Source organism: Vidua chalybeata, chromosome 2 (genome assembly GCF_026979565.1).
Source record: "Vidua chalybeata isolate OUT-0048 chromosome 2, bVidCha1 merged haplotype, whole genome shotgun sequence".
Classification (NCBI taxonomy): Eukaryota; Metazoa; Chordata; class Aves; order Passeriformes; family Viduidae; genus Vidua; species Vidua chalybeata.
This window is the reverse complement of record NC_071531.1, coordinates 108,736,862-109,025,219: the sequence shown is the minus strand read 5'-3', so window position 1 is coordinate 109,025,219 and position 288,358 is coordinate 108,736,862. Positions and strand designations below refer to the sequence as shown.

The 288,358-nt window shown below is 37.0% G+C and overlaps 1 protein-coding gene across 1 annotated transcript; it reads left to right on the top strand.

Annotated features, from left to right (window-relative positions):
• The first annotated feature begins 124,483 nt into the window (after positions 1-124,483).
• GBE1 (1,4-alpha-glucan branching enzyme 1) lies at positions 124,484-262,819 on the top strand. The gene is made up of 16 exons (XM_053935256.1): positions 124,484-124,610; positions 157,461-157,630; positions 165,230-165,342; positions 181,545-181,670; positions 183,217-183,352; positions 185,906-185,996; positions 187,119-187,328; positions 209,051-209,166; positions 209,915-210,042; positions 214,431-214,529; positions 216,696-216,806; positions 219,703-219,874; positions 243,521-243,705; positions 244,797-244,944; positions 251,328-251,455; positions 261,104-262,819. The coding sequence occupies exons 1-16, from the start codon at positions 124,519-124,521 to the stop codon at positions 261,158-261,160; spliced, it is 2,082 nt and encodes a 693-aa protein (XP_053791231.1). The 5' UTR covers positions 124,484-124,518; the 3' UTR covers positions 261,161-262,819.
• Positions 262,820-288,358: the final 25,539 nt, after the last annotated feature.

The following is a 288,358-nucleotide window of genomic DNA, read 5'->3' as shown; positions in this document are numbered from 1 at the left end:
CCCACAGTTTCAGTGGTCCAGCAATTTAGGCAAATGTAAATGTATTTCAGTCTCTCTGAACTGAAGTCTTTTAGGGAAGACCACTTTCATCCAAGCTGAGAATTCATCAGGACAGTACAGTGACTAGAACATTTTATGGTGTGAAGTTTGAAGTTCTGAGCAGAAAATAAAGAGTTTTTGCAATATACTTATCCCTGACAGGAAGTGCCTCTTCTCAGCAGTAGTTGTAGTTTGCATCACAGTTATACAGTTTTAATATTAATGTGCAAAGTAGGAAGTTATGTAAGATGTTAAATTTGCATTTCTCTCCTGCTTTGAAACCTGCTTACCATTTCCCTTAGCATTATAACAGCATGTAGTTTTGCTCCTATTTGCTACTTTCAAAGCAAGATTTCCATCTATTGATTTCTTTTCATCCTTCTTCCCCAGTATATCCACTGCCTTAAAAAAGCAGGGGTAAAACCCATCCCTCATAGAAGAAAAAAAACTAAAATAAATATGAGTACTGTAGAATCCTTTTATTTTCACTGTGGTTTGCATTTCTCCTCCTTACATATAATCTATGAAACCAGTGCTGGATCTCTTGTTGACTAGCTATAAAATTGTTCATGATAGAGCAGTGCAAAATGTTCCATGGAACATGTGAGGGTATAACCTACATCAGTCTCTTTGCCTGCAGGTGTTTTCTTTCATCTGATTAATCAAAATAAAGTTGCTTAAACTTTCTAGCTTCTCTGAAAGAGGCAAAGATTTCTCATGTTTCTTTCCTTTCTTTTCCTTTCATCAAATGTCTGCAATGCCATTCTGCAGTTTATACAGGAACACTGAACCTGATCAGATAAGTTTATAATCCCAGCATGATTTGAAAGCAAATATTACTCCGATACCCATATTTTAGTGTCTCAACTGCAGGGCATAAATGGACAATGGGTCCTATACTAGTTCCTATTTCTGAAGGTTCAATAAGAAGTTTTTATGGTAAATTAAGACTGATTGTTCACAGCAAATCTCTACAGTCTACTAGTAATTAGACGTGATTCACACAGATGCACAGTCTCTGTACTTCAATAGTGAGGCTGACCTCATTTGCCTCGTAGTCACTTTTACATATTTATAGCCTTGTCAAGAATGTTATGTTTTGGTGCATTTTAATTTTTTTTCCTTCAGATGCTGATAAGTAGATTTAGGAAGGATTTATTGTATTTAGAAGTTGAGGAGCAAGCAAGATAATATACAGCCATTTAATAAAACAAAAACAAAACACCAAAAACCAACACATAAAAAATAGAAAGGTAAATGCCAGAGGTACCACTTCAATAGTATTTCCTCAATGAGTTTATTCTAAAGCACAGGAACACCCAGGCATAATGGTGATTACAGCCTTAATGGGCTGGTTTGATTGCTTATTGAGAAAGCTCCCTGTTTTACATTAAATTCTCAAAAACTATTTAAATATTGATTGAAATCTCTCAAATGGGTGCATAGTAATCCCATTCTTTATTGTCTTCATTGGTTTCTAATGACACATTGTTTACAAAATCAAAAAGAGCAGTTTTAGCTCTATTTATTCCTTATATCTCTCTGCTAAGTATGCACTCTTAACTTGATTCTTTTTTGTTGCTGTCTCATGTTGCAAGTCAGTGTTTTAAGGATTGGGATTTAAGAGGAAATAATACCCCATTGAAATTTCATTGCCTCAGAACATATGTTCAGATATTTCTAACAGCCTTCAAACTGAAGAAGAAAATGTCCTTAAAGGAGGCACATGTCTTCAAAGTGATCATCCTGAAGTTACAACTTGCCTCTGTTTTACAGTGGGATGTTTATTTTATGTGCTTGTGGTCTCTTTGTTACCCATTTTGACCCCTGAAATGGTAATATATGAATCATTTACTATTGTATTTTTAGCTGTTACTATACCCACAAGACTTTTTATTATCAGCAAGAGTGGAGGTATTAAAGAGATTTGTGGGCCTCAGAAGGCTCAAAGCACAGTAGGGATGAAATTACAAAATTATATTGTTATAAAATATATTTCTAAAACTGTGTACAAAGGCCTGGTGTTAATGAAAGTAATTGATAGCAAATACTGATTTCTTTTTACATCACCAACAAAGCATTTTTTCTGACTAATAATGAGCCTCTTTTTAGTAACAATAGGAAAAAAATGAGTCTCATGAATCATTTATGTGGCCTCATTCATTGCTATTATTACTTCTGCCATCAAATATTTTGGGAATTCAGCCCCTTTTTCTCTCTGTCTTTACATCTTATGTAATGGCCTTTCTTGTGCTTTTCAGAAGGAAAATTGAACTTTCTTTTCCTCTAATGTACAGAAAAGTACCAGATCTTCCATTCTGATTCTGAATAAATGTTCCTGTTGGTGAGGCTTTTAGCTGAAGAAGCCATAAAAGATGAATAATTGCTAAAGGAAAAACAAGATAGGGAAAGTAAAACCCAATGTGCAGAAGGAATCAATTTTCAAAAGGTCAACATCTTCAGCACAGGATTTGCCTAAATTGGACAATTCCACAATATTTTAGCTGTCAGTTATTCCACAATATTGAAAATACTCAGAAAGTGCACTGAAAGTGGCATGCCCATGTAGTCAGTTTAATTCCAAGTAACATTTCATAATGCTTAAAGCAGGACAATGAGTGTCAATAGACTTTGATTATTTTGTACTTTTGGATCTTTCAAAAAAATTTCTTCTTCTACTCCAGTTTTGTCAGTATTCCTCTCGCCTTCACTAATTTCCAACTCAATGTGGAATTGCTGTTCCCACATTCAGGTTTTATTTCTGGTTTATATTTTCTTAGTGCCATTGTAAATCTTTATTTTGCATATTTAGTTCTTGAAAATTTAATCTAGAATCAGCTGAGATTGTTGGTTTTCTTAATGGATAAATACAGTAGAGAATATTAGGGAGCTAGAAAAGAGGCTTTTTTTAAAATGAGCCATGCTGAACTCAGTCTAGTACCCTAGAGGCCCAAAATGTAACACACATTACAAAGATAATCTCTGTGTAAATATTAATGCTAAAATTAAGGTTGGTTCAGTTTTGGTGAGGTTACACTATGACAATTGCAACTTTTAATTGTTTTTAAAATGCACATAAATTTAATTTGGAGAAAATTGTTCGTTGAAAAATGCAGGGTAAAATCTCTCTATGCCTCAACTTATCCTTTTAGAGAATTTTTATGATTTTTTTTAACGTCCTTCTTATAGTTTTGAGGGTTTTTTTTGGATGAGTGGCATTACATTCCCATCAAGTGACATGCTCACAGTTAGGTTTTTACATAAAACTTGCAGCTACAAAAAACTAGATTCTACCTCTTCTCATAAATAAAATGAGGCATCTTTCAGAAGAAATCAACTCCAATGATTATCTTTAACATAATTTTTAAGTTAAATAGCTATTTAAAACTTTAATTATTGCTTTCTTCCTAATATAAGAAGACTGATAATAACCATGGTGCTTTTGTGTGCACAATATGACAACAAAGTTGGAAGTTTTCTACTCTAAGCAGAGCCACACAGTATCCTAAGATACAACCTAAGATAAAGCAAGCTCTTTACCTCACAGTGTTTCGCTGATGATTTTTCTTGTAAACTTGTAAAATATGCACTTTTAATCTGTGATCTATTATTGAAGTGTTTTCCTAGTGGACTTAAATGAAGGAATTAACACATCTAGTAAATTACTTTTTTTATGACATAATGTCCATTATGTGGTAAATCACATGTTTCATAGCATAAGTATGACCTGAAATGGGCAAAAAAAAATCAATTTGGATTAATGAAGGAATATTATGTAAGTCTAAAAAACTGCTGAAGCTATTCAATTGCTATTTCTTTCCTTCTTTTCTAAAGAAAACCTCCTCTAGTCTTTTAAAATATGATTGCAATAAATATATCTAACATGGGAAACTTAAAATATAGTTAACACACCTATTTATGTTGAAGGAAAAAAATAACAACATACAGAGAAGTCAAATCAGTACATAGTCTCACCATTTTTCAGTCCCTTCTGTTCAATTTTTGTTTGTTTGTTTTTTATTTTATTCTTTCTTGGTCTTTTTTTTTTTTTTTCAGGCTGTAGACAATGTGTTAAGTTACTGGATTTTCATGCTCTGGAAAGCTGCCTTGCATCTCTATTCTAAAGCACGATTCCTGTTTCCAAGCAAGCAAGCAACAGAAAAAGAGATGACCTTTGCAGCTGCCATTTTGAAAAAAACTCTTCAAAGGTGGTTAAGAGAGAAGCCAGAAACCTGGGACAGCGAAGCAGAAGAAAATGAAAACCCTTAGTGCTGCAGGGAGAGGTGTTTTGCCAAAAGATGGTGGCAGCACATCCTCTACTGGATTTCTGGGGCTGTCTGGGCACAGGAGTAGCAGAAGGTCATGCTGAGATTGCTTGTGATGCTGGATGACTCACTAGAAACAAGAAGAATGACTCTAAGGCAACAGATTTCAGCATTTTCATCTTCCCACCAGTCTTCCAGAGACTCTTGCTGCCTTCAGCACTGTGTGGAAACACAGGTTTCTCTGGGGTTCTGATTTCCTTTTCCAAAACAGGCCCTCCCAGCAACTCAGCAGTGAGATGTTAAGAATTTAGAGAACAAGATGTAAATTGCTTGGAAGAGATCTGCAAGAGACATGAAATGACTGCAGCTGCCAGAGACAAAATGTGTCTGGATTGATGGGGCATCCCTGACAGGCTGCAGCATCCCACACACGGCCTCAGATCAATATTCTAGGACAGGAAAACCAGCCCAGGATTGTATAGTAAAAATCAGGGCTCTGGGAAAGGAAAACACTTCTTCAGACAGGTATTCTCAAACTGCCAGCACTTAAAATAGCAATCCTATAAACCTTAACAAGGATGACCCCATTTTATTAAGGTCAGATGGAAAATCAAAAGCCCTATTAGGAATGATAAGAGACAGCCAGAGTGAATAGCATTGGAAAGATAACAGAAGCAAAAAGCCAATATCCCAGCCAATATCCCAGCCACCTAGACTTCCCCAACACAGACCAGGGCTGGACCTGATCGTAGTTAACTGCAGGTTTGGTGCATTTCTTCCCTCTGCAAAAATAAAACCCCAAAGCCCACACAACCCTCAGTGCTCTTACAGCTCTCCTAAAGTGCACAGCCAGGTCATCTTGCAGCATTCACTTTCTCTGCCCTCCTGGAGCTGCTGCCTGAGCTCTGAAGTGAGGTTCTGCCACGTGTTAAGAACCACACAAATTAATTCTGGTTGCAGTGGCCACCTGCCTAGGGATACTTGAAGCTATTGTTATTCAAAGCGTATGTTCTATGTTGTGCCTGAGTCACCAAATTTAAATTTGTATTTCGTTGATATGAGCTTTTGTTTTCTGAGGCTTTGAGATAGCTGGTACTTTTGCCTGGGACAGAGGTCTCCAGGACAGCATAAGGGACATCTCCAGAGGGTTTTGAGCATAAAGCATATTTCTCTTTGATATAGAGGGAATTAAACCAGATAAGTTAAAAACTGTACTAGATAGTATAAATATCTAATGATTCGAACTGCCATTGTTTTATCCATAAAGAACAATATGAAAAGTAATTAAAACCAAAACCTCAACCCACACACCAAGAAAGGAATCTCAAAATTACTCTTACTCTTAACTGCTGAGCCAGCCAAACACCTATTTCCATTCCTAAGAATGTTTTACATCTCCATCCAACACCTCATACAACTGTTTGCGTCCCCTCAAAATAAATCTAGTAGCTAAGAAAGGCTATTGATTCACAGTTGTGAAAGATGTATAAATAAAGATGTCTTACAGGTAAAAGAAACATCTGTTCACTTTGCCATAATACAGTTTTCATTATGGAGTACTCCTATGGCTTTTAGGCACAGTTCAATAATGTAGGGATAAGACAGAAAGTGCATGGAGGGGTTTGACTGGTGGAATTCAAAATCTAAAGGTGGTACTCAGCCATGAGTTTCCAATGCATAGAGAAATTACAATGAGGTCTCCAATCTTTGCAAGCCAAGTGTCACAGCTTTGCTCTGACCCTACCTAAAAGCACGAGATGCTTTTGGGTTGAGGTGTGATTGTATTCTGAATTTGGGACATGAGTTACATCCACAGGATTTGCCCTAAGTATAAATTAATTAGTAGTAGTTGATCCAGGAGAGGTATCTTAATCTGGACACTCCTGACAACTTCAGCATCCCAGTCCATCCCTCTAGCTGTGCCCAGCAGGAGAATGCAGGACAGGGCACTCTGCTTACCTTCCAAGGAAGCTGAACTGGAGTAAAATATGAATTTTCTGTTACAGCCAAAGAAGGAAGGTTAAGAGCAAAAGGTACAATTGCAAGTATGACTAAGCAGGCAGATTTATGCTGAAGAAAGACCTCAGAAAAAGGGGGGTTGGGGCTTAGAAAGAATTAAGGAACAGCTGAGTGCTCCAAAAATACAGTGTTAACAATCTCTAGCAGTAGCAGTATCCGTGTGGCAGAAACTCAGCTTTCTGTTATAGGACCCAGTTGCTATAGAAACTTCCAACTGGGAGCTAAATAAAGTAATTTCTATGCTAGTGTTGGTGTCTGTAACTTCAGCACCTGATGCTAACCAAATTGTGCTCAATAAACAAATTTAAACTCTAAAAGCCTACAATGAGTTCTCAGTGTTTTCTATACAACTGATTAATCCCAATTGATCTTGGCTTAGAACTCAAGAGCTTGAGAAATCATAGAATCAGATAAAAGACTACTCAGGACAAATATGTCTCTCCCTTTATTTGTTTCTTACCTTATTTCCTCCTTCTCCTACACACCCCTTTCTCCTGTCTTTGTTATTTTTTTATTTTGAAATTACATTTTTCATGGCTAACCTCATAGTTGAGCCTGGCATCTCTGATCCTCTTTTGGCAAATTAATTTTGCATTAACCTCTGCTTGCTCTTGCATCTCTTTCATATTTCATTAAACATTTGCTTCAGGTTAAAAATTTGAGAAGAAATGTTAACATCCGAGTGCAAATCCTTCCTTCTAGAGCTCCAGTGCAGGGTTTCAGGGATAAGGCACAAGGGACAAGTTTGCAGAAGCCTACACAGTCAACTCACACCATGGGAACACTGAGAAATGCTCATCTCCCAGGGAACATGGGCATAGGTAATCCTGGTGAATCTGGATTCCAGGGCATCTAGGGTTAGAAACTTCTTCTCTTTAGAAAGGAGGAATTGTTATTATTGTAGCACTTTCTTGTACTGACTAGGAAACAAGAGATCACCCCAAGTATTTAAATATGCAGACTCTATTTCTGCATGACATTAAATACAAATAGAGTTTATTAGAATAAATAACACTGGTGCCAGGAGTAGTCATGTAGAACAGATTTAAAACTTTTCAAAATTTCTTTCTTACTGTTTTAGAAGCTGTTGGAGTAATTCTGCAACATCTGGCAAGATGACAAGGGCTGAAGCTACAAATGTCACAGAGCAATAGCAGTGACTGCCCTTCCTTTGACAGATTGGCCCTTCCTTTATGTTCTAAGTGCCCAGAGCATGTGAAGGAATGGACTAAACACCTGGGAGACATGGCATTTCGGGGAGCAAGAAAGAGGAGAGGAATGCAGCAGTGGTGGGAGGTGGAGGTTTTCACCAGTCCCAGCAAAGGTGAGCAGCAGCAGCCATTGCCTTATCCCTGAGAGAGGAACGGGGACACTGAGTGGGCAAAGTGTGTCGGGCCTGAGGGTCACTCACTCTAACCCAGCGTGCAGGGTGAGACCCAAGGGGAGGCAGAGGTGAGCAGGAATAGCTCAGCAGCTGCTGGAGGAGCAGGGCAGGTGGCAGAGCTGCTTGGAAGAGACCAGGGCTGCCACTCCACAGCGCCTGGCAGCCACATTCACTGGAACAAGAGCAGCAGCGGCTGCTGGCACAGGGTTGTCCAAGGTCTCAGGGATGGGCTGAAGTGAGGGCAGGGCTTGGGCAGCTTTGGCAGAGGAAGCTCTGGTAAGCCAGATCTTATGGCACCTCTCTGATGTGTGGGGGGTCGCTGGGCTTGGGCAGGGGGTGGCAGGCAGCCGGGGCTCCCGTGCCAGGTGGCCGGTGGCACATGGTTCCCTCATGGCCTTTGGCAGGCAGCACGGGCAGCTGGTGAGCACGGGCTGCCTGAAGGCTCCCAGGCAGCAGCAGGAGGCAGCCAGGCTGCCAGCCAAGTCTGGAGATAGCAGGCTCCTGGCCCTGACAGGAGAACAAAGTCTAGCTGGTAGAGATAATTGAAGGACCACAACAACTTGCTTGGGAAGAACTGGACTGTAAAGTAGGGAAAGTCTATCAGTGTCCATATCAGGTGTCTCTCAAAAAGTCTATCAGTGTTCAAATCAAGGCCTTATGTCTGAGGCCAAAATCTTTGATGCAAACCTGGTGTATTAGGCTAGACTTTGAAAGCTTTTGGTGGCATTTTTTCCACCCGAGTCAGTGTGATGATATCTTAACATAAAACTAGCTGGGACTTTGGAAGAAGAGCTGCACTGTTCATATCTTGTCAGAAGCAATGTGTGTGGGATGTATATGCATCCCAAATATGCATATATCTATAGCTGTGCACGTGTATACACAGGCATATACGCATATCTATGTAATCCCCTGTTCAGAGCATCAGGGGAATGGCTGCTCAGAACTGAACTGACTCCTGTTCCTCACACCATGGCCAGGCACTGAGGAGATCACTCTGAAGTAAATATGATCCAGCAAGATATAAAAGTTGTGTTTGCAACCCTGCTGACTTCAGTAGAACCTACCCACAAGCTGAAATGCTCACATATGCTCGAATGCTGTTGTTGAATAAGAATGAGCCGAAATTCACACATTAAATTAGACCATACTTAGCTGCTGCCACATGTAGGAGATGCTTCCAAGCCTTTGGATGACAAAGGAGGCTGTAAGGAGAAGACAGGGAGGTGTCATTAACTATTTACTTCCTGTAAAAAGGGACTTGCCTTGGGGGAAATGAGGAAGAGGGAAGGTGAGCATCCTAAGGGGAGGTCAGACTTGCTAGGCACAGAAATATATGCTGTTAAAAACAAGGCACAGGTAACTTTGGAGGGAGGCTCACAGCAGGGAGCTGTGAGGGGATGACCTGGAATGCCCCTATCACTGAGGGTTCTTATGGAGCCTGGGGATTTGTAGCCCCGTACTTTGGTCATGCAAAAATACATACAATTCACTTACTTCTTTGGTGAAACAGAGACAGTTTTTCTTAGTTCCAAAGGGTAAATGAGAAGAAAATGGAGAAGAATTTTTTTTTTTTTTTTCTGATTGGACTGTAAGGAAGATATACTTGAGTCTTTAAGATACCTTTGAGAGTTTTGCTTTTTGTGAAATATGATTTTAAGAATTTTCTTTATTTCAAGAACTGACACTCAGTTATGATGTCTGGTATTATTTACAGTGTCTATTCTGTTTGCACAAATTTATGGAAGACTTGATGGATACTTAAGTAAAATGATACAGATGCAAAGCTACCTGCTCTCATTGAAGTGTTGCTTTGTACCTTGCTGTTTCAAGAAGATCAAGTCCTTGTGCAATCTACATACACAGTGAGTCACAGCTGAACTTCCACACTGTTCTGCTGTGATTGCTACATGCTTTGCAAATAAGCCAAAAGGGCCACACTTCAATGCCTTTCAAAACTGGAAAACTAAGTTTGTATCTCCTTTACATTGCTTCTTTTCTCTTCCTTTTTGTTCCTTGTTGTCTCTCTCAGTCTCTCCAGTCACCATTATATCGTTCAGTGAGTGGGGAACGGTATTGTTTATTTCTTCTTTACAAAAGTTTCTGGGAAACTTTTCTTGATATTTTTCTTTGTCACATATTTTTTCTTTATAACACTATTTCTTGTTACCTGAGAGCTGTTATAGAGAATAGGCATTTTAATTTGCATTCCTGACACATAAGTTCTTCCACTAAAAGTGTTTGTGCTGCAGAGCATCACAGAATTCCCTGTGATGAATCTCCCTTCTGGCAGGATCCAAGCTTCCAAATACTCTCACGAAACCAGAAAGCTGCAAGCTGGTCTCTTGGCTGCCATATATCTCAGGATCTTGAAGCCAAGCCTTCAGGTCTTTTTCTGGTGAAGTTACAAGGAGAGACAGAACCATTTTTCTTCCAAAGGTCCTGCTCAGACTGCATGCAATGAGTTTCATGCAACGAGATCGATGTGTTTGCAGAGACTGACTGAATTTGGTGAGTTCCTGATGAAGCACAAAGGAGTTAGCCTGGAGAATTCTTTTCATGAAGAAATGGCCAGAGACACTTCTCAGTGCAGCATTTTAGCCATGATGACAACTTATTTAGAAATGGAAGAAATCTTAATAATCACTATTTGCCTAGACATTGTAGAAAGAGGCAGGCTATGCTGGTGACTCACACAATTTGTTGATTTCTCCAAGTTTCATAAAGGCCTCTCTTACCATTCTTCATTACCAATCTAAACAAAGTGACTAAAATATAAATTGTGTGGTAAAATAAATTGTGGCCTAGAACTTACTAGGATATACATGCCTACTTAATTTTATATGCACTAAGGGTCATTGCAAGGATTACTTACAGCATATTAACTTTAGCATGTGCATAATTGTTCCCAGGATCAGTGGAGAACAGGTCATCTTTCAATACACAGGAAGCTTAATGAGGGATGAAAGTTAAAGTCCTAGATCCGAATTACTCTAAAATATGGGATTTCAGAATATGTATCTCAGGGTTTGCAGGTTACCAATACTATTTTTTCTCTGTAAATTTCAGCAGAAAATTCTAGCTAACCATTTTAATACATTGGCTTACTCAGTGTCACTTTATGCAACAATCTGCTGTACCTCAGCATATTTACATTAGAGAAAGGATTGACTTTTATGAGGAGAAAAAGTTATTTGGGGACATAAAGTTATCTATAAAATAAGGTTCAGATTCTCAAGTGGGAAGATAGTAGGGAATTAATAGATCTTTATGAAAAGAATATCCTCCGGTTTTCATCTTACATAATTTTTTGTTATTTTTGCATGTCAACCCATTTTGAAGGAAAATAAAAGCTAAGACCTAGAACAGCATCAACTTTCTGTCATTTCATGAAAGAAACACCACTTCTCTGTTAATTTCTTTTATAAATTTGACCAAGTATTATTCTTCTTTTCAAATCCTGCATTCCATTTAATTTGAATGAAACTTTTAACAGCATCTGAAAAATTATAGTGAGAAAATACTTTCTTACAGAGAACTTTGTAAACACTTTATTTATACCTCTAAGGGGCAAACTGAGCTGATATTTTCCATTCCTGACATGCCTGTGATGAGATGACTGGCAGCAGCTGTTGAAGTGGGAAAGGGTTTTATCAGAGGCTGCTTCCCTCAGAGCTGCCAGGTTTCATCTGCTTCCTGGGATGCAGGAGGGTCCCGTAGCTCTGGGTGGTCAGAGTGGATTGGCAGCTGGATGGGCCAGGAAACTTGCAAGTGGAAGTAGGTGAGGTTGTCTCGGTTTGTTTTCTAGACTTATGTATTAATGAACTGTCTTTTTTTTTTCTTTCCTGATGAGGTGAACTTGTAGGCAATAATTTTGATTTTTTTTTTTTTTAAGGTTCATGAATATATTCCCTATGGAAAAGGACAGTTTGGGGCCTTTCCTTGAATTTTTCATAACCGTGGGTTTTTTGGATTTTTGGGGTTTTTTTTTTTGCTACAAGGGTAAATTACCTGCTCAACTGTTTTCTTCCTGATTTCTGTTTTGACAGACTGGTACATGTCTTCACACCCATTCACTTTTCTCCTGCATTTTGATGGCATATGTGGTTTGGAGATTTTGGAGAAGGGGCAGAAGAAGAAAGAGGTGAGAGAGGTCACACCATCATTTTCTAGAAATAAGGTATTTCTATGGTAAGGGCATGCTTTAAAACACCTAATTCTTTCAGTACAAAAATGTAATAATAGTCTCATAAAGAAATAAATGGGTAAAATTACTTTTCTAGGGCTTTAGAGAGGTAACTATTGGAACCTGCATTTGAATTCATGAGCACTGAACCAGAAACTATTCCAGCTCTACCTACGTCTAAAAATAAAGTTTACCTTGCTGAAAGTCAGTGTCCCCATTGTCCATTGACAAAGGCTATAGTATTAATTAATGATTTCATGCAGCTGAGTATGACTCTAGGAAATTCAGAGTTCTCTGAAACCTAGTGGAGGCCTCTATGCTTATATTTTGATGCAGAGCCATAGTATCTGAGGTATGGACATAGCCTACTTTCCCAAATGCAAGCTCCAGGATTTTAATGCATATGTGTTTAAGTATTTTTAACTGAATGCAGATGAATGTAATAAATGCATGTACCAGTAGCAAGGCACAACTTTTGACAGGGCTTTAACTAAAGGTAATCATCTGGAGGTTATTGTAACTGGAAAAAAAAAAAAAAAGAGAGAAATAGAAATAAAGAAGTTGCAAAGATGGTGGCAAAGGTGAAAATATTGATAAGGGATTCATTTAGTCAGAAGAAAGTATGGGAGCAAGGAGACTACTTGAGGCAACTATGCTGTAGGAGTAAATTGACAAAGGAACCTCATTTTAGGCAGATGAATGAGCAAATGTGAGAAAGGAGATTATGTGTTACAGTGAGCTCAGGCTATACCTTCCTCCCTTTTGGGGGACCCCTGTGATTGGAATCAGATAAACAGGGTCCCTTCCTTCCTGCTCCCCTGGGGTTGGCGGAGAGCCAGAAAGCCCTCCCTGTCCAGAGCCTAGATCAGGCCATGACCCTTCCTGTTTGGTCTCTCTTTTACCTTCATCACATGTATAAAACAAGCTTGGAGAACCACATCGGGAATTGGAGCCTCTTTTGTACCTGTGCCCATCTCCTGTCGTGCCTTCCCTCAAGGCTCTGTATATCTGGGCTGGCCTGGTAATTCGGGGGGCTGAGAGGGTAGGCTCGTCAATTATGGTCTTTCCATTTGATTACAAGGTCAGAAGTACCTATGGGAAGGAGTGGCTGGGTTACTTAGAGGATTAAGAAGGCAACTGTCCACAAGGTTGCCCAGGAGGCAAAGAGTGCAGTAGGACAACAAGGATATAACTGGAAGGTTGTAATGTATGGTTTTTATTATCATTCTGTTATTGATCATGATAGAATATTTCATGGAGTTAATTCAACAAACTAAGAAACATGGGACAGGAATTACTTAAATCTGGGTTTATTTTGTATGGAAAGTGGGTACAGGGGGACATATGTCGATAGAAAAAGTGAGTAAAATGAGGATTGAAGTGGCAGCATGTTTCACAATGATGCCATTGCCAAGTCTCATCAAGGAACTGTTGATGAAATCCATATTCCCAGAAGGATATAGATCAGTCAACAATAGGTGGAGCAACTGTAACAGTAAGGGCAGGACTTCATTGTGTGGGGAACACAAGCTGAGGTAGCTCTGGGTGGGAGCCTGAGACAAGAGGCTGTGAACTGCCACCCTTTGCACAGCAAAGGGCACAGGGACCTGTGGCACAGCCAGGTGAGGGACACTGAGAGACACAGCAGGAGCTGCTGGCTTGGGAGAATGAGAGAGACTGGTGTGCTTGGGCTGTGAGGGGATAAGAGCCCAGGGGTTCCTTTGCTCAGGGTCACTCCTTGGAGGCACCAGCTGAGGCTGTTTGTGCGTTACTGCACTGTGGATAAATGGCTTTATGGAATAAAACATCTGAGACTCTGCTATGGAAATCCTGGGATTGAGCTGGTGAGGAAACCTGGTCTGACTGTGAGTGGGTGTGCAGGGAGTCAGGCAGGGACCTGCCAGGTCACTGGAGCCACCCCTGTGAAGGGGTGACAGTCCCAGCAGTGACAGTCTGTGACATTGGGGGTGTGGCTGGTGGAGACTCTTGTGAATGATCTCTCTGGGAAATTTCCTTAACAATAGGAAAGAGATACCTGGTACTGAGAAGCTCTTAGAAAATCCCTGCAGACAGTCTAACTAAGATGTTAATTTTCCTTCCAAGAGCCCCAGGCTTGTCATTGACATTAGGGGAGTACTGGAGTGCAACAGCAAATGTTCAGGCAGGTTGCTGAGATTATCTGCTTTGCTAACCAAAATACAAAGAAGCAGAACAACAATTTTGTGTGTGTGTTATCACTACTCATAAGGGTTATTACAAAGCAACAAAGGAATGATAGAAAATAGAATGTACACTCTTGCTTAGGAAAAAGCAAATATCACATGAATTAAATGTGCTTAAGGAATATGAAACCAGAACTTATATGGCAACTCTTTTAGCTGGGACCTTAAACATGAAGCACGAATATGAAGCTTTCCAAGTGATCACAAATATAAGAGGGGAGGTTGTTTAATTCCCATGCACTACAGATATTGACAGACAGCACAGGAGTTCAAAGCTTAGGCTCAAAAAGTCACTTTCTCCTAGATGGATGTTACTTTATTTCTGACAGTGCTGGCAATGTTCTCTCTCCTCTTACACACTTAGAAGCTCTGTATGGCTTGTCAAGCCAATAAAGTCTCACTGAACTGAGACTGCTTTCTAATTATGGTATATGACAATACCTGTGGAAACTCATTGCCTTCAATAAAATTGCAGAGGTGGAACTGATTGGAAGTTAGTGAGAGATCTGGTAAACAATGCTCAAGAAAGAATAGGATTCAACGTTCTCACTCTTTGTTCAGTTGTTTGCACAGAGCTAATGAGAACAAAATGTAGTAAAACACTCTGTGTGATACGAATGGAGATGCAATCCTGCTGAATATAAAGATGCCATCGCCACAAAGAGAGCTTTCAGCATAGAAGTACACATTTATACAATCAAGAGAGCCTCAATGCTTCTTTAAGAATGTTTGTCTTTCTCTCCTCTTTTCAATCTAGCTTTTAATGCTGTCACATCCTCACAACAGGTGAGGCTTCAATCTATGCAATATGGAAGTCATTACTTATTGCCTCTTTTGCATTTTCATTTGAGTTTCCTGGGTTTTTTTAACTGTCTTCTGTACTTTTGCTCTCTATTTTACTTTTCTTTTGCTGTGAAGAAGGAGCTTCTCCACATTCATATATCGTTAGTCCCTGATGAAAGCTTTGCATTTTTTTACTAAAAATGCAGGGTGTTGAATGGCAGATTTTCTGTAAAGAATAACATGTCAGGGTATTGTATAGAGCAATAGATAACAGTGTATCAACAGATTTATCGAGTTTATCTGAATGCATATTTAAAAATGCCAAATGTGCTTTCAACTCACTTCTGGCGTGTCTTTTGAATCTCATTACAATGCAACCTGGAGGGAGTTTGGAATCTGAAACAGAAGTAATTAGTTCTTTCTTTTAAGGAAATTTGCCCTTGCTAACAAAATATGAGCCAAGGCCATTATGATTCTTGCAGTACTTAGTACATAGAAACTGCTGCAATTCTACGTGAAGGTCTCCTGTGTTCTAAAAGGCTCAAAATTAATGAGGATTTGCTCCTGATATAACCCTGATACCACAATGAAAACCAAATACTTCTCATTACAAATAAAATAAAACGTACAGTGACTCTTAAGGGTTTCCATCCCAACGTATTGCTTAACCCCACATGTGGGTGGGATGGACTGCTATGATCATGACACAGGGGGTGGAATTAACATAACTCAGAACATATATGATAGTCAAAGATTGAAATTGACAGATGTTTTCCAGGTTTTTCCCTTATTTCTCTTTTGCTGGTGCAAAACTAATATGTCATTCTTGATATTTAATATTCATATCAGTTTTGCATACTCATCTGAGGAGCTGGACTTTGTTGTTCACTGTAGCAAACCCCCTTTTTCTTGAGATTCTCATCTAAAAAGATGCTGAACTGACATCTGGAAATAGTGTGGGATATACTGAGGACTTCATTCTAAATGGTCATTGCCAAGCAGAAATAAACCAGAAGAAAAGCATTTGTTCCCAAGAACTTTGTGAAACTCTCTAGATCTGCATTTCTGATGGCTCAAGAGTAGCAGAAGTAGCAATTTCTCAGCCCAGCAGTATTAAACAGGATGTCACACAGCAGGTGTCAAATGGAGTGTCCTGGATCTGTGGTTTTAAAGCTGAGGGTGGTTTGGTAGAACCAGATGTGGTTATAAATTTAATATTTTACTTGTATCCATTAAATGAAAGAAAAAATTGGTGGTTTTTTTTTTACTGATTTAGCATTCTTCATTGCTATTCTTCCCTCATTTGCTTCAATAGAAGTGCTGTCAATGTTTCCAGTTCTTAAATAGGGATGTTTGATCAAACTTGGTGTCTTGGTTTTATAAGAAACCTTTTTAGAAGCAAGAAAGTACATGGGTGTGCATGCCAGGTGAAAGGTTTCATATTGATTAAAAGTGCATAAAGCAACATCTGGTGACAAAATGAAGGCAGTTCTGGACCAATTGAAAATAATCATTCAGATTTTTTTTTTTTTTTTGCCTTGCCAGTCTCAGAGTGATGCAACTGATATCTATTTTTCTTTCCCTATGGTTAGTAAAGTTTCTAATGCTTCAGTGAGGGGCATTGTGAAGTCCATGTGGATAAAGCAATTTATCTTGATTTATAAAATCAATATATTTAAAAAATTAAAAATATTTTTTTAAAATATAAAAATTTAATAAAAATATTAAATATATAAAAATTTCCTCTTTTTCTTGACTATCTGTTAGCTCACTCTTTTACTATCAGCCTGACATTTCAACTCTGACACTCCCTTTTGAAAATTTCTAAATTATAAAGTTTTAAAATTCTAATAAATGCTTAAAGGAGATTTTAAAGTGCTGAATGCAATGGCAATAGGCATTTCTTATTATTAATGCAACCTGAGGGGGAAAAAATAGTTTCTACAGTACTCTGGTTGAAATTTTGCACATCCATCTTGCTGTTTGTCCTCATGACACTTTACTGGCACATGCACCAAAACTGCTGCTGTCATTGGAAAAGTGAGCAAAGTGATTCTATCAGTGAGTGGTCACAATGGAGCAAGCGGATTATGCAGCTGTAAGAGAATCACAGAATTACAGAAAGGTTTGGGTTGGAAGGCACATTAAAGATCATCTCATTTCCATGGGAATGCATACCTTCTACTAGACCAGGTTGCTCAAAGCCCAATCCAGCCTGAACTTGAAAACTTCTAGGGATGGAGAATCTACAGTTTCTCTTGGCAGTCTGTTCTAGTGCCTCCTCTTTTAAAAATGCCTCCACAAATCTCATGTCTTACTCACTTCAGTCAGAGTTCTTCTTTTTCTTCCTTCTGCTCTAACTGCAGTTATCTCCTGCTGGACATCCCTTTTGTAAAAGTCTCACTCTGAGTAATGTTACTAGAAACCCTTTATCTTTCATCGCTGTTGATCTCACAACTTTGCAAATCTAGGATGACTTAAGTGACATTGTCTCTCTAAGGTGAATCCTTATTGGTTAAAGAAATGGTGATATCAACACAATTAACAACATTTAATTCAAAGGAATGTGAGTCACATGCCAGTTACAAGTTTTGGGTTTTTTTTTTTCCGGTCAGTCTTTTCCGAAAAGAAACAGTGCCTTCATTCATAATATTTTTATTTATACTAGTGAAATATTATGCTGTCTGATATTTTGCTATGATTGAATTACATTTAAAAAGTTAAAGGTTAACATCCTGAGATATCATGTTTTTTATGAAGTGGATTATAGTGGTTTTACAGTGTGTACTGAAGAACTGCAAAAGCAGTCTTGGGCTAGTTCCAAGGGTTTGGAATGTGTGTCCAACACACACAGAGGCATGTGTGGCAGTACCTGCTCTAGCCCAGGAAGTGTAATAACCATGCTAGAATGGCATTTCACCTGACTCTACTTCTGAGCAGGGGTCAGAATTCCTCTTTCAATTCCAAGAGCTTCTCAACCATGGAAAATTTAATTTCTGTACTGTGTGACCACTCAGATGCACAGCCTGTGCACTAAGGAGTGGTTGAGCTGTTGGACTGTTGGAATCCTTCATCTAGAAAGCTGTTGGAAATGTGCTACACAGAGGAAACATATGAGGGTGTGCTGGCAGTCACCACATTGTCAAAGAAGCCAGTGACAGGAAATTTAGGGAGTGTGATCCTCTGCTGGCAAATCCAGCAGAGGGAAATTTCATAGGCAAGTGCAAGGTTCTTCTTGAGATTGTCCTAGCAGGGAGGAAAGAAGTGTGACCCTCCTTTTCCAAGCCCATTTGCCTCCAAATTGTTATCATTCCTGCACAAAGTAATGAGGAAAATTTGCATTCATGGAAACAAGAGCAATCATATAAGTCATGGGAGTCTCAGACAGACAATAATCGTTGAGTCATGGATGCAAAGCCCATTGAAATTGTCATTGTCCATCTCATTAAGGAGTGCTGTTTCCATCATTCTTTTGTATTAGAAACTCTCAGGATTTAAGCATTTTGAAGGCTTTTTTTTTTTTTCAAATTGTCTGTCAAAACTTTGTGCTACAGTTCCTGCTTTACTGCATTTTGAGTTTTGGATGGGAAATTGGGAAGCTTGTGAAAAAATTCTCAAGGATGACCTTAATCTTTAAACCAGTATGGGGAGCAAATGTAACAGACTCAGTTCAGATATGGCACAGGAAAAGGGAGCAGGTCTGATACTCTGCAGTGTTGAGTGAGGCATAAATGGGTGATACATAGACTAATTTAGATGGGAAAGATCTTTGGAGTTGTTCTGGACCACTCCCACACTCAAAACAGACATGGTTTAGATAAATGGTTGATCATGATAATATATCCATTGCAATATATTAATACATTAATTATATCCATTACAATTTCTTAGACTGATTTAATCTTCAAGGGGCTGGAACAGTACTTAAAATGGATTTATCTCCTTGCATTTTGTACCTCCTTGATTGCATTTCAATAAATGGTGTCTTGGGGATTGTGTGCTCTGTGTTGGTTTGTCTCCTGAGGATATCCCATCAGATTGGGCCTTTTCAAGTCTTGCTATTTAAATATTGGCATAGGCAGGTGGGAACAATGGTCTTGAGATGGTGCCTCTGCTACTGAATAGGTCTTCTAGTTTGCATTGGCAGACAGATGGTGGGATCCTTCTATGACTCTATCGTCCTGCTTTTGGTTTCTTAAATTAATTGAACTCTAATTTCTGATTCCTGATTGCTTCCCTCTATGCATATAGAGTGCAGGAAGCTAATGCTGGCACCAGTCCTCTCATTTCCTGGAACAGGAAAAACATTATAGATAGCAGCCCTTTCTTTCTCATCTCCACTGACTGTTGCAGCTATGTTTTGTCAAACTGTGACTTTATTTCTGCATATTTGTGGTGATTAGTAACAATATTAAACACCTCTGACCTTTATTGACTCTCTTAAACAAATGTCTTATTCTTTACTCTTTTTACTATTATATAGCTTTAAAGTGGCTTTGTGTGTTTTAGATATTAAAGCATTACATTAGTATGAAATGTCTCAAATACAGAAATATCAGCTATATAAAACCTGGCTTGCTCTGACTTCTTAGGGAGGTGGTTCTATCTATTAAGTCTAACTTTAGTAGTGTGAAGTACAATTTACTGGAGCAGCTGTTTAAATCCTCTCATGGTATAGTGCATTTAACTTGATGTGTTATTTGTCTTGCTCTTAATGAATCGTTGATCAATTTGTACCTAGTTCACCTTTTTTTTCTGTGCTTTACTGTCCACAGGAAAAAAAGAATAGCAGGGGCTTAATTTAGAAAGGTCAAAATGGTAAACAAATTTAAAAGGGTCAATGTACTTCAGAGTGTAAAACCATGTCAGGTTGTGGAAGGATCGTTTTGGTCCTAATTCTCTGCATCACAAAAAGGTGTCGGTCCTTCTTAGAGTTCCCTGATGCTAACAAAGGCAGACAAGAGCTGGCTGGTGAGACTGGGCTTCGCTGTTGTTTTAGACTTCTACTTTTTCAGCAGAGTATTTCAGTGTGTCACAGTACACAAATAGCCCTTACAGAGCAGTAGCACAGCGTTGCATTACTTGCTACATGCACAGCAGAGCCAATTAATAGTGATGAGTCTATTTGGTGGATTTGATTTGTTAAAATGTGGATTTTGTTTTCTTTTATTTCTCACTTCCACACCTGTGGCAGGCACATGTACTCTCCACATGAGTGATATAATTCTTAATATTGGAAAACTACCGTGTGCGCCATGAAGTAAACAGTTTGCTTTTAGCAACAATTTTGGGGGCCCAAATAAATTTTTCAAAGAACTTGACTTTGGAAGATGAAAGATAGGAGTTTGCTTTTTAAAATAAAAGTGGTTTCCTTGGAGAAAAAGCTCTCAGATCCATGTTTTCAGCTAGCTTTGTAATCAGACGCATTGTTAGAATGTTTTTGGCCAACAAACAAATCCTATGATGATTTCAAGGCAGGGTCAATTAAAATAAACAAATGTTTTTGCTTTCTAGGGAAGCTTTTGTGTCAGTAATGAAACAAATTATGAAGTACTTCAAAACAAAAATAAACACAGACTACCAAGAGTTTTCATTTGGGAACAAGTAGCTCATAGAATGGCAGGGAAATGTACGGCTTATGTGCAAATCCTGTATTGCTACTGCTCTAATACCAGCACTAGTGGTCCCATTAGATTAATTACTCTTGAATTCAGAGAATCTGCTCATTTGTAAAAGTCCCCATTAGTGTGAAGCAGGCCTGTAGCAATAAACTCAAACAAGGATTAAGAGCCATAAAAGAGTAGATTGTGGTTGATTTTTATACTTTTTTTGCAATGGGTACTTTACAGACTCTGTCTACCAAGTGAGTGACAGAGTTTGCAGTGTGGTTGTTTTCTGCAATGTGACCATGTGGTTTATGCTGGAATCTATTGCTTTCATGGCACAATGGTAAAGAAAGAGTGTTTCTCTTGCAATTCTCTGTAGTCATTAATAAAAACACTCAAGACTAGATAAATAACTTTGTTAAACTATACCTGTCAAGGACATGTATTTGGGGAATCGTCGCAGTGATGTGACTTTAAAAAGGCAGAAGTCTCCCCATCTGGAGCAGCCTGAAAGACTAAGATCCAGCAGTCACCTCCAGACAACAAACTGTCATTTTTTGTTTCTTCTGTTCCCTTTGTGTGTTTAACCACTGCTATATTTGATGGGATTGTGGCCTTTTCCATGTAGTGACCCTACATACTGATGTTAAATGTCAGTGATAGCAGTGAATTAAGGGTATTATTTCTGCCTCTTAACTCATAGCCAGCTTACTACCAGCACTATTCCTACTATCATCAGTAAAGACAGGAGTAACTGCTATCAAAGTGTGCCAGTAAAAGAAAGAGGAGATTGGGAATGGCTGCTCAGCATCTGGTGGGATAAAGAGGTGGCAACATTGCCAGAATAAATTGAAGGCAACCTTACTGATAATTATCAGTAGAGCTAAGATGGCAGTGCTAAGAGTGGTATAGGAATAAACACAGGCATTGTGAAAGTTAGCCATTAATGGTTGTATTACTGGGAAATAGTTCTATCACTTTATGTTTTGCAGATATTTCTGCAACAGCTGGAGGGGGTGTAGTATTTACAGGTCTTTTTTTCTTATTTTCAAAGCATCAGTATAAAATATACCATAACTGTGTGGTTTTTTTGCCATGTGCTGATACTTTCAAGGCTGTGAGGAGAAAGCTGCTATTAATCCTGTCTGTGGGTTTTCTTTGTTGTGTTCTTTATTTCCTGAACTGTATCTATCTCCTGTTTTCCTGACTTTCCTTTGTAACTCCAGCTCTGCAAATTTGTGCCCCTTATCATGACCTAATCTAAGGAACATAAGAGCTCACACGAAGCTCCCAGCCCCAGAAGCACAAAGCTTTGCTTGGGTGAGGTCTTGTTTGAAAACAGAAATGTTACTAATGTAACAGGAGAGGAGCTGTTCATGCTATCTGTGGAATGTAAATTGGAACTGGAGTTCAGAAACATTTGCAAGATTATGACACTATCTTCAACTCGGCCTTTAGAAGCATCAGATATATTCAGTTGTTTGAGAAATAAAGCTAGACAGCAGCCCAGCCTGCAAGAGCTCAGCTTTCTTTTTTGAGACTATGATGAGGACCATGAGCACATGATGTCCCAGGTGTAAAACTCACTGAGAAAATTTCTTCAGTTCTCATAGGACAAACTATATTAGATACTGGTTTATGCACATTTTCTGGTTACTCCGTGGTCCTTGTGGAATTTTCACCTGCAGAAGAAAACTAGAATACCAGTTTAGCTATCTGCATCCACAGCCTTCTGCAAGTTATTCTTGGCTTCTAAGCAACAGCAGTGAAAGGTTTGTAAAATATCTAAGCAGGATAGCAGATTATAATATTTTGGTTGTCATAGGTAGTCCTTAGTATGTTACCCTGCCTTGTCTGGTGACAGAATGATACATTCAGCTGATTGTGTATCTGCTCCTGCTGCAGACTTGTCAAGTGTAAACTGGTAATTGTCAAGGGAAAGGAAGGGCAGAATTGGTCTGACAAGAATGGATGCTTACTGCAATATTTTTTTTACTCTTCTTGCAATATTCACTGCTAGTTTGAGTTTCTAGACAAATTGAATTGGCAGGCTTCCTACCAAATCTACAACTGGCTTTAGAGAACACTGTATTCAAGTGTGAAATAAAATTACTTTATAAAAGAAAACTGAGGATGTCATTTGGAGAGGAGAAAAAGAAAATTTAGTTTCATCCATAATTTTTAGGGAGGAAAAATTCTATATTTAAAAGAATTGCAGAAAACTCGAGATTCTTTGAGAGATAACTCATAAAGATGGAAAAATTTTGCTGTGCTTTGAAGAGCCTAACAGCAAAGATCTTTGTAATGGTCCATCTCATATACCAGCTGAACAGAGACCAAATCAGCCAAAGGCAAGAGAAACTTTGGAGGGAGAATAAGACACTAGTTTTTCATGGCATCATCAGTATAATTACGTGGATTATGTGGAATGCAGCAGATGTTTAAACATCATGCCTTGCTGTTGCTACTTTTCTCTCAAAAGAGAAGAGGTCATTTAAGGACTTGACCTATGAAGATGTTTCAACCAGCTGTGTACAGGGCTGGTAATTTGGGGACACCCTTTAAAAAGAAAAGATTCTTGGATCCATAGGATATTTTTTGTTGCTAAGATATAATAACTTGCTTATTTATTTACTTAGGAGCAGAGTCCCAGTCAGCAGAATCATTGTAGTCAAGTGGCTGCTCACTTTGCAGGGCTCTGGAGCAACGCACCATTTTTACATTTTCTTTATGCCAGAGCTCCTCTGGGCATGACATTTAAGTCTCTGGTGCCCCTAGAGTCTCTGAGGAAAATGAGGCTTCCGATTAGAAGTGCTTAACTCAAATGCACAAATCTTCCCTTCTTTTGCTGTTGCTCTCCTAATGCTGTGAGAAAATTGTGTATTAGCTTTTCCTGTTCCTCCTTCACATTCTCATCCTGACTGTTATTTGCCACCTCCTCTTTTCCAGCTGCCATCAGTCTTTTGTTCCCTCTTATCCCTCAGATCTTTTCTTCCTGCCTTCGGCATTTTCCTCATTTTTTTCTTGTCTCAGCAAAATAATTTATTGTCCTACCTGACATTCTTTTCAAGTTTTCTTTAGTCAGTAAGTGCTTGCAGAGTACTTAGCTAGAAAAAGTTTGTTGCCTATAATAGTAGTTCATAACTAATTAATGTAAATGTATAATATGGAATTGTAATTAGTGTTATAATCTGAAAGAAAACAATGAGGCCTCTCTTCCAGCTCAGGTTTTCTGTTACAAGTCAGCATGTTGCTGACTTGGAAATGGCTGGTGTTTTCCAGAGCAGCAAAAACAAAGTTGTGCTAGGTGTTCCAATGCTTTGTGTCTTGCTATTTCTTACAGAAAGGCTAACAATATAACATCCTCTTTTGAAAATGCTTTACTGCTGTATTGCATAAGATTATCTGCACAGACAAGGTCACTAAGAATTGTAACATTTGTTCTTGAAACACCAGACACAGCTATGGCAATGTGTGTAAATAGTTAATTGGGCAAGACAGGTGAATTGTAGAATGAGGGTCAGATTATGAATGTTGCTGTATGTGTAGAGGTGATGTAATGGAAAATTTTCCTTGTACTTAACAGTCTTTATGTCAGTATGAAAACGCTCTGATGCTGTTCTGTAATGGATGTTTTTAACAGCACAACACAGGAATGTAATCAGATTGAACAGTTCCCATTCTTGTTCATGGATCAGGTTGGTAACGTTACGTCCTGATTTTAAGTTATGGACAGCACAACAAGGCTTCAACAGCACACCTTGCTGCCTGAGAATTTAACTCTAGCTTGTTTTTGTTTTGTAGAGCCTTTGCTTACATTAGAAATTGTCATGAGTGCCTTTTCCAAAGGTGGTCGCTGAAAAGGAGACAGTGTACCACAATGCCATTTCTGTTTCTATTTCTGCAACTACTGCAGTCACTTGATTCTAGTGGACTTCTGCACACCTAACAGAGTATTCAGGTTTCATTGCAGTGTTTGAAGCAAAACTCTAGACACTTAAGCAGCAAAGGAAGGAAAGCCTGTGAATGCCTGTCTGAAAAATGTCAAGCAAGTCTTCTCTCAGGAATTTATATATCAATCTAATGTAAGTTCAGGGCATAAGTGCATGGTGTGCTTTCTCTGAGACTTATCCAGATCACTCAGCAGCTGTGGGTGTCCTCAAATTATATATGAGGATATCAGTAGTGAAAATATTTTCTGATCCCTCTTACATCAAAAGACCAGAGCAGCAGTGACATTGACTTTCTGTCCTGTGCTAGAAAAGATGAAGGATTCATAAGGTGGGTAAGGGCAATACCTGTCTCCAGACGAGAAATCCAAAGTGTTGCAATGGAGAAGATTAGTGATTGCATCTTTGAGTTTTGTTATGCTGAGTATACAGATCTTTCAGCCAGTGGGAGATTATATTAGTGCAAAATGAACAATTTTGAAACCAATGGTGCCAAGCAGAGCACAAATACAAAATCAGTGTCTGATCTGATCCCATGGAGTTTCAAGTAAGGTGCCAGAGGAGCAATTAAGAGGCAGGGTGTGTAGGAGCAAAGTGAGCAATGACTTTCATGTCTTGATGGTATTTTTATGGTTAGCTGTTTTTGTGCTTTTTCTGTGGATTCATGTTAGGAAAAGAGGCATTTATTTAAGAGACAAAGGGAATGTGTGTTAAAATAGAATGCTTAAGTAAAAGATTGGCATTTTCAATCTCACTGAAGTAAGGACTTGAGTAATTTTGTATTCTAGAGATACATGGAAAAAAACACCAGACAGCATTTTGGGAAAAATATTTGCTTCAAAGAGTACCAAAGGCATGGTTTCAGTCGAAGATGCAAGTTTTTTATGACTCAGGTGAAGGAGTAAATGTCAAATCAGGGCTTCTTGTTTCTCCATTTAAAACAAAATTGGATGAAAAAAGAATTTTTTTGTTCTTTTATCCCTTGATGTTCAACTTGTCCTATAATCTATCTGACATTTTTTATTTAAAAATTGCAGTCTAATCTCAGTGTAGTATTTAGCCTTCCTCTAATTCCCTGATGGGTGCAACCATTGCTTTTTGCTCAGTCTTGCTATGCAGCATCTGTTGAAACTGTTACAGGTTCCAGTTCACTAGATACACTACCAGAGTGCAAAGGGGTTGAAGAGCTGTAGGGACAAAAATGAACTCCTTCACAGAGAGGAAAGCTCTTCAGTGCACTGTTCTGATTATGGCAGAAGGAGCAGACTTTGGGACAGTCTGAGGCTCTCTCATGTTGAATTGGGAACATGAAAACCACAAGGTCAGACTACATATTATAGATGAATCTCAAAAATCTGTTTTGCTTAGCAGGGGATAGATTTGGCATCCACACCCATTCCTCTGTCCTCTCTTTTTAAGGGCCAGACACTTGCATTCAAAAGTAATGACTCCTTTAGTTCACCACTCCACTGCACCAAAGCCTTTTGGTAAAACAAGACAAAAATCTCTAGGTACACCACTCCCTTCAGTGTGCATCTCCTGAGTGCTGTGACACTTCAGCAGCATTGTCCTGAGGGTTTCCTGAATGATGCTGGCAGAGTCTGGGTGACTGCATAATCTGGGAGGGAGATGTTCCAATTAGACACCAATGATGTGTCTTCCAGCTTGAGCCCTAAATCAGAAAACTTTGTGAGAGGCACAAAGGGCTGAAATGTAATAGCTGTAACATGGCAAGTATTTCATTACATTACATTGAGTTTTGCCAGCTTTTGCTTCATATGTGCCCTCAAGAATATCTTGACTCCTTTTAATAAACTGGAATAATAGAGGTTAGGATTCATTAACTGAGGAACAGGCTGCAATTAAGTAAACTAGTAACTTTTGATGTGATATCTGAAAATTCCCCTACAAATTATGGACTAATGATTTTCTATGTGTAGAAAATACATGTTTGTATTGACAAGAAAAGGTAGTACACAAATTTATTTTGAGTATGCTAAGTTTTACAAGAACATTCTGTGAGATCAGCTTATATTCTGAATTTAGAAAATATGTTCTGGAGTTTATTGCAAGACTCAAGTAATGCTGTAAAAAATTTGTAGTGGGGAACAGCTTAAGAAACTGAAAATTATGGCTTAACTATATCAGATTACTTGGATGTCCATCTGGAATTCAGGTGTGGAATTCTCTGTGCATTATACATAAGAAGACATTGAAATATAAGAACAACTCAAAATTCAATAGGTTTGTGGAATAAGTTACTAACAGGAAAGAGTATTGTGTCTCAGAGCATTGTTTTCTCATCAAGTACACACACATCCAGCTGTTTTGTGGGGGTTTGTATTCTTTATACTTATCTGGAAGTGCAGCATTCATTACTTTCCTTTCAAGCATTTTAGCAATGTGGGTGTAGGACACAGATTTATGTCTGAACCTGACCCAAGTTGAGGACTTGACTAGAAAATGATGTTTGGAAGCTATGGGCAAACAAACAATTATGTGAAAGATGCATCAGCTCAGCACTCACGTAGATGGGAAATTAAATCTTTCCTCTGGAGCTACTCAGCAATTGTTTGTTGTTATTGTTGTTTGGGTTTGTTTGTTTTTGTTTTTTATTTGTTTTCCATCTGTATTTCTTACATGTTGGACTGCATTCTATATGTTAAGAAGTTTGGACTAGTAAGAGGTTAGTTTTTTGTTTTCTCTTTGCACTTTACCTATGAAAAAGACAATGGACAGCTTTGGAGAGAATCATGGAGTCATTTAGGTTGGACAAAGTCTCTAAGATCATCAACCTAACACTGCCAAGCCCACTATTAAACCATGCCCCCAAGAAGCACATCTTCACATCTTTCAAACACTGGGCAGCCTGTTCCAAAATCTGACCACCCTTTGGTGAATCATTTTCTTCTACTGTCCAATCTAACCTTCCCTTGCTGCAATTTGAGGCCATTTCCTCTTGTCCTGTCAGTTGTTACCTGTGAGAAGAAACTGATCCTGCCTCACTATAACCTCCTGACAGGGAGTTTAGAGAATTATAAGGTCCCCCCGAGCCTCCTTTTCTCCAGGCTAAACACCCTCAGCTGCTCATCATCAGATGTGTGCTCCAGACCCTTCCCCAGATTGCAGAAATTATGCTTGTCCCTGTCTTCTGGTTGGATTAGACAAGGCCCTAAAACGTGTTCTGTTTTTTTTTTGTTGTTGTTTTGTTTTTTGTTTTTTTGGTTTTGTTTTTTTTTTTTTTGGGAGGGGGTTTGGTTTTTTGGTTTTTTTTTTTTTTTTTTTTTTTGGCGATGTGGGTTACACACAAAACTGCTGCTCTTCTACTGTCATATAAAGCATGAAAAAAATTAATAGGTGATCCTTGGTACCAAATTTGCTATGCCAATATGACTAAACTGGCTTCTATACCATTCCATATACTTGCAGAAATATGTGCTTATTTGTACAAAGCACATGCAGTATCCTCCTTCCTTCTGGAGGAATTTATCTCAGTCCTGAAGATACCCTTCAGTTTTCTAACTTGGAAAAGGTAACTTTGGGCTGTATCTTTTCCTTCTTTTCTCCCTACTTGTACCTCTGTGTACCTGTATTTGAAAATACAGTCTAGATATATGGTGCATGACAGGAATCTGAGGCTGGTGGAATGGGGAGTGTTTGGAGTATGTCACTTGCTCACAGGACTGCATTTCTTTCTTGCCATGACCTTATTTTTTTCCCCATGAGATAAGACTTGGAACTGTATGGGATCTTGGATGGGTTTGAACAACCTGGCCTAGTCAGAGGTGTCCCTGTCTGTGGCAGGGAGGTTGGAACAGAGTGAGCTTTAAGGTCCCTTCCAACCCAAGACATTCTATGATATTTACATTCCAAAATAACACTTGTAACTCCCAGAGTTTGAGGCACAAGATATAGATGTGAGTATTAGTTGCTTTAAGAACAGTATTTTCCTGGAACATGTTTTTTTAGCTTAAATGATCCTTAGAGATACATGTGTATATGTGTGTATAATACATATGCATAGATATATTTACAGGTAAAAAATGATAGTAACATAAAAAACCTGGGATCTGAATCAGATAAATTTGATCTTTCCTTCTTTGTAAAGTCTTCTGCAAACCAATTAATCAAATATTTTTTCCCTCATCTGTGAAATAGTGTTCATACTCATCTTTAAGCAATTTTAATCTGTGTTTAAGCATTGCTATCTGGAAGCAGTGATATTAATTAGATCAGTGCAAGTTCTTCCTGGGCATAATGACAGCTATATAGGAATAAATGGCGTATCAGGTATTTTTGGCTACATGGAAAATAGAAAACCTTACAGCTTCTTTGAGTTTTGGCAGTGACTTCATAGTCTCAGTAACACTGCAGAACACTCAGGCTTTTCAAACAGTAATCCAAATGGGAAAGCAAACAAAGTGTTTCATCCTCAAATTTAATGCATGAGACAAATGACTGCATCTTGGGACTCACAGTATTGGTAGAGAGAAATTGTAACTTTTAGAAAGTGTTGCTATAAGCATTTTTAAAAATACTGAAAGACAAAGAGGAGCATACAGAAAAGCTTGCTTAGAATAATAAATGGTAAAGCTGCTAGTAATATTGTGATAATTAAAGAACAGAAATGGTATCTGGAATTAGACTGAATGAGCAGTTAATAACTATAGAAGAGCTCTAGAATTAATAATCAATATTTTGGGATACTTAGGATATTGCTACTGGTTTGATGATAATGCTTTTATCATTATGATAATAATTGTGGCTTTAAATTGTTGGTTTGTTTTTTTTTTCCTGTAAAACTACGCACCACTGCTAACACTGATCATGATGCTTACTCATGTCCAGGTGTTGCTTGAAAGTAGCTTTAAATGCCAATAATGAACAACCTTAGAGGTTCCACATCTCACCAGATATATGTAATTTTTTTTTAATCTGTTGTGGCCTCAAACTCAGACTTTTTGGGTTTTTTTTTGATCAAGGAATATAGCTTCCTTTGTCTAATATTAGTTCCTTTCCTCATGTTTTTGTGGGTTTTTTTGTGAAATCTTTGGCCTCTTTGTTGAAGAAAGAGGGGCTCTTTTTCCTGCATTATGTCATCTTAGGTAAAATCAGTGCACCTCAGAAGCTTTTATTCTCATTATGCTATAGAAGAAAAGCCTGGGAAATAATAAAACCCTTATTCAGGCAGACAGGAAGATTTTCATCTCGAGATGTGCCAGAGTACCTCATAATCGGCAAACAGCTGCACTGTCATTTCCTTTAGGTGCAATTTTGTCCTGAGCACTGAGGAGGAGGCAGTGAGAGCATCTCCTTGGGTCTGAGGGTTTGGGTACCTAAAGCAGCAGGGGCAAGGTTTCATTCAAATGGCAAAACTATTTTCTGACCTTCTGATATGCTTGGAATATTGATTTATTTGGGTTGTAGGACATTAATTTTAAAATTAATTTTTTCAAGTCAGAAATATTATAGTGCTTTGTTGAATTAAGAGAATTATTATTTTTCCTTCATCAGATGTTTGCTAACAAATGTGTCAATCGAGGCTATTTGTTATTTTGAGATGAAGCAATGTGTAATATGCATAGCACATAATCAGCTACAGATTGGTAAATAAGAGCAGATTAGGGCTCAAAATACAGAGTATTTTCTTTTCTTCCTAAAAGAACTATTTTTTCCCCTTTTTCCTGTAATATCAGTTTGGTTTTTGATGTTAAAACTGCCATTGGTTTACAAGAATTTTCCTAAGTGTACTTAGGAGTTTTCTGAAGTGTGCATCACTTATGGAAATTGGAAAATTTGGAAACAGATCTTCCAATTCAAATCCCAGACTTAAAAAAACAAACTAACCACTCAATCCCTTAAAAAAGTGTTGCAATTCTTGTGTTAGGTTATAACATTCTGAAGTATGGACTGTTTCTATGAGAGAGACAGGTATTAGAAAGAACAACAACATGTAATTCCAGAGAAAACTTGTATAAAATAATTTGCTTAGATGTGGTTTCTTCCCTTTTGTATTTGCTTTTTGCGCACAATCTGCCTTTCACTACTTAATATTTGCATGGAGAAAATATTACAAAAAAAAAAGAAAAGTATGCAAAAGAAGATAGTTTCTCAATGCTGGGACTGTAGTTTTTATTTAACTTTAAGCAACAAACAATTATATTTTTTTAATCTAACTGCACCTTGCATTGCATTCCTACCTGTGAGAGCAATGATGGTGGAGTGTGGTGCTACTGAGGTAGAGGCAGTGGCTTTTCACACAATAATGGGGAAGTTGCCCCATACACGAATGAGTTTGCCCACATCAATTCCACCTGAATGAGAGCAGAGGCTCCCTGGAGGAGCTGGGGTACACTGAGTCGTCTAAGATGGATGGGGCTTTCTTGGGACATGCAGCATCATGGAAATGCCAGTGGGAGGAAGACCTGGAAGCAAAATGGTACCAGTGCCCTTAATAACAGAGAATAACAGTGATGGCAGCTAGGACTGATCTTTCTGAAACTTCTTAAAGGTTTACTGGCAATACATCATAGAAAAATATGAGCTCAGGTGGCCCAGGGGACAACTGCATCAACAGAAATGGAAAAATTAAGCCACACAATGTCCACAGCCACCTATTGTAAAACCCCAAACCTGCTTTCCATCTTCATGTTAATTTTTCACTTCTGCTTTATCCCTACTTGAAAGTACCTCAATCCTTGCACAAATTCGGCAGCTGTAAAATAAATGCACCCACAGCATTAATTAAGGATAGAGTGTTCCTCATAATACATTCCTTGCAGATGATACCAATAGAGTCTCTGAATGCCTCAACTTAAATCCACTCCAGCTCCAAGGAGGCCTTCACAAGCTGACTCACACAGATGTACCTCTTGTTATTCTCTGGGAATCAGCAGAGCCATTGAGGAGCTGAGAAAGGCAATCAACTTTCTTTTTGTTTGAAGATGGTGGGAAGGCTTTGTCCACAACTGCAGCTGCACCTGGGCTCCAAATTGCCTCTTAGCCAGAGCTCTTTGACAAGGCCAGGCACACCTCACTCCAGTGTGACAGCATCTCCTGTGAGCCACATTTACACAAACAGGCCAAACCTGGTGTCCTCATCCAGAATAAGGTCCTGATCAGCTGGGTTTTTTTCTTCTAATTATCCAGACAAATGCCCACTAACTTTCAAAGTGATTTGAGTAAGGAAGGCATTAGTATGTCATTTGGGATTTATACTTATTTTATGAAGCATTTAAGTATTCTTCAGAAGGAATTGTATTACACACATATCAGCTACATATAGGACAGCTTGATTCAACAATGAAAAAATAAACAGGGCAATTTTATTCTTTATTACCCAGTTTTCCCCCTTCATTTTCACTTTGCTGTCTGAAATAAAATTAATAATAATACTATTTCTAGCAAGTCTGAATGTCTATTGAAATAATAAATCAAACTTCCAAGGCACAAGTGTGACTTTAACATACATAAACAATAATGATCTTCATTTTTCTCAGCTTTGTCTTTTTGTTTCTCACTTTGATAGCATATCAAGCCATGCTTAATAAACCAGATACCCAAGTTAAATTGTGTACTGCATGTAGAACAGTTTTTACCGTGCAGACACGTAAATGGGCTTGGCAACCACTTTGAAATATAAAGAGATTCATAAGCAAAATATTCACCCCCAAAATCTACAGTTCAAAACATATCCAATTAGAATTCAGAAAGCAGATGAGTTTTTAAACGCAATCTTAAGCTTGGAAGGAGAATCTATCAGGAGATAATTGATTCCACCAAACAGAAACAATCATTGAAAGTGTTCTGCCACCAGAGGATCCTAAGGGCTATAGAAATGGTAATAACTCTATACTTTTCCTTATGATATTTCTGACAGATTTCTACAAGTCTTTGTCCCAGCTCACTGAGCAGGCACCCCTTCTTCGTCACGCTACATTGCCCTGCTTTTGTCCTATTTCTTTCCTGGATGATGAAGGCAGCTGGGTTTTCACCTCCCTTTCTCCTCCAGAGCCAGAGGAGAGCCACACATTCAGGGGCTTGTGAGGACCATCCCCCTGCCTCAGCAAAGGTGTCACAGGCCAGAACAGCATCACCTTGGGCTTCTGGCACTGCTGGCATTGACAAAATCACGGGGCCTGAGGAAAGGAGAGACAGGGCCATCACCCCTCTTACCTCTTTGTAGCTCCAGTGGTGGAAGGAGCAAATATCCTGACGCTTCAAAAGCTTTCTCCTATGTTTTGGTTACCCCCTGCTCTTTCCTTCTAAACCTCCCTTTCTTGTGGGGAAAAAGCCCTATCCCAAACCTGGGCTGTGTGGTCTGGGTGTGCCACAATAAAAATTATTTTTGCCTGCCCGTATGAGAAGCCCTGGAGGAGGGACCATTGGTGTCTTTATTCCAAACAAATCATTTTGATGGAAGTTATTCAAAATAAGTTCATGTATTCAGACTTTGTGCCTTTTCCTTCCTCTCAGAAACAAATTGAGCAGATCTCTGGCTGCTTTAGGTTTACAGTTTCTAGCCTTAATTATTTCCAAAACTGCAGTGAAAGACAAATATTTTTCCTGATGTATTCAACTTTTGCTAGGTTTATCCAGTGGACAATCTGCGCCTAAACAGGAGTATGATATGTGCTTTGATTTAATATTCTATTTGTCTTTCTCTCTATCTGTACAAAGAATGTGCTTAGACAAGCCTAAAAGGAGTCTGTGGAATAATTGTGCTGGCCCATATGTAAACAAGTCGTATTTTACCTCCTGTTGACACTCAGCAATTTTACTGCTTTTTAGATTTCCTCTGTCCTCTTTTTCATCAATGACTTAATTCATTTAGAGCACTTTTAATGAAAAAATTGTTTGGTCTGTGGGAGAGGATGATTTATTGTTGGGGGCTCTGTGTGCATGAGTGTGGATATATCAAACTTCTGTTTCTTGTTTAGCAAGATTTTGTTGATCTAGAGTTGTGCTGACTGTCAGTCTTTCCTGGGAGAATGAGTTCTTGGAGCTATTCTGGTCAGTTCTAGTTAACTGGGTTTAGTTAGACTCAGCCTGAGCATGTGGACACATGCAGATCCTTAGAGTCCTTTAATGACCCTTTGCTTAGAGAGGGAAAAATATTGCCATGACTTAGGCATATGGGCTGTGGTCTTTCATGTCTCACAGACATGAAAGACTGTGATGTTTCAGGGTAAAGGAACCAACCCAGCAGGATGGGTGGGTAGGGAGACAGAATTTACAAAAGCAAGAGCAAGAGGAGTTGCTGCTAATTTAAACACCAGAGACCCTCCTGCTTTGAGGTGTAGTAAAGAAAAAATTCATTTTCCTCTCGTTCTAGTGAGATATATTTGAAACACAACTGTTATTAACTTCCTATGTGTTGTCTCTCTGTTCTGTTTGCTTTTATCAGTTCAGAGCCCCACAGTTGGGCTAATTTCAATACTAATAATTAAACTCTTTCTGCATTAGTGTTCCCCAAAACAAAGCCAAAATATTGCTTCTGACTCATCTGGCTCAGTTAAGAGATTCTGGATGATGTATTACATCTTTTTTAAGAGTTAAAAAGCTAAAGTAATAGTTATAAATAGATGTATAAAATCATGCCACTGAATCTCGGAAGCACTGCACTCAAGGAGAGCAATACAATTGACAAGCAATTTAAGCTGGAGTGTGAAAGGATGCAGAAATAACAAGATTTGCATGAAAAATATTGAGATCATGAGAACATCAAATTTAAACAAAAAACTCGTGTGCCTCATGACTAAATCATGAGAACTGGCATTGCTGTTATAGCATTCAATATGCTTGGCTTTTGAAAATAGTTTTATAATGAGGGTGGAGTGTATCTATCTGTACAGAAAATGAGCATTGTTTGTATCTAGCTAGCTCATTACTATGAGAATCAGGAATGCAAGACACTCAAATCTTAATACAGGTCAGAAGATCTCAGATGGTTCCAGCTATGGTTGAGTCCACATTGTCAGGAAGATAACACAGAGCAAAGACAGAAACTGACCCTGCTTTCAAATCAGTCAATCAATCAGTGATTAAACAGTGCCACCAAACAAGAAAAAAAAAAAAAAGAAAAATAGAGGGAATTTCAATCAGGAATTTCAATCAGGTAGCTGATTGTCTATTTATTTCATCTTATCAGTGACAATCATTTATCTTGGGACAGAATACAGTTACATCAGTGATGGTGGCAGAAGGGTCTGAAGAAGGGTCATTGCAAAGAGACTCACTCATATCCATCTGGCTTTACTCTTGCATGACTTATAACCACCAAGACAGATTTCTTTCATTTTCTTTTGCTGCTGTTGTGCTTTCTGACACACTGTATGCTCAAGAAAAAGCTAATAGCTACTCATTGTCTAAGGGAAAATACAGACTTTCTAAATCAGTTTTTGCTTTCATTGTGTACTGTATCGCTGAAAATGGGGGTGGTACTTCCAGAGGTTCTTTGTTTAATTCCATGAAGGAATTGTCATAAATTAAGGTGCTTCAGGGACATTCATATTTTCTGAATTATTTGCCAAAACTGAAGTGTCAAAAAAAAAAAAATCCTACAAAACCACTTAGCTCTGGAACTTGATATTCCTCTTTTAATTGTAGTGGTGCTCGCTGAGATTTCTTGAATACCTTACATTCTTAATATTTTAAATAAGCATGTAAGATGCCCACATGGGGATTTTTCCATTTGTTTTTAAAATAGCTATCATCCTCATGATAATGAGGAGCAGCATTTATATAGGCAATCACTTTTTTTTTTAACTGAATATAGAGGAGAGTAATTTCTGCTGTCTGTAAGTTGCTAGGCTCAGCTGCTTCATAGCATTGTACTGAATATGAAATACACCTCTGGAAAAGATTCAGACTGCTTCCCTAAAGAAGCAACTGAAATTTTCTTTTTTTTTTTTCTTTCATTTTAACTTTGCAAGTTATGAATTAATGTACACTTCACACCACTTTATTTCTAATTAAAAGCAGTTAAGCCAAACAGGACACTTGGCTCTGTGTTGTAATTGCTGGCAGAATTTTGCCATATCACTTTTCTTCATATATTTCATAGCTGATACTTTGTAACAGGAATACTTTTGTCTTGAAAAATCAAAAATACAATCACATATTCCAAAGGCTGCAGAATTTGGATCCACTTAGTCTAGATAAGAACTTCATCCTTGTTATTGGTACAGCAAAACAGAAATATGGGTCCTGCCTCAAAAATGTATGATTATTTTATTGGGTTTTGTCTTTGAGTTTTCTGAGCTTAAAGTAATGGCTGGATTGCATTTGGCATCAACAGTTCTTCAGTGTGATTGTTTAACACAGGCTTAAAATGCTGTGACAATAATGTGTCCAGTATTACAAGAATTTTGCTAATAAAACTGCAGCAAGGTAGCGGTAAAATAAACCACGAGGGAGGAAAGCTGGGTATTGATGGGCAATTTCACACTGTTCATCATGACTCTGGCAATTAGCAGTAAAAATGAGATGATTTTACCTGGAAAAGGAGTCTCTGTCCAAACTGTGCATTTTACTATTCTTGTCTGCATTGCAAGTACTCATGTGTTGGAAACACCCCAGTAAGAGCAGAGCTTTCTTCTTGCCAGAAATAATTTCTTCCTGTTGGCCCTGAGGAAGGGGAGGGAGAAGGAAATTTCTCTTGCATTGTACCCTCCTGCCTCTGCCTGCCTTCCCCTAAAATGTATATTCAGTTGAACCTCTTGTCCTTTGGGAAAGAATCCTCTTCCCTGGGCTGCAGAGCACAGCCAAGGCAAGGCAAGGATGGTCTTTAATGAATCCTCCCTTGCAAAAAAATCCCACCTGGCCAAAAATCCCTTCCTGCTGCCTTGGTCAGATCAGTCTTAGATAAGGCAATGCCATTTATTTTCTAGGAAATCTGCCAAATTCAGAAGAGATTATGAGTCTGGAATGCTTAAGCCCTGAAAAAGTGAAAATTTGGGCAGTTTTGGGGTTCTTTTGAAGAATCAGAAGTGACTAATCTTTGACATGACCTATGCAGCCAGAAAACAGATTGACTTTAATCTTTGACATTATTTATGCAGCCAGAAGACAGAATTATTCCACACTAGGGCTGAGCTGGGGAAGACAGCCCAGGAAGGGAAGTTTGGGATCTATCTTTGTGCCCCACAGTAAATTAAAATGTTTCCTGAGGAAGAGATAGACCAGAATCCATTCAAATATAGGTTAAAAGTGAGCTTTTGTTGGAAGGTTTCAGCATTAATTATTTTTTATTTACATTTATTCTACCCCCATAATATAAATTCCAGGAAAAAAAAAAAAAACCCAACAAAAAAAGCCTGAAGCTCTGCTGGATACTTTGCCAAACTTTAGTGTATTTAGAACCTCAGTAATCATTTTCTGTTTCCATGTTTGTACAATATTCAGAATAGTACTGGTTTTTTGTCATTTTTTTTCTTTGTACTTAATATTGTATATATTTTAAATGTCATTGTCTGTAATTGTCCAGGATTGAAAAAGAAGTGTAAAAATAGTTCTTAGCAAAGATTGATTTGTCTTTGGTCTTGTGTCTGTCTTACAGAGCTGAGTATAATTAACAAACTGTAATTTGGGGAAAAATCCTGTTGTGGAGAAAAAACATCTTACCTCAACTTTTCTTCTCCAGTTTGCAGAAGCAAAAATGCAAGAGAAAAAGACTTGTAAAAGATTTATAGCCTTTTAGTGCTGAAGTTTATTTAAGGGCAAGTAATTTTGAAAATAAACTGGAGAGGTTGTTTTGATTTTGTAGGTTTTGCTTTTGCTTTTACACTGTCTTTCATGTTAGAATGTCCACTAAAAAAAGCATAACATTTTCAAAGTTATATAATCATTTGTTGTTAACTGCATTAACGTTTATCAACAAAGTTAAAATGCATTAATATTCTTTATTTTTTTAGAAAATCTTTAATTTTACAAACCTTTTCACTGCAAGCAGTTTCTTTCCCTCTCCTCACTCTTTTCCCCTGGATTTCCATTTTAAAGAAACAGCTGGAAATATCTACCTTGCTCTTTTTACACCACCCCTATACCTGTATTTTTCTACTGCTGGACTTTACACATCACACAATGTGACTAAGTATCTGTCAGATGCTGTCTGTTATCTCATTGTCTCCTCAGCAGAAGTATGGGCAGTGAAGTGTTATGTTTTGATTGGGACTTAGGTTTTTTAATTCGCACACGTTGGTCTGTATTTCTCTTAGTATGTTCAAGGTCATAAAAATGTACTTTGTGCTTCAAGGGAAAAATAGTCCTTTCTTCATCCAGGATTTCTTGTCTCAGGACCTAAGAAAAGTGTGTTCAGCTCAGCCAGCAAAGCCTGTCAGCCATTGATTTGCACTCTGGAATTGGGTGGGGGGCAATTTTTCACACCTTAGGCCATTAAATGTTCAGAGCAATTATACTTTTCATCTCAATTATTTCTCATGTGGAGAGTGGAAGAGAGATTTTACTATGCGTCTTCATTAGTTAGTGGTACTGGGGAGATGAACTGCAGTTCATCAGCAGCAGTCAGAGCTTCCCAGGAGGGGATTTTTTAATAACTAAATAATAAATAAACCTACCAGCATGTTGCTGCAATGTAACCAAAAATTTGCAATTAAACAAAATGGAGGTCAAATATCCATTTTATTTTGTAAAAGTGGGACCCAGACAGTTTTTGAAAAGTGGGATACAGCAGGAAACAGTAGCTAATATAGATGACTCAGAGAACTCAGACAAATCAGAATTCATTCATGAAGTATGGAAAGAACTGAATAAATGTGGCATAGCATTCATAATGTAGGCACATAACCTGCTGAAAGATTTTCATCTGCCAAAAAGTCCTGTTTGTCTTCTGAGACTCACTTTTGAGCTTAGAACAAGTTTCAACCACTTTGCTGTCTTGGTAGAAGGTAAGGGCCTGGAAGTAGAACATGTTAAAATCCCTTCTAACCCTAAGCATTTTATAGTTCTATGTGTCAGGGAGAATATATAAACCTTTAGATGTTGTGAGCCATTGTATGGCTGCTGACTGTTTCACCGAATGGTGTTGAAAATCATTGTTAAATTAGGAATAAACATTAATTTTTCTGTGACAAAGAAAAATTCTGTGTTTTGCAGCAGATTAAATTTATCAGTCAGCACATTTAGACTGCATTCTCTTAAGAAAAACACAAAACAGTCAGATATTAATCTCAATATTTTAAGGTTTTTATTTTTTTTTTGCAGGAGAGGCTTGAGGCTTCTTATGCCTGTTTGCTGGTTTCCAGGCATAAGAATTTGAGAAATATGTTTGAATGTCTGCCCAAACGGTGACTGATACAACTACTGAATTGAAAAGGCTGTACTCCCAGGACTCAGTGAAATCACTTTCTTTTGAATTGCTTGAAATATATCAGTTAATTCTGTTAGCTAGTTGTCTTGATTGCCTATTTGGGTGCTAGAGAGAAGCAGACTGTGATTAGTCTGATTTATTTTAGATGCCTACCCTAAGTCAAGGTCAATCACATACCTCAATCTTGCAATTTCCTTTAAAGAAATTCCAGATGCAGAGCTCAAATGCACATTTCAAAAGGCTGGGGGAAAAGTGAACGCTTTATTAATTCGTAGGAAACGATTTTATGTATTTTTCTTTTGCTATAGGCTGTCATTACATTTGTATTAGTCATAATAGAACATATTGTCACTTGATTTAGATTTCTACTGTTCGGAAGACTTCTGCCAGTGTGTAAGTGTAAAGAAACCTGCCTGGTCTGGGAGGCTACCATTGATTTTTAAGAAAATGTCAAAGCGTCTGTCTGAATTCCTATCTATGCTCTTGAAGAGAGAAATACTTTTTCTAGCAGCAGTTCTTATTTCTTTGAAAAGCCTTATATCAATTTGAGGTGCAACGAGAACAGGCCTAAACCTTGGGAACTCAATCTTATTCCAGTACTTTTCTTACTGCATTGATAGAAATTTTGATGCTTTTCGCTTCTCTTCTTGCCTAATCTCGGTGCACAAGGAAAAATGCACCATTTCTTTAAGTTTAAGGTCAGGGAAGTGTGTCTCCACTGCTCTATGAAATAAGGGCATGATGGTTCTACTGATGAATGCACAACTGTTCACCCACAATGGAAACAACCACCAACAGAAAGGTAGAATTATCAAAGTCAGAAAAATGGACCTCTCATAAACTATAGGCATTATAAACAGTGGATAGTTTCACAACTACAATTAAACCTATTTGTTCTTTCAAAATGAGAAACAGCAATACAGAAGAACAACCCTAGTTTTCTACAAGTGTAATTTATAAGCATTTCTTTTGGGAATCCTGCCTCTACTGATAATGTTTTAATATGTGACATTGATCTAAACAGAGAGAGTATATCAAGTAGTAGTAGGTATTATGTAAATTTAATAATGCACATTTCATTGTAGGCATATCTTTGTGATTTCATACCATCAAGAAATATATAGTGGGCATTTTATCTTGCAAGGGGTTATCACAGACACCTTGCTGTCACAACCAATTATCATCTCTGTTAATAATAAGTAGGGGAAGATCAGGTTTATCATGAAAATGGCCTTGAAGATTCCTTAACTCAGCCCAGCAGAGAGAAGGAAATTTCACAAACCTCTTAGCAGCTGTAACGGTGTCAGGTTTTTGTTACAATGAGTCTCGCTATAAAGGGAAGAAGTTGGAGAAATGAGAATGAAAAGGACAAGTAGCAAACCAAAGACCTCAGCTAAAGGAATTTCTTGGTTAAGTTGGTATAAACTTACATTCTCACTCTCATTTGAAACAGCACGGTTTCTATCAGGACAGTTCATGCCCTTACACGTGCCTGTGAGTAGGAAAAGGGCAGCTGTGACAGCTATTTGAGACGACCTTATGTTACACCCTTGTTAAAGCTGATGGCAGTGATTTCAGCAGAGCTGGCATTTTGCTCTCCCTCCTTCGGTGTCCCCTGCTGGTGACACATCACAGGCAGGTGGCATCAGGAAAGGGTCTCAGCCCAAAGTTAGGAAAGAAGGTAATTTAAAAATGCTTGTAGTAAATGTTTCATGGTAAAGCAACGTGTAAAAACTATTTAGTGATTATTTTTTTGACAGTTCTCATGTTAAATGAGATAGCCTAGCAACCCAAAAAAATCGTAAGTTCAAAGTCTATATTTTGAAATAGTTGTTCTTTCTGAAAATGGAAATATGAAGTTGGTACCATAGGAGTTCTGTTTAGGCAGAAGGAAATAGTATCATCAGCTATGCCTGCAGTGAATAAAGTATAATAAATCTGTCATGCTTTCCTAAGCTTGCTTAAAATGGAAAACAGAAAAGGAAAGGATTGAAGAATGTTTCCAAAGTCATCCATACAAAAATACCAAGTTTACCATTTAGAAGTCATGGATATTTTTACTCTAGTGAAGCATCTTTGAGTTGCTGAATTCTCTTTTGTTAAGAAAACTATGTTACAGCGTGTCAAGCTATACTTGATGCACCTAAAATGTTTAAGATACCCTGAATTATCCATTGCAAAAAAGTCAGACACACACTCTCATGCATTCACTCTTCTCCCACTTATCGTATTGACAAGTAGAAAAGACATTAAATAGAGTATAAATGATACAGAGCCCTGTGAAGCAAGGAAACTTGACTTGATGCTCTGCTTAGCTGACAGAAAACCAAATACTTGACAGCAGTCACAGCAGTAAACATGGCTGTTAAAAGTTTTAAAGGATTGCCTAGTAGAAGCAGAAATACACTTCCAAAACTGCTCTGGGGTACACATACAGCATATGTGAAATGCACACCAAAATCTGAAAAAGAACTGTTTAATCTGCCCAAAACTAAATACTTTCATTCAGTTCAATTGTTTTCTGATGTATACAGGAGATGTTGCAAGTCTCAGACTTGTTTGGAAACAATTTCTCTGTGACTGTTGAGAAACAAATCCTAAGTCATATACTAAAGAGCTGAATGTGCTTCTCAGTGGTTATACTATTGTGTTACTTTCATGCTTCAAAAAGCATCTTAGAATTCAATAATAAAGTCAAATGAATTGATGTCTGGGTGATAGGTTATCACTTATCAAGATATTCTGAAGTAATTATTGCAGATCAGTTAGGAAGGAAACATTTCAGTAGGGAAGATAAGTGACAAGCTGCAAGGATTTTCTGCATTTCTACAGAAATGTAAAGTATTTAAAAAAAATAAAATTCATAGAGAAATCATGAAGTAAAAGCATACTGCCTCAGACAACACTATGTAGGTATTCTCTGTGTTCTGTCTTAAGATTTTTTTATATTTTCTTTTTTTTTTTTTTTTTTTTTTTTTTTTTTTTGCTTCATTTCATAATGCTATCCTGAGCTGATTTGATTAATTGTGTGGGGTAACTCCACTACTGAGATAATTTTCCTTTTCAGAATTTTTCAGGTAATGTACCTTGGTTTATCCCTGCTCCTTTCTTTGAATCCACCACAAGGATATTTCCAAAATACTTCTGACTCTTCTCTGATATGGAAGAGGAGTGGATTGAAAAGCTGATGGCACAGAGCAAATTGGAGAGGAATGAAATCTGCTCTTTAATCCCCAATTTTGTGATGCATTCTTGTTCAGGAAAGACATCCCTACAGAAGGTTGGTGCATGTGTGGTTTAGCAAAGGAGTAAGGTTGGGTCTCTTTCCAGTCTATACATCACCAATATAATTTCAAATCTATAGTATTGTGATTTGAGCAGATGTAGCCTGCTCAGACAGAGCTATGTCGTGTGCTGTTAGTAACATCTGAGATCTCTTATCAAATCTAAAAATACTTCTAGTGTTTTTTTGGTTTTGTTTTTTTTAACCTCACTTGTCAGTTCCAGAGACTGCAAGAGAAGCACTCATGAGCTTTAGAGAAATTGAATCATTTAAGTTCTTGGGTTTTTTTTTTTTTTTCTGAACCTCTAAAATGATCCAAGGAAGGGTTCTAAAGCCCCAGTGTAGCATTGATTCCACCTTTATTTTTTTTTTAATTTCTTTTAATCTTGTCAGTCTTACAGATTGTTGAAGGACAGTGATAGAGAGATGGGGAAGTTGATGCTAACCTGTGATCTTTTAAAAACGTATATAAGGGGAAATTCTGTTCATACTCTGTTCCATATTTATTTATTGAGATAATGTCTACCACAAGTTTATTGTTTGTGTTGTAAAGAGTGTAAAGCTTTAAAGTTCTTTACTGTTTCATGTACATTTCTTTGAAAGATATAGAATATCAATATGGCAGATCTGTTAGCTCCACACTTCACTGCCCATGAAACAAACTGAGGAAAAAAGAGCCCAAGGTTACCTACACATATACAACACATAGGAAATGTGTTTAATCTCCCAAGATGGGGTATAAGAGAGGACACATTCATGTATTTAGACTCATGCAAGGTGAATACTTCTTAGCTAGCAATGAAGTATGTAGCAGTCGTCATTCATTGTTCAGGGGTTGGGGTCATATTATTGAGGGTTCCTTGGTTTTTATCCAGGGCTTTTGCAAAATCATTTGCAACAGCAAAACATGAGCTTCCTGCTCTTCTGTTCCTTTATTCACACAACATACAATTTATTTACTGGGCTTTTAATGATGGTGTAGCACTTTTACATCAGAGTTTCAAGTGAAATTTGCTGCATCTTTGCATGATACTGATTTGTTTGTATGAACTGGCCCTGGAGCACCTGAGTACAACCAAAGAGATGTATCACAAGGGCAAGCAGAATCTAGACTGAGGGCGCTGGCTACTACCTTAATAGCACCAGTGATCTGTAGAGAGCATCAATTAGTCTCATACTCTACTCAGTTCACAATAACTGGTTTTGGTGACACCTTGTTATTAAGGTTTTCTGGGATTCAGTTGTTCCTGTGGCTCTAAAAATCAGACAGAGTATTTAGTAGTAGCAGGTGTTAGCAAACTATCATTACTAAGCTCCCTCAGAAACAATTTATGGTCTATTTTATAGATCCTACCATGCTCATGAATCTAAGCTTCATTCCTGATGCAATTGATCAAACTAAGCCCTGTAAAGGCAGTAACAAGGCAGAGGGAGGGGGATGGTTTTTAGAAGATTCTTTAAGCAAGTCACAAAATGAGAAGAAAGGAACAGGATGACACTATGCTGCTTAGTAAACCCAGCTGATCAATAAACTTATTATTAGCAAAGGCTAAAATGTCCCACTCTGGGAGCCTTTTGTACAAACACCATTGTAAGTGGGTGAGTATGAAAATGGGAGCTTGTGGGGATGCATAGGGGAAACAGACACAGTGTTTGGGATTTCAGGCCATTCATTATTTACAAAATGCTTGTGGCTGGCAGCGTTAATTACTTCACTTCTAAAGAAAGTGGAGGGCTTGTTCTGCTTTTCAGTTGAGGAGAAGCTCTTTACTATGCAGCATTATTTATGTGTTTGCAAGGAAGTAATCTTGTCAGTTGATTTCCTTATTTTATTTAAAAGCTGAAATCATTACAAACTGGTGAAGCAATAGTTAAGGGGGAGCTGCAGGAAAAAAACATTCAAAGCCCCTGCCACGGCCGCACTTGCCATTGGAAGGAGCTGAGGCTCCTGCTGATCCCAAGGGAATTCACACCACGGGGCAAGGAGCTGGCTGGGATCAGACCAGTTGCTTCTGCCAGAGCAAGACAAAGAGAGAAGGAGAAAGAACGTGTTGCAGTTGTTTGACAGCCTCTGGTAAATTATGCCTCTTACCTGTAAAGTCTCTAAATCCCCTTTCAGCATCTCACAAAGAACAATAATTGTTTATTGATCTAAACGTTAACAATGTATCGCTTGTTCTTCAATAAGGTCTAGAAATGTAACTCAAGGGCAATAACTGCTTTGGATAAACAACAGACTTGATGGATGTGTGCTTTTTTTTTTTCTTTTTCTAAACTATGAGCATACTGTTGAAGCATTTTGTTGTTATCTTGATGTAATCCTTGTACACACCTGTACCTGTATGGGCTTCACTCTGTCTTTCAAAGAGACATTTTTCTTAGCAGTGTTTAATACTTCCCTATAAATGGCTGTTTTAAAGCACATAAAAATGCAGAATTCTGTTTCAAATCGTTCTTTTTACCTTCCTGCAGCATCTGTGCTTTGTCAGCCGTTCAGATGTTATATAGAAAAATAAAAAGCAAAGTGATACGAGATAAAACACTTGGCAGCATAAACATCAGTGGAGGAATTTTCCTCACACTACCAGCATTGTGTATGCACTAGGTGGGCACACAGGAACAGAATGTGTTTCTCAGATAACAACCAGCCAAACTGCTAGAGGAATGTAATAAGATGGAAGTTTGTATTCGTGTATATTTAGTGGATTTGTAAATGAGTCCATTCTGCTTCATTTCAAGATAGAGTGGTTATGTTTAAAATGAAGGTGATTTGATGGCTGCCTAGCAGAACACCAGGCAGGGGTTCTTCCTGGCCTTTGATAATGACACCGACAGCAGGAGGCTCTAACCAAGTTATCATATAAAACTCTGTCTCATGCAGAATGAGTACAACAAAATTTCCAGACCCAGGGCTTTCTCCAACCTGCTAGATTTGGACAGCTGATAAACCCTAGGGTATCTCAGCAACAATTAGTTACTTATCTTCAAATCTTGAAAATGGAGGTTGAAAGTTAAGTAGCCACATAAAGCTAAACACCTCTGGGACAGGTCTTGAGTCCAAGCTAGGCAGAAATGACAGAAAATCATTGAGAACTGAAAATGTTAAAAGGTCAGAAAAAAATTGTGATCCAGCCCTGTTTGACCAGTTTATCAGTTGGTATTTTGGTCTCCTTTTAAGAATAAAACAACATTTTCCCTCCTCTGAAGCTGTTTGTGTTGGCATGAAGGATTTGCCTATGATCTAAATATGTCATCTTATTTAGATGTGTTTCATACTCAAGAAGGGTCATGTTTTTAGAGGAAACTTTGATTCAGAAAAACTTTTAGTGGAAATATCACTGATAATGTATGAAATGAGTGGCAGAGGACTGGGAACATGTGGCTGCCTGACTTAGTTACGTTACAATACATTCTGGAATTTCCTTCTTGCAGTCTGGTTAGTGAGTGAAATTCTGGCCACAAATAAGCCAAAAGTGAAACTGTTCTTGATTTCTTTGGAATATCAGATCTTTAGCCTATAGAACTTCTTTGCAATTCGGCAGATAAAGTAGGTTTCTTCTAGCAAAGACTGTAAATTAAAATCTAACTATTTTTTATGGCTGTACCTTTGAAATCATTCATATGCACACTTTTTAGATTTTGATCTTTCTGGGGAATTTCAATCACTATAATATTTCCTCTGCCCTTATCTACCATATTTAAAATTTCTCAGAAGCCAATTCTGGAAATGTGGGATTTTCCTAGAAATTTTGGGCCATTCCTATCAATTTGGAAATATGAATTCCCTTTGCTGTTATAGTCCATGAGGTTCTTGGAGTTTTTTGCTGAATCATTGGGACCTTGGAATGAATGCCTAGGTATAACAATATTTGTTTTGATATCCACATCATGGTCTGTGATCCGTGATTCCCCTTAGCTCCCATTTCCAGATCCCAAGAAGGAATTAGTCCCTAGGCTTGTTCTGCTTGCTCAGTCATGTTGCCCTTCGAGGGCCTCAACAGACTCTTATAAGAACAGATCCTTGTCTTTGCTTGTGCTAACATACTCACAGTAGAGAAGCCAAAACCCAGACTTTAGCAGAGATCAAAGCTTTCTCTGCTGCTTGAACTGAAGATAAGTTGTTGCTGTCCATTATTTGAAAGGATCTTACCCGAAAAGCTCAGTCTCCCTTCTCAGGAAAAGCTTTTTTTCCAGATGCTTCAGTTGCATTAGGTATCTAGGTGGATTTATATGGAGACAGCTGCTAGATATAAAGTAAAGTTAAGATGGATTTTTTCATCACTATTTCTTCTATTCCAACTATTTGCTGCATTTCATTGTTTATTGTGTTTTTTTTTTTTTTTTTTTTTTTTTTTTTTATTTCCTGAGGCTGAAAACTGCTTTTGGCTTCATATCTTGACTCAATTGAGATGGTGTTTCATTCTTCACAACTATAGTAGTTTGAAAAGGATTCTGACAAGAAACTTCTTTCTATGTGATTTCATTAAATTTCAAGATTATGTTGCCCTGGAAATTCTTGAACAGAAAATGATTTAAAAGAAAGGAAAGAAAAGAAAACACAAAGAATGGCTTCATTAAATGTAGTGGAAGTATCACTGGAAATCCCACGAGTGTGTTTCACAGGATACCACCCTTTCTTCTAGGTGAACAATTCCCTAATCTATGCCAGACAAAATGAATCATTGTGTTTTACTGGCAAAACAATTATTAGCAAAAGTAAGCTGAAGATAAAAAGAACAGCAAAATAGAGAAGAAAATTCAGTTGTTGGATTATTTTGTTCTGATTGATTTTAATTACTCTATTCCTGTTTCTTTAAAAATCTTAACCCTGCTTTTTGAATATATGGCTCCTTCCCTAGTGAATTACATTTTATACCTGATGAATCTGGGGGTTGCTTTGGTTGATAGGTCATGGTTCACATTAAGACATGTGCCATTGTTACTCCAGATTCTCTGAGCCACCAACAGCCTAAATATTTAATACAGAGCATTACAGAATTTAGAGGGAAATGCAGGGAGGGGGTTTAGAGGGAAATACTGTTTGGAGCAACCTAAATCTATTCTCTTTGGTTTTGTACCTCCTGAAATACATGCTGCAGTCTCTTTTAAATCATCTCCAGGAAATGTATATTTGTGCTCAATATTTTTAAGTCAGCTGGCACTAAAAGTGCAAATTCTTAAACATAGAGCTATAATTCTATCTCATCTCTTTTATTGCCTTCTAATCACAAAGGAAATTAGTGAAATTGTCTTAAAAGGCACAAACACTGCATTTGCTGTGGTTCTTTTTCTCCTTACTGCTTGCCAATGGGATTGGCTGCCATAATGGAATTTTTTACTAGCTTTGATCCATTAAGAAATTCAGTGCTTGCTGGAACCCAGTGTGGGCCAAAATCTTTGAGTATTTAGGATGGAAACTTTCTGAAGGGTAAATGTTTTGTAGGTATTCAGAAGAGAATCTGCAAATGTTTTATTAATATTATTTTTAGGTTTGGTTGGGGTTTTTTGTTTGGTTTTTTTTGTTGTTTTTGTTTTGTTTTTTGTTTGTTTTTGTTTCTCTTGTTTTTAAATCCCTGTATGTTTCTGTGTAGATAAGTTTCATGTTGACCTGGTAATGCTTGGCATTTCTATATTTACTACCTGGACAACTGTCCTATAAACCAGTTGTTGGTGATTCCGCTTTTGTACCTGAAGTCAATATGGGATTCTTTATTTCTTGTAATGGACCTTACTCTGTAGAGCTTGGTGTCAACTGGCATTCATTCTGATTTATCCCAGAATACACTTAAATACCCAAAGGTGTGAAGTGACTACAGCAAATGGGCAAAAATACCTCTTTAGTGACTGCAGGTATCTTTTATCTGCTTACTTCTGATATAAAAACAGGAAGGAGGACTCTTTTTAAGTTTACATGATTATTTTAAGGGATGATGTCTGGGATAAAATGTTTTTCTTTGTTATACTCCAGAAAATGGTTTCATTCTCTCTTCTGTGTTGCCATTGTCCCTGCTCTCACTTCTGAGAGTCTGTAGCAAAGGAGTCATCATATCTAAGAGGATTAATTTCAGGGAATATCTTTGAGCAGTATCGAAAGCTGGAGATTATCCAAATTCTAACACAGTGCTACTGTACACATGTGAACTGAGATTCTTGAAGCTGGAAACTTAGCAGAATAGGAAGATCTTCTTTCAGAGAACAATTTGAATACTCTCATATCAGGATGAAACCTTTGTCAAAATCAGTTTATTTCTTGGAAGAAGCAGAAATATGTTAAGTGACATAGGAAAGAGAAATAAAATCATTGAAGAAAAAAGTTGAGCCTTGGGGCTAAAAAGTCTTATAACTATAGTCAGCTGAAGAGAGAGTCCTGTCACAGGAAGTGACTCATAGATTCTACTTCTAGCTGCTGTTGTCAGCTCTGCTTACAATACATGTAATATATGAATGAACACTTAGTTGGTGAAGTGAACATTTTATAAGTACCCTTTTTTTTTTAAAATCTGATCATACTTCAAGGATGAAGTGTGCAAAGTAAAAGGAATATTGCAGGCCTGTGTCCTGCAATTCCTTTGGCACATGCTTCATTTTATGATAGAAGGTTACAAGCTGAATGAAGAATATTCTGTCACTGGTTTTGAGTAGCATTAACATGTTCTTGGCTGTCATTTTAGAAAGCTATTCCAAATTTTCTTTCTTTTTCCTCCTGCATTGCTGTGATACTGTTTCTTATGTTCAGCTCATCATTTGTGCACAGGTCTTTGCGGTAAAAATTAATTTAATAGTTTACTACATGTGAAGGAAGTGGGAGGAAAATTTCAAGCCAAAGGAAATTCAAAGTACCACACCTGGACAAGAGTAACTGAAACACAAATAAGAGGGCTGGCTGAATGAAAATCAGATGGTCAGAGAGGACCTGGGGTCACTGGTGAGCACCAAGTTGACCGTGTCCTGACAGTGCTCTCTTGTAGAAAAGCAGCTCTCTGGGCTGCATGAGGCAGAGCATTGCCAGAAGGTCAAGAGAGGTGATGCTTTCCCTGTGGGAAGCAAAACCCACAAACCACGGGGTAGATGCAGACACCCAGGTCTTTAGCAAAATGCCAACAGATGGCTTTGCAGCACTGCTCACTGTAGCTGGATGGATCTGTTGCTCATATTCTTCACCTGCATAGGTCTGTGTTTGGCTGGTGTCTGTTCTCAAGCAGATGGTAGGCCAAGTTCTCATCATCAAGCACAGCAAACTCACTCCAGGATACTCTTGCCAAAGACAGAAGAGTGGAGTCCCACAATCTTTTTATGAACAGAAGGCTTTTATTTCTTCTTTTTCCACCTTGTTGATATGGCAACCTGCTAGTCCCTACCACAGAGAGTAGAGGCATTTTGTTTTGTACCTCAATTATGACACCTAACAGCCCTTCTTACAGCAGAAGGGTTTTTTCAGCTGAACTTTTTCTTAGCTGGGAGCGATAAAAAGCATGAGCACTAAATTACTTTATCTCAAGGTATTTAAATAATAAGCTGCTATTCCAGAAATGAGAAAGGTGGTTCTTACCCATCTGAGATTCAAGAAGCTGAAATGCAATACATCAGGCTGTGGTGGTCAAGTGATGTAAACCTGTGAAAAGCAGAAAAGCCAAAAGATGTGGGACTGGGGCTGTCTACATACATTTGGACATGCACCCTAGGGCTGTGAAGTTACAGAGTTTAAATACACCCTTCCTTTCTAAGTCATTTTGTGCCTATGACCAGACAGCAAGGAGTGCACAGAATGTGTGACTGTGTCCAAAGGCAGAAGTAGGAATGACTTGTATAACTGTATCCATGTACAGAAAGACAGGGTTAGTTTTTTGTTGTTGTTGTTTATTTGTTTTTTGGGTTTTTTTTTAAATTTGTATCTTATTCTAATGAATCATGTAGGGTTGGAGGGTTTTTTTCAATTTTCATAAAAACTACCTATGATATCCTTGCTGATGGTTCTGTTGATGAAAACATAAGGAAAGGGGAAAGGCGAAACTGTGCTGCCAGTTTTACAGCATTGCTATTTTTTTAATTCCACTGCTCTGCTGTGAGGTAGCTGTAGAGGATCTGGCTCACAGATTAAAGTATGTTTTTTCTTGTGTCATCTTTTCGTAAGAATTCACTCCCCAAATAGCTTTACTTGTACATAAAATGTACTTAAAGAGATAATTGCAACGGCAAAAATGGGTTAGGAGCATGAAGAATAAATAAAGATTTCACCTGAGATATAATGTTAAAATGGACAAGAAAGCAATGGATTATTGAAGAACAAAGGAAGTTAAAGAGCTGGCCTTATTCCTACTCTTATTTAAGAAGTAGAAGAAATTTGCCAATTTTTATATAAGGGCTGTTAAATATGATACAGATTTGCTGTAGCAAAGGTGACAAAAGATTTTCTACACCTTCTTCTCTGATAATATGTCTTTGCCTAAAGAATTGTTGTAAATGATAGAAATGGAGATACAGAAACAAAGGGCCAAATTCAAGCAAATATTAATCCCCATCTTGCATAATTTATTTCATATCTTTCAATAAATTTGAAATTTTGATCGACTAGATCTCTGGTCAAAACTTTGAAAATACATTTTTACTTTATATTTTAATGTCAGCTCTGTCTCAAGGTTTGTTAGCTTGCAATTTATTGTTCATCCACTGGCTATCCCTGTAACTTTTCAGATGGTGGTCAATACTAAACAAGGGAGACTAAATTGGACTGCATAGAGTGGAGTCTTGATTCTTGGTGTTTTTTGGAGCAAGTTTCTTCTGCCTAAAATAAGCTGTATTCAAAACACTATAACTCTGTGCTTGCTCTTACAATTTGATTTATTTTTTTAATATTTAAAAAAGAACTATTGCAAATGACCAGCCTTTATCTGTGTGGCTGTGTATGTACCTGTATGTAGAGATAGAGAGATGTAATAAAGAGTATTAATTATAAAGCTACACGGATTATAATGAAAACTTAATTAAGTTGTCATGTAACATTCTTCCTGCAAAACCTCTATGAAATCCCATGGGCTTGCTTGGAAGTCTCTTTGGATATACATGTTCAGCTGTGCAGGTCAAATTTCTTGGCTGGAGTTATCTAATGAGATGACAGAGTTGCTTAGATAAAGTCATCTTTAGATTAAAAAAGAGAAATAAAAAACCCCAATTCCTTAGTTTTACTTTAAGTGTATGATGACTTTTCCCTTTGCATTTGAAATCTCATTATTATATTTTCACTTTTTTCTCATGTCTTCTTCTTTCTTGCCCTTTCTGGCAGTGACCACATCTGTGAGCTAGCTGCATAAGCAGCACTCGTTATTTGCTTATTCAAGTATTGCAGGATATTTAATTTCAGATTTGTGAATTAAGGAGAGACAAGATGCCTCCCAGTTCTCCAGGTGATGCTTAAGAGAGCACAGGATTTTATAGTTCACTAGTTAAGATACCTTTCTGAGGTTAAGCTAATGACATTTTATATACCTTATTAGCTATCTGATGGTGCACTAACAAAAATATATTAAACTTTATTTTAAAAAAAAAAGATAACTAATGAAATCACGTGAAACATCTGTTAATATTGAAAGCCCCAAGAAGTATTGCAGAGCTGCCCTCTAAGTTTGAATGTAATATATTGCAAAAAAAATAGAATGTTTATGATCCAGTGTTCCTGTAATTTTCTTTCTCTCTAAGTGATTTTTTTCATTTTCTTTTTCATCTGTTGCATCATGAATGGGTTAAAAAAAAGAATATGTATTCCCAGCCATGATTCCTTGTCCTCAGTGAGTAAATCAAATATACATAGGAGAAAAAAAAAAAAAAAAAAACCAAAACCACAAACCTCAAAGAATTACATCAGTTAGAAACCAACAGCCATTCTGGGGTTTCTGGAACACCAGGGAGAGCAACAGGAAAAATGATCCAAAATTTTTTCTTGTGGGATCCATCTCTGTTGATCTACTTTAGTCTGACTGCATCATTTCCCTAGCACAAATCCTAAGTGATGCAAATATCCCTTTTCTCTTGGTTAGTGGTGTCTATTTATCTTGTATTAGCACCTAAGGGTTTAAGCTTTACTGCTGTGTCATGTTCTGTACAATTATCCTACAAAAACATAGAAAGGAAAGCATGTCTGTTCTGCAGAGCTTCCAATTTAAATACCATGTGAGGTAATTGATATTTCAAAGTAAGGAAGGAAGAGTAAGTTGGGAGTTAATTCTGAAAAAAAAAAAAAAAGAAATTTAATCTGGGGCAATAGCATGTTATCTGCTTTATACCTTTGAGGTGTTCACAGGTCTAAAAAGGGTGAAAAGCAACACCTGCAGCCTCATCTTGATACTGAGCAAAACAGAAAAAGGAATAGTGAATATGGTTGTATGCATTAAAAAAAATGGTGCTGCTGATCCCCTTCATATTATTCAGATAGTCACTTTTACCATCCACCCTCCAACACTGATACTGCTGACGATAGTAGCTATAAAATGGCAAACCCATAAAATATCTTGTACTCAGAAAGGAGCTTGCTGAGATAAATGAGGGACTTGATGCCAGAAATCTACGAGCCAAAACAGTTATTTTGGCAGAAAATTTTGAACAGATAGAAGTGAAGACATATGGCATTTAGGCCACAGGGGTGGAAACTGCAGCAGCTGAGACACACAAGAATGAAGACTTGGATGAACACTCATTTTTCTTCTCATTCCGGGCAGCTCAAGTGCCTGAAGAACCTTCAAGATCTAGATTATATTGCATGAGATTATATGGATGGACAGCTAAAAAAAGATGACAAATTGTATAACTCAGTTGGAGAAAAGTTAAGGTTTTCCTGAATCTGAGCCCAGACAGAAAGATAGAACAGAAAGATATCTGGGGAAGGAAAAGTGAGAGGGCTCTGTTTGAATTGTGCTGAGGTTGGAGGAGAGATGAGCTCTCCAAGAGAGTGAGAAAATATTAGAAAATAAGGCCAAGTTAGGTATAGAGAAAAGAAGGAATTCACCTGAACTTTCCTTTAGGAAATATTGCATTAATAAAATATAAAGTGTGTGTCTACTCCATAGTTTCAAGATTTTCCCAAATGTCCCTGGTTGCCATGGAGACGAGAGCCTAAGGACTGAAAAATAGTTTGTTGAAATTTAAAATTCTACTCTGTAATACTAAACGTGGGTTTTGCCTGAAGTGTGGAGACTCTTTGGGTCAGAAGAAGAGCAGCTTTTGCTTTCAGAAAGAGTTTGACAGTGTCAGGAGAAGTATTGTCACTGCTAGTTACAAACAGCTAAATTCAGTGAATATCTTCTTTCTTCCTGAGAGGAGAAATTGTAAGAAATGAGAGTGGAGTTGGTGAGGTTCACCTCCTTTTCTCAAACTGAAATGCTCTGACACATGGAGCAGTGTCAACTAGGCAGGACAAAACACGCTTCAAGCTAATAACTGCAGCAAAATGCTCCCTCATCCGTGCGGGATCTGTTCCCGCTGGGTGCAAATTACATAATCCCGCACATCGCGGGGCTGCGAGCGGCGGGAGAAAGAAAGGGAATTGCTGAGTGAGGATAAAACCCTGCCCTCACATTTGTATGACCAGCACAAAGCCAGAAAACCTGTTTCTGAAGCTATGAGTATGCATCTTCTGGTATTTTCTAAAAATATGCCCAGAAAGCTTGCTGCTTTGAAAGAAAAGTGCAGTTCAGGAAATTTCAAAAGGGGAAAAATAATACTATTGCATTTGCTGTTACTCCTCTGTTTCCTTCATTTTCTCAATATATTACTGAAAATTGAAAACAAGCTCATGATATGTACATCAAAAGAAAACTTTCCCTGTGATGGATGATAGCAGGACAAGGTCAACAGCAGAAGTGATTTAAGCATTTACTGTTGCATTATTCCACTGCAAAATCTGCAAGGCAAAAACACACTAATAAATATTGAGCCACATTATCCTGCTTATGCCCCTCTGTTTGTAAGAAGAAATCGTTCTGGAAATTCCAAATTTGACATTCTATCCACCACTTCTGTTGGCTATGATTTCATATTTGCTTGAAAGATGTTTAAGAAGTGCTTACAGGTATTTAGGAGTAACCAAACCATTCTGTGAGCTTTGAAACAGAACAAAATGTAGATTATTAAAGCTCAGAAAAAAAATTAAAATAATCTGCATTGTATTACCTTAATACTTATATAAGAAAAATAGTATACATTTTTTCATCATTTAAAAAAAATAAATTACTCCCAAGTTGAGGAAAAAGAGTTTACATAAAACGATTGGCTGAACATATTGATAGTAACAATAACAAATACTAGCAAAGCATGCTCCCTTTGGGACAGCATCACTGTCATGAGGAGATATATAAACACGTAAAGAAGGAAGGGGAAGTGGAAGGAACAAAGGGAAAGATGTAAAATAAAAGCACATTTACACATTTCATAACTATAGCTACCTCCTCAAGTGAAGCAAAGAGGGAGAGATGGTACAAACAATATTTTCCTGATGAAATATTATGGCCAGGAAGAGAGTCTTGATGTAGCACAAGCTCCCTATAGTGTACATTTTTTATTCTACAGCCTGTATACTATAGCACAGTGCTCATCATAATTGCACTAATAGGTTTTGGTTTCCTGGAGTGACCCAACACGTCTTGGCAGGAATCACACAGGCAAGGGGGTCCAGGCAGCATCATCTGTGACCCTTCCCATGTTCCCAGAGTACAGCCTTCCCCTGGTCAGGAGTGTCCATGGGGCATAAATTGTTTGGGTCCATAGGTCTGGACCCATAACAGTTTATAGGAACCCCCTAAAAACTGTTAATTCCCTAGAAATCAAATCTGCCAACTTAGGAATTTTTTGCCCTAATGTTTCTGCAATTCAAAAATTATTGCACCATTGTGAAATTCCTTTAATAAAGATTTCATAAATATTTAATGCATATTAGGCCTTAAATAGAAAATATTTATAAGGAATAAATGGTGTTCAACTAAGACACATAATTTCTAGTAACTCCTCTTTTTTATTAATATTTAGGGAATTTCTTGTTAGCAGACCATTCTGCTTGGGGCTGCTGCTTCAATAGTGCTTCATTCTTGGCCTTGTCATTTAAGTTCCTCATTTAATTTAAATATAAAAACTTCTATCAATTTAATGTTCTAGTTTCTCATTGTTTTAAATTAAAATGAAAAAATCTATCCCTTTGTATACCACTGAATATTTGAGACATTTAAGCAGCTTTGAAGAAATCTTTTACTAAACTTTCTTTTTCTGTGTTCTTCCATAACATAAAGGGGAAAAGACAAGTAAGATGATAAACTTTCTTGAACTGATTCTTGAATCTGTAAGAAATATGATGATCAATAATAAAGTTTTGTTTTGCCAAGGCATCCCTAGGTTTTGCTTTCCTCTAAATTAACCCAGCCTACCGATTTCAGTGTTTTTTTGGGTTTTTTTAATCAGATCTCTGCTTTCACTGTTTATGGCACAGATTGCTCTTGTTACAGGGTTTAAAAGACCTTTGCTTTTTCACAGTTGTGGCTACTGCTGTTGGGTTATATGAAACTCTCCATTTCTGGCAGTAGGAGCATTGTATCTCAGCAGTGCCTGCTGCCTCCAAGTGGGAAGTCTTGGTTTAAGTCCAGTAAAAGCAAAGAAAGAGTGGTGTTAACTTCCTGCACACTCAGGTCAGAAACTGTGAGAACACCAAATCTGTTTGCCCACAGAGTGCTCAGAAATTCCTGTCATAGAGGCTGGTTGCAGTTTTTAATCTATAACCATTCAGAGCTTTAACAAATCCAGGCTGAAAGGCAGAAACTACCTCCTGTTCAAAGAAGTACTGAAATTATCAACTTTAGTCAAGTAATCTTGTACTAGATCAGAATCCCTCAAGGAAATATTTACATTTTGCCAGTTTACTCAGAGGAACAGCTCTGGGGATCTGGAGATATCCTCTGCATATATATTTTAATTTTGGGGTTATTTTTTTAACTGCAGGAAACAGTGCTGCCAGGGCTGAAGCTAGTGATTTAATCATAGGATTGCTAGAGGCTGCACTACCCTATCTGCTCAGAAATCAATATCTGTACTCTCAGTTATATTAGAGAAATGTTTACTTCTTTACCTGACCAAGATATGAATTTCTATATTCTTTGTTTCTGATTTTTTTTGAGTTAATAATTTGTGGGGAAAGTAGCCTAATTTATTTTGAAATCCTTTAATACTGCACAATTTTCCCATTATTGACTGGTTATTTTGTGTGTATATATAGCACCATTCACATGCATCAAGATGCTCTGCAAAGGATTTGGAATGCTGTGTATGTAGGAAGCGATGCTCTTTGCTAAAACACAGCCATCAGCAAGGCAGGGTGTAGTAGTAACCTTTGTGTTGCTGGTGCTACTGATTTCAGCTCAGGAGGTGAATAGGAGAACTCAGCTGGTGCATCAGGAGAATTTAAGCAGGTGAAATGCAATTAGTTGTGTTGGAATATGATCAGGATACTGGTGCTAAACCCCAGCCTGATGAAAAGCACTGTGGGATTCTTAATGGCCACGAGTCAGAGAAGGTTTTATTTCTCATCCCAAGGACAAAACCTCTATTAGCAGAGTGCCTCCTGCCACTCACTGCAATGTTGGTTTAATATGGGCCCATAGGGAACAGTGTCACCTCCTGTGGCAAGTCACCATTGCCACATCTGCTCCCTGTGCAGGGGAGAGGGACACGGCAGCAAGAGGAAAGTGCAGAGATTTGCTGGCTGTCACTCAGGACACGGGGCTGAGTGGGATGGCAGGGGCTGCTCCAGTGTGATTTTGGTAATGGCTGAACATATTTCCTGGTGGGAGCTGTCCCCGGAGGATTCCCATCCACAGGCTTCGTTTGCTTAATGAGAACAGATGAGATCGCGGCTCAAGGTGCTTGGCTACAAAAAGCACATTAAACAAGTCAGGGCAGGTGATTCTCCCACTATAAAAATTGACAGTGTGGGATTAGCTGGTGCTGCGTTGGAAATCTATTAGCATTTGAAGCAGTTTGAATTAGAAGTCTTGATGGAATTACAATTACTTTCCTTCTCTGTGAATTTTGCTGCTATCTTTGTGTACCTTGTAATGAGAATACTTATAAACCAAGGAAGATGTTTTCCAAAGTCCCATGTGGAGCCATATTTCTCTGTCAGATTTACAAGCCTGTATGGATAAGGGTCTAGGAGAAGATGGACAGAGGAAAGTAAAGCCAGTGGGTTTCTGCTTATCAAGTCTGACAGCACACACCAAAGCGTGGAAGTGGGTAAAGTGAGGAGGCATAAAGGTCGCAGCCTTGGGAACAGGCATCGGTGGTGGTCAGAACTACTCAGCGCATGGGTAAGAGTATCCTGCTTTCTGTACACTCAGTGCAGGGTGATGCACGTAGAATAATAAAGAAGTCATCATCTCAGTCAGGGAGTTGGATTCATGTAACTTTTTCTGACTGGGATTCTGTTTCCTTTTGTGTTCAAGCTGACAGACAGGAATTAACAATGTGTGCTAGTGCCAGGATATTGAGGATATGCAATGATTTCCTCATAACTGCGTCTAAAAAGTGAGAAACCTGCAATCTTCTTCACTCCTTTGGTGACTCCTAGACAATCTTATAGCAGCAAAGTAAAAAAAAAAAAAAAAAAAACAAACACTAGTGATGATTTTAACTTGATGTGAGTGGAGTGGTGCCAAAATTAGTGCAGCATGAGAGGAGGTGAAGGCAGAAAAACAGGAGGTGAAGCCAAGTGAGGCCACCTGACTGGGGAGTTTAGGATGGAAACCTGGGGAGAGTTTTGAAATACACATTGGCCTGCTGGGCAGCCACAGAAACAAAAAAGAAGAGAGAAAATAATGACTAACAATCTGGGGAAAAGAGAGTGGCCTATGTAACCCCTGAGAGAAGGAATTGTCAAAGGAGGTCATGTGGTGATCTGTAGATAAATTGTGAGCAGGAAGGAAACCAGAAGGACCTGAGAACTGGTCTCAGGATTTTAATATGGAAACAGTGAAATAAAATGCACATCATGGAAAAATGTTGCCTGTTGTATGGACACAGATGTGTTATTGCATATTTTTCCCTGGACCAGTGTTTGCTTTAAATTAATGAGGACAAAAGAGAGGTGACCATCACACATGAGCTGCAAGAAAGAGAAACACTATTAGATGATTATGCATTATTTATGAAAATAGCATTTGTTTCTCATACTGTATTTTGGATCTCTTCTAGAAACTCAGGGACATCTTAGATTTCATTATCATCAGTACTACTGTTTATTTTTTTAACTTCAGAATATTTCAGCTCAAAATGTGCAGCTATTGTTTTTGGAACTTGACATCTGTGTGTCTCAAATAACTCACATTTGGGTTTAATTTGTATCTTGATCCTTACACAGGTACAGTACCTATATGCTCAAGTACATCTCTGTTTTGAATAAGCTCTGTCTTCTGCTGATGGAAGATTTCAAAATATTCTAAATTATTTTGGAATAAATAATTTCTATGTCTCGATCTTCATCTATGAATGTGAAAATATCACTTCACATTATCTACTCACCATAATGTATTTCATTTCTTCACCTGGCACAGCCATCTTTGAGTCATGCCAGCAAAATAATCATTTTTTTATCTCAATATATAAACTCATCAGCAGACCCATTTCCATTAGGACTCTTTGTGGCCTCTGGTCAGCTTGTAGACCTTATCTCTGGCAGGCAGCATGGAATTTCATGCACTTTTCACCCCTTCTCCAGCAATGTCCAGGTTGCCTGTATTTCCTATTCCTTTAGATCCTTCAGGTAAACATTCCTGTAAAAAAAAAAAAAAAAAAAAAAAAAAGGTTCTATCAGATGCTCATTTGTGGGTGCCCACTGTATATATATCACATCTGAATTCAGTTATTTTGGTTCATATATGCAAAAAATATATTAATCCCTTTATCTAAGTAACAGTTCATCTGCTGATAATGTCTGCAGTTTTAAAGCTCTTGAAGTTCATTCCTTAAGGGTTATATTTCCTTTAGTTGATTAAGAAGAAAATAATCTATGAGATCAAAATATAGGACTAACATTTCCTGAATATAGCACAGGTATGACAGAGGAGAACTTTAAAATTTCTGAAGCTCAAATGTATCCTAATTATGAGGGGAAAAAATATAATATCATTGTTGACAGTCTATCCAAAGTGCTTAGGGAACTAATATTTACTAATGACTAACAATCTGGGTTTCCAAATATCATAGGTTTTGATTTTTTTCATCCATTAATAATTTCACTTTGATATTAGCAAAAATATAGATGGCAATCCAGTTCTGAAATCACTTTATTTCATTAAAAGCAATAATTCCATTGTATCACATGGAATTATTAAATTTATGTTGATCTTTTAATATACATTTGAATTTCTACAAGGACTAAAAAGATTTTTTATTAATTTAGGCAATGTACCATTAGAAATTTTAAAAAATGCTGTAGCCCACAAAGGTCATATTGCCAAATATCCTGTAATGTATTTTATTGTGTCTTCTAAAAGAAGTAATTAAAAGAGTTCATAAAACAGGAGCAAATCAGATAGAGACACTTCCTAAAATCTGTAATGGCAATAAGTCCACTGTTAACTCCAATACAGAACATTTGAGGAAAAATGGAAAAGAATTATGGTTCAGTTTATAATAAAATCCAGAGCAGAAAGGAAATGTCAGACAGGTATCACATTTTAAGTAACAAGTGAACAAGTCAATATTTGCATTACATAATCAAAATTGACTTAACTACCTTCTATGTACAAGTCTGGGGAAATAAATATCTCAAAATTTGGATCAAAGAAAATATTCCTCCTTCATTTTAATCATGAATGAGCTTGGAAACTAGCTGTACTTATTTAAAGAGATATTCCTTTCAATGTATCTTTTTTGGTATACAATTATTTCTAGGCTTTTTTTTCTTAATAATACTTTTAATATCGTGACTAAAAATACCTTAATAATATTGGGTAAACTAAAATAATTAGAATTTTGAGACAACTCTGTCTCCACTAGAGGTTATAAATAGATTGAATGTTTCCAAGCATGGATGAATGGAGCACATGTTTTATCAACTAGATCAATATCACTTGCTGTATGTAAAACCAGCAACATGTGAAAGGAGAGCAATATTTTCAGGCAATATTTTTTTTTTTCCCCTAAGCTTTTTTTTCCCCCTACAGTGCACCTTGCAGGCCTGTAATACTGATGTATACCAAAAAGATCCTCTACTAATTGATCTGAGCATCTGTCAGGCAATTTGCAAGCCATTTTCTATTCCTGGATTATCTTGATGCCTGCAATAGAGGGATCCCCAGAAGATGATGTGGCCCATAGACTCTGACTTGTGCAGCTCTGTCCATACAGACTGGAAGTTACACCTGGTAAACCCACTTGTAAAAATTGGATAACTCTGGTAAAAATAGAAGAACCAGGGTGCTGAAAATGAATGCACAGGTGATGCTTTGGAGGGTGTGTGGTCACTGCTCTATTACCTTTTTTCTCTCTTTTGAACTCTTTCATAATGGAATGACTGAGTTAGTCCAGAGCATCTTACAACTGCTCTTGCTTTCCTCCAATGGCTTAGTCATTTTCTCATGTTTTGGTAGCTATCTGACCTTTATGTTCCTTGATCAGTAAAAAAATCATTCTCCTGGCCAGTCTTCAAGTGAGATTGATCGTCAGGAGGCAAAAAGCCCCGATTTGCATTAATGAGGCTGAAAAGCAACACAGGTAGCAGAAAAGGAATTTATTTGCTTCCATCCATTGCCCTTGCAGCATGACAGCAGGTGTCTGCTGTTTTAGGCTATTGAGACCTTCTCTGGGCAGCTCTTTGGTCAAATGTCAGGTTGTATTTAAGGACTCTGTGGCTCAAACTTTAACTTCTGTTGCAGTCTGTGATTCTGGCCACAGGGAAATTTCATTTGCTAGTTCCTTCCCAGACAACATGAAGACATCTTGACTTTCTTGCCCTGGGAATGCAATAATTTTCACTACATATCTCAGTGAGTGAGTCCATTTCCCCCAACAATAAGATGAGCTAAGGACACTTTGTGTTACAAAGACCTATACCAACTTCATCCCATAAGAGGTTTGAGCTGAAGAAACAAAAATTATTTCCCACTCTCTCCAAAATCTTAAAGAAGGAGACAGAATTCCAGATTGCTGAGGGCCTACCTTGTATAGAGAGTTCATGAAGGAGTGGGAAAATAATGAACAGAACTGACAGAAACTTAATATATAAGAAATACTTTCTTATTCTTGTAGACTGTAATTGCAGAATACATATATATATATATATATATATATATATATATATATATATACACAGAGCATGTATCACCTAAGTACACACACATATAAATACATGATACATATAAATTAATACACATCTATGTAGATAAGCTGTATGATATGTTTTATATATCTGTAGTTATGATTACAATAAGAAATAAAGGACAGATGCTTTATAATTAATAATTTATTACTTGTGGTGCTTATCACTTTTCATGCCAAAATGTCTTACACAATATCTAAACACAGACAAAGGGTCAAATTCCTTTCCTGGCAATTGCATATTCTAGACCAATCCATATCTTCTAATTTTGGGCTAGAGCTAGGAAATTCTCTTCTTTGCTCCTGTCAATGGCAAAACTCCCACTTCAGTGGGATCAGAGCTTACACCCAAATGTTATGTGGTACATGTCACCTACCTGGTGAGACTAAGGCAGGAGCTGTAGCACTTCATTCCCTCCCCTGTTTTCATGCAATACAAAAATAACCTTGTGGCATGTCACCTTCAGGCTGAGGACTTTGCAAGCAAGGAAACATGAAGATTTCAGCCTTTTTGAGCATGAGGTTGGAGAATATGTCATGTTCTTTTCCCTCACTTTAAAGCTTGCTAAAGTGAATAACCTCCATGCTTCAAGATCTGCTGCCTTTGCTGGCAAGGAGAATGTGATGGCTTATAGCTGATGTGCAGTGTGGCTATAGCATGATTGCATACCTGGATTTAGGTGAAGAAATTAACTGTGCTCAGGAGCCACTTGACATTTTGTTTTGCCTTTTTTCTTTATCCTTGTTCAACAAATGTTTGTGTGTTCTTGCTTACCTCCCACCACCTGCCATTCCTCTTTTAGAGATTAAAATGAGGAATTTTTTGTTCTGGAAATATACTAGTTTTTGAAAGGAAGGTTATGTATGGAGGGAATTATGTATTCCAGTGTCATTTATGTGGATAATTTGGAACGTGTATTATGAAAAGGTTTGTATTTGCAGGACTTGCATTCTGAAGCTATTGAGAGGTGCCAGGAAGAATGCACTTCTCTTCCTCCCACTCTTACAGAGTCCTTGTGTGATGCTAATCAGAGCAGATTTATAGAGTGCATAGTAAATAAAGCCTGAACAAAGGGATGTATCCTCAGAAGAAGTAAAGAAAGTATTGACTAGTTGTTACTAAGAGTAAAGTGTCTATTGTGTGCTCTGAATGGCACTGGTATTGTAGGGAAAAGGAAAATCACAGGATTAAAGCCAGCCTGTAAGCACAGCCACAGCATACCTTAAAGTTTCCATTTATAGTTCCCAAGGCAACTTCAAATGGCATTTTTCTAGGTTGGTTTTGGTTTGGTGGAGCTTTTTGATTTGGGGGATCTTTTTGCTCTTTTTTTTTTTTTTTTTTTTTTTTTTTTGTTTTGTTTTTTTGTTTTGTTTGTTTGTTTTAAAGTTTGATTTTGAAACATTTATATTCTTTAAAAGGAGAATTTTTGCTTTCACTCAGTATAATTGTGTCTGTGCTGATTCATAAGTACACTTTCTGACAATAACAGCTAGCCTTACAGATCTTTAAAGAAAACTTGGCAAAGAGACCTAAGGTTAATGCCTGGTATGAAGCTGTTATTCCCAGCCTCACAGTACACACAAAATTACTGACCTGCCTGAATAAGAAAATTGCTATTTTATCATGGGTTGATTTGCTGTCTGGATAGATCTCTTTAGCTTAAGAACTTTCTGTTTAAGTAATCCTGGAGCAATTTGTTTTGTTTCTAGCTAAGCCTGAGCAGTAAATGTGTAGGATAAAAAATTTATGTGGAGAAACGAGACATTTGAAAGTCATAGTGGATCAAAAAGGGCTACCTTACTAAATTACCAGAGGCTGGGGGTTACTTTGAAAGGTTGCAAAGAGTAAGCAAGAGATACCAGAAAAAAAGTTAATTATATATGTTGAAACACTATATAAATGAAAATTGCACAATGAAGTTGTTTACTGTTAGCAATTCAGATTTGTTCACAGCTGGTGTGTAAATACAATAAAAATGTTTATACTATTTGGCTATATATATTAACAAAGAATATAATTGTTTTTCCCTCAATTTATTAGAAGATAAAGAATGAACAAGTGACCTGGAATAGGCAATGTAATCACAAAGGTTATGGAAAGACACTCTGCCTTCTTTGGTTTACTCTTTACTGTGGCAAGGTTGGCTTTCATGCCCCTGACTGTCCAGTGTCAGTCCCTGGAAATGTGGGCTAATAATGGTAGAGGACCAGGAAAGGGATAGCTTAAGGAAAATGGGAGAAGCATAAACCTATGGGACTGGAAATAGTCAAGGATGATGAGGGAACAATCTGAAGTCATTGCAAGGCTTCTTCCTGTCATCTTGGAGAGGCTGTGGCCATTTGAGAATGTCACAAATTATCAGAAAATGGCAAATCAATCTACACTCATTTAAAGCAAGGGTAAATATTCATATAATTACAGGCCAGTCAGTTCACTTTTGGCCTTGAATAAGGTTATGGAGCAAATTCTACTGATACCCACAACATGTTGGCTTATTATCTACTTTGCCTTCTCTAAGGGAAAGTTTTGTCTTACAAACCTTTGATTGCCTTTGGAGATTACACGAATGGCTTGGTGGATGAGGAGAGAGCACAGGATGTTGTTTATTCTGATGGCAGCAGAGCTTTGGGCATGGTCTTTCACAGTAGTATTTCTGCAGCCAAAGTGGTAAAAATAAGCTGGACAGATGGAAAACTTGCTAGGCTGCCAAATATGATCAGTGGTGTGGAATCCAACTGGCATGTGATTATTAGTGGCATTCCTCAGCAGCTGATACAGGGGCAAATACTGATTAATGTCTCTATTAATGAGCAGAGTGGTGGGAATGATGATAAATCCTCATCAAGTTTACAGATGACACCAGTGCTGGGACCAACAAATAAGTTGGAGAGAAGGACTGTCTTTCAGAGATAATTCAATAACCCCAAGAAATGGGCTGACAGAAATGTCATGGAGCTCAACAGTGGCAGACTGAAGAACATAAGGCTAGGGGAAGATCTAAATGTCACTTTCAACTTCTTAAAAAGGATTTATAGAGAAGATGGAGCTAGACTTCTGTCAGAGTTTCACAGCAAAAGGGCAAGAGGCAGTGAAGAGAGGCTGCAGGAAGGAAAAATGTAATTAGATCTAAGATAAAAAAATTCCTTGCTGTGAGGATGGTTGAACACCAGACCTGGTTGCCCAGAGAGTTTTGGATTCTCCATTTCCAGAGACAGCTAAATTTAAATTATCCCTACACTGAGATGGGAGCTGGATACAGACAACTCCCAAACTCTTTTTAACTTGACCCATTTAATGACAACAGGAGAACTGGTGATCACAGAATTCCAGGACTCAAGTTTATAATGTTAGAAAAGGCCTTTAGATGGTCACACCTATTATTTACTAAGGGAAAAAAAAGAGATAATTGTTTGATACAGGTACAAAGAAGGTTTTGGACACACTTTCCTGTTTGTGTCAACGTAGGACAGGAACCAGCACAATTACTGCCCTCCACAAAACCTTGTAGAAAGTCTTTAGGTCTCTGAAAGACAAACTGTAGCAAAGCAGCACACCACACATACAGCTGAGCTTTGTTTGCAGTGTAACTGAGAATGGAGCTCAGCCTAATTTATGTCCTGCTGATAAAATAGAGTCTAGACTTTTGGAAGGGCTTGGGTAGGAAGCATTAGCCACTCTTTTACTGAAAACTGCACAAGTTTATGTATGACTCCTGTGGCAGAAACTTTTCAAATTTTCCATCCTGGAACACTAGCAAGTGTTTCCAAATACTTTCTTTTAAGGGTTGCAATTATCCCTAGAGATAAACTGGAGAAACTCCAGTTTACTATACTATACAGAAACTGTATAGTAATTAACTAGTATGTAGTCCCACTGACTTAGATCAGGTAAAACCAGTTTCTTACATTTGACTAACTCTATTTTAGTTGTGACCTTTTCATGCACATTAATCTTCTAACCAGTTTAATGCTGATCTCCTACATGCTACTCACATCATTAATGCAGGTTTTCTTGTCGCAGACTGGTGTAAGAAATTCAGAGTTTTAAAATGTGTTTCAGTTGTTAGCAAAACTACAGCAAAATCCGTAGCAAAATCCTAAATAAATAAAGAGGAAATATTTAATAATTTCAAAGAATTTAGGATGTATTTGTAAGTATTCTGATAATTTTGTTTAATGCTGTAACCTACTCCCTGAGGATCATTGTAATTTTGGTATTTATGGTCATTTGCCCTTCAGCATCACTCCTTAAGGTATGTCACGAGATATGAACACCAAGGTGCACTTGCAAAATAGGTTAATTTAAAAGACATAAATTAATAATTTATTGTTTATGTCAATAAACAAGAATTATAAGTCAATCTGTATAAAATCATTGGCTGTACATTCACTAGCTTGCACAATAAAATTAAGTTAGATTTAAATATGTTCTTTTAAATTTATTTTCTTCGAGAAAGAAAAATCTATTCCTTTGAATAATTTTTGAGAAACTCAGCACAAGATGCAAATATCTGTGTCCATTTTCTTGTGACAGTACAGCCTTAAGCCTAAGGAATTCATAAATGACTTTTTTTGACCTTGATTCTGCTCACTTTGCAGAGATGAAAATCATTGGTCTAAATTTTGGGGCTGTTTTTAATTTTGGTTTTGTTCTAAAGGGATGTTTTAGCTGTGATAATCACAAAAATTACCAAAGAAGGAGAATTTATGTTGAAAGTCTCTCTTTAAAAGTCAAGCATGACTGCAGGAATCTTAATTGATCCTTCAGTCTGTGCACGTTAGATGGACATTGAAAAGAGAATCTTAATTTTCTAACATTTTGTTAGGAACATTGAGATCTATTCTTTCCAAGATGGATGCAGGACACTACATGGCTCAGGAAACTGGTAATGCAACACCAAGTCTATTATTACCCAATTCACAGCCTCAGATTCAGACATGGTGATGACTGAAAGTCATTACCATCTGACAACTGCTCCATAAATTTACGTCAAAGGCAATGATGATTCCAGTCTGGTTTGCTAAGGGCATCTGTCCCCTTAATAAAATCATCTCTGTTATTGGTTTGGACTTCAAAGACTAAACAGGCATAGAAAACAACCATTCAGACAAAAAACCCAGGAGTGCAGAGGGGTTGTGCAAATAAATACACACAGCCTGTGCTCCTCCCTGGAGCTTTCTGGAATCCTTAATTGATTCCTAGGCCTCAGCCGCTCTGGAACGATAAGCAAACTAAAGTCAGTTTGCCTGGCTGTTTTCCTTGAGAGAGTCCATGGTATTTCCTCACAAATATAAAGATGTTGCATTCAATCACTGAGCTTGGAATTGCGGATCTGTCTCTCCCAAAAGCAATAATTTTCTGATATAGAACTTAAACATTTTGTGAAGCTCATGAAGAAGTTTTTCAGTCCCACGTTCCCACTGTTGCAGTTTAATGTTTATAGGATTGCATCTTCAGTGTGAGGCAGTGATTAGCTCCCTGTTTCAGAGGAATACAAGACATCTGGCAAGCTGTCAAAGCCATATCTTTTAGTACATGTCCTATGTTCTTTTGTTCTCAAAATAAGCAGCATAAATGTGATGAATGTATGGATGTGAGCATATAAATAACTAATTCAAGCCTTCTTTCATGCAGCCTTGTTAAAGGTATGAAATTCAGGAATTTAGGTCAGCTTATTTCCATAGCTGGAAAATTATCTTCTTTTATTTAATTTTCTATAAACATCAACAAAAAAGAAGCTTTTTTTCTCATTGAGTATGCAAATTCATGGGTATTTCATAAAGTAAACTTATTTTTTGCAAAACACAGGAAGGGGTTTTATTGTAAACACGGGGTTGATTTTTTTTTTCCCTTTGCACTGCATTTCCAAGGGAGATTAAACCTCTTATAAACTGATTCTATTCAAAAGTAATTTCATGTAGCAGCTACAGGCCAGTGGCTATTCAGCATTTTTTTGAACAGGCCTGACAGGTGTGCAGGTGGTGGTTGCCCTGTTCAGTTGCATCTTCTTAAGTTAGTTTCCCTGCTGGTGTAAATCAGTGTCACTCCATGAAATTCAAAGGATATGTTTTAATTTAGTTACAGCTGCATTATATCAGAATCGCACATTCTGAGTGTGTGTTCTGGGTGTATTCAGACCATGTCATCAAAAGCTGAAGCAAGACCTAAATAAGTAAGCTGGAGTCCAGCATTTTCTTTAGTGAGGAAGAAGATAGTAAATGTATGTGGGTATTCTCAGCTCAGCCATAGAGAAAGAGAAAGGTTTTCTAACCAGGCAAGAGCCTGGGAAACAGTTGGGAAAGAATGTAAATAATTCTCTAATCTATCTTGTTATTCACATTGTTTATAGATATGTTCTGCTACTGTGCGTCATTCACTGCACACCAATGGTGTGGGATGTTTTTACTCTAAGACCAATGAAATTAGTCTTCTCAATGTTCTCTATATATAGAGTGGTACATTTGAAATAAAGAGAGAGCTCATTTTCTTAGCCTTCTGATCTGGAGTTCTTTGTTCCCGTCCTGCTCAACAGCGTCAAATGTAGAGTTCAAAAATATATATTGTGGGTTTGGGATGCTTAAGTATGAGTGTAAGAAAAGTGGAATTTTAGATTTCATTTTCCTTGCCCTTCTTCCTTCACATCCCCATTTTCCTGTTGCCATGCAGACAAACATCCTCAGTTATGTCAGGATGTCTGTTTATAGCGCTTTCCTTCAACCCAATCAGGAAATTGATTTGGGCTAATAAAAAAGGCAGTCAGGGAAGGCTTTTTATCATTTTTAAGAGAGAATCCTAATCAGAGCTGTAACACAGAGTAGCAAATGATTGTGCCAGTATAGTAGAAAGCAAAGTACACCATGAGACAGGGGAAGGAATAGTTTAAGGTGCCTTTGCCGCCAAACACTTTGCATTTGAAATGATATCTTTAGAGGAGTTCCTACAAACATGTAATATGCTAACAGCTCATCAAAAACTTCAACAAGTGTAAAAGGGTTTGCTTATCAGAGATTCAAATTAAGTGGGGAAAACTGGGCTGATAGCAGCTGTATGTCTTTACTTAGAAACTGGCTACATGGTATTTTAGAGGTGCTGTTTCTAAGCTTCAGGGTACGAGTCAAGAAATTTGACTCATAACCTGACATGAAATAAAAGGCAAAGCATGTGAGAAAGCAGCAGACCAGAGGGATCAGATTTGCTGGCTGTTACCTTGATACTTTTTTTGGCGGATGAGAAAGGTTAAAGGATAAAAGATTTTAAGCAGCCAAGAGGGTGCACAAGTGAAGCAGGGTCAATATTACAGGAGGAAATAAAAGACATGCTCTGCCCCGAAGTCTAACATATAAAATTGAATAAGCTGTCAGTTTTATGTAATATTTACTCTAGGGTGGAAATTAGTAGTTACCTTAGCAACACTAGTATCACCAGAGACATAGCCATGCTGACTCTGATTTACAGAGATGCATTTACTTTGACAATGTATTAAGTAACCTTTCTGAATGCTTTACTGTGCTTTTATGATGAACATTGCAACCAAGAAAAATGGTTTCCCCAGATTTCAAAACAGTACATGCTGGTCAGACCCTTACCTGGTGTAAATCTAAGGCTTCATTTGCCAAGGAAATAATGTTGACTTATTGCAGTGGAAGAACCAGCTCATCATTTTGAGCAGCACCATGGTTTATTACCATTCACTCTTAACTTGTCAGGTATGAGGGGGTTTGATTTTGTTATATCATGGTCATGAAAATGAGAATGGTTAACAACCTTCAGTACTGCCAGATCTACTGGGGCAATTGAAGTGTGACCTTACCTCTAAATTCAGGGTTGGCTTAGATTTCCTTCTGCCACAGAATGCTTCAAATATTAAGAACACAACAAAGAAGTCATTACTGAAAGCACAGCTTTTTATCAGTAAAGTTCTGAATTTGGTCCTATGGTACAGCATGGGTCATATTACATGCTAGTTGAATTATTTAATCCAATAAAGTTGCCAGCAGTCTGAGCTTTCTTACACACATACCACACAGCCATCTTCAAAAAATACATTAAAGTATACTGAATCTTATTATAAATACTCCAAGCAAGAGTGAGTCTGCTGTCATCCAGGTTAAATTATTAGCTCTCAATACTTGGAAACTGTACCTTATTTGGATGCTGAATTTACTAAATTTTTAGCTTCTTCAGCTCATGTATTGTGAATTCTGATACTGCAGATTTTCAGGTTACTTTAAAGTATAAGTACATACTCTGAAAAGTTTTAACATTATTTTCTCCATAGTAAACAAACCAGATTGCATTTATGGCATGACTCTGAGTTATTTTGGGGAGCTTCTTAGAGCTCTACTAAAATCTCTCCCTGAAGCATGAGCACCAAGTGGTGGTACATGTTATCCTTCTGCCACCTGTAGACACCTTGTCCCCAGAGGCAAAAACATGTTCCTAATTTTGTTTCACTTTTTTATACCTCCCAGGTCTACAGCTTATTGGCTGCAAGGAAGCTAGGTATTGATTTTCATTTTGTTTCTCCCGTTATATATTCTCTTTCCACCTGGACATCTTGTCCTGTCAATTTTGAGAACTTGTTCTTTTGGCCAGGATTTTCAGGCATGTGTCAGCCAATTCTAAATGGAGGGTTCCAGCTTTCATATGGAAGTGGGTCATAAGATGAATGCAGGAAGCCACAACAGCTACCACATGTACAGAAATATGAGGCATTTTCCACGGGAACACACTGTGCATAATAAAAAAAAAAAGATACAGAGGAATCTCATGACTAAAATGTGAAACCTGTCTATAGACTACAAATATAAAAGCCCCACTTATAAAAAGTGGTATATAGGCTGTGAGATTTCCAAACATTCATGCATTAGGCAATTCCTAAACAATACATATGTGCTGCAGTTTTGTAGTAAATTCCAAGTTAACCAATAATTATTCCATTTACCTGCATCACTGACACTAGAGCTCAAGTCAAAGTTGCTCCCTGCAAAGACTCAGCAGCCTTTCTTTGGTTGATGTTTTCTGGAGCAAACTCTGCAGCCCTGCAAGGTAAAATCTTCATTCCTTATTCTAAGTGAATTTTTTTGTATTTTGCCATATTAATACACAATGTTGCTTGAACAACATCCCCATCAGTAAATTTATACCTTTGTGTAGCAGATCTTTTTATTTTTATTATTGTTACTTACTATACTGTAACATTCACACTACCTACAGACATCACTAGGCATCACACAGACTGCTGATAAAATGACTCAGTAATTTTGGATGATAGGTTTATCCTTACTGGACATTGCTATTCATGCATTTACACTCTATAATAAATTATGTTTTTTAGAGATCTGCCAGTTATTCAACTCTCATTCCATCTATTGTGTCGTGTTAATTTTTTGTTAAAAAATCTTGCCAAGATGAAAGTAAAACAAGGTAAACACCTTTAAGAAATGTTTGCATATTCTATTGCCATATGGAATATACCAACATAGGCATGTGATCGATCATGCCCAGAAAGAGGTAACAGTCCTGTATTTTTTAATAAGACTCACATCTCACAGCTATCATTAAATTTCTGTTTTTGATATCACAGAATCTTGAGTGAATTGCCTCTTATTTGCGTGTAAAGTCTGAATCAAAGCAGTATTTGCTTTAGTACTCCATCTTATCAGAAACTTTTTCTAATATCAAAATTTGATTTTGACTTTTAAAATCCTTTAACACTTTCTCAGATTGATTCAGATCCTTGATCCAAGCCAAGGTGATGAACTGGGATAGCTGGGATGAACTCTCCATGTATTTTTTTGAAAACAACAATTTCAGCCAGGTTAAAAAATAATATTTTTAAAAAGTTATAGATTCTGATATGAATCATATTCCCTCATTATGTTAAAAATTTTCTTTTTTTTTCCCATCCCTGTATTAAATTTGCTGTTCTTGCTATAATATTTTATTTCACATGGAAATATCCTCTTACTTTGTATCAAGTATGATTGAAATCATCAGCTTTATATTTATTTACCACTGCTTCTGACTTTTCTGTCTGTGGTTGATAATGGCCTATTTCATCATCAAATATTTTTTTTCTTTTCCTACTATACAACATATATGTATTTTTCTTTCTTTCTTGTTGGTTATAATTTTTGTTTCTGATTAGTTTTGGTTTTTTTACCTAGGGTTCTAAACTTTCTTATTGTCTTCTAAAATTAGACACTTAAAATTATGTTACCATACAAAAAAAAAATTGAAATATATCTTCAAACTCATTGATTAATTTGTAGCCAATATTTATCAAACACAAAAGTTGATCAAATATTAAATATCTGTATTTTCAATGGGAATTAGAGGTTTTAAATAATTAACATTTCAATGTTAATGATAATCTGCCAAATCTGGGGTGGAGAAGTGTCTTCGTCATTTCCAAGGTTTGGATATCTTTTGGTTTCTACCCGCCTATTATTTTTGTTAATAATCTTATCAGTTTATTTTGCATATGGTGCCATCATTTGTGATGAAATCGGTGTTAGTTTCACTTTTACTTTTTCTTCACATTTCTAATAATTAATAGCTGAGTGAGATCCGTGGTCCTGTATGAAATTTCTGTGATTTGTGGATTTTTAATAGGTTCTCAAAAGATTAGTAATGGTGCAGCATAACCCTGGAGAAATTGTGGGAACATGTGAGTATCCATTCCCTTGTTTTGCTAAACATACAGAAGACAAGATTATTTAAATGTGCCTCCTTGCTCCTGGCGTTAGGGATCTGTCTTGTATTCCTTCCACCATGAGCTGTTTGAAGCCTTTGTGGAATGAACAGAGCAGTTTCCTGTACCACTGAAACACTTCTGAGATGTGTGTTTGTGGCTCTCCTTTAAGTCACTTTTTCTCTTCTGGGTGAGTGTAATCATGCTCCTCATCACTAATTTCCAGTTCAAATCCATCCTGGCTGGTATTATTCTTGTACTCTTTGTGCTTTCTACTGCACTCATTTCATCCCCAAATGAGCAATGCAAGACTTGGTATGCTATTGCTTGAACCAGATCTTAATGAAGGCCACCTATTTTCTTTCATTTCATTAAATTTAATGTGCAGAAGTCTAAACAGCTGTGCATAGAGCAGCAACTTCCCTTAAGTGAAACGTTTGGGCTGTAGAATCAGTCTTCAGGGTGCACAGCTGAATGCAGTGCTCCTGAGCTATGTGTCTTGGTTTGAAAAGACAGGTGTCTGCTAAGGAAGGCAGGAGTCTCTCTTGAAATGGAAAATGGAAACCCCCTCCCTCTGAATTGTTATAATTTTGAAATTAAAGGGATTCTCAGTCAAAGATATGGAAGCAGGAATAACAGTTCTTTATTAGGAAAAAAAAAATGCAGTAATACAGAACAACACTGACAGAGTCAGAATACAGCCTGACACCCTGTGGATAAGGGTGTTGGTGGCAGTCCCATTAAATGCTGGCTGCAGCCCTCCTGCAGTGGCAGCTGTGGTTCTGTTGAAGCAGTGATCCTGTAGAAGGGTGGAGTTTTCCTCTGAAGGTCCAGTGATGGTATAGATGGGCCTGGTCTTCCTCTGGGAATGCAGAGGAGAAGAATGCTGCTCCTCTGGGAATCCAGTGGGAAAAGGCTGCTGTGGTGTTCCAAATGTCAGATTCTCTCCAGGTAGGAATGCTTGGCTCCTCCTCCTGGGTGGAGCATCTCCCAGTGGGATGATGGAATTTGATCAGTCATGCAGTGACACTCAGTGGCCCATGAACAGAAGATATCTCCTGGAGGGAGGATTGGTTGTGGAAGCAATAAAGCAAAACTGCCCAATTAACAGAAGGTGACTGCCCCACCTCTAACAAATGACAATAGAATACATTGCCCCAGCTTCATCTTGCATTTGCAGCTTTAGGCACCATGGTTCAACCTCTTGCAGAACCAAACCTCGTTGCAGAACAGGTGAGTGCAAGACTGGACACTTGGACTCTGAGGTTTGTGTTTCTTGAGTTACTGAAATACTCTCTTTGCTAGCAAGCTACACTACAAAACAGCTGCCATGTGTTACAGGTGTCAGGAGTTAAGGAATTACTTTCTAAATCCACAATGAATATGCAAGCAAATGTTAAGGGGGGAGAAAAGGGTTCAGTTTAAGTGACAGAATAAATATGTTTTGACGTGCTTTGAGAGCTGCAGAAGTGTCTAGAGAATGGGTGATCCTGTGAATCCTAGTGCATCTAGTCCTGCAGTGCTGCAAGGGCATAATACAAGTCCATGAAATAAGGCAGATCATGGGTAAAACAGATGTATAACAGCTCTAGGGAAAAAAAAAAAAAAAAAAAAAAAAAAAAAAAAGTAGAAATATGTTTTCTGACTTGTAAACACATGGATAACAGTAACAGTGCCACTTCTGAAAGTAACAGTTAAAATCAACTCCTTAGGTGCAAAGAAAGAAAAGCAAACATTTTTTGCATACATTTCTGGATCCTGTGGATTTCTCCCATAACAGTTCCCTTGGAATTACCTCTTTCTTGATAGGAGGAACTAATTTTTATGTACAGGAGCAGTGCCTGAAGAAATCATTAGGGCAATGAATATTTCAGAAAGAGCATGGGGAGCACTTTGGGGAGAAAGGCATATCAGCAGGAAACCTGTTCTGAGGAAGTTTATGGCATTTTAAATAATTTCCTGGCCTCTTTTTTGCACGTTAGAAGATCATTATATTGGCAACATATTCATCACAATTTTGAAAGCTGGATTTTTCTCTGCTACAAGAGGAGAGGGTCAACAATAGCTGTGTAAGAAATGTATTATATTTGTTAACATATTTGCTGCAGTAGTGCTTGGATTCTGATTTTATTGTTTGTTGGTTTTTTTTTTAATAGTAGTTATGAATGACCAAAGATCATAAAAAGCTAGATCTTGTCAATCACAGGTATGCGGGGTAAGAATATGATACTGAGCACAGCAAGAGGTTGAAGTTTGTCTCTTGCTGCTGATCCTGTGCTTGACCCCTTTGCTTTTGGGGAAAAAACCACACCAGCTCCTCCTCTGACTGAGTTCCCATAGAAGTGAAATGAGCTGCTGTCACCAGAACAAATGTTTGTTTTGTCTCTGTGCAAGGTAGGGGGCTCAGTTCCTGCTGCTCATTCCTTTTGTCCTCGGGAGCAAGCCCAGTTTGTGATTCCAGTTTGTGAAGGTAACCATGGGATATAATGTTTTTTTCTTCTGCAAGCCACCACACCCCAATGACAGGAAGAAGTTGTGGCCACAGTGTCCTTTGCAGGCCTTCCCCACCCAGCCTAACACCCAGGCCCATGTCAGCACATTCACCTGCAACTTCAGGAACTTGTGCTTCTGGGTCCTCCACACTTTTAAGGCTTTTAAGACGGTTAAAGAAACGAGGAAATAAACAAACTAATCCTAAACCTCCTGGAATATCTTGGAGGATTGTGTGTGGAGAACCCATTGCAACTCAAGTCTTGTAAAAAGTCATCCCTGGATTTAGCCATTTGGGGAGGAATTGGTGAACCTTCCTGATGCTCAAATGTCTTCACAAGGGGTGACTTGATCTTGGTTGGCTGCCTGGCACACATCCAACTTCTCTCTCACTGTCCCTGCTCAGAAGAACAAGTGGAGAAAATAGAAAGAGAAAAGCTCATGTGTTTAGGTAAAGACAGGGAGATCTCTTGCTAATTATTGATACAGGCAGAACAGTTGTGGCATTACTTAACTAATGAGGAGATAAGTTAATTGTAAAAATTAATTTATTTCTAATTAAATTAGAATTGAATAGTGAGAAGCAAACATAAAAACTAAAGCATCTTTTCATCACCCCATCCCTTTCTTCCAGGCTCAACCTCACACCTTCATTCCCCACTCTATCTCTTCCCCCTTCCTAGCATTGTAGGAAGCTGGAGGGTTATGATCAATCCATAACAGCTCCTTTCTGCTTTTTCTTTCTCTTAACATCACCTATCCCCTGCTCCAGCATGGGCCCTTCCTTGAGCTGCAGTCTTTAAGGATAAACCTTCTCCAGTGTGAGCTCTTCATGGGCCATTTGGGAAATATCCATCACTCTAGCATGAAGTCTCCCACAGGCTGCAGGCTGAATATCTGTCTATTCCAGCATGATTTCTCCAAGGGCTGCAGAGGAAGCTCTTCTCCAGCATCTGAAGCACTTCCCCTCTTCTCATATCTTTTTTTGTTCCCTTTGTCTACTGTTTTCATCCTTCTCTTAACCAAGTTTTCCTTGAGACACCACCAGTTTTACTGTATCCTGTGGTAAGTCAATTTTGGAGCCACACAGGGCAGTCCCTGACCTCTTCTGCACCTGAGAGTTGCTGTCTTTTACAAAATTGTACCTTGGCTGGATGGGTTGGAGTTAATTTTCTCCATAGCAGCCACTGTGGTATTTTACTTACAAAACTGTCTTTATCTCAACCTATGGGTTTTCATCATTTGTTCTTTGATTCTTTCCCCCATCCCACTGGAGGTGTGGGAACAAGTGAGTGAGTGGTTGCAGGCTTAGCTGCTGGCCAGGATCAACCCACCACAAAGTCAGGATTTTGCCCAACAGGTAGCCTCAGGAAGACAGCAGCTCCCAGCTTCTGCTGAGCTGGAAACCTCTGCTTCATGTATAGATAATATACTTGTCACAGCTCAAGGCAACCTGTGTCACAGATCAGGAGCTCCACAGCAGAAGGGACCTCTCATTACAGAGGAAGGGGACAGGAACTGTCTTGAGATGAAACCTCTCTGAAAAGGTTTTAAAACAAATTTTAAAAATGAATAGGAATAAATTGCCAGGGCCAGATGTCATTCACCCATGAATATGAAAGTGGTGAACTGCTAACTGTGGTTTGCAATATATTCATTGTATCATCCTTAGTACCTAAGGAAAGGAAATGCTAAGTATGGCAGAAACTTCTAAGAACTCCAGAGCTATCCTAGTTAATATAAACAAGTAAATCAGATTTCCGTGAGAATAAAATTGTTAGGAGCTGTAAATTAAAGAGAATTAATTAGCAGATCCATGAATAAATATGATGCAGCAAATGAAAGTCAATAGGTTTTTTTGTAAGACGAAGTGATTTCTCCCTCTATGTGACAGACACAGGTGATACAGTGAGTGTCATTTACCTAGTTATGTAAATTAGCCCTGAAACACAGGGCTTCCTGAAAAACAGGAAATTATCATTAGGAGGTGTCTTTGTTGGATGATAAATCATTAGGAGGTTAGGCTTTATAATGGAAATTCATTATCGATGAGGCCCCAGGTCCTCTGTTTGGGATTTAGAGTGCTTAATATGCAGGCATATTTTCACCTTGGAGAAAGGGATGAATTGGAAAATTAAACATGGTGATGCCAAGCAGGCTGCAAAGATGCCTTGTGTGCTGAATAATTAGATAACACGGGGCCAGGCAGTAGATAGTCCCAGTTTTGTGTATGTCTTTTCACATAGATGCACAAGTGTATGCATTTGCAGCCCTGATGAACTCTAAATAAGCTGTCACCATGAGTGACCTGTGCTGCTGTGAAACTCTCAGTTCTCTGAGGAGTCAAAAATCCCAAATCTACACCACTCTGTGTGTTTCTAATACAACAAGAGTTTGAATGCTGTGATATTGCACTTACCCTGCCTCAGAAAAGGAGCGTTAGAGCTCAAAACAGCATGTGGAGAACAGGAAGGCAAATCTGGCTTCATGTGACAAAAGATTTAGAAGACCAGGATTATTTATCATGGAAAGCAAGTGACTGAATTAGAGGTATGGTGTAAAAATAAATTAGTGAGAGAAAAAGGGTTTAGGTATCAATATCTAATTGTTATACAGGAAGTAGGGAACATCTGTTGAAATTATTGGAAAATAAGGTTAAAGCAAGTGATTTTTTTTTTTTTTTTTTTTTTTACTAAGCATAAATTGTGGTGAACATTGTCATACATTTCCATGGGCTTTTGCATACAAATGAGTTCAAGAAGGACAAGGACACTGTCAAGTGTTATACTTTGGAGATCTGCATTTATGTGTTATCTTAGTAAATTTGTATGTTTTAGTTTGCCAGATCTGACTAAGTGATTCAGCATAAAGATCATAAGGGTGAATTTAATGCTGTTTTACCTAAACATTTCTTCCTAGTCTATAATTTTACAGTCCCTGGCATAATGAAGAAATGTAGCCTTTTTGCATTAATTAGTTCTTTTCATTTAACTTCTATTTCTATTATTTTAATGCAAACACACATTGGAACCTCTCCTAAATTCATTATCAACTTAGTGGAGAGTCATAGATGAAGGGAAGCAAATTCCCAGATTAACTAAAAGATCACTTTCCAATGAAACAATACTTCACTTTGAAAACAGAAAAAAAAAATCAGTAGTGCAAAAAACTTGATATTTACTGAATGTTAGATCAGCAAGTATTTGTTAATCAGCACCAGAAGAAGTATTCACAGAGGCTAAATTTGTCCTGTTTACATGTGTCTCCAGATTACTGGTTGGGAAAACTGGGATATGGGAAAGAATATTTTGCAATTTCCTTAAACTGTAACAATCTCTATGAGAAAAGGAAGGTTTGCCTTTAAACATTCTGCTGCAGTGTGCATGTAATCCTAATGATACCTAGTATTAATAATATATGTGTGCCATATATTATTTTGCTTTAGCATATATGCATATATTTAAAAAGACAATTTGCTTTATCTAGTGGCACCTGTATGTATTTATCTTGGAAGGAAAAGTGGGAAGAAAAAGGATGAATGTTTCCAAGTTAATATAGAGAAGGACAAGATTTCTCACCTGCAGGAAGGGATAAGGGCCAAGGCTTCTAAAGATGTAACCTAAAGAGGAGCGCCCTAGGCTGTAATTAGGCATCTGTCTGCTTTGCTGTGGTGCGAGGTGCCTACAACAAATCATGTGAGGAAGCTGGTAGCTCATCACACTTCAAGGTAAAAAAGTGCCTAAAAATTACCTTTGGTAACCCAGCTTAAGGAATGAATATTCAAGACTCTTAAATGATGCAACACCCTTTGTATAAATTTTCTATAAATGTTTGTTTATGATGGTATGTCTCATGATTTTCACTAGGGAAAAAATGTTATCTTTTGAAACATCTGAAAATTACAAGTTTACTGAAAAATCTCATTTGTAAAATTTTCATGTTATCTTTTTCTCTTCCTACCTTAGAATCACATCTCAACCTTTAAAGGACAAGTGTCCCTGCCTTTTGAAAGTGTACTCTCAGCCTTGCTCTTCAAAGTTCATATCAAGTGATGCTGCCAAGATTTATGCTTCTGTGGCAAATAATTCACAGATGCCAACTCATTGGAGAATCCAAGAGCTTTGTCTTATACCAGGGTAACTTCAGCAGTATTTTCCAGAGCTGTGGGTTAAGTTTGCTGAAGCAAAAAAATGACGATGTGTCTGATCTATTTCAACAGCACTGCCAGACGTAAAGATGATTCATCAGTGTTCCCTCTATAATGGTAACTATCTCCAGTGGGCAGTAAAGAATGACCAAACTGACTATCAGATGGCAAGGAGCAGAAGTTGGAACAGCATTTGCCTTGCTCACTTTGTACTCGATTGTGTATCCAGGCATTCCTGTCTAGACTTGCAGGGGTTGCTCGAGCATTTAATTACTTGAATCCCAATGAGCTGAAACTGCTTGGTTCAGGAGATAGCATAATAAAGGCATTCTCCTGAGGTGGCTATATCATTTTTTTAAGCTTTACTGACAAGCTAGAAAAAGTCACAGATTTTAAATGTTGCCCATGATTATATTCAAAAAGCATGGAAAATATGAGCCTACATTTTCTGCTATGCCCATGTTCCTTCAGGAGCGGCAAAAGAAGGGAATGAGGGTTTCACATGGAACTACCTAAATTCTCTGTCTGACTACACACCAGCTTTGGCCACTGGTATGAATTACACCATATAATGGTCCCAAAAGGGGACAGTCTGGTGCTAAGCCCTCTCACTCCTGCATCACTGTGTAACCACATCAAGGAATGGGAGAACTGACTTCATGTTAGCTCAGGTTTTTCAGTGCCTGAAGTACTCAGACTAGAGGTGTCTTGCCAATATCAAGGTGGCAAGATGGATCAGACTTGCTAAGAGACTCAGGGAAGAGGGAAGTGTAAAATGTTGCAAACTTGGATTCTGCATTTCACATGTATTTGAGGAAATATGGATGTCTTCCAGGATTGTGTATGAATGGTGTCACTGGAGTATCTATCTGGTATGCAGCTACCTTGTGTCAGTAATTATAAATGAGACAATTGTCTCAAATTTGCTACTTCACAATCTTTGTATTGGGTTTTCTGCTCATTTCTTTGTTAGGTTTTTTTTGTTTGGTTGGTTTTTTTTGTTGTTTTTTTTTTTTTTTTAATAGCTTTTCCCTTAGAGTTTGCACGAGAGAATGAAGGTTTCCCATGCAGTAGTAGAAAAAGTGCATGGACTTGGGATACAAATCCAACTGGAAAAAAACATTACCAAAGAAATCCAGATAGTGACTCATGTAAAATATAACTTGACATTTGGGCATGCAAGATGATTTGTGGCATGTGGCTTATACAACTCCCAATTTTTTATATCTCTTTATGGGGAACACTGCCAAATCTGGAATAGAATATATGATTTATTTTTATTTCAGGGTAGAAATTGTCTTTTTGATTTCCAGTCTGCAAAAGATGAGCACTTGCCAGTGCACATTTATACACAGCCAAAAAAAAAAAAAAAAAGAGAGCATGCTTGAGCCAAGCAGGAGCAGAATTAATTACAGATTCTGTTTTTTTCTCCACAGCATGACTTATATTGATACATTCATTGTGTTAAATGCATAACTTTGTATTTTTCACTACTTTAAGGAAGAAAAGTTCATTCTGTTGTAATCCTTATGGTTCTGGCTTAGGTAAGTAGAATAGGAATAAGAATTCTCCCCTTACAGATGAGTAATTCCCTTCAGGGTTTCACTTAATTTTGCACTATGGACTATATAATTACAACCCTTTTGCTACCTGGGAGATCATCTGAGCTCCAGTTTAACAAGCCTTATATATAGCATGGGGTTGTTTCACTTTAAATGTTTCGTAATGTTTGTTCTTAAAACAAAGCATCTTCTGAATAGGTTTGCATCTGGGAAAGAGGTAATGATAATGCTAGATTTGAAGAATGGCAAAAAATAACAACATAAGATCTAAACTTCTCTCAGAATCAGAATGCTTTCATTTCTCCTGGAGGGGGGAGGGTGGGTAGGAGAGGGCATTATAGGCCCTTGAAGCAGCAGCAAGAAATACAGAAAAAAATTGTGTTAAACCTCATATTCTTGTTATTCTTGCCTCTTAGAGTCACTTGGCTACTGATAAGGCTTGTGTGCTGCTTCTTCCTCCAAGCTCTATTTAAATTCCTATTTTAACCATACGTGCCTTCCCTCTGGTTAGCAGTGATTTGACTGTGCCTGTAGCATTATTTTACTATCATAGAAGGATACTTGGAGGTGATAATACTATTCAGTGCAACTTTGCTTTACGTACTACTTACCTGTTTCTTTAAAATATTCACTTTCACTTGTAATTCTAATTTGGAAAGACAAATGCCATAATCCATGGATAATTAAGAGTCTAGACTAATTCTGTCATGTCAGTGCTTTCTTAATCTGCCCCTAATCAGATTAAACACCTTAATTTAGACGTTATTGACATTGCAGACTGCAGAATTCCAAGGAAGCTGCTACAGTGTATCATGCAGTTGGAGTTGTTGTAAATGGAATTTACTGGCCATTTATAACCTTTAATATCTTGCAAAGAGTATAAAAATGGATTAAGGAATCCAAAAGTTTATTCTAACAGAAGGAAAAATGAAAGTATGCATCTGTCAAGATTTTAACTCTATTGTCTCACTTATCTTTTCAAGAGAGAGGTCACTAAAAGAAATTAATGATGAGGGAATTATTTTCTCAAGAACTTTTTGCAGCTAAGAGTTGCACAGTGAGTTTCACTGTATATAGTAATGTATCAACCCAAAATCAGTCCGTTAATTCGAGAAACCACGAGCTGTTTTTTTCTTTATTTCAAAATCAACTGCAATCACAAATATTTTGGTGTAATTGCTGGCAATAGCCAACATGCAGGAGGACTGGTTTAAATCTGGAATTTCAGTTTTGTAGCCAACCCTGACTCACTAACATGGTTTGCACCTATAAAAGATGTACTGTGATCCAGGCTGATTGTGTGTTGCTAATGGGATTTCATTGACTAAAACCACAAACGATACTTCAAGATATATCAGGAAAAGTCTTCTAGTGAAGATGAAGAACTTATAATTACAAATTTGCATCAGAAATTGTGACTAAGTTTTATTTTTATCTCTGTCCCAAAATATATTTGAATAATTATCATTAGCTTTCAAACACATTCTCCTTCCATGGTTTTGTTAATTCTCTTCTAACTACTTTTTCTCTTGATCAAGACAATATATTTTTAAAGCACTTGATTTGAGTGTGTGTACTTGTGATGGTGCCAGTCAGTTCTGAACACAAATTAAATTGTGACCTTGACTCTGGAAGGTTATGACTGCTTTGTACTTAGTCTTTGCTTACAGGATCAGCAGTTGGCACTCCACAGGTAGTGCCCATTCTCTTTTGAGTCTGCTTTGGCAAATGAGGTCATCACAAAGCATCTGTATTCACACCCGGAATATCCTGTCAAGAGCTGTATTTAATTTTTAAGTTAAAATAACTCTTGCTCAGATCTTAAAACAGAAGGCCAAATTTATCCTGAGTGAAATGCCTACTAAATTTATTTTACTGTGGATAAGTTTATTTCCCTGTGTCAGATTTCAGCCTAAAGCAATTGCTTCTGAAAGTTTATTTTGTGATGTCTTATATGTGTTTGCAGAAATGTTTCTCTCTGTAAATAATGCCCAAAAGCTGTTGTACAACACAGTACAATACCATTAAAATGTTGACTCTGTGAATTTGAAATATCAATGGGCAATTGATGATGGAACAGTGGAAGTTATTAATTTATCTTAAAGAATATTATGCTGTTCTTCATGTCTCTCAGACGCACACAAGGTACTAAATCAGATTTTTTTTCCATTATTGGCGCTATAAAATTTAACTGATACCTGCACAAAACATACTTGTATAACATGCATTAATCACAGATGCTGTGTTCTGAGAAATAATAGTGCTCACTTGGCTTGGAGAGGCTACCATTTGGTAAGTTGTGTTCTTTTATGTTATTTATGTACTCGGGATGTTTTTACCCTTTAGGTTTTGTTCCTAAGCTGCAAATGGGGTAAGGAATGAAAGGGACAGGAGAAAGACAAGATAGAAATTATTGTGCTCATAGCAAATGCTAGGCTAAGAAAATCTCTAAGCTAATTGTTTTTAAGATGGACTAGCTACAGGGTTGCAAACTAATTAGGATATAATTAACACCATTTGACAGAATAGTTGCTACAAAAAATTGTATCTAACCTTCATTGCCTAATGCATTCTGCACTACAGATCAAAATTAACATTTAATTTCAGCCTGCTGACTCCCCTGCCAAAAGCCCAGTTCGGTTTCCAGAACTTTGCACATTCTTATTAAAATGAGATTTCTTTAATGCTATAATTTTTCTCTTTTTCTTTGTTACACTTGTGTAATTCTCTGAACTGTTTCTCTTTCCTTTGTGTACCAATTACAGTTCTCCTACTGGTTTAGATGGGGCACAGATAGAACCCTGGTATAAACCATCCACTGGTTCTTCATGTGATTCTTCATGGCTTTTAACTTGCATGTTATCCATTCTGGTTTTCTGGGGTTTTTTTGGGTTTTTTTTCAAGTTGTGCATTCCTCTTATAGTTTATATATAAGGTAGTTCAAGTCCCCTATGCACCTAAGGCCTGAGGATCTCACCCTTATTCACCAGAAGCTGAAACCTGGACCAAGCAAGTGCTATGTGCATGCCTTGAAACCTCTCACAAGATCAGGGTGTTCCAAAGGACCAAAAACTTAATTGACAGTGGTCTAGAACTGTGGCATTACTGCCACGTCCAACTCAAATCTGACTCTTCGACCCAAAGATTAGGTAAGCATTAGAATTTGGGTTTGTAGACATACACCCTAGCAAGATGGCAGATTTAATTGCATAAAATATTAAGAGAATTAATGCTTTCAGTTCTTGTTTTAAGTTTTTTTTTTTGAGAGAGGACAAAATAGTGAAGAGACTTTTAAATTAAATGATGATTAAAAAGTCCACTTAAAAAGTATACAAATTACTGCATCTGTAAAATGATAGTTGCCATGGTAATGTTTGGTTTCCTTTTGAGTAAACAGTTTCCAAAATCCTGTTGACAATTTCAGACTGGAAAATAACCATTTTATTCTGCAGTTCTTATTACATGCATTTAGTAAATATCACCCTTTACTTGTGATATTAGAAGTGTTATTTTTTTTAATCTCTGTCCTTATTCATATTGTAAGGAGAGATCAACCAAGATTCAGAAGTAAAAATGTAATTCACACTGGGGTGACCTCTTTTTATCCTGGTGAAAACAGAAAGTCATGCAATGCTTCCAAAATGCCTGTGCTTGCACCTTGTGCTCCATCAAAACTATGCACCACATGTCACTGGATATTCTGGGCTTGGATTTTTGATCTTCCTGGTGATGATGAAGGCCTTTTCCTTACTCTTCTGTCTGATTTCAGTCAGCCCCCCTATTATTTTCTTTTTAGGCTGAAGCTGTTGTGGAAGTTGCCATACAACTGTGTTCATGTTTCACCTCTGATGTATTCAGCTTGTCTGCACTCCTTAGACTTCTAGAAAACAGTGACAATTCTTTCAATTTATTAGAAGGACCTTCCTGATGAAAGCAGTGCATTCTAGAAAAGCTCCTCACTGTTGTGGTGTTTCAGAAGAACCTGTAAAGGAGAGAGGGCATTGAAAAATGCCATTATTGTGTCAGTGTTGATCATGCTTCTGCAGCCAGAAGTATTTCAAGTTTTTGAAGGACATTTCTTAAGATCACCTTGTGCCTGATGTTGCTAGTACAGCACCTATAATTTTCTTGATAAGTAAAAAGACTTAAAGTTTATAAAAAAATATAGCTGGTATATTAATGGGTGTGCATTATTTTTGCCTTTTTTTTAACAAAATCATGTATTTCTGTTACTGATTAATGCAATCAGCAAAATGAAGGTCACTCAAAATAGGTTATGCCCATTTATGATTACTTTCTCTTGATTCCAACAATAAATAATGCGAAAGTAGCAGGGCATAAGAAGTCCTTGTTTTACTCTTTAGCTTCCTCTGCTAATTCTTGGATGCTGATCATCCCCTCTGTTCAATCAATATGATCACAAAGGACTGGGAGCATTTTGATTACACTGTCCTATCACTTCCTAATATATTTCTTCACAAAACTATTTCTCAAAAGGTGTTTTGTCTAGAAATACCTTTTGTCATAAAGATTATTTTTTTAATGCTGTAGTTTATAAAGATATTTAATATTTTTCCATTTGGGGGCTTATTTCTTGAGCTGTAAAACTCAAACTTTTTAGTTCTACTGAACAAAAGTGTATAAATAAATAATTCACATTTATGTGTCATATAGTTGGTAAGAAAAAATATGCAAACGTATGAGATATTTGTAAAATGAAGAGTGACCTCTACAGTAAGTTGAATTATCACCTTGTTAAGTGAATACTGCTGAAAATTTTCCCCAAAACAAATGCACATACACATCTATAATTTCTGTTCTCTGGTCTGCTATCTCTGCAGTTGTCAGAGTCACAAAATGAGCGCGATATCTCCAGCAATGTCATATCTCTGGCCTACATGTGGTGCAGTGTTTGACTTTGTTCTCTTCAGGATACCTGTCATCTACAAAGCAGACAGCCTGCAGCTTCCACAATCTGGCCATTTTTAGATCTTGGCAGTGCTCTGAGAGAGCTACTTATTCGCAGGACGTACTTGTCATCATCACCAATTCTTCATTTTTTGTATTTTCAGAGCATCACAGGTAACAACAGAGTGGAGTACTTGATAATCTGAAATAGACCTTAAGATACATTTGTTTGGAGGTTTTTCACACAGATCTTTCAGTATTTGTTTGTATCTAGAAAAAAAAGTCTCTACTTTCCTCTTCATCTCTGCTAGAGCTCCTCTCTTGAAGCCTTAGCATCAATTTTTGCAGCTAGCAAAAAAGATGATACTTTCAAGCCCTAAGCGAGTCGAGACCAATCGAAAAATGCAGGACAATTCTTCAAAGACCAGGATTTACTAATAAGATTCATAGAAGCCAAGGCTAGTGTCATTTGAACTAAATCCTGCAAAAAATAGAAATAGTGGGTTTTTTGAAAATATTTTGCAGTTTCACAATTAATTTCTACTGTAAGTCTGGTATGATACTATAAGGTATATATGTCTAATGCATGTATTGGAATAATTCTATAGTACCATTATGTGTAAAGTCAAACAGCTCCAGTTTTTTTCCCTGTGTGAAAGTCTTAATGATATCATAATGTTACAAAACTACAGGCCAGAATTTGGTTGACTGATCTGTAATGAAAAGGAAAACTTTTCTTGAAATCAAGGAAAATGAAACATTTGAATGAAAAGGAAACATTTTCTTTATATAAGGTGTATAAATTTATTTAAGGTGTATAATTTTTTATATAAGGTGTATTATATACACACACATGTATATGTGATGCACAGGAAAAAAGGAACACCAACTGAGATTTTCAAGGATCTTTAGCAAGTTAGATACTGTGCTCCCTTTTGCTTGATCTATTTAGTCAATTTTGGGAGAAAAAAAAAAAAAAAAAGGATCTTTTAAAGACTTAACAAAAGAAATCTATATAATTGCTGTTAATGACTACACTAATGCAGTATTTTTCTAGAGAAGCTTTTTTCCAGAGTAGGGGTAATCTAAACTACAACTCATAAAAGATTGACTTATATGGTTTAAGGACCATATTGCACTTTTGTAATCATATATCTGTTGGATTATTTTAGTAATAGAAAATATGCAATTAAAAAAAAAGTAATAGAAGAGATCATGAAAGGTAAAGGTGAGTCTGGAATTTGGACTAAATTTTTCTATACCATTGAACAAAGCAAACTGGCCTGAATATAATACTTTTATCTATAAAACAGAGGTTTTGAAAGCAAAACTGGTTTATTTCACACAGCAATTTAACTCAGTTCAAAGACATATGATTTTTTTTTTGCAGAACTCTGGTGCAACCAGGTACTGGCAGATGAAACAAGTCTTTTGATTTTTGTTTTACTACCTGCCATAGTAGTCAATTATACCTGATCATATAAAAATATATTGCCATTTTTATCAAGCCCATAATTTAATGTCAAGATGTTAACCTTTCCCCATTTTTTCTTCCTACAGTTTTCTGAGCATATGGCTCTTAACTCTTCCAGCTAAATTCCTCAAGGTTTAACTGCAGACACCCAGAATAAGCATTTCTCACAAAGATAACATTCATTCTGCCTTTTTGAAAAGCTTCTTGAACTTTAGAACTGCCCTCAGCTTTCTTCAATAGATAATTTGTTTCACTTATTTTACTACTTTCCATTTCTAATTTTCAAGGCTGCAATTAAAAATCACTTTGACATTTTACCAATCGGAAGCAAACAGGTAACTCAAAAAAAAATGTGGAGTCTAATATGTTTAGAAACTGTGCAAAACGCCTGGTATTTTCATTCTGTAGAGGAAACACAGACTTTAATAGACTAGAAGAAAGAATTACCAATACTCTTTTTGTTGTAAATTTTCACTAGAGAGATAAAGATGTTAAACAGAGTGTTAAACAGAAGGTAGAAATTTGAAACAAGTTTTCAGCAGGTTTTGTTTAAATTTGTCAAAAATAAGTTCTGCAGAAGGTATTTGGCTTGCATTTGGCAGAGTGAGAATTCAGGCACTACTTTCAGATCACATGGAGGCAATAAAGCTAAAAATGAAGGCAAAATTACATATTATATTAAGATCCAATTTGTAAATATCAAACTATCCATATGGGTTCCTTACTTGTCAGTCCTTTCATCTGTAATTTACTCCTCATTCATACTTTTGGACTATTCTGTATTTAACACTGTCAATTAGTAGAGCTTTTCAGTTTAGCAACTTAAATTAAACTTTTGATTTAACAGTTACTGCAAAGATTTTTGTTAGATGTGAGAAAGCAATTTATTTGACCAAAAGACTCCAACAGTTAAGAAAATCAGAACCTGAAAATATTTTACTATTCTGGCTACAATTCAATAGCTACCTATATAGAATATAGTCTAGCCTGTTACATAACACTTTTTATATTTTTCTTCTACATGTAATCATGATTGCTATCAGTGCATAGGCCTCACTGGTGGTGATAATCTAAATAAGGCAAAATGATTTTTTAAAATCCAAAAAGAATTGTATTTAATATTTTTATCTTCCCAAGGCTATGCCTGGAACAGAAATAAGTACGTGATATCAGACAAATTGCATTAAAGCAAATGGGATCTTGAATAAAAAAAAATATTATTTAAGTTATAAAATGTTCTACTTGAAAATATTTAATCCAAATGACTTATTTTTAGTACTGCCAAGAGCAATACACAGATATTTGCAACTTTATTATTGCATTTCTGCTTAAAGCTGAATAAAGGCAAATGCTCTACTGCTTTTATAGAGATTACATTTATATCCATACGTATGCATATACATATCTTTATGGTGTTGTCATTCTGGTGCACAGGAGTCTGTTTGTGTAGGGAGGAAGGGTAAGTGGGACTTAGATCAGTGTTTAAGAAGGTCAGAATATGCCAGTTGTTTCCAGCAGAAGGTAATAGACCAGCATGGGAATTGGGGTTGATCCAGTGATCCATAGGATCTGCAGCACACAGAGCAGCAAATATGCCAGGCACATACTAAACCCAGAAAGTTTAGTTCTTCAAACTGTCATGTAGCAAAACTTATAAGGGCTCCTTTTTATGGGTCAATATATACATTTATGAGTAATAAAATTTTGCTTAACTGATATCTCCTTTAAAACTGAGTAGCCTGCTAAAAAAATGCCAAGTTATACACCGCAAATATATACAGAAAATGACTCTTCTTTCTTAATGTGTGCAGGAGACTTGTCAGAAACTGACAAGTTGATCTTAATTTCTTTATGCTGTGACCCTTCAACACTCTGTTAAAGGGAGAGAATATGTATATGCATATATATATATATACATAATCTGTGTGATGTTTTTATGTTTAGCAATAGCTTAGGAAAAACTTCTTAATTTTTTGTACAGTAAGCTTCCCATTCAGTAAAGTACATAATTATGGTGGTTTTTATCTGGGAATCCCCCTCTCCCCAGTCTGATGTCCATGGAGCTGCCAGCTAATGTGTGCTCTTGTGTGGCTACTCTCTTTTCCCAGGCTAGAAGAGCCTTGGTTCTCAAGAAACCCAAGAGTTACACACAGCATGAAAACCCACATGAAATTGCTTTCATTTAGCCACTATAGTAGATTCTATATGGCCTCAGTGCATGCAAGGTATGAGTTTTGAAGTCAGCCTAAGCCCTTTTCTAGGGGCTAAAATAAATTACAAATAAAATTGACTGCAGTAACATATTTTTCCCTTAAAAAAAAAAAAAAAAAAGGGTTCTTTTCCCCCTCATACTACTCATGGGATTTTTTTTTCCCAAGATTGTATATAATGTTTTCACTGAGAAAAAACATTCTAGCAACTTAAAGGATTTCCACTACTCGGTGATAAAAGCAAGAGAAATAGCCTAGGTGCAGAGAATTTGACAGCTTCTTTATTTGGGTGGTTTTTGTTTGTTTGATTTTTGATTTGTTTGGGTTTTATTTTGGTTTGGAGGTTGTTTTTTTTTTTTGGTAGTAAGACATGTAAAGCTAAAACCACTAAAGCTCTGCTTTTGCCTTGTTGACACAGATAAACTTTCACTAATGCAAAGGTAGATAGGATTAGGCCAAAGCTGAGTATGCAATGAACAGGAGCAGGGCCAGTTCAAGGTTGAAATAGTGTTACCTTACAAGTTTTATCCAAAACCATTTCAAATTGGTGGCATGGTTTTTATGAAGTTGCATAAATTAAATATTGTTTCAAAAGCGGTCATTATTGAAGATTGGTATAAAAGGAAAGAATAAAATGCAAGAAACTTGCAGTAGGTTTATTTAGTATATTGCATATACATATTCTGTGCTATGCTTTTCTTATATAATCTACTGAATGTGAACCTGTGCAAAATGTGGCTGTGGTTGCATTTCCTGGGATTTGGAGCCCCATTTATGTCAGGTTATGTACATCAACATTTTTGCAGCACGTAGCCTTCTAATCTGACAGAATCCTAGTTTACACTTAGTAAATGACTATCCAAATATCTTTCCCTGAGCTGCTTCACAGAAAAATTTCAGCATTATTTTTAACTGGGCATAGTACCCAAAATAATTCTGGAAATATATGTTGAGCACTTGAGAGAAGTGGGTTTTAACTGCTAACAATACTGAGGCAATTTCAATAGCTGAATTGCATCATACATTCACTTCTATATAATTCATTTTAATTTCTTAGCATCAGTCATCTCAGTTATTTTCAAAAAAAAGTAATTATTTACACTACAAAGATTAATAAACGGAGATTACTAAATTTAGGTTGTTTAAAGATTTATAAAGAATCACAGGAAATATCTGCAACATAAATAACTTAATGGTCATAGGTGTTATAATGAAATCACTGTTTTATTGTTCAGGCATGCTGAAATACCTTTAGGACATTAAATTTCATGTATTGGTTCATGATATGTTGCCTCACTGTTCCTTTCAATTCTGTCACTGATTTTGAGACAAGATTAAAAACAGGTGAGAGGAAAGTGGCTATACATACATTGGTCACTTTGCAATCTGAAATCTACCTCTTGAAAGAATTATAAGAACAGATATACAAAATTTTCATATTGTTTTTCAGTTCAGAAATTTTATGCAGCACTTAAATTGTCTTTACTTGTTTCTACAGGTTGTGGCTTGTTCTAGTAGTGTTTTAATTGATTTAATGCACAAAATGTCCAGGGGCAGTCAAGATTTTTAACTCTAAGTTAGATGTCACAAGACAAGAACAAAGTATGAGAAACTTTTATATTCCAACCAGTTATTTGGGCAGCACAGATTGCTTGTCTCACTATTAGTTATTCTCTGATAAGTCAGAGGTCAAAATGGGAACAATTTCAAGTGAGGATCTGGATTATTTGTTCAAGACAAATTAAACAACAACTTTGATATTTTGCTTAAAATTCTACAAACATGCATTTTTTTAAGCAAAATTCTGAGGAATATGGCAGGCCTAAGTGAAAAATTGATATGGGAAGTAGTTATTGTGACTGGCTTGCATTATGTAAACTCATGAGAACAATTCTCAACAATAGAACGATAGAAAATTTTATGAGTTTCCCTTTCTTTTGCTTTATCAGGTGACCAATATTTGATGCCTTTGCAGTTCCATTGGGAAAATGCAGTATGGATTAGCTGTCTTCTGATGTAAATGAGTGTGATCTATAATAATGCAGAGGAAGCTGAAAAAACCTCGGCTTTTCTGTTGAATTGCCTGTTTGTTTAACTTGGCTGCAGTTAAGCTGGTTGTTCATTTCTGCTCTCCTTCTCTGTATTTCTGGTTGCTTCTTACAGTCATTAATGCACTTCCAGCTATCAGGATGCTGCCTTTGGTACAGCAGACTATCCCAAACTAATTCTTTTGTCCTTATTCTTATTTTCTAAGAAACAGCCTCACACAGTAGCCTTCTTGTTCCTAAAGTTATTTTCAGAACTGTAATTACCTAAGCCTACCTAATCTTTAACGATAGGCTACAGCATTGAATTTAAGTAGATCTGTGATGGAACAAATATGTACACAGAAGGAAAATCAAGGAGAAAAATCTCAATAGCATGGGAACATTCTTGGAATGAAGTTGTAACTTAGTTTTGCTTTACAATTTCAGTATTTCAAGCTATTTCAGTAGCTTGTTTTCCATTTCTCAAAATAAATGGTATAATGGTTAAACGACAGAATCCATCATTTGTGGAAAAGTGGCAAAATTTAAACTGAATCATTAAACAACTTGCTTTATTGAGTAATTTTGAACTTAAAGCAGCAATTAAAAAAATTATGCCAAATCCCATATTGTCACAACTCCTGCCTTTTCCACAGTTCCGCCAATATCTTTCTCTCAAGAACATCTCCTTTGTCATGTTTTATTATCTCTTTCTCTTGGCAATGAAACTTTGAAACAATTAATGGCTTAGAATTACTTAATTGCCAAAGAGGGATCTTGCCAAATACATTTTGAAAAAGCTGAATAGAGAGAAGGCTAATTAAATTACTTTTATAATGTCTCTAAGAATTCCTGCCTTTTTTCATGAGCTCCCTTACCTGATCCTACAGATGTCACTCTTTGGATTAATGCTGTATCTGTGTATTTTTCACACTCAGAATTTATGTAGATTTTCCAAGGTTGGAGGATTGGGGAATGGAGGTTGTGGCCCCTCCATAATCACTCCTCTCTGCCACTCCTTACTCCTCACAGTTTTCCCCAACTCCAGCGTGGGTCCTTCCCACAGGTCCCAGTCCTTGGGGATAAACCTCCAGGAAGAATCCAGTTCCTTCGGGCCACAATTGCTTCAGGTCACATCTCCCTGCTACACCACAGGGTCCTGCATGGCTGCAGTGGGGTTATCTGCTCCATAGGCTGCTTCAGCATCTGGAGCACCTCCTCTTCCTCCTCTTCCTCCTCCTCTCACCTTGGTGCTTGCAGGGCTGTTTCTCACACTGTTTTTGGTCCCTTTTCTCCCTGACCAGCATTTTCTCCCCTTCCTTAACTATGTTTTCCCAGCAGTGACCCCTGTTTGGTTTGATGTCCTGTGGCACATTCATTGTGGATTTGGCTGTGTTGAGGACAGGGCAGCTCCTGGACTTCTCTCACAGGTGTCAGGCCTGCAGACCTCTTGTTGCCAACACCTTGTCACAGACGCCCCGCACTTAAATACATCCCTCTTTTCTTTCAGGTTTTTCAGTGCTGGCTTCCCCACTTCAAATCTCATATTTACTTGCAATCCATCAATAACCTAATTTAACATTGAATCTTAGTGATTAAGCTGAAATTTTCCTCTTTGAAGCTCGTATTTGTGGGAGGTGTGGGATTTGTTTCATATGTGACAAGCTGTATGAGCTGCATAATATAATTTACTATCCCTCACTGGTAGAAGTAATTCCTTATTCTCCTTACTCCAGAAAAAAAAAAAAACCTAGGAGTTTACAAGCTTTATTATGTCCTGCAATCATCAATATTAAGAGCAATTAGGCCTTTTATTTAGTTTGTTTTTTGTTGTAAACCAGCAATCTCTGATGAACTCTTATGCTGGACATAACGGAATGAAAACGACATTGTCTTTGCAGATGCTGGATGCCATGCCCTGCTTACAGGCTCCCAGGGCAATGGTCACAGCCCAAAGCCTGCCAGTTCAAAAATGTTTGGACAAAGCTCTCAGGCACAAATTGTGACTCTTGGGGATGGTTCTGAGCAGGGCCAGGAGTTGAACTCGATGATCCTTGTGGGTCCTTTCCAACTCAGCATGTTCTGTGATGCTGTGATACTATTTAATAATTATCTTGTGCTAATAAATATGATTTAGCTCTCCATCCTAATCTATCAGATATTTATCAAACTGGACTGTGTGCTGTGAGACTTAGCTCAGTGATCTTATCTCATTTATTGGAGTAATTCTGCAGTGATGGAGAGTTACTCTGTGCTTCCCTGCTGCAGCTCCTCAGTGAATGTGCACTAGGACAGGAGGGAGACATATTAGTATTAAATGTATAAAATAGTATAAAATAGTTTTCCACTACTGTGCCCCTGGAAATAAAGATCAGTGGGAGTTCCAGCAGAGTAATGTCTCATACAGGCTTTGGAAGAAGAAGTTTGCCTTGACTGGGGTGAAAGTAGGAGGATGCAGAGGATGCACCCTCTCTCTTAAACATGAAGGAAATGGTGCCTCAGCTTTATGCAGCATATCTATTTTGTATGGAAATGCATAATGAAAGCTTCCAACTTACATGTGGGATTTTGAGTCACAGAGTAAATTATTTGTCCAAAGCCATGTAGCTGAAACAAAGAATTGCAGTTGGAGTTTTGAAAATGTGAGCCAAAATCTCTTTCTGTGTTCTATTTTTCAAAAAATAACCAAATCAAACCAAGAACAAAAATGCCATTGATATTGCAATAGAGTATTAATATTACAAACCCATCAGTTGTTGGAATTAACTTCAATGGTTATTAAACTGCACACAGATTTAGACAGTCATTCAAACATATATTTTTGTATGCATGTGTGTTTAAGTAGGAAAAAGCTCAATAGTGCTTGTTCCCTGAGGTTTGACCTGGACTTGTTTCTAATTTATGAACCCTAATATTTAGCAATTTAAAGGCTAATGTTGTTTATAGATTTTGAATACTAATAATTCTTTTATATTGTATAAATATGTATTTACATTGGAAAATCCTTATGAAGCTGAATTAAAGGCAAATGTAAATATCTGGGTTAATTTTTTTGCACATTTTCAAGCACATACCAGAAGGGAAGAGCAAAATTGGTCATTATGAGTACATAGTGATGAAAAATGGCTAGACACAATAAAGGATAATTTCTTTGGTTTCCACAGCATAATAGAGTATGAATCATATTTAAAATTAATGACTGAGAAGACAGATCATGATTTGAATGTCATCAGTAGCTATTTTACTCCTCCCTAGAGCTGCAACAAGCCTTTTATGAGAGATGAGTTCCTGCAAACAAGCCCTTCTAAGCTGTCTGGAAGCTCCTAATTTATAACACAGCTTTAGAAAATGCTTTATTTTTACTTTTTTCCATGCTTTGGGGTAAGAGTAGCAGATTGGGAACACCACCTTACTGTCCAGCAAGTAATGTGCAGTTATTTTCTTTTTGCAAGTAATTTTTTCAAACATAATTTTTTGAGGGGTGGTGTTGGCAGGACATGTCCGTGCTATTGTTTCTATTTAAATGAATATTTGAATTCTGTTACGTCTGTTTCTGTGTATGTGGGGTAGACATTAAGCAGAGATAATGAGAAAAAGGCATTCTGTTTTTTTTTATAGTGCAAGATATTGAGCAGCAATAAAGGGGAAAATTGGGGTGTTTTTTTACTTCTACATGTATGTGAAGTAATTTTTTTTTTTTCAGCATCAACAACAGTCCTGTATTGAAAGTTGAGGTCTGCTATTGGAGATCAAACTTTTACTAGAAGATGAAGCACACCTTCTGTTTCAAAGGACTGCAGGTTAGACCTCTCCTGACATTCAAACTTTGTGTTTACTGGAGCTGGTGTGTACTTTCAGTTCACAGGTTGTCCTTAAGCTGCTGGAGTTATTACAGTGGTGTATTACCTTTCATTCTACCCACCAAATCTCTCATGGCTCATTTGGCCTGCACAATGATGTTCTGCGAGATTGTTTTCATTTTTCAGTAACTTATATCACAGAGTACCTCGGATTTAGTAATAACTCTATTTTCACTGACAGGCTCCTCTCTCCTCTTCCTTTTGCAGCTGGCTCTTGAGGAGAGCACTCATAAAGCATGGACACTTAGGATCTCAGTTTAAAGAACCTGCCAAATTACACCTTCAAATAGGCATGAAGGCAAGATCACACGTTGAAAGCAGGCAGTAGAATGGTTTATTTTTACAAACAGAGATAGACCAGGAGGGTTACTTTCATGTATAATACCTAAAATAATAGTAGGACTTCTGGTTTAGTGCATCATTCTTTAATGCTGCACTGTCCTATTTACAGTCTTGTAATGTCAGAAAAACACTTTCCATTGTATTTAGGTTCTCTTATTTTATGGCAACATGTAGAAAGATACAGAAGCAATTCTGCTAAAGGTAGCTGAAATTTTGTTGAAAAATGTTCCCCTTCACATCATTACAGTATATTGTTTTGCAGGAGCTGGAATGGGTACAGTGAAAGTTGAGAACTCTGGTGATCTGTAGCTTGGCAACAACAACAGTAGCCTGAGATCTGGAAGGCACAGATATGCTCAATTTATTGCTCTGGTGAAAAAGAAATTCTGGGGATGGATATATATATATGTGTGTGTGTGTGTGTATGTGTATATGTATGTATATATATATACATGTGCATGCATATATAAATATATGTATTTTATATATGCGTGTGTGTTATAAATAACATACATACAGAAGCAGCAACAACAAAGTAAATTCATCTCCCTGCATGCAACTTTCGTACATTTCAGGGCACAGTATCCTGAGTACTACAGGGCAGGATTCTGTCATTTTAATAAATACATCCTAAAAGAAAAAAAGAAAATATTTGAATACACCTCACTCCCAATATTTTGTACCATTTTCTTGATAGGCTTGCTTCTTATTTAATTGTGATGGAAAGCTAGGTGTCAAAAATTAGAATTTAAAAAAGAAAGTGATTGCTTCTTCATCAATTATGACATCATTTTCCATTTTCACTACCAAGGAGGCTCATGAACTTATGGAATAATGCCCTCTGCTCCTGGTGACTCCTCAGTTAACAAGGCACAAGGATTAAAGGAAAGTACTCATCTTTTTCACATCTTGTAAGGGATACTAATGTTGGGAAGTTCATGGGAACATGAATAAATGGAAGTCATCCTCTGCTGTACAAAGACAACCAGTGGAAGTTATAAAACTGCTACTTCTAAAGGTATTTAGAAGTTATAAATCTGCTACTTCTCTAGGCATGTCTCTGTTGCACTTTTTATTTTGCATGAGCCACACCTGATACAGTATTATGCTGTGTAGGAGTGGTTCTGATGGCTTAGAAAGGCAACTCAAATTATGTATTAGTTCCAGTGCTCGTAGAAACACATTAGAAAAACATTACACAGGAGCAATAATTTGAGATCCCAAACACGTTTTTTTTTCTCCCCATTAATGATATTTTAAAATGCAGAAAGCACTTCTGTGAAGCATGAAGGATGGTCAGGGTTAGCTAATGAGGCTGATAGGTACAATTGCTGCATGCTTGATCTGCCTTGGACCCTAATGCTTATTTGGATATGTCTTATTATTGTGTGGGTGTTAAGTCTGTCCAAGCTCATAATCAATAGATATATGGTCAGTCACAGTGTTTATGTCTCTGTCTTGGATAGCTGGAACAAAGTGATGAGAATTTAGTTTGCTAGGTTCATACAGAAAATTTCTCATGGACAATCTGAGCAAACTAATTGCTGGCATTAACATGGGAGTGATATGAACTGTGGTAATGATACAGATAATGAACCCCCCACCTTTGGCCATCACTTTATTACCTCCAGAGTCAGTAAAGAATTTATTCAACCCTCAGTTGCACTATAATTGGCTATTTGTACCTGGGAAGATTTTGGTATTGTACAGTATCTTCAGATATCATCCATTGAATGTAAAAATGCTTTAGGAATATCAGAAAAAAGAATGGTGGGGACCCACTGTCAAAGTCTGTTGGGAAATGGAGAGTTAAAAACCCTGTAATTTTCAGTCACAGATCTTTCTGCTTTAAAGGAAACAGTCTGAACTGACAGCTTAGCAATAGCTTAGCAGATCTATAAAAACTGTATATCAACAAAATGGTGATAGCTTGATGTTGCATGAACATCCTGAACCAAGCAGGGCAGTGCTTTACTCAGTGTAGCTCTGTTTTGTTCATATGACAACTCAATCTCACAGAGACACAGCAACACTCAGGCTGCATTTCTTTGTAAGCTGTATGAAAAGCCTGGGGAGAAATTATTTTAATTTAAGCTGGTTTTGCAAAGGCTATCGACTTGGGTTTAGGCATTCTGAGTTAATTATCCCAGGCAAAGAGGCACAGGTGTCTGTCAGTGTAAGGAAGTTAAAACGATGCCCACAGCAAAGAATTCTGCCAGCATATCCAGTGTGAACTGGGACTTAGTGCTTAGTCAGACCCAGGGCCTTTTCCAAGAAGGGCTCTTGTGCAGTTGGCAGGTGCCTCTGAGCTGACAAGTGGTGCTCTTTCCTGCCATTTCACACACACAGAGGTGCTAGTTCTCAGTTTTTAAAAGCACACTCCTTCAGTCACCTGCAAAAGTTGGAAAAATGATACTAATAGCCACGAGGTGGCCAGGAAGATTTTCCTAAAGTATCCCTTATCTTGCACTACTCATTTAAACAGGGAGCTGCTTAACAGGACTGGTTCTCATCTGACAATGAGCCCAAGGAATTACTGGATTTCCACTAAGGCATTTCAGTAGTTTTGGTTAGAAGTTTTAGCTGTAGGAAAATTACTTAGAACAGACCTAAGTCTAAAATGTGATCCCAAATCTCCTGCTCACTGGCTGCCTACAGTGCTACGGCTTTTATTTGTATATTTTTAGGGATCATGGGACTACTCCTGTTTGAAACAGCTCTGCCAGTAGCTGCAGCTAAAATCAGATCACATGTCCAATAGGGTAAAAAATTCTGGATACTCAGCCCACACCCTCAAGATTAGGTAGCTGTATCTACCCTCCTCACAATTTCTCCTGGACAAATGAGAACAAAGAGATTTTTATCTTTGGAGAAAGATTCATAACAAAAGTACACATCAGTTTAGCTAAATAAGAAGTAAATTAAATCATGCTTAAGTTATTCCAAGTGTTTTTCTTAATTAAAAAAAAAGAAGAAATCAGATGGAAACCAACTACAAAAATCCCCAAACTGTCAAAAATAGTAAAGAAACTTACAAAGAAATAATGAATAAAAAATTATCTTCATTTAAATTTTACGTTTCTAATTATTTATGGCTCCAAAATTACTCCATGAGTAAAATTTAGTGAAGTAGATTCAAGTTTTTCATTTAAATAGTGGAAAGCAGTCGTAATTTTTCCCCCAATCTTGTTAAACCAGAGATTTTCAATCACTTTTTTAACATAGTAATTGGAAAAGCATTCACTTACTCTGTTTTTAATCTAGCTAGTAATGAGTTCACTCAAACTACACATTGATTTTATTATGAAAGTCTCAAGTCAACTGTGAGTTTTTAAATCAGTCTAAGAATTTGGTATTAGAAGAGTACGATTCTAAAAAAAACCACAAAGTGAAATAACTCTACAACTTTTTAGAATTAAGTATCATTTCAAAATATGATATTTAGCAGCAAAGCTTCAAGGCAAAAAATTGCTGCCACAGCATGGCATAGCAGAGGGATATCTCTGCTTAGATGAATCTCATCCAAAGATCTCTACAAACTCTCCTCATTTGGTGGATGTGGGCCATAACTTTGCTAGGACCTTGTCAAACCATACATACTGTGCTTTTTATATTCCTACAGGACATCCCATGCACACTGGGGTTTTTCTGGTTTCCCCAGGAGGAGCTGTGCCATTCCACTGTGGTTCTCCTAGGAATACAGCATCCAGCACCTGTCTGTTCTTGGCACAGAGCTGCAGCCTGCTCACTGCCTCCTCCTGGGCAGATTTTAGGGCAAGGACACAGCATTGCTATGTTGAAGGATTTGCTCTAAGGTGGAACTGATACTCCCAGGGGCTGGAACAGAAATGTAAACTCAGTGATCAGGTGATGTGGAAGAAAAGGAGAAAAAAAAAGTTGCTTCAGGTCTTCCCTACTGCCTACATACTGTTGGACCTTGTGGGAATTTTAGATTAAGTTTGCTGCCTGAATTTTTTGCTAGTAACAGGAGGGTACAGTACCAGGCAATTTTACAAGTGTGGCTGCTGCACTGAAATATTAAAAATATTTTTTTTTTCCTTGTACTTTTGACCTGTGAGACAGGAAACTCCCTGTTCTGAGAATTAAAGCAGCAATGCAGTTTAGACTTCAGCTGTGAGAAATGGAGAATTCTTGATATGACAATTGGTGGCTTAAGTATTTGTTTAAAACCAAAACCAACATAGGCAGCTAAATTGCACCATCTGGAGCAAGAGGCAGATGTAAGCATCTTTATTTAAGAATCAGTTTCTTATTATTTATAAAAGATGCATGGTATTAATTCACTCCTTTTTTTTTTTTTTTTTTCCCAGGGAGCATCATTCATGGGAAATAGCTTTGTGTAGACATCTGGAATAGAAATTTCTTAATAATTTTATATAATAAATCCAGAATAAATACTAATTATTAATAGTCAAGATTGCTTAAAGATTTCAGACTAGCTGACAGCCTGAACAAAGCACAGGCAGATGCTTTAGACAGGCTGTAAGGAAGACTGATAATTATAAGCAAAGCCAGGGAAGTGACCTTTTATTGTGGCAGGAACTGCAAGCATCACCACACTCCTCACCACCACACTGCACAAATTAGACCCATCCATTGAGTACATCTAGAGAACCTTGTTTTCCAGCTGGTGCTCTGCACCTTCCAGCTTTACGCTGGGCATTCAGAAACTGAGGCACGTAAAATCATCCGTCATCTTCCAAATTTTATAGAGAAAGTGGTATTTTCATAAGAGTGCAGTCATTTTGTTTTCACAATACTAATTTGTTGTCAATGATTAATGAAATGGTAATCAGTTTTTACAGGGTTTGTCTGGAAAAATGACTTTATTAATTCAGTGTTTACAGAAAAGGAGCATATGAGAAATAATTTATATGTGATCCTCAGAAACTTTTTAAGCTTCATCCAAGTTCATTCAAAGTGAATAGATAAATATAAAGATAAAATAAGGCAGTAATCTATGTATATTCAGCCAGAAACAGACTATGATTTAGAGCCTCTTAGGATAAAAATTAATGAATGAAGAAGACTGCTTAATTAAAACTTAACATTAGGTTGTGCTCTTTTAAAAAGGTCCATCTAATTCTGTACAATTTTTCCAGACAGAAGGCATGAAAAAGATAGATTATACTAACAACAAGGAAGAAAAAACTTCAGTGAGACCAAGGCAACCATTAATAAAGCAACCATTAGCACATTTATAGAGCTTTGACAGATGAAGATGTAGGAAAATGAAGTGTTTAAAAGAAACTGCCACCAAAGAAACATATAAACGTTTAATTTTGAATATGTGGCTATTTTTTAATCTTAAGGACTCTGATTTAGCTCCAAACATAATTCATAGTATGTACAATTAAAATGTCAGCCTAAATATAAATGTACATTATACTGCCTATCCAAAGAAAGCTACCAGCTCAATTCTTGTGGTGTAAGAATACCAAGAAAGGTCAAAATTATTTGTTCTTCAGTGGATCTTTGTCTTTAGTGAACATGTAGTCAGCATCAGGAAGCTGGATTTATCACAGTCAAAAAATTAGGCCCTGGCAATCTGCTCAGTAAAATTTAATTTAGATTTAATTAGTGATGCACTGTAGTCAAGATACATGGCTTCAAGAAGCTGTTTTTAATACTGAAGGGGTAAAAGTTGCCTCTGATTAATTGGAACTCCCACTGACAGTGATCTGAAAAGATTTGCCTTTTGGGTTGGGTGGCTGTAGCCAGCACAGGATCAAACCAGTTCCTGGGTGAGGTGAGTGCTCCTAACAGCAAAGTGACAGACATTTACATTATCAGCAGTCATTCTGAGTAGCCTGTCCTTCTGGTCTTGTGTCTAAACTTGGTTTGTTACCTAATCCAGTTGCTTTTCACATTGATTTATCATAATTATCTTCACACGTCTGAGGACAGAACCTGATTAATCTCTATCATCACTAGCTCTTTCATTTTTGTTTTATGACTAGTTATAATTTATAATGACTAAATAAGCTTCCAATTACTATTAGTCCCTTAAAAGTATCTATTGTTAAAAACCATCTCTGTATTTACCCATTGTCAGAAAAACAGCTAAAATTCCTATCGTCACTCAAAAGCAATAAAAGTGCAGAAGGAAAACCTATCAACAGGTCTAAAAAGAGACTTAATGGTCTCAAACTGCTTTCAGAACATTTTAACTTAAATTCGTGTTTTTGAAAACAGAGATGTTCAGCGTGGTATAACTTTCTTCTCAGTTGAAAAGAACAAAGTTAGAAATTGATCTTTGCCATACACATTGACACAGATCTGTCTGGTGTCCTGTAGAGAGAAGAATCCTGCAATGACACTGAAATTACTAAGGAGCATCTCTAAGCCCAATACTTTTTTCCTGTAAGACAATGATGTTAGAGGTTTGCTCTTGCAATATTGTTGCTTTCAGTGGTGTGGTAGAATTGGGATATCTGTAGGGTGCTGGTCAACAGTTCATTTCTCAATTGCAATTATACCTTTTTCATTACATTTAAGAGCTTTGCTACAGATGAGTAGCATACAGTATTGGCTAAGGAGATGAGACTTTAATGAGATATAGAATATGCCAACAAAATGCATGTTAAATTGCAATGACACGCTTGTGTTGGTAGCATGTCATGTTGTGAAATTAAATTCCTGACAAGGCAATGCAAACAAATGCACTTCAGCAAGGCTGTAGTCACCCAGCTTGTCCTCAAGTTGGTCCAGGAGACAGGGCCAACAAGTGGGAGGCTACTGGGAAAGATTGGGTTCTTTCTGCTGTACAATTTCATAAAATAATTTCATCCTTTTTCTCTGATTTTGCCCAAGGATGTGATGAGGCACAGTATTACTCCCTTGAAGTTGTAAGTATGACTGGTGTTGCAAAAGGATCTTCCAAAAGGTGCTGCATCTGTCTTAGACACGCAGATTTTCAAGCAGCTAAACAATAAAAACAATCAGCAATAGACTGTGAGTGATATGTGACTTGTCGTAACCTGGAGCCATGCACACTATTTAATTAGCACAACTGAAAATTTTCCATCTGAGAATACAAAAAACAGTCTTCTCTTCAGCTCGAGCAGTGGCTGTAGAGCCTGCAGAAGGAAACAGCAGCACCCCTGAGTATCTCTGACACTTTGCCTTCCTGCCTGGACTCCCAAATCACCCATTTTTTGTAAGGAAGACTAAAAGTAATAACACTAACAATATTGTTGTGAGTAGCTCACAAGGTTTGGAAGGGTTTGGTAACATCATTACTCTGCCTTGGGAGAGATTAAAGAAATTAAATGTTAGATTCCTAGCCAAGGAATACAGATCCAACAGACATAACCTAGGCTAGCATCACTTGATGGGTAAAATGAAGCTATAAGTGTTCCATTAAGATTGCTCCTCTTGGGTCTTTCTAACACTCTCCAAGCTTCCTCTTGCTCTCCCTCAAATGTAGAGAGATACATGTTAGAAAAAAAAAGCATGTTAGCATCTTGTTTTCCTACCGTGCCTTGGTAAAACAGCCAGTTAATTAAAAATTGCAGTGTTCATCCTCTCAGCCTTCCCAAAGCATCCTGAGTGTCATGGTGCAAATGCATTTGTTAGGAAAAAAAAATACATTTTATCTCTTTACGAAGATATAAACATTAATGTTTGTTTCACCTTGACAGAATTTGGAAAGCAAATGTAAGGAAAACTTGTAGTCCTGGTTATTAAGAAAATGCATTTGTCAGGTAGAAGAATTTTCTAGGAAATACCCCTAGATTTGAACTAGACATAATCTCAAAAACATTCAATCATTTGTGATTTTAAAAAGATCCAGATCTCTTTGTGAACTTCATAGGTTGTTTCTCATATCTATTGTAGAACTTAAACTAAAATCTAATTCTTGATGTAAGCTTACCTTTTAGAACAGTCTGAACCACAGAAAATCATTACAATTCCAGTTGTAGTATACCTGAGGGGGAAAAAATCAAAATCTGAAGAATAGCCATGGCATCATCCATCACAAACCTCTATGATATGTGACCTGCAGGAGAGTGCAGACCTTTTTAAGATATCTTTAAAGTAGATTACTCTGGAAATACAGCTTCAGGAGCTGATCATTAGCTAGCTCTGGTTATCACACCAGATGCCAACGTGAGTTTTGCACCACGCTGACCTTAAGGATGCCTTCAGCAGTCAGACAGTTTCACTCTGTCCCACGGTGGCTGTGTACATACATTTGTGCACTGTGCAGTGTCTTTTACTAGTGATGCACTCTGTTAGCTGCTTCTTGAAAGGCAGGAATCTCGGTCTTCATGCTACTAGCAGGAAAAACTTTCTTGTGCTTGGCAGAGCAAAAGGACAATGACAATATCTTCTTACAGTAGTGATGGAGCAAAAGGGAAAATCAGTTTATGTGCGAGTGGAGGATTTTCAGGGTACAGTTTGGTTTGTATGATTCTGTTGAGTTCTGCAGGCTGGATTAACACACGCTGGGCACCGTCCTCTCCTGAGCTGTGTGCACGTGCTGAGCTGTCTGAGCACCTTTCCCTGCCAAGGCTCCACCGTGGCTGTGCTGCCATGGGAAGGCCAGCTAGGAACCAGGACAGGCAATCTGAGCTCCAGGGGCTGTTGAATTGAGATTATCCCCAACCTAGCTGACGTTATCTCCTCGTGGAGCAGTGAGGCCCAGAGAACTCCCTTGCTATTTCCTACATGTAATTCGTTTTTAGAACTCCTTTCAACTTGCGGTGCCTACGGTTTGTGCGTTTGCTTTTGGCAGGGAGCTGTTAGGATCAATAAAGATTTGTGGAGACTTGCTGTTTCTATGCCAGCTACTTCCTCCAAAATATTATTTTCCCATCTTAGGGCAAAAAAAAAAGTGTCTTTGAAATCATTCAGAGACCAAGGATCTGAGCAGAAGCCTGTGTGGATCTGACAGTGTGGGAAGATGATTGGAGAGGGAGCTGAAATATCCAGCTCGGCAATTTTATTCCTTGTACTCCCTATTCACACTTCTCCCTGCTGGCACACCCTTATTTATCTCTTACCTCGAGCCAAAGATATTGTGCTATTCTGAGAGAAATTTTCCAAAGGAGCTGCAGCGTCTCCTTGAGATGATGGATCCTGGTAAAAAGATTCCTTTGTTCACTTGGTTATGCACAAAGCATCATCTGTTTCCTCCTAATAGGTTTTTCTTCTAAGTAAATGTCTTTTAACAATGAGAATTAGAAACAAATTATATTCAGCTATTCTGACCTTGCAAGTAAAGCACAAGGACTGTCAGCCTTATGCCTTTGCCTTTTTCCTTGTTTGATAGGTAGGCTACAGGACAAATGCTGCACTGTGCCCTCTGCTCCCAAGTACATGAATGGTAATTTCATATATATGTGTTAGATGTATTTTTAAAAATAGCTACTGTAATCTGCATAATACATATATTTTGTTTGTAGATGTTCCAGTGTTATCAAGACAGTAAACTATATGGTAACAGGCTTTTTCAGTTCCTTTAGCCATTGCATTGCATGAAAGGAAAGATTGTATATCTGGGTGATTTTTTTCCACAGTGAACAGTAGCTCTTTGATTATTTTCTCACTATCTTTATTGGGGCTATTTTTATCCTCACAGGTTTTTGCAGGATGGGGATTGTGTATCTATACAATGGGAACATGATTATTATCCATGAGTGTGGTACCTGGACAGCTATGTGCTCAGAAATTAATTTTGCTTTTTATTACAGGGAAGGACAAAGAACAAAACTTTGGGAAAGAGTTTCCATCATTAAATATTTACCATTTCAGCTCCAGATTCAGGAAAGGTAAGCTCTGAGTCATTACTTTTTATTTTTAGTATCCAATCTACTTGGAAATGAATGGAAGGCAATAACCTTCAAATCTCTTCAGAAGTTGTGAGTTACATGAAATCATTTATTTGAAAAGCACCACGAGATAATGGAGGGGTGCATTGGGTTGGCCAGGTTCTGATAGCAAGGAGGGCTACAGGGGTGGCTGCTGTGAGAAGCTGCTGGAAGCTTCCTCCTTGTCCAGCATTGCCTTTGGTGAAACTTCTCACATTTTTTAGTCACAGGTACAACTTTCTTTGCATTTATTTCTGTGGTGTGGTTTTTTTACATCTCCAGGTGGCTCCAGGATGGAGCCACCTCTGACCAGTGATAGTAATTGTACCTTGGGGATAACATATTTAAGAAGGGGGAAAAAATGTGTACAGCGACAGCCAGAGAGGAGAGTGAGAATGGGTGAGAGGAGCAACTCTGCAAGCACCAAGGTCAGTGAGGAAGGAGGGGCAGGAGGTGCTCCAGGCACAGGAGCTGAGATCCCCTGCAGCCCCTGGTGAGCCTGAGGTGAGGCAGCTGTGCCCCTGCAGCCCAGGGAGGGCACAGGGATGCAGAGATCCACCTGCAGCCCAGGGAGGATCCACTCTGGATGCCTGGAGGAAGCTGTAAACTCCATGGGAGGCCCATACTGGAGCAGGCTCCTGTCAGGGACCTGTGATGCTGTGGAGAGAGAAGCCCATGCTGGAGCTGGTTTTCTGGCAGGACTTGTGGCTCCACAGGGGCCCCATGTTGGGGCAGCATGTCCCTGAAGGACTGTAGCCCATGGGAAGGACCCACACTGGAACAGCTTGTGAAGAACTGCAGCCCATGGGAAAGACTCACGTTGGAGAAGGCTGTGGAGGACTGTCTCCAATGGAAGGGACCCCATGCTGGAACAGGGAGTGTGAGGATTCCTCCCTTTGAGGAGGAAGGTATGGCAGAGATGAGATAAACTGATTTCAGACTCCATTTCCTGTCCTCCTGCACTGCTGGAGCAGAGGAGGTTGAGAAAATTGGGAGTGAAGGGGAGCCTGGCAACAAGGAAGGGGTGTGGGGAACATGTTTTAAGATTTATGTTTTCTTTCTCATTATCCTACTCTGATTGGCAATAAATCAAACCCATTTCCCCAAGTTGAATCTGTTTTGCCCATGACAGTAATCAATTTGTGATTTTTCCCTGTCCTTATCCCAATCCATGAACCTTTAGTTAGATTTTCTTTCCCCTGTCCAGGTGAGGAGTGACTTTAGTGTGAAGGAGTGTCCTGGCCTCCAGGCATGGTCAACCTGCAACAGAGTTGTTGGTTGGGAAATGCAAGGCAACTTATTCATGCATAGACCCATTTTCTGACTCCCCTTTCCCCATATTTAAAATTAGAACTCTGGAGAGAAGAATATGAATTGATTTTGTGAAATTGTTTTGTGTTATGTTAATTTAAAATGATCAGCTAGCACAGCAGTAATGATCACAGAGGACTGTTCTTTTGAAACAAAGGTAACATATCATTGATCTGATGCTTCAAAATTCATCAGAGACTTTTAAGGCCACCAGGGAGTGTTTTGATCAGCTAGGCCTGACTTCTCTCACATGAGAAGCAAAGAGAATTTCACTAACAATTCCTGCACAAGTTGTGCTTCTGGACAAAGACAATTTTTTTTTTGTTTGCAGGGGCTCCTTAAAGTGAAAATAAGGCTTTCTGCCCCCGACTTTATGTTCACCAGATAATTTTAATTTTTCTTTTCTGAAAAGAATTTTTTCTTTTCAAAGCATGGGTGAGTAATTAATTTCATTTTATCTCTGACTTGAGGTATTTATTAAAATCATGAATGGACTTCTGGAAGTGAATGAAAGACTCAAGTTATCTGTGAACCTATAAGTAAGAAAACTGAGCCAAAAAACATAATAAAATGCTGAAGTATCATCAATCCACTGGAGACATAAAAAAACACACCACAGAAATAAATGCAAAGAAAGAAAAAAATTGCTAAAGTTGTGCCTGTGACTCTAAATAAAGTGAGAAGTATCACCAAAGGCAATGAGAGTGTTAAAAGTTTCAGAAGACATAGGCATGCCTCTAAGTCCTTTGGTAGATTGAATTTGAAGTGCCTAGTCAAAATCATTAATTTCTTTTAGCAAGGAGGTAGAACAGAGTTTGTGAGATGCTCAGTAAAATAAATTGCAAAACAGAAAGAACTATAAGAAAAACTTGCTTTTCAACAGTCATGTTCAACTTCCAATGAGGTTCCCACTGTGCAGTGTAATGCACTTTAGGAAGCACTCAGTGCTACTGGCTCTGCAGAACATTCAAGCTAAAGAGAATGCCCATTTTCAAGAAACCACTCTCTTCTGTTATTTTATTGTTATAGTCTTAATTGTATTTTCAGTTATGCTGTTCTTCTCTCAATGCAAAAGCCTTAGGTTTGCATTTCTCAGCACCCAGAACCACCCCTGAAGAAAACAGGGCAGCAGCCCTGCAGGTGAGATGTACCATAACATCTTTTCAAAGAGTGAAGTGCTTTACTTTTGAAGAAGCCAAAGTACTTAATTGAACAAAGTTGCCATGATTAAAATGTAATTAAGGTTGTGAAGCCCTTGAGCATCTTAAATTGTGGCATAATACAATATTTATCAGACTTCAGAACACATAATCACTTCTTTGGCCATCCAGACAGGTTTTGCTTTTTCCCTATGCAAGATTAACCCTCTATCAGAGTTTGAAGCAGCTAAACTGATAATTTCTGTATATGACACCTTAATGATTCTGAGGTGGAAGAGTAAGGAGTAGAATTGCACAGAAGACAACACAATGAAGTGACAAGAAAACACCCATGCTTAAGCATTCATTTAAAATGACAGGCATAATAAACCTATTGAATAATTCTGATACTGCAATCTACAGGTGACTCTCAAGCAATAAATTGAATGATGTTAGTTTTATGCAAGAAATAATCTTTTAAAATTCAGAAAAAGGCATATGTATAATTCATATGGATAATATTTGAGGTATTTTGAAGGTAAGTTCACACATTTCTTGTGTCTACATGCACATGGTTTAAAAGAAAAATAATAAAAGGAAGAAATGCCCTTCAGTTAAAAACTTGGCAACTAGTTCAAATTCTACCTCTAAATTTGACTTTGTCATGTCTGCTTATTAAGAATATAATTCATCGCCTGGGAGTCTGCTCTGAAATACCAGTATCTATCATAAATGCTCAACAGTTTTTCAACGTATCAGCTTTCAGACGTTGTCACAGGATCAGCTTCAATGACTGGGTCAAATTCAGTTGTTGGCAGATGACACTGTGGGCTCTAATGGTAGCTTTGTGAATCTGCTGAGGAACTAAACTACTGTGGTTCAAAAGATTTACTGTTCATTTTTTTGTTACGTTTAGAAGCTGATTCAAGAAAGTCTTGCGACCTGTACCTAAATCACAACAAAAGGTTGCCGCCTTTAGACACAGACAGCCTTAATTAGCTGTTAAAAGTGCTGTCCTGAGTTTCCCTGTTTTGTTTGTTTTTCCAGGTAGGAAAACCTGTTCTGGAGGGGAAACAAATAGACCCACCATATATTTTTCCTTAGAAATAACTGCCTGTAAGGAGAGCAGATTTTTACATTTAGACCTTTAGTAATGTTTAACAGATTTTTGCATGTTGTGATATTCCTTGTTAAGCTTCATGCAGGCAGTAAGGTCTGTACTCATCAGTTAAGTGTGGAACAGACACAGTCTGTCAGTCTAAACCAGACAACAGAGATCAAATCCAAAACTCCTTCTAAATTCCAAAGAAGGGGCTTTAAAATAGAGCAATTTTCCCAATAGCTCAGCAGACTGAGAACTAGAGATGCTTCTGTGTTTTAGAGCTGAAGACACAGCTTCCAGAGTTACCAATGCAATTACAATTTCCAAAAGCAACAGCAGTACAAAAGAGAATAGTACCTGTATATAACCTAAAAATTGAAAATTTGCTTTGTAGGAGAGGCAAAAAATCTCTTAAAATGAGACTGTAAAAGATCATCCTAATTTCTATCTAATCCTGCTCCTGCTGCTTCCTCTTATCATTACTCATCTTCACATTGCCTTTTGAAGAGCAACATGGGACCCTTGCCCCTTTCCCTTCTCTTGCCTTCTGCCTCCACAGGCTCAGCCACCACTGTGGGACTTTCACAGGTTCTCCAGGCACTGCTTTCCAACCCTTGTGTTAAAAGCAGGAGGCAGATAGAAAAGCTTCCCATGATAAAGATATACTTAGGAACCATTTTGAGCCATCATCGTGGAGCAGCTTGAGGTGGACAAAACCTCATATGGGGTTGTGAGGAGGGTAAATGCTATTTGACTATACAGCTGCAAAATGATTGTTTGTTCCTGAAGAGGGGTGGGCTTGATAATACCAATCACTTTTTTCTGTGTCTGCAATGCAGAAGTTTCTCTGTGCTATCTTGGCACTGACATTGAAATTGATGTGTGGCCTTTAGGTAAGTCACTTAATCAATGTGTTTGTAAAATGAGGATAATAACATTTATTTGCCTGCCTGAAATGGATGTAGTAAGGACAGACTGGTTAGTGCTGTGAAATGCTATTTACTAGTAATTGCAAGTGTTATTATGCTGTGGACTTAAACCCCTCCTTGACTGGTAATTGAAATAGCTGAAGAACCAAATAAAAGTCTGAAATGTAAAGGTGACAGTGGTTTCAGATAAGGTGGGGCTGGTTAACCTGCTTCCTTTTCATGAAGCTAATTATGCTTTAGCTGAGGCAATATACATCAAAAATGTTTTGAACATGTACCTGCTCTTATTCAGAAACAGAACAAGAGGAAATATTGTGGGATTCATATTTGAGTCACTGGGTAATGCACCATTGATAATGGGTCAAGGGAGAAGCTGGGTGTAACACAGAAAAATGTGTTCAAGCCTCTGTTCTGGGATGCAGGAGCACTCAGGTGTCCTGAGAGCAGGATGAGCAGTGTAGATAAGACAGAATTAGATGCATCATTACCATTTTCAACCCAATTAACATCCCTGCTCTTCAGGATTAAATAAGGTCTGTAATTTGCCTTTTGGTATGGCAGGCTGAAAAAAAAAATAAGTCCTAAGGGTAAGAAGAATGAATAATACTGTAGAGCAGTATGAAGTAGATTAGGAAATGAATTACAGTAAACTGTCTTATCTGTGAGCTGGGCTTTGAAAACTCTCTTGAGGCCTCAGATGGCCCCCTTCCTCCCACAGATGTTTCTTTGAGAAGAAAGAAATATAAGATGGCTGCCTGGGGTGGCTAAAGAGCCAGGTCCTACAAAAAAAATTCTTTTTGCCATCTGTAATACTACTAAGAATCATCGTGTTACAAATAATCATTTTTAGTTGATGCAGCAGTTAAAATAAACCTAGGCTAAGGTTTCTCTAACAACTAATAAAGGAGTTATTTGATCCTTCCTTATGTTGAGCGAAAGCTAATCAGCAGGGTAAGTGCCTCTGACTTGACTAGAACTTGGAGGAATAACTGCTTCAGGAATGTTACACATATCTCACTTCATCTGCTTAGTATTTTCATGGTGATTTTGCTTGAAATTTATTAAGGAAGCAGGGACACTCAGACTGTGATTGGCAATATTTCCAAGAATACATCAAGAGTTGCGAAAAAAGAAGTGGTGGAATTTTTAACTGAGGAATGACTTACTTTGCCTTTCTCCAGTTTACAGCCTTGCTTTCCAATTTGAAGTTACATAGTCCAAATTCAGGGCAAAACTCAGCCATGTGGCTGCATCTCCAGAGCAGCAGTGAAAATAACTGTGGTTGCTGAGCGGGGCACCCATAGCTCTTGGCAGTACTGCTTGGCATACTGTTGCCAGGATGGCTTCCTGCATGTACTGGAGTGGATAAACTTTACACCAAGCTACAGAAGGAGAAACATTTTGCTTTCTTCTGTAAAACAGTTCTTGGAGAGATCACAAGTCTCTGCACAGTGGTGTGATATCCAGAGTGAATTGTCACACAGAGGCGAATCATCCTGTGTTAATAAGGTTAGAAACAGAGAGGTGCCTCTTTGGGGCTCATCAAAACTTGCTAGCTGTAGGACACTCAAAGTAGGAAGAATCAGATGTACCGAAAGCCAGACATTAAAGGGATACGCTCATGAGAAGGAGATTTATATTCAGAAATAGAGAATCTGGGACGCTGTAGGCTCCTCAGGTTCAAAGGAGGGCATCTCAGGGGAGTTCTGCTACAGTGGGCAGAGCCCTGTCACTCAGAAAGACTGCAATGAAGAGATTAGGCAGAGGCAAGGTCCAGCAACTGCTCTGATCCCATGGGAGACAGTGCTACTGGATATAAAGGCATTGCTGTCTGACAGTCAGTGAATGCTTAAAAACATTTCTGGGAATATTTAGTCAAATTGGTAGAAGAACAAGTTCAGTACTTTAACGTTCCTTTTGGGTCTTGATAATCATAGACTTAGAGAAAAATCACTCAAAATGGTATTTGAATAGCCATGTCAAAATGTCTAGCAGTGGCAGTGTGCTAAATATCCACAGGTAACAGGAATATAATGCAAATTCAGTTGAAACAAGATAAAGGCACTCAATTTTCCAGATATAAACTCTAGTCCCAGATTATCATGGTCCTATGTTCAATTCAAATCCTCTCTAAAAAGAAATAGGTGCTGACTTGTTTAGAACAATAATGTATATTAAAAAAAAAAAAAAAAATCTTGCTCCATTTCCCATGTTTTTATTTCATTGGACCTAGTTTTAACCAACAAGAAACTCAGTCTTCACTGATACAGCAGCAAGGTATGTCATTCTGCCAGCAAAGACACATTCACTGAGTGTTATGGTAATTAATATGTACAGGAGGAGACATTCCACCCACCTTTAATGAGCTATTCTTAACACCAGAAGTACTTCCCAACCTCTGACAGAAGGAAATTTAACCTTACCCTGTCAAATTTAAGAGATAGATCAGAAGTGCTACAAGAGGGGGAATTCCAAGTCATCTCAATTATGTGGCATCACATGAAATAATTATATTTGGTTACCCTTCAGAACAATATGTTCTTGAGGGGTAACTTTTATGTGCTGCTCCTTCAAACATGGCTACACCCTGAGTGTGCTGCTTTTGATTTTTAAATAGCTTGCACAGCTATAACCCCTGTGTGTTATCTCTAATGATGAATGACAGTATTATATTTACAAGCAGCTATCACGTTCCTGAAAGATTTTTTTTTCCCTTAACTATCCTGGTTTATAATGTAAGACAAAAGAAATTAAAGGTTTTGTTGAATCTTCTCTAACATAATAGAAAGTAATCAGAGAATATTTTATACTTTTTACTGAGATAATGCACAATGCAAAAGACTTTTTATAAAAGAATGAAAATAATAAAACTAATCAAACCCCCTTCAGTTAATATGCAAATCACTATGTAAAATATATTAACCTTAAAGGCATAATGTACCTGATTTAAACTCAGACAAAAACTTGCTTTCATGTTTTTGAGTCCTGAATAGGTTATAAAATTAATTTGATTTAGTACATCAATACAACAGAACCCACCGCAGTTCTTTGGTATTGAAAAAGGTCTTGCTGTTTATGAAAAACTGAACCCTGACAGAAAAATTAAATCATGTGAACAAGCAGGAAAGACACCAAAAGCTGAAACACTTCAGTTTATTCTAAAAATGAAAAAAACAGGGCAAGCTATTTGACTTTTTTAAAATAAATTTTCAAAACATTTCTAGAATTAAGAAAAACAGAGACAAGACGTGATAGTTTTTTTTAATTAATAGGAATATCTATACTTCATGGAATAGAAAGGAAATTAAGAAAACGGGAAACATATGGCAGTTCTTTTTCTGTTTTTGTTTTTACAGTTATAAATAATCAAGCCTTCCTTTTGCAGAAAAGGAATGGCTCCTTGTGCAAACTCCTTGCAAAACCAGGGAAGTATTTTGATGACATTTGCATCTCATATTTCATATGTTCATATCCTGTCCCTTCATCAACATGCAATGACATCGTGGAGAAGCCATCATGCCTATGTCATCCATCAATATGCTATTTAATTTTCTTCCACGTTAAGTTTAAATTTCTTAGGGATGTCAATGCCACATGACTTACTGTAAAACAAAGGGGAAAAAACAGTGTTAAAAAAAGAACTAGACAAGAGAAAGGGAGAAGATAAACATGGTAGCACATAACTCAAGAAAATAAACCTTAAAGCAAAAAGTATTACTTTGGGATAGTGCAAATTTAATAAAGGCAGTATTTACAAAAACAGAGCTAGCATGAAAATACCTAAAACATGAAAAGAATTATACTGAAGAAGTCAGATGAAAAGCTTTATTTTGAGCAGTGTAATACAACTCTTATACAGAGCTCTTCACAAGTCTTCATGTAAATCTTATTCAGAGCTGCATGTAACCCAGCAACTTGGACATAAACCTGAAAAAAGTCCTAGTATTGATTACCTGTAGTAGTGCTAGAGTGGTTTCAACCTACCAGAGCACACATTTCTGGCATGCACAGAGACATGATGGACACAAGTCCTTCCATTTAAAAATGCAAAGAAGGTGTACAATATTTTATAGTGCTAAGAAAATAATAAGACATAAACAGTTGATCTTGCTTTTTCCTCACTTTTAGGGTGTCCTCATACATGTCCACATTCATTGGTCCTTTTAAATGTTAGGCATATCACATGACTTAAGTCAGTTTGATATTCAGAGTGAGCATCTTTTAATGTTATGACTGGAATAACAATTTGATTGTACAGGAGGTTATGTTCTTTGAGACTCAAGGGTTCCCAAATGACAGTAAAGTAGTCACAGTTCACAGAAATTACATGTATGTACTAAAAACAATCCAGTGAAGATGTGAGTCTATTTTGAAATGACAATTAATTAAAAGAAAAGGAAATAGAACACAGAAGTAAGAAGATAAACAAGTATTTGGCACTATGCAACACAAATGTCACAAAGAAAATTTTGGTGGATACAGCTAAATTATGTGCTTTTCACTTAGACACACTAATAATTTAAAGTAAGAGAAGCTAAAACATCCTATGCAAAATAACACAGTTAATACTTGCCCTTAAGTCCTGCAGAGGAAGGTTTTGTGTTCAGAGGACGTTGTTCCAGATTTAGAGAATGACTCAGCTCCCTTTGCAAGTGTTCCTTGTGCATGTGTTGAATCAGATGGCAACACAGGAGTTGCTGAGGAGACAGCTGCAGGAGTGCTTAGGTCAAGAAGCAACAGATAATTCATTAATTTTAAGAGTAATTCAGTATTTTAACTGTGTGCAGATGAAACAGCAGGAGGAGGAAATAGAACAAATAATTCTAACAGTGTGGACAATTATCTTATGAATGAAGAAACCTCTTTATTTGCAAAAGTTAATTCTTTAAACATAGACAATAAAAGAACCAGATAATGACAACCAGAAACACGTCAGGAGAGGACTCAGTGTGGTTTATCAGACTAAGCTTTAATGAGGGTAAAGCTTGAAAGACTTTTGAAAATATTCCTACTTTATAGTATACTATTCTTAACAGAGAGTACGATTATGGCTACTACTTCACTACTGTCAACCTGACTGTCCAAAGGCAGTGAACTGTATCACTGATTAAAAAAATGTTAAATCTATAGAAGGTTGTTATTAAAGCAAAAATATATATCTATGACTAAATATAAATATAATAATGTATATATAATATTAAATAGTATATAATATATAACAATATATTCTAATATATCTATAATAAGATATATAACAATATAAATCCGTAATGATAATTTTGCCTGGAACACTGTGTTGTGAGTTTCTGTGATAGCACAAAGCAAATGGTGGATGGGTTTCAGAGACTCAGAGTAACTACAGGTCCATGTGTTCTCATTTATCCCAACACAATTACTCATATTTCAAATTTTTGAAAAAAAGAAATGGAATAAAAGAAGACATAAAAATATTTGTAATTTTTTACCAGGACATAACATTTTGAATACTTAAGTATTTCTACAGCATATTTACCAACAGTTGGCTAATATAAGAGTAGTGCACAATGAGCTGATTTACTCATGGCCCCAAAAGCCATAGATATAAAGTTTTTCATAAGAGCTGTTGGGATTTTAACATAAATTTGGTAAATACTACAAAAGCAGAATAAATTAGAAGAGATATTTGGCTTAAGATTTTTTATATTCTATATTGACGAATTACTGAATTGCTGATAGGCTGTAAAACAGGCCTTTGAACAGTATAAACATTCATGATACCTTCCATTTATAGATGCTTTTCCTGAGAAGCTCAATGACAAATCTGAACTTAACAATGCAATGACCTCCAGTTTTATACAGCTCTGCTGACTGTGCACTTCAGCAAAACCACAGTGATTTTGAAAAATCAACCTGTCTCTAACCTGTCTTCTGGATTCTCCACTAAGGAATTACAGTTTTATATTGCTGAAACTACTGATTTTAGTAAAGTAAATGGTTGAGTGATAGAGGAATAAAATTGCAGAGGATGGTAGAAATCTGAGAGCCCAGGAGTAAAGATGTTGTGCAATATCAAACTAGCTGGGAATAGGTAAGAGGGAAGCAGATGTTGCAAGGTTTAAAAATAAAAGCAAACTTACCCAAAGCTGAGGAATTAGAATCCCCCAACATAGATCTTACTGTTCGTCTTGTGAAGGCCTCAGGGGTTAATGACTTATAAAGCAGGACCCATTTCTTGTCTCCATCAGGAGGACTGGCAAGCTCAGGACTGAGAGGCACTCTGGAAAGGTGACCACAACATCATATAAATGAAGCTTTTCTGCATTAATCAGCTAAATTATACTGTTAGAATATTTACTGGGATAACAGTAAATTATTAGCAGTATGCATATGGTGTAGTAAAGAAGATTTTCAGTGTACAAACCAGTGGAAAACATGGGCACACCTGTCTGTGAATCCTTGTAGTTGGGTTGCTGAACAACCAAGCCTCTGAAAAAACTTTTGTAGGAGGAAGCCTACAGTTGTCATAGAAGACTGGGAACAAATGCAGCAGGTGTGCAGTCCTGTTTTCTGGCAATTATCTCATTTACTATAAAATAAAATAATTTTGAACAACCCAGGTGCTTCAGGATCACTAACAATCCAAGGAAAGCAGAGAAACAGTAGTCACATCAATTTATGATCTGGCTGTGACTCACTCCAGCCAAACCTTGCTGTGGTAAGTGGCAAGTTTTGTGAGGCATAGGGAAACTTTGTTGAAAATCTGAGAGAAAGAGGAGAAAACAGATGGCAGTCAGAGCCAGCTGAGGATAGGTGGATACTAAATGGAAGCACCAAGTCTGCTTATACTTGCTTTAAAGGCCTCTGATCAGAGTCCTGTGTGATCAGAGATCTCTGTGTCTGTCCCCTTGCATGACCCAGCTGAGCACAGACTGTTTTTATAATGGCTTTACCTGTAAAGGACAAAATCCTGTAGACTTATAGGGGAATCAAGCAAGGAGAAAACCAAATCCAACCTCTTACTACACGTGTCCACTCTGCTCCTAGAAATACTTGTCTTCCTCTCCTTTTGTAGAAGAAATGGCTGGGCTGAGGGAATGGGACGTTCAGCAGGGACTAAGCTTTGGAGATGCAGATTGTTGCAATCAAGCCTTTCCTGCAGCAGCAACTGCCTGCTGTGAGTGGATGCAAAACACTGTGGGAGCCTGCAAAAGAGACACGGAATTTGAAAGATTGTATCATCTGTGGATGGATCATCAGCCAAAAGAAAGCCAAGATATACTAGGACCAGAAAAAGCTGTCAGTCTCTGTTTGAAGTTTATGTGGTAGAGACAGGCAAGCCTTGAATTATGACCAAGGTGTATTTTAAGACCTGTAGAGGATGTCCTGGACACAGAAATGTATTTAGTTTTAGGGCCTGTACACACTCGAACAGTACAGAAAGAGATGGCAACCCATATGAGGGAAGAAGTGATCTAGGGGACACTAAATAATAGCAAGCAAGAAAAACAAAAAAAAAGTCCATCAGAGTGCGTGACTCAGATGCTATAAAAACTGTTCTTTTTTTATCAGCATTCGCTCTCTGGTAAAAGTGGCAAAAGGGGGATGACAAAGTGAAAAGAGGCAGAAAAGTAGTCCATGCACATATGCAATGGTAGAAAACCTTGTAGTAAGGAAATAGTCAGACCTAGAACAAACACACATGGAAACAACGTAAGAAAACTGGGGAAGTGATCCTGGAACTAGCAGATCACTCACTGAGGACTGGCATAAAGAAAAAATCAACTAATTGCTTATGCCCCATCTTTACAGACAGCAAGGTGAACCTCCCCAGCTGGGGATGGCCTGCCTTCCTGGTGGAACTACCAGACATGCAGAAAATGAAGAGCCTGGATGCTGCCTGAGAAGATAATATAATGCAGAAAGAAACAAAGAAGCTGCATATTCAAGCAGGAGAAATCATAACTGCTGTGAGAAGGGTGACTGCTGATGTGTGAGGATACCCTGTTGCAGGGGCTGATGGTCCAAGCATGAGGAAATCTGTATCCGGTGGCTGCTTAAGCTAAAATGAGATTGGGAACCAATATTAACCATCTTTTGAGTAGGATTAGGTAATGGAATACAACATCCAGAGAGAATTTTGAGTGATAAACAGAAAGCTCAGAGACATCAGAAAGGAAGGGTGTTTGAAACTGAGGAAAACTGACTGAGAGCCATCAGCACTTCAACTATTCTAATGGAACTGGGACTGCATTAACTTGGAAAACCAAAATTTACCCCTATAATACATGACTGTAATTAATATATTACCAGTGAAGATTGCTATTTGGATTAAAAAATAAATATTTAGCTGCTTGTTGCAAAAAACTGTTATCTAAAAAAGTTCTCTAATAATATGAAGTAAATTTTCAAACTAAGTAGTAATGAAGTAGTTGTTTTATTAGGATATACTTCAACATAAAATATTCAGGAAACAGAAATGCAGCTAATAATCCTGTATATCCTCAGAAACTCTGAGGGAAATACTGAAGGAGGTGCTGGGTGCCTGGGTAACTAAGATAACTATTAATTATATTTGCTCCTTTTATTTCCCATAGGTAATACAGTTTAAGCAATCCCTTCCAAACCTATTCATACTGGAAGCTGTGTATCACTTAGTTTTCTTTACTGTATAATTTTGTTAAGCTGCATACGTATATAAAAAGTGAAAGTCATGCCACTTTTCTTTTAACTGAAATTCCATGGCTGATTTTAAAAATGAGCATGATATAAACCTTTCTAATAAGAGAAAAAGGATCCAACCTAAAGGATTTCTCTTTAAGCAAGAAAAAAGAAAAACGATGTGAAGACAGATTAGCTCTTCGTAATCCATGAATATTGATGTTCTCAAAAATTATATTTATTTGTCTTGGATGAAGATTTCTATATTTACAGAAATGTAGAGTTTTAAAATGTAGAGTCTTTGTTCTAAGAAGAAAAGGTGAATCACCAAGGCATACAAAATTTTCAACAGAAAATTTTATTGCATACAGTACAGTCACCTATGACAATGGATTACACACCTGTAAGTGTAGTTCTATATCACTGGGATTGTGAAGGCTGAATCTTCAGTTATTGTACTGGGGATATTCTAAGACAAAAGATATATAATTATACTCTCAGACCCTTTTGTGTGCTACAGCATTTTCAGTATAACAAGTATGCATTGAATATATGGATATATACATGCATAATTAATCAGGGTGTTGGGTTTTGTTTTTTTCCAAATTTACCCAATACTTTGAAAAATGATAGTGTTAAAATATTCATTGGACTAACTACAAGTTCTTAGTTCCACATTTGGTGTTTTCTTCTAACTACAGCAAAATTTTGAGTGTAGCACTAATTATCTGGTCCCTGCCCTATCTTTCTGTTCACTCAACACACTGTTGGGTGCACCTGAGAATCAACTGGGCCAAATGCCACCAACTGCCATTAAAAAATAAACCAGAACTAATACTGACAAGATTTAAAAGGCTGTCTGTGGAAAGCATTTTGGACTTCCAAAAGTTCTGCATTTCACACACAGCTTGTACCAGATCCATCTGCTTTTCCTGCAGTGAACTCGGAAGATACTTGAATACAACTGAGGTACTATTCTGCTTTTTGAAAACTAAAATACTTCTCTACATACTAATGAATTTATATTGACAGAGCTGTCAGAGCATTAGCAGTATGCACCTCCTCTCTTCTCACCTCACTTGACCTCCTGAGGGATTAGATGTGTTACCCTCTGAACGATTATCTGGCAACCTCACTTTCTTTTCTGAGTAAAAGGCCGGGCAGCCTAAATGCTTGTAGTGTTTCAGGACTATGCAACCAAGAGACACCCAAGGTAAGATCATTCCTCAGGGGTTTTAGGAAAGACCTGACAATGAACAGCAGGAAAGCAAAATTGCTGCTGATGCTATGGGGGTTCATTCTCAGTTCTAAGTGTATTGGATATAAGGAATACAATATTTGGCAATCGTTAATAAGTTGCTTGTTTAATAGTAATATATTGCTACAGGAGCTGCTGCAATAACAGCAAGAATGTTCCTCTGGGGCAACTATCCCAGAGAGCTCAAGCTACTTATTCTCTAAGCATTAGAGATAAACACACATTGGTAAAACAGAGGTGACAGCTACAAAGTATTGTGGTATGGCATTAAGGAGAGTTCAGAATGTTTTATGTTCTTCCTCCAGTGCATAAACACATATGCAAACACAAGGAAATTGCAGGAAGTTGTAGAAAGTTGTTACTATTGGCAGTAATTACTTTTGAGAAATATAGAAGGCATACAACAGAGTATCTACAACATCCAAAAATATTATGAAATTCCTGAAGGTTTTATTTGTGTTTTGTATCTGTGAACTGTTTTACAAATTCTTACTTGATTTTTTAGTACGACTCATAGACATTTGCACAACAAATATTGTTCTACATCTGTTCTACATCTGGATGTTTTAAAATTGGTATCGCACTTTGAAATGTCTTGATTAATGTGTAAACAACTTTGAAAGATATTTACATTTTTTTATAATTACACAAAATAAGGACACCAAAGCATAATCACACTGCAATATTGTGAAAACAAGAAGCAGTCATTATTTAGGACTTTCAGGTTGTGGGAATGTGTTTTTTATTTTGCTCTGAATGGCAAGTGAAAATGGCATTCCCATCAACTGTGCTTACTGGAATCTTAACACTGGAACTGGCTTTTTAGTGTTTCAGATTGTGTATTTGTTTTGATCTTTGAAGATGTGTTGTTATGTAAAGCTCCTGAAACCATGACAGGGCAAAGGTGATATCTTAAAAGACAGCATCAATACCCTACCTTTCTAATAAGCCCCAAACTTAAAATTCTGAAACCTCTAAATTAATAGACATACCAACAGCTACTTGTTTCCATTTGCTTGTTTGCTGCAATTTTCAAGGATACATGCTTTGTTCTTCATATGTAATCAAACAGTTGACTCCTTGCTGTAGTACAGTTCTAATTATGGAACAGTGATGTGTTGTTTGGCAGCAGCTGTGCAACACTGACCCTTTCCTTTCTCCTATGTGTCTCACCTTGGTGAGCCCAAAGATAGGGGTAAGTGTCATGGGATCATAGAATAGCTTGTGTTGGAAGGGACCTTTTAAGGTCACCTACAACAACCACCCTGCAGTGAGCTACAGCTCCAAGCCCAATGTTTGACCTCTCTGGGAAGACTACTGAGATAAAGGGTAATTATTTTTTAAGGGGGGCATTTGCTTTGGATCTGGATGACAATTGTGCATTTAATTTCTTGCGGATCCTTGAACAAATAACATGGGGAAGCTTGGCTGGCCAATGTGGCCAAGTAAGTTAATTTTCCTTCAAATTTTGAACTCCACTTTGCATTAGGTACTGAATGTGAAGAAACCAGTCCAAAAGTGGGAGGTTGCAATGGGCTGGTACCCATAACATGCTCAGATGTGTGAAATGTCTTTAAAGGAGAGGCTTCAAGAATCCATTATTCTGGAATACTGAAGTGCAAATCTTTTTGAATAGCTGTCTCTGTCTACAGGAACACTTTTTCTTGATAGTTTGCATTATGAGTACAGGCATAAGTCACAGGTTGTCAGTTCTTGCTCATGGACCGCCTCACATCTGCAAGTCATGGGTAGGTGCAATGGCAATAAAAAAATACATCTCCCCACATGCAAGCAAACACAGTGGGCCAACCATACCTAGATGTAAAAAGACTTTCAGGAAAAGGAGTTGGAAGGAGTTCTGCCCAGACTAAAATGATAACAAGTCTTGATATAGCCTTTAAGTATTGAACTGAACCATACAAAGGACATGCCTTGTGACTTTTCACTTTGAGAGATCAGCAACTCTTCAATGTTCTCAACACAGAATTAAAAAAATATCCTGCTGCCTTTGGTACCTGCCATCTCTTCTCAGACAGGTTAAACTGTGGGATTGGGTCAGTCTCTATATTAGCTGCAGAGCAGAAACCTGTACCCCAAAGACAACTCAGACAGCCCTGGAAGCATCTCACAGAGCCAGGCCAGGACCAGGGCCCAGGACTGCTCTAAACCACTTGGTTTATAAGACCCTGGAGCTCAGGAATTTGCTCTGTAAGAGCCAGTCAAGGCCAGAGACCTCACAGATGCATTCTGGTGGAAATATGGAAAGAAACTATTGATGAGGGAAAATCTGAACCAGTGCCTTATTGAAGAAAGATTTTTTTCCTGACTTAGTTCCTACGGTTTATCATCTCTGTCATGTTTTGCAAAGCAAATGCAATATATTAGTGAATCAAAATGGAGGTGCTGCATGACAGGAGTAGACATTTTCTTTTAGGTTTATCTTTGAACTTTGCATATTAAAAAACCATCTAAATCGATTTTATAAATTTAACTATACAGTTACTGCTCAGCAGCACTCTGCAAAATTTTAAAGTATACATAACTTAAGCATGAACATCCTTTGAAAGACTACTTTGGAGTAATTGATATACTCCAGCCTCACTGGTAACTGGGTGCCAGACACACCCCTTAGACACCATTCTTATATGATCCACTGCTGTCCCCATGAATGAGCAGTTATTCCCAACAGTCCTCCTCTTTCTGTTTCTACTGGCAGCAGCAGCTGGCAGCTTTGTATCCATCCCTGACAAATGTACAAAGACACATTCAGCTGTTGGGACAATATTCATTGTCTGAACTGCTGGTCTTGCCTCCAGGTAGAGGATTAAATGGCACTGTCCTGAGAACCAACCTCGGCTCATGGTGTTAACACCAGGATCATGGTGTAATCAGTGATCAAAATAACATATGCCTTAGTATCTTGCAGTTACTTGGGACAAAGCAGGCAGATAAAATCATGCCCAAGTTGTAAAATGAAACATAAGTAGAAAGAAATTGTATGCTTATTCATATTCTGGTGCACAGTCTGTTAAATATATCACTAGGGCTCTATCTGCAGAATTCAACTTCCTGAAGTTCAAGGTTGCTTGTGTGCGAGGCTGGATGCTGTGTCATTTCTACTTAAAATGAATGTTACGAAGGGGTCCCTGTCTCTAGGGAGGTGCAAGTCACAGCTACATTCCTACACAAATTGCTAATGCTCATTTATAGATGTCTCTCTTGTGTTCATGATGAAAAGCTAGTAACAATGCTGGGAACTTGCTTGGGCTTCCTGACAATGAATAAAACCAAAGAAACTGTGCTAAGACTGAAGCTCCTGTTTCCAATACTCATGCATTCAGAGGCTGCAGAATCGCTCTCCCACCTCCACTTCAACCAGCAGGTGCCCTCTCCAGTACTGAACACCTGGAAGCCCCAAAGCAGCAGCACATGTAACATGCAACTATTGTAAAAACACAATTTCCTGGCTCTTAATAAGCTGGAATGTCTCTTCTCCTTTTAGTTGACCAAGCTATTTAAGTGTGAGAGTGAGGAGAATTTGCAGAAGAATATGACGCACACAGTATGAGGAAAGAAGGAAAAAGAAGATGGTAAGAGTTATTAAACATTGTTTTAGCACAGGCACTGAAATCACTGCCACACAGCAAGTTTTGAGAAGCCTGGGTAATTTAAAAACCAGTTTTTCAGTCTCCAGTGACTGAAGAAATTGTGGCCACTGTGAAAAAAAAGAAATTTTGATCTATCAGAGCAGGATATGATGAGTAGTTCTGCTACAGCATAGATGATGATTCTTTCAATAACTCAAACCAAAACTCCTTGGGCCTCCTGTTAGGGCAACTGCTCCAGCAAACAGTATGACTATTGCCCCAAAGTCTTAGGACAGAGTATTTGTTGCACTCCGTAAGAAGAAAAAGAACAAAGGTACTTGGACTTCTCCCTGTATAGTTAGAAACTGCTACAAGGAAGAAAATAAAGTGTAGTTAAGTGTACATGCACTACGGATGAAACAAATCATTATGGAAACTTTCACTGTAGTCAGTTTTGGGAGAAGTAATAAATGAACTGTTAGTGTTCATCAGACACGGTGCTGTTAGTCATCTGGCAGACAGGAAGGAGAAACAGCACTTAAATTCAGAGGAAGCCAAGATAGGGGGATGAGTCTCAAACTGAGGACAACAATTTTGGCGATGGTTGTGGGAACGAGTTAAGGTATCTAGAAGCTGAAAAGTTTCTAAACTGTGGCTGAAAAGCATTCAAAAGAGGCCTCTAAATAAACTTTCTCACTACATATCAAAACAAAGCAAAATTGCTGGACCTTAAATAAAAGTGCTCAATGCTGGCCTGGAGGCATGGTCAGGCTGGTGATTAGTTGCCTTGGTTATTTGGTGGCCTATCCAAAAACAGGACATGTTGCTATTAGGTCAAAAACTTCCACAGCAATCTACCTGTGCCATTCAGCATTTCGAGCTGCACTAGGATCAGTTGAACTAATCCTACCACGTTTGGAATTTATGTGTCTGATAAAGCAACATTTTGCGGTGTTTATGAGAACTCATGGATGTCCCCAGAGTCTTGTTTTGCTGAGCTGTCTATGAGCACATCAGCACCCTATCAAACACTCCAGAAATTTATTCCAGCACTCACGATGATGCCAAATCTGCTTTTGGGGGGGTGTTGATTTTGGCTGGGGTGTGCGGTGGGCTTTATGTGTGTGGGAACACAGAGTTCACCCGGCAGCTGACACGCTGAAAAAGACATCAAAGAGCCCCTAAGAAAACAAACTGGGGGACAGCCGAGCCACGGCAGGCAGACATCCCCCTCCTGCCGGGCGGATCGGCTCCCGCAAATGCTTTTTTTTTTTTTTTTTTTTTTTTTTTTTAAATCACAAGTTTTTTTATTTCCTCTGCTGTCACCACACGCCGTTCGGAGACCGGCGCTTACTCGCACATCTTCCCGCCCTGCGGGCGGCGAGCCGTGGCTGCCGGACCGAGCCGGGCCCCCCCGGTATCCCTCCCGCAGCAGCGGAGCCCCGGCCCCGCCGCATCGCGGGCGGGGAGAGGCGGCGGAGGCGGCCCCGGGCGGTGGGCGGGGAGAGGCAGGGGCGCCCGGCCGCCCGCCCGGCCCCCTCCCCGGCTGTATTTAGCGGCGCCGCGGATCACGCGGGGCCCGCGGCGGCGACATGGCCGCCGCCAGCACGGAGCCGCCGAGGCTCAAGCAGCTGCTGGAGCGGGACCCTTACCTGGCGCCCTTCCGGACGGACTTCCAGCGCAGGTACCGCCGCGCGGAGCGGCCGCCCGCCCGCCTCTGCGGGCGCCGGGCCGGCGGTGTCCCCTCCCCCGCGCCGCTCTCCCCTCCCCTCGGCCGGGGCGGCTCCGCTTCCCTTCCGGCGGAGGCGCCGCCGCCGCGGGCGGAGCCGCGGCCGGGGCTCGGCGAGGCCTCCCGGGCCGGGGTGCTGCAGGGAGGCCTCGCCCGCGGACCTCCCCGCCGGCCTGGCGGGCCCGGGCCGTCCCTTGCGGACCCGGCACGCCTCGGCGCCAGCGCTGCGCCCGCGGGCCCTCCCGAGAGCGGCGGGGTGGGGGCGGCGCCCGGGCCAGCCGGGCCCGTGGGGCGCAGCCGGGGACAACTTGCGAGAATCACGGAATCACAGAAGGGTTGGGGTTGGGAGGGACCTTAAAGATCATCTGGTTCCAAGCATCCTGCCGTGGGCAGGCACGCCTTCCACTTGTTCAGGTTGCTTAGAGCTGCATCCAACCTGGCTTTGAACTCTTCCAGGGATGGGACAACCACAACTTCACTGGCTAACTTGTTCCAGTTCCTCACCAACCTTACAATAAAGTTTTTCCTAATATCTAATCTGAACCTACTTCTAGCATGAACCTGTTTCCCCTTGACCTGTCACTACATGTTAAGTAGTCTAGCCCCATCATTCCTGTAAGCTCCCTTCAGGTACTGTAAGGCTGCCATTAGGTCACCCCTAAGCCTTTTCTTTCACTGACTGCACAATCCCAGTTCTCTCAGCCTTTCCTCACGGGAGAAATGCTTCATCAGCTTGGTGGCCTCCTCTGGACTCGTTCCAAAAGGTCAGTGCCCCTCTTCTGTTGGGGATCCCAGAGCTGGATGGTGTCAGGACATGGAGGTGCTGCACTGAGCTAATATTGCTAACAAAAGAGTTTAGCTGCAATAATCTGTAAATAAACTGCTCCTGAATCTCGTCTTTCCAGAGAATTTTCCTGCAGGCGCATGTTTTGAGGTGTCCCTGAACCGCCAGCTCAGCTGTTCGGCAGACCTGCAATGCATGAAGTAGCAGAGTGTGCATTAGGTTGGTGCCAGGTTGCTGGGCTGAGCATCCCTTTTTTTGTGCCTCTCGCTGGGAACTGTGACACCAACCCTCTCTGTTCAGGGCCTGGGTGAGAGCTTGCTAGTAGCAGCCTGGGCAAGAGGAGGCCTGCATCCTGCAGAGCCAGGCTGCTGGCCTGGAAAAGCTGCTGAAACCTCACCCGCTGATTGAACACAGTCATTGGGAGCTTTTATGTTGCACATTTATGTTGTGTTTCACTAGTGGTCCTCTGGCAATCAAAATAATTGTAGAGCTTACCAATACCCTGTGTCCCAGAAGTCTGGAAAAGTCTCTTGTGTGAGGGATGTAAGAAGGAATATAATTTTTTTTTATTTTTCAGTCTTTTTTTTTTTTTTTTTTTTTTTTTTTTTCCCTGTTCCCATGTTCTACATGGTTTAACATTACCAGGTGTCCTTTTGGGTTCTGGTATTGAATAGTGGTAAGTCTAGATCTTGTAAAATAGGATTAAGGATTGAGTAAACTATTAGGCTGACTTGCAGAGCATTTTCTCAAACTAATCTCTTAATGACAGAACAACTGAGAGCTTTATACAGTGGTTCCTGACAAGCTCCTGGCTATACATGTAATGCTGTAAAACACCTAATTTTTTCAGTGGGGAGCCAGAATGTAGGAATTAATAAATGGGCAGATCTGGCTCTTAATAAAAGTATTCGTGAAAACATTTGGGCTCCCCGAATGTGCCTGCCATCAAAACAGTCATATTGTGGATAGTGATGTTTGTATTTCTGAGGATAGTATGGCTGTACTGAGTACACTGAGTTTGCAAAACTTTTCTGTCCTTCTCAGGTTTGTGCATCTGTAGCATAGAGCTTCAGATGGTCCTGTCTCTGTCTTGTCACTTTCTGGCTCCTGAGCCTCCAATTGGTCAGTTGCCATAGAATTACTGTGGAAGCACGTATCCTGTTAATTAACTCAGAATAAAGGAAAACTCTTGTGGCAATCTGTGATGAACGGGATGATTTATTCTAAGCCCAAAGAAGCAGTTCATCCTGTGGATGGTGGAGAGTGCCAGGGAGGGGAAGTTGTAAGTACAGGAAAATGCCTGTTAGTGTCTGCATGCAATGCTCATTGTGGTTTCTATGAGTTGTGATTCAGTCTGTAATGGCTTTGGGTGTATTTTGTCAAGAGTGCCCAGGAGAAAGGAGTTTTGCAGCCTAATTGCTGTTTCTGTGAAGAACAGGTTCTTTGGGGCCTCCACTATATGGCATTTGCTTACTTTATGTCCAGTTCCTTTCCTGGGGGAGGTGGTGAACAGCCCTGTGCAGCTGTGTGCACTGTGTCAGAAATCCTTAGCAGTGTGGAACTATGTGATCTTTGTTCCAGGCTGAAGGGTCCTGATGCATTTAACTGATGGTTATATGACCCATGACTGTGGTATGAGGCTTGTTAAATAACTCAATGGATCTGGTTTTCTACACCATAGTGGTGCAGGAAAAAGGCTGTGATAAAGCTGCCAGGAATATGTGCTGTTAAGCAAATCTGTGAGTTAAGAGTTGATTGTTTATCAGCTACTTGCCATGGCCTCATCATAGGTAGGACAGAAGGAATATATTGGCAATTTAGTTTTGTAGAGTAGGAAAACTGAATAGAAATGATGGTACTCAACTGCTGAGCCAGTGACAATCCCTTCATTTTTCCTTCTTTTACTGCTGTCTGACTTCCTCTAACTTCGCTCTGCATACCCCTGCCCACTGACTTTTTTTTTCCCCACTTGAATAGTTTAGATAACAAAAATGCAGGCAGTTTAGATGGTCGAGTTTTGCCTGATAAAGGGCATGGGAGGCAGATTTGGTGCCTGGCACCCTGTAGCACTAAAAGTATCTTACTTGCTTGGCTTAGGAAGCTTTGGGAAAAAATAGAAGTGAAAGAGACTTGATCAAATACAATATACATGGATGCATTTTCTGTAGTAGTCTGAACCTCTTTCTTAGAGTTTGCAATGACATTGACCTTACTTAATATTAAACCAATTCATCATGGAGTTATGGAAGTTTAACAGCTTATAGTTATCATACTGTGTATTGCCTAAAGAAATAAAAATTGTGGCTTTTGACAGAGGATTAAGGATGCTTGAGAAACAACATTTATTGGTGGACATCCTTATATTATGCCTTGTGCAGTAAGATGTGAAACAGTCCTCCCTTTATCTTGCTCAGTAAAAGTTCTTTTGCAGAAGTGATGGGAAATAAAAGATTTGGGTCCTAATCTTGGCAGTGACATCAGCAAGTTGCCGAGTTGCCCTTTGGGCTTGAGTCTGTCTGCTCTCTTACAGTGACACTGTATTAGCATGGCCAGGTGATTGTTAGTAGAGAACTTTGTAGCTGTGTATCCATGGCTGTCAGAGGCTAACAGGTGACTTTGGTTATTCTCACACTCAAAGACCAACCATTTCTGCTGTTAGATTGGGCTGCTCAGGGCCTTGTTGGGTTGGGTCTCTGAGAATGTGTTTCCTCAGCCTCTTTGGGCAGCCTCTCCCTGTGTTTGGCTACCCAAATCATAGAAATTTCTTTTTTAATACTGTAATTTAACTTGCTATAATCTTGTTGCTTCTGGTCTGTTTTCCCTGTCTCCCTTGGAGTGCAGCCTGGCTCATTGTTTTCTTTAGGCACTCACCACTACCTGTACCTGTAGATAGCTTAAAACTGAGTAGATGTGAGCAGCCTGTGCCTGCTTGAGTTAGCTTTTGTACATCTGTTGTGAGGAAGCCCATCTCTCAGGCCCTACCTGTGTGCCATAGGTAGGAGATGGCAGTCCAGGAACAAAAAGCTGCCTTCTGGAGAGGCTGTAGTGTGTTCCTGCTCATCTATGCCTTGAGCAAGTGCAGGCCTCTCTTGCTGGGATTTGCATCTGCCTCTCCTGCCCTGTGCCGCGCTCCTTCACCCACAGGATGGTCACCAGGTCTCCACAGCAGCGTAACTAATACTGAGATCTTTGTGCATTCTTTTTTTTTTTTTGTTTCTGTCAGAGGGAGTGGTTTGCTGAAGGCCAGACAGGCTTTAGTCGCATCAGGCTGGATTCTGCAGTGTAATATGATTATCCTGATTCACCTTGAGAATTGCCAGGTCCATGATGAAATGAATTGTGATGTTGCCTCAAGTTCTGAAAATTTTCCTCTTGCTTTCAAGGACTGTCTCCTTTCACCTCCTGCAAAGTGTAACTTGGTGTTTTAGACAATTGTTTTCTCTCTTGCATAAAGCCTCGAGAAATGTTGAATGAGTGCTTTGATAGGAACAAAGGGTTTCTCTAAAGAAGTAATGCTGAAAATGTGATAGTAGGACCTAGTAATGCCATAAGCATGGAGGATGGACTGACATAGTTAAATGAGTGACTAGGAGGAAGAAAGACTTCTGGTCAAGTTCCCTTTTCAATATTTTGTCATGCCTGGGCATGTTGCAAATGGTATTCATGGAGAAAACAGAATTTTTGTAATTTTTTTTCTTTTGATGAATGCCTGAATTCGATCCTGAGTCAAGGAAGGAGTGTCTTCTTTGGGATGAAGGGAAATCAGTGTCTATATAGTGAACTGCTCAGCCTTGACCCAAATATAAATTATTCAGATCTCTAAGAATTCGCTTAAAAAAAAAAAACAAACAAAAAAATTCCCAAGTGATAGTGTTTGTGTAGGGTATCACTAAGCTACATTGTTTGACCATCTGTGATATGTTTGCCCACAAGTATTTTGTTAAGTTTCAAGTGTTATTTAGACTAAAGACTTTGTATAATTCAGTATGTATTTTTAGTCTTTTACCTCTTAGAGCATAATTGGTTCAATTAAAACCATTAATGCCTGTGGTGTAATTGCATTTTATGGAATTACAAACTGTTGTTAGAAACTGTTACTTATTAGAATTTTCTGCTGTAACAATGTGCATGGCTATTTTACTAGGCTTTGCAGCTGCCTCTGTTAACCTACTGATTATGTAGCCTTTGGTGAAAGTTTTTTTTGAATAGTTCAATTTATGTAATAAATAAGAAAAATTATACCAATGCATAGCTTCAGTCTTTGTCTTCAAAAACCACTAGTTTGTTGAGCTAGATAAAATGCTGCTGAAAGTGCTTGGCCATATGAATGGGTTGAGAGAGAGGGGTTCCGTTCCTTCTGAAGCGTTCATGAGCTGGTTGAGATGGGAACGTGTACTCAGTGGCTTTTGTAGCAGTATCAATTACCAAGATGTCCTTTCACTTGGCTCATACCTTTCTCATAGTGTTCTGAGATCCCTCCATTCTTACAAATGGAAAATACTCATCATTCTTCCATTTTTATCTCTCATTTTGTATCTGCTCAATGTCAGTTTAATATTGCTTTCTGTTTCTGTCTCTTTTAATCTTTTTTGAAGATGAACAGTGGTGGGTACCTGACTGAGGTATTGAAAATGAAGAGGTGTTGAGTTGGGTGTGATAGGGCTGAGTAGGAAGGCAGCTGTTGGGGTCTAACAAGTTTGGGAATGGCAGTTGAAGGGTGACTAAGCTAGAATCCTATTTTTAGATGAAGATGGAAAGGGGAGAAGGACTGGAGTCTGATCTGTCACAGAATTAACATAACTGTTATGTATCATCATGGAAGCTGGATTTTCCTTTTCCATTTTGTCTCATACAGATTGTTGTATTGGGTGGGCAGAATTAAATATTAATGAAAAACCATGTTATATATGGCTGTATTTTGTTGGTTTTGGTGGCCTCCCATAAGTTCAGGAGACTTCTGTTGATTCTAGAACCCTGCCAATTGAATGGAATATATCCTTCTGCATTATTGTATTCTCTAGCTCATATGCATTTAGATTACTAACCTTGACAAGCATAGTTGACTATCTCATTGACGACCTTAATTTTTTAAGTGTCTGAGGAAATGCTTACACGGGCCAATGTACATCTAGAATATGTGTGTCTGGTGTAGCACTCATCAAAAGATTCAAGTTGGAATTGTGTTAATAGCTGCCAGGTTTGTAAAAAGGCAGGGAAATATAAGGATGTAGGTATTGCTTTTTGTTAGCAGACCAGTTGCCTCTGTATAAAAATTAAAACTTGGTGTTCTCTGAAAAACTGGAGGCCCCCTCAGCTCTGTTATATAGTGTTACCTTATCTGAGCATGTTGGATCGACTCTGAGAATTTGCCTGGAATTCTATAATAACTCATTATGTGACCAGGAGTCTGATTACTGTTTCACTTTAATAGTGAGGAAAAGGTTTGTCTTGCTGAATACTTTACATTCAGGTATTTATGCATGTTTCTTCACTGCTTCAAAGATGTAAAGAAGGCATTCTTATGGAGGACTGTCTTAAATTGACATCCTATCTCATGAAGATACTTTTCTCCCCCTGTTCAATTTCAATATTTATGTGTCGACACTTCTCTTTCAGGCTCCCTGTTACCTTTTATTTACTCCCAGTATCTAATCCTAGCTGTTCCTTCATTTTCTGCCACAAAAGATAGCTCCTTTTGGCTTGTTCAATGTCAGAGATCTAAAACCTCTCACTCATGCTTGCATTTGCTTTGTACTTTCTGAAACTTTGTTTCATGCAGTTATTCATCCGGTTTAAAAGAAAATAATGTCTTCAGGCAAAGTGTCTAGTTCAACACGATCAGGTCTTTGCATTTAAAATGTTAAAAACATAAGTTTTCTTCTGGAAAAAGAGTATTCAGCAAAAAAAAAAAGTTTCTACCTAGAATGTGGCTGCCTCTTCCCAATTATCTGACAGTTTGATGTTCTTACAGCACCTCACGTTAAGAAATTGAAGGCCAGTTGTTAGAGATGAGTCCTGTTGATTCTACAAAGAATACGCCTCCAAGATGCTGCTCTTGGAAGTACCTAATTAGTGAATATTATCTGGACATTATTTAAAATTAAAATTTAGGCTCTTGGTAAAACAGATGTCTGAAGACCTGCCAAAGGACTCAGCTCAATTAGTTCTATTATGTGAACATGTTAAAAAAAATGTTCCATGAATCTGGGAAATTCTAAGGCAAAACTTATATTCTCTTGGTATACTTAACAAAAAACCCTTACTGACAGTTTTAGTCATTCAGCTGTGATTCCACTGACTGGTATTACTTGCAGGTAGAGGTAGCTCTAATGCTTTCTGTTAGAAACTCTCTTTTCTCTTTGAAGCTGTTGCTCAGGCATAGGTTACTTTGCTTCCTTTGTATCCTTGCTGTCTTGGTGTTTTGCTTTGCCTCTGTTAGTGCTTAGCATATCTGCCCTTGTGCTGAGGGATGGATGGGGAAAATATTTTCAAATTGGATTATGAAGTTCTGGTAAGGGTGGGCCTACATTCTCCAAAGAAGGAATGCCACTGCTAAAAGGTTATGCCAAGTTCAGAAAAATGTAGCCTAGATGTACAAAAGGAGTGATGTTCAATCACACAAAGTTAACTGAGATGTGCTAGTTTCTGAATAGAAAATGTGAATTTCAGTCCTTGTTGCCTGAACTGGTGTTGTGTTCATTGAGTGAATTTGTGTTTCACAGACTTTAAAGGGAGGTTTGGATCTGGATTCTCCCACTTATAAGTGGTTCAGGTATGACATGCCAAAGTAAGGATGCTATCTTTTATGGTGGGAATAGGAATGTGGAGGAATTCTGCTGAAGTATTACATTAGAAGAGTAAGGACTTCAAGCTTATCAGTATTTCTTTAATTTCTTCCACTCAAAACCAAACCCTAAGTTTTCAGTCAAGAAAAGCTTCTGGAAGTGTGGATAAGTTGGCATATGTAAACAAGCTACCTGGATCTTGAACAATGCTTGCTAAACTGTGTGATTGTAAGATAATTACTTCTCTATTTCTGGGCATTGGTTACAGTCTGATCTTCATTTGCTCTCATCCTTCTCTTCAAGAGGGAGCTGCTAGAGAAGGTTCTTTAGGAGACATTGCCTTGAGACAAGTGAAAAATAAACTTAACTGCTGATCACAGATGTAGGTAGTTTATGACAGTTAGTTTGGGGACTTTTTTTTTTTTTTTGAGAAATCAGTATATTAGATGGTGGCTAAACTGTGCCAACTGTGTGTGGGTCAGACTTCTGGTTTTGAGGGCACTCTGTTTTTCCTAATGTGTCCCTGAGAGGCAGGCTACATTTATGTACCTCCAGGCATTCCCCATAGTCACATGTGAATGCATTGTCATCATCAAATCCAAGTTTTTGGTTATGTAAGCAATTTGATAAGATGATTCAGAAGAAAGGCAGGAGGGCCAGGGGGAATTGTCTGAAAGACTCTTATTAAAATCATGCTGAGTTACTGTGTGTTGTAAATGAAAACATGCTGCACTACTGCAACTGTTTGGAAATTGCCCATCTAGAATGTATTCACTGCATGAACATAAGAGTCAGCAGCTCATTTTAGCAGCTTTAGGCTTTAGGGGGCATCCTGATTGTACTGTACCTGCTATCCCAGCACAAAAAAAAAAAAAAAAAAAAAAGCTTAATAAATTCTGCTTTATATGTCAGGCTTAAGCAAGTCAACATTATTATTTGACACCTGCTAATAGTTAACATTATTGTTTGATACCTGTTGTAGGATATATCCCCAGTATAAATGTTCCTGATATGATAGGGATTGGTAAGCTGTAAGGTCATGGATGCTTTCCAATTTAAGAAAAAGAATTCCATTTCCATCATAAGAAATTATGACTCTTCGATCACTTTCAGCGAGGTTTAATTTAACCTGAATAAACACTTCTTTCTTGAAAATGCTACTCCTTTAAATTGTTGAAGCTTTACAGAAATAAGGAGTTTGGAGTACTCCTTTGGTTGCCAGCTTTTTTGAGGAAATTTGGGCAGCGTGGAAATAATTGCACAATATGTTTATTTTGTTACACAAACAGTAATGATGACTCCATAGAAGCATTTGTGACACAGCGCATGTGATGGTCTGGGACAGGAGCTGCTACAGGGGCTCTCCAGAGCTTAGAGCTGAAATCTGCTTTTTTGAGAAGTAGAAATTAGAGAACAATCTTATACTTGGTACATCAATGTAAGACTTAAGGCAGATAAATACTTTGTGTTGATTCTCATATCCTTTCTCAGCCTGTATTTTGATGGGATTTGTCATCTTGTGTTGTTGCCTGTGTCCCACCATTCTGCAGCTGTCCTTCTCACTCCCTGAAAACCTTTGACATCCCTAAGAGAAGTACAGAAGGAATGAGGGAAAATCCCTCCATGGAAAGAAAGGAAGGAACAAAGTTGAAAAAAGACAAGCTTTACAAGCTTGTTTAGACTACAGCTTCTTTTGAGAATGCTAAAGCAGTGGAGAACAAGGTAAAGCTTCTGCATGCTGAATGAGCCAGCTAAATTAAATCTACTGTCTGAACAACCAAATACTGTCTCTCTCTGAACTCCCAAGCATTAACTTAATCTTTGGAAAGCTCATGGATCATTGTATCTTTCAAGTTGAATAAATGGATATTGTTTTTAATAAAATACTTCATTTCTGGGAAGTAAACAGTAGGTGTCTAGTTCTGCCAATGGTATGGCCTCTTTGAACATGTCTGTGAGTTTTTTTTCCCAGTGAAACATAGTCTGTTGGGAAAGGTTTTTTCATTTCCCTTTCTCAGGTGTCAGGGCTCAGGTGTCTTCTGTACATTTTTATATTGTCACTTAAAGAGGAAGTTACTCAGAAAAATATAGCTTAAAAAAAGAAGATCATTGGTAGAATATCATTAAATCTTTCATCTTGCAAATAATGTGGTGGCTGTACTATCTTCTTCCTTTGGTCCAGCATTTATGAGTCTTAAATAACTGTACCAATTTCCCCATATTCTTTTTAGTTAGAGTGCTCTTTGTGCTTCTGTTTTTCTTCAGCTCTTGGCTACTTTCTTGGTGCTGATTATCAATTGATTTTAGCAACAACAGGTGCTTTTGAGTTACTGCACAGCAATAGCATGAGTAGAAGAATAATCTCCTCATTGGCAAGCCCCAAAGTGGTGGGAGAGAGGCTGCAGCAAAGCGTAGCATTTGGGTTCCACACTTGAGTCGGTGTCCATTGTCTAAGCAGCTTTTCCCCTTTCTTGGAGAAAGCAAATCCAAGGAGGTGTTGCTGCCTGCTTTGTCAGGCAGTGAGGGGGAAAGTCTGAAGTGATAAACGGATTAAAAAGGTCAGTTGAGGCAGGAGCTTGGTACTGGTAAGAGAATCAGAATGGTCTGTGTTTTAACTCTTTCCTCCCTGCCCTGCCTTTACATGTAACCCCCAAACACAAATGTCCACCGCTAAAAATGGGGAGGAATTGGATCCCTAAAGATGTTTTAGTCTGTGCAAAATTCAAAGTAGTTGTAGCTTAGCTTTTAGTGATGTAAAGCTTATTTTTAATGTGAGTGCTAGTTTTTCTTTTTTTTGCTGTACAGCCTTTTATGTATTTTCCCCAAAGACCATAAAAATATCTTTATTAATTGCACTTCATGTGCGTAATGAATAAGTATATATAGACACAGCTTTTTTTGAGGAGTTTTAGCTGGTCTGTGTGTAAATTCAGCCTCCACTAGAGTTCATTGGCAAGTTTAGCTGTAGCTTACAGAATTTATTGACTTAATCTATGGCGTCTTTGTTACAAATTTTCTAATAAGAGTTCCTTAATGCCTAATTTTATAAACATCTGAAAGGTTTTTTTCAAAATATTGCTGCTTTGTTTTAATCCTGTTTACAACAATTGGAAAGTATTTAAGGGGAAAAAATCAGTCTTGTAATAGTCTTTAAATAGCAGATTACTATTAAAAACTCTGCTTGCTATTGCAGCATAATTTGAATGTGATTACAGTGATTAGTTCTTTCAGACAAAAATTTATAAATAAGAAGTGTTGGCATTTAGAAATATTTGCCAAACTTCTTTGCATTTTCTTTGTTTCATCAAGAGTTTTGGGCAGAAGAGCTTTTTCTATTTGCTACTTGGCCTAAAATGAATAAGTATATGAGTTCATACCCTTTTATTATTTGTTACTTCACTTGAACACTGTAAATTCATGTAGTTAAAAACACTTCAAAGCTGAAGACTCCCTCTTCATCTCTCTCCTGTGCCCTCAGTTTTGGATGCCAGAGTTGATGTGTATGTAGGCGAATTGAGAACTTCCCTCAAAAATTTAAAACCCTAATAATTGGTATGGTTCTTCTTTTTTTTTACTCTTATTGGGTCATAATGTCAGTGTGTAATTAAATAATGTATGTTGTTTTCATGTTGCTGTGGTAGATGATGATTGAAAAGCTCAACTTTACAGGAGGCAAGACCTGGGGGAGGTTAGAGAAGTTTTCTGCCAGACTTAATGTTGCCATGTACTGATACTATCTGGGCACATTTAGCTTTGCTACTTGCATACAAATTCCACTTCTTTATCCTCAGAATTTGTCATGCAATGAATGCTGATTTATAGCAGGAGCTGTCTTTTCTCTGATTTGAAGGTATTTTGTTCCAGAGATAGGTGTGAGCATGTTTTAGGACTGAAGATTGCACATAATCTAGTCTAAAATTCACTTTGTCCTCACATTCAGGCACTGACTGCTACTCAGGTGAATCTTCAAGCTGCTCAAGCCTTAAGAACAGCTCCAAACAGAGCAGCTGTCACCTTGCAACTTCTTTTCTGCAAGACTCCCAGTACAGTGAGCTTCAACAGATTTCATGCATCTACTGCTTAAACAGTTTCTGTTAACTTTTTCAACTGGATAATAAAAATATAAGGTTCTTAAATGACAATGAAAAACAGTCTATAAATCTGGTTGTTCAAAAGTATGCTTTTTCTTCTGAGGAAAGCAGTCTCCTGCTTTTTCTGTGAACTGATAATAGGATGAAAAAGTGTTCGTAGTACAGAAGTGAGCCTAGTCCTTTGCACCTTTACTTGGTAGAAAGTGTCTGTGGGTTCCAAATGAGTAACATTAATACACTCAGTTTGTTTGGAGATGTGTGTATTTCAGCTACAGCTTATGAATTCAGGAAGGACAGGAGAAGCTTTACTAAAAAGATTAGGTGGCTAAATACAACTAATGATCACTCTCACTTGAAACTTTATTAAATTTGGACTGAAATAGGGCTTGGATGTCAACTATTTTAGCACAGCCAGTAAAGCAGGAATGTTGTTACCGCACAATAACAATGACTGGATTAAAGTGTCTTTGCATTGTGAATAGGATCTCTTTGGACCATGAAGTTGTGGCCTGAGTATTACAAGGTAACAAACGATGTCTTTGAGTGTGACTATCAGGCATTCTGTATTTTGACCAAGTGATTTGGCTTTTTGTTTAGCAATTAGTAGTATAAACAATGACATAAACAGACTTTCTTTTACAGCAGAAGCAAATACTTCATCTAAGATGGGGGCCTTTGAGTTACAGAACAAGAAGTAAGGCATGACCTTCCCTAATATCATAAATAACATATTGTCATCAAAGTAGACATCAAACTGATCTTTCAGCAGCAGTCAGGGTTGACTTGAGTGATTTCCAGCTCAAAATGGGGGTAGGTCAAAGTGGCAATTATGTCCATTAAGTGTCATTGTAGACCACTTTGACCATAATGATTTCTGACAGAAGCAGCTCCCAAGCCTTACAAATGCAGGAAATGCCAAATCTGTCAAGATCTGATTCTTCTCCAGATGTCTCACTGAACAGCTTGTTTGTCCTTACGCAGTAGAGATCAGAATAGTTTGCTGCAAACCCAGTACCTGTCAATTACTGTTATTCAATTTTAAGTGTTTTCTCAAAAATGGATAGTGAGTTCTGGGGTGGAGGTTGGATAATAATAGCACTCCTTGACAGGGGAAGCAAAAGAGGGAGTTATTGAAGTAGAAAGTCCGGAGCAAGTAGTAAATGTCCTCAAAAAGACATTACTAATATAATGTACAACATTAACACAGTTTATGGTGTAAGATCATGCATTTCCTAATACAAATTATTGCTGGTGTCCAGTCCAACCCTGTTAAAAAAACTGTATTGATGAATGCCTTCATCTAATGGCATACCCACTAAGGACTTTTGCAGCCAGAAGGACATTGCTCACCAGTAGTGTTTGCTAATACATTGGCAAGCATTTGTAATGTAAACCTGACTTTAGAACAACAGTTTTCACTGTTGGAGGGGTTAGAGACAGCTCCTGGGAACACTTGCATAATTCCTTTAGACGGTGCTGGGGCTGACTGAAATAGGAGGTCTGACACCACGTTTGTGCAACTTGTGGACTTTACCAAGAGGTAACAGATTGAACTTCAGGTATTTGACTCCAGTGATTACTGTGGGTTATCAGTTTCAAAGGCTGCTCTGGGTATTGTTGACTCTTGTCAGCAGCCTCTGTATGTAATTGCTTGTTTAAATAACTTTAAAAATGCCACTGAGATTTCTCCACAGATAGGTTTTTATTAAATGCTTTGTGACATTTGTTTAATACAAGCTATGTTTAGTCTGTATGAAGGAAAGCAATGTGATAGTAGTAAACTGTGGTGGTTTTTGTATTTATTTTTTGACATTTTTTCTAAACTAAGGTTTGTCTGTCCGGTCTTTGCTTTTTCAAAAGAACAGATGTGCTAAGTGTGTCAATATTTTTTTTGTATGTGTGCTGTTCTCTTATTCTGTTTCTTAAGTTTATCTTGGTTCTCTTGCTAGGCTGTGTGGATTGCCTGCCAGGAACTGTAAGAAATGCAGGGATTTGTCAGAAGGGAGAAGGCTTTTAGCCTCTGGAACCTTTTCTGGCATTCATTCTATCAATATAGGTGACACCACGATAGGTGTCAGACAATATGGTGCTTACAGTCATGTCTGTTACAATGTAGTTAAATACAGAGAGTGCATGGATATTGTTGAGTTGAACAGGTATGTTTTATCCTTTGGTTTTCCATGAATTGCCATAGTGATGATGAATAGTTGAGAAAAAACAGGAGAATAAGGACCAGAAGCAGCTGTGTTTTGGTGTTTGAGGGGAATCTTTTTTGGTAGCATTACTCCTGGCATTTTCAGTGAGTGTTGCTATTTAGAGCAAGATAAGACAGATCTGTATCAGAGAAACAATGGTATTAACCTTAAAAATCCTAAATTAACTTGTTTACCACCTTTTTGGAGTGGTTGGAAGCTGACACTTGCTTCTTCCTGGCACAGAGAAACATAATTTTGATCTGATGGCTCCAAACCCTAGCTTTGATGTTTCTGAGCAAGAGCATGCAAAAGCCTTTTTTTTTTTTTTTTTTTTTTTTTTTTCCCTTCAAGGACCATAATTCTTGTTGCAGGGAAACTGTAACAGAAAAGTAGGCATAAAAGTAATTTGTGGCTGCTTTTAAATCTCTTTCATATTTGCAGTGATGTATTCCCATAAAATTTTTCAGATGTATGAGTATTTTTATTTTAAACTAGAAGTTTTTTTTTTTTTTTTTAACATCTATCTGCAGTAGATTAGCTTTCTGAATCTATTTTACTGAAGTTTTTGATTCTCAAATGTCAGTGTAAAGAAAGTATCCATCCCCTGCAGCTTGTAAATTACTTTTCTGGCTTTCTAAAGCTTTGTGCAGAATAGGCTGACCAAGACTGAGGTTGCATGAACAGCTCTGTTGGAGAAGATAGGAAGGAGTTGAAAAGTGCTGGTTGAGAGTTCTCTGGGTCTTGCTGTGCTTCATCAAGGTGGTGTTCCTGCTGTGGTTTGCTTTCCCCTTCAGAGGACAAGAGGCATTGTAGAAACCTCAAAATTCAGTGGGGTATGAGCTTTTACCTGGTAAAATCTAATAGCCTGTAAGATGTAAAGAGGCATCTAGAAAACAGTCGAGATGGCAGTGCTGTTGTGCATGTGCTCTAGCAATGAATGCATAATTTCTTAGGCTAAAAGATTTGGCTTAAGATTTTCTTTTTTTCCTGCTGTTTCTATTGATACACTGATACACTTGTGAATTATGAAAGACATGAGGAAATTGAAGCAAAGAGAAAATTGTAGTCTTGACAGATGGACTCAGGAAAGGTTCCTTTGTGATGTAGAATAATGTGGAGAGGTTTTACCATGACAGATCTTGCCAAATACAGATTACATGAATGACCTTAATTAAATGACAGAGCTATTAATTAAACAATATTAGAATTGTATATATCCCCAGCAAACAAGCTAGTGTGTTACAACTGCAGTGTAGGATATCAGATTATAAGTTTAGTGTTTCAAAACTCATATTGACTTGGAGCCTGAATAGGTGGGGACATGATGAGGATAAAATATTAGGGTACTGTTGCACATACTACCATAAGATTCTAATATACTTTGCTGTTTCTACCATTCATGATACAGCCAAAGCAAATTTGGGACTGGGTGAATGCAGTGGAATTTCATACACTCGCATACATGTACACACAAAGTGGCTACTGTAATATGAATTTGAATTCCTGTCTTATCTAATAACTTCACTCTGCAACTTGTAAAAATATTCATTGCCTCAACAAAAATAAAATTAAAAGGTGTTGGTGTTTGTGAGAGCCAAGGCGAACTTGCGAGCGGAAGGAAAAGAAAATAGGAAATGCAGATTTGCAGACAAACTCTAAAGGTTGTCATGAAAGCTTGGGTTACATCTCTTTCGGAGTGTCCAGACTCTGCTGTGTTCTGTTTTCCAGCTATGGAGGGGAAGTGTGTGGTATGGGAGTTGTCTGGATAGGGTTTTTAAATAATTGTTAGGGTGGTCACAATATGACTGGAGCAAACAGGTTGTAATTGCAACCTGTAGTGTTGCTTTTCATAATGGTTATTGCAGTGACATGGTAATTGCAGATCACATGAAATCTCAATAACGTTTGTGGTGGATTATTGCTTCTGCCTGCTTGTTCCTTTGTGCTCTGTTGTGATAGCTGACAAGGGAGATGGCCAAATGCAGGAGCTTAAATATTTGCATCATTGTATCATGTGTCTACATGAGCAAGATGGCTATCAAACTTCAGGTGAAATAATGGCATATTTCAGTGTGACTCTTCACTAATTCTTGGTGTTCCGGTATCCTGACTAGCTATCACTAAGAAATTTTTATTAGTAGATAGAACCACGTAAGTGCTTTTTTGTTAAATTTAGAAATACAGGTAATTGTCAAATCTTAAAGAAATAGCTTCTGCATTATTCATGATGCAATTTGTATTGGATACGATCGTGTCAGTACTCCTGGGAATGCTGTACATTATGGGAAATGTTGTATCCTACCAAAACCCAGCCAAACAAAAATCATATCATCGTACATTACTGACAGTGCACAACCCTTGCGATTATTGCAAAGGTATCTTTAATTCAAGTACTATGAAAGGGTAAAATATACAGACTTCATGTTTGCAGATCTTAAAAAATATTTATATCACGTCGTCTGTGCTTTTTACATTAATTTCCTTTCCTGCTTTTTCTTGCCATGAAAACCATTTCCTTGTCAGCCTTTATTGTATTATTTTTACACAGGGAGCAATCTGGAGTAAGTATTGTGGGTGTGCAAGCCAGCACTTCATGGTCTTTGAGAAGTTTGGGATTCTGAGGTTGATAATAGAAATCTTTATTTTGAAAAAATACAGCAGTTGTGTTGCTTTACAAGGTAGTAGAGGGAATTCACTCCAGAGCATTAATTACAAAAGAAAGACATATGTTTTAGAAAGATCAAAATTTGATAGTCAAATACCTTAGTACTTGGTAATAACCTAGAACAAGTTTGTTTTTTTTAATTGTTCCTCTGATGTCTATGATGTATCTGTGTTGTAGTCATCCAGAATAAAAGTACTTGTGGAACAAAATCTGTCCTATTCTGTCATTGTTATAAAATATATTTTAATAACACTGAAATATTCAATTGGAACATGCTGCATACTACTGAAACTCTTCATGAAAACTTATGAACTCTTATGGGTGATCTCAGGGTAGAGGGAGTAGAGGATATTGTGAGTTTGTGTGGAGCTGGTGGCATGGGATCATACAGCTCAAAAATAAAGGAGATTACAAGTGCAAATTAAAATTGTGATAGCATTTGTTCTTCAGTCTTCAAAACTGTTAATGAAATGGGGTTATTTGGCTACTCAACTTTGTTCAAGATGTGTTAGTCATGGATTTGATGGGGAGAACTCTGTGCGTGTGTATTTGCTGTGACTTACTGGGAGTGGGGTCTTGTGGTTTTGTTTTGGTTTTTTTTTCCCTTTCTGAATTTTTCTCAACTGTCCAAAGAGTGAGCATTTTCTGAACTCTAGCAGTAAGCAAAGTTTGAAGATCACTGAATGGTCCCAGAATAGCTGTCCTTGATGAAAGTTAAACTTAGTATTAAGTTTATTTTTGTTTCTGGGAGAACAAACAAAGTAGGAAATCAATAATTAAGTAGGCTGAGTTATTTTCTGTTGAATTCACCCCCATAATTGCTGCTTTCCCATCACCCTCCACCAAAACCAAACCAAAACCAACCAACCAGCAACAAAAAACCCCAACAAACAAAACCCCCCACAAAACCCTTTGGCAACTACTTGCTACTTGGAGTTTATTCTCAAAGGAAAATTGGAGGGTGCCTGACATGGAAATTTGGTCTAGAAAGAGCTAGCAGACCAGCAATGAGACAATATTTAGTTTTTAAGTTTAGCCCTAGCATTCTGTTTGTTTTAGTAGAACTAAATATCATATTATTTAGTTATAGAACTATATCATGTTCATTGTCACTCATGTTTGCTGGCATCTGCCTCTGCCAAATTACATACTTTGAAAGTGCTTACCTGTTTTGCCCTGTAATTTCATATGTAAATAATGAGCTAACTAAAGAACAGTTTTTCCATTCAAGATACTTTAAACTTTTAATAGAATGGGTTTAGTTTTGATTTCATGTGTTTGTTTTGTTTTTTTTTTTTTTTTTTTTTGCCTGTGTGTCTTGGCTATGTGTGAACTATTTGAAATGTCAGGTTCATAAAATTGTATCATGGACACTTTTACCTGTTTTTGGACCTGTATGGAGAAAAGTGGCCCTATTACTCAGGGAGTTCACAGCCTGCCTTTGCTCCAGTCTGAGGTGAAGGGGAGGAGGAAGGTCTTGCCAAAAGGGAAAGGTGTGGGCAAAGAACAGGTCAGGACCTGGCTGTGGTACCCTGCGTTTTGCTTGTCCTGGACTTGGAAAGTGCCGAGAGCCTGAGGAACTAAATGGGAGGGCTGGTGGAGAAGTTGAGTAGGTCCTGTGTGCTCTTAAAGGGTGTAGTAGAACAGAGTTGTATCATGTGTGCAAGGTGAGATCTGTGTTGGAGAGCAGATGGGGCCTCCTCCAAAGGTCAAGTATTACACGAGTGCAATGCATTTCTAGCAACTCTTTTAATACTAGAAAGAGGGATGAATTGCTGATTTGGACTCCTTAAATTGTCCAGATCACTTTTTGTTCAAATTGTTCATTATGTATACTGTCTATGCCTTCATGAATCTAGCTTTTGTGGATTATACCTCAGTAAGGAACTTAAAAATTTATGCCTTCATGAATCTAGTTTTTGTGGATTATACCTCAGTAAGCAACTTGAAAATTTATGCTTGATTAGGAATAATTGGTAAATTTGGGAAGCTTCTCTTAAGAAGCTGTCTGACAAGTTGAAAATTTGGTTTTTTTCAGTTGTATTTCCTAAAATCATCAAATGATTTGGGTTGGAAAAGACCTTAAAAATCATTCAGTTCCAACTCCACTGCCATGCACAGGGATACCTTCCAGTGCAGGTTAAGGAAAAAAGAACATTTACATTCGAGCCCTGCTTATTGTTCTCCTCCTCAATGTGATATGTACATCTTGTGCTGGAAACCTTAAACGAGCTTTTTCTCCATGGAGGACATGAAACGTAACTGCATGGGCTGTGTAATAATTTGGATTTGGAAAAGAAGCTGTGGTTCTGGGTTGTGTTTGTCTGTCTGACCTGTACTAAAGGACTGTGAGGATGAAAGAAGGGCCTTTCTGCCAGTCTCTTGTCTGTCTGATGTGTTGCTGAAAGTTTTTTGTCATAACCAAATGCAAGTGTATTGTGTAATGTGGTGCATTGGGACACCACACCAGGGCTTTTGAACAAAGCTGTCTGTAAACTTCATCACACAATCACCCACTCTGTGGCTTAACATTTAAAAGAAAATAAGAGTTTATTTAGTGTGCACATTCTTAAAGGCACTAAATGCTCAGCTCAAAAAAAAAAAAAAAAAACCTGTGAGAATAATTATGAATTTTTCTTCGAGTAAATGAATGATTGTAAGAATTCAGTCTTCCTTCAGATTTAAAAATTAGGGAGGTACATATTAACAGCTCTTTGCTGTGTAAGAGGCTGCATAATGTGTGGCATTACACTAATTCTAGCCATCACACTGCAATGAATTAAACTGTCTTACTCCGTCTTTGGTGATATAGAGGTATGTTTTATCCTTTGCAAAGGAAGACAGATACTAAACTGCATTTGAGGTAGTAGCTGGGCTGTTTTTTCCATGGTTTTGTGTGTTTTAGTCTTGTGGAATTCTTGTGTGCATAGATACAGAAACACAAAGAAAGAAAATTAAAGCCAGCTTAGGGGAGGTGTATGTGATTGCCAGTAATCCAAGATATATTAGAATGCTTTGGCATTTGCAGTGCTTGTAGTATTTGTTGTGATCTCCATTGTTGGTTTTATGTATTTTATGTTCTTTTATGGTGGTTTTAAATTTATTTTTTCTAAAGCAGAACTGTCTAGCTGCAGTAGATGTGAAGTACTAAATGTTCAGAGAACAATTCTCGTTGAAGGGGACCTGTCAAAGCTGTTTGTGTTTCAGCCTCCTGCTTAGGACTGGGTCAATGTTGTATTGGGACTGGATTGTTCAGGATTTTGTTTTCTTGCATGTGAAACCTACAGGAATGGAGCCTTGGTCCTAAGAGAATATTTATTTTCTTCTCTCTAGGTGGCAACCCCTGTCAATTTTTGCATGTGTTTTACTTGCAAGTCTTTCATCCTTTACCAGTTCAGATGGCAATTGAAAAAGGCTTCTGACTGGCAGTGCACAAACTGTGTGTGTTGGGAGGGAAAGAATAGGCGATTATGGTATAGATGGTAATGTATGTGTAGCTTTGTAAATGCTGAATGCGAGTTCAAGCTCTCCAAGAGTTTAAGTATGGCTTTTTGGGAGGGTTATATGCAGTTTAAAAGTTATACATTTATTTCTGGAATAATAAATGGCCTGGCTACTCTGATGCAAAGAATAAAAGGTGATTCTTCTGCTGTGTTACTCTCTTGTGCTGGTGCATATGAAGTTGACCTCAAATAAGGAGGCTGTGCCTGACTGAAGCTTTGGGACTAACCTCTTGTCCTGCTTGACTCAGTTTGTAGGTTTTTATTCAGCAGTTCTCCAGGCTGGAAATTGGAGCTGGTAGTATTTTCTAGGCTTAGTTCCAGTAAAAGAGATATTACTATTATATTCTGTTGTATGAGTTTCAGGTGGGAAAGGGGATGTAAACAGTCAGATTTGCAGACAATCATATACATACTTATATTTTCAGTCAAGACTATAGTACACTGCTTTTTCTATTTTGTTCTTTAAAGATGGACAGGTACTTCGAAATACAGCTTTTCAAGCAGGTCATCCAGTGCAAATTGTCAAAGTTCCTTTATAAAGAGAAAAAAAAAATATACTAACTAGTCATAAGAATCTCATAATGTGTGGGAAATTACTAAAAAGGAAAATTCTATCCAACATATAATTCATCCCTATGTTGCTCAACCTATTTGCTGCTTAAGCTTATCCATCTGTAGTGAGTGCTTAGTAATATTAATTCTTTACAAAAAAGGTTTTGTATAAACAAAGCTTATGTCAAAATTTTATATGAAAGATGGCTTTAACTTAAGTAATTGTTTTAGGAGGTGCATATAGTCTTAAGCAGACAAGATGAATCTGAAATTGCAGAAAACCACTTTTATCTATCCAGTAAAAAAATTGTTCATCTTCTATTTCCTAACTCCTAATATTAGATAAGGGTTTATTCCATGATCTTGGAAGTTTTCCCACTAGTATTTCATAGTAAGACTAGTTACACCTGCGTGTATCAGTGTATCAGGATGACTAACCCTGTCAATACCACACTTTCTAAGTTTGTAGTTCTGCTGTGAATTGCTGCAGGTGGTTTCCTCTGTGTCTCTAGTTACCTCATCACTTCAGATATTTAAAATTCTGCTGTAAACTTCACTGTCTTGATGTGCCTTGAGTTATTAAGAGATGAGTGTTGCATAGTAATGAAGTACTAGTTAATACTCTCCCCTGTATTTTGTTTGCAATTTTCTTTAGTCATATCAATTCAAAACTTGAATCATAAGCTTTCTAATGTTGTGACAGATAAGTCACACTGTAGAAAAGACTCACATGCTTGGAGGCTGCAGAGTAACTGGTGTCTAAAATTATTGGGCTCTCCCTAACATCCAGTACAGCTGCAATCCCATCAGAAGGGGGGTGTCTTGGAAGTGTGTCATATGTATTTAGGAGCTTAAATCATGTGGAAGGGGCTATGTGGGATGAATCCAACAGTTGCTGGACAGTGTTTTTTCTGCAGTTACATGCTTAACAGATTTGGGTGATGCAGCAAATCATACAGTTTTAATCAGATTAGAGATTATGTCAGAGAGATATGGTACCTTAGTGTTTCACAAGAATTGCCAGACTATGTAAAATCTGAAGTGTTCTGTTTTTGATAAAGGTTAAAATTTTCAGTATAGCAACTTGGAAAATCTGATATTTGCCTTTTTTGGATAATACAAGCTTGTTAATGGCTAGTATTTCTTGCCTCAGTATTCATTCTAACTGAAGTCTGGAACAAACTCTGTTTAGACTGCGCCTTGAAAATGCTTGGCTGTGAATGTCACAAACTACTCATAGCAGCCCTTAACAACAGTACTTGCTTTTAGCTTGCTTGGCTCCTCTGGGAATGGACTTGCTTGCCTGGGACTAGTTACAGATATTTCTCAAGTACACAAGTTCTAATTATACTTCTAGTACATTGATGGTAAATTATGAAGACTTGGCATTGTGGACTGTATAAATGTTTGAGTGCTTGGCTTCCCTTGTTGGTCCTGTCTGCAGTGAAAGCAGTTAAGAATTAAATTTAGAAAAGTTTGTGCTGTGAAGCCGCTGTGGTGCCTCTGCTGAGGTGACTGGAGCTGGTGTGATAATGGTGTTCACCCCCCCATCCCAAATATCCCAGATCTTATTTCCCAATCACTACAAGTGACTTTTTCTCCCTTAAAATGATCTTCTCAAAAGGCTGCTTTTCCCAGGCATTACAGGGAATCCAGCAAGCAGAGCAGACGTGCTGGGGGAATTGAATGTGTGGTCTGTGTGAACAGCCCCCACAGCTCCTGAGCCTGCAGAGACAACACTCCCTGATCAAATCAGTGATGAGTGATCAAAGCTGGCATAGTGGCCAGTAATAAAAGCAATAGTCCTTCCTTCTCATTCCATGTTTAATACTTGTTTTTTCTAGCTATGATGCTATGTAAAAATCTCACGCAGGCTTTTCTCTCCTGGAGTACTGTGAAGTTTTGTTTGTTACGATAAAATATAGAGGTAAATGAAAAGTGGATGATGACAAACAAAGGCCAGGAAGAAACCTACAATGGCAGGATATTTGTGTGCATGACAGGGGGATTGGCAGTATATGTTTGTGAATGACAGAAAGAAAACAAATCATGTCTTTTAGATGATGCACAAGTAAATACACATTCTAAAACTAATAGAATGTAAGGGGTTATTTAGTTAGGTGGAATACTGTAGGTTTATGGAGAGGAAAATTGTTACAGGGTGAAAGGTTTGGAGGGGCAGTAAAGAAGCCAGGTGTTGCTATAGGTACCTTTTCTTAAACTATCTTTTTGGCAGTCTCTTAAAATGGCTGTCCATTTAAATCTGATTCAAGTTTGACAAAAACACAACCTACTCTTACTACAGGATTGTTTCTGATATTTATAAAGGATGATAATTTTTATTTAAGTTTCTCCCATATCTTTCAAGTAGTGACTTATACAGTAGCTTGAATATACAAGCTGTTGATCTTATCCAGTATATCATGACTTTATTTTTAGGTTCTGGAGTGTATTTTTAAGAGAAGTGAAATACGACTTGTGGAAATGAGCAATGAAGCAGTAGCTAGAGCAGCTGGGCAGTTTTCTGTCAGGGAATTCAAATATCAATTCTTACTCCATCATGTTTCTGCCAAAGTGGGATGAGTAGCAAAGGTAGTGAGGAATATCTGGTGTTTTACTTCAAATAAATCAGGAGTTCTGACTTCTGATTTAAAAGCTTTTTTTCTTCTGTTTGGTAGACAAATAAAACTTTCAGTTTTGATTTCTTGTGAATTTATTTAGAAAGATAAGTCCTTAGGCTTGTGTTGAGCTTTGTTTATTGCAGTTAATGTTACTTGCAGCTTTTCAATATGGAAGTCAAACTGATGGAGCAGACTTGAAATCCAAGTTTGAAAAGAAACTCATGTCTTCTTATGTTTGCTGCTGTGGCAAGCTAGTAAAAAACCCAAACCCACAGTATACAAACCAGCTTTAAAACAGAATTCAAGGGTTCTTGAAGTCTATTATTTTGTTACTGTGCAGGGCTTTTACAACCGTAGGCGGTGTGTGAGCTAGTTCTCACCACACAAATAAATGTTATAGAAATGGTAAGAACTGCTGCTTCCAGGTTACTGAAGTCCTGCAAGAATTAATAGCACTTGACCACCAAGAGGAGAATTTCAATTTTTTTTTTTACAAAAAATCTGTTTTTTCCCTGAAGTCTCTTGCCCTGCAACTATGTTTTGATTCCAGCTTTGTAGTAGTGCTGTAATAATCCCCGACTCTTTCCCCCAAACTAGACCATGATTTCTGTTAACACAAAGGGGGTCTGTTAGCAATAGCTAGCAGTGGAATCAAATGGGAATTGATAAGCTGTTGTTTACAGCTTCATTAAAAGGAATTCTGGTAAATAAAACATCTGAATTCTTTCTAGATTAAAGTGCTTTTAAGCATTTATTGATATGATGAGTAGAAACAGTTTTGAATGTTCTACTAATACATGCTTAGAAGAGGAACAATAAGGTGCTTTTAGCATGGGGAGAAAATCTAATCTTTGGTTTCCAGTTATACAGTACTGAATAACAAGAAGAATTTTTGAACTTATAATAAAAATGCATTAGTAAACCAGATGAGTTTTTGACTCAGTTGTGTCCATATTACAAACAAATTAATAATTATGTTGTTCCTCTAGGTTATCCGTGAATGTGATTAATGTTCAGTGTTACATTTTTTAGTGTGTTTCGGCAATATGGAAACCTGAATGTTTAGCAAGAACACAATTTCAAACTAAAGCAATAAATCAGAGTTAGTGAAGTAGGGTGTGCCATGTGCCCCACTCCTTGACAGCCACTGAGAGAGAGCAGTGTCTTGTCCCACTACTTTTGGCAGCAAGAGCCTCTTTATCAGCTACTGTCGTTCCAGTCACGCTTGTGTTCACGTCTTTGCTACATGCTCTGCTGATTACCTTGGAAAAGGGCAATGCTGTAACTGTTCAACTGACCTTTCAGTTTATTTTCTCTTGTGTAATATGAAACATGAGCTAACTCAGCCTCAGTCTACTGATTTTGAGAAAATCTGTCGCTGTGTTTCTACAGCTTTCTGCTCAGATGTGATGGGGTTTCTCTGTTGTTACATTAATTCCAGAAAGTCCATCACCTTCAGATATCATCACAACAGTGAAGCAAATTATTATAGCTAAAAGAGGGGCTTTAGTGTACAATTCATACATAATAAAGACTACTTAACAGAGGAATAGTGGGACAACAACTATGAAATGAAGAAATCCTATACCTAAATAAATGAAGTATGCTGCTGGTATATTTGTCTCCTTACATACAGAGAAAAAATATATAGAACTCTCATTATTTTGTGATCGCTGTCTTATTTAGACTGTGCCCTCGTGATAGGGAAGCTGTCTTGCGTGCTTTGGCAGATACAGAATATACATAGCTGTGCCATTCCAGGAGGTTGTAACACAGCTTAGTATTGTAAAGTTTGGGGGTTTGTCTGTGGGGTTTTTTTTTGTTTGTTCATTTTTAATTTTTCTTTGGGTTTTTTTTTTTCTTACTTTGTTCCTTGAGGAGTGTGTGCTTTAGTGTTTTTCATTTTTAAAAATTACTATATACCTTTTATTCCATTAGAGGGTTAAAGTAAATGGCTTTCTTGTAGGAAGTGTTGATACATGCACAGTTCTTTCTTCTCTCCTGGAATTGATGTTTCTAAGTAGATTGCTGGGCTTCTGATGGAAAGTAAATGCTTCTTGGTCCTTCTAAACACTAGTAATTTGTAACACTTACCCTGTGAGGTGCATCCATGTGTTTCTAATAAACTGAGGCGGGTGAGAGATGAACAGGAGTGTATATAAGAGAACCTCTAAATACTGGCCAGGGGGAGGTGGTGGGAGGGGGATTGTTTTTAGGATTGGGATTGGTTTAGATAAGCCAGTGGAGCAATTGTTGATAATTGATTGCATTACATTTGCATTTGGTACATCGTGTAATCTCTCCTGCATTTGGTTCTGAATTGAGAGCTGTGTGTTCATTCTGATGTTGATGGCAAAAACATTACAGCTGTCAAATGCTGCCAAAGCCACTAAGTTACCTTAATGGTTAAAGCAGGGAAGATGCTCCTGGTCAGCAACAAATAATCTTGCTAAAATGCTATGAAATGATATTTATCCATATTAGACATCACAGCTTATAGGTCTTTACACCTCTGCTAGAAATTGCTGGTAGGATGTCAAGAAAATCTGTAGTTCCCCTTTTTCTGCCCTTATTTTGTTGTGCTTCTACATACTAGACTTTTTGTTAGGGCTTGACTTGCATGTCATTGTGCTTTATTTTGCAAGGAGGTGATGCTGAATCAGATACCTTGTTCATAGTGTTCTGTGCATAAATGCTTTACCTCAGCATTTTGAAATCATGAAGCATCCGAAGAGAATTGGGAGTTATTCATTATCTGCCATGTAGAGAAAATTTGGAAAAGTTGTTTTTCAGGCTTTTGCCTTTCTTGCTCACTGTTACAAGTTCTCTGCTGGATGGTCTTCTAGGAGCTAGTAAAAAAAGCACATTTTTAGTAGGAATTACAACAAAAAATATTTAACTGTGTAAGTTCCTTATTGGAATAACTATATCCTCAATTTGGGTAACTATTGATTTTGTTACTTCTGAAACAAACTTAATGCCATTGGCCAACCTGCAGAAGTTTTAGTTTTCAGCTAAAAGTGTGTTTTAAATTGCCTCTGATGTTGGAGAGGGACAAATTGCTTTGTAGTGAACAATTTTGTGATGGAGCAATTAGAACATTTGGGGAATTCAGATTTAGCTATGGGGAAACGTCTTAAGATCGTGATTTCAGAATCATGTAACAACTTTACTTTTAACCTGCAGAAAAACAAAATTAAGTGGTCACCTCCTGGATCTTTATAATCATCATCTATGGCTATCTTGTGCTTCTAAAGCATTTATCTCAGACTTGTTCTAACACTTCAAAGGCTATGTGAGTTACATGTTGTTGATGGTCCTTAACCTACTTAAATGTGTATTAAAAAGATTTCCTGAATGGGACATGACTTGCTTGCAGAAAGTGCGAGTCAATAAACTACAACAATACAATTGGTAAAAGTTAAAAATGGTGTAAATCTGTTGTTCTCAAGTAGTCATACCTACCCAAGATTTACTATGCCTTTACTTCCTATTTTCCTGGAGTGTGGTTACTCTGTGTTATACTCTGAATAGCCAAATGAAGAATGCATGACGGGGTGGAGAAAAGAATGAAGTAAAACCCAGGGCTCCTGTTTTGGTATATTTTCACTAGTGAGAAATGAAATTGAAGAAGCTCAAGCTTGTACTGCGTTATTCTAGTTCAGAGTGGTCTGGTGCCTTTGATTTACTGGGCTGCAGAAATTTGCTTCAGGAAGACCTTTCTCCTACCTCGGTCTTCCTGCAATCCATTGCTTTCTAACCAGCTGAATGATGAGAGATTGAGGGAATAACTGGTTACAGACGAAAGGGGAAGATGAGAATCAGGGCCTCACTAATCTGAGTAGGGACTCTGCACTGGTTTTGGTGTCGGTGAAAATCTTTGCAACTACATCTTCAAAGTAATTGCAACAATATTAGAAAGAGGTAATTAGTGAACAACCCCATAAAGCTATGGACTGTGGTCCATGACACTGACATTAATTTAAATGTTTGTACTTGCTGGAAAATGGAGGATTTGGTTACAGAGAGTACCTTATTCTGTATTTTCTTTCATGTCCTGTTCCCTTTGGTATCTGCAGAATTGGGCTTTCCATATAGATACCAGATACCATTATCAAAGTCTCTCCTACTTGCTTTCATATTTTGAATAAATTAGCATTAATAATGGGCCAATACTGTAGAAATAAACTATGACCAAAAAGCTGATGTGGACAAAAATCTAAAAGATGAATAGCTACTAAAACCAGCATCATAAGCAGAAGAGGGGCTAAAATCATTAATTTTGGTGTTGTCACCACAGGTCTTACAGTAAGGTGACTGACTGTTCTATAACCTGCAATAACAACAGCTTTGTAAAAAAATATGAGAATGGGCATAAAAATGTCTTGAAGTTTTGCAGCCATCTTGGAGTTCAGCACCAGCCTCTTTAAATGAGAGTATCTTGTGTGCTGCCAAGGCCTTTTTGGTTATATTAGTTTCTGTTTGGACTCCTGTGATGCCTGAGAAACTAAAGCTAATCTGGTTAAATTTAAAAGTTTAAAATACTACAATACCTCTTTGTTATTTTATGAGTTGGCCAGGAAGGAGTTAGTACCTCTTCTGTTTGGAAGAATAAAGATGAGAAAGGTTTATGTGGAGCTGTAACTCAGTGCTTTAACTTACCATCAGACTCTCAATCTGCCAAAAGTTTTATTTCAATAAAGAAGTTGACTTTGGTGAGGAAGGAGATGCTTAGCTTTATTTTTTCTTATGCTTCATATTGAGGCTAACAATTTTAACATATACCTGAGATTTTTTTAATGGGTTCAATAGCTGAATTAACTCAGTGGTTATAGGAACTGCAAAACCAGGATATTTGTATATCAAAGCTACAAAATAAATAGAACATCATGTTTTTTGGTATAAGGGTTTATAGCTCAGCATTAAACTGAGAACTCTTTACTTCTACTGCATAAATTTTAGTTGTATAGGTATCCATAAAACAAAATATTTGAGGGTGTTTCAGTGATAGAAGTGTGAGGAATAAGTGCTCACCTGACATGTCAATTCTTGAAGTGGTTGCTGGTGTAATATTTTCTTTGTGTTCACTTGGAAGGCTATTTTTTTGGCGGGATATTTGTTTACTGGATAGCCATTATTGTAATTCATGTTTGATGTTTTAATCCTGCTTCTGTGGAAAGTCAGCCAATTCCTACACTTCTATTGTAAGGCTTCAAACAAAACTGCATATAAAGCATGGGATTTAAAGCAATGCTGTGTTACAAATTATGAATGTAACAATAGGAAAAGACTGTTGCGACTCTGTTTCAGGTGATGTTTACGACTACCAGTGTTTCACACTGAAATAATCATGGAGATGGCAAAAATGTTGGTGTAAAAGTATTTAGAAATAGAGTAGTACTTTGTTTCAGTCTAGGTAGTCAGTGTTCTTGGGCTGATGCTAAGAGTGAAAATCTTTCCAGTAGGTCTGAAGGCAACAATTTCAGTTTTAAGAAGCATTGATATATTAACAGAGGCTAGATGAATGAATATGGGACTTGAAAACCCTGCTTTTTCATAAAAACTCCAGGAGCCAGGAGTACACAATAAGCAGCCCCACTTCTGCTGCCTGCACTTGTCAGATTTGTGTTGCTGTACCTGTAGTAAAGGACTTCATGTGCAACTTATTTCAGTCACTTCAGATGCTTTGTTCAGAAGTTCTGTGGATCTTCTCGATGCTCAGTTTAGGTTTATTTTGTCCCAAACGTAATGGTTGTACTTCCAAGTCACAGTTGGGTATAGTTTTTACCTTGTAATCCTCACCAGTGTCAAAATTAACACTCAGATATTGCAAAATCTTAACAAACTTTTCACTCTCTGAGAACTTGAAAAGTGTGAAGGCAGAAGTCAGGCTTTTGTTGTGACTTACAGCTCTAGATGCTGAGGTTGACTGTTCCCATGTCCAGAATGTTGAGATTCTCACTTACAAAATGCTTTCAGAGTCTGTCATATATATGCATATATATGCATAGCTGAACATAACTTTGTGTTGAAGAGGACATCACAAAATGTAGTCTTAATCAAGTGTTTATCTCTGATATTAAGACTTATATGCTATTAGTGAACAATATAAATATTAGGAATTGGTTGAACAAAAAAAAAAAATCCTGCCATTTTCTGTGTGTAATCCTGGGGTGGCACTTTGGAAGATAAAAAAGTGTTTAACAGTTAAGCATTAGTAATGTAGAATGTAGAAATGAAATGTAGCAATGCAGAATGTAGTAATGTAGAAATGAAAGCTGAAATATTGTGAAAGCAAAACCCTAAAGTTCCGTAAATCTGGACATGAGCATGTACTTAATTGAGTCCTTTCCTTAAAAGGAGCAACAGGCTACAGTTGCTGCTTTACAAGGCCTTTCTGCTGTTTTACCAGGCCTTCTGTGACAAGTGATGTTGTTCTGTGTTCAGAAGTATTTCATCTCCTGAGATGAGCTTTTGGAATAGTTCATAGCAAAAGTAATTGATCCATTTCAGGAGCTGGTGAGTTTTTTTTGTGAGCTTTGAGCACACTACAGTTCCTTACTGGATAATCTCAGGAGGTGGTTAAAAAAAATAAATTCTTTCTAGATTATAATTTTAAATCAATTACAGAGAACACTGGTAGTTGCAAAAATCTTTGTCTGCAATGTGTTGCAGCAATTATAACTGAATTAACTTAGTCTATTAAAAGCAGCATGCTTCTGTACAAATATCAGGAGCATTCTTTCTCAATGTACATGATGCTGTGTTGCTTGTTCCAAGTCTGTCCTGTATAAAAAGCCATTGTAAAAATGTTACACATCCTTGCTCAACAATTCTTCTAACATGTTCCCTTTCTTGCCTCCCCTCCCTCTCCCCCCAAAAATAATTTATTGAGCATGTAATCCTGCTCACCACTCTTTGCAAAGTGAGCAAAGAGTTGACTTTTTTACAATGATACTCATGATCATTTCATATATTAAGTGCCATAGTTTCTTTGTGTCATGGTTTGCTTAAACTCTGAATTTACTGAAAGGCAAAAATTGAAGCAGTGGGTGTTCTTAGTGCGTTTGACAATAATCGAGAGTTTACAATGTCAGTATTACTGATTTTTTTCCCAAAGATATAGAATCACATAATTGCTTTCAGAAAAGTCCATTTTCATCCATCCCACATTCAAATCCTGAATTTGCTAGATGCCTATTTCTTCTGAATGAGATGAATGGGTTTGATTCCTAGGAAGGGATCATGTTGAGGAAGAGGGGTAGGCCACTGGCATGTGCACCTCTAGTTGAAGTGAAGTGAATTGTAGCCTTTTCCTTTTCTGCACTGAAATTTCAGTCCTTCTTTATGGCCTGCTGTTCTTCTCTGGTAATAAAGGATTAATTTCCTTCTTCTGCAACTTTCAAAGCTTTGTGACTGACTTTTGTTTAAAAATTAAGCTCACCTCTCTTTCTGCTTTCTGCTGAATATGGGAAATACCACATCCAGCTAATCATGTTCTTAAAGCTGTGACAATGTATTTGTGGCAAAAGAGGGGAGGAGAAGAATAATTTTGGTTAGATTACATATTTCAAAACTCCCTCTTCTATTTTACCTGTGTCAAGCTCATTGCTTCAGTTACGTCTTCTCTGAAGTTACAGCAGCTGCCTATAGTAAAACAGATCCTGCTTCAGCCACAGTGGAACAAGGTGGAAGCAATACATGGGGCAGGCAGCAATTTTGAAACAGCTTTTGTATGGCAGAGAAACAGAGATTTGCAGATAACACTCCAAATATACTTCTTGTTATATATTTTTTCCCTTAACCAATTAAATATATATGCACACACAAAGCATATATCTATATGTATATAACTATACTTCTTGTATCGTATGATATATTAGAGAATTACTTAAATTTCAAAGCTATAGTGGTTGTTTTATTTTTTCCCTGAGGAGAACCCTTCAAAAATAGAGTAATTTGAATTTATCAGATGATATATGTTGAAATTCTGAGGGTATTTGTGACTTGCTCTGTGTTTCTGTATTTAAGCATTATATAAATCTTTGTCATTGCAGCTGTTTAAAATGTAAGTCAGTCAACTGAGTTTGTATATATATATGATACACTTATAGTTGGAAATCTGACAAAATATTTTCCCTCAAGAACATAAATGAAATTGATTATCAGAGCAGTAGTAGTTAGTAATGGACTTCTGAGGATTATACCCATGAGCAAATTTTAAAGGAATAATGCAGGTGGATGGGCAAAAATAGTTATGAGTGTATTTGCTACAGTGTATCCTGGAGGTATTTTCAAATCTTTCTCCCTTTAAAGATGATCATCAGTCTTAATAATAAAATAATAAAAACTGACTGGGAGATTATCCTTAATAGTAGCCATAGTACTCCAAATTAATACAGGTAGTGCTGTTTATTTTAACTAGTAATTAGACATTTTATTCTTGTACTTTAAAATAATTAAGGGCCAAAAAAAATAAAAACTTTGCAACAAATCACAGAGTTCTAAGTCCTGACACTGCAAGCAGACTTTTTCTTTAAGCAACAAGGTGCTATTCCATAATGCTGGTTTAGTGTTTCTATTTCCTATTGCGAAATGTAGGAAGTGTAATAAGGCTGAGTTTGGTTTTGCTGGGGTTCTTACTGGTTTTTATACACTTCAGAAGACTCCTTACCATTTATGAAAAAACAAACACATTTCTAATTTACTTCAGGCATGTCTTACTGAAAACAAACGAAAAAACTGCACAGGTAGCATTAATTAAATGCTCAACTGCAGCTTTTAGCTGTGCATCTGCACAAAATAGCTTGTAATTTAGGGGTCAAAGTTGACTGTCTTGTTTATATTGTACCCCTGATGTTACCATCGGTTCCAGAAACCTACTTGGAGAAAACATAGGAAAATATGTCAAAAAACTCTAAGCTGTTACAAGCAAAGGCTTATGCTAGAGGTTTAGGGCATTTCAGTTCCTATTGGTGTAAGTAGGGTATTGTCCAAATAATTACTTTTATGAAGCTATAATTTTTTCCAAATTGTTTCAGTGTCAGGGACTGACCGCAAAGTCTTGCTGATCAGCTCTGTAAAGATGTTGCCTAATGAGCCCCTTTCTGCAAGGACCAGATGGGTTTGTCCATGCTGACATGCTGTACTGCAAACTTTTCAGTGGCCTGAGATTGTCTTGTCTATTAAAACTGGCTGTGAGAGATGTGGCAGGCTTATCCCGCTCTCCCTAGGAGGGTTGTGTCTGATATTAATAAGATGGAAGGAAAAGTGCTAGGCTGTTCAGAGTGTGAAGTTCTCCTGTTGTGTAGTAATACTGGGATTTCTTGGCTGCCAGTCAGGAATTGTAGTTTTAGACTGAAAGTGCAAAATGTTCCTGTAAAGTAGAGAAAGCACTGACAAACACAAGATTGCAATTTTAGACTGTGTAACAACCATGGAAAAATTTCATGGTTTGTATTTGATTTTTTTTTTTCTATTGCAGTAGAAAGCAGTGAATATCATATTAGTGTGTTTAATTTAATTTTTTTTTTTATGTTTTTACACTAGTTAATGTGAGAGAGACACTTGCTAATCTTTCTAAAAAATGTTCTCTGTTTTCATTGCAAGGTATTCTCTGTTTTATAACCACTTGAAGAACATTGAGGAAAGTGAAGGCGGCCTTGATAAATTCACCAAAAGTTACAAAACCTTTGGAGTTAATCAACTTGCAGATGGTGGAATATACTGCAAAGAGTGGGCACCAGGAGCAGAAGCAGTGTTTCTTGCAGGTGACTTCAGTAAGTATTCTTAGGAAAATTTCTTCTCCCCTGCACAATGTTATACATCAATATTCTGTTCTTTTTAAGACAATTTTGTCACAATGATGAACTTCTGATTGTAAAATATGTGTGTCATGGCTTAAATGATTAATATTTGCCTCTGTGTTGCAGTAGCTTATGAAGATGTGTTTCTGTTGCATGGTCAGTGTTATGCATTTTTTAATACCCCAAAGACTCATGTCACACTGGATCACACTGCAACTCGAGGCTGTAGTTAAACTTCCTGAAGTTCTTTTTAAAGCTTTATAACTAGACTTTTATAAAACTATATGCAGAGATGCAAAAATAATAGTGAAATAATTTATTTCATCTTCTTTTACTGATCAAGCAACAGTGTTGTCTAAGGACTAAGGCCCTTGGGAATTCTCACCCATCCTGAGAATTTAGACACAAGTTCTGCTGGAAAATGGTAGCCTAAAATCAAACTAAATATTACTGAAAGAGTAGCTACTCTGTTTTTGTGAGGGCAGAAAAAGAAAGACATTAGCAGAATGGGAAAGGCAGTGTTACATGGAAGAATTGCTTGGCTTGCTTTGAGAACCAAGAAGACTATTCCCTTTGAATTTGAAAGGAAAGTATAAATTTGCTTTTTATTTGAAGGCTAGGTACACTCAAAATATGTTCTAAAATTTTTAGATGAAAGTGACATTCATCATGGCTCTTCAATCCTGCAATACAATTCTTTGCTCTCCTTTTTGTTTAGGGTTTCAGAGAGCTTGGTTCTGTTTTTCCCTTTCACCTCTACTCTCTCTTCAGTGAGGTCTGCCAAAGTACTAGGTCTTGCATTGCTGTTTTTTTACTGAACAGGGACTTTATCTGTGAAATTATTTTGTTCATTTAACTGCACTTCAAAAGTGTGAAGTTTTATTTATCTCACTTAGATTTTGCAAAAATACTGATCTAGGGAGCATTCAGTGTATTTATATTGCAAAGAAGCAATATGAAAAAAAAGAAGCCCTTTGAAGCAGTTAACTACTTCTTCTCAAACACAAAGCTACATGTTGGCCACTCCTGTCTGAGGAAACTATTGAAAGGAAAATCTCTTATTTTAGGAAGGTTTTTATTTAAAAAAGAAAAAAATCCCGTTTTTGATGCAGAAGTCAAACAGAAGAGTTAATGCAACATTGCTTTCAGCCATGATCCTGTTTGATATGACTAACATAGTGATAAAGTAGCTTTTCTTGAAGTGCTGCTTGTCATTTTATTGGAATAGACATTGATAAATAGGTTAGTGTAGTTCTTGCATTTTTATATTGCAATTGGATATGTCCTCTTAACACTGAGCAATGAGTTGTGTATAGTTCACCTACTGCTAGATAACAGTGATTTCAGATATCAGTGTAGACTGCAAGGCAGCTAGATCAGGTTATTTTCATAGGTCACTTTTATATGTTTAAAAATGCAGAAAATTCTCCTCCTTGTCTCTCCTCTACTTGCTGCAACCCCACCCATTGCTCAAGGTTTTCATGGGATGGGTGCAGGTTAAATGTCTCAACTCAGCTGAAGACTAGAGTGCATTTGTTTTAAATATGTATTTTAAGAGATGGTAATATTAAAAACAGACTTTTAATAATATGTTTAATATTTTGAAAAGATGCTATAACTTGTAACTTGGCTTATCAGGTTACAGGGGGAAATATATGTATACCAGAATAGGGTGGATAAACACTGGAATAGTTTTTTAAACTCTACTTAATTTAAAATATTTGATACATCATGTAATCATGATATAATACATCATATGAAGCAGAAATTTAGGACTAATGTCTTAGAATAGTTGTATCTAGACACTAATGAATATAGCAATATGAAGAGAAAATAAATTAACAGAAATTCATTGTGATGTGGAAAAACTCTATTTCTCCTATATATCATTCAGGCATAGCAAAGTATTCATTCCCAAAGGGGACAATAGTGTACTTGGAAGGCATGGAAGATTGTCATTCAATTCATATGATCTTGAATAATATTCTCATGAGAAATTGGATTGCAAAACCCTAAGATTTAGAGTCAGATTGCTACAGATATGTTTAATTAAAACTGAATCCCTTTAACCTTTCTTTAAGTTTTCAAGCAGGTTAAAGTCTCAGACTAAATTTATGATTATATTGTGTTTAAATTGGATATTGGGATTGCTTTTAATAAGATTTTTTTTTTAATAAAACTTTTTTATAAAAAGAACATTAGTGTAACCACGTCGGGGCAGTTGGAAATCTTAGACAAAGAAACATTGAATTTAGATGACAGAAGCTCTTCAGCTTTTAAACTGAAATATGGTGATATATAATAAAAAAACCTGTCAATTAATGCTTTTTGTTTGGTGATGAGTAGCAGTGTTTTCCTTAATGATATGGTATTGTCTGAGAATATCTTGATGTTTGATGTAAAGACCCAGAGTATTATTCTCTGCTATTTCATCTTAAGTTTTTTGAGGATCAAAAACTAATAAAAATTAAAATGGCAAGTATAGGTTGTGTACAGAGACCTTGAACTTTTTTTTCCAGATTTATAATTAAGCTTATAGTTGATAATACCTTTGTTATGAATTATGTGTAAGATAAACATGAATAATTTACGTCTGTAATTAAATACATGTGAAGCCTCAGTCCTGTATATGTAAAGTTTTTTCTGAATGACTTTTATGGCTTATAACAGACAATAAAAGCTTTGCTATTAAGGTATTTTGTCCCAAATTATGGGATTTTTATACCTTATTCTGAGAAACTTCTAATGAAGTTACAAGAGTTACTGAGAAACTTGGGATAGCTCCAATTTATAGAAAATTCTTAATATCACTGTGTATTTTGGGGGGAAAAAAAAAGCTAGGAATTAGTAATAGCACACAAATCTGTAAGTGGATGGGAGAATGAAAAATAGGAATTCAGAGATTTCAGAGCTTTTTTTGTCTCTTTAAAACCCCATAATAGGATAGAAAAAGTATTGTATCTGTTTGTGTTCTAGTACAAAGCTTTATATTAGAAATGAGCATCCAAAACCATTAAGATTTGTCAATTAGTACTTTCAGCATCTCAGTGAATCAAGTATATGAGGCAATTAGTCAGCTGAATTTCCAACAGTAGAGGCTCTATCAACATTATAGCTCCTTCAAAAACTCTCAGTAATAACACTGAATATTTCGTTTGCATGCCGTATTCCTGAGGAACCCAGTGACTACTGGCAATTTATTTCTGCTTTAAAATTAACTATTTCAAAATAAGTCACTGAACTGTGAGTTTTGAAAGCAACCCATGGAACTTACTTGGGAATTGGAACACTCACATGGTCATGCAGGGGCTCAGTGGTTTATCTGTAAACAATTCCTTAATTCTAAAAAGAAAGCTACTGGTTTTAAAAACCTTGAGAGTAAGTATTCATATATTAATTTGGAAGTCAGCATTTGCTATAATACATTGTTATATTTGTGGTTTCTGTTCTTTTATTTGCCTTCCCTCCTTCCAGCTAACATTAATCTAAAATTTTGCTGGAATGTCTGGTTTGGTTTCTGCTTCCTTTTCCTTGCACTAGTGAGGAAGGCTTCTGCTCTGGTTGGAGAGGAGGGTTGGATATTTGGTTCTGGGAGGATATTTGTCTATTATTTGACTCTGACAGGATCCCTTCAGAGTGAGAAAAGTGTACCTTAAGGCACTGTACTTCATAATTTGGGTATCTGACAGCTGACTAACAACTTTAAGTATCAGAATGTTTTGGTTTTTTTTTTATTCCAGATTTTTACTGAAATGGATTCTAGATACTGTCATGATATCATGCTGAATTTCTTACTGCTTTCTTTCAAGATTTTTTATAGAAAAACACCTATATTTTGATGAGGAAAGTCAAACTGTTGTATTTCTGTGAGTGCAAATGATTGAAAGCAGTAGACTAATATAAGATGGCACTAATATACAGGGAAACATCCTATCTAAGAAGTAATAACACTTGTTTTTCTGTCCGTGTTTGAGCTATTTGCTCAATTTCCAATGGCTCAAGCACAGGATCATTAATGTAATCTGCTCTAAAAATTATTAATGTGGGAGAGGAAGAACTAATTGGCCGCTGTGTTGAACAGAATAGTGTCCTTGGAGAATCTCTCCAGTTATTCTGATTTCGTATTCTAATCAAATAGAATACAGGCATCTTGTTGGAATATTGGGATTTTGATGCTCTTTCCACTGTCTGAACTGCTACTTGTCTGATAGCCTTCAAGGATGCTGTGTGTTTGCTGAACTCTCAATTCTCTTCAGGTGTTTTTAGTTGATCAGAATGTGTGTGGAAATACAATTGCTGCAAGAGATTTGATTTCACTTGAGAATTCAGCTTTAGTTTATAAAGTTTTTTAACTTTTGGAAAAAACAGCTAAGTTCTTATATTGGACAAAGTCCATTATTTGGTTAATATGCAAGAACAACTCCTTTTCTCTGTGAGAAGTGTTAATTTCTTGGTGAAACTCCAAGTTCAGGCATGAGCCTTGGAGGTGTATGGCTATATCCTTGTCAATATGAAAACAAAATCAGGAGATTGAACAAGAAGTCACTCAAATTGTCATTTAGAGGGAAATATGCATTTAAATTGAGTTTTTGTCACAAATGGTAGAACCCAAATCTTTATAGCTTTGAATTCTGTTCTACATTAAGCTCAGTTCATGATTCTTTGGCATGCTAAGGGTGTAGTTTTGAGCAAGAAGTTCCCTTGTGCCTCCTGTTGCTGAGGTAGGATGTAATATTTTAGTAATTGGCTGGGATTGGAAGATCCAATCACAGAGATGAGACAAAACAAAGTATGAGGCTATCAAAGATGTCTTCTGTGATGGATTAAACAATAGCTGAGGCTTGAACTTTTGTACAGAAGCTTTTGCCTTTGTGTATGGTTTATGGGTATTCTGTGATGGTGTCCTTTTCCCCAGTACCTCTTCAAGCTGATTATTTTAACTTCTGCTGGTAATCTCCTCAGCCTTTTCCTGTTTGTAGTTGTTGGCAGAATGTTTGAAGTCGCTGTTCTCAAACGAAGATATTTCTTTTGACTTTTTTTTTTTCATCTTCATAATAGTCTACTAATCACTTGTTGGTTAGTTGAGTTTGTTTTTTTCTTTTCTTCCCTCAGGCATTTTGGGCTACGTTTTGCTGAAAAATCAGAAAACCAAGCAGTAAAACTGAGAGAAGTATGAACCACTCTCTCTTTGAAAGGAATATTCAGTTTTCAGGGTATTCTGTGTTCTTTATGCCTCTGGCATTAATACAAAGCAATGCTTTCTGTTATAATCTTTGAGTGAGCTCCTCTTCAGGGGTAATTAGTAAACAGTGGGTTTAAGTAGGACCATCTGGGGCAGATGGGTATTGCTTTGCATTTATTTTTAAATCATGAGCCACAGACTTGCAGTCATGGACTGTGGCTGGGAACAGGAGGGATTAACAGGAGCATCTGGCGTTGCTGGCAGGTGAAGGGGAAAGTTCAGGCAACTTTGGCAGAATTATCAAATCTGTCTGTGGAGAGCAGAAATATTTAAATAGGCAGAGAGATGTAACCATTCCCTCTCTGAAGGAGGGAAAACATGTGGTTTTAGTAGAAGTCATGAGAATCTTTTTTAATATGCATTGATTTTAATATGCAGTGGTTTTGGTGAAGATGATAAACTCCATGCAGGTTCCCCTGGGTGAATTTTGTGAAAACTGGGCCTAAGAATTTTTTGCTGTAACTTTTAATTTTGCTCAATATTTATCACCTGCCATATGTGGTTCAATTTGTGTGTTGAATCAAGAGATGTAGCTCCATTGGAAAGAGGTTCATGAGAAGCTGTGAAGACAGTGGGATATCTGGGGGGAAAAGAAGATGGAAAGAATTTACAGTAAGTCCCTCAAGATGGGTCTTGATTATCATAAATCCTAGCCAGTTTTTAAAGCAAATTTCTTGCAACCTCTTAACTTCTTTGTTACATTTTTCATTTTTCTTTTGTTTTCTCATTCTTGCCTGGAATTTTTGAGACAGTCTAGCTGCTTATAATTTAAAAAAAACCTAACTTTTTAAAGTGCTGTTTTCTATATCTTTTTTAGCATGCCCTGAAATAAAAAATATATCTATATTTTACTGTATAAACACTATAGTTTGCAGCATAAACATTTTATTAAGGAGTATTGCTTAATTGCCAAGGTGTTGTTTGTTTGATGTTGGTCATAGTAGATAGTAGTAGTATTTGTTTATTTATTTTTCTTGATTGAAACTTCATTGTAAGGCTAAGGGGGAGGAGCCATCTAAATCTTACTAATATATAAGTTCTTCTGCTGTTAAGCAATATTTTAGTAAATACTTTCCCTCTGCTAATATGTGTAATTTGGCTCCACTATCCAAATACTTTAAATATGATAAAACTATAATCTAAACAGAATAATTAATTAATTGCATTTTTGTTTTACTCTCTACTGTAAAAGGAGTAGGTACCAGAATATTTATCAGTCATAGTTATTTTTGTCACATTGTGTGGCCTTGTTTAATTTGTGTCTTTAACACAAGATTGGCAGTTCTTGGGTTTAAACAGCTGTGCAAATGCAACCAACAACTTTGAAAACAGTCTGGTCTTTCTCTGAAATGCAGCACATCCATACATTGCTAGGGAAGATCATCCTTTTGTTGCACGGCAGATAGTATTTGTGTTTAGTGATGTTTAGGAAAATACTTATGTTGATGGATAGAACCTAATTTCTCTACCTCCCCTGCTGTGATTTCCATGGTGGCAAAAGTGATTATCCTGCTTCAGTTTAACTGTCCAGTTTTTTATTTCAATGCTTTTAACCTGACATATTTAGTAACAACGTTGTTTCCTACAAGTCTGAGTTAATATTCTTAAACTGAAGGCTACTTATTCTTCTTTCAATGGTGTGTGAGTTTTGGTTTGTTGTTGTGGGTTTTTTGTTGTTGTTTTATTTTTTTCAATTACAAGAGGCCATGGCATGTAAATAGATGAGCATGAAGGAAGATTAACATGTGTTGCTTTAACATCTTGTAAGTCAGTTTTCTGTTTTGACTGGTTCCTATTTAGGTTGAGCCTGTTGCCTTGAACTATGTGAAATAGACATTTCAAGGCAAAAAGAAAAAAGGAATTTTCAAACTTATCTTTTTGCTTCCTTCTAGCCTAGAAATGACTCAGTTCCTGAAGTATGTAAGTTCAGAAGTGATATCTTCACTCCATTCAGAGGAGTTAACCTTGAATGTGCTTACAAACATTCCAGACCCCCTTGGCAGGTGTCTGTTCAGTTGGACAGGCCATAATGACTATCCTTGCACATCTCCAGTGCTCAGTAAATCCAAAGAGGACAAAGAATCTTTAATTGTGGGATTTCAGCTTGCTTTAGTTAATTTTTTTTAATGACAAAGCAATCTTCCTGAAGACTTAAAAGTGTGGCATTTCATTTTACCCCTTTTGAATGTGGTGCAGTATCACACATAAAAGTATTTGTGTTTGCTCTCACTGAAGTTTATTCTGAGAAAGATGGAACTCAGAGTTGCACCTTTGAATTGTAATTGGATGCATTTTAAGATGAACACTTAGTATTATTTCTTACATTGCAGATGGCTGGAATCCATCTTCTCATCCGTATAAGAAGTTGGAATATGGGAAGTGGGAATTGTTCATTCCACCTGAAGATGGCCGTTCTCCTGTGCCCCATGGGTCAAAGCTAAAGGTGTTTGTTCTAGACTTACTCTAACTCTTGTAACCTTTCTTACTCATTTACTGTCCATTTTGTTTTCTTCTAAGTAACTTTATCATCTTAAAATTGTTCTAAGAAGCAGAATCAGTTTATCTAGTTGCGCAAAGTGACCTAGAGGAGTGAACCATTAAACGTCATAGAGATTTTGGGAACAGGCATATGTGGCTGAAATGTAGTTGTACAGTATTGCACCATGTTATAAGAGGAAAATAGTTTACAAATTGATAATCTGAAAAAGAAGAATGAAGTAATGTATAGGTAAAATTTTTCTGTATTTGATGCAACTACCTCGTATTAAGATCCTATTAAAATCTCAATACCTTGGTAATTTTTGCAATACTTGTAACCACGACTTTTCAGGTGATTTTTTTTTTTTTGTTGCTTTAATGGAGCATGCAGATTTGTAAGCTTCTACTTAACCTTTAGGAATTCAGAGTATTGACTGGAAAGCTTAAGTAGGTGAAAGTGAGCACAGTTGTATTTCATGAGCATTCATGAGCTTAAAATACTTTCTTCCAGAAATTAATAGAAAATTTCTTTGAGCTGTCAAATGCCACAGTTGTATGCTTATTGCAAATACACTAATGACAACGAACTCACAACAGACTTGACGATTTCTAGTTGAATATTGATTTAAATCAGAGATGTGCTTTGTTTCCCTCAGAGCTTGAGTTGCAGAGATACTGGGTGCTAATAGAGGGCAGTAATAAGTAGTAAAGGAAAGAAATGTACTGAAATTACCTATAGACTAGGAAAATTAAGAACCTGGGAGCGTTTGTATAATACTACTGCATTTTCAGAGCTCCCATCAACAGAACTAAAATACTGAAAAAAATTTCTGATTTTTCTGCTGAAAATCTGCTTAGGCAAACAAGAAATCTGTTAAAACAAAGATAAGTGTAAAAATGCTCTGGAAATGCTTACTCAGTGTGTGTGCTTATCTCTATGCTTTTTGTTATGGCTTATGAAATAATCCCAGTAATAAATAAGGATAAATTGAAGTTTAGGAATAATCATTCAAGGACAAGAAAGCTGTTTTTATTTTACAGAGCAGGAAAGAAAATATTTGTCTGCAACTCAGAAATGCAGTGATTATGCAGCAAGGTATGAGAGTCCAGAATGGTTATTTAATATTTTCCATGGTTTTGAGATGCAAGTAGGTTAGATTTTTTGATTGTTGCTGAATTTACCTTCTCTGTTCTATCAACAAAACTCTTGACTTATCTACTGTAGAATAGTCTGTGCTTTTTGTAAAGATTAGATGATGATGAGTGTTAATAATTATTAACACAGTAGCAAAAAAAGCATAGAATCTAAAATGCTTTTGGAGCAACATGATTTTTTTTCTCTTAGATAATCACTGGTCATATCTCCTGATTTTGAAGTAAAGTCTTGATAGTATTTTCTTCCTGTTTAGCATTTTGTTTGAAATAGAAACTCCATAAAGCAAGGATTGCATTATACATAATTTGTTTAGTATGTGGAACTGCTATGGATTGCAGTTGGTACTGATGCACTTGCAAGATGAATTGCTGTTCTTCTGTAGTTCCTCTGAGTTTTCTGAAAAGCCAAAAGATACCCACTGGCAGAGTAGAATGTGAGTTTTCATTTGTATGCTTTTTCTACCCTGTCACTTTAATTATGCGTTCCATGGTCAGTTTTAGACAAAGTTACGTGCTTTAGTTACGTTTTAGACAAAGTTACGTACATTATTGTCCAACAGGCTTTTGAAGCAGGACTTCCTGTCTGCATGTGAAACAAATTTTCTTTGGAGTATATTCCTTTAAAAAAGTACCAAATATTTAGAAACTTGGTTCATGAGTGTATGTAGTCATAACTGATGGCTCCATCCATATGGAGCTACTCCCTGCCTCATCTGTAGCTTTGCTAATAATCTTTCATGACACTTTTTGTTCCATGGTGCCTTCAGGACTGAATCCAGCACTTCACAATGTGTACTTGTGATATAGTCAGATGATGGGACTAACAGAAAAAACCTAAAAAGTCTCCAGTTAAGGTAGTTCAAAAATGGTTTATCACAAAAGCTTTTGGAGTATTCACATGGTAGGCATGCTCATGCTGCAGCTGATCTTATCCTCTCCCATTCTGCTAATGGGTGCAGAAAGCTTCTGCTTTTCTGTAAGTTCTTCTTGAGCTACATAGTTCAAACATTTATAATTATTCATAAATGTCTGTATTTTTGTGTAAGAGCACAGTTTTGCTTTTCTTTGTTCATGGGGAAGCTGAGAAAATTGATTGTTTGCAGAAAGAAATTGCTATGCAGATTGCAGAGGTAATGTTGAAATACACAGGCACTGGTGTCTGCACTAGACTAGGCAACAGACGTCTTTCTAGTAATGAAAGTATTACCCATTTTTCTTTAGTAAAAAAGCCTGAGGGAATCACAGCTTTAAAAGTTTCTTTTACCAGTATGATTCTTAAATACTAAAGTTAAAATAGTCAACTTCAGACATTATTGTGGTGATTAATCTGTTAGGGAAAGAAATGTCTCCTCCAGAAGGTGTTTTTCTTTAGCTTCTGTCTACTCTGTTTTGATCTTCAGCTCCACACAGGCGAATGCCAAGTTCTGAAATGGTAACAAGGTCATTTCTTTTAAATAAGTAATCTCTAAGCCAGAATGGGAAATGGATGGAGTGTAGTCGGTGACACTAATTTAGATCAGGTCACAAAATATTTTTGTGGGAAAATAAATGAGGAGCAGAGGTCAAACGTTTGCCTGTTTTCAATAGTAGCAGGCTGTCTACTGTAGCTCTTCAGGCAGACTTCTCATAAGTAAATATAAACATTGCAGAAAATTAGTAATTAAAAAACCTGCTGTAAATCTTCTGACACTTTTCAGTGTGAAGAGATGGATGTTTATGATAGTTGAGGGACTCCCTTGTGAATTTTGACATCCATCTTCAAAATAAGGTTACCTGCTAGAAAAGGGTATCTTTTTTTCTTTCTCTCGTGGATAAATTGGGAGCTTAGACTGAGTTAAGTGAACAAATATTGTTGCTATTATGGTGGGGTAGTGCTGGCTTTTAAGCTTCTGACAGATGTCACAAGTGAGCACAGATTTAAACCCAAAACCAAACATTATCTTTTAATAAAAGAAGCCTTTTTACCTCTCATTATTTCTAATGAGGTAGCTTGAAAGATGTTTTCCTTAAACATCAGCATGTTTGTCATTCTGCAGTGGTAGCAGTTGGGGTGCAAGTAAGTACTTGCCTTTTTTGGTGGAAAATGACTGGTTTTTTTTTCCTTCAGTTTTGTATTCTTAACTAACTTTTTACAGGACATAGCAAGCTTTTAAAAAAATATCATGGATAAACTTTTATAACAAATCTTATTGTGTGTGGTCGTATTAATGCAGGAATTTAATCAGTGTTACATGTTGTCCTTTTACGGTTTATTTATAAATTATTTTTACAACTATGTAAATGTACCTGTAAATTAAGTTTTCAATTGTAGTTGGCAAGATCCTGATTTTGAAATAGTGTCAGTGGAGTTTAGGGATACTATTGGTAAAAATTGAGATTTTAGTATCTGCACTGGGGAACTTGCTTAATATTATTTACAGGAATGCCAAAGAACAACAAAGAAAATGGAAAACAATTGACAAATTGAATCCTTTAAGAATTTAAACCTAGTTAAAAATAATTTCCAAATTCATGGTCAAATTCTGAAATATTTTCATACAGCTGAATAAGAAAAAATGGCAAGATCAGTACTTGAAAAATATGGGCAATTATGATAGAGCTGCCTGCTGCCCTGTAACATTAACTAGGAAAAGAATCTGTGTAGCAGAACCACTAAATTTTCTTTTGTGAGCTGGAGAGGATATATTATAATAGAAGTGATTGTTCAATTTTCTAATAATGACAATAGATATGTGATTTATGAAATTATTTCCAGAACAATAATTTTTTTAGTCTAATAAACTCATCTGACACTTTAGCTAACAATGTGCTGGGTAGGTGCACAACTCTATATATGCAACTAAATATCACTTGAATATTCATGAAATGTAGTTAATGTATTTTTCCTGGAAAGAACACCTCAGGAAGTGGTGGAAACTTTTTTAAAAACTCTGCATTCCATTATTTGTTAAATCTGTATCCTTTTCTTCTTCACACATCTGTGTGTGTGTATATATTCTATGTATTTAAATGGTGACATTTATAGTTTTTTGAGGGAGTATCTTGTACTGTAATGAGGTGATTAGATTTGGTAACTTGTGCACTTGTTAACACAATATTTTTCTACTGATACTCTTGCATGTTTGAGTGGTTTCAGTGGTTGCTGAACAGGAGTTGTAGGTGCCAAGGCCAGCACAAGATTGAGGCAGGCATGAACAACACAGTTCTTTCATCAATTTGTACAAAATGCTTTAAAAGATCACTGTGATTGGTTTTAATAGTTTTCCAGTCCAAATGCATTGCCCTTTTTAATACTGAAGTGTGCAAAGGAAAGAACTACATTGAGTCAGAATGTTAACAGTTTATTAATCATTACTGAAAGTACCTGAAGGACATTTGTATTCATGAGGTGCTGGGTAGAGGAAAGCTAGTTGTGAAGAATAGATCTAAAACTTAATCCTTACAGTTTTACCACTCTATCCTATGCCACAGAGCATGCAGATCTACTTCCTAGTAGATCTGCATGCTCTGTGTTAAACTTGTGCATCTTGAAAAGGAATCAAATATGGTGAGCAGGTAGGTTAATCTGTGTCAGGGGACTACTGCTAGTAAAATTCATCAAGTGTAATTGCTGTCACCAATGAAATAGATGGTGTTGCAGCTGACCCTACTGATCAGGAGGTGTGGCAGCAGTGCCAGACTGGTGTGGAGTTCAGGTCTCATGCACTTCAAGCAGTCTGCAGTCAAAAACATGTTTATAATGAGAATGTGAAATCTCAGGAAATCTATTGATAATGGCAGGCTGGTGGCTAGGATTCTAGGGACAGAAATGTTAGAGATGTGGTGGACGTTCAGGGTTGTAAGATGTAAATAGAAAAAAGAATACCTGGTTGGAAGGGACCTCAAGGATCCTCTGGTCCAGTCATTCTTGAGAAAAGCATGGCCTGGTCACGATGGCCCAGCACCCCACCACCCTTATGTGTCCAATGCTGGAGAATCCAACACCTTCCTAGGGAAATTGTTGTCATTATGAGATAGGTTATGTGCAGTCAGATGGCTTTTACAAAGGGAGTCTTGGGTACCCTGAGCAGAGGTACTAAACTTGATTTCAGTGGAAACCTTCCTGAAGAAATGTTTGCTATTTCCTTACATGTACATATAGAAACACTTCTGATTATTCTGATTTTTACCTTAGCCTGAGGGAAGAGGGAACATCCTTGCTCAGTCTGCCAAGTTCTGTATCACTTGAATGTCATGTCTTAAATAGTCAGTAAGATATTAAAAAAAAAAAAAAAAAAAACAACAAAAAAAACCCAACCCAAAAAACAATCATCAAGTTTGCAAATTTGAACAGTGAATGAAACAAGTGTTCTTCAGCATCATGGTACATACCCTGTGTGGAAGAAGAAACACGCTTGTATTCCTGGGATTTTGAAGTTACTAAACAGGACTTAAGTCAGGTACCATATGCATTTCTGGGTGTAAGTGATGCTGACGGGAAGTAGAACATTAATTCTGTGGCAGTACCTTTCATGTTTCACTGTGTGATTGTGAGCCATGACCCTTCAGCAAGTTATTGTAGACTTCTTTGGGTTACAGATGAGGTTTGCCAGCAGGAAGAGTCGTTATCTCATTGGGAGGTAAGTGGTCTCTTGGCATTGCATGTTTGGGTTTAGTAAACAATGTGCAACTCCTCATGGACTCACAGGAGAAGTTGTAGCACCGATGAGCCATTGTAATGCAGTAGACTGTAGTTCTTTGGAGCCTTTGTTGCAGACTGAGTTCAATTCTTTAGAATATTTTCTTGTTCAGTTATTTTGGCAGGCTTCGTTCTCCTGTGACTTGAAGATTGCATAATTCTCTGGTAGGGGAATTTAAAAATACTCTAAGATATTTTGCTTTTAGTTTATCCATGCAGAAGACTAATTGTTTCAATTACTATTAGATGTACATTTAAGCAAAATGTGATTTTTATTTTTCCTTGAGGAAAAGAGGGAGACATCTTAAAGAAGAAGAGGTCTTAAAACAGAATTTGAGAGTCCCTATTAAGAATATATAAGCATGGCTGTGATTCCCATGGGAATTGTTGTTGTTTGGAGGATAGGATCACTTTCTAGGGAAAGCTCCTGAGATTCTCTGCAGTGTGGCACAGCTACCCAATTGCAAGGTGCATTCTGCAGCAGTTGTCCTTGATACAAATGCTTGGTAGTTGAGGATAAGTAATACTTAATGCTTGTGTGCCCATATTATATACTTCATCAGCTTCTTTTCTACTTGACATGGCTTGAAACAACTGTAAGAAGTTACACTTACTGTATGTGTAATGTGCTTTATTATTATGGTTGCTTTTCAAACCATGCTGTTGAACCCCAAGGCTCTTAACTAAGAGACTAGCAGAATACATACAACAATGCTTCTATATTATGCATACAAATTTTATAGTCTTTAAGCTTCATTACTGTTCTTATAGTAACTTGTTTCTGATTAAGTCATAGGGAGTGAAAATATTTTTTTCAGCTGTATGTTTTACAGATTCCAGTTTTCCTTTGGTTTATTATTTTTGTAAAGGTTTTTAAAATCAGGATTCTAGACTGAAAGAAAAGTTTTAATGCTTTCCCTCAGCACAGATGCGTATTTTCCCTTTGTGAAAATAAACTGGCTGTCCCTCATACCTAATAATGCTGCCCCTGTGTGGGTAACAGCTATAAATCCATGTACTTGGATGATTAAGTGAAGCATTTTCTATACACTTGACTGTTAAAATCAATTGGGAGCATTTCTGTGTGATGTTGCTTTAATTTTTAACACCTCTCTGAAGGTTTCCTGGATTTTGACAGGTTGATTTTCCTATGGTATTTTTTATCTGCATAGATACTTTATAATACTAGGCTACTGGCTCTATATTTTGAATTACTTTTTTATTCAAATAGATAATACAGTATTTTTTGTTACTACTAGTTTTTCTTAGTTTTCTAAGAGAAGCACAAAAGCAGAAAAGGGAGCCAAAGCTTTTCTTTTTAACCTGATCTAGTAAACTAGTTAAAGATATTCAGAAGCTGTGCAATGCAATTGAAATACTTAAATCACAAATGGAGCTGCATCTCCCTCTTTTGGAAAATCAAGGCATAACTTCATGACTTGGCTTAGAATATAGGCTTTTGCCTCTTTTATGTCTTGATTGTATTTTAGTCTTACTTTATTTTCTTTCCTTGAGGGAGAAGGGAAGGGGAAAAAAGGGGTAATTGTGAACAAATATTTAATATCCATACGTTTAGATTGCAATAACTGATGTCATTATATATTTACAGAGCAAATAAATCTCTCCTCAATGATTTTTGAATGCAGATTTGTCTGCAGAACTTTGTTAAGCATGTAACCATCTAAAAAGTACTATTATGTCTGAAAACTAAGGAATATTTTTTCAATATTTGATATTAATGCTTGTCTCTTATCAGGTTTTTTTTTTTCAGAAAATAGTTAGGAAGGAAAAGAGCAAACCAGACAACTGGTTTGTATCATTTGACTCAGTTTTGATAGTAATCATAAATTGATCAGGAAAATAAAAGCTTGGAGGAAGGAATAATGTGACCTGTGTTCTATTACTTTTTCTTTCCAGTGTAACCAATTTGCAATTTAGGAAGGAGAGCAGCCTGGAAGAAGCAACATGCTGTCCATTCTTTCCAAAATTTCATTTCAAGGTTTATGATCAATTCACTGTAAGGAAATAACTTCAGTCTACCAGCACCTTGACAGATAGACTCGATTTCTTGGTTATTTGGAGCAGTATGAATAGAGTATGGTAAAGTTTTTCAGGGGAAGTTGAGTTCTGGAAAGATCTCCCATTTTCTGTGCTTCTTGCCCCTCCAGTTTGGGTGAAGGTTCATTTGGGAAGGTACTCCTGAGCTGGGGCAGCTGAAGTGTTGAAGAGCTTCCAATTCATCTACTACTTTGCTGCCTCTCCTGAGCTTTGTTATAGGGCTGTGCAGGAGCAAGAAGAGCAGAAGCTGTGTTTGCTTCTTCATTTCTTGCCTTCTATTTCTGAGGCTATTAAAGATAAAAAATTATCTGGCCTCTAAAAATCTGTCAGGTAAAGTGAGACAATTACGGAATAATGCTCTTTACCATGCTGTTCGATCCCAGATTTTTATCAGGCGTCTGTATTTTTATCTAAAGCTGCTTTAAAGTGAACTTTCAGACAAGAAACTCTAGATTCCACTTCTGGGCTCTGCAGCAGGTTGCACTGTGTTATCAGGAAGTGTTCTGCTGTGGTCCTATGCATTAAGAACCAAAGTACTTACAAAGTAATAGCAAAGTACTGCCTCTAGATTCCAGTGCTTCTCTCACAAACCAGTGCTGAGCTGTCGAAAGAGAGGAGTTACTCTCTGGTTTCCTCTGTGTTCGTGAGGGGGTGATGTGATTTTATTTGCTGTTGCAAATGGCCTCAGTTTACATTGCCCACTGGCAAAAGATCATCAGAGCCATGTGTTCTATCCTGGGTGCTAAAATAATGTCAGGATGGATTATTTTTGAGGATGAGTAGGACAGGAGTGCACAGGGAGAAGTACTTTCAGCTGATGGATTGCAGCACGGTGCGAGTGGGTCTCTTCTCCCAGGTGACAAGTGACAGGACAAAGAGGAAATTTCCTCCACTTGTGTAGATTGGATATTAGGAAAGAGTGATCATGCAGGAACAGGGAAGTCATGGAGTTGCCATCCTCAGAAGTTTTCAAGAAAACACATGGATATGGCACTTGGGGACATGGTTTAGTGGTGAGCACAATACTGGGCCAGCTCAGTAAAGACTCCATGGTCTTTTCCAACCTAAACAACTCTATGATCCTGTTTCTGGAGCAACTTGAGGGAGCTAAGAAAAGGTTGTACAACTTAAGAAAAAAGAGAATAGTAGGGTTGAATTGTAATAGGATTGGATTGTCTTGAATGCAGGACCTGTTTTTGAAACTCAACAGCATTTATGAAATAAAATCTAAGACCAGGTTTTCTTACAGCAGCAATGTGTCCAAAATGTATTGGGTCGGATTCTTTTGTATTCTTGTACATTTGTAGTGCTATTTCTTGGTTACCCTATTTATCTACAGCAAAAGTAAAAATGTAAATTTATTTTCTACAGTTTATATTATACTAAAAAACTCTTGGTATTCAAGCAGTTGCTTTCCATTTTCATGTACTTTTAGAACAACTGAGGGAGGGAAATACTTTGATGCTAAATTTCTAATAAATTTCATGAATTAGAAAAACCTTGTTATCACAGCATCTAATATAAACGTTCTAGGGAATCTTTAAGAAGTTATCCTGCCCATGTTTTATGTTTTGTATTGAATTTGCTTTTAAGTCAGATGCATGTTATTGAGATGAGGTATGTTTCCACCTGTATTCCTTTGGCTTTTATATTTGGATAATTTTATGTCAGAAATGAATAGATCTGAAGCTAATGAAATACTGTAGATTGTAAAATACTGAAATAATAGCTTATTGCCCTTATATAACAAGACACTGTCATTTCCATATTTATATTGAAGCTAGTCCACTCTCTCATTTTATTAGCTATTGTTGGTTTGATGGCCAATTTAATTTCATCTTTGTATTAAAAGCCACATATACCAAGAATCATTCTAAGTGTTTTCAAGCTATTAAAGTAATGAAATAATAATACAGTGTTTCAGAGCAATTTATTGGCTTGCATGTATTCATCAGTTTAGTTATCATTTTATTATTTTCATTTCCTCAGCTGGAGTATAAATGATAAAGCACTATATAACAAATTTCTCAAACAGCAGAAATATGTCTAAATTCTTTATATATATATATATATATATATATATATATATATATTTAAAGAACTTGTCCAGAAGATTATACTTTTAAATCAAAATAAATATCTGAAAAATAAGGAATGACAGCATGGCTTTTTGTTGCTAATGTTTGAGCTTGTCTCCTAATTAGTGGAAGCAGAGGCAGACACCTTATGGGAGCACATAATAATTAAATTAAATTCTCATGTATAGATTAGGTGCAGGAAATGAAAGCTAAAGGAGTGGTTGCTGACCAGAGTAGTTGTCTGATCTTCTGCAACTGTCTGGAATTATTCTCTCACACTGTTCTGAGTACATCTTCGTGTACACTGGGAGTTGGGGTAGCCAAATGTAGCTGATGTGAAGAAAAGATGAAGGTAGGCAAACACAAAGAAAAAAGGGATATTCATAAGCAGATATGAATTTTAAATGTGATAGACAAAACTCTGCAGTAACAGGCCACAAACTGTCATAACAATAGCACAGCCACATTAAGCTCCATTTTTACACATGGATTTACTTTTTATCTGAATTTGTATTTGTGTCAAAGCTTTTAAATTTGTTGTGAACCTTTCATACTTTTTATCATTATAGATTGTCAAAGAAAAAAATGTGTGGTGTCTGTTCATAAATAGCCAGCAGATTTCCCTGAGTCACAGTAAGTTGAAAATTGCCTGAATGTAAGCACAGAGTTTTCCTTTAAATGCCCCAAGACATCCAGAAAGAATTGCTGAATGTACTGTGGGTGATAGAAAAGGCCTGTGTTATTTTGGAAAGGCAGAATAATGGGATACCCAAGAGTCTCAAATGCCTGAAAAATCAAGGCCTTTCAATCTCACTTGTCCTGCATTGGCAGCATCATTACATTAAATGAGACCTATTTCAGCTTCTGAATTGCTCCTATGTGTTATTGCATTTTCTTTATGGTACTGAGCTGACCTCAGAGTGATGGTTTCCCCTTAACTGTAATAAACTGCTTTTGAGAGTTTCAAACATCATCAAACAGACTCATAACCCCTATATTTAGTTTTATCCTACAACCTACTCCCCATTCCATGAATTTCCTATCCTCTAGTGGACGGGCATGGACCACGTTGTCACTTTGGTACTAATGTTATTGTGAGGTTTAGGTCCTGCTTTGTCTTCCAGCAGTCCACCATTTGGAAAATAGGAATGAACTTCTGCACACCAGTTTTTACATACCTTTAAAGCCAGCCTGGTTAGTGATGTTTTCTCTGACTACAGCCATACATTTGTTTTTATTTAGGTCTGAAAGTTTTTCAAAATTAATCACTTACTAGCACTGATGCCATAAAACTCAGGTTTAAGGTTGTGTTTTTTCTGTGTTGGATGTACTCATCTGTGAAATCCAGAGCACTTATTACAGTGTTTTGGGATGCTAAACTTCAAGATGCTATATGCTTCAGACAGAAACTTTGAAAATACACCCAACATCCCTATAATAGAAAATGAATACCAAACATAAATTTTTAACCTTTGCATACAAAAGATGTACAGCATAGGTTGAGGTCTTCACTTCTGTTGTTTTGCAGTTGTACTTATATAAATTGTGTGTCTGTGTCATGTCCATTTTTAGAGCAAATTGTCTTTTTAATGTCAGGTTTGAAGGATGTTTTCATTCTGTCTTCCTGACACTTATTTCTGTGAGACCATTTATTTACATGTATTTATATCTCACTTGGAAGCCAGAATCATGTGACATTCAAAGGTCGCATCAAGGATTTTGAATGCTTACCACTAGGGGAGGTGGGGAAAAACCCTAAACTATTTAGGTGAGCTATTTTTAAAGTTGATGTAGGCAAATTCAGTATGACTTAATTTGAATTTTCTACATTCTTGTGTTAGAAGTTTCCAATGGGAAAGCCATCACAGAGACTCTGGAAACAGGGGAAGAAAACCTCTTTTTAACAGCGTTCTAAACAGGCTTGCTGTTTGAAGATACTTCCCTCTCAGCACACAGACACAAAAAAAAAATCTTGATGTTGTCTTCATACTACACAAGTTAATAATATATTACTTTATCTCATATTTCACACAAAGAGGTGGTTAATGTAGATCGTGGCAAGTTCTTTACATCTGTTATTTTGTATTTGTTTCATTCTGTCTAAATTTGTGCAGTGTAAATGTAACTCTTTTGAGATACCAGTTTCTTCTTAAACAGTTTTTTGCTGTTTTTTAACTAATTGGGGAGGATGTATTAGTTTGTGTCAGAAATTTGGATTTCCTTTTTTCCCCTGCACTTGTCCTCTTGTAGGAGTGTTTTCTGTAATAATAGGATCAAAAATACAGGGGTTAGTTTTACTTTAGATTTTCTTTCACTTAAGTATAAACTATAAAACAGGTTGCTTGTGAGGAGGGGCTAGGCTTTTGTCAGTTTGCTTGCTTCACTTGGCATGTGTTTCATGCTATAGCAGTATGCATTTTAAAAGCTTTATTTAGTGGGGGCTGTAGTTTTTATATCAAATGGTGGGATGTGCCTCCTCATATCCATTGAGGGGTGATCAGGGACATGCCTTGTAAAAAAATGAAGTAGGTAAATCCAAGGCCACTTTGGAAAAGCCTAATTAATTGAACATCATGGTTTTATATATGTTCTTTAGAGAACAATTTTTTGAGTTAATTAAAAAATGTAAAGTTAGCTATAAAGTCTTGATGAACTAAGTAGTAGCTGGTTAGGCTGCAACTTTTATGAATTTGTTTTTACTCATTTCAAACTAATTTGGAGGAAAAGTACAGTATCTGTTAAACTTATTTATAGGTACTCTGTCCAAAGTGCTGTATAATGACTATATTCAGTATTCTTTATGCATGTAAAATCTGTAACAGCACATTTGGAGTATACACAGCAGCTAATTTTTATATCTGGACACTGCAGAGAAGGGACCACAAGCCATAATTTGGGATGAGTGGAGCAAGAGTTTTCACCTGCCTTTGTTTTATGTATGCTTTATAATTTAACTCCTTTTATTATATTATTATTATTATTATTTTATTTTTTTACTTTTATGTAGTTGTTGCAAGAAATAGCAAAGCAAATATGGGAATTAAAGCTGTCAGACTGTTTGCATTAGAGTTATTTTTGTCAGTCTTGGACTGAACTACTATTTCTTTTGTGGTGCCATTCAGTTTTTTTCCAGTTCCTGTGCTCATGCTTCAGCTAAGCATGAGAGTTCTTTCTCAAGAAACTTCAGAAAACATTTTTTGGAATTTTTATTTCTAACTTTATCAATAAAATTTATGCAATATCAGGAGAGAGGAATAAGATGATTGAGTATAGAGCTTGATAGTTAAGCCTAGGAGAGACTCTGTAAATGGTATTCACATAAAATTAAGAAAAGTATTAAACAAGCATAACTACAAAGAATTGAAATTGCCAGGGAACACTTGATAGATCTGTAAGGATGCTGTGTTGATTTTGTTTTTGCAAACCAGAGAAGGAAAGGATTCAACTTTACCAGCTCTGGTGGTGTAATTGTTTTGCTTGACTCTGCTTTCTCTGTGCACAGCCCATGATACTCAAAAAATTACAGCAACGAATGAGGAAACCTGAGGTTTCTACTGTAGGGGTGAGATTAATCTATAGATGTGGCTCGATATATTTGAAAAGTTTTTCTTAAGACCACCTATACTGTAAAGAAAGCAACAAATAAATGTTATGATTACTTGTTTAAAATAAGTGCTTCCCCACTTTTTTTGAGATTTTTCTGATATTTGCATGGTTAAATTTAATTACTTCTATTGTTGGATAAATATATCTTGGGTTGGACTCTATGATCTTAAAGGTCTCTTCCAACCTTGTGATTGTGATAACTTTTGAGCATGGGAATTTTCTTATATGTTTGTTTAATAGAACTGAAAGCAAAGTTTTAAAATGAACGAACCCAAAAATTTAGATTTTGAGCCTTAAAATAGAGCAGACTCTAAATTTTTAAGACTGTTTAAGGGTAAACCCAACCCTTAGAATTGTAGATTTCCATCACTTCTTTATGACTCTATATTATTACTATCATAATATATGACAAATAAATGTATGTATTTCTGGGAAGTTTAGTTTTAGCTATTAAAATTTTGTCTGTGAAGGTTGCTAGTAACTTCTATGACTTCCTGTAAGTTTCTCAATTCCTGAAAAGTGTGACCCTTAAGTTTGGCTTTGTAGGTGTTTTGAATAAATGCAAAACTAGCACTTGAACAAAATGACTTCTGAATAAATGGGAAAACAAATGCACTGGTGTCTCACAAATGAGGGAAAATAAGGTAAATTTAAGTGACTACAGAACAATAGAATTTCTTATATTTGTCAGAAGGATGGGATACAGAGATTGGTTGTGCAGTATAACTGTAGAAGTATAAGCTGAAAAAGTGAAATAACCGATGGTTGGTCATTTAAATGGTTTTCTGATATCTCTTTTTTTTTCCTTTTGCCTAACTTTTTCATTGCATAATGGCTATAATTAAAGACAGTACGTGACTGGATTAATATATCATAATTAAGAAATTTATTTCCCCCCCTCCAGTATAATTTTTGGATTAAACTAATACTACAGCTAATTAATTTTCTGAATGTAGATTAATTACTTCACATTTCTTAAATGTGCCTACCCTTCATAAGCCTGTCTAGTATGAATTATGCTAAAATATTAGAAAAAAGGAATGCCAAGATGAGTAGGTTATTATATGCAGTAATCATCTTATTTCTGTGATGGCTAAATTGGGACAAAATAATAAAAGAAGCAACAGCACCGTCAGAAGTGTGATATTAGAGAGAGGAGATAACTTTTATTATTTTAAGAATAATTTGCAAATTGTCAGTGCTATCTGCAAGGAGGATCTTCACAGTGTTGATAGAATTTGCAGAAATACTCTTTGGGTCAGCTTTGCTAGCACAGCTAACAGAAGAAATTTCCCATGCAGCTTTACAGTGTTTGCAATATCTTTCTCAGCTTTTTTTCTGGTGAGGTTTTTGGTATGAATTACTCCATTATATAAAACCTATTTTGAATTGTTGTAGTTACAATACTACGTACTGAGGCACAGCAATCATACTTGCCTTATTCTATCAACTTCCATTAACCGTCTGCATGTACGTATTTTCCTCTTTGTTGGTCTAGATGACCTTTAAAAGGTCCCTTTCAATGAAACATGATTTTGTGATCCTGCCTTCTTCCATGATTTGGTTAAGGATACAGATAATCTATCAAAACAACAAAAAAACATTGCCAGAGGTGAAAAGGCAACTGTTTGAAAATTTCATCTTCCAGAATTGAAAGCAAAGACAAGTTACTTTTTTAACAAAAAAAAAAAAAAAGAAGTGGAAAAAAACTCAACCCCTTTCCCTTTTCATTTGAAGCTTATAATATCATAGTTTGTCTTAGCAAAAAAAAAAAAAAAAGAAAAAAAAAAGCCCCATAAAACCAACAATCAAACTAAAAAGTCTCAGTCATCACTTTCTTATAAAAAGCAGAGTTAAGAATTCTTTGCCTTTACTTGCTTGTACAATTCTAGGTTTTAAATTTGCAAACCATCTGTGTTACTGTTTTAGTGGCAGCCAAGATACCAAGCAAAACCAGAGCAGTGCTGTTCCTTCTGTGCTGAGGAGAGGGGAGGTGGGATGGGATGGGATGGGAGGATGTGAGAGAAGTGGAACTTTTTCTTTGCCTTGACCCAAAAATCGTCATGTGCTTCTCATGTTATCTGTGGTTCCAGGCTATGTGACATTGTTGTTGTCACAGAGCATGGAAAAGAAGATGGAATTATGATATTAAAATTGCTTGACTAGATTGTTTTTTTTTTTTTGCCAAGTTAAATCATAGTTCTCATTCTAATGACATTATACTGCATGTCTATTTAAATTTATAAGAACATGGAAAGGAAATAGCAATGACAGGGGTAATTAGGGAACCTAACAGAAATCCATTTGAGAAAGCTTCTTCTTCCATTACTTATATAAAGCTTATGTATATTCTCACCTTTCAGCTCTTGCTGTTGAACATCACTCCTGTCTGACATGTCTGGTTTACTGTCCCTTTGCAAATCATCCCTGCAGGCAGGGTCGTTCTTCCTTCTCTTGATTTGCATTGTGTATTTGTGCGTTCTTTAAATTAAATTTCTGTGTAGTCTACTATTTCATTCTGTGCAGTGGCTTGCATAGAAGGCGTTCTGTGAGTTATAAGTGACTGCCTGCATATGTTGTGTTATTTTATAGGTGGTGATTCGTGCTCAGAACGGCGCCCTCCTCTATCGTATTTCACCCTGGGCAAGATATGTGGTCCGTGATGAAGACAAAGTGAATTATGATTGGGTTCACTGGAATCCACCACAGTCATATATAGTAAGGCTTCAATATAATTTTCAAGAGGTGTATCATGTTATCTTTGTATCCCTGTTTGGAAGAAAATAAAAGGAGATTGCAAACTAGTTAAAACAGCTGAGAGATGAAGGGCTTTTATTCATGGCTTTGACAGAAATAAATGACTTTAATGATGGATGTTTTTGAGCTTCTTTTTCAGCCTCCTGTAGAATATATAAAAAATAGTTATTAATGTGGTATTTTAAACTTGTTTTGCCACCTGTTAGGCAAGATTGACAGATCTTCTGGGACAAGATGGCTGTTCCTGGTAGGGGGCAGAACAGGGAATTATCAGTACTGGATTTAAGGATTTGTTATCTGCAAATGCAATGTTCAGTACTCAACACTAGGTTAATATTCCATGAAGTCAGAAAAAACTTCCAAAATAACATGCCCACACTCCAGTCAAGTCCTGGTTTCTTTGTTTTAGGAAAATCCTGTTATTGAGTTTAAAGCCCTTTTTCTTCTCATGCGCTGCTGTAAGGGAGAGAGCTCTTATCATGATATATGAAAAATCCCCTAGGAAAGCATTTGGAAACTTCACAATGTCTGAGTGATGTTGTTTCATATTAAACTTTTTCATGTTTTCCTTGAAAAATGGTATGCAGTGGCTTAGATTAGAGATGCTGTAACCTCTATTTTGAGTTAAATTTTTGCATTCACCTCAAATTACGAAGCTACTGCTTGAGAGAGAAAAGGTTACTGGCATGGAAAATATTTTCTTTAAAAATAGATAACATAATGTACATTAACTCTTGTTAAAGTCTGTAGTCTATCAGTTTAGTGGCCTACTCTGTATATGATGCTGTGTGACATCTCAATGTCATCAAGAAAAGAAATGGGAGTGAAAAAGAGGCTTGAACTTTTGGGTGCAAACAAGGCCTTACTGAAAAAAAACAAAAAGTCCTTTTATGACTAGTAGAGGAGTCCAGTGGAAATGGTTAATTAGTTTAAATGGCCTCTGAATTCTTCAAATATTTTCACCCATCTAGAAATGCTGTGTACTGATCTCCAGACTTGGGATTTTTAAATTATACTTTAATCCTAAATAATTACAATATAGGTGATTCTGTGCTGCGAAACTGTGTTTTTTAGGAATAAAGTATTTATAAATTTCAGTTAAGAGAAGGCAGCGATTTCATGTACCTGCAAAAAGCAGGTGTGCTTAAAAAATAGGAACCTATCTTATTATTTTCTCTCTATTTTCAAACAAGCTTCATAATGATTCAGAAGGATATCAAGTGGAGTGGCTACGATCAGTTTGAACACTGAAGTGTAATTTAAAAAGAGTGTAAGAAAAGTGTTGAATCATGAATATCATGATTCAGTTTCTTGTTCGTGAAGGACGTTAATTTCAAACAGACATTTGCTTTAACAGTTTAAAATGGTCAGTTGTTTCTGAAATGTTTGGAATGCTCTTAGACAAAAAAACAAAATAAACCTTAAATTGTTTTTCATCTTGTGCAAATCATGTGATTATGATGACACTCCTAAGCTGTTCCTAATGACAACTCTTTTTTTCTTATAGCATAAGAATCCCTCTCCCAAGAGATTAAAAAGCCTAAGAATCTATGAATCTCATGTGGGAATTGCTTCCCCAGAAGGCAAAGTAGCTTCTTATAAAAACTTCACATACAATGTACTACCTAGAATAAAGGATCTTGGTAAGTAATACCAGAAATACTTGGAGATGTAAATTTTATGTTCCTGCGCTCATTAGAAAAGACAGCTGTCAAGTATCTAGAGGGTTTTTTTTTTTTAGTTTCCCAATTACACATATTATAAAAATAGATTCTTAGGTGAGCAAAAGTTATAAACAAGTGAAATCTATGGAGAACAAACAAAGACTGAAATACGGTATGTGAATTAAAGTCCATTCCAGATTTTTAAGTAAAATATGATTTTAAAGCCCAGGTAAGTATTGCAAGGTAATTTGCTTTTGGCATGGTTTGCTTTCAGCTTGAAAAAGGGCCTGTTTTTTTGACAGTCTTCAGAAAATACTTAATTCATTCTACAAGTGTAAAGCTTAGTTCTAAGGAAGGACAAAAGAAATACCTGAATATTCTTTGTTTTGCCAGAATAAGCATGCTAGACTTCTTTTATCCCTGAAGATTGGCTCAGAAGTATCAGAACAAGGAAACTTTAAATATGAAAGACCTTCTTCAGGAAAAGAACTTGTAGTATATTGGAGTGGAGAAAGAGCTGGTAACATTATGTCAGGAACCACAGCAAAACTGTTCACCTCAATTTCACTTTAATTATTTTTTCCCATGGTGTCTTTCTGCACTGTTTCTACAATGGACAATGTTAGAAGCTACTGTCTTTTACTGCCTTATGATGAAATATGTATTTTACACTGCTCTAAAATAATCATGACATCTGTAGCTAAAACCTCTGTGGATGGTGGCTGTGTTTGTGTTTGATTTTTTAAATTTTATTTTATTTATCAGATTGCCTGAAGAAGACATTTTCTTGTAGCCTTACACGTTAAGTCAATGTTTTGTGGCTTTTGCCTTTCTCTAAAGTTGAGCTTGCAGGTGAGATAAGGGAGTTTGCACTTGTGGAAGCCCTTAATAAAAAGCAGTTTTGGATTTTACATTATATATCTGTGACTCCTTAGTGCCAAGGAATTTCATTTGTCCCAGGAAGTTAATAGGATTTACAGAGTTAGGAAAGCATTCTGGTTGCCTACAATTTTTTCTTTGTGGAGAAATGTAATGAAAAGGCTGATACTACCAAATAATAAAAGCAGTATCAAATTTAGTGTATACAGAAATTATAACTAATGTTCCTTCTTGGTTACATTAAGTAAACATTTTGGGAATTAAGTATTTTTAAAATATTTGTAAGGTCTATTAGATTCAGTTTTGGAATGTCATATTTTTTAGGACAAGCTTAAAGACATCACTATATGAGAACTCTAATATATTAGTTGTTTGTAGGAATATGTGCATGACAAATAGCAAAATAAGTAGCAAGCAAATTGAATGAGATTAATTTGATGCAATGTTGCTGTTTATTTATAAAAATGATGTAAATAAAAATAAATACAACAAGCCTGAATTATAAACCAGCAATGAATCTGACAAATTGCTGGGCTCACACTGACTGTCTTCTGATTTTAAATGTCACAGCTATAAAAAAACAAGGAAGAATAAAAAATCCTACAGCATCTTGTTGAAAGTAAGGAATGAAGTGACTATTGTCTTCAAGCAGAGAAGTGGTGGTTGTATTAGTCTTAATAGCCTGTAGAACCTTATTCTTTAGAGTTCCCTTCCTTAAGAATATACTGAACTATCTTAGTTGATAGAACACAGGGTGTCCCCCAGCCCTCCTGGACTGCTTTGGTTCTTGGGTGAACTTGGAATAAAAGCACATTACACTTGTGTTTTTTTCTTTTTGGAAGACTCTTAAAGAGGGAAGAAATAACTATTAAAGTTGGGGAAAAAGTGATTTTGCTAGGATAAAAAAAGAGTTTTAATATGTCATGAAGTTACAGTATTGTGTCTAAGATGGAGAGATGTGGGTCTGACAGATGGGCCGCTTGGTGGGTAAGGAATTAGCAGGATGGTCACACTCAGAATTTCAGTCAATGGCTTGATGTCTAAGTGGACACCAGGGGTGGGGTGGCCTCAGATTGAAGGAGGGTGTATTTAGGTTGGACATTAGGAAGAAATTCTTTATTGTGAGGTTGGTGAGACACTGGCATAGTTACTCAGAAGTTATGGATGCCCCATCCCTGGAAGGGGTGTTGAGCAATCTGGTTTAGTGGAAGGTGTTCCTGCCCATGGCAGAGAAGTGGGAACTAGAGGATGTTTTAAGTTCCCTTCCAACCCAAACTATTATGTACAGTATGTGTAGCCAGTGACTAACCCTAACTGCAAGTGTCAAAAGTTGAAGCAGTTCAGGACATGCAGGTTGGCATAACTAATAGTCTGAAATTAAATAAGAATTACACTTATTTCTGTCTGTATCTGGGAGATTGAATATGTGTAGACCACTTGACAAATTGACTGTTTCATTTGTAATGGAAATCACGTAAGTATAAACTGTTCGGTAGAATTGCTTTGTCAAAGTTACTGAATCTTTAGGTGTTAACCATTAGGGGCAGAGGCAGCTAAAATGAGACAAGACTGGAATGGATATGTTACAGGTATTGAAAACTCTTTTAAGTATCCTTAAGGCATTTGTTTGTTATATTTTTTTTTCTCTTATAGGCTATAACTGTGTCCAGCTGATGGCCATTATGGAACATGCATACTATGCCAGTTTTGGTTATCAAGTCACAAGTTTCTTCGCAGCATCAAGGTAGGTTTAGGTGCTCCAGCATCTTCTCTGTTCTTTTCCCTTCCTTCCCATCCACTGAAATCAGTATTGCATGCAGGTGTGTGTTTGCAAGAAAGTGTATAATGGGAGGCAATGGCTTAGGTATTTGCTCTGCCTTCCTCTTAAATTTGAAATCAGTTTGGCACAGTGATCAGCTGTTCTGTGAAACACTTTGGATAGGATACAGACAAAAAGTTTGTAATTTCAGCTGCCATAGTATATTCCAGGTAATCCACCTTCAGCAGTCTTTATGCATGGGTTTGGGGTTGTGGAATTCTTGGCAGTAACAAACAGGATGTGTAGGGCTTTCTTTTATGACATACAGAACTATATACTGTTCATAATGAACTTGATTAAAATTATGGCTCTGTGTGTTCTGTGTAAACCCTTTCCCTTACAGGTTTGTAACAGACTGTACTTAGACTGAGTCATAGGGTGAAAGTACATGAAAAATGAATTCAGGTAGTTGTTAAAAAAATTATGATAAATGCGGAAATCATAATTTTTTTAATTTTTTTTTTTAATCTTTGAGCAGCTCAAGTGGCAACCAGGCTAAATTTAGATACACAGCTTTTAACTGACTTAATTAGTTGAAAAAAGATGTGTCAAGCACAGGAGACAAAAATCTCTTAAAAATAAGAAAATGGTGTAGTACCTAAACCAAGTAACTAAGCAGTAAAACACCAGATGGTGTGTTTTGTGGACTTTGTGGATGTACATTTACTTTTGTAATCATTGCATTACTTTATTCCAGCAATATTAATATATTCTTGTCCTTTGTGAGCTAAGGAAGTATTCAATATTAAATAGGAGCTTTAAGTTGTATCTCTCATCTTTTGTACTGAATTTGATGAATTATTAAAAAGGGAAGAATAAAACAATCTATTTCTACAAAGCATGGTGTGGATGATGGAATTCTTATAATGAAAAATGGTTTCAAATGTTAGCTTGTAAGCAATAGCTACTGCTTAAGAGGCTGAAAAAATAACCTGTGTACGTCTGTAGAGTAAATGGTGAAGACTTGCTGACTTCGATGTAGTTTCCATGATGAAAGTTCAGCATTGCCAGCATGAGTCCTGATTATGCCACGTTGTGTTTTCACAGCCGGTACGGAACTCCTGATGACCTGAAGGAAATGATTGACGTTGCTCACTCGATGGGCATCACAGTACTTCTTGATGTGGTGCACAGCCATGCCTCAAAAAACTCAGAAGATGGTCTCAACCAGTTTGATGGTACAGATTCTTGTTTCTTCCATTCTGGATACAGAGGCAATCACCAGCTGTGGGACAGCAGGCTCTTTGACTATGCAAAGTGAGTATAAAACATCACTTGAGATGTGCTAGTGGTTATTATTTTGTAGCAATTCTGTTAACACTACATTTCTCACCAAACTAGTAAAGTCATTTGGATTGTTTAACAAGTGCAGTATGTGGAGTTAAATTCGTCTACTTGCCTAAATCCTTAAAATCTAACACTAAATGATAGTATTTCAATTTCATTACTTTCCTGTCATCTGTGACTACCTATGTGTGTGTTATATACCATGTGCATTGTATGTATTATATAATGGTGTAGCTATTTTTATTTCAAAACATATTTCTCTATAAATATCAATTTAAATATCTGTTATATAGGAATATATAATTGTATATTTTATGTATTTTATGCATATTAATATTTTCCTGCTATATATAGTATGTTGCATATATATAATAGATGATGTTTGTATATAAAAATAAAATAGTAAGAAAAGCTGATGAAAACTTGTAAGCTCTGTAAATTTATTGACATACTGTCAGGTTTTTGAAATGTAAGAAAAATTTTCCCCCAGAACAACTAACTCCATTTCAAAAAGCTTCTGGAGGTCAATCAGCAGTTGATACAGAGTAGGGGTCATTTTCAGTAGATATTTCTAGAGACTCAGTTTGGGGCAAGCCTAATTAACCAGTATAATTATAGTGTGTGTCAAAACATGTATTAATGCCACATGATTATTAGTACTTAATATTGTTTACATTATATTCTCTGAGGTTTTGGGGGCAAGGAGATTGATGTTGTACGCTGAATGTTTCAGTGGTGTAAGTGGAGAAACAGGCACAAGCAGCCAACTTATTTCAGTCTCCTCCTTGCACTTTTTTTCTATTTGTTCATCCCTGAACCACCTTGATTCTTCCCTTTCCTTTGTTTCTCTAAACATTCCACAATAAGTTTTGTGTAACTTCACAATCTGCTTAAAGCATGTCTTAATAAAATGCTGTATATAATTGATTGCTTATTCCAGGATAAATTCTCTTATTTTCCCCTTGAGGTGCATAATCTGGTGTGACCTTCTTAATAATTACAAAGTTCTGTTTTAACCCTTTCAAAGTTACATTTGAATGTTCCTGTGGTGGCTCATCGCAGAGCAACTGTAGAGTTCTGATCTCTTGTTAACCTCTTAGTTGTTAAGGTTTTTGTGCTGCAGGCTCAATTTGCTGTTTTTTCCTATTTTTCTCCCTTGCTTGCATTGAATTTCAATGCACTGGATGGATATGATTATGTTGCACTTTTACAGAAGTCATGTTACATAGCATAGGCCAACTGTTTAATGGAACTCACAGTGTCAAATAAAGCAAGTGACCAGTGTGAAAACTGACTTGTGCACTTCAATACTTAGTAGGATGAGCTGTTCTTTATTTACTGGTTATTTGGGACAATTGAATGGATCATTTCAGGGGGAGTTTCTGATGTGATTTTTTGTGATTTCATTATTAATTGTGATTTAATTATTATAAGCAATGCATTTTAATCCTTCCTATTAAGCTTTAAATTCATACTCAAATAAATTGTATTTCAAATAATCTTAAAGCTTTAGTGTCAATATGATAGTGTTACACATTTTATTTCATTTGATGCTTATGAGTAACTGACAAGTGTAACAATGTCTCTAGTGAGAAAATGAAATGTGGTTATGGACCTTCCTCTGTTCTGGTTCTTCCTGCTGGAAAAGAAAGTGGTGCTGGTATTGAGTGTTTGGGGGTAATTGTAAATGAGAAAAACAACCAGCTCCTTTGTAGGTTTCACTTGGCAATGTTAAATATTTCTTCAGAAGTGAAGAACTGCCTCCATGGCTTGGTTGGGTCAGTAATGTGTACCTGTACTGTGGGATTTCTTTTCATGCTATGGCATTGGAAGAGGTTCCAGACTGAATGCTGAAAGGGGGAGGTGGAAAGAGCTGTGAGGTGGAGAGATGAGATTAGAGAATAGCAAAGACCAGAGAAAGTGAAGCTCTGCACTGGATGGCTGTGGGTCCCTTGAAGGTCATTTCCCATCTTCTACCCGGTCATGATATGCAACAGCAAATCTGGAATTCTCTTTTCAAATGGTTGTGGAAACCCTTTCTTCCCCCTCAAGCATAGGAAGCTGTGAACTTTTTCTAGTCATTAAGGGATTCTTTCGTCCTCATACCTGAGACAGTAAATATTCTCTATGTAATTATAGTCAAGTTTTAAGGCTGAAAAGATATAACTCTTATGGTCATTGTAAGTTTCACAGAACTGATTAAAAAATAGCTTACGTTTTTTCTCCTGTTCTTTGTGTGTGCAGCTTCCAAGCAAAACTGTGAAAGAATCAAACTGACTTTGATTCATTTTCAAAGAATCATTTAATTGAAAATGTTGGGTTTGGCTATTTTTTCCCCCCATTTATTCTGTATTGGCATTCTGCTAATTTCCATACCAGTGGATGAGCAGCTCTAGTCTGGATGAGGCAAGTATAAAATCTGTGAAAGAGACTCAAGTTTCTGGCAGATGTTGAAAGTTTGCTCAAAATAAATGACAGCAAACACAGTCTGTTGAATGGTCTACAGAAAAGCTTGCCTGCTGAGTGAAATCTCTTCAGCTAGTACACTCTTCTATCCTGTACAGAGCTTGTACTAAATCCCTTTCCTTCTGTAGTGGGAAGAGCTGTTAAATCTACAGGTACTTAAACATCAAATGCAAAGAATGCTCAATTCACTTTGGAATTGAGAGAAACTAATTCTCTACCATGAGGGAGATTAAGGAACAGTTGCTTTATCAGTTTAGTCTGTCTACGTTTTCTTTGAAAGCCAAGATGTAAGTAAGTTTATCTCAAAGCATTTGCAAGATTATTCAGTTGTCTGTGAAGGGGACTGTGAATATTTGCTGTAATAGAATGTGGCAAAAGATCCATATCCATGCTAAAAAAAAAAAAAAAAAAAAGATTCTATACCTTGTGTACTTAAATACTATTTTTGAGTAAAATTCAAGTAAGTAGAGAGTAATCCAAGAAAAGCAATAGTAAACCTGTTCAACAGACAGCCTGGGTACTGCATCTTTGCACCATAGTGCTACTTAAAAAGATAAAGGCATATTTTTATTTTTTTAAATCCATATTTATACAAGTGTTGTATGAAGCAGGAGCTTTTCTGTAAATTGTGAACAACATTTCAAAATTATACTGTTCATGGTGTTGTCACAGGAGAATAACAACTCAATTTCATTGAAATGAGAAGTTGCAGATAAGATAGCTGGCCAATAGAATATTTTTTGCTTAACTATTTTCAATAAAAGAATATAAACAGTGCTTTAAAAATCAACCAAAAATAAACTTTTACTTTAATAATTTTCATAGCTCTTGCACATTCTTGTGAGTTTTTCTAAAATCTAGATTTTGGGGGTTTTTCCCTCAAATGTGCTAATTTGGTGACTCTTCCTCTTCATCATCTGCATCCTGTCTGGCTGTATCTGTGTCCATTCCATTTCCCTCAGCAACCAACCCAGAAACCAGAATTACAAAGCTTCAGTGAGAATTGCAGTTGATTTTAACATTTTCTGTTGAAAACCAAACTTTTATATAATTTGCTTTAGTTCCTGTTTAGTATTGTGACTTTTCCAGCCCTGAATTCATGACAGGGAAATGCTTTAGTATAAAAGGGGTGTCAGAAGCTCTGGACTGGTACTAGTTTGGCACTGTACAGTTAATTTTGGAGGAAATTAATGTTCTCTGTTGTGTTCCTGTTAAAGGTAGCTCTCTTGGAAAACGTGTAAACCCCCTCCCGTCTTAAGTAAAGATTCGACTTGTAATAAATTTTGCACAAGCAAAATATATATATTTTTTCCTCCTAAAATCATATTCAAAGGTTATTCAGCTGCCAGGTTCATTAGAAGTGATGTTGTAGACCCTGGAGACCAGGTGGGATCGCAACTAGAGTGGTTGATTGTGTTTTAATTTAAATTCATTTTTCCAAATAGCAAATATGTCTAAAATAATAATCAGGCAAAAAATTTTAAAAATAATTGAGAACAAGATATGACCTAGTAAAGATTATTCCAACAGCACTACATGAACAGAATGTGTAAATGATGTTACCCTTCTAGACTTGTTGAGTTCTGAGAGCATTGTTTTGACTTTTAAGGCTTTTCCTGTCTTTTCATTAGACTTTGTTGGATTTTGTTCTGTCTTAATCCAATTCTGAATGTCAGTAGGTATGATGATATATTATTGTGAGCCTTTAGGAATAATGGTAGAATTAAAATTCAGAAATCTTGTGATGTCTTACATTTTTTTTTGTTTGTTGTTTGTTTGGGGTTTTTTGGGGGGGGTTGTAGTTTGATTTGTTTTGGTTTTTTAATACTATGAAGCTTTTCACATGAGCACTTAGGCAAAATTTTAAGTTATTTCACAGTCTGGGAGATGAATTTGGTGCAAAAGTCAGTGATTGATTTACAATGCAGTTTTAATTTTAATTAGTCCAGCTTTCTTGAATGCAGCAGTATGATCAGTAAGAGTTGATATTGGTTGCAAGGATTTGGGGCCAGCAGATGTCCCAGCATCTCCTTTAGGCCTTTTTTGTGGCCTGTTTTCAAGGCTTTTTAAAGACAGGATGCTGTGTCCATATTTTTGGGGTTAAAAATCATAACTAAGCCATGTAATGCAAGAAATCTCCTATTAAGTTTTTTCTTCATCAGTTTTATGAAGTTTCAAGTGACATCTATGCCAAATGTGCTTTGAAATGCTACAGGTAGGGTTTAGTGTATATAATAAACACTTTGTCCCATGAGCCACAGTTTTACATCAGGGCAACAGATGACTTGCTAGTCCCCTGCTGCTAGTCCAGATGTTCTCTCCAGCTCAGTCTTCTGAACTGCTGGTGGAACAGCTGATTATAGCTCAGTACCTTGTTTTTTTTTTTTTTTCTTAATTCAATTTTTCTTTATGTGTGTTATAAACTGCCATCGCTCAGAAACTGCTTTTAACCTTGCTGTCAGTGCTGCAGGAACCTGGCAGCTGGCAGGTGTTGAAGCTTGTGTCTTTGTTCTGGTGTAGGTGGCCTCTTCCCTACCTTGCCCCTCCAGAGTGGGGTGGGTCACCTGAAGCTTTTTTCCCTTGTCCTGTGGTCCAGCCTCGGGCAGGTATCTCAAGAGCTGTCTTGCATCTAAAACATCCACCTATGTTTGGATGCTGACACAGTGGCCTTTTCTGCCACCCAGTGTTTAAATCCTGCATAAACCTTATGCTGTATATTCTGAGGGGAAAAGATCCACTGATTTTGTATGACTTCAGGATCTGACTCTTTAAAGACATGTTTATCCTCTAACATCTTCAGCAGCCTTTGTGAAGTTCGGTGTTTAGCTCTTCCTTAAACAGTGGTTATTCACACAAATTGTTTTTCTTTCTTCTGACTACTTTGCCAGTCTTTATCATCCACTGAGATGATGATAGTAGATGGAATGAATTGGAACACAAATCTTTCAGAGTTTAGTATTTGGTTAGTAAAGGTACCTGTCTGGGCTCATAATTCTCTAAACACAGCTGTTCAGAATACTATTGGTTTTGTTTTCTTTCAACTCAGTGATGAATTCTAAATATCAGTGAAGGTAAAGACTTGTTGCCTTCTTTGCAAGCATCCTCATGGTTTGTAACAGTTTTCATGATGAAATGGATTCACTGCTACTCTTCATTGCTTACACCATTAGCATTTTAAATAGATTTAAGTTGATGCTCTGTGGAGTACCACAGTATTAAAGATTCTGGTTCCTTGACTAATGCTCCTAAGGAAAATTGACACATGAGCATGAGATACAGACTGCAGATAACACGTTGTGTGTGTTCTTGCCATCTACCTGAGGGGCTCTTTATTGACACACGTTTTAGAGTGCAAAGATTTGACTGCAAGCTTCATGCACATAAAGGATAGATAGGATTTAAAGGCTGCCAGGACACTCATTGCTTCTGAGATGATACCTGAATAGATTCTGCCAGCCAGGCAGGTGTCAGTCAGCTGGGAGAAAGGAGACTGCCACTACTTGTCACAGACCCTTGATGGTACTGGGTTGTCCTCTTCACTGTTCTGCACCTTTCCATGTTCTTCCTTTTGAATCCTAGTGCTCTTAACAAACCTGTCTGTAACTTTGCCTTTCTTATCTTGTCTAGTTCTACTCTAAAGACTTCAGTTTTCTCTCAGCTGAGGGATTTTCTTAAAAGCTTAAGCTGTGCAGGTTTTGGGATACAGTTTAGGACAGGAAGAGCAGAGGGAAAAGCAAGCAGGGGTGGCTTGAACATAATTAGTGAATCATATCCGGTTGACTTCCCCAAGTGTAAGAACTGAAGCTTTTTCTTCTGCAGCTTCTGAGGATTTGGCAAGGTGCAGGTGGCATTCTCCTAGCTCTTTTTAGGCACTAGTAAGGACATCCAATGCCATGCCATGGTTGTCACAAATATGTTTTCTTTGGGGAGAATCTTTGTCGATAATTCCAGCTAGACTAAAGATAATGCAGTGAGAGTTGACAGTGAGAGAAGTTCTCAGTCATGTGATGTCTTTTTGGTGTATTGTTGATTCTAGGGTAATTACAATAGAACAAGTATGTAAGTTGTGTTTCATTATGTAAAACATAAAGCTGTGCTGATTTTAATTCATTTCCTGCCAGTCTTCCTCTACCAAATTAGTTTAGGAAAGCTCTGTATTTAAAGATCTGCATAATATGCATTGGAATTTCATTTGGCTGCCAAAGATTATTTCTTAATGACTGTTTTAAGGAAGCACTGCTTGCAGCATAATAGTGAGATTTTTATTCTTCCCCTCACCCCTCATAAATGTAATTATTTTGATTAAAGATTGTCTTTAAAAACATTGTCTGCCTATGTTCCTTAGCACTCTGCTTCTAATAGACTGGATTTTGATGGTGACTGTGACAGTATAAAAATACTTTATAAAATTTAAACTTTAATATTTAAGACCTTTCATGCCTAAAAATCCTTGTTTCTTTTTGTTTTCTCTTTTAGTCATCATTGTAAATGCCAGTAAGCTAACACTTTCAAGTATGGGGACGTTGCAGTTTATAAATTGCCTTTTTTGGAAGGAATGATTACTGAAAGCATTCACAGAAGAGATGATACATAGGAACTTACTGCAGTGTAATCCAAAAAATTTATAATAGTGCAAAAAATAACAGTTTCAGCCATGATCATATGATTTATAGTATATGCAGTCAAGAGCTGCTGTATAATTGTTTTACTTTTTAATTTTTAAAGTTTTTAATTAAACAGGCTTAATTGTCTTACTGTACTGTACTTTGGTATAACAGACTGAAGTTTTAAATCCATAGGTGCTTTAAAACTGAGAGCTTCACATAAGAATCCATGTAGCTTTCTTTGACGTGTCCAGTTTCCCGAATTAACCTCCAACACAGCATTCACAGCTTTGTGTAAAGTTTTTAAAATGTAGCTGCACAGAAAGTGGTACAGCCATAAAGCAAGATATTGAGATGTGAAGACAGGCACACTAAAAAGTTGCAGTCAATTGTTCTAAATTTTGTCAGGTAGCACATTTTGAAATATAGAGGTGACCACTTGTAGCCACTTAAATTCAGTCATATATTGAATAAATGCAGTTACACTTATATGAAGTTGTTGATGATATTTCAATAAATATCTAAAATTAGCTAGGATTCCACACATTGCAGAGAATCATTTTGCATCAGTCTAAATGCAGTAATGACCTTGCATTTAGTAATCCACACTTGAATTGACAACTTCCACAGCATTCTTAAGTGGTTGCTGCAGCAGTTTACATGAGCAGCATATGTTGTGAATAGAATGTGCTGGAGAAAAGGCTGATGGTTGTATAAGTTTGAGAAGAATCCACAAATGAAATGAGGGATGTTGACTTTCTTCTAATAGGGTTTTTTCCAAAGAAATTCAAGGCTGGAGGAAAATTAGGCATGGTACAACTCATAGCAGGGAAAGAAGATGGAAACATTAAGACAATTGTTTGGGTTTTTTTGATTCTATTATGTACATGTTGTATAATGCACAGATCCACTTGAAATCCAATTTTTCAAAGCTCACCAGAGAGAGCATAAAATAAATAACAGAGAAAAAAAATCAATTAATAGTTATGTCTACAAAGTAGAAAACAATCAAAATGCTGTAGCATTTCCAAAAGTCAGTAGTGTATGTATGGCCAACAGAGCAGAAATAATCTGCAAATAATTATGTTGATCATAAAGTCTTGAAAGGGGTGCTATGTTTTCTTGAGACTGGCATAATGGCAAAAGCTCCTGTCTCTAGAAGGTGATTGGAAGTAGAGATAGAGAGCAATGCACCCAAAAGAGCTGAGCAGGCTGCTGCTTCAGGGAGTAGCTGTCTCTGTCCAAATAAATTGTTTCCCACCAGTAGCCAGTGACTGAGATTCAGCTTGGGATGGGACTGTACTGGTGATAGCATGCTAAAATTTAGGGAATTTTTATAAGGACATACTCAGCTGTATATGAATGTTTTCTGTAGGGGTTATTTAAATGCCAGAATGACTTTGGAACTGTTGTTATCGAAAGAAATTTTGTTAGAGTTGATACTTAAGAAATGATTTGTGAAATTGTAAAGAATATTTAAAGATTTTTTTTACTGTCCCCATTATAAGAGTAATGGATGGACAGGGAGCAGCTTTTGGCTCTGTTTTGGCTGATGTAGTTACAAGACAAGTCAGAAGAACTGAAATAGTGTATCATGTCAAAAGTGTCTTAATGAATAAGGAAGATATTCTATTAAAAGCTTTATCCCTGGAAACAAAGCAAATTGTTCTATACTAGGTCAGAAAAAAAGAGTGGTTTGTGTTTTTTGGTGTTTTTTAAAAGCATACTGTATTTTCTTGGCTACTTTCCCCATGGATTTGCTTTGGGCAGTTTCTCGTAAAAAAAAAAAAAAAAAAAAGCTATCTTTATACAATTCTTTCTAGTTTGCCATGAGAACTGCAATCAAACATCTTTGTCCTGGTTCGTCCCTGCGTCTCCTCTTTGATAAGGGGGCTACCTCTTTACCCAATATTTGTATGTATCTATATTACAATTCCTTGTCAGCCCTTGAAAATTGGTATAAAGTTATCTGGGAAAAAAAAAACAAATTAATTATCTGTGTGATTAATTAATAGATAATTTAGATAGTTGACACAAGTTTTTCTAAGTTATACTGCTACAATTAATGAGTTTATTTCAGGCAGAGGAAAGCAAGTGTACAAGTAATACTTTGTAGACCTTACCCCTTGATTTATTTAGTGTTACTGCACAATAATTAAGTCCTGTCAAGTGTAGTTTTAAGGATAGATACATGTGAACAAATAAACAAGAATGAAAAAGCACATCCATAGTCACTACTATGTGCTCTCGTAATTTTTTCTGTAGGAGACGACTTAATTTGTTCAAACAAAGAGCTGAGTATGAAGTTCTCTGGAGAATTATTAAGTAAAAGTATGGAATTTTTTTGTATCTATAATATATTTAGTCATTGCACAGAGTGTTTAACTGAGTGTATTTATCAAAAGGTTTCACAATGAAGAGCAGAATTCTCTTTGTGGTCTTTATTTTTATTCTTTATTCCTTTAAGATATGTGAAGAAAGTAAAGTAATGACTGTTGTCACTTTCCTGATTAAATAAACATGTAAGATTGCCTCTTCTTGGCTGCAGGGATTTATGTAAACACCATAGAATTTGTCATTTCATTATGTGGAGTGAGGCCATTTTCCTTTCTCCTTGTCAAAAAAAAAAAAAAAAAAAAAAAAGACTCTACAGCCTGTGGTTTTAGCCCACAAAGCTTCAGAGAAATTGGCAGCGTTCTTTATTTTTTTATTCAGTGCTTTAGAATCATTAACTTTTTCTCCTCTTGCTGTTTGTATTTAGCAACATTTTGATTGCAGTGTAGCACACCGTTGATTACGGCATGATATTTTAGAACACATTTTAGCACAGGCTTATTATTAGTAGTATATCTAAATTTTCTAAGACAGTTCTCCAGTAGAGTAATAGAGAAAGTGGTGTCTTTTGAAGAAAGTATCCATTTGTTATTAAACCAGAGCTGGAAGTGAAATCACCCCTATGAGTACAGTATTATGTTTTCATACCCTGACCTTTTTCAAGCAGGTGGAAGCAGTGCTAATTTCCCTCTTGTCTTCCTTCCCTTCCCTTCTTGCCCAAAGGGAAAAAAACAAAAAAAGTGGAAAAAAAAATTTAAGTTATTGTTTAACTTATTACAACACCAAGTTAGTCTGGCTGGTAAATAATAACAATAATAAATAGAATTTTTCACACAAAAGAAATATCTGTACTTCACCAGCTTCAAGTGTCAAGTTTGTCTGAATGACATTTTGTGACTGTAAATGTAGTCACAGTTACCAGCCAAAAACATTTCTTATTATGAGTTATGTCATAAATATAACAGATCTATTTTAATTCATTTAGTTTTAAATGGATTAGCTTGAACATTCAGAAGCAAGTTCTAAAAGCTTGTGTTTAAGGAACCAAATAGCATAATCTTTCAAAATGTTGTATATACATCTGGTTTTAGGAATAATGACTTGGTGAAATTTCCTTTATCTTGATGAAATTTAACTCTTGCTTTTAAGATTTCATAGATAGTTCTCTGTTCAAAGAATCAGTGAATTGGAGTAATTAGTCAGCTAAACACTTGAGAAAAAAATATCCCAAAAAATTTCCATTGCTGTTTCTCCGCATTTTCGGATTTGAGTGGTTAGTGTTTATTACCTGGGATTTTTAGACTATTCACTACCCTGAAATCTAAAATTTTATATTTTTCTTCCTACAAATTAGTTAGGGGCTTATAACCATTCTGGGATGGATGGTTAAGCCCTGTAGGTGATTAACAAAGTGAATGCTTTTTGGAGAGGAAAAAAGTAAACCATGAGGCACCAAAATTTACATTATCAATGTTTCCAGGCTTCCTTTGCCACCACCTTCTTGGATAAGGGCATTGGAAAAGATGAAAATCTACTTTGACTTTGTTATAAGAAATTTCAAGGTAATTATTTTGTCACTGGGTTAATTGGGGAGGAAACTGAAAGTCTGTCAGGAAATGGGAAACAGCTTTCAGCTGGATGTTCTTTCTAATCCTTATCCAGCTTACAAACTGGCTAAAAAAGGTTGTGACTTACAGAAAGTAGTGCAAAATATCGTTCTTATAAACTCATTAATTGTGTACTGGAAAGGGAAAATGTTTTGTAGCTTTCAACAACAGTTGCTCTTAGCACAGAACCATCCTCCCCCAAATTTGGAAAACCAGAAACATTTGATTAGAGTCTGAGGCTAGAGTAGCTCATTTGCCAGCAATGCTAGACTGTCAATATATGCAAGGGCAAACTTGTTTTAAACTATTTCAGAGAATCTTAGCTTTAGTTTTCTTTGTATTCTGTCCTGGTCTAGACAACAAAACTTGTTTCCTGTAATATTATGAAGTTTCCACTTCAGATATATTTTAATTAAAAGTTGCTAACACTCTGCTGCCACATAAGCCAGGATCAGTTATAGTTGCAGTGAAATATGATCTGAAATAGAGGATATCTGTAGGAATAGTTGATTTAATTTCAGTTAAAAATCAGGACATTTCAGTAAAAGGCCTTAGTGTTAAAAATAAACATGTTTCCAATGCATGAAATGTACTGGTAGATTAATATTTCCAAATGGAGATCAGTAACAAGTAGTGTCCCTAAGGAACTTATTGGGATTGAACTTTGTGGATGGCACCAAACTGTGTGGTGTGTCTGACTGGCTTGAGGGAAGCGATGCAGGACAGGACACGGGTAGCAGAACATGGAGCAATGGTTTTAAACTGGAAGGGTAGATTTAGATCATAAGGAAGGACATAAGAACAAAACCTTTCATGAGGAGAGTGATGAGACACCAAAAAGGTTGTCCAGAGAGGCTGTGGATGCCCCATCCCTGGAAATGTTTAAGTTCAGGTTGCGCAGGACTCCAAGCTGGTGATGTCTCTGCCCATGGCAAGGGGGTGTGTTAGTATAGTTATTTTTATCTCACAAACAAAACAAAACTAAAGTACATACACTTACTTCACACAACATTTTTTTTCTATTAACAATACACAATACACCATTATTAAACTTAAAACCTTCTACTATCTTACTAAACTTTTTTCTGTAATCTTCAAGTCCCTCTTAACTAAAACTAAAAGTTGAACTATTATTTAATATCCTTACTTACTATACTATTATAACTTTTTCTACTTTCAGACTTTGTAGTTACAGCTAATTCTCTATTCTTTCTATTTCTAATACATACTTTCCTAACTTCCTAAAAATCATCTTAACATTACTATTTCCCACAGGGGCGTTGTGACCAGATAATCCCTAAGGTCCCTTTGGACACAAATCATTCTGTGTTCCGTGATCTTGTACAAGATCTCGTGCACTAATCTGTTATTGTAGAAGAACAGAAGTTGGTTTAAAACTATCAAAGGGTTCTATTGCCTTGTTGTGCGAGTTGCCATTCCATTGTTGATGTAAAAATGTAAATACAGTACTCAAAGCTTTTGCAAATGTGGAAGAATATGTTGTTTGTAAACAACTTTCTAAGTAAGCTTTAGGCAGCTGAATATGGTTTTTGCAATTTCTATCTAAGGACGCTAATTCTTCTCTCAACATTTTCAAGATACTATCTGAGGTTTCCATTGTCAAAATCTCATTTCACTGATTTAGTGGGATTACAACTGAATACATTTCGGCACAGTGTCTTTCCCACCTGTCTTTTGCGGAGCTTACAAATTTGGTGCTTAAAAAAGATAGTGGGTATGTCAAAATGTGTTCAGGTCACAAGAGGTTTTAAAATAGGTACATAATGCTTGAAAAATAGAATAATGGATAAAACAAAGTATAACTGTGAATCAATACAAGAATTACATTGTAGGTGTTTATTCCAGAGATGATTCAAATAATAATTTTGCCATGTATTTTACTAAACAAAGCTACAGTCACAATCTGTCATAAATGTGTTTATTGTTCTCATATTTATCTTCATGAAATACAAATTATATAGTTGAAATGACAGTATCTAGTAAGAAATTGAGATTAAAAACTAGGTGTCTTTGAATACAAACCTGTTTTTTTAGGTCTCTTAGATAAAAAAAGTATTTATAAAACATACAGAAAGTGTATTTGCAAGTTCACAACTCTATTGGCACAGCCCAATCTGAGCTAATATCTTTCTTTAATTACATTTTTGAAGAATGCAACCTCAAAAAGCACAGCAAAGAGAGAAATACTGTGCTGTGCTTAAGGATGGATTTTTATTTGATATGAACCCTGTACTTCAGATGTCCTGTGGTGGTTTTTGGAAATGCAGCAGCTTTGCATTCTGTGCTTCCTCAAATAGAAAGGGGTCTGCTGCATGCCTGGGTCAGCTTTGCCAGGTGTCTCATTCCCCTTGCAGAGTCCCTGAATCTCGTGCTGGGGATGATCTAAGACAGTCTTCAGGCTCTTCAAGCTTTCCACTGGAAGTGTTTTTCTGTGAAGGTAATAATTCATTGTACAAACTTTTCTGCCCTCTGTGCCAAAGTCTGTCATGTAACTGAGCAGTCTCATCCCATGGTGCTGAAAGCAACATTTTGGACTGTATCCAGAGCAATTGCTGATGCTGGGGATAAAATCTGGAAGCAAGAGAGGAAGTAATCTAAGCCTTGCATAAGCTAATATCAAGTGTGAACTTCCCTTAGCCCCTGCTTTCCCAGGGTTAGAAATCAGTAGATTACTATTCAAGACATGGAGTCAGTATCTCTGAAGCTTCCTGTGTTGTCTGTACTGGATGATGACTGATAATGAACACTTTCACTCCTCTTAAAATTTTCTTGTCCTTCTGTAAATTTGACATTGCTACCAACTGCCTAGTTGGGATGAAGGGAAGGATAGACTTTCAGTCAATAAAATATAGACAGGCAACTAAGTCTTCAGGGGTTCAGTGTGCTGGTCTCTGAGATCTAAGGTAAAAGGATATTCAGATATTATCTTGTAAGGTGATGTCCTAGGTTGGTAAAATGCATAAATTTGCCCCCTTTTCAGTCTTCTCTATGTGATAATAACTCATATTCCTTATGAGGTTGATTTTGCTATGTGAACATAAAAAGCAACTGACATACTTTGTTGCTTGAGGATTGAAGTTTTGATTTGGGAATTTCAAGGTAATTACTTAAAAAAAACCAAAAAAAACTATAGTAGGATGTGGATACTGAACAGTAGAATGATAGAGTATTGTATGAGGTATCATGGTATAGGTGAACTTGAGCCTCACACCACTGCAGCAGCTATGATTTGCCATCATCTGTACGCAGAAAAGGCTTTTCAATCATCAGTGCTCTCTAACTTTTAGGAAAAACCGATATTTGATTATATGTTTGTATTAATGCTAGAATTTCCTCAAGGGCAGAGGTCTGGTCTTTCTTCACTTCTCTAGTGCTTTTATTTGGGATTTTTCAAAATGTTCTCTCTTGTGAAGAATTCTGCTTCTTGGCTGCTTGTCATTAGCATGACCTGTTGCTAGTCATTAGCATTAGAAAAAATAATGCACCTGAATTCAAATTAGACCAGTTTGTATTTGCATTTTGAAGGTACACAGGCATAATACAAATGCTTTAAAGATTTTTGTGTGTGAACCAGACACCTTCTCAGTGTCCCTTTGAAGTCACTTATGTGAGCATAAATTAGGGAACCAGTATTTTAAAATAAAAAATGAAATTAGGTTTATAGAAAGCTGTTTCAGGCTATTTCAGGCTTTTAATAAGATGGTTTTTAGAAAGTAGAGCTTAAAAATGTTAACAATTGGCCAGATAGTTAATATTTTGTCACTGCTAATGGAATGAATTGGATTTGAGTGTAATTTTGTTTTCCTATATAGGGAATAAAGAAAGTTGAAGATAATAGTTGTCTATTCTTATACATATATAATAGCATACTATTTCAAGGGAGAAAAAGAACCTCACAACAAAGTAGTTAAATCTCCCTTGACACTTGATTCTTTACCAGTCCCCATCTCAACTCTGGTGCCGTTTTCTGGGTAAAGTTCAGGATAGTGGTCTGTTTAAAATCAAATCACCTGATCTGTAATAGCTTGTAGCTATTTGGGCACTACATTTAGACTTACTTTGAAAGCAAATTCAGTGTTGAACAGTAAACTACTGTTTAATTATGGAAATCATAAATTGCATTAAATTGTATGCAAATTCTGACAGTACATCTTTAAAGTTGTGATTTGGTTGTATTTTGTAGAACAGCAAATTTTGTTTGTTAATGTGCAGAGATGATTATATAACCAAATTAACTTAATACTGTCTAAGAAGTTTATTTTGGGAGAATAGAATTTTAAATACTCTCAAAGATTTTATTTTATTAGTGTATAATTTACTTGAGTAGAATATAGGTGGGACAAATGCTAATTTATCCACATCTGAGCTGAAATCCATGTAGGCTTTATCAGCACTTAAAAGAGTTTTGTAATATTATTTTGATACCTTCTCTATTTTTAAATGTGTTTGCCTTGCAGGCTCTCTTAAAACTGCAGGTAAGTGCCTTCAGACTTAACTTGTTTTCTTTTAGTTTCTATTTACCTCAGAAAGCCCACTGAGCAAAAAGCATCAAGAGTATTAAATTTCATTACAATAAGTACCTACCTGCTTTGCCTCCAAGGCTGTTCTTACATTCACATTTTGCAGGACATAACCTTTGCTGAGTAGTATTTGAATTATTGCTTCCATTTTATAGCGCAAATAACTGAATGCCTTATTTGATACTAGTTGACTCTTACCAAGTGGGGATAGGACTAGCCAGAAAAATGTAAACCTAGGATACTGCTGCTTGCTTGCAGGTTATTTTAAACCCTTATATAATCCATAGTTCATTTGAGGAGGAAATGTCTTTTTGTGCAAATGGCATTTCAGGAAAGTTGTGTGAATGTATTCATAAACAGGTTTAATTAATTGGCAAAATATGAGAGAGAGTTGATGCAGAATTAACCTGCACAATTAAAATGAAGTGTCTTTTCAAAGCATAGATCAAATGTCTAAGCAGTCAAAAATTGGGAAACTCTTGTTTCATCTTGCTGTATGGCACTGCTTTGTACCAACAGAGGAAGTAGAATTTTGAGGGGAAAATGTTAAAATACTTTCATGAACACTTCAGAACTACTGGTTCTATATGAATAAACAATGTGCCTATTTCTAAGAATTCATTTTGCCAAAGTAATTACTGACTCTGAGTCCATAAGTCTAATAAATGCATAGTACTATTATATCGTTTACAGCATATTGGAAAAAAGTGCTTTCTCGCTGCATAGCAGTGGATTTATGGGGATTAGGATTAATGGTTGCAGAAGGCCTGTTGTCTGGTGTGGCACTCTAGAATTCCAGATTTAACTAAAATGGAAAACCCTCTGCATCTTCAAAGCTGCTGTTCTTTTTCGCTCTCAAAACAAACCAAACAAAAAAAGCTACATAATAACCAGTGTTCTGCTTATTAGAATTTTTAAATAGAAAAGTGTAAATATATAAAACATAATGAGGATTATGTATAATATATATTAGTATTGTTGTATACGCACACACACACACACATATATATATATATATATATAAAAAGCCAAACTGCTTCTCCTATGAGAAATAGCTGAGGGAACTCAGACTACTTAGTTTGGAGAAAAGAAGGTTCAGGGGAGACCTTATTGGTCTCAACAACTTCCTGTCAGGAGGGTGTAGCATGGTGGGGTGGATCTCTTCTCCCAGGCAGCAAGTGGCAGGACAAGAGAACATGGCCTCAAAATTATAAATCAGGAAGAATGTCTTCACTGGAAGGGTGTCCTGTGTGGCAGGCTGCCCAGGGGAGTGGTGAAAGAGCTATCCCTAGCAGTATTAAAAATGTGTGGATGTGGCACACACAGGGACATAGCTTAGTAGTGAACACTGTGCTGTTAATAGTTGTGCTCAATGGTCTCGGAGGTCTTGTCCAGCCTAAGCCATTCTATATAGTACGCATATGCATATTTGTCTGTGGTTTATGAAAAATTGGAGTTTTGTCCACAAAAAGGCACAGAAGTAATTGTGCAACCCTGCATCCAGTTAATTTACCACTATTAACTTTTGCCTAAAAGAAATCAATATGATTTAGTTTGTGAAAGAACTTCCGATCTTTACTGAACAAATGCTTCGAAATTCAAAAATAGTCCTTTCCCTTTGATTTCTCATGACATTTTCATAGTACTACTTAAATAATTAAGGACCTTTTTCCTGAAGGCTGGCATTGAAATTTTAATGGAGGGAATGGGATGTTAAGGCTTAAGCAAAGAACACAACTATTGATAAAAGTATCAATTTTTTTAACTGTTAGAGGAAACATTAGTTTCAATAACTTATTTGATATAGTCTGTAATTATGTAATATTATTGGCTTTGTAATTATGCTGTCATCAATAAATCCTCAATTTCTGTGGCTAAGAATAAAACCTTCTTCCTGGATTTAGAAGTTAATTCACTGATTCTCTTTCTTCTGGGGACTGATGTAGGGGAAATGATGTGTTACCACTGACCCCTTCAGCTCCCAGGTTAGCATATGCCCCAAGAGGACGGCTCTTTTATTTGTTGTCTGCACAGTCTGTTTTGGAAACGTGGTGCAGTTTGGATTGCTAGACAAAAGTTCTTTGGGTCTATTAAAGACTTTAGCACATTCTGTTGACTGACAGAGCTGAGTATGTTACCGTGGAATGCTGCTCAGAGTAAGTGGAGTGTGGATGTTGAGAGCAGTGTAGTGCTGGGAGTCAGGATTGTCCCTTGGTTTAAACAGGCACTCCCACACTGCTTCAGCTTCTCAACCCCTTATGGCTAAAGACAACTTGGTATCTTGGCAATGATTTTATGCAGACGACAGAGGGGAATTACTTGTGATAAATTAAGGAGGTTGAAATATAAAGGGCTTTATCCAAATAGGGTAAGACTGGTTACTGTTTTGTATAACTTCAGTCAAACAAAGTGCATCTAAGTAACAGGGGAACTGCTCTATACTCTTAAGCAGTGATGAAAAAAAGAACACCTCTGTATTATATCTAGGTGTTTAGGCCATAAAATAACTTGTACCAGATTTCCTGAAAGTTAGCATTGCAGTTAGCAATGTATTTATTAGACTTAATGCCAATTTCTTTGTTAAGCAATCTTTTGATTGAATTTAAGCCAGTCAGCTGTTGAAGTGTTTGGGGGTAGTTTGAGAAATAATGATTTAGCAATTCAGTGCTACTATGTCTTAAGTTAATTAAGCACTAAGAACTGAAACAGGAATATCATCATAAAAGTCTAGATTCTTATAAGGTCAGCAGTTCTCCAGTACATATTAATAAATGCAATTCCTAAAGGTCGACATTAATATGGTTCAAGAATTACATCTTCAGATTGTATTAGACACAGCCAATATTATTTTTTGTCCATAGTGACAATATTAAATGGTTTAAATGCATTGCTTACATATAAATATTTCATGTTCGTCATGGACTGGAATTTAAAATGCTTATGGTGAATCATTATTTTGCTCTTTTGTTAGTATAGAGGAAAAAAGTAAATAACGAGTGTGTCTTATAAGCAATTTCACAGGTTTTCTGCTGACCTAGTATAGGAAAGTTGTTAAATTTCTCATCACCTCATGAAACCAGGTCATCTAGGTAGATGTGCTCATTTCACTTTTTCAAACAAGAAATCTGTTTTTAATAAATGAGCTATGGGCTCCAAGGGTGAAGGGAAAAAAAATCCAGCAACACTTCTCTGCAAAAACCTTCTTTGTTTTGAATATCTGAATGAATTCTGAATTGCTTCATTTTCTTACACTGTAAATCACTGTGTTCCTTAATGATGATACAGCATAACCTTCCTGTTTTTGATCATGCATACAATGAAAGAACTTCCTCAATTCTGTAATATGCAACAATGAGAGATTTTTAGGATATAACTTAAGATATGGCATTTTTCTGGAAGAAATTACATTCCTAATGAATGCTATCCTGTTTCCATATCGGTCTGTAAAATACAAGGATGTACTGTTTTAGAAATGCTCCTGAATTACTGCCTCTGCAGTGGATGTATCTCAATTATGCCTCTTCAATTTTGGCCTCTGCTGACTTTCTGCGAAGTTATTTGTTCTGTCAACTTCTATGTCTAATATTGCTGCTCCCATGAACAAATTGACTTGGATGAAAAAATGAACCTCTGTATGGTTTGTGTGATTTGCATGTCTCAAAAAATCTGTTATTCTGGTTCATGTTTTGGAGCTGTGTAGTTATCTCTCTAAAAGTCAATATGGTTGCTAGTACTTGATACACTTCTTAAAAATTATTCTAAACCTGATTTTTTCCAAGTTTAGACTAAAATCAGTGATAATATGATTATTTATTTATCTATTTATTTATTATCTTCTCTCCCATGTGCAATCAGATGCTTGGAAAACATCTGCTGCTCCCACTCAGGTTTTTGATCTCATAAATTTTCTTACTAATACTTTAGTGCAACAAATTCATCTTCTTTGTTCTTATTGCTGTCACTTTTTCATCTAAAAGTTATTACAATTTATGTTCATGCTGGTTCTCCATCTTTTCCCAAAGATCAATCTTCAATGCCAACAATGGTGGAAAAAATTACATTTGTTATCCATTTTGAGACTTCTGTGTATGTTTTACAAATGTACAAATCCTCTTCACCATCTTAAGGACTTTAAGGTTACAAAGTCAAGAAGTTGTAATGAGAAGAAATAACTTTTAAGTTTGGATGGTGCTTGTAATAATTAATGTACTCTTTGTGCATGCATTATCCTAATTCTGTGTGAGATGCTATTTTTATTTGCTAAAATGCTGTGCTCTTTTCTCACAGTATTTAGCTTGCAGGAAATAGCTTTCTGTGAATTTCATGCTGAGTCAGAAAAAGATAGAGCAAACGTTTGCACAAAATTGCTTTTTTGTGACCAGTTTGCCAGTTTGTAGGACTTTTGATACTTCTCTATCCCTTTCAATATCAGAGCAATCTCAATCTTGTTCATTCTCTGCAAACCATCTCACCTGAGAACTAATAAATATATGAAAGGTTCTTCAGACAAGCTCCTGAGATCTTCCTAGTGTCTTGTTAACTTGTGAATTGGATGATTTGAAGCAGGGGAGTGTAGCAACAACAACAACAACAAAAAAAGTCTTGTCATGTAATGCATGCCCAGGAAAAGTGTTGAACTGAGGGAATTCACAGTGAGCTGATTAACATTTCCTAAATTTTGAGATTTTGATTTGGTAATATTGCTGTCTTTATATGCACAAATGTGTATCTCTGTACAGTGTATGCAGAAAGAAGGAGAAATATTAAAATTCTATGGAAGTTAATCAGAATTGGCTACTTAGTGAGATCAGGATTTGACTTTATAATGTGTCCATAGCCTCCCATCTTTTCTTCTAATACCACTTACTCAGGACTTAAAGCATCCTTCATATGAAGAAGTTTTTTGGAGGAAGGAAAGTTGTGACATTTTGTTTGTCAAAATGGAGTTTATTCCTTGTGTCATAATTTCTTCCTGAAATTGCTGTTTCTGATGTCTGTTAAATAAAATGTAGGAAGGGTCCCCTTCACTACCCTATGCCTACCATGTGCATAGGTAAATCGTGGTGTGGTTTGTGCAACATTGCCCCTTCTGTCTCACCCAGCAGAGCGTGGCTGGGGAGACCCTGCCTGCTGCTGGACTTTTCTCTGAACAGAAACTTGGAGTTGCAGCTATGCTGACTTGGGAAACTGGTTAGAGAGAAATTGTAACATTGGCAAGCGTGGAAGATGTGGGCAAAACCAGTTTCACTACATTATGTGTTGGCTGATTGAGATGGGTGAGCTCTTTTGAGCTGTGGCTTGCAGGAGATGCACATGAGGGTGTCAGAGAGGGCTGTGCCATGGAGGGTGAACAGTAGAAAGGTCTTTTGAAGCTACAGAGACCAATGCCTAGGGAGAAATAAGTGATGAATAGTAGGAAAACTGCTCATGGAACTATTTTATTCCTTAATATCAAAATCTGTTCATGAATGTTTCCACATGCTTATTAATTTTGGAACCTCTTTTATATTTTGATTTCATCTCCATGCTTTGTGCATGTGTGTGTTACACCACGTTCCTGATGTTCTGAACTTCAAAATATGCCTTCTCAGCTTTCCCTTGGTTTACTTTTCAAATGTGTAGATTTGCAACATAGTAGGTGATTTGGTATTCTGCTGGTGACATGGGATTTGTCATTAATTGGGAAAGGCAGCTTTTCAACAGCAATTATGCCTAAAAATTGCTATAAATCCATAAAATCTTGGAGGAAAGTTCTTGCCTATTAAAATTTTTATTCCTTTTCTATAACATCTTTTCCTACAGAGAGTACCCATCTTTAGAGAGGAAAAATTACACCAGCAAGTATGGGTAGTAGAATATAGCATATGCATTCAGACACTACCCTGTTAGATGTCTGTGTAGATAGTTGAAAGTTTTTACTAACCTCCTATCTCCAGTCTTAAGATTTTGTGCAGTACAGAGGGGAAGACTTAAAGACAAATCTTTTAGGGAAAGGTTAATGAAAAACAGGGAAGAAGTCATTAAAATAGTAAAACGTACAATACAAATGCCACATATGCAAGTGGAGGACGTAGTAAAAGGAACTGTAGTTGATCCCAAAGTTTTTAAAGCTTAACAAACTTCTGCTCATGTTATTTCAGCTGGGAAGTCCTGAGATTCCTTCTGTCTAATTTGAGGATGTGGATTGAAGACTACCGCTTTGATGGATTCCGGTTTGACGGTGTTACGTCTATGTTGTATCACCACCACGGCATTGGTGAGCGATTTATCAGCCCTGATCTCAGCCCTCCTGTTACAGCTCTGTTGTGCTGTGAAAATACTGCTCTAAAGTCCACTGTTTCTCAGGGGGAGAAAAAGGGGTTTAGCACAGGAACTAGAGGGGCTTATTGGTAGAGCTTAAAGCTAGATGGGAAAGGGAAAGGGACAAAACCAGGTGTGCTAGTGATGAGCAATGGGATGGCACGCCCAAAACTTGAGGACAGAAGCACTAGGAAGATCCCTCAATCTGCTCTACAAGGTGTCAGCTATAACAAACCACACTGGAAGTGTTTCTGTACCAACACACACATGAGGAACAAAAAAGAGGAGCTCGAAGCTTTAGCCCACTCCTAGGGTTTTGACATGATTGGCATAAGCAAAACTACTGGGATGAGTCCTGTGGCTGGAGTGCCCCAGTGGATGGCTGGATGGGAGCACAACACAGCTGGCACAAACAGGTTCAGAAGGTTCCTAAAACACCTGGATGATGCAGGATGTGATTCTGGGGGATGGTCCTGTGCAAGGCCAGGACTTGGACTCTGATCCTAATGGGTCTCTTCCAGCTCAGGATATTTTGTGAATGATCAAAAAAATCCAGATTTGCTAATTTTCTTGCATTGTTGCAGTGAGGATAGATGGAAAATCATTAATACGCTCTGTGCTTATAAAATGAAATACTGAGTGAAATACCTGTGTTTCCTAAATAAAACTTGACCGTGGCTTTTTAAAACTTCTTGTCTTATTAGGCACAGGGTTCAGTGGAGATTACAATGAATATTTTGGCCTACATGTGGATGAAGATGCTTTGTGTTACCTGATGCTGGCCAATCACATGATTAATTCCTTGCACCCAGAATGCATAACCATAGCAGAGGTAAGATCATTTTGCCATCCTCAGTGACATTAATATTGATTAGTTTGCTTTAGGATGTGAATTTCCTGTTAATTATCAAGTCACGCTTTGGGTACTCAAGCAGTGACATGAGCTGAAAAATATTAATTAGTGGACAGACTTTGCCTGGTAGGGAAAAAACAACCTGAATATGCACTCTGGGAATTTTCTCTGCATTAATAGATTATTAATTAATGTGGCAGTTTCTTTTTTTTTTCCTTCATCACCTTGAACTTGTAATGAGAATTGTTTTTATTAGTTTATTGCTTGTGCATGATAGCCATTTGTCAGTAGTGCTCTGTGGTACTAAAGATTAACAACCCTAATGATGTTTTGCATATTTTGAATTATATGGGTATATCTGACAATTACCCTTCAAATTAAATGCAATAAACTTATAGATGTTAAATATATGGGGTAATTTAAATTTATTATTAAGTTTCTCCAGGTTTCTAAAGGAGTAAATAGACTATATTAGTTGAGTTGATTGAGATCAATTTTGTTCCCTGAAAAATGTTTCTGGCACATGGAGCTTCTGAGAGTATGAAACAGCAGAACATTCCAAATTCTAATTTTCACTGATATTTTGTCTTTATCCAGAAGAAAAGTAATTTAAATATGGAGGATTTTTTTCTGTGATCATGTTTAGATAATTCATTTTGTTTAAAAGAAAAAGTGGGCTCTATCTGATGCCATTAGGGACTATATGGATTTCTAATAAAAGGGTTTGTGATGCTTAAGAGTTCTCTATCTTTAGGAAGCAAAATACTGCTTAACTTCATTTCTTATTTATGGTAAAGTCTTCTATCATAGACAACCACTGCTAAGAGCTCAATGATAAGCTGCCAGAGCAGCATCTGGGGAGCAATCAGTAGCAAACTGGAGGTGGTTTCATTGAACTGTAGGCTTATTTGAAATTAAATCAGTTAATTTTCTAGGTAGTCCTAGCTTATAAGCACTCCTACCAAAGAAAATCTGAGTTTAGCTGTCTTGTATTACCTGAGATTTTTTTTTTTTTAATAAGATGTGTCTTCAGTTTCTCATGCTTAAGTTGAGAGTTGCTTCTTTTTCAATACATAATTTTCTGCCTCGGGAAGTCGCTACATGAATCAAAGAATTGATCAATGTGCTTCATGGTTAAAGGAGAATTTCAGAATGAGAAACTATTGACATAATTGAAAATTACAAAAGACAGTGAAGAATGTCTGCTTGCCTATAGAATCAGTGCTATGTGAGAAAAATGTTCTTCTCTGGCCATAACTAATTACAATATATTTCCTAATTAATGTAATTAATTGATGATTTTACAGCTTTTTAATATTCTGTATATTCATTGTCTTAGTAATTGCTAATTTTTTAGGTGTTACTGAGTATACGCTTGTTTTTCATTTTGGTCTTCTAAATAAAGCAGTAATTAAAGTTCTTTATAATGGGAAGAAAAAATGTTAAGCAAAATTATGTCATGCCTGAAGTATTATAGACACAAAAAGGCAAATAAACAGTATGCTGAGGTTTCTAGTTTTATATGCAGCTCTTCAAACCTGGTCTGAACAAATGCTTTGAAATTAATTGTTTAATCATAGCATAATAGAATGGCCTGGGTTGAAAGGGAACTTAAAGATCATCAAGTTCCAACTCCCTGCCATGAACAGGGACACCTTCCACTAGCTCAGACTGCTCAGAGCCCCATCCAACCTGGCCTTGAACAGGCAGTCACAGCTTCTCTGGGAAACCTGTGCCACTGCCTCAGCACCCTCACAGTAAAGACTTTCTTTAATCTAAACCTACTCTCTTGGTATTTGAAGCCATTCCCCCTTGTCCCATCAATACATATCCTAGCAAAAAGTCCTCTCTGTCATTCTCGTGGGCCCATTCTCGTGGGCTCCTTTCAGGTACTGGAAGGCCACAGTTAGGTCACCACAGGGCTTTTTTTCTCAGGCTGAACAATCCCAATTCTCTCAGCCTTTTCTCATAGCAGAGGTGCTCTATCCCTGATCTTCTTTGTGGCCCTCCTCTGGCCTCACTCCAGCAGGTCCCTGTCCTTCCTGTGCTGGGAACCCAGAGCTGGATGCAGCCCTGCAGAAGAATCCCCTCTCTCTCCTGCTGCCCACTTTGGACACAGCCCAGGATAGGTTTGAATTTCTGGGCTGCAAGAGCACACTGACAAATCATGTCCAGCCTCTCACCCACCAGCACCCTCAAGTCTTTCTCAGTGGCTGCTCTGGATCTGTTCACATGCAGCCTGGATTGATAACAGGGGTTGCCCCAACTCAGGTGCAGCCCCTAAACCATGTGAGACTCCCATGGGCCCAATTAAACTGTTTCCAATACAGACATCACTGAGAAATGTGATTCCTGTCTAAAGCCAGCATACGCTACCAAAACCCCCAACATTTTGGCAGTGACACCAGCCATGGAGCAATTCATACATTGGTATGAATAGACTCAGTCCATCCATTTCTTTCAGTGTTGCTGCCTTCAACTAGAGTTATAGAGGAGAAAAGGCCTTCTGCCTCAGCTTCCCTTACCAATTGTCTCAAGGCCCTGAAGTCCTTTCTGATCCCCCTTGGATCACATATTGTCACTTCATTGCCCCCTCTGTGGAAGATCAGTAATGTATTGTAGTCTGAGGGCTATACCAGGCTAGGAAGTTTCCTGGTAGAAGTATATACATTTGATGGAAGATCTACTAAACAAACTATTTATGATTTTTTGTGTGTGTGTGTGTCCAGTTAAAATTTGTAGACATCGATATAAATACTGTTAAATTTGGAATTTTGCTTCCCAAAAGTCTGGCTTTCAATATTGTGACTAAAGTAGATGGGAGCTGCTTAAATCTCAGACTTGTCCTCCAGACAGGCATCATGGCATCACAGAAAAAGGCTTTTGTTTCATATCATCATGTCCTGTATAACCTAGAGACCAAGAGTCTGTGTCTGTCCTTTCTGACTGATTTAGGAGAGTTATTGAAATTTTTATCACATCTAAAAGTTTGTAAAGAATTTCCACTTAACTATTTGTTTTTTTTTATAGCGTGTGGAATGTAGACAGTTTTCTGTGTGATCCAATGGCTGCTGACTGAAGGGGGATAATTCCCTCCTTTGATCTCCTGGCTGTGCTGTTGACACAGCATGGCATGTGCTGGCCATCCCTGCTGCCAGGCCAGGCTGCTGGCTTAAGCTCAGCTTGCTGCTGGCCCACAGCCCCAGGCCCTTACTCTCCAGCAGAGCTGTTCCCCAGCCTGGCTGGCCCAGCCCCTATGGATGCAGGAGGTGGCCTATCCCAGGGCTGGGATTAACTTGGTGACATTCTGACATTGTGTGACATTTCTGCTGACTGATTCCTCCAGCCAGTCCCTCTGGATGGCAGCCCTGCCTTCCACCCCTGGGATGCCATCCATGAGCTTCCTGGTGATCTGGTTGATCTCCTCCCTTATGTCAGTGTCTGTGTATATGTATATGACTTGAAGTGTAAATATCTTTTTCACTATTCCAGTGCAGCAATTGAATTGAAAAGTGGATTGAATCCAGCAAATCAGAATGAGCTTCCTAATTAAGCCCTGGTTCTAGTCAGTATTAATTCCATAAATTCTCTTGTGTAGATGCAAGAGTGTTTGTTAATCCATAACTGCTGTTAGTGAGACGCCATTCCCCCACAAAAGTTAATAAAATTGAGTACTGATGGATATTTTGCAGTTGTTGGAGACTTGCATTTTCTGTCCAGATAACTTTAGAAAAGGATGCTGCATGATAAAATTGCCTAACAACATGGTGAAATAAATATTTTGAGAACATGGAATTACAAATTTAAGAATAGTCAGCTTTCATCAATATGAAACGGGAAAATTACGCAGTAAGAGCATGTCACTTTCCAGGACTAGCTGGATCAATAGGTTTGATTTTGGGAAAATAATAGAGATTGTATTTTTCTTCCTTAGTGTACTTTATGTTTAACTTTTTTAATGCAATTCTTTATGCAAAATATCAATAAACAAAATGAAGGTTTAATTTGTCTTTTGTTGACTACTTTGTACTTGCTATTGATTACTTGGAGCTCAAGAGAGCTAATTATTTCAAACTCTGCATCTGCTGAGGTCTCTTCCTATTTAAATATCTACTATATTAAAATATTCTGAGGTGGAGTATTTGATGAGAAAAGTCATAACGCTTTTCTCTGTAACTTTTGTATTCAAACAGCACATCTGGGTGTAGTAATAGCTGATTTAAATTTGCTCTTTTTTCCCCTAACCAGGTCAATCTTTGAAGCTGTTTATAGAGTGTTTGTATATCAGTATTACTATATGGTTGAAATATGCAGTGATATTTGCAGTGCTGTGGAAATGATGTTGTGGGGTGTTTTATCTGTTCCAGGATGTTTCTGGAATGCCAGCTCTCTGTCGGCCTGTGGCAGAGGGAGGAGGGGGTTTTGATTATCGACTTGCCATGGCCATTCCAGATAAGTGGATACAGGTGAGAATTTCTTGAGAAATACATTCTGCTCTTCAAAGTGGGATGTTTCTCTGTCAGTGCATACACATCAACACTTCTGGATCCTACTGACAATTTTTGCTTTCTCTTATGCTAATGTGCTATTGAAATAAATTCTGACAGGCTTGAGCACAGGTATTAGAGGCTGAAATGAGAGCTGTCAGATGTTATGTAGGTTTCAGGGGAGGAAGTTCAGGAGCTGGGATTCGCATTCCAGCTGATAATTGTTTTCTTAATACAATACACATAAGCTCAGTTTCTTTGAAATGACCTGTATCTTGCAGCAGCTGTAGAATGTGTAATCTATATTGAATGTGAACAGGTAGATAAAACCATATGCATATTAATATTAAAGACAAAAAAAACCCAAACAATAAAAAAATCACTCCAAAAACACTCAATAAACTCTCCTGACACTGGGCATAGAAATTATTATTGAATATAAATAGTCCTGAAAGTTTAAGCAAAGTAAACCTAGGTGAATTGCACGAACACCTGCAGTTGGTACAGGGGGGTTACAAAACTGAATAATATAAATCTGTAAATATTAATAAATTTTGACTGCACTAAGGATTTATATCACCTTTTCCTTAATATACAGAATCACAAGAAAAGGCATAAAACACTAGATGATCTGAAAAGGCTTTTAGTAATGTTTTAGAGAACATTTTTCTCTTCAATAGAATATTGCACCCAAATCCTTTGGGAGGTCATGATGATCTGAAAACAATAAATGTTTTCTATGACCATTAATGCTTCAGTAAATATAGTGTGTAGCTAAGAATGATAATTAAAAAATTAGCTTACCTTTGGCATCTTTCAATTTTGTAACTAGGAGGTAGAGAGCCAATTGAAAAACAGATTTCAAGCCTCTTTTCAGAGGACAAACTTGACAGCTTTTCCAAAGAGACACCATCATTAAAACTTGGAATGTGTAATTTATACATTTAGGTCCTGGAATGCAGTAAGGGTTCATTTTTTTTTTTTAACAACAAATACCTGATTCTGATGTTTTGTGGGTTTCTAAGTGACCAGAGTAGAGATGTGGAGTTGGAGAAAGAAGTGATGCCAGAGTTTGTTACCACATTTCATGAAGGGAAAGCTGAGATGGTTGGAAGGGAGAAGTTCAGCTAAACAGTTTATCAGTTGTTATCAAACTCTCCTAGACTGCTTACTCTCTCTCCAGTTTTTAAGTACATACCATTAATAGGAAATTTTCTAGGCAACTTGCTAAAGTCAGTTTGAAAACTGAAGAACCTCCAAGAGATTCCATGAATCTGAGGGATCTGTAAAAGTAAGAAAGAAAAACTGTCACAGCAGTGGTTGTACTTGTTCAGATTCAAGATAGATCTGTATGTAATATGTAATAGGGACCTCAATGTGTTCAGAGCCAGAATTCACGGACTTAAAAAAATCAGCAAAGAAGGGGGGGGGGAAAGATGGTTTAGGAATATATGGGCAGTTACAATTATAATGTTAACTTTTACAGTGTATATTGGCCATCTTGGTGCTATTGCCTTTTTATCACTTCTATTTTTATGTCTATATATTTATGTATATGCATTTAAGTTGTAGTGATCAATGGAGGTTTACAAAGTGGTGTAGAAAAAAAAGAACTAACACTGAGATTGAGCGGGACTTAGCAGAAGAAGGAAATAATGTGATATGAGGCAGAAAATTCCTATTAATGGGATTCAATTTAAATTGCTAAAAATCAGGAGGTAGCATCACACTGCCCAAGCTTTATTTGGAAGCTCCTATATGCCAGGGTGGCATTTCCTGATATTATGAACCAGGTAGATCTGTGCCCACATATTTCTTCCTTGGTTTTGGTGCAGTGCTCTCTTGCAGGTCCTATCAATCACATTATTCACTGTATCAGAGGATTCACATAATAAATGGCAAAACCTGTAGTCTGTGCTTCCCCAGGGAGGTAGAGGAGGAAAAAAGTATTCTAGGTATTATATTTATGTGGGAAAATTAAAAAAAAAAAAAACAACTCTTTGGATTATCAGAGAAAGCTCATCACTTCAAAACTTGGGAGCGTGAGAATACAGTTCGCAATCCATTGGAAATTTCTGTGTCAAGATAATGTTACATGTTTTTAGTTAAAGCAGTTTTTCAGTGATCTTTCTTTTATTTCTGTAGATAATTAAGGAGCTGAAAGATGAAGACTGGAATATGGGCAATATTGTGCATACATTAACAAACAGACGGTGTGAAGAAAAATACATTGCTTATGCAGAGAGTCATGACCAGGTATTTTCAGATGTTTGTTTGTTCATAACCAAGTAAAAGATCTTGTTTAGAAGTTTGGTGTTTTGTTTGTTTTGTTTTTTAAATGAGAAAGGACCTGAGGAGGATGGCAAGAATTTCAGAAATAGGTAGATTTGGACTAGTGCTCTTTTTTTGTACCTTTTTGTTTGTTTTGTTTATGTTTTTGAGGGGGGGGTTGGGTTGGGTATTTTTTTTGTTTGTTTTTCTGTGTTTTTATTTTACAATCCTTCATTTTAATAAAAGAATCCCCCTGGAGTATATGGGTAATATTAACTTTCAGGTTTTTTTTGTTTTTAAGAAATGAGTCATAGCTTCTTGTTTTGCCCGCCATGGAACATAGGAAGGTGTATAATCCATGCTTTTGAAAATCCTCTTTCCATTAAGTAAACTGGAACACTACTTATGATAAGCATAAACAATATGCCAGTGTAAGAAGTGTTGTTTGTGACTTCTTTTCCCTTTGTGAAAATCTTTCCTCTCTGGAAGGATTGAAAACATCCTCTTTTGAGACCTAAATGAAATATGTTGTAACAGTTTGGTTCAAAACACAGCAATTACAATAGTTCTGTGTGTGGAAAAAAGAAAAAGTAATGATTAATTTGGATAGCAGTCATCTTCCACAATCTTTTTAACCCTTGTTTTTGGAGAGTCAGAAAACACGTAATTTGGGAGTTGTAAAATTAGCATCTTTAAACCTTTTATTAAAAAATGTATATTTTATTTAAGTAACCTATCTTTCCTTTATATAATAGAGGTTGATATTCCATTTCCTGTACTTTCTACAATAAATGTCAACAGGAATGTCCAAAACAAGTTGTATATTTTAAAGAAAGCGTTCTGAGTTTACCGTTCATGATATCCATTTTGTGTACCTATTTACACTCAAATCTCAGAGTCTGTTACAGTGTTTATTTCATGCATGATCCTGATAAAGAACTCCAGAAATTACTTGGAAATGTATATTATTCTATTTTAAGCTGCTTTAATCAAAGCTGATGCTTCACCCTAAAGCACAACATACAGCATTACTGTTGCTGTTCTTTTATTTCATGGTGATTTTTAGCAATTGAGTTGTTTTCCATATCACTTTGCATTTTCAGTTTAGAATGTCATACTTAGGGAAAAAAACTCATTATTTTAAATTAAAAGAAAATTATGATTACAGACATGCATCAGGCTGATATGTGAAAAGTAGGCTAGAGAAACAATAAGTGTGGATAAAATTCAGTCTGAAGATGCCTGAAGTGATGCATGTGAGGGTACAATCCTGGTTTCTTATATGTTGTAATGGGCTATGAGCTGACTCTTGCCAGTCAGAATACAAGGCCATGTGCTTATAAGAAGAGTGTGAAAATAGCAACTCGAAATGTAATAGCTGTCAAAAAAGGAGATGCAGTCCTGGAATTATTATGAGTGGAATAGAGCAAAGAGCACAATCAGCATGCCACTGCAGTCTTTCCTGGTTTGTGTGCATCTTCAATGTTGGAGAGAGGTTTGGTCCTGAATCTTGAAGGATAGACAGCATAACCAGAAAAAAATGCTGTGGAGAGGAATAGCAGGTGTGGATTGATTTCCATAAGAAAAAAAAAAAAAAAAGAACTAAAAAGAATAAGATTCTTTGAGGTAGAAAAGAGATCATTGAAGGGGGAAATATATCCATTTATAAAATCACAGCTGCCACAGAAAACATGAATAGTGAAACACTTAGCTGCTCTTCCAATGGAAAGATTAGGGGATATTAAATAGCACTAACAAATGCCACATTCTGAGTCCAGAAAATAGTTGTTCATTGCAGTCTTCAGTCTTCTCATTGTCACATGGGATTTTTTTTTCCTCTAAATAGAGTATTTTTTACTTAAGGGAATAATCTGTATATGCTGTTATATTGTCAGCTGGAAAATGAAAGGATGATGGTGCTTTTCACCTAGACCTGTTTACAATTTATCTGTATCTCTGGAATTCAGTAAATTTTCATTCAAGAGTATAAAACAAGAATTGGGCTAATTGAACAAAAATCAGCTATTTACATATAAATGCTCCAAAATGTTTTCCACTACCTGCCTGCTAATATATTGAATATCATTTTGTGGCCTTTCTCTAGGAGCAGTGAGCACTAGCAAGTTAGTAATTCAGTATTTTCTGTTCTGTGAAATCACAGAAAACCAATCACATTCTTGATTGCATATAAGTGAACGCTTCATACTCACTCTGCATGTCTGAATCAGAGTTTTGTTTATACCCATTTATTTTTACATTCCAGGAGCTTTTACTTTAGGTGTTCGCTTTCTTATTTTCTGTGTTTCCTATAAAAATTCCCAAATGGTAGTCAGTTGTGATTTACTGAGTTGATGCTGATATTTCACGTTTGATGTCTGTAGGTGAAAAAGTTCTTAGAAGTAGTTATGCAGCATGATTCCATCAGGTGAAGTGTAGGGCCAGGCATTAGGCAGATGCTAGTCTGTTACCATTATTGACTCAGTCCCATCAGCCCAGGAGCCCCAGTAACAATGGAGAGAGTTGCAAGGGGAAAACAGACAACTGGGGCTGACATCCAGTCCAGGCTCAGCTCATGGAGATCCCTGCCTCAGTTTTTGGCAGCAGACCAGTTCTGTATTGCACATAACACAATGCACAGATGCAGTGATCACAATGGGTCAGTAGGGTCACCATGACCTGATGATCGTTGGCAGTGGCAGGATGTTTTCTTCAGGAACAGGGTCTGGATCATGCACACTGAGCCATGTCCTTGGCTCCTCAGTGATCTTGCAAGTCCTCCCCCTATGATACATACCACCTGTTTTAAAAAAAAAAAACAAAACTTAGAAACACTTCTATTACACCCAAAGGTTTTCTTCAGTGTCTTTCTGAACTGTTCTAGGCGCTGGTTGGTGATAAGACACTGGCCTTTCGCCTGATGGATGCAGAGATGTACACAAACATGAGTGTGCTCATGCCTCTGACTCCAGTTATTGATCGTGGGATACAGCTTCATAAAATGATTCGTCTCATTACTCATGCACTCGGAGGAGAGAGCTATCTGAACTTCATGGGTAAGTAATCTCAGGAAAAAGTCTCTCATTTTCTCATCTACAGAATGCGTGGCAGGGAAATAAAATGATCTGACATCGTCTTATAGCCACAGTATTTATCACAGTGCTGAAATTCGGAGCATAAATGCTTTTATAGATTTATTGCAAAAGGTAATATGCATTGTTTTTCTGTCTATAAGATGTATGATAAGACAATAAAATAAAATCAAGATGGTTTCTAACTGTAAGAGAAATAACTTTTACAACTCAGATTAGTATTTTAGTAGTTGTTCTGCAAGTTTGTCAGGTGGGTGAGCTGTCGCTCATGCAGCTGGGCTGTATTTCATTTCCTCTCAAGTTTTTTAGGGTAACAATGAATTTACTAAAGATAGCTCTGTGTTTATTTCAGTTATTAATTGTCAGGAAGTAGTCTGGAATCAGTTGACCTATTTCATTGCTTCTTAGTGCTTAATGAGGTAGGCAAGGACAAATCACAGACACAGGAGGTACATTCTGGTATCAAAGCACAGAAATTGGAAGAGTTAGTGGTACTTTATTCTGGTCCATCAACTGTAAAATAAAACTGTTGAGTTACTTCCTAAGCACAGTTGCTACAAGAAAGTTCAATTGTTAGTCTAATTTAACCAGAAAGTTACAGTTTCATGTGATCATCTTAAAAGTTGAATATTTCTTATGGAAAATTCCAAAGCTATTTATACTGTCTGTTCTTTGCCACATTAATTTGTTTAATTTCTTTGCAAAATAGTTCTTACTTTACAGTAAAAATTTTGTAATGTGGTTGGACAAGTTCTGTATAGCATTTGTGATGGTCTCATGAAGAACAAAAGGGCTGAAAGCCTGTTACAAAATCACCATCTCGGTTTTCTGATAATGTAACACTTGAAAATTATAGAAATTTTAGCTTAGTACTGTCTTCTATTTTGTGGTTAAATGTTTTGTTATATAAAGTTCAAGGGGACTGTTGGATGTATATTGCCCTTCTTCCATAATGGTGTATTTAACATCATATTTTCTGATTAAAAATCTGGAGAACATAAGACAATGGTGACACTGGACTTAAGTTTACCTATACTGGTACATACTCTCTTTCTTTGTTTTAGGAGTAAACTCAGAAAATACCATGTTGATTTTCTTAAAAAGAATTGAATTAATTTCAGGACACAACAAACTAATTCACCATATGCAATACTAGTAAAATTATTATTTCCAAGAAAATGCAGGTTGTTTGCTTCATTCTTGAGAAAAAAAAAAAAGAAGAGTTAATGAAATAAATATTTATGAAGTGTGCAATCAGGCTCCAAGATGTTCAAGGTATGAGGTGTATACTTCCATTCCAACTAGTAATACTATAATAGTTAAGGAAACGGGTGTTTTCTAAATACTCCAGCTAAACTGCAGGTGTCTTTGGCCCAGATTGACTTAGTAAGATTAGAAATATAATCAGTAATGCAATGTGGCATGTTAAATCCAGCGTGTCAATGCTGGCTGATTGAGCAATTAATATTTGGTATCTCTGAGTACTGCAAATGGTTCAGTAACTGCATTATAGTTTGCTATATATAAAAGGTGGAAAGATTGTAATAACTGTTGGAGGAGAAAAACATATAAATTCAGAATGCTGGCGCTTAAAATGGATGTTACAACATGCTATCTAATTAAGCAAATACAGTGACAAATGAGTTCTTTAACTTGCAGGTTTGTGTGAATGTCAAAGGTAAGAAAGAGAAGCCTCCTGTAGGGTGAGGGAAGGTGTGGAAATCTTCTTTCACAGCACCTGGAGAAGGCATTCCAGGTGCCTCTGTGCTTCCCTAGGTCCTTCCATTAAGAGTCTTGTACTTTCTGGCTCTGAACACCCAGCAAAGAAACACCCTGCTTTCTGAATGCTTTGCTCACCTTAAGGAAAAAGAAACTTCATCTAAAAAATGTTGTGTCAGGAGTAGAAATCTGTATTTTCAAATATATCCTGGAATTTCTCTTTGAAGATCTGGAATAATATTTAATTACACATTCGTTGGAGCATCATTTGGGCTCTATGCATGCAAGCAGATTCCTGCTGACAGAAGTTTGTGCATCAAACACTGATTGTGGCTTTATCTCATCTTTCTCACTTTTCACACTGGATGGTTCTCTGTCCTTTTTAAATGTATCTCTAAGAAACTACTGCAAAAATCCTGGAAGTTGTAATTCGTATTTTCATGTTTCTGGATGTTTAATTTTCACTGGAGGCTTTTATTTTTCTTCCCACTTATATCCCACTATTGGCAATGAGTCTTGTATGCAAACTTAAATGTGAATAGGAAAGTTCTGTTGTTTCAGTAAATTGGTTCCCTTGTAACAAAAACCTTTGGGAGCATTCTTTCCTCCAGTCTGTGTTTTGGTTTTATGTGCAGCTTTCCAGGTGATCTCTTGGGCCTCGTGTGTGCATCTGGCATAGAAGACTTAACCTAGGAAAGGAGAAACTCCATATGCTTGGCTGAAAATGAGAATAACAATGATAAATGTCTTGCAGCAGTGAATACATTCTCTGGAAGGCCAGTTTGTTTAATAGTAATAGCAAAAAAGTAGCAATTGTTTTGAAACTCTTGCTGTGTAAATTTCCTTCTTTCAGAGCAGGTGGAGAGCAACAATCCCAATGTAGCTGTGGTTTGTGCAACCCAGCTCCTGTTTCAGATTTTAATACTGAGACAAGCTAGTTATGAGTCAGAAGTTGACACAGAATTTCACAAAGTTGACACAAAAAATCCAAGTTCTTCTACACAATGCTTTAGTTGAGAGCACATGTGCTTCTTAAGGGTTTTTTTTCTTTACTAATTTTCTGTGACGTCCTTGACAGACAATGCACATTTAAATGTCTGAACTTTAATGACACTTATAGGCTCAAGCAGTTGCAATGTGTGTATAATAAATAGTGAAAGTAATCTTTTAAATTATAAATAATAAGAAAAAGCTCTGTCTTTCTACTCAAGTGTTTTTGTTTGTAGTTACAATGATATTGAAATACCATACACATTAATTAACTTAAAACTAGAAAATTATAAGCAAAAATATTTATGGCTATAGATCTCTGTCCTCCCTAATATCAGGATTTGAAAACAAATCCAAAATAAAAACTTCTAACTAAAATTCTTAATTGTCAATTTTAGTCCCCTACAAAATAACAAAAGGGCTTGAGATTGAGCATAATTCCTAAAGCACTAAACAAAGACTAATAGAAGTTGTTATAAGACATCTAGAATGTTACAGGAATCTTCTGATCTCAGCCTGAAAATAAAGCAACGACTGTTGTTACCCAGCAATGTTTAACTTGAATGTAAATAAAGACTCACGCAAATTTCTTGAAAATAATATTTGAACTTAACACTGCAAAACTGTTTTCTCTACATCCTTGCATTTTCTTTTTGCTTCATTTTTCATTCTGCCCCTGAAGACAAGCTGTAGACAATGGTAATTGTTTTTCTTTAAATGTTCCTTTTGTATTTTTCTTGTTCATTGCATGTGTCTTGCACTTAGGGAAAGCCTGCAGGACATGTAAAAAAGCTGTGCCAGCTCTTCAGTGGAGTTGTTTCCATGGTCTCTCCTTATCTTGCAATATACATCTGTATGTCTAGATTTAGACAAGAGAGGGTAGTTGTTTTGCTGCCCTGAATATACATACCCAAAGGGCCTTAAATAGCAATTTGAGTCCTTGAGATTCTTCATAGCACAAATACTAACTGGTTTATGCCCATATAGAGTCTTGATTTTCATCCTGCTAACAATCATTTCCTTGGTTCTTTTTTTTTTTTGTTTGTTTGAAATTGTCTTAAGCTCAAATCTATTGATTTAAATGGAGATTAGTTCCTACATGAACCTCAAGCACTATTTTTCATGACTCTCCCATAGTAAAATAACTCTTAATTAAGACTCCAGAGACCAAGTTTCACTCCCTGAAAAACAACTCTTGAGACTATATATATATGTAGTTAGGAAGTTATTTGAAGTAACTAGAACATGTTTTGCTATCATGAGCATTGACTGATAGTGTTACTGTTTGGGTTGACATCCACCTGTTTCATAACTATCTAATTTGTCTGTTAAGTTTCCTCTTTCCCACTTGTTAGTTCATTTACACAGCAGTTTTGTCCACCTTCTCCAGTCTTAGGGCTTTTTTGCATGCCCCAAAAGAGTTTCTCATTATATGACCTTGTTCTTTCTTTGCCCTTAAAACTAAAATGCTATGCATCATCTATTCCTTGAAATGTTTTAGAGAAAGAAACTTCAATTTTTTTTCAGAAATTTACTTTTAAACTAAGGAATTTCATAACAGCAAGCTCTTGAAAAAATACTGATAAATAGGAAAAGGAATGGTACAAAAACTGTATCAGTAGCACCAATATCACTCTGAGAAAGGTGTGTACCATCTTCTTTAATAATATTAATTAGAAACCTGAAATAAAAATGGTGCAGGATAACTGACAATATAAATAGGAATGTTATTTTAAACATTTTTTTATTGCTACCTATTCTAAATGAAAAAGAAATTGTATCAAGAACTGGATATTTAGCTTAAACCTAAGGGAGTTTGGTTCTCTTTGTCATGTTGCATTTTGGCACTTTTTTCTGTTCACTTTCTTATGCATCTTACATCTGTTCACTGGTTACAGGGTGACTTTTTTGACCATCATATAAAGAGTGGCCTTGGGAGAGCATACACTCTTCCAACTCGCTCACTTCAGTCAGCTCCTCTGGATAAGCAACCTTGAAGTGCTCGCTTGGTACAGACTGCAGCTTTAGGAGACGTAGTTTGATGTCATCCTTCTTAATGTGCTTGCATAGGATAGGTGACAAATGTGCTGCCAGTTCCAGCTGGTGCTTTAATTCCATGGCAGCCTGACAAAAAACAATTATGTTCACTATAAAGTAGAAAACAAGGGTGTAATCTGAAATCTCACCTACAGTTTGTCAGAGACTTAGTGATAGACCACCTCCAACTTCGTAGTATAATAACCTGTATGCAATCCCACTCACAATTTGGGTTGGGCAGTGGCAGTGGGAAGAATCCTAATTTATATATTGGGCTTCATAAATCACTTTGACAGTCTCTTCTGCAAGGTCTAGAGGTGAAAACTTTTAATATTTATTCATTTAGAGTTGATTGAAGCAAGCTTCATTTCTACACTTGCTCAAAACACATTAGAGTGACTGGGAGAAAAGCAATTAAAGAGAGAGACTGTCTCATAATTCAAAACTAAATCACACACAGACCTGTCTTATCCAGCCTCTCTTCACAAATAAAATATGTCCAAACATTAGGAAGCTATGGGGGTTGACTGTACATCCTCCTTGAAACTATAGGGAATAAAGCACTGTACATATGTGTGTGTTATTTACATACTTAAATAAAATTGTTAGAGGCAGCAATCTATATGTGGTGGTGCATCCCCATCCATATTATGACCTCTCAAGGCAGAAACCTTGAAATAGAAACCTTTACAGTCAGCAGCATCCTCGGAACTGCTTGAGAACCAACAGTTGTTGCAGCTGTGTTCATGGAGTGAAATCCAGGTAGGATTTTCCAGGGTTGTAGAGGGAATACAACCAGCTACCTTAATCAAGGTAGCTGGCAAAAGTGGCACTTTGTTTTTCTCTCAGAGTAAGGCAGATGTTTGTACCAGCAGTTTATACCCACATCTTCTGGGTATTGGCTATGACTGCATTACCAGTGGAGAAGATTTATGGTAAATCAAGGCATTCTGACATTGTGCTTCAGTTTCAAGGTGTTGTTTTTTTTTTTTTTAAGGATGGGACTACTATTTTTTAAATTTTATTTATAATTGTGCTTAGTAGCATTGTTTAACCATGGGGTACTGTTGTTGAAACTTCTGCTAGTGTCTCAAACTTTGTTCCTAGGGCTCCATCTGTTGCCTTGCATATTGAATGATTTGTAAAGCTCACAGTTCAGACTTGTGACACCTCCGCTATCAATGTGTGAGTGCATGCAGCCTTGTCTGCAAATATGATACCTGATATGATGTGAGGGCTTGCTAAAGAATAATGAACAAAGTTGTAAAATAAATCTTTCAGTTATTAGGGTTATAAGAGTTCTGTTTCTGTTTGTATGGCAGCCTCCATTTTTCCTTTATTGTTTTAATTGTTGTTGATTTGAGTAACACAGAAATAGGCCTCTATATATTATAATTTTATATAACTCTACACTATGTATTATAACTGTACTATGTACTATAACTTTCAGCACAGGTTTTTAGGGGAATTTCACTTTTCAGTTGTTCAAAAATGTTATTTATTAAAGAAATTATGACAAACTCATATAATTTCGAAAAACTTTTTTCACACCTGGATTTCTGACTCTACAGGACATGGCTGCTATTCTCTCTTCTCACAGTTGTTTGTTATTTTTCTCTCCATAGCTATAAGATTCAGAATTTCTTTGCAATAAATTATAATTAAACTATTTACACATGACATTGATTAGTTTTACTTAGGTGTCTTTTGTAGAAAAAAAATAATTAAAGATAGACCCAAAGACTAAAATATATTTTTTTTCATTCTCTTCACCTTAAGTTTGAGTAAGTTTTAAATCAACAGATTTACCTCAAATTTCAATTTTTTTGCTTTCTTAATTCAGAATGTAAGCACCATTGTAAAAACTGTGTCTTAAAAACATGTCTTAAATGTCTGAGAAGTTGTGCATATAAACATACAGTTTTATACATAAGAATCTGTTTTGATTGAACATCAGACATTGTCCAAAATTAAGATTTGAGTAAAAGACAGAATATTTTTCCCAGGTAGTATGAAACTATGCTAAGCCTTTAAAATTTTATAATATATAGAAACATTTTTATATGTGCATATGCAATTTTTTTCTATCTACATGGGTGTAAACATTACTTTGCATGATTCATTGTTTAAGCAATTAAACATAGCCATTTTACACTTCCTTTGCTGTGGTTTACTTTGATTCAAACAAAATGCCTTGAATATCTTCTGTTTATATACTCTTCAAGTTCTGTAAACTGTTACATATTACAGGGATTTTGAAAATTTCATAGAGCTTGGTTCAATCTATGAACAATTTGTTAATCATTAGTGCTTCTGAGAAGCCTTCACATTGTAAGGCATGTAAAATGCCTTTTTGAGATAATTTTGCTCAGACTTCTGCTTCTAGTGCTCTGTGTCCCTGTCGAAAGACACAATGCAAAACTGAAAGAAAATTAAAGATATTTTCAGACTTTCGAGTAAATACTAAGTTGATCTATAGATAAAAGTGAAGTCCAGCATTCAGGTCTGCATTATAATTTATCTTTTAGAGAGAAAGTAGATTTTTTGGGGGGGGGTCTCTCTGTTGTACCTTCTACAATAAGTTCATGTAATAAGATACAGTTTTCACACAGAACTTGGCCTCTTCCATGTCACAGAACAAGACGAGTAAAGTTGATTTCTGAGTTTATTAGTGTCACTAATGAAATGCTTACTACAGGAGGTCATTCATTTCCTGAGTGTCAGGTGTCTACAGAAGTGGTGTGCCTGTTAAAAACTAAATCTGTGCAAGAACTTTATGTTCTAAGAGTGGGGGGAAAAGGGTAAGCATACCCATTCAAGCAGGGGTAAGTATGATGTGGATATTAAAGCTTTTGTCTTTTCTCCCTACTGCTCACTGTGTTACATGCAATTTTGATGCTGATGATTTTTCAGTACCTGTTTAAGTTACTTATTTCTGAAACCCCCAATGCTGAAAAGAATCAGCAGCAGCCTTTTACCATACCCAGCTGTGTTTTACTTCTACTTTTTGCAGTCTGTCTGGAGAGGGCTGAGAGAAAAATTGAACTATTTTCTCCAAAGCCATCTACCAAAGAGCAAAAAATGTATTCCTGATTATACTTTCTAGGTTGGGTTTTAAAGAGGTAGAGAAAGGTGATCCAAATCAAGTAATTTTGCAACATCAGGCTCTAGTGAGCTGGTGTAGGAGCATGCAGAGGGGTCTGTTAATCTCAAGCCTACCTTTGGTGGCACATTGCTCTTTCTCAGACTGGTTTCTCTGGGCAGTGCAGAGCCAAATAGAGTTAAACCCCATGTGTTACTCAGTAGGGAGTTGTTGGTTTGAGACATGACTGTGCAGGACCCATTTTGTATTTGGAAAGTCTGTCACATTAGATCCTTAGGCATAAATAGCAATTTGGATTTTAATGCATGCAGTTGAGGTAATTTGAAATGATTTCATCTCAGTAGTGTCATTAATTCCCCAAATCAATGTAGCTTAAGCTGAGATAATGCTTTGTGATGACACTGGAATAAAAAAAGGTGTCTTTATTTGTTCAAGAGCTTATTTTCACAAGATATTATTAGTTTAGAATCTTCTCATTGTCCTAATTTTTGAGGCCATCAATCCAACAAACACAGAGAAATTAGCTAGAATAAGAATTTGAACAATATTGTAGTTAAATTTGCATTGATTTTCACTTTCAAAAGGTATCTTCTATTTTTCCTGAGAAGTGGTAAAGTCTGCAGAGCAAAGCATATTAGCACGAGAACATCTTTTATAAATGTTGACTTGTTCTTTCTCAGATGTCTTGTGAGATCTTCAGTTTGAAATTCCATAGAATTGCAGAATGTTTTAGGTTGGAAGGGAAATAACCAAAAGATCATCTTAAATGTCATCAATCCCAACAATCCTGCTGTAGGCTAGGACACTTTCCACTAGAACAGGTTGGTCAGAGCCCCATCCAGTCTAGCCTTGGACAGTTCCAGGCATGGGACATCCACAACTTCTCTGGGCAACTTCTCCATTGTCTCAACACCGGCACAGCAAAAAATGTCTTGCTCTACTGTCTGATCTCAATACCGGTGGAATTTATGGTGGAGTAAATTAGAAAGGGAGCTTATCAACACAATAAAATTACTTTTGGCTGAAAATAAAATTAATTTTTTGGAGGGGGATTGTTTTTGGGGTTTTGTTAGATTTTTTTTTTTTCCTTTACAAATAATGCAGGTACCTTTTGAGTTGAGATGCCTTGTTAAATATAAACCACTATTTCTGTCTTAATGTACTACATAAAAGTACAGAGCAGGAGTAGTAACAGGACAAGTGACTAATGTCTCAAGGAGAACAGGATTATTCACAAAGTCAAAAGTACTAGTGCAGTCTTTTTACAGCCAGAAGCTTAGAACTTTTACTCAATTGGGATAAGTATTCAGATCTTTTTGTGAAATTTAGAGCAAGTCCTGCAAGCAAGGTGTTTTCATAGAATATCTTCTCAAGTGGCATTTCTAGAGAGATTATTTAAAAGCAATCTAGTAATCCACTCACTCTTGATTTAAGAGTCAGTCTGTAGACTATGAAACAGCTCCCTTAAGCCTCTCATATTTTTTTTTAATCCAGCTAACTGTTAATACAAAATACTGCAGAAAAGCCTGGATCATCTGGCTGATTGTGTTATAGGTCAGCTCTTTTGCAGCTTAAGCTCACAGCCTTTATCGTCATAATGGAGAAATGTATGGTCGTATTTCAAAATATTAATGGGGGAAAGAAAGGATATCCAATGGAAAGCATTAACCTGTGTTAACATAGACTGTTGGATCGGCAGCAAGCTGTTCCATGATTTATCTTGAGCTCCTAAAAACAAACAAAAATCTTGGCTCAAGCTGTTCTTGTTTGTTTGTTTTCATGATTGGTTATTTACTGTAGTTCCTAGTGGCTGCCACCATTTTAGCAAGACATGAATTGTGTATAATATTGCTCAAAGGGAAAAGTATAGAAGTCTGAACATGGGTGGACTTACATAACTCACGTTTTTCTTTCATCTAAGCTAACATAGTCCAAGTATTAGTTATTTATAGATACCAAAAAACTATGTGAATATATATTCTATTTTCTGTAAGTCTTCGCTTGTATAACTATGCTTCTTTCTCTTTGTGTACTATTTAGCTGTACTTAAACATATTTTATGTATTTCTTCTTGAATATTTGAATAGTTAATTCTTTAAAACTCTGTATTTTTCAATACATTTTGTTTAGCCTGGAGAAAAGGAGGCTCAGAGGTGACCTTACTACTCTCTATAACCACCTGAGAGAAGGTTGTAGCCAGGTGGGGGTTGGTTTCTACTGCCAGGTAAAAAGTGATAGGATAAGAAGAAATGCTGTCAAGGTATGCCAGTGAAAATTTGGAGTGAGTATTAAGAAATTTCTTTACTGAAAGGGTGGTTAGACATGGGAACAGGCTGCCTAGGGAAGTGGTGGAGTCACCATGCCTGGAGGTGTTTATCAGATGTGGCTCTTGGGGATGTGGATTAGTGGGGGACATTGCAGACAACCATAAAGATTCTATGACTATTTCAAAGCCCACAGGCTGATAAGCATACCAGAGTAAAGACATATTAATTTCAATAGAAGTAAAGAAAACTTGCCTTATTTGTGCAAATTTCATCAGTATGTGAAATTTATTGTTCTGTTTGGTGAGAGGGAAAAAAAGAAAACAGAAAGAAAAATTAGTATTGCACTAAGCTTGTTACAGTTCTGTCTGTGGCTGGCCTTACAAACATAGTAAACTATTTATTAATATCCTGCTTTTCTACTTATTGGTTGGAAAGTTTTGTCCTAATTAAATATGAAGCAGGGAGTATCTTAATTTAAAATAGTTTTCATTTTGTGGAGTTCACCCTAGACATAATTGAAGTTTTCAGATAAATTGTCCAAATTTCTTTTTGTATTTACTAGCTGCTTTTATATTCGTGGTCCAGAAAGACTGTGTTTTTAGTTTATTTCTGCATGGAAGGCTTGGTTTGTACACTTCACATAAGAATACAGAACTAAATCCATTGCTTGCCTCTGGAAATTGAAATACAAAAAGAGGCTTGTAGAAATGAATAAAATTTATTTTAATAAAGGTGATGTGTACATGTTATATTCTCTCAGTAAGTTTTTGATTCGTGTTTTTTTTCATTTCCCAGTTCATAAAGGGCTGATGTGATCCATGTCTGAGATACTGTGAAGCTGGGCTCAGGGACATGAGTTTTTACCAGGCTCCTGTTAGAGCCCTGTCTCTTTTCTTCCCTCCTGCCGTTACCATGATGTAGCAGGTTTTCAAAGGATATGTTATTTTCTCACAATAAAATGTCCCCATTAAGATCTAAATAAGAAAACAAGTACTGAAATAACTACCACCATAATGTGGCCATGTGGAATGAAATGGAACAAAACGAGTAATGACATTGGCAAATATTTTTTTTTACAGATAAAGGTATAACTTTATTTGTTTCAGAGGATTCTTCTCCCCTTTTTTATAGGTGATCCATGCATTTATCACTTGAGCAAGTTTATTTTTTTTAAAGAAAAAACCCACAAAGGAATGAAAAATAATTACTGAGAAATTTCATATGTCCAATTCAAAATGTCTTTGTGCAAGTAATCTCTAATGGTTTCTTGTCTGTGTTTTGTGTTTTGCTTTTGTCATTTTAAATTTCCATACAGCATTGCTGGAGGCGGAGAGGAGAAATCATCTTAGTGTTTGTACGTATTTGGCTTTCCTCAAACAGCTGTAACAACACTTTTCAGGCATGGAAGCAGGTTGGGGTTTTTTTTTTCTGAGATCAAAGTTTACTTTTTCACTTGACAAAGAAATTTTGTCTTAAAGGCAGGAAATGCATTATGTGCAGTATATTTTCATCTTGGCCCCTAAAAAAGCTGTATCTCTTCTTTGTGTACAGTGCAATGGCAGCATGAAATGTACTTTAAATGCATTCATATTTCATTAAATTGAAACACTATTTTTGGAAATAATATTTTTAAAAAATGAATGTGTGCATGCAGAATTAATCCAGCAGTTACGTGAAACTTTGGGATAAGGAAAGGAGCAATTCATATGAACTTAAGTTTTTAGTAAAATGTTGCTCAAGGAAAAAGGTAGAGGTGTCTACCTAAATGAAATTTTTTTTATTACTTTGTACACTAGTTCAGAGGTACTTATTTCAAAACTGAAATAGAAATTATAATTTTATTGTGATTTAAGCAACCGTAATGTAATCTGGGAATAATTTCTGCTCTGATTCTTATTTATCAGCCTAAATTTGTTTTCTGTCCATTAACTTGGTGTCACAAGAAAAATCTAAACTTATTAGCTGGTTTTGTCTTGAAAGGCTCACAGCTTTGTTATGCCTTAAGCTGATTCAGGTCTTGACGCTGATTTAAATGTTTTGAGCATAAGATGAATACTGTCATGCTTGCCTGTGTGTATGTAGTAAATTGTTGAATTTCAAAGCCAGAAGGGTTAGCTGTCCCCTGCCAATAAAGAGGCAAGAGATAATGGAATGAACAGAGGGGATAGTTCGTGGTGAACCTCTTTTTCTTAGAAGTTAAATCTTAAAGGTTCACAGTTCTAGACCATTCTTTTACAGCTATTTACTTGTTTCCTAACCTCTTTTGAATAGATAACCAATCTGAATTCATGATCATCCCTTCCTCAGCTGCCACCAGAACAAACCATCCAAAATTCAGCTTTTCTTCCCACCTGCACCACAGGGACAGTCAGGAAGAGCACTGGATCACTTTCCACTGATATGCCTCATACTAGAGTTCTTAATGTATGGGTTGATATGTGTCTGGAGTTACCTATATAATGTGCCCATTGTCAGAAAATGGAGTATGTTAGTGGGTCTTGGCTTTCCCAGCTATTTGAAAAATTTTCTGCATTAAACCCTGAAAATTGGAAGACCAAATAAAAAATTGGCAGAAGCTCTGCCTGATTGTACTCTGAGTACCTCTTAAAATCTCTTTGTCAAATGACCTGTTATTAGGGAGCAAATGTCCATAATCTTTTCTCTTGTCTTTCTGGCTGGTGAGGATGATTACCTGAAGGAAGGGGAGTGGAATCATGCCACTTAAATCAGGGCATATTGTGGCTCTTCTGATGTCTCTTAAAGCTGATTTTTAAGGCATGTCCTCTTCAGAAGTACAAGGGAAGGAGAATGTGAAGGAGTAACCAAAAATGCAGAAAGGGCTTTTTTGGCCACATCTGCTTTTTGAAAGGCTGTGGCAACATTCAGTTACAGTCTATTTTCTTTCTGTATTATATTTTAAAATTCAACAAATAACTTTACTCTCAATATCGTGAAATTTAGTTTTTCCTCTCTCCTTACATAACAAAAATTACAACAATGACAAAAAACAAACAACAACAACAAAAGATTAACACCTTCCTGCATAACTGTGCTCAGTTCCTATAGATTTTGGTGGCTCTTTTGTAACTGACATGCTGCTTGAAGCAAAGATGCCATCAGTACCAATTCCTTAAAGTCTCTTTTTTTATCTTAGTGATGGTTTTGCTTCAGTTTTCAAAACTGTCACCTGCTATCTAATTTTTTTCATTTTTTACTTTATTTTCTTTTCCTTTTTTTTCCCCCCTTTTCCCTCTTCTCAGTTGTGCTGACACTGGTTAATGTACAGGTAAGTCAAGACTATCTTTACATTGTGAATCCAGCCCATTTTGCCATCAGGATACTTGTAAAGGTCTGCCCCAGCCTGCGCTGTAGCTGCAGTCTCCACGCAGAGCCCACTCATACTGGAAGACCAGCAATTATTCTGGTATAACTAATTGTAGATTAGTATTAGAAGGTGATGCTCTTCAGAGGCTGGTTCTTAATTACAGCCTTTCTTTATCCTCTTCTGGGGGTGTAAACAGTTGTAAAAGAATTTTAATAACATACGAGCTTTATATTGCTATGATACTTCAATTTTCCTTTTTTGTTCTTATACTCTGAGATATGACTAAGGATGGCTCAAGGATCGGGTTTAAGATGCTTAAAAAACAAATGTTGTGACACTTTCTTTCATATAAGATGTGCATGCATAATGTCCACTTGAGGCACTTGCAAATCTGTGCTACATTTTGAAATCTGATGTAGTGAGCATTCCAAGGCTAAGTATTTTTGTGGAAGTGGCTAATCTTAATGATTCTGAATGAATTCTGATTTTCAACATTCTTCAGGTGCAGTCTGATAGACACATTGTATCTTGCAAAAAGTTCAGAATATCTCTTTGAAAACTGCATGAGATTTGGTCCATAGTCTAGTAAGAGGCTGACAGAAGACCAGGGCAATTACTGCTTTGAACAGGTCAGTATTACAGCATCAGAGGTTTCTCTCATTAATCCACCCCTTCTGTGCACCTTCATTAATAGATGTCATTTACAGACAAGGTATTTCAATTTATACCATGCATTTTCTGTTCAAAAACAGAATATACTTTAATACTGTATACTTTAATATACAGACAATAGTCATAAGTACTTCAGTTGATTATCAGGCAAATGAGACTCTTCTTGAAACCTACCCTTTCTGTAGCATGACAAAGTACCAGAGACCGTGACTTCTGATCTCTAACTGTTCTTTCTGAAAAAAAAACCTAACTTGAAAATTTCAATTCCCATTTCCACAAAGAAAAAAACCAAAACAACATCATCACAAATAATACTGCCTTAGATGTCCTTGTTATGATTGACTCTAATGAGCAGAGATCTTGCAACAGATTATGCTGTCACCATAAGAATATTATGCTAGGATTTTTGAAATATGTTAAAACAAATAAACACGACTTAGAGAAATTGCTTTCAAATGTCTGGTTAGAGTCTTACATAAACCACTTACCATCTTTCATTTTTTTTGTAAGAGTATCTTAAAAAAAAAAATCCCCCACACAACAAAAACAAATAAACAAACAAATCCCCAAACTTTGAAGCTAACAATTAATAAGTTGAAGGGGAGGAACAAAAGCCTCTAAAGCAATGAATGAAAAAAATCAATAAATTGATGCAGGATGTTCTTCTTACATACACATAAATTTTGTTTATACCAACATAAATATTTACCATCCACTGAGGATACTGCTTTTGAAATGCACAGCAAAGCAGCAGTTTTGTTCTTTGGAATATCAGTGTATTTCAAAGCTAATTTTCTTCCCAGATAAAGAGTCAAATTATTGTGAGAGGAAAAAAATCAGGAAATTATTTCCACTTCATAGAGTTTAAACTGGTTAAGGTATTTGATTAAACTGTTTATTAATAGTAAGCAAAAGGCAAATGAACCATAATGTGAATTACTGTTTAATTTGGCATAAGCCTAATGAGAATTTGTAATTCTTCAGGCTTTCTCTTTTCTCCTCAGGTTGCTCAAAATAGTCACACTTTCACAAGGAGGTTTTTGGCAGACTCGTAATTTCCTAGCTTAAATAGTCAGTTAATTTTTATTCCAGGTAATGTCATTCTTCTTTAATCTGTCTGAACTCCTGTTAGATGTTTATTTGAGCAGCCCTTGAGTTTTCCCTTGAGTTATTAGCTAAAAATTCCTTCTGAAACCCAGCAATCATACTGTGTTGTTTTGAGTGGAAATGCCAAAAAGCAATGCATAATGCTGTGTTGTGCTGCGTTCCATAAGGGGGTTGGTGGTTTTGGTATGTCTTTAAATAGAGCTAGAAAGCACCAAGCCAACATTTGTATTGGCTACTAGGCATAGCTATCATTACTCTTTCACAAGGTAATATCTTATGCAGAGTTACTCTTACAGATCATGCTGGGTATTGATTTCACAAAAGGGTTTAGTATGAGCATTTGAAAGCAGCAGGGTAAGAAGGTTGGTTTTTACCCATTGCCCACACTCAGAGTTCTTTCTCTACATGTTCAGTTCTCTTTGTGAATCTCCTTATGACATTTACTTCAGTAACTATATATAGAAGAACTGATTATTTAGCTGATATGTCTTCTCTCAGGGCTATTTTAAACTATTAACAAAGTGACTCTTGAAATGTGGATTTTGTATTTTTATTTTCCCCAGCATGTTTGAATTTTACAGATGGCTCATGTTTCATTCATCCCTCAGCAGCAGCCCTGAAGGCAAAGGAGTAGTTGGCCAATCTTTTCCAGTGTCAGTCCTTGGCATTTATTTTCATCTGTTGTGTAAAGACACCCAAACCAACACCAAAAATCCCACAAAAAACCAAACTGCAAACAAAAAAAAACCCAAAACCTTAATCTGATATGACCTTGACTCATCAGTGCATGATTATTTAGCATCAGTTTCATACATTGTTTTGCTTCAAGGTAGAAGTACAATAAAAATTTGAATGTCTTCCTGCTAAGTAATTAAATTGAAGTAATTGTAGAAAGAGATGCACTGGTGAACAGTAGGAAGGCTGGATTTTGCCAGGGCTATGCTTTTTTATCATCTCACTAAAGCGAGTCTGTTTCTTGAAACAAATCATTTGAGGACACTTTGTAAGAGAAACCTGACTTTAAAATGCTTGCAGCTCTTCTCATTTTGGAAGATGTTTTGTATTGTGTGACATTGCTAATATACAATTCTGGATGACAATATTTGCTTTTCTCCTTAATGATGGGTTTGGGTGTACTGACCACACACTACACACATTATGCTGGAGTGGTGTTGTCAAACTCTATTATAATTGAACAATTGGAAAATACATCTGTATATTCCCAATCTTTATTTTCTGAATAGTATTTAATTGGAAGATACAATTGTGATCAAAAACTTCTTTGATACATGTTTCCATGATGTTTAATTGGGAACCTGAAAGTATTTCAGTATAAAATGTTTCTTATCTAATATGAAGTGTGGCTAATTTCAGAATCATTTTACTATTTTTTCATTCCTCAGTGTGGTAAAATTCTCTGCTAATATTCAGGATTTTCTGTGTGAGAATTCCATAAGTTAATATCAAAATTTGTACTCCTTTCTTTCTATAAACTTTTATTTTGAGAGTAGGATATTGAATTTTACTCTTCATGATGGTTTCAGAATATTGGGGTTTTTTTTGGCCAAGGACAACTAATTCTTAAGCAAAAATCCTTATATATCTAAAGTATGGCTTTGGTTAGGTGTTAGTTCCACCTAAGATTTGAGCTTTTGTGTAGAATTGTGTGTAGAAACAAATACACCAATTGATTGCTTTTTAAAATATTATGTTTATTTATATTTGTGTATATACAAGTTCATAGCAGGAGACATTACAGTAACAGGTTTCTTTGAAACAGTGCCGAGTCCTGCAAACAAAACACGGATTGCACCTTCCAAATTCACAAATCACTTATGTAACGTTCAGAAAACAAATAACTCCATTTCCTTAGCTGAAATGAAGCATAACTGTTATGGCAACTTAGAAATACCATTGATTGGTTTTCTGCATCAGGGGAGTCTTAATGTTGGCAGCCACAGCCTTGAGACTGAGCACATCAAGAGTCTCTGCACTGTTTAAGAACTGTGCAACAGTGCCCAGGTACCACTTCAGGTGCTGTTTGGAGTTTTCCATTTCTTTGAGGAAAAAGTAGTGTAGCAGCATCATACTGTGCCTTTTCAAAGACTTTTACAGTAATTACATAATTCTCTTTTTGAAAATACCTTAATAAGTGGCCAGGTTCATTGGAAACAATGGCAGACAAGAGATGTTTAAAATGGTGAGGATCTTGAGAAGGTTTTTCCTAAAACAATTGTTTTTAGGAAGTTTATAAATACATTCTCAGCATGGCAGGGTTGAACCAGCCTCAGGTGGAGGGCAGGAGGCAGCTGGCAGAAAGAAGCTTTAATTTCAAAGCAGTGATATGTGAGTCTAGGAAGAATCTTGGGAATGTACTCCTTGGAGGACATTAGGTAAGAAGAGGTTTAGAGGTGCAGCCAGAAGTATACTCTGATGTCTGATTTGTACTGTTTCAAGAAAACCAGGGCTTCTGTTTTCATTGCTGACATCTATTTTAGAATGCCTTTTTCCCACCCTACTTTGTTTAAAGTTTATTCCAAATTTTAATTTCAAATTTTCTTATTTTGTGCTGTTAACAAATGCATAGTTATTTAAGTAATTGGATTTGTCCCTGTAATAAGAACAGTATAATAATGAACTTTCATTTTTTATTTACTCTAACTTTCCTATGCACCAAACACTATGGAAGTAGTATTTTTCTTCCATTTACATTTTTTTTCCTTAATTCTTCCTATGCTCTTTCAAAATTAGACAATGAAATTCATATTGATACCAGCAAGTAAACTGCTATTTGTTGGATATCCCAGGGCAAATGGATTGACACCTTTCTTGAACCTCTTTCTCTTCTGGCTTTGTCCTACATTCACTTAGTAAGCCCATTAACCTGTCATTTGTGGTACCAGTTACTAATTGGCAGTGCACCAAACTGAAAGATCTAGCTAGAATGTCTCTGACTGCATCTTCTGTTAAAAATGTTTCTTGATATAGATTTGTACTTTTTTTGTTATACTGGGTGGGGGGGGTATCTGTTTTGTTGTGGGTTTTTTTAACCTTTGCAATGTGTTCTGCAATATTTCTGTTCCTAAATATTTTAGTGAGCTCTTGGAAGTGGTTGACTAAATAATGTATACTGTGCCATGTTCACATAGAGCCTGGTGGAAATGTCACAGTAGCAAAGTCAGTCTCTTGATTTTTTACCAGCATGCAGCTAATAGGAAACAGCAAAATGGTAACTGTTTCAGTGTAAAAGCACTACAAAGAGTTTAGTTACTACTTTATTGTTTTAAATACTGTATGAGGATGTTGAGTAAATTGTAAGTCAGTCATATATTATTCTACACTGAGAAAGCAGGCCTGCAATGTAAACTTTCAAGTCTGAAAGTTTCTAAGAGTAGATTAATAAAATAATTGACCTTTCAAGGTCCCTTCTAGCCTACTCTTTTTTTTTTTCCTTGTCTATTAGTTTGAACTGTAGAAACTCTTGCTCTGCTCAGTAAACATTCAAGGGAAAACATTCATCTGCCCTTAGGAACTGAACACTGTTTTCAGTGAGGCCACTGGTATTTTATTGAATACTCCTTTGATAGAACACTACAAATAAGTAGATGGAAGAATAATTTATTCCAGATAAATGGAGGGTTTTTTTCTGTGTAACTAGAATACCAGCATGTGGGCATAACCATCATATGATCTGCTTCTGTTGAAAAATAAGTAAATCCTAGTAAGCAATGCTATGGCCTGTTTAATATTCCTGTGCCTGGTTGTTCCTCTGTGTAAGAAATCTTCTCACCATCTAACCCTTCCTAATAGAGATGCAGAATTGGTGCTTCTTAGGAGAATTCTTTATTGTTTGGTTTGGGTTTTTTTTCTGTAATTTATCTGGCAAAAGAGAGATCTGGGTTTGAAATATGAGAACTGAACACTGCCTTTTAGTATGGTTGGAATTTTTGTTGGAACAATTGGAATATTATCTCCTTTAAGAACCTGGAACTGTTTTATCAGTGTTTATAAAATTGTATCGTGCAATAGCTCCCAACTTTTAAACATCAGTAGGAAATGTGAGAAGACAAAGCAATCCTTGATGGGAAGAGGGAATGGGAGAGAAACAACAGGAACTGTGTCCTTGTACAGAGTATTGTGTCCCTGTGTGATTTAAGGCAAGCATTTTAAGGACTCAGTCCTTTCCCATGTCTTGGATACATTGGACGTATCCTTGTGTTTTCTTGTGACTCTATCATCCCAGAGGAGATGGATTCTTTGATCCTTTAATACAGGGAATGTTAAACTTTCCCTCCTTTCTACCCTAGGAGACATGGAAGATCCAAGCTGCAAAACAGCTTGGTGTTTATCCTGATTTTTATCTTTCATAACGTGGGAGGGGACAATATCTGGTATTTTCAGAAGATGAGAGAAAAATATGTTTTTTCCCAGAACTGTCTTTCCCAATTGTCCTCTCTACCATTACCTCATGCTAGAGATTTCCCCTAGCCTGTGTTTTATGCAGAAGTTAAAATAGAATTGTTTGCCTGAATTTATTTTGTTAGTCTTTTTGAACCCAATATGTCATTAAATTCCAATGCTAGAAGATTAAAAAAATGTGAACATTTTCATGTCATCTAACCCAGGTGTTTCAGGAGCCTATTTGAAATTTCACTTAATTTTATTTTTACATGGATTTCAAGACTATAGGAATGGTTGCATTGAGGCTCATTCTCTCCTCATTCAGAGAAAGTGTACTGTTTATTGTTTGGGTTTGGTAGTAATGAATGTTAAGAAGAAGATTTGGTACAAATATGAGTAAATACAGAGTATCAGAATTATTTAACACCCAAGAGCTTTACAACTAGAGAAAATGAAGAAACACTCCGTTGTTTGAAGTGTTTGCTGTTTGAAATAATGATAAATACCACATGCTATTTAGATCTGATTTACATTGATTCTATTTATAGCCTGCAGATTGTTGCACTATCATCATTGTTCACAAAGGTAGTGAAGTTAAATTCAAAGCAGTTGCAACTCCTGAATGACTTTATTATCTGATTTCTGTGAATTGGTGTAACTCCACATACTTTGGTAGATGTATTTTAAGGTGGAACTGTTGGAATTTTGTTCCAATGTGTCAAGTCTCCAGCTCATCAGATTTAAATAGGATCTTTTTATAGTGTTTTAGATCATTTAAAATCTTGTTTAGCCTTATACACTTAATTAAACTTCTTACCTTTGTTGTATAAAATAAAGTACTTGTTTTAACTGCTTTTAAAATATTTAGTGTCGTACTTAATTCAAAATGCAAACAACTTCTAATAACATCTCTTGAAACTGCCTGCTCCATCTTTTAAATATCCCTTCTGTGCTTAGGCTTATTCTTTGAAAGAGAATTGCTACTAAAGATGTCTAAAGAAGAGAGATCAAGAAAACTTTAATGACCTGTGCAGATCAACTTTCAAAGAATTCGCAGCAGCCTGACTTCTTTGTGGTGTTAATGCATTTCTATCCTCATAAACAAGGTTGACATAAATTTTAATTATGGTAGGAGAAAGTAATTTATTTCTTGGAATTGTGATCTTGAAATCCTGTACATAATAAAGCTGTCCAGTGTGCGCAATATACAGGAAATAAAAACTTCAATTAATTCCTTGATAAAATTAGCATGCATTGCACTTCAAGGATTTGTCTTTGTTTTGTTTCTCTAATCAAAACTTCAGTTAATTTCAGCTTTGTTCTCTGCCTCCCCCACATTAGTTCCATTGTCTTGATTTGCATCATTTGTGGCAGCTGGCTTCTTATCAATCTGTAGTTTAGACTTTTACATCGAACAGTAAATTAGAGGAAAAGAAATCCCAGTTATACTTCTTGATAATTGTGGAAGCCTCTAAGCATAGAAGTGAATGTTGCTGATTCTCGTCAGGGATGAGAAGTGTAACATGGGGAAGGAGGCAGATCATGCTTCACATTCAGTGAACCAATAGTTGTCTTTAGTAGTAAGTGTTGGTCACCTGTCCCTTTTCTTTCCTAATACCTCCTGTCATTTGTTATGAAGCTAAACTAGGAAAAAAATAGCAATTAAAAAAAGTAGCATTTAGATGTGGGTTTTTTTTATAGGATGCATGGCCTTAATGCATCGTAAGATGCACATGCATCCTAAGTGTTACTTATTTTTCCCTCTACCACAGTTTTAAAACATAACCAAAACTGCTTGAATTCATTCTGTTACAATTTATGAACGGTGTTCATAAAGCAAGTGACCCTTTTACAGTCAAGCAGCTAGTACAAAAGGCTCAGGAGTATATTCTCCAGAAGATGCTCATAGACACAGACTGTCAGAGTGCATACAGAATTTAGACCTCAGCTTGTGTTTTTGGGAGCAAGAAAGTATCTTAATGTTTTGTCAAATCGCTGCACTGTACTAAATTCCCTTTTTTTATTAATATCCATGAGTAATAGTTAGGAAATTAAGACTGCTTTTAGTATTTTGCTGCACTTATATTGTTCCTTTTAGAAAACCAAGACCACAGAACAGCATTGGGAGCACATTAGTTACTGTGGTGGGCAAATAGGCAAAGCAAGTGGAGGTGAGGGAGTCATTACACATTATAAACCTGAAGGAAGTCTGCTCTACTTACAGTGAAATAATCTATGGAAATGATGGGCTAGTTCAGTCTAATTTATTTGCTATCTTCTGTTGCTTATTTCCTCCATTGTTGTTTCTTTCTTGAACAAATAAGTATGATTTCCTTGCCCATCAATTCAAGATATGTGTCATCTCTGTCTTTCTGATGTTTTTTGCTGTCTTTAGCTGAGCTATCTCATGTAGTTCATCTTTTCAATAGTGTGCAGATCACGAAAGAAGGTAATACCTTGCCTAGCTCTTCAGAGAATATTCAATTTAGTTAGATACTGTGTCTGTTTTGTAGCAATATCTTTCCTCATTTTCCAAACCGTATTGTTAGCACAGTTTAAGAGCTCAGTCCAGCACTATTTCAAGGTCATTTTGAAAGTCCTGCTGTGATTCTGATTCTTTTATATTTGTCTCCAGTTTTGAGCTGAATATGAAATTCAGTGGTTTAGCTTTTGAATAGGAAATTTAATTTACAACTTGTCAGTTTGTTTACAAAGCGGATACCACTCTGAAGGACTCTCCTAAATATATATGAGGCTTTTCTCTTTTGTCCTCTGTTCATTTCTTTGTTCCTATGAAACGTGGAATTACAGAAATCATTTCACAAATCAAAGTTCATGGTTGTCTCTGCTGCCTGTGTCCTCCAGCCCTCTAGGCAGTGTGGGCTGGGTGGCACAGCAGATGGGTGGTGGATGCACATCCATCCAGGAATCTCTTGTCTTCCCTTTGCATCCCTGCCCTTTGTCAGCCCACAACGCTCCAGTTCATTGACAAAACTTGAGCAACAGTTTGTGGAAATGTGAGGATCCTTTTACTGTTCTTTTTTTGTTTGTTTGTTTTAGTAGAAAAGCTCTTAAATTTCATTATATTACTTTCCATACATATTTCCAGTTACATGTTTTTGTCTCTGTTTTATGGTAAGTGGGTGATGTGTAATCTCTGAAATGTTTGTCATGAATCAACTGTGGTGGGCTTTGAAGCAAGTGTTTAACTTGCAAGGTACTTGATACCCTTTAATCCTGTGTCAAATGAATAGCCCAAAATGTCAGAGAGTCTGCAGGACAGCAGGTTATATCATGAGTTAGAATTATTAAGTGCATTTAGAGTTGTCTCAATCTGTAATAATGACAATACATAAACTAAGAAAACTTTGGATACATCAAAGTCACTCAAAATATTGAGTCCCAAATGAGGTTTTGCTTTGAATCTTTAGCTTTGACAGATGAGATTTGCTTTGAAAATTCTATATAAGAGAAGCTAAACTTTTTCTTGACTGAATGTCAACCTGTTTCCTTCTTTTTGAATGTGATCCAAGTTCGAATAAACCTATTCTTTGTCTTCAAGAGAAGTCTGGTCAGTTTTTTGGGCTAGGTAATCTGAGTGAGACTGTCAGACTTGTGAAGCTACTCCTGTAGAAAACCAAATTGAGATGTAACGGCACTTAGACGCACAGAAAAAATTTTGAGAAATTTTTAAGGACACCATGATAACATGGAGTTCATAATTCATCACTTTATACTTCCCCTGGAGTCCATGGATATTTTGCTCTTGTAGCTTTAATGGGAAAACAACCCTGCTAACACAAATGGAAGTTCTGAGGGACGTATTAAAAAATGAGACACATAATAAAATGGCTGGTTTATGTATGGAAGTGGGTTCTTTGGAATTTAAAACTTGTAGAACAGCAATACACATTTATATATTTTGCTTTTGCAGGCACAATGTATTCTTAGCACATGATTTCATGGATCCTTAATATTTTTAAATGCAGGTAATGAATTTGGACATCCAGAATGGCTTGACTTCCCCAGAATAGGGAATAATGAGAGTTACCACTATGCCAGAAGACAGTTTAATCTTACTGAGGATGATCTTCTTCGTTATAAATTCCTAAATGCCTTTGATAGAGATATGAATAAATTGGAGGAAAGATATGGCTGGCTTGCATCTCCCCAGGTAAGCTGTATATACAAAATTATAAGTTTTAGTCACCAGTCGGGTACATGTGTAGAGTAACAACATTTCCAAATTTGCATGCTGAAATTTCAAATAGTGCTTTATTATGCACTGTGTAATGCCTCACCATATATTTCAAGTTGTCAAAATATGGCACTGAAATATCTTCCACAGATAATAGAAATCTGAAACAGTCTCCTTTTAGCTTCATAACAAGGTCTTTTCCTACTATTTTCCCTATTTTTATTTAGTAACTGTGAATTGCATAAAGCAGACTAGAAAATTGTCTGTAATCCAATCCAAGGACTGCTTTGAAAAAGCATAAGTTGGTTTGGCATTACACTTTATAAAAATAATTACTCCATTTCTGAGGAAAAACTTTCAGCAGAGTCTAGTGTAAGTTATAGTCTCCTTGTTATCAACGTGCTGCTTCTGCAATTGCATTTTTTACAGTAGTATCACATTGTAACTTTTATGAAAGAAGATCAATTGTTATAATTCCTCAGTGTTTAATTATTTCATTCTAGTCCACTTTAAAGAATAATCCACTTTAAATAATTTTTTAATTGATGTCTTGTTCTTCATTAATGGCTTTAGCAAATAAAGGTGGTATGTGCAGCCATTTATTGTGGCTTATCAAAGCTGTGTCTCACACAGATTGCTAAAAAACAAACAAAAAAACATATTGAGTGCTTCATTTTCTGAATTAATAATACTGTATGTGATGCAGATTCCCATAACAAATAGGCTGAATATTTCATTTGACAAAAGGAATCCATTTTTTACTAAAGGAAAGTGTGATGAAAAGACCATGTTACCAATCTTTGAGCAAGAATTTTTCAAGTGCTCTATGCTGAACAAGCTTATGTTGCTTTGTAAAAAGTAGGCTACAGTTTAGTAATCAAAAACTTTATATGACATTTAATACATAAACAGTTTCAGTGTGCATGTTAATGCCTTTAGCTCTGTTCCTTGAATATTTACCTGTATGACTTGAAATGAGCTACAGAAGCAGTGGGGTTTTTCTGGGCTTTTTTAATCCATTATAAATTAAATATTATTAAAGTGTTGATTTTTTGTTTTCCCCCTAGGCCTATGTGAGTGAAAAGCATGAATCCAATAAGGTCATAGCATTTGAGAGAGCAGGTCTTATTTTTATTTTCAACTTTCATCCATACCAAAGTTATGTGGACTACAGAGTGGGTATTGAAACTCCAGGAAAATATCCTTTTCTTTACTGTTCCATTTGTGAGGAAAAGTTTTAGAAATTGAAAGCTGATTTTATGTCTTTTTTTCCTAATATGAATTCAACCTATAGTTAAAAGGTAAGAAATCACTTATTTGTCAGCAATATAATATTGTCTTAATTCTTTGTGTACAGCAAAAAAAAATCTATAAATTAATCTTCTTCATAAGAGATAATTTTGTAGAAAGAAAAAGTAAAAAAAATGCAATTTAAAGGCTTGTGAAGCTGGTTTTTTGTAATTCTATTGAGTAATGAAAAAACAAGTAACTCCCACTTCTTAAATAGATGACAGAAAGCCACCACAGTGGGATGATGCTACATGGAGTCACACAGGAAAGTGCATTAGTGCAAACATTCATCTGGAAGTTTGTATTTGTACATTTGTACTTTAAAACTGGGTGGACTGAGAATGTGCTCTTAGATCAGCTGAGCAGTAAGTGATAACTCAAGTAATTGACTGGTTTTGTATTTGTGTCCAAATTCCTAGCAGCTCCAAAAATTAATGCAGATTTTCTGGGGGAGTTTTGGTTGCCCAAATTCACTTCATTTCAAGTCCTTTGACAAACACAGCCTAGTGTGTGATTCTTGCTGTGTCAGTTTAAAGCTCTGCAGTTCCAGTTTTAGCCTACTCCTTATGTATTAGCCATTCAGAATAATTCCATGTTTCAGTTGCTTTAGTTCAATCATGGAATTTCCTGTCCTGAGGATCCCAGAGCTGCACACCTCTATAGGAGGGGGAGCTCACCAGAGAAGAGTAAGGAGCTACTTAATATGCAGAGGAATTTCCTTATCTATTTTCTATAAATACTTTGGCATTGGCTAAGGTTTCTTCCTAAGTCTTCTCCTCCAATTACAACCATGATTTTAATGTATAATTTTTTAATGGAACCTTTTAACCTAAGACTTCAGTAAAGGATGTTCTATTATTAGGACATATGGTAATGTGATATTAAATCCTCAGAACAATTTCTCCACTTGAAAAGGAATTATTTTTGATCCCTTTGAAACTTAGATGGGAAGAGGAAGTACCTAAAAGCAAAAGTTTGTTGTTAGTCTATTTGTTTATTTTAATAAATTAGTGGATTTTTAATTTGATACCCTTTGCTGTTATAAACCGGAAGAGATAAATTGCAATAATATATTGATCAAATGGTTTTTAATATAAACATTTTTCTGAATTATATTGGGAATTGTGGGAAATGGGATGATCCTTTCAATACTTAGGTTTAAGTTTGTTTTGTGCATTGAACTAGATGAATGAGTGCATCTAACACGTAATTGAATCTTTATTAAATGGATGGCTTTGGTCTATCCGTATATTGCAGTGATATATATCTCTAAGCTGTTTTTATATACAGTTGCTCAAATATGTTACCAGGTATATTGAAAGGTACAGAGTTTATTGCCTGGCCTGCATTTTTTTAGGCAGTCCTCTGTTCTGAATTCACTGAAAACATCATTCTTCTTTCAACTGTTCTGTATGTAGGCTGTTGGCATAACAGCCCCAATTCTACTTTTATAAGAGAAGTTGTAGTCAGTAGACATTACAGTCCTGCTGGTCCCACCAGGTTTGGAAAGTCTTTCTGTGGGCATTCAGCTAGTCAATGTCTGTATGAAAAGTCACTGTCAGTTTGTGGTCAGTTTTTCCTTCTTCCTTATACTTCAGTCTTCTCTCTTGGCTTATTTTCCTTGACATTGGGCTGCTCTGTTCTATGATTTGTTCTCGTAAGATACTGTACTTTGGTGTGAAGTATTCAAGGAATGAGACCTTAATTTTATATGTGAGTATGGGAGTCTGTGAATACTGAGCAGTATGAATTGCTGCTAGCTTATCTGTATTTTGACATTTCATGTTGTCGTATACTGCTCAAGCAGAAAAAAAATGTCATGGGAAAGAGTGCTTTCTTTGTTTTACATATTGCTATTTCTTCATAGCATGTATCAAAGCATTGTAGTCCCAGAGTGATTGAATATCAGAGTGGCATGAATTTAGGGTTCATAAAGATATTCAGGTGCTCATATTTTCTCTCTGGTGACGAGTGACAGGACCTGAGGGGATAGTATGAAGCTGTGTCTGGTTTAGGTTAGATATTAGGAAAAAGTTTTTTACCCAGAAGGCGGTTGGGCACCGGAACAGACTCCCCAAGGCAGTGGTCACAGCACCAAATGTGACAGAGATCAGGAGCATTTGGACAATGCTTTCAGGCACATATGATTCTTGGGGCTGTCCTGTGCTGACCCAGGAGTTGGACTTGGATCCTAGTGGCTCTCTTCCAACTCAGGATGTTCTATGATTTGAAGCCAGAGTCGTCCATAAGCAAATAGCTAGACTTGACCTGAGGAATCACAAATATTGCCATCAAAATGCTGCAAAAATATACTTTTTAAAAAAAAATCCCCACATTAATTCAGCCTCTCTGACATTTACAACGTGCATCTAGAGCTTCTAATGAGCAAGTAAGGTCATTTAAATGAGTCACTGGGCATGCGATTGCTGAAGGCAAAGACGCCCCTTTGAAGTGCGGTTGTGTAACTGTCCCTGCCTGGTAGAATTCTGGCAGACTGAGACAAAGGACTTAATTTAGGATCAGTCAAATGCTAATTTCCATCAAGGTAGTTGATACTTAAGGTTAATAGGTGTGAATAAGAAATACAGCATACTAATGTGGGAATGCCTCTTTGATCTGCATGGGAGAAGAAGGAGGTTTGCAGGGCTGCGAGTATCAGAGTGGCATATCCTATTGCCCAATTTCTGAATCATTATGTGAAGGAGAAAGAAAAACATTTCTGTGCTTATGCTGGAATTTTACTTGATAAATTATGCTCTTTCAGAAGCCTTTTAATGAGAAAGGCGGCTTGAACTAACAAATTATTTCTGCCTAATTTGCTTCAGTTTGGAGGTAGATGAACAATCAACATCTAGGTCAGCTGTCTCTAGTTTTCTGATTGTAGATAAAACTTTGACTGTTAAGGGGGAAACCATCCATAAGTTTCCAATTTTCTGTTTTTAGTACTGCCTCAGTCTTTCTGTGGAATAGTGCTTGGATTCCAAAGCCAGTCTGAAGTGAAAATTCAATATGGAAACCTTCTTTCCTCTATAAAAAAGGAACATGGCTGAAAGGATGGAGAAAGAACATGAAAGGGGCTTAAAGATTTCAGAAATTACTCCTTTTCACTCCTTGAGATTCCACACTTGGTTTTGTTAAATAATTTTTCCCCTGTGTAGGAAGTCGTGTTAAAGTTAAGCTATATGTGTATATATCCCCCCTCTTTTTTAACAATGTTTGTGATCTTGGCTCAAAAGTGAATCTGCATTTTATATTTACAATCACCAACCAATATGGATTGACATATCTGTAAATTTGCATGTGGTTTAAACAAAAAATCATATTTGGCAGAAGTAAAAAAGGACAGTACCCCCCTCCCTCTCCATATTGTACGTGTGTTGAATGCTTAAATGGCTTCACCTATCATTGAAATATCCCGAGCTGAATTTTATCAGGACAAAGTGTTTAGCTTCATTACAAAATTTAGCCAAATACTCTCCATATGCTTTTTGTCACTCGTAGGTTGAATCCTTAGTCTTCAAAATTAGCAGTGTGTGGAGAGGAGCAAAAGTGGTACCCTTCATCTTGAAATTATGCTAGTTTTTTAGTGAAAATCAAGAATAATGAAAAGCAAAATGGCCTAACCACTTAAGACTCCATCACCCCCACAAGCACTACTTGGTTTCTTTCATCAGCAGTAAGTGTTGAAACAAAATACAAATTATCCTATTTTATGATTTGCATTTACTTTGCAAATGTGTCACTAAACATGCAGAAGATAAAATTTAAAAACTGTGTTAAAATATGTATTTCAAAACATTATAAAAGCATAATGATTTAGTAATTAATGTGGTAGATAATGTGTCAGTTTTTTTCCATTTTCAGCTCTATCTATACAAGGGTTCATTGCTTTTGCTGCTCTCCTTCCTTGTAGTGGGTGGAAAATTTAGCTGGAGCACCAAACTACAGGAATCAGCCTTTTTTTTTTTTTTTCCTGTGAGAATCTGGGCTAGTATTTCTAGCACTGTCACAGAAACAGAGCAGACCTCACTGCAAAAAAAAAAAAAAAAAGCCTTCTATTAAATTGCACATCTGTTGTTTAATGTTTTTGTGAAAGTAATCTTTAGAAAACTAGATGCTTGTAAAATCCTGAAATGTGAAAACTGACTTTTTTGTGAGGCTTTAAGTTGGAAGGTAAATGCACAAGTTTACTAAACTAGTTATTTTTCCCAGACAAATACCTGATTTGTGAAGATCTTAAAATTCTTTTATGGCCCCATTATTCAGGATCTGGTTAACAGTGTTTACACAAACTATAATGTATATGTGTGAAGACATGATAACATTAACTGCAGCAGTACTCTCTGGTAATATAGACGTAATTTTATGAATTGTTTTTAAAACAGCATAGCCATAACAATGGCATTTGCTCTCTATTGTTTTGAGGGAATCGTTAAACTCGTCAGGGCTTTCAACAACATTGATAACTTATTAAATTTAATGTATAGTGCAGATCACCAAAGCAAGGTGTGAAATGCTTGGAGGAGGCATTCTCCTGCCATGTTCATAAAATAGGTAGTGGAATAATAGCAGACATTGCTGCTGCTGAAAGGACACTGAAGAGAGTGACTGGATCTTGTAGTTTGTGGCTTTGCATGTTGTACTGACAGCAAATGAATGGTAATTAGACAATGTTTATAAAAGAAAGGAGGGGAGAGGTGTGTATGGTGTGCACATGAAAACCTGTGAGGGTTAAAGCTGGCAAAGTATTATTTTCCAAACCTTTTTCTTTTTTTAAGGAAAGATAGCAAACATGAAGATTTTGCTGGAGAATGTGGTGATCTTTGGGCACCTGCCCTGTAGAACTCAACAACTAACTTGGCAGTTTTGGACCATTCTCTCATTTTGCTGCAAACACTTGTGGGGAAGGGATTAGTTACCATTTGTGATTTGGGAGCTAATTGACAGTTTTCCTGTTTTCCTTATGTGCATTTACTTTTCTTCATTGCAATCTTCTAGACTGAAGTGTCTCAGAGTAAATTTGTGGTTACTTTTGTGTGATGTCATGCTTCAGCCTTCCTTGTCACCAGAGATTTCAGTCAGTAAGGCAGGTGGTTGGTGAATTTCCCACCTCATCTGATGGAGTTGTGTAAAGAGACGTGAAAACAATTCTGTTTATACCACAATCCTTCAGGTTTGGAGCAGGCCTGTTTTCAAAAGGTAGACCAAACACAGAAGCCTAAGAACAGTTTAAGAACCACTGAGTTTTTTGAAAGAGTGTTGTTTCACTCATCCCTCATCCTATTAAATACAAGCTCTAGGAAAGTAATATTCTTCCACAGCTTAGAATAGAGGAAGCAGGTTGTGGATTTTATTTCCCTCTCTCTTTTGGGTGGCGGGGAGTGGAGATTGATTTCTGTTGTAACCAAAGAGGAGGGAAAAAGATGCTTTAATTATATCCAATCAAGAAAATACAAGGTACTGAAATTAAAAAAAAAAGAAAATAATTATTTGTGGTTGTCCCAAATAAGAAGAAAATTACTTTGAGTATGAGTTAGCTCTCTATTTCCCCATTTATGTCCTTATTTTTTCTGGCTTCATTGTTTCAACTTTATATTGTCTTCTATTTTTCACTAAATCTGTTTGAATCCTTTTAAGTATCTACAGGTATTCCAACTCATTGATACACTTTGTTAAATAATTCACCCCATTTTAACAACTGCAGTCGGAATATTTGTCTCTTAAAAAGCCTTCTTTTACAATATATTCTTTCTTTTGTTCCCCTGTGCTATAATAATTCCAGCTTGTTTCCAGAAGACTGTCAGAGGAGTTGTGGAGCTTCCTTCTGTAAAATTACATGCTTTTCTGATTGACACTTGATCAAATTCTGACAGACTGTAAAATATTGCTAAATACAGATTGATTTTGATGGCCACAATTATGTTACTTCTTAAATGCAATTCAAATGCTTTTTTTTTTTTTTTGTTTAGTGGTACATTTTTAGTCTAGTTCATCACCTGAAGTGCTGTGTATATCTGCTGTAATGCTATAAACTTATCATTCATGGCAGATTGCAGAAGAGACTGGGAGGTACTTGCTTTAAGAGGAGTCACTATGCTAAAATTAAATTTTCAGGACAAAACTTCATATGAATTCTATATGTTTTGTATGTTTTTCTGCTCTTTTCTTAGATTTTGTTATGATTTTTGCTTTATGTTGAATATATCAGCATGCTTCCATTACTGCATAACTTCCATTACTAATTTTTCTAGATTTTTTCATTTGATTTCTTTTCTGTTTGAGGGGTAATTGGCATAGTTCCTTAACAGTTGCCTTCAAGTATAAAATCCTTCTGGATTCTGATGCTGGAGAATATGGAGGGCATCAAAGGCTGGACCACAATACGGAGTACTTCTCTGAGGAATATCCTCACAATTATCGACCTAATTCAATTATGGTAAGTAAATTGTTTGAGGGTTTGTTTCTTTGTTTTAATTTTACTTTCATCTGTGTAAGTTTTGCAATTCTTTGGACAAAAATGGCATCTCTTCTAGTATTTAGGGGAAAGGGGGTATTTTAAATTTATTTTCTGAAATTAACGTTTGTCTAAATACAGTATAGATAACATCATGATTTGATTATAACCAATAATATTAACTAATCTTTCTTTTTCAACCTTACTTTTATATTTCCATGCACTTTTGCAGTGTCTGGCACACATGTTCCTTGCCAACATGCACGAAAACCTACTAATAGGCTTTTGAGCTGCTATCCTTAATATAATTTGCTTTATTTTCACATTGAGAAACTTCATGCTTGCTTTGTTTAAAGTTCTGCAGAAACTGAATCTTCCTTTGCCATCTTAAAATCATGTGCTTAACTATACAAATAAGAATTAGAGTCAATGATGTGTTTGCCAACTGGCTTTTTCCTCCTCAGTTTACAGAAAAACTTTGCAAAATGGAACAGAATTTTTCTGTTCACATCAAGAATTTCAAGGATTTCCAGTGCTAAAGTTGTATAAATAATGGATAAAGAGTTTTCCACAAATCACCTGAGGTGAACTGGGAGACACATCCTTGCATATAATTTCTGTTAGCTGAGGTGGTCACTCTACCTAAAAAAAAACTAAAAAAACTCTACCTAATAAAACTCTACCTTTCTTAATTGCTCTTGAAATCAGAATCATCACAATTACCAATTTTACAATGTTATTTTCCCTATTCTTTTTGTATGTATATGTGCGCATATTTCCCATTCTTTCAGTATGCATTCACATATGTGTATATGCTCATAAGCACAAGAAAATAAAATTCAGAAAGGCTGGGAATAAAGTGTTCACTGAAAAAATTCTGAAATCACTTACATTGCTGAGTAGATTTTTATACCTAAAACATTTATGTGGGTGAAGGGTGTGTTTCTGTATGCACAGGTATATTGGTACACATGAACACCTGCAAATAAATTACATTTGTAACCTTAAGAGCCTGCAAAAATGGAGCATCTGCACTGATTTTTGCGGACCACTCCCCTTCCATGGCTGAACAGAACATGAATTTCTAGTGTCACATCTTAACTTTTCTCATGATATCTAAACTCCTGAGAATTTTTGTCACTTCCAACCTCTGTCTCTCTTTCTTTAGTTGTATCCAGACTATTGGCATTTCTTTAATTTGCATGATTTAAAATATTTTCTTTACATGAAAGAATTTTTCTGCTTTTGTTGTGCTTGGTGTAAAGGATCTTAGGAATGGGTTTTGGGTTTGTTTTTTTTTTTTTTTAAGTACCTCATGTGACAGTGCCTTCATAGTGTGGGTAAGTATTTGTGCTAATGTGAAATGAAAGGTCTAAGGTTTCATTCCTGAAGGTTATGTAGCAAATTATTGCTTCCAGAGTTCGTGCTTCGTGTGCCCAATTCAAATACATTGCCTGACTGATTGGAGAGCATCTTAATTATCTATCACTAACTTAACTTTTGCAAGCCAATTAACCGTGATTGGGAATGTGTATTTCACATTTAGTCCATTAGATGGTGAGTGCAAGCCTTCCAAGCCAGAATCAAATGTGGCAGAACGTGAAGCTGCAGTTTGCTAGGAGTATGTGGAAGATAAGGCATGTGGCAAACACAGCAGAAAATGCACTTTTGCACCATAAGCTGTGGCATGGCAATGGCACTTCTAGGTCAGAAAGAAACCCAGGTAAACTTTCTCTTGTGTCCTTCTGCCACCTAATTCACAGAGCAGCTCCAGCCAACCCCCCAGAGGATGCAACTTGCACCAAATAAAGGTAAAGTACCAGTGAAAGGACACCAAGTAAAAGTGATCAAGGAAAAAATCTGGAAAACCTAAATTCAGCAAATAGGTCTTCATGTAAGAGCAAACAAAAGTTACAATAAATGCTATTTTGCAGTAGAATAAAGATGTTTTATTTCAAATAGCAATTTATATCCAGGTTATTGGGTAATTTGTCCTGCTTAGGAGTTTCTTTAGTCTTAATTACAGTTTCTAAAATCCAATTCAAAAGTCTTCCCACCAAATTTCTTTTCAAATAAAATCCCACCTCAATAAACCCATTAAAGTTCTTTTCCTGTTGTTTAATAATTATTCCTGTTAATAATAATTCATAATGCATGAAACTTGAGTTTCTTGTTTCAAAAATTTTAGTTTCTCCTTTGCTACAAACTTGGAAGAAGTAATTTTTTAATTAGAGGTGCACCTCCCTTAAAGTGTATGGATAAACATTGTCAGCAAAACATGCCCAGAGGGTTGTGACAAAATGAAATCATTTGCAATAATTCTGCTTCTCAAGTCAGGCTTAAATAGCACACAAATAGAAGATTACATACAAAAATAGAAGATTAAATGTGACATGATTCATTCTAAAAAATCATCTAATAAAATAAATATTCAAGGTGGCATATCAAAAGGAAAAGAAGGGAGATGTGAAATTCTTGGAGCAAAGAATCCTGGAAGAAGATGAAGCTTTGTAAGCACTGCTGAGCATTTCACTGTACAATTTTCAGGCTTGTTTAGTAAAGCTCTTAGAGGGCCAGAATTCAAAATCATCATACACACCTTGAAAACTCCTTAAAAAATGCACAGAAATGTCCTTTGTAATATGACTTACTTAAATAACTGTACTAATTTTTCCGTTTCACTGCTTTTTCTATAATGTATTGTTAACAAATATATGAAATGTACATAACATTCCATGTAATCAAACTTTCTAATAACAAGCTGTGAACCATTTTGTCACTGTAAGAATAGACTCTTTTTACCACAGCTTCATTTCTGTTTGCAACTCCTCTCTGGTATTCTCATACTAGTCTTTTTGGAGGTATGTTTGATAAAAACTCTGTGCTTTTCTGGATGCATTTATAAACCTTTAGTCTTGCTTATGTCTCATCATCTCTTTGCAAGATGTGAACTGAGTGCTGCACATGCATTTCAACCTCTGCCAGATCTTAGTGCCCCTTTATGGATTAATTCATTTGTTGGTACCTAACTTGGCTTTTGTGGTTGGATGTGAAACTTAGATTTGGGGCAGGGGGAAGAAAAAGTTTAAATTTTTAATACTGCATCACTCAAAATCTCTTGTTGGTCTTTTCTAAGGTATCCAACCTTGAATTTTGCTGTAGGAAAGAACTAGCTATCAATAAGTGTCCTAGTAAATTTTTTGTACCACGCCAAAAGTTTGGGTTTATATGAAAATGGAGGGGTTATACTTTCCTACTTCATGCACCAGCAGAAACTGAGTAATAAGCAGGCTAAGTGGAATGTTGCAGAGAATATTGTATCACTGGAAAAGTCGTATATGATTTATTGTGAAACATAATTGCTTAACATATTTTGACTTTTATAGATTTACTTTTTCTGTAGTTCATTCCAATTAGTTAAAAAATAAATAGGTGTCAGAGTATTCATTTTCCCCTGTCCCAGTGCTGTCTTTTTTCTGTTTCTCTATTTTTGGCATTCAGTGATAAAATCTTTTCACATTAAATTAAAGTGAAATTATATAGTTTATTTTAAGAATATCCTTATTACAGGCTTGAGTTTTTAACCTTGACCTTAATGTATATTTTTTCAGTGTCAAAGTGCAACTTCTTGCTTCCTTAAGTCTGTGGACAAATTAAAATATTCCCATAGATGGAAGTGATCTAAAAGCTTTTAGTGACCTTAGCTCTGAAAATGCTCATTTAAATAACTTTCATTATAAGGATTTATGTACTGAATTTTAAGGGACTGATGTAATCTTTAACTGTTTTCTTCCCTGACATTTACAGATATACAGATTAAATGAAAGAATGTTTGTAGTTAGAAACTTAAATGTTCAAGCTAGGTGAATCAGTCAGAATTTAATGCCACAAAAGTTTTTTGATTTTTACCTCTTGATGATTAAGACTTCTAAAATAATTTGTTCATCTTCATTGATTGATTGACTTCTTAAAACAACCAGCAAATGTAATGTAAAGTAACTGTTGGTAATTTTGTTTCATCCTATCTTTGTCTTCAGTGTACTTGTTTTTCAGAGGGTTTTGCTGTCTTTTTTAAAGTACTTTTTCTCAACCTGAAAAAAGAGTGCAGAAGATAATAGAAGAGAAATTTTGAGACACACCCTGTGCAGCATATGGACTTCTTTTGCATAAATGAAGCAATACAGTCTAAGAAATTGTTTTCTGCATATTCATGCTGTATAGCTGTAAATTGAAAAACAAATTGGAAGGCAGAACTTCATATTATTTTAAGCATACCTGCTTTGTCATGTGCAAGATCTACCAAAATAAAAACCAAAATGTGTGAGGTTTTGTGTAATAAATTATAGTCTGAAAGGAAGAGCTATCATCTATTTTATTCTTTGATGGTTAATTTTATTCTCAGAATAATGTTCATGTGTGACAATGAGTGGTGATACAGGGACAGGAGATTGTCTAAAGCCCTCATTTTAATTAAAAGTTTGGGATAATGTTGGCACAGGCTCTTGTGACATTGCCTTCTGCATCTACCAGCTGCAATATGTGCTACTGAGTATTTTTCTGCAGTGCCTGATCTTGCTCTGAGTTCTAGTAATTCTCCCATCTGTTACAAAATGACCTTGAAATTATTTTTAGGGCTTGGTGTTTTCCAATCCTAAAAGTCAGAGGAAGAGTAGTTCATTGCAGTTCCAGCCAATTTTGGTTGTGCTTGCACCTGGTACTGAATTAGTCTGACAGATCTGAAAGTAACAGTTGTCATTTGTAGAACCTCTTGCGTGTGGGTTTTTAGATACATTTGGAGATTGCTGTGAATTTTAGTCCTCTCCTGAAATATGTAAGGTGATATTTCTGCCTACAGCTGCTGCTGTTCACAGGTGCTTCCTACATGTGGTATTCCCATATTCTTCTTACTCTTTAAATCTCTTTTTTTCCTAGAAGATTTCTTGATATTCACAGAAAAAAAAAAAAAAGGTAGAAGGAGTAAGAATTTGGCTGAAAACATCCTGGCCAGTAGTAGTACCAGTTGTTTTTGTCCTGTTTGTGAGATAGCCAGCATGAATAGACTATGATCTTGATAGATAGTTGGTGGGAAAGAGGTTGATTATAAAAAAAACTCTTTTTTTTTTTTTTTTAATCTCTTTACTAGAGATACTGTTTGAGTGGCAGAAGCCTTGATCTGTGTAGGACTTGCCTAGTTTCAGACAGTGTAGCTGCCTCACACGGGCATGCAGTATAAAAAGGTCAAAAGTGCCAACAAAATCCCATTTTGTATTTGACTTATGAACAAGATTCCCCACCATCCTCTCTGTTAGCACATCTGCCAGTGAAGTAACAGCAGTTACTTCATTCCTGCCAAACTGAGAATAAAAAGACTTTCAGAGATACTTTATGAGTAAACATTTGAAAGTTAACTTTGTCAAAAACGGTCTTTGCAGCTGAGTCATCCTCAACAGATTGGATGTTTTCCAATCCCCATGTTACATTCCCCTGTCAGAAAAGGCCTCATGAGCCTTTCTCTGTGTGTTTTTAGGTGTCTTCTTGATTTCCTAAAATAGTAGAGTTGGTGTGAACCTTAGGGGGCTCAAGGTTGTAAGTTAACAATTGGTATAGAGAGCAGAGGGACAATTCACTGAGATCCTGAGTAACCTCAGAGCTCACCCTGCTTTCAGCAGGGAGTTTGGGTCTCCTCTGTCCCTTCCCAACATGGGTGAGCCAGGAGTGGAGGAAGTGGCTGGAAAGGATGTTCAGGATGAGCAGAAAGCTTGGAACAGAAGAGAGACTCTGAGGGTGGTTTGGTTGATGATGGTCAAGATGTGGGTTAGCTATGAATGAATTCTCTTTACTGTTCTGTTCTTTGGGTTTTCACTTCTGTCCATGTTCATCAAGTGAGCCTTGGGAAATGGTAAAGGAAACATGAATAGGATTAAATTTGGGATCAGAAAATGCATGTTAAAAGAACAGAGATCAGTAGAACCGAAACTGGTAATTGAAAGTGTATAATTCAGCAACAGGATATGAAAGAATAAAATTCTGAGACACTCTTCCTAGGGTATGGAAAAAGTGAAAAATTACATATCTCTGGTAGTGTTTTTTGCTGATGAATACCTAGGTTTCCTGTAATGGTTTTAATCAAGAAGCCTCTATGTACTTTTAGTATACTTGTCTATTTATAGATATATATCTTAGGCTGTATACTATATATATAATGAAGAAGGGCAAGAAGGTGATTCTGCAAATCTGCTGATAAGAAAAAAAAAAAAGCAAGTCCCTTGACAAAGGGAAGACTCAAAACTTTGATGGATAATATGGACAATACAGCAATACAGGAGTATTCTGTGCCTTTTTTTTTTTTTTTTTTTTGCTCAGACTCCAAGACTCCAAGGGCAAAGTCTGCTTTCAGACCCTTTTTGTGTGATGGTGCACTACTGAAAATAAAGTAGGAGAGCAATAGGTTAAAGAGGCTGTATATAAGTGGGGTACACCCAGAGGCTTGGATGATTTTAGTGATGTGATTGGTGATTATTGTCTGAGAAAAATCACAGTGGTCAGGGGAAATTTCTGACAGCTGAACCAAGGCTGAAAAGGAAGGCTGAGCGGTCTGTAGGGCAATTCCAGAAGACAAGAACCACCTCCTCTTGGAATCCGTGTCCAAGCAAGTGGGTTACATGAGATGGGTCAGTCAGAAAGCCAGCCAGGATTTAGCAAAGTCAGAGCATGCATGGTCAGCCTGATTGCTTTCTTGATGAAACAACTCAAGATGTGTGCCAAGGTTGCTCCAGTCAGCTCAGTAAGACTTTCAGCCTTGTCTCCTGCAGCATTCCTGCCTAGGAGCTGAGGAACTACAGGGCTGGATAAGGTTGTTAGGTGGGTTAAAAACTGGCTTGGCCACTGCCATTTCAGCAATCAGAAGCTCTGCATGCAGCTCTTGACTGGTATCAAGGAGACTCTTAGGAATTGTGAGGGAGCTGATCCTGTTTGGAGTCTGCAGCAGTGAGCAACATGATGAGACAGAGCACAGCTGTAGATGACACTGGAGTGAATAATTGACGAATTGGATGTTCAAGGTCCAATCCAGATACATCTAGAGCTAAGGATTATCCATACATTTATATCTTTGAAAGTGTCTGGACTCGTACAAAAAAATGTTTGCATTTCAGCTTATCCTTTAGCAATGGATTCCTGACTTTTTTATTAAGTCTCCCTTAATGGCAGATTGAAGCATATGCTTGGAGCACAGTTGACTGGGTGCAATGGCTTGAGACAGTCAGTACACTCAGGAAAAATATAGAGAAAATAAATTTAAGTTAAGGGGGATATGTTACTATAACAGTGGTAATTCAGATGAGAGGTGCTGAAAGAAAAGGAATAATACTGGAGTGAAAAGGCTGAGGAAGTTTTCTGGTTCAGGATGTCAGAAAGAGGAGTGGAGGTGAGAAATCTGGGCTGAAAACCCTGCTGGGATCCTGGGCAGATAATCTTCTAGTTTTCACCTTATCTCAGGAAAGACAAGTGATCTTTCCAACCTCACTGGTCACATTTTTCTTCCTCAGTCCATCACACAATGTTCTGAGTTCTGTCTAATTAAACAGGTAATAAAGCCAGAGCACATAGAATGCAGTATTTCTGGAAATATTGTTGGGCTGGGGGAAAGGAATAATACCTATATATTTGTAACAAGTAGTACCTAATAGTTGTGTAATATTTTTCCTTTTAAAAAAATTGTACACCAGTGGAATGAATAATTAGTAATCTTATTTGTAATTATTAATATGTTTAATCAATAATTGATATTTTTGCATTGTTCATGCCTTAATTGTTGCTTTTTGTAGCAAATAGCCTCGGAGGTGGTTACAAGTGAATGAAATAAGATTAGGCTTCTTGGTAAATCATAGAAAAGTCACATATGGCCACATAGTGCCATTTGTGGCTTTTCTGTGATTTAGCAAGAAGCCCACCAAGACAAAAATCTCTAAAAAGCATGTTTAACTTCCCTAGGTAAGGAAAAAACAAGTGACTAAAGTAATAAACTAGCAGATACAGCTCTCCATTTTCAATGGAAAACATATCTTTCATTAGTTTCAATACAATCAACTGCACATGTCCTGAAATTCTGCTTAAACCAGTTTTAAAATTCGGGTTGTCAATGAAGTTGTTGGAGTTGGATGATCCACACTGCTCTCAGATTCTCAGCTGATGTAAATTCTCTTTAAAGGAATTGGGCTAATTTACTCCTCCTAGGATCTGACACATTATTGCCCAAAATATAATTGAGAATTGCTGTGTCCTGCATTAACATTAGTTTTTTTCTTCCCCATAACTGAAGTAACATTTTACAAATTCTTTCTTAGAAAACTTATTTCTGTTTGTTCCTTCTCCCTTCTCACTTCATCATCCAAACCCAGAGCACTGAATTTCTCAGTACACAACTTCAGAATCTCTCCTTTATCTATATGTTTGGAGGTAGTTGACTTCATTAAGTATTTCCTCTCCTGCACCGGTTTATAGAAGCTATTTATCACTGAAACCTTAGGGGAAATCATTATGTTCACTGCCTTTCAAGAAGCATTGGACACTGCTCTGTCTGATTCAATGAAGATCAGCTGTTCTTTTCCTTTTTTCTCCTTTTCCTAAAGCTCTTTGCTTTATTGCTTTATTCTGTTTTGAAAACAATGAAAGCCTTTCGTGCCATCAGGCTCTCGTTAGCAGATAACACAGTTGAAATTGCAGAATATTAGACATTCCACAGGGATGAAGGATAGTCTAAAAGAGGACGTTGTCAGAATGAAACCAATAATCTTCAATCTTGTGTTACCTTTTATAATTGCATTTTTATTGACTTGTTCAGAAAACACATTCATAGACCTGACAATTGATGGAGTACCGTGTATCAAGGTAATTGGTAGATACCACATATCAGTCTTGTTTTCTGATTGTGACTCTGCACAGCTTGGAAAGAATGTCATGTAAAATACATTGCCACGAGTTATTTTGTGATCTATGAGGAGTCTTTTGATTATATGTGTTTGGGTATTTTTATGGTATTCAGGGAAAAAAAGGGAAGAAAAATGCAATCATTTAAATGGTTAATTTTGATTCTGTCCACTTTTGAGTGAGTTTTATTGCTCAGCCACTGACATTCCATAGGTGCCAAGAGTGTAAAGAATATGCTTCTGTATCATATTGCTGGTATTTACCTGTATGGAATGGCATCACAGGCCTTGGGACAACTTTAATTCACAGCAAAAGAGAGTTGCAAAACTTTGTCATTTATCACTAACCGGTCTGTTTACCAAGATGTTCTCAGATTTTTGAAACTGGTCATTGTAAGTCATATGAGGCCCTCTCCTGGTAGCCACCTAAAATATATCACAATAAGCTGTTAAAAGAAAAATAGAAAAGACATTGTAATCAAGCTGCCTTTAAAATTTTTGTGTTGTGTAATTCCAGTGCTAGGGACTAAGCAGTCAATCGTTATTCTTTAAATATGATATTTATACCTACAACAGTACCCAAATGAGAGATTTTTAACAGTTAAAATGTGGGTTTTTTTCCACATGCTGTTATTTAGAAGTTGTGTCCTGTAAGGTTTCTGGCTTTTTCAGCTGTTTCTGTTCTTGTCATGTTTTTTCCTAGGTGTACATTCCAAGCAGAGTTGCTCTTGTGCTTCACACCACGGACATCCCAAAGTGAAGTTCTCTGTAACCACCACAGAAGAAGCAAGTCACAAAGAAGTGCTGATGCACTGTACTAGTACTAAGTATAGCAAAACTTGCTCTAAGGAGGCTTTCTGAGGCTGAGTATAGTAATATTAGGTGTTTAAAATGTAAGGCTAATATTCACATGTAATTGCAGAGCTCTTGACTTGCTAGACCCTCTTTTGAGGAAGCTTTACAAAGAGGCAGAAAGGAAAACGTTGGGTTTGTAGTTCTAGTAGTACAAAATTACACTTAAGGTGTTGCAAAGCAGCAGGTGTTCTCAAATAAATTGTTGTTTACAGAATTTTATCAGGAATGATAAGAGTGATCCTGATCCAAAGTTTGTAATTTCTTATATTGAATTCAAATATTCATTATGTATTAATGCTTCTTATTGAAAGTAAGTAGTTTGCTTAAATAAAACAGAAGTTTTTGGCTAAAAGGCAGCCTTAACGGTTTGTGGGACCTAATTTGAGGCTCCTCTTCTTCAATGAAGTCTAATATGGAATTAGAAATGCTTATCCAAATGGATAAGAAGGTCCTCTGAGAGTCTTGCACTTTGCCATGTTTTATTTAATTACAAATGCACAAAAATGCTGGGCAGCAAAATGAGCAGGCTGATTGAGTGGGGGCCTGCTGATGCTATTGTGTGTGCTGGTTATCTGCTCCCACCCAAATCACTTAGTCTGAGCATCTCACTTGCTACAGATGGACAAAAATGACACAGCTATTTTATTTAGATCACTGAAATGTTCAGTGAGAAGCATGTTTTGATCTTAATGCAACAATACCACACTGGAAGAGGTACTTAAAGTGTAGTTCTTCCCACTGCATTTATTTCAAACATCAGGATCTTGCAATACTGATTTCACCACTTCCAGAAGCTGCCTTTCAGCTTGGAACATGATGATGTTCTTGCACTTTTATAACTTTTGAAACATTGCTTCTCGTGAAGAAGCAGTCTCAAAATTCAGTGATCAAACTAAGGTGTTTTTTGATTAAAATTAAGATAGTTAATTATTGGAGTGCTGCTAAGATAATTCAAGTGAGTTCCTTCACAAGCTACAACTTTTTTGTAACGAGTAAGATTTTGTATATTTGAAAATGTATTGCAGAGTATTCTGGAGAATTAATACCAAATTAACGAGGCATGCTTTATTTTGTTCCATTTATTTAAAAACATATTTGAATTGGTTCTGAAATGAATGTCTTTTGTACCAATCTGAATTTTCTAACTTTTAAAGTAGCCAAAGAGGAAGATGTCCGTGACCATTTCCAAGTCATAATTTTACCCAGTTTCCTTTGTGAACTATTGTGTAAACTACTGAATAGTTGGTGCCAACACTGACAATCTATTCACAGTTCTTGGAATGCTTACTTGTGGCTTACTTCTTAAGCAAAATAAGGGGTGGAATAATGCAGCATGATGGAAAACAGTCTTTTGCAGAATTCACACTGAAAAGGCTTTGTGAACATCCCCAGTCTGATAATGTTCTGTGTGGCAGAGAATGTTACATTGCAGTTGACTACCATAGGATCATGCTTCATTTTCCTCTACAGCAGTTTGATCATTGTTTGGTTGTGGGCTAATAAAAGCATTCCTGTTACGCTATGACTTTAAATAAAATATACTGAACTGTTTTAGCAACTGGAACTGATTATCTTTTTTTTTTCCCCAGCTTGTTTTCCTTTTAATGAAATAACTTCTAATACATGTTGTATTTACACTGTATTGATCTAATATGTTTTATAGGGTGGTTTTTTGTTGTGGGTTTTTTTTTTTTTTTTTTTTTTTTTTACTGGCACCAGTTTCAGGTTTCAAAATGTAATGGCAAGAGTCTGTGTCAAACCTTTTTTCAAGAGAAGGAATAAATGTATGATGTGAAGTATAAACTGTAAAATCACATGGAAAATAAACTCTGAGGAGGAGAAAACAAATGCATATATGGTTTCATTCCTTGCATTGTAAAATGATTTTACAGCAGTTTTAACACTGAAAGACAAATTAGATTTTGCTCCATCCTAAAATCAGGGACTTGTCTTGGTCAGAAGCATTCATAACGAGATTGGTAGAATATTTGACCTATGCATATTTTCCTTAAAAAAATGATAGATTACTGAAAGTGAACGACAAAATTTGCAAGGTGAACATGTAAACACAGAAAGCATAATAATTAGGGCTTTTTGGAGCCCACCTCTGCATTTTAATGGTGAGTGTGCTACTGCCTGTCTTGCAAGACTGGGAAATTTTCCCTTTTAACACCCATGGAAAGCCAATTTCTTTCTCCTGCTCTTTGAATATTGATGGACTATGAAGAGAAATTCAGCTTTCACCTTCGTTCTAGTAACACTCTGCAACCAAGACGAGTCATGTACTGAGGTTGTCACCGTGGCTGGTTGCAGCCTGGCATATTCTGAGAAGCAGATGATCTCCAGAGCTTTTTTGCCTGGCCACACCTCAAATCAGCACTCCTCAGCTCCGTCAGGGAAGTAAACAAAGTGGTCTGTGGTGATATATCCCAGGGCACAAAGCTCTCCACAGATATTCAGACAAAGTGAAGGATAAACTCTTTAAAGATGACCTCTTAGTGTACAGGACTGATAAGGATTTATATTTCAAGGTTTGGAAACGCAGACTTCCCTGTCACCTGGGAATTCTTGCTATCCCTGGTCCCAGAAGTTGTTGTTCCACAGTTTCTCTAACACATCATGAAAACTCAATCTCACCTTCACCTGCCAGGTTATCTAAAGAGTCAGGCTGACCTTCCCTCTGTCTTGCACTGTGTGTGTGAAGGGTTCTTTGCACTTAATAATTCTAGTTACACTCCATACCAGGTGGTTATTGTGATAACAGGCAGGCATCCACTACACTGGTGTATTCTATGAGCAATGAGTTTTAATTTCACCATTGTTTTCTCCTCATCCCACAACTCAAGCTTTACTGTCCTGAGGTTTTTTTTGAAGGTGAAGATTGGAGTCATTATTTAAAATTGGTGAGTACTTCTGGAAAACAAATTTAATTGGAAAAAACTCTTTGAGCTTTCTGGTTTTTTGTTGTTTTTTTTTTTTTTTTCCTATGAAGTTTTTCATGCTCCTTCTATTCAATTTAGTGAAGACTTTTCTAACCATGTGCTCTGAAAGACAGGAATGTGGTGCTGGTAATACTCTGCCAAAGGGAGAGCAGCTGTGTGAACAGTAAGATACCAGATAAGCAATTGTGTGGTACTTGCAGATACTGCAAGGTGATGTTTTTGTGTATTAATCTGTCAGTCACAATTCTGCTTTCTTATGATGTTTTAAGCATCTTGAAGGAGTTTTAAATTCCTCATTTTTTTCATGACTCCAGGTTCTTAACAGCCTATTAATGGTTAAAGGAAGAACTTCCTGTCTATTTGAGTCTCATTTCTCAGAGTTTAAAAGTAGCTCAATAGTTAAGTAGTAAAGAGTGAAGATTAACTGAATGGACAGCAGAAATTGTTTCCTTTACCTTACATAAATGTGGACATTCTCTTCAGGATACATTGCGGTGTATGGTTTGCCTGTCTTCTGCTTCATAATTTAATTTTCTAGGAATTTAAGTATTCTGCATTTAAGTATTTTATCACTGACTGATGTTTCCAAGTGGAACATATTGACATTGTTGAACTACCTCCACAGAGACGAAGCAGTGTTTTACATATTTTCATATATCTTACCTTAGCTGGGATCCCAGTTTCATAAGAATCAGCCTGTAAGTGATATCTTTTTAACAATTAATTGGAAGGGTTTTGCCAAAGATGACTCTGCACATGTGTGCGTTTTCACACCTCAGAGTTTATGGTGAAAGTGTTTTGAAAGGGTTGAGAGTGTAATTTGCTGTGATGGAGAACTGTTGCTTATGACAGTCTTTCTTTTTAATTCTGTTTAGTTTTCCAGATTATCTAGAGTTGATTTCAAATTCTTGAGGACAGAAGCCTCTTTCTGAAAGTTTCACAAGCATTTAAGAAAGCAAAGGAAATCCAAAAGTTTTGGTCATGTTAGCCTTTATATAGAGAGAAAAGGGTTTTGTTTTTTTTTTTTGTTTTTTTTTTTTTTTTTTTTTTGGTTTTTTTTTTTTTTGTTTTTTTTTTTTTGTTTTTTGTTTTGTTTTGTTGTTTTTTTTTTTTTTTTTTTTGTTTGTTTTTTTTTTTTCTTCATGGAATGTTTCCTTTAAGTAGGCTTTTTCAGTTTTTGATTTATGTGAAAATAAGGTGCAGTAATAGTGATGGGCTGACATATAACTGCTCTTTGTAAAAATAATTATATAAGTTGTTGGGTAAAAATAACTCCAGTTGAATGCATTAAAAATATTCTGCTTATAGAAAGGTAGAAACAAAAGCTAATGATGACTCATTAGATGAGACAAATTATATTTTTCATGCCTGTGAGTACAATATGTACCCTGTAAATATAAATAAGTCTTGGCTATTCATGGTAAATTAAAGCCTAAAATACATTAGGATAAAACATAAGAATTTGTAGGTATTGAAGAAATCAGTCTGAGCTTAGCTGATGATTTTGCATATTTACGAAGCTATTTTGAACACTGAAAAAAAATCTAAGTGTTTAATTGAACTAGGTCTGAAAACTGTCTTAGAAAGTTAAGACAAAGACAATAATTTCTCAATATTAGGAGAGTATTAAAATTGATGCAGCACTAATCATCCATGCCATTTGACTCAACATCAAATTAACTTCAAATTTTCCATATTGTTAAAAACTAGGAGCAAACTTTCTCAACTTGCTTGTGTCTTCTGACTGTGCCTCACAGATGGTAATTTAAATGTATGGAACAAGGACAGTCTGTTATTGAATAGTCAGTGCATTAAATTCACATCATTCTGTCTTTGCTGGTGTATGAGGTTTATGACAGAAGAGATAGAGTGCATTTAGGAAGAGAGGTGTGTCTGCAAACACTGAAGAAACCAAGCTGCCAGTGCTGTAATGGGTGTTGTGGTTTAATCCCAGGCAGCAGCCAAGCCTGAGGCAGCCACTTGCCCACTGCCCACCAGAGGGATCAGGGAGAGAATCAGAAGGGTAAAAGCTGGAAAACTCATGGGTTGAGATATAGGCAGTTTAACAGGAAAAGCAAAAGCTGTGCACACAAGCAGAGCAAAACAGGGCATTCATTCCCTGCTTCCCATGGTTGGGCAGGTGTTCAGCCATCTCCCGGAGATGAGGACCCCATCACACATAGCAGTGACCTGGGAAGACAAATGGCATCACTCCAAGCATTCCCCCTTTTTCCCTCTACCTTATACAGCGAGCAGGATGTCATGTGGTCTGGAATATCCCTTTGGGCTGTTTGGGTCACCTGTCCTGGCTGTGTCTCCTCCCAACCTCCCAGGCACCCCCAGCTCCCTCACCAGTGTGGCAGTATGAGAAACAGAAAAAGCCTTGGCCCTTTGCAAGCCCTGCTCAGCAATAACAAAAACCATCTCTATATTATCAGGCCTGTGCTCAGCACAAATCCAGACCACAGCCCCATGCCAGGCACTGTGAAGAAATCTATGTCTACCCCAGACAAATCCAGCAGAGCAGGACTTGAGGGCAAGCACCCAGCTGTCCTGGGGTACTGGGTCTGGTGGGGCAGGTTCATGCTGAAATAGTATTAATAAATCAGTGTTGTGGCTGTTGCTGAATGGTGCTTGTGCAGTGTGAAAGCCTTCTATTTCCTACCCTGTCCTCACTCACTTCTTGCTCGGGAGTGCCTCACTCACTTCTTGCTCTTCCTGCTCATGGAAAGTTGTGAATGAATTCCTGTTTCTGCTTTGCTTGCACATGCCCCTTTTGCTTTTCCTGTTGAAGTATTCTCACCTTCCTTCTATTCCCTTGCCATCCTGGAGGAGAGGGAGCTAAGCAAGCACCTTGTGAGGGTGTTTGGCTGTTTGCTGGGATCAACCCACCACCTCCAGCAAAAACTTTTGTGAGCTGGCCACCTCAGAAGGAAATTGGCTGACAGAAGGAAAGCAGGTAAAGTAATTTGAAATAAAAGGGGGGAGATAAATCCCAACTTTCCTTAGCTGCCTTTCACAAAACACTGAGTGTGTATCTTCTGTTTACTTGGGTTATATGTAGAGTGAGACAACTGGAGTAGGTTAATTATCCTGCTGTTTGGGTATTGCCTGTATGAGGGAGCAGACAGTCTATATATTCACTCCATTTCATGCTAGAAGTTCTTGGACCTGTACTTTTGCAGTAGTAGCATGTGATTATCCCTGTAGAAAAGTGTAAAAATATTTTTCTACTTCAAAATGGAAGTAAATTCTAATGTAAAATCTTTCATAAAAGTTTATTCATTATTAAAGGGAAGGATGGGATAGAACCTACTAGCAGAAGACTATCTTCTGGTTCAGTGAAGATATGGAAAATTAACTGAAACATTAAATGAAAACCTGACCTTTAAAATGCATGGAATTTTAACCATTACTTTTGTACAAAGCTCCCTTCAGCTGTTGACTGCTGCTTCTGGGTTTTTGTTGTTTTTGTTGTTTGTAACAGTGGTTTTAGACCAAAGGCAACAATCTGAGTCTTTCTGTGTTCTGTAACCTGTGTCACTGCTACTTACGTATGTTTGAGGCAGTCCCAGTTTTCAGTCATCAGTCAGAAGGTGGGGTTAGCCTTGCTTTGGGAGTTTCCAGTGTGAGGATAAGAGGAGAGACTGAAAATGTTTCCTGGTTTTGTTAAATACCACTTAAATTCCTGCCTTTGCAATGCCACTAATAACTTTAAATCTTTGACTGTGGCATGTCTTTGTCAGAAAACAGCCAGCTCTATGCAGCACCAAAAAAAAGCATGTCTTTAGACTGGCATGAGAAAGCAAATTATGCAAGCACGTCATACTGAAATGAATTTTTCTATCCAGGTTTGTTTATTTGAAGAGACCTAGTGTTGATGACTTCATGAAATGGAGCAGATGAGTTGTATGGCATAGAGAACAGGTTTTTGTGCAAAAAAAACCCCTATTTTCCCAAGGCAAAAAATATTCCAGTATTTGAAATACAGGAGGTTTTTTTTTCATTAAAAATATTGTATTATGACAAGTGAGCATTTTCATAGGAAGAGATTTGTCAAAAACCCTTCCAGAACAGTTCTATAAAAATACTATTCAAAATCAATGCTTCCATTATGTGCAAAGCATGGACACTCACAGCTTTAACTCTGTTAGTGTATGCAGCTGCTTAAAGAGGGTTTTCATTAAATTCATTGTGTAATTGAATTACTGTGCCATTGTTATGGAAAAAAAAAAGATTTTTAAAAATCATGTAAATTGATAGGGCTATTGAGTTGGCTTTTTCATAGGCCTCCTTGGACTTCTAAAATTACAGTCACCTGTGTAGCTTCTGTCTGGTGCCTTTTGGGGAGCTTGGCAGGCAGTGGTTTGGCCAAGCTGCTGCCCTCAGCATCTTTTTTCCCAGGTGGGCCATGCTGTCCTGGTTGTGGTTCTTGCACAAATGCTGGTGATGCCAAGTGATGAACTGGACTGGGGAACTGATTTTGTGGAAATACAGCTCTGGAATGGCATAAGCTGTCGAGATCTGTAGCTCTAGCTGAAAAATAGACTCTTTACAATTGATAGACATCTCAGTCTCCCTGCAAACTGTCAGTGAGGGTGAGTGCTGCATTCAATACTTGTTCTTGCTCTAGTTGTGCTATTACACAGAACTAACTTTTCCTTCTATTTTTCAATAACCTTCTGGATCTACCAGCCCCTGGTCCTCAAGCTTATGACAATTAACTCAATTTTAAAAATACCCAAGGAGTTCTGTAGTGTGACTAAGTATTCAGAGACAAGCTGAATATGATTTACCCAACTGGGTAGAGCTGGTACAAAACATGAAAGGAGCAAATATCCTGGAGTTCTGCATCTGCTGCTGCTATAGAAGCTCTCACCAGGAACCACTTGCTTTGCACTGCCTGCTTGTTACAGTGGCTGATTGTAATAGTCCCATTTGAGCTTGAGTGGTGATACACACCTTGTTATGTAAAACACTGTGCAAGGTTGTTTAAACATGAGAGATAATTGCTGATTTCTCACTGTCTGTAGCTCACAGGTAGACATTCCTGTGACTGATTATATATCCTGACCTTTGGTGTTAACAGCCTTGATGGGTTTCAGCTTTGATCTTCTGAGCAGCCCTTGTGTTGCTATCCCTTCCTATTTTTCTGTCTCCCACCTCCCAGGGAGGTGGAGATCTTGATGTGCAGGTATTTGCAAGGGTTTGGGCCTATCAACACATTTATTAAAGACAAATCTCTCAGGAGCTTGGAGGCACAGGAAACTGCAGCACAAACAAATGTGTTGGCCCATGTTTTACTTCATCCTTAAAGGCCCAGTTTCTACCTCTTAACTTCCCCAGATTTTACAGATTCTGTCACTCTAGTCTGGGGGCCCTTTCTCAGGGCTGTTCCTGACCTGAATGGATCAGTAGTAGTGTTGCCTTCACAGCAATGACTGCAACAGCACAGATGTAAGATGCAATCAGAGGTGTGCAAATAAACCACCTTCAGCTTCTTAAATTTATTCCTTCATGTCATCTGCTGAGCAGTGCTGTATGTTGTAGTTTGGGAATTTTCCCCATGAGGAAAAATGGTAAGTCTGAGCATGTCTTTGCATATATTTCAAAGTTACTTTTGTGTCCCCCACATCTTCACTTTGCAAAGCTGATATGTGGCAGATGACTTGCCCAGAATTTGAGAGAATCACTCAGAAACTCTCCAGGTACAGCCTATTGCAGTAGGGGAAACAAAGCAAAGTATGAAGATATGAAGAGTTTGTGATGTCACCTGCTGAGGTTGCTCTGATGCCCAGAGTATGAGTGAGAGTGAGTTGATGTGAATCCTCCTGCAACTGCTGGATTGGTACAATCAAATTCACCCTCTTCCCATCACTTTTAGGGGAGCCAGTCATGTCCACATCAGTATGCAGGTACTGCCAGTGCTCAGGGATTACAGGTGCAATGTCATGAATTCAGGTGACAGAATGACCAAGGTAAACAAGGATATGAAACCTTGAGTGCGCCGCACGTACGGACAGAGTTTAGTGTTGCTAACTCCCAATTCTTACTGGAATTGATCAGCTGCTCACCTCATCTTTCACAGTGGCTGCTGTGACAAAAGACACAAGAGCCAGCAGCAGGTACCTGTCTGATAATTCTCTTTCTGGGGAAGGCAGGTTTGTTTGGGGATGGAGGGCACGTGATAGAGGAATCGATGTGGAGCACAGATATCCAGATATCTCTGCTAGGTGTCTGTAGTGAAGCTGTTTCTCCTGCTTTGAAATCTTCTGTTAATGTATCTCTCTGTCACAGGAACATGAGTGATTTGGCCTTATTTTTTAAGTACATATTCTGTAGTATTTTGTACCCACTTCTTTTCTGCATCTCTAACTCGCATCATTAGCAACAGCAACCTACTGTTGCACAATATTTCCGCAAATTATGCTGCTTAATTAACCAAGTGATGTGTAATAATGCTATGTGACATTTTTCTAGAAGTGTTACCTAAAAGGCCTGAACCTCTTAAAGTGATAACAGGAAAGTGGTAGTTGAGTTCAGAAAGATAAATGTGCTGCAAATTGTATGGTAACCTTGCAAGTCTGTGTCTACAGCAGTGGTTCAGATCAGAGCAGTAATGTGCAGTTTTGAAGTGAGTTCCTGGATGGTCTGCACTTACCACGTGCTAACTCAGTTTCCAGAGCTATTTTGGGACAGAAACATGTAGATTCTTTAGAGGTGGAAATAAACAACAGCCTCTTCTCCAAAAGCACTCTGGATGTCCCTTGGTGTGTTTTGCTTAGACCTCCAATATTTCTGTGCACAGCCTCTGTCCACTCAAGGACTTCCCTTGTGCATCTAATAAATCTTCCTGTCAGGAAGCTTCAGCATAGGAGGTAAGACTGTCTCTAATCCAGAGCATACTGCCCAAACCACATGGAACAGCAGTGTGAGGAGCTCAGCAGACACTTTGATCTCTTCCTAAAATATTTGCTAACACAGATGTAGCATAATAGGCCAGCAAGACTACTATTGTCAATTCCTCTTCCTTGGCTTAAACCCTGTTCTTTGTGTAACACTGCAAACCAAATTAAAGTTACAGAAATGTTTCTGGAATTGTTTACACAAAGCTGATGTTGTGAATCTACAATTATTTTTGCAGTTATCTTAATGTAGCTGTTACAGCATAATAACGGCCTTTAGTCATTGTTTTTCTGCCTGCTATGGCAAATAATGTGCTTGTCTAATGCAACAGAAACTGCAGTCAGTAGCAAAATCTTTAATATCTAATTTACTAGACTTTATTTTGCACTTTTTCATCTGAAATGCAGATTTATAAATTGAAGCAGTGCATGTAACATTTCAGTGAATGGAATCATTACCAACAGGATGTTTGGATGGCAACTGTAATTTAGCTTGAGAGGGTTTTTTAGCTGGGACTAATTTGTCTTTGTGTGCCAGAAGATTTTTAAAAGCTAACAAGTTTTATGGGTTTTTTTGTTTTTTTTTGTTTGGGTTTTTTGTTTGTTTGTTTTTTGTTGGGTTTTTTTTTGTTTGTTTGTTTTTTTTTTTTAATGTGAGGAGGGTTTTATTTTATATAGCAACACATAGTGAAACACTTGACTCCCTCACTCCCTGGACACTCCCTGGTTCATTCTTAGGCTGCTTTACCTGAGGGTTGCCATTCCCATTGGTACAGCCACAAGCTCAAAATCGGGAGCTGGTTCTCAGTCTTTGAGTTTGGTTCTTCCTCGTGCCACAAACAACACCTGAAGGGAACCCACAAGAAAGATGGAGAAGGACTATTAACACAAGCACGTAGTGACAGGACAAGGGGGGATGGCTTCAGAATAAAAGCAGGTTTGGATTACATATCAGGAAAAAAAATTCTATACTGTGAGAGTGGTGAGGTGCTGGGAGGTGCTGCCCAGGGAGATTGTGGCACAGGACAGAAGTGTCCAAGGCCAGGTTTGATGGGGCTTTGAGCAACCTGGGATAGTGGAAGGTGTCCCCTGTTCATGGCAGGGGGATTGGAATGAGATGATCTTTAAAGTCCCGTCCAACCCAAACCATTCTATGATTTCATTATAATATTCACATAAGGAATCATGGGGGGTGATTTTCATCTTCAACAGAAGCTTAGAAATAAAAGTCAGCCAGGCCCGCTTGACAGATCTGTCCCAAAGAGGATGCATTTCAGAATGTTCATTCACTGCTTTCAGAGCTTGCAATGCATTTCCCTTACTCAATTATTCCTTAATTGCAGTAATGAAAAAAAGCCCACCTATGAGCTGGATTGGATGAACACTGCCCTTGATGCCCTTCACATATTTGATTTTGCTAATTTTCTGCTACATTTTGTCATTGTGCTGTAATGTTGCATTCTGCAGCAAGTTCTGGAGCAAATTGTGGAGGGTGTTATGTTGCATTATAAAGGTACATCAAAGGTATGAAAAGTTGTAAATGGCAATAGTTCTATTTCTGGAGAGGTAAAGGAGGCCTCCAGGTGCTGCCCACCCTTGGTCACCAGAGACAGGCATTGCCCAGGCATCTTGTGATGACAACAAAAAAAAATACTGACTTCAAATAGATTTGTTGCTTATAGAATAATCCCTGTTTAGGTTTTCATTTGATACCACAGAAAGCAAGAATTATTTGTAAATACAGTTTAGCTTCCACTAAAGATTAAAAAAAATAAACTTTTAAGAGGGCTAAACAAAAGTATTGAAGCTGTTGCTCTCATTCCAGTCCTCCAGAAAAATTCATTCCTCAGTTTCCATAAAAATCCAGCAATAACTTTAAATTAGTTTCTCCTCCTAAGCAGATGTCAGTGTCTTTCTGGGTGAATAATTGCTTTTTTTTTTCCCAGTGCACTGATAATATACAAATATTTAAGATTGTTTTTTTGTTTTTTTTTTTTTTTTTTTTTTTTTTTTTTTTTTTTTTGTGTTTTTTTTTTTTGTTTTTTTTTTTTTTTTTTTTTTTTCTCCAAGGTAAAACAATGTTCTGTAATGCTTGAAACACTTAATTTGGCCCAGTCATAATTTTTGGATGTCTTGGTCTTAATGTGCCTGGGGAGCTGAGCAAGGTGAACCTGGACTTGATCCTGAATAGAGGAAAAGCCAGACCAGATCTTTGCCATGACCTTAAGTGGAAATGGTACTTTTTGCTTTCAGGAATACCTGGCCCACTGTGACTGTTCTGTCTCTCCTTTTTAAGGTTGTTTTCTCTCCATAGAAAGGACATGTGTGCATTTCTGGATGTGTGTGTGCCCTGTGCATGTGCACACAAAATATATTTCTTATTCTTCTCTTTGAGTGCAAGATTGCATCAATACTTACCAGATTCCATCTGTTTTAGGGTCAGGAACAGCTCCTGGTTGTATGCCTGAACAAACCTAACACAAAAGTTCTGGTTTACTTAGGAAATTCCTAGACATATATGCATAACCAATAAACAATGAAAACTTTCTTAATACATCATCTTTGTTTCAAACAAAAGATTGTTCTTTTACTTCTTTTACAGAGCTTTTGATTTTTTTTTTTTTTTTTTAATTTTGTTTTTTTTTTTAGGAACAGGATAAAAAGACTGATCTTCCTCTTGTGGAATTCTGCTAATAGGCCTTTTTTTAATGGGTTCTACATTCATTAATGAAAATATACAGACAAGCAAATAGGCTTGTCTATTTCTTTCACATTAAGTATATTTATTTAAATATTAAGTGAAACTGTTGCCCTGACAACTTGCTAAAGCAGCCATAGAGTCTGTGTAATCCTGAATGCTCTTGCTAAAGTGGTTTCAGTGCTATTTGTTTGTTCAGTAGATTCTATTGAATCTTTCATTGAACTGGGTTCCCTTAAGGAAGTCAGTGGGGAAAGTTCTGGGATCACAAATTCTAGGTTGGTGGGAATGATTATATTTCCTCCTTAAAGCTGTGGTTTTGTCTTGGTGACACAGAGATGTAATTACCAGGAGTCTGATACCTTAGCATCAGAATTACATGAAGTGGAAAGTGGGATTCAAGGCTCAGTATATTGAATTTGAAGAAGTGTTTTAATATTGTAAATTTGCCCAAAACTTCTGCCTACCTCTCAGGCTGCCTATGAATTATGAAATGGAATTTGGGCTCCTACAGTTCCTGAGATATAGATATAGGTATCTCAGCCAAATAATAATCATATAATAAGAGCTGATAATGACTGGCAAACTATTTAATCTTTTTTATTACTTTGCCTTCACCATCAGTACTTTTGCTGCATCCCCAATCTGCTCTGCTGTGATTTACCTTGTTATGTTATTGCAAACTCTCTCAATGAGTTCCCAGAATCCCTGCAATTGTTGTGCCAGTTATCTCATGATGTTTGATAACCTCTGCAGCCGACTCCCCATGGTCAGAATTTGTCTCTCAGGTTCTTGTTTTCAGGATTGGCAGCGCCCTTGGATGTTCCTTTAGCACCATGGAGCCCTGGCTTAAGGACCCTTTGGTGCTTTCTCCTCTGGTAATTAGTCCATGGGAGAATAGGGATGCACAGGATTGTGCAGAAGTAAGCAAAATGAACACGTCTACACATGGTAGCCACTGCAAAAGGATTCACGTGGTACACCTGTGTCAGGGAGGGGCTGCCATACCCCCCCCTTCTCTTTGGCCACTCCAGAGAGGAATTAAGGAGCTTGCTTGATTGAGTCATGCCAGTGAGATAAAGGCTTTAAAGAGGAGTATATATCCTATGCTTTTTATTTTGTGTCCCTTTTTCCCTCAGGACTGGGGAGCTCAGTGTCATGGAGAAATGACATACAGATATGCAAGGAATCACTCTGCCTGACTGATATCAAATCACACTAGACCTGCTACATTTCATCTTTTGAAAAAAAAATCCCTGGAATTACTCTGTAGGAAATGCTGCAAAAGCTCATTTAAGGTCAATGAAAGCAGTCATAGTACTGTCAGAGCTGCCAAATCCAACCCAGGACATTTATTTTCTGGCTCCCTTTTGCTTACCATTTGCCAATTATAAATGCGTTTTTCCCCTTAATTATTGAAAAGTGCAAACGCTTTTATGCTCTCCTGATTTATATATATTTTTAAATTAAATTTTGAGGGACTGTGGTGCTTATGATGAAAGTTAAACATATTTCATATCTTAATACGCCTATTTTTATATTATGCTGCTTGAACTACAATCATGTTAAGGAATGGAGTGGGGGGAATAAAATTAATGGGTTACTCTTGAAGTAGAAAAAATTATTAATTTTTGATAAAAGATCTTTTTGATAATTTACTCTTGACTTCATTACTTGATTTATCTCATCTTCTCACATTAATTTGTTTTTAATTTTTTTCCCTTATGATGTTTTTTAGCTCCAGTAGCAGCTCTGAGATGGTTGGATTGATGGACTACAAAATTTAACATTTTTGAACTGAAAAAGAAAAGGGCTTAAACACTTGAGCTAACAAGCAATATAACTTTAATGTAATAAACTAGAAATTCAGCTTTCCACTGCCTTGATTTAAGATGCTGAAATTTGATTATTTAGTTCTCCTACTCCATCTAGAGTAGATATGAACTAAAGCTGCTTGGCCTCTTCCTTGTTTTTCCTCAGCTGTGTCGTTTTTTCCTCAAATGTTCCCAGTACATCTCCCTGAATCCTCATTAAGATGTTAGCCCATGTAACATTAGCAATGTTATTGCATCTCAACATTCTCAGCACACGTTTTTATCCCATTTGCAGCCTGTTGGTGTGCTCTCAGAATGAACTAGGCTGGTCAGAATTTAGCAGTCCTTGTAGGGCAGCTATGTTATTTAATAGAGATTCCAGATATTACTTTCACTGCTGCAATGATTTTAAGGACCTAAGCTACTACTTACAGCAAATACAGACAATAGAGTGAAAGGAAAAACAAAAAGGCAAATGAAATGAGAAAAAGGTAGAGGAATTGGAAACACTCAAGTTAACCAGGACAAGAGTTTTGATGAAACTATGGGCTGTACTTAGGACTGTGGGTGAATCAGAAGAAGAAAAGGAGGACACTTTCTGAATTAGTTGACCAAAGGTCATAGGTCATTAATTGAACCTACCTAAGTCAAATGGTAAAAATATTCTATCATATCCTTTGTCAAAATTTAAAAAACAACCAAAAAATCCACAAAAAAAAAAAAAAACAACAAACAAAAAACCACCCCAATCTCCCCTTGACTGGAAAAACCAACCAACCAAAAAAAAAAAAAAAAACAAAAAAAAAAAACCTGAAAAAAAAAAAAAAAAAAAAAAAAAAAAAAAAAAAAAAAAAAAAAAAAAAAAAAAAAAGCCCAAAACCAAAACACCAAACCAAAACGCCAAACCCAAAACCCACCTGAAGACAGGGAAGAGAGTTAAATTGACTTTGGCAGATCAGCTTGAGTTGTTGAAAGAGGGAAAATCATAGCTCTGTACCCTGGAGAACTTCCTGCTACTTTTGCCCAGTGCCTGTTTTGTTCTTCCTTCTCTTGTTTTCATCCACCTTATTCCCTGACTGTGCCCCAAAACAACACGAGGTGATTCCCAAACAGCACCTGAGAGACATCAGAACACCTGCCCAGGCACCAAACTGCCCAGACTGGCCAGGTGATGGTCTAGACCAGAGGGCTGCAAGGAGCAGTTTTAGCTGAGATGCACAGTCTGTGCCTTCATGGATGATGGATCACATTTGATCCAGTTATATATAAAATAAGCATTTTTCCCCTTTTACTGATCTCCTGTGTTTGTATGTGTTGGCAGCAGCACAGCACAAATCAATTGAGATTCAATAGGAACACTGTTTCTTTCTTCTTTACTAAGAAATATTACTTGATGCACAACAGTACTGAATATCCCCTCTCTAGAAACACAAATCTGATAGTTCTTAGTAAATTTATATTGTGCAAGTGTTGAATATAAAAGTCACATTGTCATACTATATATATTTTTTTAGTGTATTCCAGTTCTCTCACTTGTTATCTTTGAACCAATAAGTTATCAAACTGTGTATCAAAAGGTGTTCAAGCTGTAATATTTAAAAGATCCTTATTTTCATCAACTTACAAGTTCTTGGTCAACAGTTCACATATATGGCATATGTATCTGTAACATTTTCTTCTTTGAGTACCATAGATGGTTAATTTTTTGAATGGCTAATATTTAACATAAAGCACAACCTAAACTTAAGTTCTTTTGAAGAAACTGATACCTTAACTCTGTGATGTTTAAAGGTTTGCTACTCAGAAAGAGCAATTTTTGTTACTATTTAGTAATTATCCCTAATTTGTGTGACTTTCATTCTTATTTAAGGTTGTCTAAGAAAGTAAAACTTTTTGCCTTCCCCAGGTGCTTGCAGCCTGCAAATGTTGCACATTCCATTAACAAACCCAGACTACCTTTTAGTCAATTCTTGGCCAAATAGCACATTTGGAGTGATTTTTTTGTCCTTCATTGTTAATTAGTAACTGAGCAATCACCGACGATGTTCCAATTTTCTGAGATATTTAGTGGATTGGAGTTATGTATGACATTTAAAGCACCTGCCCTAGAGTCTAAGCTCTTCTAGTATATGCTGTGATTGGAATAATGAATACAAATGTGAAGGAGGGAAAATAAAACAGGCTGTTCCATATCATAGCTGTTTTAGTCTTGGTTTTTGCCTTTTAAGTCATTTTTCCACTTCCATGAAGGAAAGAGATGAGCTTTGCAGCTTACTCTGGAAGGTCAATGGCCCGAGGCTGCTCTGAGGAATGAGGGAAATGAGCCAGCACTGTGCCTGCCCTGCATGGCAAGCCCTGGTCACTGCTGTTCCTGTGCCTCTGGCCACAGCTGGAGTTGAGAGGGGTTTTCAGATCACAACGAATGTCTTAGGTAGGGTATCTTTCCCTGGAAACCTCCAGCCAGTGTATACATCTCCTGGAAGAGTGGTAGTGTTTTCTCAGAAAAGCGGAAAAGGGAGTAGGGGGAAGGAGAGGGGGGGAAGGGAAAAAAAAAGGGAAAAAAAATCCTCTAGTGAGTGTCCTTTTGCATTATTTTCATAATTCAAGTTAATGAGTTGCATTTTTCAAATTCAGCTTAACATTAAGTGTGTAACATCACCAGAGGCAATCCTTACCACAGAATCAGCACACATCTTCTGTCTGGCCCAAACACCTGCTGAATTTTTGCTCCCACTTCTATATCTCTGCCTGAAAACAAGGGTTTGTAGTTGTCTGTAACAGTATAGTAGACAGGACTGCCAGGTGAAGTTTGACTCTATGTGGCTGTTATTTTTCAATGAGTTTTGCCAAATGGTCAGGCTTTAAATAACACAGAAGAAATGTAGGTGTAGGCAAATCTCAGCTCCCCTGGCTCAAGTTCTGTCTGCTTGGAGAGAATCTTTTGACAGCTCTCTAGAAGCTGCCCCTGTGCTGCTGGCAGGAGCACAGAAGGGTCTGGTTCCATCAGTAAAACTGTCTTTACTCAGTCTACATTTGACTGGAGTTTTTGCAGATCTTTAACAACCTTCCCAACCTCGTGCAGCCTGTTATGTCCACTCACTTACTGAAATCTATCCTAATCGATGAAAGGGACACTGCACTTCTTGGCAACAGGTTTTGGCTTGCTGGTTTGACTGCCTATAAAACTCCATAGGCTCCTGATGGAGACAAGCAGATCCATTGCTCCTTAAACTGCCAGGGAAGGAATCAACACGTTGTTAGACCCAGGCAATACTGGTAGATTAGTAAGTAGGAGCACCTTGTCACTTGAACCGGAGAGGGGAGGCATGAAGAATTATCTGGTTTTGAATAGATTGACTTTGTTTTCTGCTTCTCTAGTGCCTTCATTTTCCAGGTGATGCTGTCACTTCACCCAATTCCCACTTAAAAACACTACTGAATAACCAAAAAAGTCATATTCATCTGCCTTTTTTTTTTAACTTATTTTATACCCAGACCTAATGAAAGAGAAGAATGCGTTTCAAAATATTTTTTTCTCTTCTCACAAATTTAGACAACCAAAGCAATTACTGAAAATTTTCCAGTTGTACAGTGTGTTAGGGAGAGCTGTATTTGACCCTAAGATCAGAAATCTAGCTGGAAAAGAGTGAAATGGTAAATAACAAAAGTCTCCAATATCAGGTGTGTCAAAAGGGTGTGAACTGGCTGTATTTAGAGCTTACAGTTTTGAGCTTTGAAATGTTGAATTTTACAAATGTTGAATTTTGAATTAAGTACATGTTGAATTTTACAAATGTTTGCCTCATGCATTTTTAATGATCACACGCAGTCAAAGTGCTTAACCTTAATAGATTAAGCACACTGACACAAGACATTAATAGATGTCCTGGCTTTAAAACAAGTCATATGTAAGAAATGCCCTATAAATTTATATATGAATATATAAATGAAATGAGCATGTGTTTGTAGGTTGCACAGTGGCAGACTCAGTCTTGCCCAGTGAAAACTACAGACAGAAAATGTAACCTTCCCACCCCCAGTTCAGCTTCACCAGTTTTTTAGAAGCCCAGAGAAAGTGACATCTGTTTTCAGAATAGAAAATATTTGCATTGTAAAGATTGCAGCAAATTGTTAAAGCATTAGAATAATCTCTCTCTCTTTTTTTTCCCCTTAATCTTCTTATTCTCTTTTAATATTGCTCATTTTGTAGTTTTATGCAGTTTTACTTTGGGGCAGAATTATTTAAAAAGCTATGTCTTAAGGTTTGTGTTGGGGTTTTTTTGTTGTTTTTGTTTTTTTTTTTTTTTTTTCTTCTATATGTTTATTGGGTTCATTCTTTGCTTTCTAAGAGGCAGTGGTGGTTAGAATTTCTTTTTACCTAATTACTGTAGGGAAAAGTGGCATCTGAAAAATCAGAATAGTGTTTGTTTCCTGTGTGATCATCTGTTCCTGCTGTTTAGGCTTCACCTGGATACCTAATCCTTTTAGCAGTGCAGATTATGAAGCTACAGACAAGAGATTATGGCTCCAGGTGAGGGATAAGCATTTGATCAAATGAATGAAGGAGAAAAAGAGATTGTTTCAAGGGAAATATTCCCTACTAATTATGGCTAGGGAGAAGAATTGAGAATAAATGTTATTAGTAGTCTCTCTGTCTGTCTCAATAGGATTTGTTTTTTTCCCAAGGAGTATGCCTTAAAATTTTCATAAGATATTTAATCAATTCTTCAGGAGACCGGTGTTACCTGTACACTCAGTACCACACTCTTGTGTCAGCTTTTGTGCAGCTGACATGCAAACTATTGTGTCAGCTTTTTCTGTCATTAGTGATATATGTTTGTTTTAAGCTTCCTTTGTAGCAGAATTTCCCAGGGACAAGAGCCAAGGATAGGGAGGAAGGATCTGTCAAGGGTGAGTGGTCAATGATTTCCATGACTTTGCTTGCAGAAATTCACATCACCACTTCATTCTGCAGTATATTTCTGGATTTTATTTATCTTGGCAAACACCGAGTGAAATAACAACCCAGTCTTCCTCACTGCAGGATCACTCTTATCAATTTATGAAGATATTGGAGCCCACAGTAGCAGCCAGTGTAGTCAGGTCTTTAGAATGTTTAGCATTTTCTCCTTGGTGTAATCTGTACTCTGACTCATCCACAGAAAACCTTCCACATCTTGTGGAAAACAAAGAGCAAACTAAGACACTAATTATCTAAATAGTACTACAGCTACTCCTTTCCTCACATCCTATCCCTGAGAGGAACACATCAGAACAGAGGCAGTTTTCTGCTGGTTTTACCTGGGACCTCTGGGTTCTGCTGCAAGCCAAATATTTAGATTTTTTTCTCAAGCATTTAGTCATGTCTTCCCTTCCCTTTATCTTTGCAGGAAGTCATGACCACAGTTGGAAATCAGTGGTTTTTGCTGAAATTAATCCAATTTGCAAATAGAAGCAAACTGGAAAATGCAGGCTTAATTTCATGTTAGCCTAAATTGGTGTTTGAACTTCTGCAAAGCAGTCATGAGGTATTTTGTTCCCATGTGCAGGTTTTGTTTCTGTTCTGGTTTGAAAGCAAAACCAGTGAGAGACTCCAAGTCAGAAATACAATTTATTAGGAAAAGGGAAAAAAAAAAAAAACCATGCAATAATACAAAAGAAAAACCACTGACAGAGCTGGAATACAACCCGACACCCTTTTGGTCAGCGTGTTGGTATCAGTCTAAATTGGAATGGCTGCAGTCCTCCTGGAGTGGCAGATGTGGTTCTGTTGGAGCAGTAGAAGGGTGTAGTCTTCTTTTGAAGGTCCAGTGGAATAACCCAGCTGTTCCTCTGGGAATGCAATGGAAAGGCTGAGTCTGCTGCCCCTGAAATTCAGATTATATCCAGTTAGGAATGCTTGGCTCCTCCCTCTGGGCAGAGCATCTCACAATGGGATGCTGTAACTTTTATCAGTCATCCAGTGACATTCAATAGCCCATTAACAGCAGATGTCTCCCCAGGGGGAGGATTGGTTTGTGGAAGAGATAAAGAAAACTGTCCAATTAACAGAAGATAACTGCCGCACCTCCAACAGATGGCAAATAGAATACATCCTGCCTTGCAATCTAGGACAAGTTCTCAGAAAACTGCAACAGAAATGGGAAATACTTGTCTCCACTTCAATGCAAATGCCAAACTGAGAGTGACATGGTTTGTCCGGTCTCCTAATGTTTAGCTGGTGCAGCTGAGAATAAAACAGAGCTGTCCTGTTCTGCCCCCAAACCTGCTCCATGCCACATTATTGGGACCAGAAGATTGTTTCCCTGTGCTTTTCATATTCCTTGAAAAGAAAAAAACCCTGGAATACCAACAAAGCCTGGCTTAAAGACAGCATGTGAGTTAAGTACAGAGAGAAAGAATGATTTATTGTGTGAACTATGTTGTAGACTCAAAAAACCTCATAAATTGTTTCCCAATGAGTAGGTGCAAGACTCAATTAAATGCAGGTAATTAAAAGCTCTTTCACAGAACTGACAAAACAACTTTCCTACCTGTGGAGACATTCCTTCTGAAAAGAAATTACCAGTTCCCAAACATGCTTGGGATTAAAACAGAAACTTGCTCAGCATTTTCATGTCTTAAAAAAGGACACTCTTGATTTACTGGTGACAGGCATGCTATTTTACAATCCTTTTATTTAAGCTAAGAAAAAAAATTCTGACATGTTCCACAGAAAATAACAGAGAATAGAGGGAAGAAATGCAAACTATTTTTTGTTCTTATGGATGATTTAAAGTTTTGCCCTCTACCACATCTGTCTGAATAAGTGCAATAAGGTGAACTCAACATACAATAGACCACATGATAGCAGAGAAAATAATTTGCAATTAAATTAGGTGGCCCGTGCAGTCTAATATATTCATCTTTGAAAAAAATATATGGATGCTAACACTTGAGTCAGTATTTAAATCTGAGAGTTGTGCTATTAATAATCAAATTCATTAGGAAAGGTATCTGCAGTATATCTAATTAATTGACTGTTGCACAATACTAGTCTTTACCTTTTGAAGCTTTTGAAGTCAGCCGGTATTCATAGCAAAATATTGCTGCTAAGGACTTTTAAGTTGTAATTAATAATTGTTATGTCCCATCATTTAAAAGGCTTGTCCCATCAATATGTTTCTTCTGTTTATTGCTTAGGAGTCTAGTAATAATTAAAAGTAAAATGGTGGAAAGTAAATTAAATTCTACATTATAGAGATATTAATGGGGAAAAATAGACTTTGTACCATTAACAACAAAGGAGGCAAGTGTTTCTTTAAAAAATAAGGGCCACGCTTCTACTGAAATATGTGAAAGACATAAAACATGGAGTTTTAAATCAAAATTGAATCTGTCAAGTTTAGTTATGACAGATTGCAGGTTAAAATAGTTTCCAGGTGCTGTACAGGTGGAAAGGCAAAGGAGCAGAGTGAGGAAGTGATGTGTTCAAGGTCAGGCCTGGTGGCAGTGCTGCAAACACGTGACTGAAATCAGGTAGTTGGAATAAAAAACAGCTATGTCTTGCTCTCTCTCATGCACTGATGCTGACTTCTGGTTCTTCCCTTGTCAAGCACATGTGAGCCCAACTGCTTCTCAAAACTTTACGTCTGGTCACAGCCTCTGCTAGTTCAAAAAGTAAATATTTGAGAAGAGCACCTTTCCTGAGGTAACTTCAGAACAATCAGTTAAGCTGTTCTGATGTCTTTTTCCACCAGCTGTCACTTGGGCTCTAAAGCTGTGCATTGAGTGAAAGGTATTTTTCCTGCTCTGAGGCAGAACCCCAGGCTGTGGGTTCTGCTGATGGCCTTCCTCCATACTTGGGTTCTTCTGTTCAGCATGCAGATGGACAGTCCTTTCTTTATTGTTTTTGTATTAAAAAAGGCTCTCCGTTTATTTTAATCTAAATTATCTTTGTGCTGTTACTGTTGGGAGAAAACCAGCTTGTTTCAGAGGGTGGAAAATGCTTCACTATTCCTGTGTGGTAGCTTCTTCTGGTGAGATGGTATTTCCTCAGTGATACAGAACAGTTGTTTGCTAATTTTGTTTTACCTTTGTCCTTCTAAACCTTATCTTGTGTGAGTACTGATATTCTAGATGCTAATCTTTCTTCACAAGCTTCTTAATGTTAATTTCATTTGCTGTACCACTGAAGCTGTCAGTCCCCCAGGCAGAGACAAGACAAGAGCCAACCCTAAGCTCTTTGAGAGAGTTTTCAAGGTTCACCTCGTACTGCCCTTCTGGATGACAGAGTACTTGCTCATCAAAGATGAGCTACCAGCTGAGCCATTTTGTTGTTCACAATATTTTTTGCTGTAACATGTTTGAATGTTTTTCAATATTTCATTTAATTTCTCCAGCCTCAGGGATGTATCAGTGAGGTATCAGAGCCCTTTGACAAGCAACCTGAGAAACCAACACCCAGTCCATTTGCTGTTTTTTCCACTATTTTGCTCACTTTAGAGCATGACATGGAGTCCAGCATGTTCTGGCAAACAATGCTAGAAACATTTATTGATAATCCCTCTCCACAGTTCTTTTTACTCCATCCCCTGTGTTTCTACATGAGCATGGATAGCTTGCATAGTTTGGCTGAGAAAGTTACTGCCCTCAGCTGCAGAGTGTAAATCAGCAGCTACTTCCATTTGCACTGAAGTTCTGCACTGTAAACTATGTGGTTCAAGGTCTGCTTGTTGATCATCTAAAACATCTTCGCTGTGGTGGCAGTGAGAAAAAATTAACTGTGAACTGCCTCAAAATAAAGCATCTTGTTTGTAATTAAAGCCCCCTTTTTATATTCTTTGCTGAGTAAATCTAGATGACTTTTCTCTCCTTAGTGACACATTCATTACAGAATTACTGTGGTGATTTGAGGAGCAGCAGCTGAGATTATTATGAGTTCTTCTGGAATTGGTGGGACACAGGCGGAATACAGCACGAGTTTTCTGTCCAGCAACATTTAGTATCTGGAGGAGGCAGATTGATGCTTCTTGCTGTTGCTGGCTGTCTCATTCTGTATGTGTCTGGCACCTTAGGGCAATTGCTTTGGATTAGAGATGGCACTGAGCACGCAAAGGAAAAATGGCACTTTGTGTATGGTGAGAGAGCGCCTCACAACAGCCCTTTGAACCAGCTCATTTGTTCTAGTCGCTGGCTGGGAGTCCTGTGACTTTATCTGCTACATGCAGGCATGAAAAAGGGAAAAAAAAAATAAAGAAAGAGCCTACTTATGCTCAAGGTTGTGCAGGTTGTGTCTGTGGGCCAGGTTTTCAACGTGTGAGTTGTGTTGTGAACATTTGTTTATCCAGGCAGTTATCTGTTCACCTGTGTGCTCCTTCTGGTGACCAGGAATAATGGGCACTCTCTGTCAGAGCCCAGACACGCAACTGCACAATTGTTTTATTCTTCTGCAGTGTGCTTTATTTTTGTTTTGTTTCTCCAAGTGGCCTACTGCACACTGAGTAGCTTAAGCTGCCATTATCTGTGACTAGCAGCAGTTATTTAGATAAATGAAATCATTGTATTTGTCTTATTGGCAGCGTAGTGGGTGGAAAATCTAATGGCCTCGTTTGCTGCAGCATTTTGGCATTCACTTTTAGCTTCATGTGGCCTCTGTCATCCATTAGCTTTACTAGTTAATACTCTCAATATTTCCTCTGGTTCTTAAATAACTGTTTTACATAAGAATATAAGATAAAGACAACAGGAGCATTTTAGTGTTCTGATTATGTTATTTTTAGGAGAAGAAAAAACAACCTGATGGCTGAATTTTGCACCTTGCAGCTTGGAGACAATTAGCAAAATCCCCTCAGCTGGTGGTTTGGGCTGATGGCAAAAAAAGTTGGATGGATTGTTAAAGGGTAAGAAGGAGGGTTTGCTCCTATAGAAGAGACAAAAATTACCTATATATGGTGTGCCTAATTTTCTTTCTTGAATAAATAGTAGGGAACACAACTATGATTATCCATTTTCTGATACAGATGAACATTTTAACACTAGGAAGGAAGCTTTTTTCCTACTTAAGGACTATTTAGACATGTTTCTCTTCTGTATTGACAAAACAACTCAGATTTGAGAGTTTTCTTATGTGACTTTACCTTTTATCTCTGAACCACTAATAATGAAATAGAAAACTTTACATGAAATGTGAATGTCGTTCATTTTGAAGATAAAAAAAACCTTTCCCTTCTTTTTAATTCCTCTTCTCTTTGTGCTGTGTTTATCTGAAGATGTTTGTATGAATCTATAACCTCGCCCTTGCAATCCTCTTTGCTACAGGTGTGGTCACTTGTAAGCCTGTCGGGAAGGACTGGATAAGAGGTAACAAGCACTAAGTTAGTCTGATATTCCCCCAAAAGTTAAGTTTGATATTCTCCAGACTGTTATATGGGGGAAAAAATTATGTAGAATATGCATTTTCAAGATTTTTTCCATTTTAAGTACATATTTTAAAAAAATATGTACTTAGTGACATCTTTGCTTTTGAAATATTCATATTGCACTGGTGCAGAATGACTCTGGTTAGGCCTGTGTTTCATTAGCCTCTCTCATGTCAATTTTCCACAGCTCCTTCAGCCAGATCCCTTTTGGTTTGCTGTGTTCCATGGTTGGCTTCAGATCAGAAATTGTGTTTTGGAGAGTAAAGAAAATTTAGTTAGCTTTGGATTCCTCCATATATTTTGAATCAGGAGAGCTGTAAATATGCAATTTAATGGATGATGCAATAATTGGATTTTAGATCTTTAGAAAAAGCAAGACGGATTTGAACCCAGAATATTTTGTAGGTTTGCATTCTGAAGACATTTGATTTTTACTTGTTCTCTGTAATTAATGGAAATCTGATGTCATTTTTTCATATTGTGGGATGGATCAGCAAATAGGCTGGAGTATTTCTCTCACTGGATTTTTAGACCTCTAGTCTCACTTAGACCTCTACATTCAGCTCAGATCAGGCACACTCTGAATAAACCTCCACCTCTGGACTGTTATAAAAGCCTATTTGACCAGCTGTCACATACCCTGTGCATTATAGATGTATGTTTGGTAGGCAGGCAGGTGAATCCTGAGCTGACTTTAGGGAAGTGAAGCACTGAAACATCCTTTGCCTTTCTTTGTCAGTGTTCATGAAGAGAAAACTTTGAATTTTAAATCATGTTTAGAAAACTCTTCAGGGAACACTAATGGCATATATATATATATATATATGTGTGTGTGTGTGTGTGTGAGTATATATATAAACACATATATAACTGAAGTGTGGACCTAGATTGTTTTTAAGCAAAAATTTGGGTTAGGAAGAAATTTTCTTGGCTACTTTAAATATGATTACTGTGAAAAAAACCAGTCCATTTTTACAGTCAACATGAATATTCTGGTTTTGTTGAAATATATATGGATTTGTGGTTATGCCTTCTGAGTCCAGATTGGTTTAAAAGCTTGATTACGTGAAATGAGTCTCAATTTTCAGAAATCAGCCACCAAATAATCAGGAAATGAAAAGTGTACCTGCTTTTACCTTTGATTAGATATTTTACTGTTGTGTAGGCAGAGGGAAGAAGCTCCCTGCAATAGAATAGCAGAGAGAATCAGGTACTTTCAATATTGTTAAGTCCCTTGGTACTAATCCTTTAAGCACCCTCCAGCAGATTGGGAAGTTGATCTAACCTTTGCTGTCAGTACCTATCAACCAACCTTGCACTCAGTAAATGAATGAGCTGAACAGGGACAGTGTTGCAAACTTACTGTTTAGTTGATGTTCTTGCAGTAAGTGGTGTCTCATTTCAGATTCACAGTTGTATGTTGTTGTTGTTGCAGAATATGGATTTAGGTATGTTTTGGAGGTTTTTTCTTTCTTTCTTTTTTTTTTTTTTTTAATTCCAGTCATTCCTTTTAAAAAGAGAAAAAAAATAAACCCTCAAAATTATGTGTGGTTTCTTTCACTGTTTCAAAAGTTCTTAAAGCTTTTTATTTCAAACCAAATGTTTGAACTTTTTGCATGACTTGGAGTTGCCAGTACTAAAGGAAATCTGCATCTCTGCTGTTAAAATTTAAAGATCTCTTGCATCATGATCCAATAAATTATTTTGTATCGTACCTAAGCTGCTCTAAAATTGGAGGACAGAAAGACTGAAATACAGCAATGGGAATTTTGGTAATTGTCCCTGACCTTTTCTGCACAGCTAAAACAAGTGCTCTTTAACCTTTCTGTAATAGAAGAGGCTGCTGACTTTTTTCACACCCCATCGTGTGTGTTAGAGGTTATCAGGAGTTTTGTAGCTCTTCCAACTCTGATCCCTTTTGAGACATATACTGTAAAACAACAAACCAGGTAAACTGAGGCACAAGTACAGGAGTGCAGAGCACAGAATAACTGTCTTGATGCTGGAAGGGCTGTGAATACATGCCTATATTATTTAGTAGACTACTCAAGGTGGCTAGAATTCCTTTTTTTTTTTTTTTCAATAGTGTAGCTAAGATTTCTATCTTCATGAACAAGTATTTATTTCTCCAGGCTCGATTTAGCTTCCATCACATTTATCATGTATCCAGGTATCTGGAGGAAGAGTAAGCACTGAGAAGGTTCCCCAGACCTGATACATATCCCTGTATTATGATGTGAAGGTCGAAGCCTTAATTGATTCTCTACCTGAGGAAGGCAGACCCTTGCTTGTCCTTTCCCATGAAAGTCTCCTAATTGTGAAGCTGGAGGCTAGGTTGGCCAGC

Bases quoted from the DNA above. Each gene is read 5' to 3' on its own strand.
- GBE1 (XM_053935256.1), top strand. From the start codon at position 124,519: ATGGCCGCCGCCAGCACGGAGCCGCCGAGGCTCAAGCAGCTGCTGGAG. The intron at 183,353-185,905 runs GTAAGTAATACC...TTTCTCTTATAG, and splicing joins ACCTAGAATAAAGGATCTTG to GCTATAACTGTGTCCAGCTG. The intron at 251,456-261,103 runs GTAAGTAAATTG...GTTTTTTCCTAG, and splicing joins ATCGACCTAATTCAATTATG to GTGTACATTCCAAGCAGAGT.